The sequence below is a fragment of the Pieris napi genome, chromosome 20, assembly GCF_905475465.1.
Source record: "Pieris napi chromosome 20, ilPieNapi1.2, whole genome shotgun sequence".
Taxonomy (NCBI): Eukaryota; Metazoa; Arthropoda; class Insecta; order Lepidoptera; family Pieridae; genus Pieris; species Pieris napi.
Window position 1 is genome coordinate 6497810 of NC_062253.1, and position 267769 is coordinate 6765578.

Below are 267769 nucleotides of genomic sequence, written 5' to 3' on the forward strand. Positions count from 1 at the left end.
CTCTTAAATTATTGGTATTTTGTTCTGGTAGCCCAACCATAATGATGTTTTTCTTTCTTTTATTTCGTTCGTTTACTTCTTGAATCAATTCTTCGCTAAACATTGGTTGGATAAGCTTTGAAGATGTCTGGGGTTCAGTAAGACTCATTTTATTCACACTGGTTTCTAAAGTATTGATTTTATTTTCTCCTAAAATAAGTTTCTTCTCTAATTGACTCATTTGTTTTTTAATTTCAGTATGTTCTTTGTGAATACTAGATGAAGATCCTTTTATTTCATTTATTTGAGATTTTATTTCCGAAATATTTTCATGAATTATTATTCTTGTTTGCTCATTTGATGATCTAATTTCCGTAATCTGATTTTTTACCTCAGCAATACTGTTCTGCATTTTGTTCATGATTTGCTCATTTGATTCATTATTTTTCTCTAAGAGTGATATTATGTGGGACAATTCGGAACGTACAGACTTAATTTCGTTTAAACACTTGCATTCATGATCAAGTGGTTGTTTTCGTTTGCGATTTGTTATATAGTCCGTTTCCATATTACGCAACTTTGACAAGTCCGGTTGTGAACCGCCACTTGCATGTGTTGGTGAACGCATAACATTCATTATAAAATATGTGCGTGTTGACTCGTTACTAAACTATACTTGCCTATTGGTGTAAGCAGGCTAAAAAATAGTTTCTGTTTCCTTCCCTCGAGGTGGTGAGGGGGGCCGCTGTGCACTACACTCGCGATTTTTTGTCCTTGGTGTATGTAATAAGCAAAACAACACAAAAACAAAATGCTAGTTGTAAACCATTTGAGCCGTAGTAACCAGCTAATAGGTCCGAGTTCCAAACGACAATAAATAAATTAACTAGCAATGACTCCGTGCACACGTCCACTCAGCAAAAGATTCGAACGACTTCTCCTAGTTATTAACGCTTATTGAGATTTACATTTACTAACTCTTGGTACTATATAAATTCATAGTGGCGATATCAGGACAATGATGGTAGGGTTGAAATCAGAACCAATTTCTGAGTTAGGGTTGATAATAAAATTAGGGTACGATTTGCCTACACGAGCGATCTAGGGTGCTCCCCACTACTTCCCCGATATTGCCTCTGATTTTAGGGCCGTGTGTAGACACTTTTAGACAAAATAATTATGCAGTAAAACTCACTCCGATTTCAGGCTCTTGGTTACTTAACCATAGTATATGTAGGTATGTATGTACAAAAAAATCCAATGAGCATAGACAGTAGTAGAATTTATTTATTTTATTAAAAATATTAGATTTTTTTCATATGCCAAAAACTTCGCTATGATTTATTTGATACAACATAAAAAAACCTCAAGCTTTGCACGTAAGTTAACAAGAATTGTGAGATGCGCAGAATTCGTAGAAATTTTGCTGCTGACTTCTTTGAACTCTTCCACCATCAAATTCTAAGTAACGTGCCAATCCTTGCAGTACTATACGTTGGCGCGTATCCAGTTTGTGTAACTAGAGACTCGAGTATTGACGCCTGGAAAGCGTGGGTGAGCGCACGTGTATCCCCAAGACGTTATCCCGACAAGTATATCTTTTTTGTGTAATAACGGTCCTCCTGAGTCACCCTGGCATGTATCTTTGCCACCTTCATCAAGAACACCGGCACATAACATCGTTCCAGTGATATCAGGCCAGTCTTCGAAACCAGGCTGTTTCTTGAGAGCGGCATACCTTTCAGCGCAAATATTTTGATTGATAACTTTTAGATCAACATCCCGCAGCTGCTCCGATGGTCTACCCCCAGACTGAAATATAAGCCAAAGCTTTCTGTTTATAATAATTTAAGATGCAAGTGTAGGTACAGATACTGGCAAACTTCTTGAGCATTAAACAAGGGAGTGGGGTAAAGTTTGCGCAGCGCGGGACACAAACGTCAACTGATTTACCAATCACGCGATCGACACGTCACTCTCCCGCCGCCGCGCACCTCCCCCCCACCTCCCAGTGATACCTAAAAATCTCGCTAGGACATTTGTTCAAGATGTTTGCCAGTATCTGTACCTATAGCACATATTACGTTTATACGCCCTAGCAAATAAAAGGTAATTAAAAATGATCATTATGTAACTGGACATTAAATCTTTTTTAATAGAAAGCAAACCTTCCTCTCTATTTACCTAAGCCTTCGTCTCCTTTGATTGTACCGTGTTATGTAATGTACCTAATAAATATATATATATATATAAATGGTATGTTGGTTTGTGTACGCTTCAAAAACTCAAAAAGTTCTGCACCGATCGAGCTGAAATTTTAGCATGCATCAAGGATTGTTTTTATCTTTTTTTTTCCACGAGTTTTGCAAAATTAAACTTACATGAAATGTAAATTCGTTGTTTTGTTTGTCATTTCTCAACCATTCAATCACAATGTGCCACAGTGAAGCGTACAGATAGTATGTAATAAAACCTAATACAAGGTTTTATAGTATAATACATAAGTTCTTATATTTGATGGATCTGTTTTAGTTTATAAATTATTTAGATTCTTACCGACGTTGTACCCCAACCAACCGCATTGACCGTTGTTCCAGCGGGAAGATTATAACTGGGTCCTGCAATACGAGCTCGGCCTACTCGACTAGACATTATAGCGCTGACTTGTAGTTTCACAATAGCTATGTCATTGAGTTGTAATGCCGCAATATAATTTTCATGCAATTTTAACTGAGACACTTTGAATGTGTATCCACCGCTTGAAGACATTGTTGAACCGAGCACGACTCTCCAAGACGATGGTAGGGCACCGCTGTAAAGACGAAGTATTATGGTTTGGACTTAAATGGCGCTATTTCTCATGAACACAAGTGTCTATAAATATTATGTTTTTTATATAATTTAGTCTTCAAAAAAAATCAGTGGCGCTACAACCTCTTTAGGTCATGGCCTCAGGTTTCTGAATCCGTTTCATGATCATTTTTTAAATCTAATAGGCAAGTAGGTGATCAGCCTCCAGTGCCTGACACACGCCGTCGACTTTTTGGGTCTATGACATGTCGGTTTCCTGACGATGTTTTCCTTCACTGTTCGAGCAAATGTTAAATGCGCACATAGAATGAAAGTCCATTGTTGCACAGCCGGGGATCGAACCTACGACCCAGGTATGAGAGTTGCACGCTGACGTCTCTAGGCCAACACTGCTCTAATTTAGTAATATCTATGATCTATTGACATTTGATTATCAAAATCTTTAGGAGTAGATTAATTATAACAATTATTTTTCTAATTTACGCAAGTCATGTGCTAAACTTATTACTTATGTAAGAAATTATTTGCCTTCCTAAGTAACCATTAAGTCTGAGTACGAACATTTGCTTCTTTTATAATAAGTTTACTCACTTATAGCAATGCGCAGCCGATAACACAACTTTGGATGTGATAAGTGACCCTCCACACGCCTGATACCACCAACCGCCCCAACTCAATGTTTGCATGTTACTCATGAATGGGTATGATTCAATGGTGGTAATGTTACCACCGACAATTCGGTTTGAGGATCGGGATTCAGCTGTAAAATGGCTTTAATTATTTTTAAGCTATTGCATAGATTTTATCGCGGGCTTTGAGCGCGGCGACCGAATCAAGAAATTCCGTAACGAAAAAAAACCTAACACACGATGACGTAATATAGGTGCGGAACGCATACTACGCATTCCCATCTCTCTGACGAGATCGGTGACGTAGCGTGAGCGCGGCCGGTGCAGCCGGTACGCGTTAGAGTGAGACAGACTATAAAGGCGTTTTAGTCTGAGTCTGGTAGAGTGGTAGATTGAAATAATATCAAAGAAAAAAACTTGAATTAATATCAAAGAAAAACAAATACTGCAAAAGTTGATAAAAAATGCTCTGCAATAGCTTTACCGCGGCAGTCCCCGAATAACCACACGTTTTTCACTTCAGCGCTTTGGCCAGTCAACTTAATTACCTAACTTAAACACCCTATGTGAAATTGCAATATAAAAAAGTAAAACAATTTTTTAAACCTGGAAGTAAAGTCTTGGACAATATTGTGCCTGAATGGAAGTCAAAACAGTAATACTGCTTTGGAGACTTTATCCGATTGCATTTTTTTTTAATTCAAATAAATATTGAAAAGGCCAAAATTCGTTAAAAGTTAATTCCGATCGGATAATGAGTCTATGATCTAGTCACAAATATTAGAAATTACTTTACCGACAACAGCCGCCCCCATTAGTAAAAATACCAATACGCGCATGGTTTCTTTTGGACTACTCTAAGTTTTCAGAGACTGCTTATATTCAACCATCTTATCGCCTAAGTGCAGTATTAATAAAATCTGAAGTAGGCATGGCTTAACGTCTTATTAAGTCTTTAGAAATCAATTTGACTAGGTATAAAACGTGTTTTAGAGTGGTTAATATATTAATAAAGCTTCAATTAGTTGTAGGTTTATTTTAGCTGTTTTAATAAAATTATACCCGCTAATGTTCTATCTCTACGCAACGCCAAGGGATCAATCCACACGGAAAGTGACTGGTCGTTGATGATTCGAATCGCTCTTCGTTGAATACGGTCACGCGGAAGGAGCCAATATATGGAGGAGAAGACAATATATTATAGGATACACAGAATAAAACGTTTTATATAATGAAATAGATGATTAAAGAAAGATAATAGAAAAGTAGATGAACATACTTTTGTAATAAGTCATAGCAGTCTTATAGCTATCTTGCAACCTTCATCATTTGTATAGACTATCATTTTTTTTATATAATAGGGAGGCAAACGAGCCTGCGGGACGCCCAAGAAGGGCAGTCATCGCAGCCCATAGACACCCATTTTTAGTGGGTGCGTTACCGGCCTTTGAATGAAGAGTAAACTCGAATTTAGAACAGTTGGTAAAAAGGTTGTAGCACCACAGATTTATTTTTTAATTTTTTAAAGTAAAAGGGATTGCAAAATAATACGATTCTTTGGTATATACTTTATTATACTGGAATGTCCTTAAATAAACGTAGAAAATACTTATCTAAGATAACAGTAAACATATGAAAACCGCTGAAACGTGCTAATTATAAAGATAATTCTCAAAATATGGCGGTAAATTGCTACACTTTGGTAATAAATTATACCTACACACCAACGAAGATTTTGTTCATGAACAGTGCTGACAGGTGGGATTTTTATCAAGTGCAAAAATCGTTGTACTTTTCAATAAAATTATGTGAAAAACGTGGAACACTATCGTAAACCTTAACTAACGTATAAATAATAACGTATAATTACGCGTTGTTCGTGGCTTAAACTAATAAAGCTCTCATTGAATTTAAACTAAACTTGAGATTCATATTTACACAACTGTTATAACGAAAATGAAGATATAATTTGCTATTTCACTTGGTCATATGGAAATATAAAGGACACTAGACAATTTTTACAACAGACGTGATCCGCTTGGCAATTAACAGTCACGTGACCATACATATACCACAGATATTCGTGTAATTCTGAAAAATCTCTTTTAATAAAGTTTTATATGAAAAATTTGAGCAGCGCCACGCGGGCGTGTTTGGAACTAATCAGAAGCATACATCGAATAAAATATATGCTAACTGTATGCGGCCTTTGTTTGAATTGTCACAATTAGGACACGCCTGTAGTCTATGGCCACTTATAATAAAAAAAACGTCAAAAAGATTTTTATTATCTTATAAGCGAACAATATACGTGTAAATTTTCCAAAAAACAAATGTGCGTCATAAACAATATACAGTGCGTCACAAAAAAGTTCAAAGCGACATTACAAATATGTTTAACACACTATAATTCATAACAGTAATTCGTAACATAATATCTTCACATTTTAACCTCCGCTTTTAAACGGTCCGTTAATCCCTTTAAACACGGTTTCTATATTCTATTAGTAGCAGCTTACGTAAACACCTTAAATTGAAGCGATTTGATTTTTGATAAATTTATTGAGTTTTCGTACTTAATTCCAAATCTTAAGCGGATAAATCAGCCAACACGAATATTTGAAAATCATTTTACGAGATGACCTCTATGAACAAAGTAGTTATAGAACCCAGGCGTTGACGCCGTTTAACGAACCGTTAACTTATAGTGAACATCGTATATGAAAACTATAGGCAATAACAAATACCTACTACTAATCTATAATTAACAGTTATAAGGTCGCCAACGTAATAGCTTCCCTAGAAGCTGAAGAAAGGCACAAAATTCATAAGATACAGCGCGATTATACTCGTCGTTCATAAGAAATTATTCTTTGGAAATACCATGTATCACTTTACATATTAACTTATTTTACGCAACAGTCTATAATGCAACAAGACCGCTTTCGAAACCAGAACAGATAATTCCAAATACGATTTTTTTTAAAAGGAATGCCATTCCAATTTCAAAAATGTGATTTTTTTTTTTAATATTATGGCAATAGTTTTAACTTTATGCCAGTAAAACAAATGTGAATGATTAATCTTTTGGCTTTCGAAAGAGGTCTTTTACGAAAATGGAGTAAAAATTGTGTGCAATATTTAAAGGGTTTCAATTTAGCAGCGGTACATGACGCTACAAAAACGAAAGACGATAATACTTCTACCACTTAGTGTTCGAGTTAATATCTCAAGATCTGATATTACATTAAATAATAAAAAGATAATTTTTCTATAATGAATGAATTAGATTATTTCGTTTTCGTAGATCATATTTGGCCCTTTCAAAGGCCCGTATTTCTCATTTCAAAATCTATGTACCATCAATTTCATAGACAAGGGTACAAACTTTCATATCTGTCATATTTTGACAGATGACAGTTTGCATTCCATATTCCTTTATAAAAATTAAATTAATTTTAGAACATTACTTTAAACTTGTAAAAAGCGTGATGCTTTAGTCGAAAATGTTAAAAAAAAATATAAATGCGTAATACGGACCTAAGAAATCGAGAATATCTAGATGAACATTAGCTAGCCTATAACATAGATTAAATAGGATCTACTAATCAATTAAACTATCGTGAAACTTTAGATAAGCATAAGACGCAATAAATACAATTAATTGACTTATTTTATAGGCCCATAACACTTATCAACGGAATCTTACATTCAAGGTACTTCAGTAATTCTATAGAAATCGACTTAATCGAAAATCATGGACGGTAACTTTGTTATAAAATGAGATTTGTATTAAATTGCAATGTACACAAAAGTCTAGCAAAGTTGTAAATAATATCAAATATTAATTGATTTATCGGTTACTCAAAAAACACTTACAAATTTAAAGCCAAAATGTTTATATTGTATAAGGAAAAAGCTTAAATTAAGCAAAATAAATTCTAATAAGAACTTTTAATAAGACTGGCTTGCATTACTTGATTTGTCGTACTTTTCGTTACATCTGGTACGTACGCGCGTACGTACGAGTATACGTATAACATTACTATTTGTCGACTGTCCGTTTGAGCCACTGCGTAAAATGCCTCAACTGCCATACAGCTCGAGCTGATTCCTCTCTTAAGCGCGCGTTATGCCGTCTTAGACGACGTACCTGAAATAAACATCCGAAAATTTAAAACAAAGTTACACTTATTTAGTAAAGCGTTTGATCTAATGAAAGCAGAACTATTTCGGCTTTTATTTTCATAGTTTAAACCATACAACCAAATATGTGTATATCATCAACAAAATTCGAATAATAATATAATTTATGTTACACTTAATGTAAGAGAATAATAATAAATATTTATTTATTTAGTTTTTCAAATGTAAACTAAACTTTATTGACTATAATGACTCCTTTTCCAGTCTTTGATTATTTAATTGTAATTAATTATTTGCATGCAATCAAAAACTATTTTTAATAATGCCAAAGAAGTACAACTTCTTACGCGCGTACTTACACGCACCCTTTTTTTGTACCTTATAAAAGTGGGAGGATACATAATGCACATGTTCTATACATTATCAAATATAATATACTAGCCGTTTCGCGCCCGCTTTGCTGGACGAATTAAAATAAATTTTATGTTTCATTATTTTATTTTTTTTCATATTTTTATTATTCTTCTTTTTAACTTCCCGCTAAGAAAATTGAAATATTTCGAAAATCGAGTTTTTAACAGATGTTGACGTTTAGAGGTTCTAAGAAGCCTCCCCGAATGTTTCCGCGGTGAAGTCCGTATGGATAAATTTTCATAAAAGTAAAACAGCAATAAAAAAATGAAGGAACGTTGGAATTTAATAAATAAATAGCCATAAACCATCTAGGATTTCGCATCGAATGGTGGTAGTTTCATGTCGATACGATCAGTGGTTTAGGCGTGATTGAGCCTCAAACGAAGACCATTTTCATTATATATTATATATACCTCTTCCTCCAGCTGATGCTGATGTCTTTGTGCGCAGACGGCGTCGGCCTCTAGTGCTGCGACGCGCTCTTTGAGTCCGCATGCGCACGCGCTGGAGTCCGTACTCGTAATTGTGCTCGTATTTGGCGCAGCAGGCGTTGTTCTTTCACTCGTCTGTTAATAAAAGACATTTTAACATTTTGTAAATTTACTTTTTACAATATTTTTATAAATAAGTGCTTGTAAACATGTGATTCTAATTGCGAACGAATTTATAAACAAAGTCATTTGAACGATATACTGGGTGGCGCAAAAGACAACAAATTTTCTTTAGTGCTACTGGCACTTTTTATAGGACATTTCCTGTCATTCTGTTGTTGAAAATTGTGTAGTGAACAAATGTAAAATACACTGAAAATAAACATGGACCGTTTTACTCCCCAAGAACGTGGAATAATCGTGTCAATGTTCTTACGGAATAATTCATCAGTGATAAAAACACAACGTGAATTTCGTCGACGATTTCCCCACCGTCCGGCATCGATTGGTCGCACAATCCGACGCTTTGCCACACGCCTTGAAGCAATTGGCTCAACATTAGATAGATCTACATAAAAAAGTCCGCGATACAATGTCTAACAAATTTTTGAAGTGAAACTTCTTTATCGGCGTTGGAAAAAAATTTACCGTCACATTATTTATTATTTTATTCGACACTTAATATTTTAATGACAATTAAATTCATTACATTCCTAACATATCTTCCTTTTTCCGTCCCTCTAAGTATCGGAAATCTAAACTTTTAGATTGTATAACTATGAACAACACTTCAAGATTAGTTTGCCACTGAAGTCTCACTTCTGACATGTGTACTTTGTACACACACACTTTTTTTTTTATTAACCGAACTTAGCTTTATTAGCCTATAGAGTATAGAACATCGCGCTAAGACCTAATTTATGCGGGTGGAATCGCAGGGCACAGCTAGTACACAATTTAATTACATTTATGAAATGCTAATTATTATATATTCAAATTTTCTTGTTACTTTTTTATTGATTACAAAATTATACATACTGGTCTCTCAGGCCAATCTCGTAGTGACTCGCTGGGCAGAGGCTCCAGAGGTGGATCCGAGTTCTCTAAAGAGGGATATTGATGCTCTTCACATATCTGAAAAATATTTTTTATTCCGTAAATACTTACTCCCGTATTCTTGAACGTCAATCAGACTTAAACCTAGTTTGTAGCTGTCAACCCATATTTTCTGAATGAAGATTGACTTATGATACAAATATTTTTTTTAAATCAAGAGCACTTAATTAAATTGGTGTAAAAAGTTAGTATTTTTTCGTTTTAAAACACATTTGATCAAAATCTGAACCTGACTGAAATTATCAGTATTACTGAAATCAAACCTAGAATTATTAAAAATCAAATTTCATTAACTACTTAACAAACATTAAATATGAAAATTGCAGTAAACAATTTCTCACCTGCAACATAGCGCGCGTCGCAGTGTGGACAAGTGCAGCCCAGTCAAGTGCCGAAGCGTCGGGCAACGGTAAAGGTGCTCCTTGAGGAGTGGGCGCATTTGTTCCACTGGAGACAACCCTTTCAGCGCTTGATACAACTCTATCAGCGCTTGATCCAACTCTATCAGCGCTCGATCCAACTCTATCAGCACTCGATCCAACTCTATCAGCGCTTGACCCGACCCTATCAACACTTGATCCAACTCTATCAGCACTTGATCCAACTCTATCAGCACTTGACCCAACTCTGTCAGCACTTGATCCAACTCTATCAGCGCTGGAAGCGATTCTTTCCAATGCTGTATTTTTTGCGTCCCCCAGTTCCGCGTCCATAAGTCGCATTAGCTCCTCCTGAAAGGGAATGGAGACAGTTATTATGAATTTAATTACAAGTCATAAATTATTTAAAATTTTACCATATTTAATATTGATGGACTATATATAGATGAAAATGTCGCAGTGTATAAGGACACAATTTAGTAATTATATATTATTCAGAATTACATACCGTGAGAGACGATGTATTAGCAGAGAGACGCGGTCGCCGTGGATGCCTCGGTGATGCGTCATCATGCGATCGTCTGCGAACTGCCTCTCCACCTGGAGATGCTGCACTACGACCTGAACCACCTGTAATTCAGGAACAGTTGTTATCGACATTCCGCGAAATTGCTTTCATTGAAACGAATTTACTTCCACTCTCATCACTTAAGTAATATTGAGGTAAGTCTAAAATAGTTTCCAGAAATCTTTTCTAAGTCAATGGGGTCTGGAATACACATTTCTGTTCGCTGTATGGGCTTACCAAATAGAAATCATTATTCAGTTCATTCGGGAACCAAACAGCCTGGATTTGATTAGGTTTTTTAACTTTTCCTTCATATTTGTTAAACTAACGAATTTTTTTTTGGTTTTAGAAGATTTTTAGTTTCAGAAATTCTCAGTTTTTTTGTTATATAAAAGGGGGACAAATGGCCAGGAGGGTCACCTAATGTTAAGTGACACCGTCGCACATGGACCCACATTGCCAGAAGGCTCGCAAGTGAGTTGCCGGCCTTTTAAGAATTGGTACACTCTTTTCTAGAACTACCCACATATTTCATTCACTATTTGTTACTATATTTTCAAACGGCCTTAAATAAACCTTTTACGGATATAACAATAACAAAGTAAAGATAGCTATGGAGAAATATCTCTCTGACCACGATTACTTATTAATCTCTAAATAAAAATAAAAAAAATCAGTGGCGCTACAACCTCTTTAGGTCTTGGCCTCAGATTTCTGAATCTGTTTCATGATCATTCTTAAATCTAATAGGCAAGTAGGTGATCAGCCTCCAGTGCCTGACACACGCCGTCGACATTTTGGGTCTAAGACATGTCGGTTTCCTTCACCGTTCGAGCAAATGTTAAATGCACACATAGAAAGAAAGTCCATTGGTGCACAGCCGGGGATCGAACCTTCGACCTCAGGCATGAGAGTCGCACGCTGAAGCCACTAGGCCAACACTGCTACTTTTTCTTAATCTCTGAATAATTAGTTTTAAACTGACCCGTGCCATATCCGGAGCTGTCAGAGCGAGGAGGTGAAGCTGGCCGGTCGTGGGTGAGGCGTCGTCGTCCCGGCTGCTGCGCCCACGCTTCACCCGCGTAAGTCTGACACTCACATCGCCCGCTGGACGCGAACGTTAACGTCACCTGGAGATTTATTTCCAAGTTCAATACAAACAATTGCTGTTCATTTGTTTCGCTAAACTCGAAAGGCTGGATCGATTTGGCTAATTTAGACCTTGAAATATTTGTTAAGGGAAGGTTTACAATACTAAATGTAAACCTTCCCTGAACTGTAATGTACTAATTATATATATACAGTGTAAACTCTTTTGCCCGCCTTCCACTGCGAGCGGAACGGACCCATTACGGACTCCGCTATACTCGTAACGATGATTTTCATACATGTGCTTCCACCAAAGCGAAGAAAGAGCGAGTTGAAAGAGTCACATATGAGGTTAGCGAGTTGGCCGAGCTTTCCACGGAAATGAAAATCATGGTTACGAGTATAGCGGAGTCCGTAATGGGTCCGTTCCCCTCGCAGTGGAAGGCGGGCATTTATAACGAATTTCAAGAGACCGAGCATTTTTATTCGTTACAGAGAAGTTTCGTTACAGGGTATTGGGTTAAAGCAAATAAATTAATCTATTTTTTACGTTATAGAAAGTTTTTTGTTATAACGACTGACGTTATAAATAGTTTACAGTTTACACTGTATATTAAAAAAAAGATAAGCATATTAGTATGTTTTGCTGTCAAATATTAATATATTTAGATATAAAGAAGATTGATTTTTAGGTTTCATAAATTAAATTATCTTAATGTGACCAGCTCAGCTGGTGGAGAGCCAAAAAACATTTAAGGTTTCATTTATTTGTGGAGGCATGAGTGTACTGCTCCGTACGCTAGATTTGAGAACTGCCTTGCGATTCTCTAACTCACTTTTCGAACCAACACAGCGGTTTTCGCATCGGCGGTCGCACTCAAATCAGTCGTGAATCAGTCATTTTACGATTTGGCATTCTGATGATGGAGCGTTCAAGTATTACGTAACGCAATTTTTGGAGATTATTGACCCCCGCCCCATGAACTCGCCGTAACGTTTTTCAGTATCCAATTACAGTACTGTATCCAAGTCTAGTAAAACGTTTCGTGATCACCTAGTGACTCTTTAGTTACTATTATGTGATGTAAGTAGAAAATAATATTAACAATAACGCGTACTTCAAACCCCGCCCCGCATCGTTTTACCCCCGCCCCTCCCAAAATTCGTTACGTAATACTTGAACTTCATAAGTGTACATTGAGTTACCTATATGAATAAATGTTTTTTTTACTTTACTTTACTAACAGTATACAGCCGTTTTAAAGGTTGTTTTTTTTAATACTTACAGTAACAGGATCCGATGTCTTAAGTAGGTCCACCAAGTGATCGTGGGGTAGTGCGACGACCGCAGCACGGCACACTTCCAGTAGTCTAGCACCTCGTCTCACTCCAGCTCTTGCAGCTGGACCACCGCCCTCCACAGCTGTTACTAGGCCGTCTGGTTGCACGTGGAAACCTGGGTTTATATAAATGTGATTATACTCTCGTAGAATATTTAACAAAAATCTGAAATATTACTATTATGTAAGGTCATTTTTTTTAAAGACATTACATTTTTGACTGTTCTCAAATCAAGAGTGGAATAGATAAAAAGAAGACTCTTTCCCTTCAGTTTTCGTGAGCAAATTCTATGAATATAACAGTGGCATCTTTTATGTTTTTTATAAATAACTAGCGACCCGCCCGGCTTCGCACGGGTATAAAATATATAGCCTATGTCACTGAAAAAATGATTAAAATCGATCCAGTAGTTTTGATTTATTCATTACTGCCCGTGGTACTGGCACGCGTTAAATTTGGATATTTTGATAAATCTCCTAGGGTTCAGCCTGCGTTTACTTTGTCAGCGGAAAAAATGTAATTATTTACGACATCACATTAGAAACCTGAAAAATAACATTATTTCTCCACTATTTAATGGATGTTATTATACATATAAACCTTCCTCTTCAATCACTCTATCTATTAAAAAAACCGCATCAAAATCCGTTGCGTAGTTTTATATATTTAAGCATACATAGGGACAAAGAAAGCGACTTTGTTTTATATAGTATAAAGTGATATTTTATTTATTTTATTTTTATTTTTACATTTAAGGAACAGAAACAGAAAACAGATTGGTGAAATACATATAGTTATTACACACTAAGCAACATTTGTAAACCTGAATTTCCAATTATATCTGTACACAGCATTTTAGTGGAATCTTCAGTGCTGGTTTACTAAATATTAACAATTAAATACAGTTTATAATATGTACATATATTTAACTTAATGACAAAAAAAAAATGAAAAATTTAATGACAAAAAAGAAAATAAAGTTACTCTGGTTGCAAGTCTGCACCGCGAATAATCCTTCTAAATTCAAAACTACCATTGTGAAAAATATCAACATGTGAACACACAGAATTATAATACTTGCACATTCTAGCGAGCGGACCATTCTGGGATACATTGTTATTACTTGTGGGTATCATAAATAGTTGTGGCTTACGCACAGAACGCGTCGGCACCTTGATGTAAAGTTCATTCAAAAGATAGCTGTCAAGTGAGCCATTTGCTATTTTATGCAAAGTACACAGGTCGCTCATCCATCTTCTCTTTTCAAGACTCACAATCTGAAAGTGGGCAAGACGCTGGTCATATTGCTTTAATTTGCGCCTAAGACCATACTTCGAGCATAAAGCTCTAACAAACCGCCTTTGAATAGATTCTAATCTATCTGTATGAAATTTGTATATCGGGGCCCATACAGCTAAACAGTACTCAACCATGGTTCTCACGAGAGAGCTGTATAAGACAATCAAGGAGTCGGCTCGCCTGAACGGTTTAGCGGTTCTAAGAATAAAGGACAACATCCGGTTAGCTCTACTACAGATATGATCATAATGAGGTCGAAATGACATAACAGAGTCAAATATTACTCCCAAGTCTCGAACCACCTCAACTCTATTCACAAGAATACCCTTAACATTATAGTTATACTGGATAGGGTTCCTACTTTTTGTAAATGTTATAACCTGGCACTTCTTAATATTCAGAGCCATAGAGTTTTCATCGCACCAAGCAGATATAGTATTAATATCCGATTGAAGGGTCACACAATCTCTTTCATCAGATATACGTCTGAAGACTTTTATGTCATCTGCGTATGCCAAACATTCACTACTAATTTTGCTTAGCAAGTCATTCACAAATAACAAAAACAATAAAGGACCCAACTTTGACCCCTGGGGCACGCCCGATGTTACTAAAAATGGCACAGATTCATATCCACAAAGAGCAACGAGTTGTGTGCGGTTCAACAGGTAAGAAGTTAACCATCTATATAAGTTCCCATGGATTCCCACATGTTGAGCCTTCACAAGCAATACAAAATGGTCCACTCTATCAAAAGCTTTTGAAAAATCGGTATATATAGCGTCCACCTGCTTTTTATTATTGAACGAGGAACATAAATAAGTAGTATAGCATAATAGATTAGAGTTGGTTGACCTTCCAGTAACAAATCCATGTTGTCGTGGGCTTAATATATGTTTGAGATGGTTATACATATATGAAACCCTCGAATATCTTAGCAAATAAGTTTAGAATACAGATAGGTCTATAATTCAAAACATCACCCTTGTCTCCAGATTTATACACTGGTGTAACTTTAGCTATCTTCCATAGGCTAGGAAATACTCCCTCATGCAAAGATTTCTCAAATATAATCAATAACGGTGTGACAAGAGCAGGAGCGCAAAAACGAACAAAGATAGGTGGGATACCGTCAAAGCCAGCACCCTTAGAGAGATCGACATTTTGACAACGACAACTTTTTTAACAGTTCCTCTCTAGTTATTTGTAAATTACCGATAGAGTAGTTTGATGATGGAAAGTTAGGAGAGTAATTATTTGTGGTATTGGAAGAGTAAATTGATGAGAAATGACTAGCAAACAGGTTTACAATATCTTCACCGGTAATACCAATTTTGTCTTGATAACACATCTGACTAGGAATATTATTGGTGATACGTTTAGATTTTGTGTAGCGCCAAAATATATAGTGATATATAGTGATATATTATAGTAATTTTTTCATGTGTTAACTTTTTATACAAATTCTGTAGACTCTTTGTTTTTAGCAAAATTTGTATATAAATTGTCAAAACCTCATTCCAAAAGATAGCTTTGCTAGAATCACAAAGATGAAGTTCAGGTCAAACATTTTAGAAAATAAGGAACAATATAATTACTAAGGCAATAATAAACAATATAAATTATAAGTGAAAATCAATCAAAATTTTTTTAAAGTGTATAACAACATTTTGCCGATTATTGTCAAAGTAACACAGCAATGATAATTACAAAATAGTTAATGGCTTTCCACAAGTTCATAATGAATAGGGTCACCAAATAGTGTTTACTTGAAGAAACCAATTTTTTTTTCACATATAATGTTATAGCAATTCTAAAAACTATGATTATTTAAATGAATAAAATACTAACCGAGTTGCGAAGCAGCACCCCTTTCTAAGGTAATTTCTTTGAGTGAATGCGCGTGTTGGGGCGCGACGCTACTCAGACGCCGCAGCAACACGTCCGTACTGTTACGTACGCGTACGCTCTCACCACGGTGGTAGTATATACGCGTCCATTCGCCACTTATAACCCAACCTGATTGAAAATATGATTTTATATAATGTAATTTATTACTATTACAATGCAATAGTTTAAGAATTAATAATGCTTATGTTTTAATTTTAATAAATGTAAAAACGCGTTAGTCAAGCTACTTAAAAAAAACGAAATATTATTTATTCATATAGGTAACTCAATGAACACTTATAAATTTACATTGATTGCCAGTTCACAAAAAAAGATGTCAATAAAATCTCCGACACTGTATCAAATCTCCAAGGCGTTTTTGTTTTTTTATTGATTTTGGATTTTTATAGATAGTAATATTGGCAAATCAAATAGAACACCACTATCAACGGGTTTAAACTGATTTGACTTTAACGTTTGACATCATCGATAATGACAGCTGACAGTATCGCCATTTTTTTATTTTTTTTGGTACAGTTGGCAAACAGGCAGGTGGTTCACCTGACGTTAAGTGATACCTCCGCCCATGGACACTCACACTGCCAGAAGGCTCGCAAGAGCGCTGCCGGCTTTTTAAAAATTGGTACTCTCTTTTCTTGAAACACTAAGTCAAATTGATCCATTCCTCTGACATATATAATATAGTTACCTAGTAATGTATTCGTCGGTACTGCAAGTACAATTTGACGTGAGAGATCTTCAACAAAGACTAGAGAGTCAGCGGAGATGCCTAGAATACAATCAACTGATGAACCGCCCGCTCCTTCGTCTTGTACTTGGACCTGAAATATAAACAATACAGTATCAGATCACGTGATCGGTCTTCTGTGCCTGACACATGTCGACATGGTTATAAGCCATGCCGGTTTTCTCATGTTTCTTACCACATAAGATTTTCTTATTACCATCACATAAAAATCTACATTCAGCCGGGATTCGAACCCACAACCAAGTTATCAGATTTTAGTAATTAGAAGATAATTCGATTCATTTTACTTCAATTTAAAAAAATAATATTCTTATTCATTTTAAGATGTGTCATTAAATAAAATTATTTTTTTCATAATACAGTCGTTTTTACTTACATGAAAGCACAAAGCTCCTCCCACTAATACGTCATTGGTACAGTCATCAGTTTTCGGTATAACCGTACTATTGCTACTAGAATTGTTGCTTTTCATTAGAAGAGAAGAAAATAAAGCTGAAAAACAAATTGATTTTATTGACACAATTTCCCTGCATTTAAATGTGAACGTGGTAGATAAGACATAAACATAGACATAACATTTATAACTAACAAAAACACACACATAAACAATAATCAAAGAAGAAATAAAATGAGAGATATCAAAAACAAAAAAAATCCCATTTGGTTCGCTTCAAGTGTGTAATGCGTGTGTGCTGTGGTTGAAATTGGCCCTAGCAGAATGTTCCACAGCGCTGGTCATTCAGCCAGAGAATAAGTTGTACAATCGTTAATGGAATTGGACAATGGGATTTACTCTAATAACAATCGAGAAGTGTACTTCTCGGAACTTTATTTCTTATAAGAATTGCATACATAAGGGAGCGTTCAAGTATTACGTAACGCAATTTTTGGAGATTATTGACCCCCCCCCCCATGTAACTCGCCGTAACGTTTTTCAGTATGTCAATAAAAGACAATTCTAAATGAATGTGTCTATTGGGATTTGTATACTTACAAAATTTCTGTCCAGTTTCGACTGTGGTGGCAGTGACATAATTCTTAGCTAAATCTTTAAGGTACTCTTGTCGCGTTCGCGTCGCCATTGTACTAAACTTCGGCGATTGTATGGCTGCATTTTCACCGTTAATTATCTAAAAGTAATATGTTATGAAATGACTCCAGCCTTCGCGCTGTTTGCTAATTTATTATTTAAAGTGAAAAATATGGTTTTCACTTCTTTTGACTAAAATCATTCTGATACATAATAACTGATATTAAAGTATTAATAGAAAATTTACACTGGTCACGTACAATATGTATCACGATGACTTATTAAGACGCATTAACTGCTAACAAAGCTTAATGAATTTTAATACAGACACGGAGAAAGACATTCAACTTTTCTAAAGTCATAGACAATGTTGGAACATCAGTTACTAAAGCAGTGTTGGGCTAGTGGCTTTAGCGTGCGACTATCATCCCTGAGGTCGTAAGTTCGAACCCCGGCTCGATCGTGTTTGAATTTCAACCGCACTCGTTAGTACGGTCAAGGAAAATATGAGGAAACCGTGCCTTAGACCCAAAAAGTCGACGGTATTGTTAGGTACAAAAGCCTGTTCGCCTACTTGCCTATTAGAAAAACAAATGATTACGAAAAAACACACAAGTGACCCAAACCTGTTTTTTTAAATATATTGCGCGTTAAATAGTTATATTAATGCAATTATAGTAAGATTAGGTAAGATTCAGAGCCGAGATTATACGTTTTGACATACGAGTTCAAGTGTTAGTAAACCAAAAAACAAAACCACAAAAATTTAATTTCCATTTCCTTACCTTACTCAGTAATAGATCAGTAAACGCATCACCCTTCGGGTAGACCGCACCATCCTTAATAGGCGGTCCAAATAAAGGCACTTCTTTCGCACGACTTACAGCTATACTATAATGAGTGTTCTCTGTACACGGGTCTATGACTCGAACGACAACAAAAACGTGTTGAAATTGAGATCGTATGTGTCGCGGTGTGAATGGTGCCGCACCGGGTTCTTGGAAGACAATTGTTACTATATCGTTGCCTATATGCCGTTTTCTCAACAGCTGTTGCCTGTTATTCGACGTGTATGGCAGCATGGTTGAGACGTGGAACATTATTTCGCATCCTTGGTACGTAGTGTACACGGAATAGAGTCCCGTCGAATCTGTTCGATTGTCTAAACCGGCTTTGTATTTGTCGAAATCCTTTAAACGGACCGTTTGGCCCAACATTTGTAGGAACTCGACAAACGCCGGCCCAGCTTCTTGGTTGTTGTACATTTCTTCTTCGGTCGATTGACCGCTCTTGCAATACATAACACCGACTTTATAGTGTCTTGTGACCCGTTGTTCGTCTAAACGGAGGAGCTGTTCCTCCGTTGCTGTGTTCGTTAGTCCAAGTCTAAAAGATACATTTAATTAACAATCCATTTAATTGATTAATAATGCTGATAATAAGAATGTTAGTAAAACCCGAGACTGCTGTCTAAAATGTAACGAGCTTCAAACAAAGTAAAAGTTATGTTTATCGTTAATTAATAATTAACTAAATAAAAAACATGTTAAAAGAAATACTTCTTTAGCGATACAGGATAAAAAAAAAAAATTTTTTTTTATCTTTCGCCTTATTCTACGTTTGTAGAAAAAACGACACTAAGGGTCTGTTTCACAATGTATGGATAAAGTACCAAATAGCTATGCAACACATAGATTATTTGGAAGATAAATTGTGCTATTTGACATTCATCGGACTCATAACTTATGATGGACTTTATGTGACGAATAGCGCTATCTAACAGTCGTGAAACGCAACAATAGTGTTTATCCTACCAATAAGTAATAAATAGCTAATTTGGAACTTATGTAGAACTTATCCGTACATTGTGAAACAGACCCTAAAAATAGAACAAAGGTATTATTACAACGCATTATCTACATTTTGTAAAATAAAGAAATTAAAAAAAAACTTAAATAAAGTTTATTTAAATATTACAAAAAAAATACATTTTTTTTAATTTTTTTATTATAAAATGTTGACTATGCTAATTTCAGAGTGTCGGTTTTTTGTGACGGTGTTCGCGCGTATCGTAAAAATTTAGTCTCATCATTTTCCCCTAACGCGCCAAAAGAAGTATAACTTTTAAAAAATTACTTAATTTTCTTTTTGGCTTTGCATGTTTGATATGCCTTAACCGGACATAAACCTAATATATTTAATTAAGTTTAAGACCACCAAACAGAAACCTCAATTTACCTTAAAGAATTAAGTTGAAGTTCCGGAGCAATATATTCCAAAACTTCCTTAGTATTATAAGTGGCACTGTTATTACTGGGTTTGACTGTAGGCAAGGCATCCTCTAGTATGGATCCTCTTAACGTTAGAAGTTCAGAAGTACGTATAATAAGTCGGTATTGCCAAGCGAGCTGGGACGCCGGTGCTGATGCATCACCGCCACCACGGCGTAGTTCTACTCTTTCCTTTTTGATTGATATCGCAATAGGACCAAGATTCTCATCCATACCAAACCAATTCTGATGAGCTACAATTAGAAATATGAAAGTAATAATAATAATTATTTATTTATTGCAAGAATATGGTACAAAATGTTAAGGTGATACAATCGTAAATCGTTCGCATATTCTACCACACACGATGGCGCGCAAATTTGTCTTAAGGAATTTTAAATTATGAGAAGTCAATTCTTATATTATCTAGTCTATTATACTATATACATTACATCATAAATTTTATATCTATTACGGTGTTTCACGCAAATACATAATCATTTATTGAATAGTAAATTTTTTTCTAAAAGTAATACACTAAGTCGGTTTTTAAAGACTCGAGACGGAAGATCTTTTAATTCTTTTGGTAATTTATTGTAAACTTTAATTGCCATACAAAAGGTGTTTTTCCGAAACAGTTCCAGATTGATTTTTGGCACAGCCCATTTCTTCCCATATCTACTTCTTACTTCAACTTCTACATTTGATTTACAGTGTAAGTACTTTGCATTCTTGTTATAGTAATTATAATACTTTAAATGCATCATCAACAGGATTAGTAGTACGAGATCTGACCGCAGGATTAGTGCGCTTATCAAATTAGCTATAAACCAAATTTTTATGTATATTTATAATTAGGAGAATGTATATATATACCCAGGTGCCTATCAAAATTTGGCAGCTAGTATTTTTAATGAAATTATTTTGAACAGGTATGATTCGATAATTAATGGAAAAAATTTAGCTTCAATTTGATAATTAATAAATGTACGTTATGAACGTATAAATGTATCGAAATCATACATGTTTACACCTGGCTACGAAGTGCGGCCAGGTGGGTAACGGCACCCGTGATTTTTTAAATCTTTATGTAAAGAGCCGTGATGTGATGTAGACGATATTTTATTTAAATTACAAGTGAACGAAATGTTTTCCCAAAAATCAACTAAAAATAATTTCATTACAAATACTAGCGGCTACCTTTTGATAGGCACCTTGGTAGGTATATATACATTCTCCTAATTATACATATATGTACATAAAAATTTGGTTTTTAGCTAATAACAGATGAGCGCACTAATCCTGCAGCCGGATCTTAGACCATAACTGACAGTTATAAGTTAATTTTAATTAATATAAAATATTTTGTAATTACTGATATGACAGATATTAATAAAATATTTGTTATTGATATGGTACATATCGATTTGATTGTAAATACTTACGTTGAGTGTAGAAATAATTTCGAAAATACAGTGCTCCAAGATCTTGACTTTCAACAGGAAGTGGTGATACGGATTTAGCGAAAGGGCAACCATGACGCCAATGGGTGTGGCCAGGAGGAAACTCCAATACTGAGAAGCCATATGCAGCTTTAGGACGATGCCATCCTCCAAACTGACCTGGTATACCACCTCTAGCAGTTCGGTGGCACAATGATACACACCTTTCTTCTTCCCCTGCGTGAATTAATGATTATTCTATTGTTATGTAAAAATAAAAAAATACAAATATATTTTTCTCTTTTCTTAAAAATACCAAATCTCAAGTCCCATATTTATATATAAAAAAGAATATAGCTACTAAAAAACATACATAATTTTTTTCTTTATAAAATTGTGAAATAAATAATTTTTGTAAAACTAGTATTTTAGGGAAAAAATCTTGATCCTTTTTTTATAATTAATGTACAGGACAGGAAGGTGTTTATCCTGAATTGCAAGAGAAAAGTTAACCAAAACAAATCTGGACCATGCCTTATATTATAATAGTATTCAAATTCCAATTAAAAATTTACTATTTAATTAGTATCAAGAAACAATGTATCAACTCAACCGTGATTTCCTGTTATTATATTTTCTAAAAGTAGTCTTCATATTATGTTACAGATATGAATGAGTTGATAAGTCTTGATTAACATTCTCTATGCATGACTAGCTTTTCAACAATTATGTATGCAGTGAAAAAAGTGTCATGCAAAATACTATTCATTCACTGATCAGTAATATATTAAAAATGAAAGTTTAATTACACGCCAAGATAACCAGCTACTTCTTGTTTCAACCCATGGAGATAATTTGTAGAATTTATGCCATACTATGACCCGGCAAACTTTTTACCGCCTAACAGTCAATGAATGTTGTGTTACAGATTAAACTTAATTTATGATTTTATGAAAGCAATGTAGTGCAATGAATGCAATACATAAATATTAAGTTCAGTACTATGACCAAATTGTACTACTCAACAAAACAATGTGCCTTAATTTGTTGTATATGTAAGTAGCTTTAGTTTACACAAAATAAATTTCCGAATGCTCGCATAAATATTTGACTACCAATATGTCTGAATATGTCTATAAAAATCGACATTAATTTTCATTTTTAAAATCTAAAATACGCTGTTATCTGAATATATTTGATATTGACCTGTTTGCCTCAAGTGTGGTGTCAGGAAGGAGAGCTCTGACATCTGAGTTTCTTAGTGGAATAAATAGTGTAACTTTTTTTTATAAGTGCATAAGTTATACTAACTCTAATTTCTTTGATAAATATACTTGAATTAAAATGATTTTATTGTTGCCAATCCAGTTAAATATTGAGTACCTAATTATATGTATCAATTTGTTTAATAGTGTAAAAAGAACTTTTATTTATTTAATTTGTATTTTATTTAGCAAGTAAGTTATAAGCTGTAAATCTTTCTCAATAAATAAAAAAATTGCGGATATATCTTATCTGTTCAAAACCTCTATTATTATATAAGTTCTTTAATTTGAGAGGATAGTTTAACATATCTTTGGGATAAATATTAAATATTTGATAGTTACATTGTACCCAAAACATTTTGTATTGGTTTTTTTATATTGCTTTTAATACTTCTGAGTTATAAGTGTTCAAAAAAACCTGACATTGTTTTATATATTTAAAGATGTTTTACTTTGAGTTAAGATAACCAGAAATGTATGGGTAGAGTGAGATTCTTCATCATAATTCTATCATAGATAGATATAAAAGATCATTCATAGTCTTTAACAAGACAAAAATATGAAACCTAATATATAATAAAACCTAATATATATATAACTAAGAAATGTTATTAATAAGTAAGGTGTAAGTAAGGGTGAATAAAAGCTATATATAATGTTACATAGACAACTGAAGTCTGTATGACAGTAATTTAGCTACATTGAAACAAGTTGTAACTGCTAATGATTCACCACTTTAATATGCTTTATGTTCTAATATTCACTTCGTCTTGTTTTGAATAATCCATTCAACATTAGTCTATGACCAAATTAATCTGAGTAAAAACACAAGGTACAGCTAGTAATAGTATAAATTCACAATGTAACTTTGTAATTTTTATATACAGTAGAACCTCTATAAGTCGAACATCAAGGGAGACGCCAAAAAATTCGAGTTATAGAGTTTTCAACTTATGGAGGATTTCGACTTAGGCGGATTTTGATTCGACATAAAGAGTTTGAGGTTTATTCTTATAAATTTTGAGCCAAACTACTTCTGACAGTATTTAACTCGAAAACAAATGACTGGCTTCGAGTTATAGAGTGAAAATATGTACCAAAATGGCTTGGAGGGACTCGGTGATTATTTCGATTAACAGAGGGTCAAGAATTCAAGTAATGGAGGTTTTGGTGTTTTAAGGGAAGGGAACAAAACATTTTTTCGAGATTTGGAGGTTTTTGACTTATCGAGGTTCGACTTAACGAGGTTCTACTGTAGTAAGATTACTTTGTTAATCTGTGCATTTAAAGTAAAACTTACCTCCTAGTTCATTCCTAAAGAAAGGACAACTTTCAATCATCTCATTAAAGCGGCCATCTCCTGTATCTGGAACTGTATCTTCACCAGAAGGAAGGCCACGTGTGGCTAATAGAGATGCAGCTGAAGCTCCAGTTGTTGTATTGCGGCGCCGACTTAATAAAGCACCTCGTATTTCCGCAGCATAACTTAAGTTGGCCATAAGTGACTGGCAGTCATAATGTGCAAATTGTTTTCGTTTTGTGGCTTCAGCAATATTTGACATTGAAGTATCATCATTACACTGGCGGGTTGCTATGGGTGTATTTCCACCCCAAAGCTTATTAAGCTTCAGCCGAGGTTTGGGGCTTACACTGGCTCTTGGAGTTGGGCCATCAGCATGATCAGTGGTTAATATTTCTGAGAACCTGTCTGTGAGTCTAGATACACTAGAAGGTTTATCACCACTTGATACTACGCTGTAATTATGCACCATAGTGGGAATATATCGTTCGTTTGCGCCACCTATCACATCAATAGACCCATGGCTGCCGTACTCACGTCGGAGCCCGTTTCCCGAAGGATGTTCAGCGTATATCAAGTCGAGACTTGAGTTACTTCGATACATAGCATCTTTAACTTCTTTCCTTCTAGGATGGTCTGGAGCATACATCGCATTATTTGAATATAAATAAATGAAACGTATTTCTCTACCTTGTTACTATTATATGTATAAAATATAATTTTTTCAACAATACCACATAGCTGTAGTAAAATGTGTTAGTTTTTATTTATAAACATGAATGAATAGATTCATTCAATTTGCCATTTTACAGTTAGATATTTGTAAAGTAGCACGGAGCTCATCTATAGTGTTTTTGATAAAGTTTCAATAATGTTGATGATATAATAATAGTAAAGTTTAGTTTTCACTCTAAAACAAATCCTATTTCACTTATCACTTCACAATTTGCAGGAAAAAACACAAATTATTGGTTTAATTGCTACTGCGGATTCAATTTTGCAAAGAAAAACTGACGATTGACGGTCACGGATTCACAAGTCGTGAAAAGTGACAATGGACAGTGTCTGACATATGTCTAATACAGACTGCATGCATTACAAACTATAATAAACGATTATTTTTACATACTGTGCGTTTTCCAATTACAGAGCATAATGCGACTCAGTGCCGCACAATGCCGCATAATGCTGAAGCTTAATTGGAGAATTAGTTTTCAAATGCATCAGCAGAGTGCGCTAAGTCAGTGTTAAAAAAAAATGTTCTGAATAGAGTTAGCAACCTCATTAATGTATAAATAATTTAGCATTTAAAAATTTTTTTTAGCAGTTTGAAATAACTTTAATTGTTTTCAAAATCTACGACGAAACAAATTTTTCAACAATAAATAAAATTTACTAACGAAAATTTCGATAAATGCCAACTTAATGAAAACCACTGGTAAATTTTCTGTCACTGTGTTGGTATTTATTGCGAGAAGCACGCGAGAGCATTAGTTTTGAGAGTGCTCAATTGTGCGAAGCGTTGCTGTAGTTGGAACATTCAACCTTGAGCATTATGCCGCATAATGCGCTCTAGTGCTGTAATTGGAAAACGCACACTATCTACTAACTAATTTCTATAAAGTTGTAAGAAATAGGTTTTGAGAAAGTTATTTTTAACTCCTAATTAAAAATGTTCAGTAGCAAATAGGACTTTTTTATACAACAATCGAATAGATATCATTTTTTTACTTTTTACATCTGATTTTATTCGTAATGATTCGAATCAAATTCTTTTAAAAGTAGTGCTAACTTGTAATATTCAGTAATGAAAACATGTTAGTTGGTTGCCGTCTGAAAGTTGGATATCTATCAGGCGCTTTAAAAATCCACAAGGTGGCGCTGTAAAACATTATAAAGGTTATAATTAAGTAATTAGTGGTGTAAAATATAATTTAAAAAACGATCATCATGCCAAATTATTTATTTTAAGAAATAAATAATAATTAAACAATAAACAAAAATTAAAGTAAGTACTAACATTATCACGGAAGTAAATTAAAATCATTTTCTTCATAACTTAATATACGTTTGCTAGCTATTATTTATTCTACCACCGGTATTTACGTTGCCTTTACCCTCGTAGGTGTGTTTAGTAGGAGCTTTCCATTATTTTACTTAGGCTCCTTTGCAGAAGCGATTGATTTCTGTAAAGAAAAATTTAATAGATAATAGGTAAAATAATATTTTTGCATTAATCTAATATACATTATGTTAATACTACTACCCATTTTTTACACCGTTTATCCTAATTTACAGAGATAAACAAATGGCTAAGTACTTCGTTGAAATGGTGCCATTAACGTTGCACCATTGAAATGTTATAAAGGAGGGTAATTATTATATTTAAAGGCATGTAGGTACAACACATTTAAAGGAAATAAGAAACATCGTTTACATAACATACTACTCATATATTCACATAATATTTTACCGTATCAGCGCTCATTGCTTTTGTGACCTCTTCATCTATTTTCTTAGCCTCATCATCGCTTATCAGCTGCGCCTTCAAGCATTCTATAGCTACTTTCACTATATGCTCCAACTCATCGGCTGGAGCTTGTATTCCGCAATCTACAACCACAGATACTAGATAGTAGAGATGAGTAAGGCTGTAATTTGCAATGCACTTTGATTTGATTATGCATTGCAATGTCTATGAGTTCTGGTTTAATCTGCCAGAACTCGCGCCTATAGAAATTACACGGGCAATTGCGGGTATAGCATTTTGCTCACGTTAATAAATGTCATTAAATGGAGATTTAATTCAATAACTCTCAGTTTCGACTCTAAATCTTACCATTAGATATTCCCCATTTAGTTCCACGGAAAGTTTCTTTACATTTTATATTTGATATATCAAATGAATGTATCAATAATTATAATAATTTTTTTTACCTTTGATATCTTCGATGACATTTAACATGTCGATGCTCTCCACAGATTGAGCTGATATGGGGTTTTCTTCATCGACCAAAGAGTTTACCAATGACGTCATTGTTTCTGCAGTCACTATAACAGAAATTGTTCTATTAATTATAACGGAAGTTTTTTTAATTTATTTTTCTAATCTACATTTTAATACAATCTACAAACAAAACAGTTAATACTCAATAGTAAATACTTCATTTAATTTTTTTTATTATTGTAATATCGATTCGATATGCGAAGCAATAAAAAAATACAGATACTTATTTTGAATTAAGAATACTTATAAAACTTTTAATTCTAAATTCAAAATATTTGTAAAATTGTCACTACATATTTTGATCAGGCAATGTTATATTAGCAATCCTTTGTGCTAACCCTACGGGGGCCTTATTAAGGCCAAGTGTGTATAAGGCCGCCTTATACACACTTGAAACGTAAGATTCATAAGTTCTTGATAGTACAATAAATAGTTTTTTACTTTTTTGTTTTTTTTAATACGCAGAAACTAACTAAATTAGTCTAATTGCACTCTTTCATCTGTTTCTGTCAAATTGTTTATACGCTATAAAAAGTTTTTATGAGATAGTAAAGTTAATGTCAATTGCCATTGATGTCCTTCATAGTTTTATTAAACATAATAATGGAAGGGCATCGCCAGCGTACCTTATGTACGTTATGTAACAATAACTTAAAACAAAACACAGCAAGCTTACCAAGTACCTCAATAGCGATCTCCATAATCGACTCTATTAGTGAACACAGGCTAGGCGTAAAGAATCTAATTTCAATGTAGTATAATGTGGTACGAAAACTAAATTTTTAAATCGGAATAGCTATTGAAATTAAATGGCCTTACCATAGTACAAAATTAGAGCAAAAGTAAAACCTTAAATCAGTAGCTACTATGGTGTAAGATTACCTAAATCAGCAAATTCAGTAGTATGCATCAAGGCGGCTATGGCCGGCCCGAGGCGCTCATTTAAATGCTTCCTCAACCCGGAAACATCTTTGAGAGCCTGTTCCAAGGATTCCATGATTTTGTGCGATTGCTCATCTGTTCCTTCCATTGCCTCGACCTTGAGGTGGGATATTTATATAGCTTTTTTTGGCACAAGATAAAAAACTTATGTGTTCGAATTCGCTTATTGTTTGAGAGAAATAGGAGACCATCTTCTTTGTCATCCCTACTCCGTGCTATTTAGTTTATATGTGTTCTGTTTATATTATATGTGTTTGTATAATAACATAATAGATGTTATCGAGTGGGATAAAATATGATAAAACAATTAAAATGACTATTAAAAAGCAGGGGTTGGTGATAGAAAAGAAATTTAAGGGTTTTATGTATTTTTTAGTGCCACATAATAAAAAAAAGTTTTTTCCAAAAAATATTTTAAAAAATTTTTGGGGTGGAGACCCCTTATCACTTAGGGGTTTGAAAGATAGATAGTAGCCGATTCTCAGACTTACTGATTATGTATAAAAAAACATAACGATTATTATTGTTTCGCAGGAGTATGGGAACGAACATTGTGACACAAGAATTTTATATATTATATAATAAATAAGTTCTTACATGTTGCCGTATAAGACGATCAGCCAATGCAGCTAAAGCGTCGAAGGCACGCGTTTGTTTCTTGTACATACTCGGATCACCGCCATATTTCAACAGCCATTTGCGCACTAACGTGTCCACCACTTCAAATCGAGTTTTTGATCTGACAATATATATTTTCTTTGTAATAAATAATAAATAAATAAAAAAGGGTATTCTCAGTTTGACCTGTACATTATAAGACCATATTGTTGGAATTGAATAATGTATGTATGTATGTTTGACCACAAAATTTCTACTAAAGTAAAAGTCATACGAGATGATGGTTTTTTATTAAAATCATGTCCATGGAAGCAGTTTACTTCATCAATATCGATAAGAAGTTTTAAGTCGGAAGTTCAATGTTATTATTTATTTTTAATTATTCATATATGTTCATTGCCGGAAGGAATACAATAACCAGATATACCTAACAATTTAATGTAGTTTTACACAATTGTATATACCCCAGAGTAATTTTTTTGGAGAGACGTGAAATTTCCAAAATATCCAAAAATAAAAACAGAAAATTTTAAAAAATATCGATTTTCATTCCAAAAACATGGTAATATGTTAAAATTCTTCAAACAAAATCTTACAATAAACTTAAGACTCGAGAATTCGCGTGCTCCAAATAAAGAAGTGTTGTGTTTCTGCTTCTTATGTTTAACTTTGTTGAGTTATGTTTTAAATAGGTTTGTTATTTAATAGTAGGCATGGGGCATTCAAGTCTACCATATGCTTAATATTTTCAGAGGGGAATAGGATCCTAAATCTCATACATCATCTAATATTTACCCAGAAATAACATCTGGCAGTTCAGCAGTGAGCTCACGAAGCAATTCATCAGCATCATCACGGGTAACCCTCATCGAATCCAAGCAGTCATATAATAGTTTCATTACATTCACATCATATACCAGCTGAACTGATCCAAGAGGTGTTCTGCAACATACGTACATTGAAATTCGAATTTTAAACTAATGATATAAAAATTTTTTTTTTTCACCAAGGAGTTTGTTATTTCTGACAAACGCTGGTAAATTCATTTTTTACCTATGGTGGTGTTGAGTTTTGGCGCCTTTATAATGTATAATGAATTTAAAATTTGATGCTGGAAAAATGTCAAAAAACCTTTTAAAACATAAATTGGAACTATTCCTTAAATTATTTATAGGAACAAATTATTTTATTGACTACATGACAGGATAAAGAGAATCCTGATATGGTGTTTATTGAGAAATACGGTTTATACCTATTCATTATTGGGCATTATGTTGCGATATTGACGTGACAACGTCTTATAAATCGATGGAGCCGGCTGCACGCACGAAAAAACATGACTCATGCGGCGTTACCTCGCTCTGAGGCGTTCCATTTAAGGCTTGAAGTGCAAGCGAGAGCGCGAAGCGACAGAGAGGCACAATCGGACTCCGCGCTCTTCAGCGTTCGACATCTGTCTCTCTCCTACTTGAGTGAGCGATTCGTGACGTTGTCACGTTCAACTATCATCAGTAAACCGACTTTACAGACAACCGATTTTTTTTTTGTAAACAAATGAAACTTACATTGGGAAATATTTTTTCCGCACCATCCGGGCAGTGTGCGGCACTTGGAAGAGGTAGATTTGTGAGCGGTCGGACTGAGGCGGAGTCACTTGTTTCATCGGTGGTCGGTATGACAAAGGCTTAAGACGAAGACTTTGTATTTCTTCACGTAGGGACTGAAAGTTGGATTACATTAATTATCCTTCACATACATTCAAGACATATTTTCTTTTGCCCGTTGACGTTAAGCGTTTGTAACTTTATTTATTATTATTATTTTTTTGAGATATGTCACGAAGTCTGACTTAATTGTTGCAGTTCTTTACAATTAACACCAAAACTTGGCGCTTAAAAAAGTAGCGGAGAGTTTCTTGCCAGTTCTTTACGCTTTATTCGGGAACTAGCAAACTAATAAGTAAACTTCCTTGTAAACAAAATAGGCGATCCGAAAGAGTGGCGGAGAGTTTCTTGCTAGTTCTTCTCGCCTACTTTACGACCATTATTTGGGAACTGGTACTTAATGTAAATTCAGTACTTTCGCTTTTTAATATTGACGGTCATACATGTACAATAACCAATATGATAAATTTACAAATAACAAAATTAGATTTGAAAGGACTATATTTTCATCTTGCTTAAACAATACAGAGTTTTGTGTGAGGACTACACACTTAAAGAACCGATTTAAACAACTACATTATATCCATAAATTATTGACGTTTCGAATGCTTTACAATCAAAACGTCGACGTAACTCGAGACTTTTTTAATTTTCATAAACGTTTATTACTTTGAACCACCGTAAATAAAACAAATCTATTATTTTGATATGAATATGCGAGTATGTACTTCAATTTTCAAGCGTTCAAGGGATCCAATGTGCAAAAAAAAAACTACTTCTTACATAGTCTTTTTTATATAATAGACAAGTGTTATATTATTCACATAATATTGAGTAAAAGCCAGTGGCGTAACTATACCATCTGGGGCCCTTGGCAAATTCTTTTTATGGGGCCCTATCAGTAAAAATCGTTCCAACTCAGTTTAATTTTAATAAACTTCGAGATTTTCAGCGTACTCAATTACACGTTGTATATGTCCCACTAATGGCCATAGGCCTCTTCTCTTAGGCGAGATGGAATGGTCTGTAGTCCCCTCGTTAGACCAACTTCACATTCATCCATATAACATAATCCCTCTTGGGTTGGGGACCCGTGGCATTTTGCCAGCCCTGCCACCCTATTGTTACGCCACTGGTAAAAGCAGTGTTGGCCAAATGGCGTTAACGTACGACCCTTGAAGTGAATTAGCACTTGCTCCTAAATATGACACACTGACACGTACCAAAAGACGGATCTGACTAAAATAAAAATGAGGCCAAGACCCATTTAGAGTTGTTGTTGTTGAGCACCATTGGATTATTATTTTTACGAAGATGGCAGTGACTGACTATAAATATAATCCTATTCAATATATACGTGTATAATAAGTGCAATTGCTATAGAGAAATAACCTGTATGAATAAGTTGCTTGGCAATATGAAACAAATGACTTCTCGGAATTCTCACCTTAATTTGATGAGTCTGTTGTGAGCGCACGATACGTAGACGTACGACATCACGCTGGTATTGATCTTGCTCGTAGCCACCTACCATTACTGAGGGATCTTTTTTGGGCTGAAAAATATATCACATTACCATTACTTTTCCTTATTACCTTTATAAAGGTCCGCTGAAATATACTAACTCGTGGTACCATAAATAACGGTTCGGTGGCCGTTTATATATAGTTTTGTTACAATAGAAACCACGATATATCATTGAATTGAACTTGAGCGGATATAGGGTCACAAATATCAGCCGTAGGGATCAGAAAATAACTAGTATAGAATCAATGTAACTAATAAACTAGTTAGTCCAGTCAAATTATGGCTAAAAACGGGTTAAATAAACATGAGCGAACACAGTTTGGGGATTTTGAGGATCGATAGGGGGGTGTATTCTGAGCATAAATTCCAATTTGAGGGGTTGTACTGAGGTCAGCTCAAGGTCATTTCGATGGAAACGCGTTTAATTCGATATCTCGAGAATGGTTAGTGTTAGGCGAAAAATTGTAGAGACCTTTTCATTCCCAAACAAAATTTACTAACTTTTTTATTTGAAACTTTTTTTATAACATTAATATTTTTCAACTTATTACTCCTGCAAGGCAAAAATTTTACTTTTCTTTCCATTTTTCGTCGTTTTCTCCCCAACCATTCAATTTTATTAAATTTTACCGATCATCGAAGTGTAGATCTTTTAATTATGAACAATTTTGTTCTCAAACTTTTTTCCGTAATGCCAATACCTTCGTAGTTATATATTACTTTACCGAGCGAAATCCGTGCCACTGTCGCAATATAAAAAGGTCAATCTATTAAACTATTTAAAAATTAGGTATTTAATTTGGGTAAATTTTTGGGTTAATTTGGGTAAGAAGTAAATTAACAATTAAAACTGTTTCACACATTTATTGATAGAAAAATAGGTTTTTTTTTCACCGTAATCACTTCTCCTTCACTTAACGTTTTGCTGCATATAAAACAATTGTCGTCCATTTTTACTTCAGGCAGCTGTAAAACATTTAAAAACAAACAATATACGATTTTTGATCCTCACTGCGTAGAAGCCGCGGTTATGCTCACGGTTATGCTCACTTTCACTTCCCTTTACCCCCTTAGGCTAAAAATAGATTCCATAGGACGAGGGTTACCCCAGGTATAAAAGTCGAGGACAGATGTTCCTTACTCGCAAGCCAACGATCAAGACATCAGGGCCAAGTTGAGATTACTCCTTGGCCCCAAACCACCGGATTTGACACCCCGGACAAGAGTCCATTGGCTGCGCGCAGCGAGTTGAGGCCACGTCTCCTCGCGCGCTGCAGCCCCTACCAAGAACAATGAGGTCCGACCCCGTACCGCCCTGTATTAGCAGGGCGCGAACCACCACACCACAACGCCCAAAATACACCCCTCTAGAGGGAGTGTGTAACAAAAACCACGACGAGTTCCTTACTCGCACTAATACACGCAACAGTGTGTCTGTGGATACACGTTGCGACAATGGCGCGGATTTCGCTCGGTAAAGTAATATATAACTACGAAGGTATTGGCATTACGGAAAAAAGTTTGAGAACAAAATTGTTCATAATTAAAAGATCTACACTTCGATGATCGGTAAAATTTAATAAAATTGAATGGTTGGGGAGAAAACGACGAAAAATGGAAAGAAAAGTAAAATTTTTGCCTTGCAGGAGTAATAAGTTGAAAAATATTAATGTTATAAAAAAAGTTTCAAATAAAAAAGTTAGTAAATTTTGTTTGGGAATGAAAAGGTCTCTACAATTTTTCGCCTAACACTAACCATTCTCGAGGTATCGAATTAAACGCGTTTCCATCGAAATGACCTTGAGCTGACCTCAGTACAACCCCTCAAATTGGAATTTATGCTCAGAATACACCCCCTATCGATCCTCAAAATCCCCAAACTGTGTTCGCTCATGTTTAGTTATTTCGTAATTTGACTGGAGTAAGTATAGAAATTCCTAAATAGGTACTCACTAAATAATAAATTATATAATCAATAGATGACTGAGGGCGTAATTCAATAAGTAAATTTGGAAAATAACTAATACATTTTCAAATAGTTGAGCCGTGGAATTTAAGTACACAGGTGCTCATTAAAAATTTAATTTGTAGCCTGGTAGATACTACCGGTGACAAGTATCCCAATATAGCGAGGAAATGCTGCCAGCAGTAAGGGTACACTGCCACAGAGACCAAACTGTTTAAATTTATTTAATTTTGAATTTTTGCAGTTTCTAAATACCAATAAATTTAATGTACTAAACAGTCAAATCGTGAAGTTTTCCCACGAAGCGTTTGTTTACCTACAAATAACATTATATGTACATTAATTGCATAATTTGAAAATGTATTTATCACAACGATCCAACCAAACTTAAGACTAATAAGTAATTAAAAAACTAATTTACTCCAAAGGATAGTTAAGTGGCCAGCTACGCCTCAGAAGAGAGCTAGCTTTCAGTGTGTTTATTTAAGATACTTACGGGTCGGGTTCATAATCTGGATATAATGGAGAGACTGGGTCTACGGGTACCAAGTAAAAACCTGAGGGGGAAGTCTAAATTTTTTAATGTACCGCGCGCACATTCCAACTTGGTTAGCGAAGCACCACTCACGCGAGCAATACATATAATACATAGAATTTCTGTTGAGGCTTCTCACTTTTTGCTTCCTATATAGTTATAAGATTTAGGTATATATATATATTTTTTTAATGATTTTATGAGTATAATCGGTGTGAGTATAATTAGTGTGTCGTTATATATAATTACGAATAACTGTAAAGATAGAATAATGATGTGGAATAAATCTTAATATATATAAATTACGTGTCACGTTGTTTGTCCGCTATGGACTCCAAAACTACCGAACCGATATCAATCAAATTTGCACACCGTGTGTAGTTTGATCCAACTTAAAATATAGGACTAGGATTACATCTCAATTTATAACCGCAATATTATTTTATTGCAAAATATTTGTTTATTATTTGATAGTCACAATTCTACCAGATGGCGCTGTGTTTCCAAGTAAAGTACCAACGTTTCACATAAGCTACAATTTAATGGCATTACCACCAAAAGAGCATGGTGGTCCTCATGACTGGTGTTCTCCTACCGTTTCCCTTAAATAGTTTACTACTGTGTAAAATAACAAAAACCTTAGCCACAGCAACGCTTGGCCGGTCTGCTAGTAAATAAATAAAACATAAGTGTTCAATGACACTACTTAGTCTCTATTATCTATGACATACAAAAACATAAACAAGGTACCTTCTGCGGCAAAACGTCAGCCTGCAATGCTGCTGCAATACGCAAACGCTCCGAATAACGTTCCAGAGTAGCGAGATATTTCTTCTCCAACTCTCCGTGGCGTTCCTAATAGTTGTGAAATTCATTAACACCGCACTCAAAGAAATAAAGTTCGTGCGTAGAAAGTACACATGTCAGTGAAACTTCTTTGGCAAACTAATTTTTAAGTCTTGTTCATATTTATACAAATCAAAAACTTTACGAGACTTAGAGGGAGGGAAAAGGAAGATATGTTAGGAATTTAATGAATTTAATTGTCATTAAAATATTAAGTGTAGAAAATTAATACAAATATTTTTTTTTCTTCGATATTAAAAACACGTGGAATTTTAATTTACAATTCGTCATTTGAGACTTCAATAAATTATTTTGCATACAATATAAAATAAATATTTCATAAATTCTCTTTACGAAATTTTAATTTTAAAAATAGAATTTCTATAAGGTAATTCGCCCTTCTCACTCTCTTTCAATCGGTCTCAATAGCTCTCTCCCTTTTCTTCTACAAAAACGCTGCACATCTTCGTGACGCTAATATTATTATTATTATTGCGTTTCATCCGTAAAATTTTTAGCCTCATGCGCCTAAAGAAGTTTCACTTCAAAAATTTAATAAAATAACGGAATAAAAAAGATGACGTATAGTTAAAAGAGAAAGTCCACTAGCCCCCACTAGGATTCCCTGTGTCGTGGGCAGTGTCACTTCCATTTGACATATTAATGAATAGCAAGAAATCGAAATAGTTGAGGCAATATTCAACAATCAGAACTTATAAAGTTAAGCAAACAGTGTTATTGTAGCAAAAGATTACTACCTATATATATAGTAATTTTTAAATTCATACGAGAGCACACAATATTACACAATAATACTGAGCCTATATAGTTTCATTAGAAACTTCAGCAGATACGCCCGGGACTCCTAGTCTACTAAGAGTAAATCCGAGCTTTTTTTCAGTCATACTTTTTATCTACTTCTCTCGTGTCTCGGACACTTAATTAATAACAGTAAATAATAGCTTATTTTATTATAGTTCTAATTCTCACCCTCCAACTACGTAGCTGTTTCAATATCTGTTTCAGTGTACCCAAAGTGGTAGAGAATTTATGCCTACGCGCCATTTGTCGTAATAAATCGTCCAGTGTACGGTCGACTTTACGTGGCTTTCCGAGCTTCCGTGTAAGAATGTCACGCATTTTCGCTCTTAATTCCTCAGCCTTTGCCTCCATTTCACGTAAATCAATATTCATTCGGAACAGATGTGTGCGGTTAACCCTGATAATGAACATTATCATTATTAAATGCATACTACTACTGAATATGAAAAAGACAATGGTCGAACGATATTTATGTCTCATAAAGGACAATAAATTAGACACATTTTTAAAGTTATACTTCTTTAGGCGCGTTATGAAAAATTGATGAGAGTGAAATTTTACAATTGCGCGCGCACCGTGACACAAAGTTGTCAGTGTGATTATAGCGTGCGCGAGCGAGATGGGAATAAGATAATCTAAAAGTAAAAAAGAAATAGAATATGCGTGAAGTTAGCAAAGAATTTTGAATGACCATAATGACATTTACCTTTTAAACAAATAAAGGAGTTTTAATTATTTTTTCAAAGAAATTTAGGAATATTCTTTCACAAAGACCTATTGTTACTTAGTTAAAAGGTTATGAAACATACCAAGTTATTAAATTGAATTAATAATATAATAAATAATAATAATTGTTATTAATATTAATTAATAATTGAATAATATACTAAATATTAAATATTATTACATTGTTTACGTTAAATATTAATTAATAATATTAAAAAAAAATAAAGAAAGCCAAAGAAGTATAACTTCTTACGCGCGTACATAAGTACACGCACCCTTTTTTTATTAATCCCACGCAACTTAACACATCAAATTAACACTAGAAAAAAACCAGTGGCGCTACAACCTTTAAGGTCAGATTTATGTATGTTTCGTGATCATTTGTTTTTTCAATGTTTCAAAAATTTAAAATATTTAAATTTAATTTATTAGCAAAAGTATTACAAAATCCATCTTGTTTATAGAGCTTCCTATTAAGTACCTAGTACACTATCATGAAATTCGTTATAATTAAAATGATAAATACCGGAAGATTTGGTCCTTCCATAATAATTTATTATACTTATGTTTATACTTGGGGGCCATCCATAAAGTACGTCACACGAATTTTAGGACTTTTGAACCCCTCCCCCCGTCCTTGTCACAAGTTGTCACATTTTTATAACCCCCCCCCCCCCCTCTTGATGTGACGTCACACATTTTTTAAATTTATGTATGTATTTAAAAATAATCGTTGTAATAACAACTTTAAACAATTCGCGTAAGGTTGATTTTGCAATAATATATGCTTGTAACTTATAGAAAGAGACAGAAATAGTGTTTCGGGACACTTTCGAGCGTTACTTTTATTCGAGACTGTGCATCTTGGGTTTTTTGTATATCAATGGTTTTAGTATTTAAAATTTTAACATGTGACGTCACAAAAGTATTGACCCCCCCATGCCCCTTGTCACACGATGTCACACTTCGGTGATACCCTCCCTCCCCATTAAAGTGTGACGTACTTTATGGATGGCCCCTTGCCTGTCCAAGTAAAATATAAATATTAGTGCATGGGTGCGTACGAATGTACGTGCATGTGTGTGTGACTTTTTTGTAATTCTATTTTGTACATGTAAGAGACTTTTTAATAAAATATCCAACTCACGCTTGTCTCTGTTTTTGCTGTTTGATTTCGTCGTGCAACTCTAGGACGCGTTTGCGCAACTTAGCCAACATCTTTTCAGGAAAGACAACAGTCTGTGATAACCCTTGAGGGCCAGTACATCCACGAATCGCCGAAGCCCTGATTTGATCATACCGTAACACAACGACTTGATCAACATCATTCATACAACTTTGTTTTTCCATCTGAAAATACATTGACTAACTGTTAACACTCGTTTGTGGGCGTCCATAAATTACGTGAGGTGTTTAAGGGAGGGGGGGGGGGGAATTTTTTTCTTTTTTCAATAACAATCCAACGCGTTTACGTAAGAAACCCACATTTTGAAAAAAATCATGTGAGATTGGGGAATGGGGGAGGGGGTTGAATAAAATCTCACGACATCTCACCAGGGGGGGAGGGAGGTACAGAAAATTTAAAAAAACACCTCACGTAATTTATGGACGCCCCCTTTATACATATATATATTGCCTTTGTACTGAAAAATAAAAAGTAAACAAAATCTAGTCCTAGCGTATTCAGCATGGGACTATCATCTCTGAAGTCTTATGTTCGAGCCCCGGCTATGCACCAATAGACTATCTATGTACGCAAAATACACAGAAGACACTGAAGGCAGATATATAAGAAAAGAAAGAAACAAATTATCACGAAACAGATACAGGAATCGAACCTAAAAGTTTGTGTTATGTACTAGATTTTGAAAAGCGACTTTGTTTTGTGTTTATTACACAATGAGAGAATTAAGATTTCATGCAAGATAATTTACCATAAACTCCCGAAGATCATTTTTCCTCTTTTCCAACTGCACGGAAAATTTGCGCTTAATTTTATTATGCGCATCAATATCTTTACGTAAAAGCTCAATAAACCGATCCTGCTCTATGATGTCTTGCTCATGTTTATGCCTAGAAAAATAATATAGAAAGTAATTATTTCATTTAAAGAAAATGTTACAAAAAGTTAAATATTATGTCAAGAGTGTGATTGCGCGTGTTTGAATCCCCGTGTGTGTGTGAGAGAGCGAGAGAGAGAGAGAGAGTGTGTGAGTATGTGCGTGTGTGTGAGACAGAGGGTGTGTGTGAGTGTGAGATAGAGTGTGTGTGAGTGTGAGTGTGTGTGTGAGTGAGTGAGAGAGAGTGTGTGTGTGTGCGAGACAAAGGGTATGTGTGAGTGTGTGCGTGTGTGAGAGAGTGTGTGTGTGTGTGTGAGCGTGCGTGTGTGATGAATGCATAAAGAAAGAAAGAAACAACGGGCAAGGAGTTTCCATATTTCAGCTCACCTTGTATTTCTTAATTCATAAGTTTTGTTATAAACATCAACGTCACACCCTTCAGGACAAATATTAGGATCGAGTCGTATTGGACCAATGTCTCGACTATCCATGCTACCTTCATCTTCTTCCTCACTTGATGATGATGAAGATTCAGACTCTGATGATTCTACAATTGTTATTAGAAATAATAATTAATATGCATATTATGACTCGACCCACACCAGAACCTCTGCTATTCCGAGACTGGGTGTGCAATACCCACTAGAACCACCTCGGGTAGTTAGAGAGGCTCCGGGGTCGTTCTCTTTCTGTCAGGAAATATGTTATACACCTAGTTTATCCTTACTTAAAAAGATCGTAACAGTGTGTTAAAAAAAGACCACCACATCGTCTATAAAGAAAATTTTTCAATAAAATAGACATATATAACGTTAAGAACCACAAATAGTGTAGATAAAGAACATCTTACCATCGTCATCACGGTCACGTGGCGGACGGTATTTCTTCTTAAATATTCTTCGCAAGAAATCAGCAAACTTATTATCTTGTACGAGCCTCTTGAATTGTCTTTGTAGCTCTTGGCAAGCTGCGTCGAGTCGCTCCTTTTCAGCGTGATGTTCGTCGATGCGATGTTCGCAATCTTGAATTTGATCTTGTACTCCGCGAACCTATATATATATATATATATGTTATATTTAGAGATTTTAGAGTATAGATATGATATAGAATTTAGAGTTGGCCCAGTGGCTTCAGCGTGCGACTCTCTTCCTTGAGGTCGTAGGTTCCCTGGCTGTGAACCAATGGACTTTCTGTCTATGTGCGCTTTTAAGTCGTTTGAACGGTGAAGGAAAACATCGTGAGGAAACCGACTTGCCTTAAAGTTAAAGTTCAATAATCATTTAATCATATTGGTAACACTTTGTACACTTATGACTTGTCTGTAAAGAAATACATATAAATGCTTCTAATTTTATATTTAGTGCCAGTTCTCAAATCAAGGGCGTAGAACGGAAGAGAAGAACTGGCAATAAACTCTCCGCCACTCTTTTTAATCGCCATTTTTTTTTTTAGACCCCACAGGATGCTGATCACCCACTTGCCTATTAGATTGACAAATGATCATGAAACAGATTCAGAAATCTGAGGCCCAGACCTAAAAAGGTAGTAGCGAAACAAATTTATTTTTATTTATAGAATAGTAAGCAATTGGTAAATTTTTATGACAAGTGATTTTTTTCTAGAAATTAGCAAACAGGCTCATCTGACGTTAAGTGATACCGCCTCCTATGGACTCTCAATGCCAGAGGGCTCGCAAGTGGGTTGCCGGCCTTTTAAGAATTGTTACGCTCTTTTCTTGAAGGAGCCTTAGTCATTTTAGTTCAGAAATACTTCAGTAGGTAACTGGTTCCAAATAGTGGTGTTGCGCGGCAAGAACTGCATTAAATAACGCTCAGTTGATGTTTTTTACCTGCATTAATTTTGCATACACCCTTTCAGCCAAGCGATCTTCATGAGCCTCAAATCGATTTAAAACATTCATTTCTCTATGAAGCTGATATAGGTGTAACTCTAATAGTTGGTTTTTCTCCTGCATGGTAAAAATATTATTTTAATAAAAAGTATAGAGTAGGCAGCTTACTGAAAACTTTGTAAAACAGTTTTATAAATTTTTTACTCTGTTTTCGTTTATTTAAGGAGGCTCATGATACTAAGTGATACCGCCGCCCATAGACACTTTGCCAGAGGGCTCGCAAGTGCGTTGCCGGCCTTTTATGAATTAGTACGTTTTTTCTTGAAGGACCGAAGTCGAATTTATTGGGATTATAGGTAGGCAGTTGGTTCCACATTGTGGTGGTACGCGGCGAAAACTGTCTTAAAAAATGCTCAGTTGTGGAACGACGGACTGTTGATACGAATGGAATTTCGACTTCCAATGCTGAAACTCAGCTATATCTAGGTATTAATCAGAACAATTCGAAAAATTCAATTTAATGGAATATGTTACTGTAGAGTCGTAAATTAACGAATCAATTAGAAATATTAAGAGGAAAATATCAAACAGTGAACAAAAACAGTTGTACAAAATATTTGAAATTTACCTGAACGCGAATACGTTCCCTTTGCAGTTGTCTTAGCCTAGAGTCAAACTGTTGAACTGATACTTCAGCATCAGCCAAAAGCATATCTTGTTCATACAAATGTCTGAAATCAACATTATTTTTAACTAGTCTCTTACTGACTGAGACTCTCATAGTTTTGGGTGTAACCAAAAGTACTTCAATATCCTTGGTAAATGTTGTTAGTATTAAATGATGTCATGTTTCTTAAAAACAATTGAATGCGAAAAAATATTTATCACTCATACTGAATTTGTTTAATATTTGCAACAATTGTAACAAACCTTTCTATACGTCGCTCACGTATTTCGGCTTCAATAGCAAAAGATTCTTGCTCCTGTTTGAATTTCAAAATTTCCCATGATGCAGCAAGAGGCCTTGAGTCTACAAAATATATTGAAGTCAAATATATAAAAAGTCTTGCAAATGGCAAGACTTATTTTAATAATGAGGTTATTAACAAGATTATAAACACTATTTCAGAATATAGACTATTGACCCTATACAATTATATATTTTTTAATTATGTTAAGTAATGAGTTAAACGTCATCCCGCCAAAACGCTTCTCAAAGCAAGATGGCGTCGCACCAGTCTCTACGACATATCGTGCCAGCCAACGGGTACAAAATAGTCAAGGATTTTACGTGTTTTTATTTTATGATCAAAATCGTAAAACAGACATTATATACTGGCATGGAACGTTATCGTCGATTCGACTAATCCGACAGTTTTGTGTCAGTGACTGAAGAAAAAAACAAATTTATAATTAAGGATTTTTAGATAATTTAATGATTATTTACTAGTTGTTTTTCGCCATAACATTTTATTTTCCATACTGTCATAAAGCTCATTTTAGTGGATGTCGTGGAGTATGTATTAAGAATATAAAAATAAAATTAAAAAATTATAAACTAATTGATTCTCATTTGAAGTGGTCCTTGAGTTACATGTATTGTTGATCAGTTTATTTATATACAAGGTATATGAAGATCATATGAGGCTTATTTTGGAAGTCGTTTAGCAGAAGACGTTTATAGGTTTATTAACTATACGTCAACTTTCCCCCGCCACCATTAGTATTTTACATACCAGAGAGCGGTATGAAGCGCGGTACGCGTGGCGGTCTAACTCTTTGCTGAGGATACAATGTCGACTTGCGCCGCTCCATTGTTTTTCGTGCAGCCATCGCTTGTCTTGCCGAAGGTTGGATCACAACGGGTTTGATCTTAGAAAATAATTGTTAATCATTAGTTATAGAAAATATATGCTTAATATACCTACTGAACGTATAAGCTAGCTACTAACTTACAAATATAATGTATATTTAGTTAAGTTTAAAGGTTTGTTGAACAAGTGTGATTATTGTCATATTTATCAAACTAAACCAATCAAACCTTTTAACAGTTTTATCTAGAATTAATTTTAAAAAAACCTGTGGCGTTTCATATGTTTCGTGGTCATTTGTTTTTTTCTAGGCAATATTTTTCATTTATTTAAAAGGCAAGTAGGTGGTCACCCTTCTGTGTATGATATATTTGAGAAATATAGAGATATGAGTATTAAAGCAGCTATACTTGTAAGGCCCTTTGATCGACATTTGTTTCTTACGTCAGTGTACAATATCTATTAAAACCTGTTAAATCACGTGGTACGCTGTATACATGTTGGACGGGTTACTTACCCCTACCGTCCATATTTATTTCGCGATTTACACTAACCTCTAAGTTTTTTTCTGGAAATTCCAAGTCCTCATCAATTTCCGGTATTGGTGGGGGATGTTTCACCATTTTCGGTGGAATCTCAACCCGTATTTCCGCTAGGCGCTCGCCTATCTCTTTCATTCGTGCTACAAGCTTTACTTTGTGCTCCCTTAGTTGAAGTATTTTTTCGTTAAACGCTCGTTTTGTGTCGTAGATCTGATGAAAATATTAATAATTAAATGCTAATAGACCTTTAAGGATTTATAAGCTTGGTGGGACCGTTTTTACTGGACTCTAATAGACACTTTGAGAGCTTGAGTTTCGTTTCTAGGTTTCTATTATAAACAGATTAACAAATATTGATACAATTTTGAGTATTTTTAATGGAAATAACAACGTTATTAAAAGGTTTATAAATTCTTTTTCAAAAAAACGGGCACCTAAGGAACATTTACGTTCTATGCTTTATTCAATTTATTTATTATATACATGATGCAAAACAGTTTAGTATTTAGGTCAGTTGTTGCACAATGTTTTTTTTTACCTCTTTTCTTGCAAGGCAAACTCGCAGTTGCGTATTATGCCCAGGCGGTGCCACATAATCCGGTTGTGTCTTTAATAAACGATTACCAATCGAAGCCTCAGCGTCTTTAAGAGCTTCTGCAGCACCCGGGGGCATTGCATTTGGGTCTGGTTTACGAGATACATGCTCTTGCCACTGTAATTGATAAATACGTTATAGATAGATAATAGATTTATATCTGTTATGTAGAACATATGGGGCCACCTGCTAAGCGATACAGCCGCTAAAAACAAACTGTAGAATGTATTCGACATAGTTTAATTACATATTTAATTTTAATTTATACAGAACTCGAGTGGGAACTTATATTTTTATTAATAATATATAATAAAGGAATCCTCAATAATAATACGGTTTCTGGCATCAGACGCGTAACAGTAATTATATTTACATTTTATTTTCAAATTTAATAAAGATTACATTACCTCAATAAATTGAAGGTGATGTCTGTTCAATCTCTGATGATAATTGCGAAGTGCCTTTTTCAGTGGATGAGATGGTTTTGGGGGTAGACCAAGAAGAAACGATGCGATTCGTGGCGGTCCCCAGGAAGATTTTCTTGCGGCTGCTCTTCGGGCTGTCGTATCGGTTCGTCTACACATTTTATTATATTTCAGACATTAATAATAATTATAAACACGCCCACACTCAGTTAATCTTTAGTAAACCTTTCCTTGATTTAAGTTCTTGAGTTATTAAAAGTAAAGTATAATAAACAATGACCACTATATTTTATAAGAACAGTAAATATAAAGTTCGATACAAGATAATATTTAAACTGAAAAGGATTGGAATTAATTTTACATAAAGGGCAAAGTTGAACATAATCTATTTTTTTACGCCGGCTTTTTCTCTCGGCCTACACCCTCTGTCTACTTTGCCGATGAGTAGGGATGCCTACAAATTCAAATTTAATGACGTGAAATAAGTCATGTATTTTATGTTCAATAATAAACATATTTTATTTTTATTTTATTTTATTAATTAGTATAAAAACATTTAATAAGCGTTTAACCTCTACTAAGTCGAAGCTAAAATATTTTAAATTAAATATTTGAAACCTTTTGTTTATAAAATAATAATCTAATATATAACATTCCCGTGTAACAATGTTCGTTCCTATACTCCTCTGAAACGGCTCGACCGCTACCTATGAATTTTTTTATGCATATTTAGTAAGTCTGAGAATCGGCTACTATCTATCTTTCAAACCCCTAAGTAATAAGGGGTGTCCACCCCAAAAAATGTTTTTATGATACAGCATACAAAAATACATACAACCCTTAATATTCACCTCCCTACGATCTACCCCTATTTTTTTATAGCAAGCAGATATAAAAAAATAGTTTTAGTTTAGATTTTTATTGAACTAAAAAAATGTTTCTTAGAAATAATATACATGTGAAAACAACGTTTGTCGGGTCAGCTAGTAATTAATAAAAATCACTTGATTTCACGCAAAAACAATTACATTTGTACTCACATTCTAAGCAATGAATCGTTGAGATACACTATTCATTATGTACTCCATCTTTGGCTATATCTTTAGTATAATTGTTTTTTGTTATATAATTTATGTTAGCTGTACGCAATAAATAAATCATTATAGTAGTACTTACTTTAATGCAGCATCAGCTAATTCTAGCAAATTCATGTTCCTTACGCAGCATGGAAGTAGAAGAAGTGAAATAAATTCTATTTATTCAAAATAATGTGAAGAAATTAATTATGTATACCTCCCACGTAAAGCGGCCTCCGCCATTTTCTGATGCACTTCTTCTAATTGGTTATAAAAAGTTTTGGAGAGATTCTTTTGTCGTAAAGGTCTTATCATTACTTCCGGGTCCCTAAAATTCAATATTTATGATTAAATTTTGCAGTTTCGATATAATAATAAAGGAAAACTAATACTCAATTTTCAAAGAAATTCAAAAAACTATTTCAATTACCTTATACATTTCAACGTAAATGGAAACACGTCTAACTGAATAATGTTCCTTGAATACATTTTATCAAACCCAAGATCAGATGCTTCAAGTTGATGGGCGAGCTTTCGCTTTGTCAAAGCTTTAAGTTGATCCAGTTCTCTCTCTTGGACTTGTAGGGGTCGAGGATCGAGAGTTACATCAATCTGTTGTGAATGTGGTAAAGCTCGGTTTCTGCAATAGAAAAAGCTCTATCATAATATCCCATATAAACTAAAAAAATAAATAACTTTTTATACATTACATAAGTTTATTATACTACTACTTTACTATACTATTAGAAAGAACAAAGAAAAATATAGACATAAAATTGTGGCTTATTTTTATTTGGCTTAAAAGAAAATTAATAACCAGTATTTTTTGACGTGATAACGTCTTTAAAATCGTTTTAGTCGGGTGACATGTTTAGAATCTTGTGTCACACCAAAACCTCACGAGCGCGATCGCAGGTATAACGAGAGAGAGACGGACCGATCTCCCGTCTCATCTCGAGCACTGCCAGTCATTCCGTGAATGTATGAAGAAAAATGTATATCATAGTCAAATAAGTAAACTTGTCATTTTACACCCGAAATTTATCATCAAAAGTGTGAATAAAACGATAGATGTAATTTAAAATTTGAAAAAATTGTTATCTTCATTAATTCCTTACTTCCCAAAAACTTATATCACCAATAAGACGTTATCACGTAAACATCTCGATCGTAAACCTACTTTACAAACAACCAATATTTTTTTTAGATATTTTTCATGTCAGGCGGAGAATGTTAAATGAAATACAAAAATGGCGCGTTTAAATTGCTGGCTGATGATTGTGACTGACTAACACGGGCATAAGATAGCATCCATATATTAGCTATAATTAAACGATACTTGTAATTGGCAATACAGTAGTAATTTTAATGATAAATGCCCCTAAATCTGACCGAACTAATGAAATCTGCCAAGAATCTTAATTTGCGATTTAACCTGTTTCATTGATTTCTTTTACGTTCCAAATATATAATTTTTTAAATTTCGTGAAACCTGCACTGTTACTCTGTAACTTCCAAACGACACACCGATCCCGACTTTATACGCCTGTTCGATGTAGTTCCTTCAAGAAAATGCGCTGATGTCGCCTTGGAATCGCGCGGAGAAAAAGCTATTGAGATCGGGATCGCTCTCGGTATAGCTATTGGAAGTTACAGTGTACCCCTGTACCTGAAGGCTATTGCTTACAATAAAATGTATACAAACGCTTTAATAATCTTGCTATATTCAGCGGTGAGCTCAGCTAGTTGGTCTCGAACTCGCTTCTTATGCGCATTAGCTATGGACATCATCTTGTCATACTCCTCTTTCTGTTTCAATTCTTCATGAGACATTAACTCCCCGTCCAATGTACTGGGTTCTCTTGCTTTTTCTACTTTCTGAAATTGCTTGTTAGTAAGGCATGGAGAAAGAAATTCTGTAATAAATTTATCTGAATTCATAAATCTTTATGCAAAGGAAAGCATCGGCTTTAAAGAACAGTTAGACTGAATTATTGAAGTGAAACTTCTTTATCGGGGTTGGAAAAAAATTTAGTGTAACATTTTTCCGTTACGCGCCATGTTGCTTTTTGAAGTCAAACTTCTTTATCGGCGTTAGAATGATTTTTATATCGACATATGGGAGAAATTTTGTAGCAAATCGTCACGTTTTTCGGTTACGCGCCATCTTTTTCTTGTCCCTACCACAGTTGGTCCGAAGAGATTCGAAGCCATTAATAACAAAAATATATAATAACGATAACAATGATAGTAATAATTCTATTACAATTAATGAAATTCTGTAATAATCTTATTAGTAATAAGGTAAAATGAAATAATTGTATTGGTATTCATGTCTATGATAATAAAAGCCTTTTGTTAAACTTTATCTAATTTAACTTTATAACCAATTTCTGTAAAGTTGCATATTTTTTCGAAAAATAAGGTCATAAAGAGGTTTCACTTCTGACGTGTGTACACTAGTACACGCACAATTTTTTTAATATTGTTTCTAGTATTTTCATTCTAGAATTTGCACCTAGCAGTATAATAATGCAGCTATTCCAGTGTCAGATTTTCTACTATTTTTCCCTAATTTCTTTAAAATATAAATTACATATATTAACTTCTTACCGGAAGTTCCTTGAGTTTTACTTTAGTTGGTGGTGGTACAAGCGGTTCCGTGAAGTTCACAAAATAGGAAAAAATATTACCATCTTCCCCGCAAGTATAAAATCGCCTGGAAGGAATTCGAATTTATTAATTTAAATGGGTTTATTATCTCAAGACAACCTCAACTGAAAAGCTGTTCATATCGCAAGCTACTAGATTAACAGCCTTTTTACTAAAGAACGCAAAAAAATGAAGAATGTATTAGTATACACTTAATACATTTATATTTTATTATTATTACTCTATGGCTATTTTTTATGGGACAGGAAGCAAACGAGCAGGTTGGTCACTTTAAATGTAATAACCACCGCCGATAGACACCTGCAAATATGGGGTTAGCGGGTGGGTTGCCGACTCGAAGGCCCCTAAGTCGTATCGATTTGGATATACCTCTACTGGCGACTGGGAACCACAAAGAGTTGGTGCGCGTGGTAGTTGGATTATTGATAATAGTGTTCATGCTAAGGGTTATATTTTTTGAAGTGAAATTTCTTTAGAATCGTTGTGATTTCAAACCGGATGCAACGGAAAAAGCGACAGTAAAAAGAGAGAGACACATAAATTAATAGGATTTGGCGTGGGAGAGAGTGAGAAAGCGACAGTAAAAAGAGACAGACACATAAATTAATAGGATTTGGCGTGGGAGAGAGTGAGAAAGCGACAGTAAAAAGAGACAGACACATAAATTAATAGGATTTGGCGTGGGAGAGAGTGAGAAAGCGACAGTTAAAAGAGACAGACACATAAATTAATAGGATTTGGCGTGGGAGAGAGTGAGATCTGAAATAAAAAAACAGATTTGATGAAAATTAAATAAGTAAGTTTACTTGACTAGTAGTTTAATTATAAAATTAGATTATTTATCAATTTTATTTACAAATCATTAGTTATAGAAACTTTTTGAAGTGAAAACTTCGTACTACACTTAATTAAAAGTTTATACACTGTATAATGCTTCCTATCTCATTTCCTCCCACGTTGGATCTTGTGAATTTATTTGAAACTTTTATTATTTTAGTTTTTACCAAATTAAAGATTGATATAAAAGTTATAAATAAAAATTTAACATTAAAATATATATTTTTTTAAAGACATCCTACATTTATATAGAGAAAAAGTCTAATTTACATATTTTAATTATAAAAACTTTGTTTTTGAAGGTTTCACTTCTACCACGTGTGAATTGGACACATGATGTTTTTTTATATTCATTGCTGTTATTGCTACACGGTACAAGTTTGCTATATTTTCGTCCCTTCACAATTAGAACGAAACAACAGTATACATTTACTCTGCTGTTTTACTCATATACTAATTAGGAAGCTATATAACATACTTTCCATCTCCACTAAATTCTAAGGCGGTGATTGCTCCCGTATAGTGATCATGCATGGGCAAATAATATCGATCATCAAAGTCGATACGAGGTGTTGGTTGGGGCTGCAAAATCACACATACACAAATTACCTCCGAGTATTACAATACGAGTGTTGAAAATCACGAAATATACAAAAATGATTTTCTTTGATACATAAAATATGGTAATCATAAACCTTTCTGATATATGGTAATGACTACATAGTGAATAACTTTTAGCTTCTCTTCGCTTTGCTTGATTATTAACTTAATCTAGTATCTACATATTTATTTATAACTAGCTTACACGGCAAACGAGTTTTGCCATGTATATGATACCTAGATATTCTCCTAGTTTTAGTTCAATAAAAATAACTATGCACTATAATAAAAATAGGGGTTAATTGTAGAGGGTGAAATTTTAGGGTTGTGTGTATTTTTAATGGCATGCAATGGCAATAGTAGCCGATTCTCAGACTGAATATGCATATAAAATTTGAAATCGGTTGAGCCGTTTCGGAGGACTATGGTAACTAACATTGTGACACGAGAATTTTATATATAAGATATACATAGTTTAAGAAGTGCATACTGAAGAAGATAGAGATTATTTTCGATCTGACACAAAAAGTTAAGCATGACATACAGACCCGAGCTGATGTTCATGTTCGGCTGTGTACTTCGAGAGAAAACAACGTCTATGGCGAGAGAACAATGAGGTATTTTACTGCCCGGTCAGTTATTAGATAGCATTACGTTAAGCAACATAAAAAACAGTAGAAGAATTATTTTTATATGCATTTGTCGCGCTCCTAACAAGACTGCTATTGTCACATTAAAACAAACCACAGTTTTTTTTTCAAATGTATTATGATTTAGATTCTGTAAAATAAATACATTAAAAAAATGGATGTTATGAAAATAAAAATATACCTCTTCTTTAGCTAATCGACGGCCTTTTAGTTTCTTCAGCAACTTTTGCTGAGCCATCATCCAGATAACGTGATGCTGTTCAGGGTTGTCTTCATCCTCAGTAGGCATGCGGACCACGCGGATATAGCCAGTGTTAGTTCCCACAATTAAATAGCGATGGTCGCACCTAAAAGAATGACAAAGAAACTTAGGAATCTTCTCCCTATCCGGTACACTCTTGACAGAGCGGTCGTGATCGCTATGAAGTAGTGGTAATAGAAGGAGCAGATGTGATGCGCTTCACGACGTTTCGCCATCGTTGCCTATCATCCTGTTGCACTGATTGAGTGAATCTCCTACGGCAGACTTGATTTGGTCAGTCCAACGCGTAGGTGACCTTCCGCGCGGTCTACTGCCTTCCACCTTCCCCTGGATGACAAGGCGTTCTACGGACTGATCACTACGCCGAGATACGTGTCCGAAGAATACAGGAACTTAGGAGTACCGCATGAAAATCTTGGGCTTTTGGTCAAAGAAAAGGCCTGATAAAGTGTAAGCTGTCAATAGTAAAAATCAGCAGATAAATAAGTCATACATATTTTGCGTAAGTACGTTCTTTTGTTTTAGCATCGTTACATAGTCGAATACCAAACTCCAATTCTATATCTCAAGTAAATTAACACGTACACAAACTTGAGTGAAGTGATATCATCACACCACGCTCCAGGTATTGGGCCATATTTAAATATTTTGTTCTGCCCTGGTTTAATCAAGAAGAGCGCTCCAGTACCTCGCTGAACAACCCAGATACCCTCTTCGCAATATTCAGCCCATGTTATTGTAGTTCCGAGCATACTTTCACTTTCGACTGTAATTATTTATTAAGCTTTAGATATTTATTTGCTTATCAGTATTCCTATAGCTACTTATTATACATTATACAAACAATTACATTATACACAAAATGTTGACGTTAGTTATTTCGACTATGTGTTTGCGTGGTGTTCCCACGAGAATGTAAGTGCGTAGGTACTCCTATATCACCATGCCTCCTGCTGATAGAGGACAAGTCTTTTTTTTTAAAATATGTTATTAATATTAATTACTTAATATGTCATGTGGAACATGGTATAAGGTTGCAGCTCCTTGATTTGAGAACTGGCAGTAAATGTAAAATTAGAAGCATTAATATGTATTTCTTTACTGACAAGTCATAAGTGTACATTATGTTACCTATATGATTAAATGATTTTTTACTTTTACTTTTAAAAGCCAAGCACGGAATACACATTCAAACATAAACATAAAACACAGTTAACAATTTTACCTACTTATACAAAAAAAAGGGTGCGTTTACTTATGTACGCGCGTAAGAAGTTATACTTCTTTGACATTATTAAAAATAGTTTTTGATTGCATGCAAATAATCAATAAAGTTCAGTTTTCATTTGAAAAATTAAATAAATATTTATTATTATTCTCTTACATTAAGTGTAACATAAATTCTATTATTATTCGAATGTTATTTTTAAATTATATCCAATGCCGTAGCATCTTCCGTGGGCAACTTCATACTGATAATTTTGTGTCACGGTGCGCGCGCATCGTAAAATTTCACTCTCATCAATTTTTCATAACGCGCCTAAAGAAGTATAACTTCAAAAAAATGTATATAATAAATTGTAAGATGCATTGATCATTATAATATATTTAATTCGAGAAAAAAAGGGAAGCGTGTAACTGTCAAATTTTAAACAGTTTATTAACCTGTTTAGAGAAGTCAGAGATATATAGTAATTAATATATATACTATATGGTTTATAAACGTTATAAAAATAGCTAAATTTTAATACAAACTCAATTGTATCTCTCCAAGCCACTCTTCCTCTTCATCCTCATCTTTTTCTCTTTCCGCTTCTTCTTTAGCTTTTAGTGCTTCCTCATCTATACTGGCTAAATCTTCTTCAGTTGGAAATGGTCGGTGACGCATACTGTAATTTCAGTATTGATAACAATATAAGGCATTACGTTCTATAGAAAATAAAGAACAAAATTTTGTAATTAATTTTATATAATCTCATTCGGTAATTTTCTAATTATGAAATGAAATACATACTTTTTTTGGCATATTTTATTTACATACTTCTTTAAGAAAATTAAAAAATTAAATTAAAGCATTATTCTCCTAACAAAACAATTCTTTAAAACAATTTTTTTAATTAAAGTACAATGTGTCCCGACCAAGGAGGTTTCAATTCAATTTAAGATCATATTATCTGTGGTGAGCGCGCTGCGAGTGCAACGCGCTGATTCCGAGCCAATAGACCAATAACAGACTTTTAATAAATAATGTGTTTCTTTTATATTGCATTTTATTTAATGTAGCTACCTATAGCCTTGAGATTAAATAAAGTAGTGTATGCAACTGTATATAATTAGGTATTAAAACACTCGTGTAATCTTATTTTGAAAAATTACAAAAAACTACACTCATAAAACATGAGTACAATACCCTCTATTATATGACAGTTGCATAAACTACTATTATAGATTACTAGTGTACCAGCTACGCGTGGCTGGACATTAATTTTATTAAATATTTTGGTTATAAATATAATCTATGTTACTCAAGGATAAGTGGCATTATAATAAAGAAATTGTTTTAAAATCAGTACAGTAGGTGTGAGATTAAATTACATACAAATATTTCCCCTTTACAATACTCGTTTAAAACAGCAAAAGAGAGAGCAAGAGATTTTTAGATTGATTAGAATTACATAAATATACTCACTAATGTTTTTTAACAAGCGTTTCCTTATACGATACAAAATCTAGTTTGAAAGTTGTTATATCTGTATATTCACGAATAGAAACATCTGGTAACACAGCTTCCATTATAAAGCCTACTTGACCGCACAAAAGTAGCACTTGCTCCTGTCAGTGGAAAATGAAAGAAATATAATAGAACAAGCAGACTCGGCTAAGCGTTGCTGTGGCTAAGGTTTTTGTTATATTACATAGTAGTAAACATAGTGGGAAACGGTAGGAGAACACTAGTCATGGGGACCACCATGCTTTTTTGGTGGTAATGTCATTAAATTGTAGCTTATGTGAAACGTTGGTACTTTCAACACAGCGCCATCTGTTAGAATTATAACTATCAAATAATTAACAAATAATATGCAATAAAATAATATTGCGGGTATAAATTGAGATGTAAGATATTAAGATGTATTAAGATATTAAATTGTTAAACCATTTATCTCGGGATTTGTAGGTTTATCTTGTTAATTGTTAAAGTTCGTTGTTCAAAATATGTTTTACAAATACAAACTTCGGAGCAGCACTGCGTTGAATTGGACGTCGCGATTTAATTTTTAAGTTTTTGTTAGGAAAGAGAAAACAATAGGAATAAACACAGTAAATAATCAAGAGTTTGACAAAACGATGGACCGACAACCCTACTATAGTTGCACAATGACTTTAAAAAGTATTACTCTGCTTACGTACGTACAAAAAATGTGACGTTTAATATTTTATTTATTAAAACTTCGTTGCCGAAATATAATACAATTAACTAAATTAAATGAAAAGGAGGGCAACTGGCGGCCTTATCGCTTTCGAGCGATCTCTTCCAGGCAACCACAATTCAATCGCTTATATCTATATTATATATATATATATATATATATATATATATATAGAGCGCTACAACCTTGTAGGTTTGGGCCTCATGTGCATCTGTTTCGTGACGTGTGTGCAAGTATATGATATGCCATTTGTGCCAGATACACCCTTTTTGGATCTAAAGCCCGGTTTCCTCACGATGTTTTCCTTCACCATATGAGCGACTGTTATATGCGCATTGAAAATCCATAGTCGCATATGCCACTAGGCCAACACTGCTCTTTGAAAAGGTATAGATAGCGTGATTATACCATTATATACGAATCTTTTTACTCACCTCTTCAGGTTTCCAAGTCATATACGCAATATTATTTGGTGTTTCAATAAATCCAAGTCTATGAAGTCGAAATGGCGTATCAACAATGAGTCGATACATAAATATAGTGCTGTCCTGCCCACACGTTACTAACAATGTTCGTTTCTCGTTAATTGTTATCTGCGTTAGTGACTTTGAGTGGGGCTTTAGTAACTGAAAATTATATATTTTACATACATTTTATTTTTTAGTGAATGTATCTGTTAACGTAAAATTGTAAAAACCGTTAGATTGTAATCTATCGGTTATCGGTTATCGGTATTCGGTAGATTGTACTACACTAACTTAGTTATCATTCAAACTTCTTTGGTCAATTACAGATTAATTTTACTTCCCAACAATTTCATATAACTACCGAATAATAATACGTTAAATTGCAAGCAGTATGTTGAGTTGACAATCTTTCGACAGTTTACAATCTCGCGAGATAGATTACAATCTAACGGTTTTTACAATTTTACGGTGACATATCCATTTTAATAAGTGCGGTGCTCCACATTTAAGGGGCCATCCATAAAGTACGTCACACGTTAATGGGGAGGCAGGGTATCACCAAAGTGTGACATCGTGTGACAAGGGGCATGGGGGTCAATACTTTTGTGACGTCACATGTTAAAATTTTAAATACTAAAACGCAAAGTTTGGATGTGAATTAAAAATTTACGAACTTGATTTTATTATTTACATTGATATACAAAAAATATAAATATTTTTATCTTTAATTAATATAATTAATCGTTTATTATTTTCTAACTAGTCGTTTGTTTTTTCGGTTTTATGAAATGTTGGACTTTATGTTGATTAAATAAGTAAAAAAAGAAAAAAGCTGTTTTCTCTCGATTATTTTTCAATACATACATAAATTAAAATAATGAGTGACGTCACATCAGGGGGGGGGGGGTTATAAAAATGTGACAACCTGTGACAAGGACGGGGGGAGGGGTTCAAAAGTCCTAAGTCCTAAAATTCGTGTGACGTACTTTATGGATGGCCCCTTAAATGTGGATAAAAAAGGTTTACGAAACCTGCAATTAGTAGGCAGTGATGCCAGCAAAAGAATAAAATATAGTAAGTTAAAGTTAATTCGATATATTGTTCGTGATAATAAAATATTTTTAACTTTTTGTAGGTGAAACATAAAAAATACGTAGCATTTTATTTTTTATTGCCCTCAAATTGGTCAAATTTGTCCCTTTTCGGTGATTGGTGACAGAATTCTATGGAATAAAAAATCAGAGTTTACGTAAGACAATAAAAAATTACTAACACATATTAAGTCAAGAACATCAGCATGCATGGAGTCCTCGCTGTGTATGGTTAGGTTAGAGTGAACCCTCACTTCAACCAACGTGGTCTGGGCCAAAAGGCGATCCGGATGAACATACAAGACCCGCATTATACCATCCCCAAAGCCTACGATTATTATACAAGAGGTTTCATCGACCTGAAATTATTACTATTAATATAATTCTTTTACTAAAACGATCATACAAGTAAGCGTTATTCAGGGCAGTTTTTGCCACGGACCACTACTATTAGACCAGTGCAGATAGCCTTCAAAATAAATAAAAAGTGAAAAAAATTACAGTAGGATGAAACCCATTAGAAAAGCAGGGGAATATGATCAAAATGAAAGGAAAAATAAATTACGGTCGATCTGAGGTCGGGAAGGGGTTGGGGGGGGAGGTTTAAGGGTAAAAAACGGTTTATCTCGATTTCCGGCAAAACTAAAAGTCCTATCGAAGAAAGTTAAATGGCAAAGTTGTAGGTAATAAAAAGATCTAAAACTTTTGTATTCACACATTTTTCACATAACCTCAAAATTGGTGTGAAAAATTCAAAAAACCAAGTTTTTGGTTTTTTATTTTTATCTTTTACAAAAATTTATTTTTTTAAACGAAATTTGGTGAAAACTTACCTTATTATGTCCCAAATATACTGTAATTTATTTGATTAAAAATATTTATTTTTTCACCTTATTTTGAATGAATATCGAAAAAACACCCTAATTTTCAATCGAAAATTCTGACGTCAAAATTTCAGCTTTTTTCAAAAAGTTGGTGTGATTTCAGTTCGTTGAAATCTCTACTTTCCTATGGTAAAAAATATATATATTACCATAGTAAATCTTCTCAGAAAATGCAAAAAATCGTACGCAGTAACGCCCAGACCCGTCATCCCCTTCCCTACTTCTCTACGAATCTTCTTTAAATTATAATTAGATGCCTATTTATTACTATTTTAAGATAACTTATATATACCTGAGTGACCTAAAAAAAATTTTTAGCCTTTAGATGGGCTAAAATTTTCGAATTTCATAGAGAAATAGGGAAGGGTATGACGGGTCTGGGCGTTACTGCATACGATGTTTTGCATTTTCTGAGAAGATTTACTATGGTAATATATATATATGTTTTTACCATAGGAAAGTAGAGATTTCAACGAACTGAAAGCACACCAACTTTTTGAAAAAAGCTGAAATTTTGACGTCAGAATTTTCGATTGAAAATTAGGGTGTTTTTTCGATATTAATTCAAAATAAGGTGAAAAAATAAATATTTTTAATCAAATAAATTACAGTATATTTGGGACATAATAAGGTAAGTTTTCACCAAATTTCGTTTAAAAAAATAAATTTTTGTAAAAGATAAAAATAAAAAACCAAAAACTTGGTTTTTTGAATTTTTCACACCAATTTTGAGGTTATGTGAAAAATGTGTGAATACAAAAGTTTTAGATCTTTTTATTACCTACAACTTTGCCATTTAACTTTCGTCGATAGGACTTTTAGTTTTGCCGGAAATCGAGATAAACCGTTTTTTACCCTTAAACCTCCCCCCCCCAACCCCTTCCCGACCTCAGATCGACCGTAATTTATTTTTCCTTTCATTTTGATCATATTCCCCTGCTTTTCTAATGGGTATCATCCTACTGTAATTTTTTTTGGTTTCAAAAATTATCGGCACTGGTCTATATGTGGGACCAATTCCTAAAAGACCGGCAACGCACTCGCGAGCCCTCATGCGCGAGCAATACTTACCTCATTACTTAGCAACATTCTCTTGGGGATGATTGTTTTTTGTTTTGCAAATCATTTTTAAATTATATTAATAAACATCAAAATTATATAATTTTGTACCATGCTCTAACTCGCACTGCGTGTCCATGGGCAGTGGTATCACTTAGCCACTGCTTCATATCGTTCCCGGATTTACTCAATTCCCAATGTGAACAACAAGAGCACTTTTTTTTATTGATACAAAGCTTGCCAACGCTCGGCACACTGATGCATTTTTACTGTGACAAGCACTAAAAGGCAAACATGACATACATGTAGAGATCATACAAATATCAAGCAAAACAATTATTAAACAACAAAACTAAAATTACAAAAAACTAAACAAAAATCGATTTTATAGTGTGATGGGCGCAACTATGGATATCCAGACCTAGCTCGTTTATCAGAATTCTTAATCTGGACATCGGTGAGCTTTGACCAAAACGCACTTTGTAACTTCCAATAGCAATCCCCATCTCAATAATTATTTTTTGTTCTCAAGGTTGTCATGAGCGCTATGGATATTGAGAGAAGTATAGTCCTTTTCATGAAAGAAGTCCCCCAGACGCGGCGCTGCAATCGCATGACGTAATGTTGCCATTTATTAGTAAAAAATTTACCTATTTTATTTACATTTAGCAGATGTAATTTATCAAAAAATATTATTTTCTGCAGACTTCGATGAAACAGTTTATGTAAAAAGTATATTTTTATTTACTTATATTAGCGGTGTTCTACCTACTTACAGGGAAAAGATGAGAAAATAGGGTTAAGAAAAGCAATAAAAATTTTTATTCAGAGTTTTATTGCATTATTGTTGGGTTACAATTTTTTTCGAAGTACACGCCGCTGTTATACCTTCGTTTGTAATTCTTGATACAGTTTTCTCTGACACACCTGCAATTAAATTACGAACAATTAAAAATAATACTAACTTTAAGTTTATAATGCTTATGTTATATGTAATATATGTTTTAATTTCAGTTACCTAGTTTCATCACGTTATGTATTTATTCAATTTTGTCGTAAAAACGAATTTATATCATAAAAGTCCCATCAATACAGCAAAAAATTATTAAATGACAACTCTAAAAAGTACCTGTTATGGCGGCAATTCTCTTCCGAACATTGTTTAGTGGTATTAAAACACCTTGATTCTTATGTTCCGCTTCACAGAACTCTTTCACCTTTAATATAATTTCTCAAGCCGAACTTTTTACAACTTTTAGCATTGTAATCAATCTTTAAAATGCACTAAGCTAGTTAAAAATTCACAAAAATCTACCACAACAAACGAACTTGATAACATCGACGAATGACAACATTGCCGACCTGTCAAATTTAGTTCCAAAAATCACCGCGGGACTTCTTTCATGAAAAGCACTATACACAAAATATGTATAGTCCTTTTCATGAAAGAAGTCCCCTAGACGCGGCGCTGCAATCGCATGACGTAATGTTGCCATTTATGAGTAAAAAATTTACCTAATTTATTTACATTTAGCAGATGTAATTTATCAAATATTATTTTCTGCATACTTTGATGAAACAATATTTCTGTTATGTAAAAAGTATATTTTTATTTACTTATATTAGCGTATTCTACCTACTTACAGGGAAAAGATGAGAAAATAGGGTAAAGAAAAGCAATACAATTTTTTATTCAGAGTTTTATTGCATAATTGTTGGGTTATAATTTTTTTCGAAGTACATGCCGCTGTTACACCTTCGTTTGTAATTCTTGTTACAGTTTTCTATGACACACCTGCAATTAAATTATGAACAATTAAAAGTAAATTTAAGTTTTTAATGCTTATGTAATATGTAATATATGTTTTAATTTCAGTTACCCAGTTTCATCAAGTTATGTATTTATTCAATTTTGTCGCAAAAACGAATTTATATCATAAAAGTCCCATCAATACAGCAAAAAATTATTAAATGGCAACTCTAAAAAGTACCTGTTATGGCGGCAACTCTCTTCCGAACATCGTTTAGAGGTATTAAAACGCCTTGATTCTTATGTTCCGCTTCACAGAACTCTTTCACCTTTAATATAATTTCTCGAGCCGAACTTTTTACAACTTTTGGCATTGTAATTAATCTTTAAAATGCACTAAGCTAGTTAAAAATTCACAAAAATCTACCACGACAAACGAACTTGATAACATCGACGAATGACAACATTGCCGACCTGTCAAATTTAGTTCCAAAAATCACCGCGGGACTTCTTTCATGAAAAGCACTATACATCAATCTGCATACAGAAACGTCGGGGTACCGTTGTTGTTATTGGAGGTTACAGAGCTAGGCGCAAGTTAGACAAAATCGCGACTACAAGGAGCGGCGGAAAGTGAGAAACTTCATACAATCATTTTTTATCTTTTTTATAAAATTGTAACTAAATTTGATAAGTTATAATTTTCATTATAATAATTATTTCCTTTCGCATTCCGTTTTATCTATTTGTGTACTTCAGTTCTTCCTTATATTAAGCATTATTTCTGTTAAACCTTCTGTACGCTGACTACTTATACAAAAAAAATACATAATACAAAAGCGCGATAGTAGAAATATTGAGCGCTTCTACGGCGATGTTTAAGACATAGACATTAATTAATGAACTATGGCGTAATAAAATATATATTTGTATTTTTCAGCAGAAGCTGTAAATATATAACGGTAACATTTCTGAAATATACTAATTAATGCAAATTAACAATATTCTATATTACGCTGTGAATCTTGTACATTTAAAAAACTTACGTCAATTGGTGGATACAGTAGACATGTTACACCAGCCTGAAACTGGTATCTCGCTAGTAGTGTATGTGTGTCTGTGTTATACGCCTGGAGGGCACCATCTTGCCCGGCAGTTACTAATATGGGGTGTGTCCTGAGAATGGCCATAGCGACGACAGGACCCGCGTGGCAAGTCATAACTTTGCGATGGTTACATTCGATTTTATCTATTTCTAACTCTAAGCTCCACACTCCACCATTGCCATCCTGCAAATAAAGAGTTTTATGGAACAGCCCTGCGATTCTGTAACTCACTTTTCGAACTCACACAGCGGTTTTCGCATCGGCGGTCGCTCTCAAATCAGTCGTGAAGCAGTCATTTTATGATTTGGCATTCTGAAAAGGTGGGAGCTCGTATAGTTTATGGTTTATGATTTGGCATTCTGAAAAGGTGGGAGCTTGTAGTTTATTGTTTATCAGAATGCCAAATCATAGAATGACTGCTTCACGACTGATTTGAGAGCGACCGCCGATGCGAAAACCGCTGTGTGAGTTCGAAAAGTTAGTTACAGAATCGCAGGGCAGGCGGAAATATTTCTGCATATTTTTAATTTTTCCTTATAGTGAGATCAAGACAAAAGATAGAGAGATACATTAAGAAATTTCGTTGTTTAAACCATGCGGTTGAATGGACTTCAAAGTTCAACATAACCGCCGACTTGATTGAAATAGATAAAATACAGTTATAATATACTTAGATAGTACTTTCAAATTATAACTTACTTGTGCGTACCAAAACATGCCCTTCTGATGTTTTAGGCACATTATTTGACAGCCTGGGACCTAAAATATGAAATAATTAAAATTGTATTCGTAACTGTATTTGTATGGCAATTAAAGATTACAATAAATTACCAAAAGATTTTCCGTCTTAGAGTCTTTAAAAAGCGACTTAGTGTATTTTTTTAGAAAAAATATACTATTCAATAAACGATTATTTGCGTGAAACACCGTAATTGATATAAAATTAATGATGTAATGTATATGTGTACTATAATAGACTAGATAATATAAGAATTGACTTTGACTAATAATGTAAAATTCCTTAAGACAAATTTGCGCGCCATCGTGTGTGGCAGAATATGCGAACGATTTACGATTGTATCACCTTAACATTTTATACCATATTCTTGCAATAAATAAATTATTATTATTAACATTTTTTATTATTATCGAAACGTGCGTACACGCATATGTCTGCGTGATATGAATATTCTGTGTTCATATTAAATTTATTTTTATTTTCTGTCATTTCCCTCAGATTTCAGTGTAAATGCTACATTTAACTATATATGGTATTGGATTCAGCGGAAATTAAAAGTTATGTATTAAACCGCTCGACTTTGACGGCTCATTGGTCTAGTGGTTAGTACCCCTGACTGCGAATCCATGGGTCCCGGGTTCGATCCCCGGCTGAGACAAACGTCGATGTGATGAGCATTTGGTGTTGTGCTTAGGTCTTGGGTGTTTAAATATGTATTTATATGTCTATCTATCTATAATATGTATGTATATCCGTTGCCTAGTACCCAAAACACAAGATTCACCAGCTTAGCATGGGACTAGGTCAATTGGTGTGAATTGTCCTATAAAAAAAAATCTTTATATATATAATTCTTCTGTGAGTGTGTATGTCACTGAACTTCTCTCAAACGACTGGACCGATTTTGATGAAATTTTTTGTGTGTGTTCAAGGGGATCTGGGAATGGTTTAGATTCACAAATCAGCCCGCCAGATGGCGCTGCAGTCGGTACTTTCATACTTTGCTTTACTAATCGCTTGAAATATCATGCAGGACAACGTCTGTCGGGTCCACTAGTATATATATAATAACTAAAATATATTATTAGGTATAACTAATAACTAAAATATATTATAAACCATTTTACGAACACAAGTTTCAGCGACGGGATTTAGTTCAACATACGGGTCGTCCTCTGGAGGATCCGCTTGTTCCACGGTATCCCAGTACCAGGCACGAACGCATCCATCACGCGCTATAGTGGTCACTTCATCACCCGCGGGACTTAGCATGAATTGAATCTATAAATCATATTGTATTTCAGGACAATTCATGCTTTAAGTAAGTAGAAACCATCATAAACATTACTTTAAAATAAATAATAGTTTTAAAAAACTAGAACACACGCTTTTGAAGCACATCAAACTAAAAAGTGAAAAATAATTCCTAATTTTTGGTGTCTGAAAAATAATTCCTAATTTAGGCTGAAAATGGTAATGAACAAAAAATACTGGTATTATTGTGAAAATGCGTGGGTTGCTCGATAGATGAAAATGGCACAGAGCCATATAAGCCTAATGGCCTAAATTAGGAATTATTTTTCACTTTTTAGTTTGATGTGCTTTAAAAGCGTGTGTTCTAGTTTTTTTAACCTATTATTTATTTTTATTTTTTAGTTTAATTTTTTTTAAAAAAATTTTTTTCGGATTATTGCATTCTCATCGATCTTTGACAGGTGCGGAAAGTTTGAATTAAATCTGTCCGTTAAAAGTGGGTCAAAATCGAGTCCGAACGAGTCGGTTACATACATACATACATACAGGTGAAGCTAATATAAAGCGTGTAAAAAGTATAACAACTCAGTTCTTCTACCGTTAAATGTTGTGAGAACCATACGAAGTCGGTTAATTTATTCATTCTGTCTTAAGTTATTACTTAATTAGTTGACCTAACAACATCTTATACTGAACATATGAATATTTCAAATATTTTATTTTTTAAATAAATACATTAAATTAACTGCAAGTACTTGGTCAAATTGAATAAAATCGGAAATATACCGTGTTTATAAAATGCCTGCTTGGTGTCTGAAAATTCAGGCTTCCAATTTTATCCACAACGAAGTTACAGGGGGGTCGAAAATGGCCAGAAAAGTTTCCAGAAAAAGATGACACGGCCGTGCCGCTTCGTTTCTCGACTTGACCAATATATTTGTATGAAAAACTTGAGAAACGGTTAGTACTACTAACTCATCGACTACACAAATAAATTAACCATATACATAGTATGAAAATGCGTTTGAGTTCGATCAGCAAGACTGATCAAAGCTAATTGTATGCAGAAAGGAATAAATAATGATTAATAGAAACAAAATATTATGAATGCCACATTAGAGTCTTTACGTCACTTCAAACAGATTGTTATTAATTAAGTATTTTTAACCCCCACCTATTTTCTCACCATAAATTGATTGATTTATTTACACATAACCATAACATTCAATAATGACATTAACAATAAACTTAAAAAAACAACGGGCGACATTACAAAACGTAAAAAAAATATCTTGAAGAAGTATTCAAGAGTGCGAAACTCAATTCCTAATACAAAAAACTCATGATAATACAATTAAATCTTGTTTGATTTATTCACAAATACGTACATTAAGTTATTGTACCCCACCATCACTGAATAATAATAAATACTTCTTTTAGTTTTGGTTAATTAACGTTTAGTAAGTTCTTACTAAACGTTAATTAACCAAAACAGAGAGAAAAAAGAAAAAGCAAATGTAAAAAAATAATCATATTATTAAAAATGATGATTTAGATAATATCAACAATAAAAAAAAAGTGTTACTATAATGATTTATTATTACCACTGGTGCCTTGTGACATGTTTTACGTCCTCGTTGTGTAACTTCCAATTTGACAAGTCCAGCCTCCCAAACTAAAACGTTGCCCCATTCGCAGCCCGACAAAACCTATAAATATTCGATGTAAGAAAAATATACATCGGCGATTACAGAGATTTAATTTCTTAATATTTATATCTAAACTAAGATTCAGCAATAAGTGTTCTGCGTATGATACTAAGACTATCTTATTTAACACTCCGTTGCAAAAATAATAAGGGGGGCAACGGGCTTTTGAGCGTTCCAGGCAACATTTTATCGAAAAATAAAATAAAATAAGTAAAGCGCAAAAATTGCATAACATATAACTAAAAGAAAGAAAACAAATGAAACAGATGCAAAGAACACATAAATCGTGATAATTTACAAATTATGTTAGGGATATGTACAAATAATGCTTGTACAGTAGAAATTTGAAGGAAGATAGAGAAGGAGCTAAGCGGGTAGAGACGGAATGTGAAGTATAGCCTCACTGTGGAGACCCTATAGACAAGAAAGGAAGAGTTATATTATGCGATTTCAAGGATGTCTTTCAGAACAGTGTAGGTCCTCGATAACTAGATTTTAATTTTTTTTTTTATATTGTTAAACATATGTTATCGCAGACTTTTAAGTAGATATTGATGTCTTCTACAAAACAGTAGTACATAACTTTGCTCTATAGACAATATTTCAGCAGCGTACTTTCGCGATGTAGGAATTTTTATTGGTTATTTTTTTCCACACGGATCCCTGATTTTTTGTAAATATTCTTATAATCTATGTTCATTAGGGATAATGTAGGTTTCTAATGGTGAATGGATTTTTCAAATCGGACAAGTAGTTTTGGAGCAAACAAAAAAACAAATCATTCCTCTTTAAAATATTAAATAGTGTAGATAGAGCCTGGGGCAGCTTTAAGAACATCTCTTTCACCACAAATTACGTAGCAATTACTGAAGCAATAAGATGTACCTTTTCATCAGGCATAGGATATACGCCGAGGACATCGCAAATTTCCGTTTTTCCGAAGCGTCCAAGTTCTCCTTTTAACTTAAGGCCTGTGAAGGTACTGGCCATTTTCCAAAACTTAACATGCGCAGCTCCTAAAAATATACAGTATACACAGTAGTAATTTGCATTCATAAAGCAGTTCACAGTACAAGCAAGTATTCAATGCGCACATAGAAAGTCAGTTGGTGAGGAAAGAAGGTCAGGGTTGAGGGTAGCACACTGAAGCCAAACAAATAATTTTCAGTCATACAGAAAAGACTCGAATTATCGATTAGCAATCGCTGAAGGAAAGCATCTCTATGTGACCCTCCTACATACCAACACTCAGTTTTGGACTAAATGAGTTACTGTTTTTTAGTCTGTTACACTGTTTTCAACAGTAAAGCACAGATCTTATATCCGGGTCAAAAACTGTCATAACTGACAGTTAAACATTTGAGTTGTGCAATTCAACATGACATTAAACTTTTTTAATTTCAATGGTACAACATTCATACAAGTTGATAGTGGTAATAATAATAATAATTAAAAAGTTTTGTCCCTGTGGCAGTGTTCCGTTAATGTTAATGTATTTTTGTCAAACAAAACCTGACAAACGCCGTCGATGTTTCAGTCTTAGTTGTCTCTATCTCACGAGAATCAATTACCACAGACGTATGTATTGAGATTAAAAGTAAGTACGGCTACCCTTAGGTAATATTCAGAAACGCGATTTATCGCGAACTATATTTATCAAAGCAGAGCAGGGTTGGGCTAGTGGCTTCAACGTGTGACTCTCATACCTGAGGTCGTAGGTTCTATCCCCGGCTGTGCACCAATTGACTTTTTCTATGTGCGCATTTAACATTTGCTAGAACGGTGAAGGAAGGCATCGTGAGGAAACCGACATGTCTTAGACCCAAAAAGTCGACGGCGTGTGTCAGGCACTGGAGGCTGATCTACTTGCCTATTAGATTTAAAAATGATCATGAAACAGATTCATAAATCTGAGGCCAAGACCTAAAGAGGTTGTAGCGCCACTGATTTATTTATCAAAGTCCAGTACATTTTTAACGTCTCATAGTCTAACTTATTCCGTGTATTTTAGTATTTATTACGAAAAATAAAGGTACCTATCGCATTTGTTGCCATAGTAATGTTATGTTAATAAATGTTAACCATACGGAAACTGTTCTATCTTAGACCACGTTTTTAGACCGTAATTTATAAATTGCGAACTCACAATGGTTATTTCGATCACATTAAAAAACCCTAAGCATCAAAGCTGTGGCAAAAAGCATATAACATGTTTAAATATTAATACCAGCGGTTGTCAGTTGGCCAGGACAATAAGGCGAGAACATAACAGCGTTGACGTCAAATGTAAAAGCACTAGTGCGTAGAAGAATTCTATGCCGTTTCCAATTCCATATAGTCAAGTTATAATCCGGTTCTTTTCCCACCGATGCCAAAAGTTCTCCATCAGGACTGAAATCATTTTGATAGACTTTAAAAAGGTTTAATTCAATTCTTTTTACTTATTAACTTTTTGTCTTTACTGAAGATTGAGGTCTTCTACAACCCGTTTTTAAATAAAAAACAAACAAAGAACAATTGAAATAAGAATATAATAATAAACAAGGCTTTTACAATATTTCTAACGAAAATTAAATAAACTTAATAAAACTTTAGAGGTGTCAAGGGACACCTGGATGGAACGAAATTCCTTTCGATTAATTTATATGTTAATTGGTATCATAACAGTATGATAGATTTTCTCGACACCAATCTTACGACGAAAAAAAAAGCCAACATCACGAGGTGTTCCCAGGCGGTCACCCATCCAAGTACTGACCTCTCCCGACGTTGCTTAACTTCGGTGATCGGACGAGAACCGGTGTATTACAATAGCAAATAGCAAAAAAGTGTCGTGACAACTTTTCGTAAGAATTTTTTCCGTCTAGCCCCCTATTACAACGCGCGATAAGGAACTTCGTTCCAATAAATTGAAATATTTTTGTTTAAAAGTATCTCTAAGGTTGGTAGAGTTTGGTGATTTTGTGACTTATTCACTGATAATCACCAAATCACGTGCGACGAATGAAAGTATCGTCAATATCTTTATGAAAACCACGGCTTTTACTTTGACTAAAATAAATGACGAACAATGAAATAAAAAAAAACTGGATTCCTAGAACCCTTTATAAGTATTAATATTATAGTTTCAAAGGCTACCTTACCTAAAGTCAAGAATAGAATATGCATTGCTTGTTCCATCACGTAGAACGGCATCAATTTCCATTTGTGGCCACGTGTACATCAAAATAAGAGGATCTCTGTGTCCCTCCTTTCCTTCAGCGATTGCTATTCGATAATTCGGGTCTTTCCTGTATGACTGAAAATTTTCCAAAAGCTTATCATCAAGTAAGATCAGTTTAGACTTAGTGGCTTCAGCGTCCCACTGGCTTTCTATGTGCGCTCGTACGGTGAAGGATAACATTGGAAGGAAACCGCCAAGCCTTGGGCTTAAAAAGTCGTCGTATGCACAGGCTGATCACCTACTTGTCTACTAGAAGAGGACTGAACACGAAACAGATAATATAGAAATCGTAGCGTAGACCTAAAATAGTTATAGCGCCTCTGTTCTCTTTATTATCAAGTTTTCACTCATAAACATTTAAAAATCGAATTTGTCGTTTATTATGCTACTCTTACTTAAGACTTTCTTCTTTTGTTTTAGTTCTTTGTGAATTTAATTGGAAGCTTATAAATTCCTTACGCCACTAGATTATACCTACCACAATGTTTCCAACGGATCCGCCAGTGGTGCTCCGACGAAACCATGTCTGTTTGGTGTTAACATCCATGAACGTAATAATACTGCCCGCAGACCAGCATACAACAGAATCATCGCATGCGCATAAGTTAAAGTATTTATGGCAGTTATAACCATAGGAATGTCTGGAGGGTGCTCAAGAAAATATTGCTGAAAAGGATATTTTATGTTCGCGATGCGCGGCATTTGCTGTAGTTTACTTTAAATAACAGTAGCTTAAGACCAGCGCTGGTACTCTGAAACTTCCAATAGCAATAGGGATACAAATCTATACGATTTTTTGAGTAGCTCTGAATTAGCAACGTAGAATTGCGCGGCACAAAAACTCAATAGTAGGATTCGCAACCTATCGCTTTTGCCTGTTATCGGCACTAATTAAAAATTACTTATCCAATATTAGTTACTATGCCAAAACTATCGTATAAAAATGGATTTTCGTAAAATTTATAATATTGATTCAGAGACTTTAGAGATTCAAAATATTGGCTTTGAACACCTTGTCTTAATTTACAATATAATCAAAAAAATCACAGTCACGAGTATTAGTGAAGAGTGCGTATCATGAGCGTGCTTGCGCGGAGTGCGTGCGTAGCCCACTGAGAAATACTAAATTTGAAACACCCTACGTCTTTCAATTGTTCTACCAACAAGGATACTCAAATTCAAATAAGTCGTCAGGTAAAGTAGCATCCAGGCTTGTAACAGCACCGGATATAAAGTCATCAGGGTCATATTCAGTTAAAATTGACTCTTCTTCTACTGCTTCCTCTTCCACTTCCTCTATAAGAGCTTCTTCGTTGGCCTCTTCTTCTTCTTCTACGATTAAAACGATACTATTTTACTATCGGCAATTAAACATCTAATGTAAACGTATTTTTCCATTTTCACTGGGTTGTTTGACAAGATTTAAAAACTAGTACACTGCGTACATGTTTACAAGCATGGATCGCTTTTATAGAGGGCCGTGAGACGAGATGTCCTAGAGAAGCGTTTTGGCGGGTTTTTGAAATTATGAATGTTTAATTTGAATTTTATAGCTTCACAACATAAAGCTAACAATCTTTCTAGATTATAAAGTCAGTTATAATCTTTCTGAAATGATTTTTAAAATCTTGTCAAATAGCCTATAGTAAGTACCTAATCTTCATCTGTAGGACTTTTCTATTATTCTTACCTTCTCCATCTTCACCCTTGTGGCCCTCATCATCAGCCATATTATTATAATATTGTGGGTATACAAATAATCAATTGAAATTACATTACGAATCCATCGCCAATGTTAAGAATCTATTATCATATTAACAAAATTATTCGTTGCTAGGATACCTGCAGAGTATAGACAATAGCAAATAATAATATTTAGATGCGAATCAAAGGTCTATAGGTCGGTTATCGAAAGCTGGCTCGTTCACAGTACTCACACACGTATATGACTTTTTTGCCATGCTATACATTTTAGTCCACTCTGGTTTTAGTAAGGTTGGGTGGGTTGTAAATAAATAAAAATGTGTCAAATACATATAAATATTAGGTGCATACGAGGGTGGATCCAAAAGTTCTAAGTCAGACCAAGAACGTGAAAGAGTAGTTCGTGTAAATAATTTTTCATTTTTCGACATAAGCTCCATCTAGCTCAACACACTTCACTTTTACTTCACTAACTATTCTTTCAATACTCCTCTTAGAAACCCCAGTCGCATCTGATGTCAAATTAAATAATAACATTTTTTCATTAAACTGTTTTTATTAAGATGCTTAAAATAATTAAAAACATTGTGCACCATTTCACGAGATTGCCCTGGTGATGTTTGAAAAAAGATCAACATGTATAAAATAATAATAATATAAAACAGTAAAGATCAACATAAACAGTAGCAAAAGAAAAACAATAACTGTCTCTTTTATACTCATAAGCTTGACCGAGCGCGAGAGAGACGGACAGTCTTTTCGTGATGTATTTGTGATTGTATTTCAGTTTGACATCACGTCTCGCGCTTATTCACAGACACTACACAAGCACAAAGTGTAAATGTGTTGAAGCCGCCAGCTTTAGATAACATACCTATACCTTTTGTTAAAGATTTTTTAAATATGTGTGTGACTGTGCCATGTCTTCTTATATCTTCAATAGTATTTCAATAATCAATGTAACATTAGAGCATTTTACATTAAAATACTGTTAGATAGACCAATGGAAAAATAAGAATTACCAATACCATTAAAATAAATTAGTCTGTTGTACTCACGTATTACCTTTATCTATATAGACTTTTGGTATGATATACTTGACACTCAGATCAGACAAAGATACGTCATTATTATTATGACAGTTGGCACTTAACAGATAACTTTGTCGTCTGCCGTTTGGAATTTGGATGTGATTAATCATTAATCATTATTCAAACCAAAATAATAATATTATGATTGAATCGTACAACTTTGACGTAGAAAAGCTTGATAAATACTGTAATTTCATAATTACAAGTAGTTAAGGAGAATTTTCACATTTTAACTTGTTAGTAACTGGTGAGCTAAGACAGTTGATTTTTTAAATTTTCAAGGATTTGAAAGTTATTTGGACTTTAGACTTATTACCATTATAGGAAACATGGCTCAACCTCACAGGAAGGCTGTATTAAATCTTTACAAAACGGTAAGATTATGTTCATCAATGCTAGATTTTCTTATTAAATTAAACATCAATTTTTACTATTAAAAGTTTTCGTTTGCAGCTGTTGTACATGGGACGTGATTGGCCTCAGGGTTATGACCTCTTTAGAAAACGGTTACATAAAGTGTTCTCAAAAAATAGTGAAGAATCAGATCCAAACAAAGTCGCCACTATGATTAAACATGGAGATTTTGTAGTTAAAGAAATTGAAGCTCTGTATAAATTAAAAAAATATAGAACATTAAAGCGAAGATATTATGATGACAATTGAAAGTTGACTGTTTTGTATTAGGTTTGAATGTTTATAATTATGGTGCTATTTCAGATATAAGTATAATGTTATATAATATGTAGCAATTAAAATGACATTGAACATGTTCATATTCCAACAATAAATGTTACTGCTATCATTGTTCTATACTTATTTCTTTACATACATATTTGAATGTTTTAGGAAATGAAACAAATATTTCTTTTATATTTTAGGGAAAAATTATATTTTATAATAGTTACATAGCAGATAATAATGATAATATTGTCATTTTAAACTACCTAAATTCCCTACAAAGACCAATTATAAATTTTAAAAATATTTGCGTTTTTGTCAATTTGTTATCTTTCTTAGTAAAAACTAAAAGAAATAAAAGTAAATGTATGCCTCCTCATATTTCAAGCAGTCATATTCAAGCATTGCATTCATTGTATGAACGAAAATGACCGCCAATAAAAATTATCTCTTGATTACACAATCAGAGATTCAAAGATTTTATCATATAAAAACAAAAATGTTTTGTCTTATCAGGCTTTACTTTAAAACAAATAAGAGCTTGTGATACAAATTTAGCAACTGCTTATTTAATAAAATGTTTTATTGAGAGGCTTAAAATATAAATATTTTTATAGCAAGATTATTTGTAAAATTGATCTTAATTTGCGATCCTTATAAGAATTATTCTTGGAATCATAAATATTCCATCAATACACAAATATTGGGACAACTATGAAAAATTAGGGGTCTCATCTTTTGGGATTTTCTTATAATACTGAAAGTGCAAAGTATATTTTATTAACATATCTATATTTATTGGTAAATACAGAACTTGAACCCACATCTCTACATTTTTCGTGTTGGTGCTCCTCTACATCCATTAAGCCCGACTTTTGTACCTACTTCCTATTATTATGTGTTCGTAAAATTCAACATGTGATTACATTATATACATGATAACACAAATTTGAGATCAACAACAGTCAAGCACATAATAGCTAATCAGGTATATTTAATAGAATAATTAATATTCCATAAATAATTTTATTGTTCATCTAATCAACACACTATTAAGAAATATAGTAAATGAAATGGGTATTTGAATTACAACATAATTAAAGCTTGCTTTTTACAGGCGATAAATATCTAGAATTTTCTTAAAAATATTTATTAAGGGAATGACAAAAATAATTTAACACTTGCAACATTCAATAAATAGGTAGATTAATTTCTAGATTATTATCAAGTGATAGTATAATATTGAAGTAGTTTTAAACGCTGATACATTTTCAATTTAGCAGCAATTCTTATTTCAAAAATTGTTTTTACAAACTCTACTTCGATAAGTTTAGGTATGCCTAACATATTTGTATAATACATTTTCTTAACTCTACAAATTAGAAAACAAAATGACAAGGTTAATAAATATAATAAGAAAAAGTTTGGTTCCTATTGTGAAATTATAATTGCTAGGCCATTGTTCCTCACAAGAAAGAGTGTTGAATTGTAAATAAATTTATGAAAAGTTTATATGTGAAGCATTTCCTACATAGATATAGTTACAATAATATCCATAAATACTCTCTTCTCAAGAGGAACACGTCGATTACAATTAAAGGTTTATACATAATGACTAATAACACTTACATTTTTAGTAAAATAGAATGTAATAATTTTAACAGGATTCAACTTATTTACATAGTTTTTTGTTTATAATGCAGTAAGAAGTTCGTACAATGGCGCTAATGATATCGCATTTATCAAAATCAAGGAATTCAAAGCACACCCCAATTAATATGAAAATTGAAATACATCTTACTGTAATATTTAGGTACCTATAAAGTAAAACTGATTTACTTGAGAATCCTTCAGTCGACACATAAGGGTTTTTATCTAGATATGAATTTTTGTGATTTATATTTGTCGTGGTTATTCTAATGATTAACATAGTAAATATCATAAATCCTATGTGGATTGAAAATTCACATAATTTCCCAATAAAAAATAATGTTATCGTACGTGAACATTGATAACAAACTGTATAAATAAACTACTCTGCTATTTAAATATGTATCTACTACAACAAATGATATAAGATAAAAATATATGATTGTTCATGACGATTTTCGCGTTGTTTATTTTCTCTCGTAGTTCACCGAATTGCGATTCTGAAAAATACGAATAAATGATTACTAGTTGAGAATGAGTTCCGTAATATAGAAGTACCAATCGAACCACAATTTAATAAAATAGAGAATAACACGATACGACAGACAATGCAATAAATACATATTAGAAGTCAGGCGCTTCAGGCATTTTTTAAATTTTAACTTGGCGACCGCTATTATTGTTCGCCATCGCATAGTAGCTATTGGAATTTTTATGATGCGATGAAGGGTCAAATACCGGATGAGAAGTAATTAGTCCAATGTCTCCAGTTTGTAGATGATGGGGATAATATTATTTATATATTTAGAGCATATTTTGTAGAAAAATTAAATAAAGCAACAACCTTATCGCTAAGAATTGATCCACGTAATTTTGGTAAGTAAACGTTATAACGAGATGAATCTGGGAATGTGCAAGATGTACAAATACTAGGTAGGTATTATTTAAAAATATATGATATACTTTATATTATATTTAGATAGTTACTACCATTTCTAATCTTACACATAGATATATATATTTATACGTGAATATAATTACATGAACGATTTTGGCAATAGCTAATATACCCAAAAATATATTCCGTACCTCTCGACTCCTTAATCTTTCTTCTCTCCATCTTCGGGGTCCTTCAGGGTGTGCCACTGGGCGATAGGACGTCGCGGGCTCGCCAACATGTCGGACCAATGGCGGAGCTCTGTGCCGGACGCGTTGTATCCCAACACGACTTTACCGATAGGTTCCGATGTTCCAATACGGTCGTAGTCCACAACAGTTACTACTAGGTTTACTTTCTGTTGAAATATAGAATCAAACAAACTGTAAGTAAGTATTGATTTTAGTTTTTAAGAAGAAATCAAATTTAACTCGTCATAGAAAAACACTTTTTTAATGGATTTGAGGTTATGTTTTATAAATTTACAATTATTGTACATAATTTTAAATTTAAACAACGTTTAGTCGATACCAACTCCGGGGAAATAAATACAGATAACACAACTTTTGCTACAGCTGTGATACTTTTTGACATTCAACACCTTTCGTCTTCAGTCACCGTGACCACGCACGCTGTAAAGCACGCGAAACGTTGTTTCAATTTAAAATTATGTAAAATAATTGTAAATTTATAATAAAACATAACTTCAAATCCGTTAAAAAAGTGTTTTTCTATGTATAAATGTTATGTCAATAAAAGACAATACTATTAACTCGTCATGATTTTAGTGTGATATTGTAAAAAGATGTATTCTTTAGCATACCTAGTTTTTGTATTCAAAAGTGTTACCTTGCTACAAATATCACCCCCTTGTATAACTAATGTAATGACTAAAAGACTTACGTGTTGTACCTTTGTTTGGAAAAGGATTGTAGGACCGTGTCATCATTGAAATTCACCCATTTAGAGTGAAAATCAATGTATTTGCCTTTGAAGTACCTAACTATTCAGTTGTAATGTTTGATGCGATGTATCGGTATAGTGACTAGAGCCTATATACCAAAATGATAAGCTTGTGTCTCCCATTTAATGGGCCAAGTGACCTGTACCTGTTCTACTTACTTGAATTCTTTGTATACTAAATTTTGTACTTACCGCTGACAATGCTTCAAATAAACTTATAGCAAATCATCGCAAAATAGAAATGAAAATGATTTCATGACATTTAATGCAGTTACGAGGGGAGATTACAAACACCACTTAATTCAACAATATCAATCAAAACAAAGCACTGTAGAGTATTCCGTTGGAATGAAAATCTCTAACTGTGACATTGTCACGGTTAAAGGTCAGCATCTAACATTGAATACTTTATAGGCATTATTTCAAATAAATACTGTAATGGAAAGGAAAAAGCAAAGTTGGAACAAATAGGAGATAAAAATTGACACCGAAGGAAAGAAAATTTGACTGCAGACACTTGCAGATTGGAAAGCAGTAAACGACAGACATCAAGGAACAGTTGCAACAACATCTAACATTCAGGAGACATTTGAAGATCAAGAAAGCGGTAGGATCGTATGCAGGATAGTAAAGGAAGTGGTGTACAATCATCACAACACCAATATTTTCACATATAATCAAGAGCGACTATTGGAGAATTTACACAATCCAAAATAACTTGACAAAACTGAGCATTTGCAAGTAATAAAGGATCATCTCTAAACAGAAGCTCTCGATGTATGCCACAACATCAAATTTTGTGTCAATCTCGGCTCGTACCTGTATTTGCTCGAATGGTACTTCAAAAGTAAATGACTCGTTGTAATAAGGATTCAATGTACACTTCTTGATGCTCGTTTTCTTCTTTTTGAGCCGTTTCCCGTTTTGCATTAGAGCTATCTTTACGTACGGATCTGTTGTCACCAACAGGAGCAGATATGAAAAAGATAAAGAAATTATTTAGTTCATCTATAAAGACTATGCTACGAAAGCTACACAATTAAGCTTACAAATCTACAATATACCTGAGAACGGTATAAAATTATTGATGTACTAACTACTTTGAAATGGTTAAATGGGAAATGCTTTCTTGGACTGTTATAAAGTGTTATTAATTCGCATTACACCAAAAATATAATTGTGACATGAAAAGTAACAGTTTTAGGTTTTGTGGATAAAACTATGTAATATTACGGATGAAATGGAATATAATTATAAACAAATTTATAAACGAAATCTGGCGACATTTTCACGTAGATTCTATTTTTTACGCATGTTTTTTGTATGAGCTACTAACTCGAATAAAAAATAACTTCAAAAATAATTTTACCTATTAAATCCTGAAAAAGACGAATTTTATTTGAGACAGTTTAAAATAATTATCGTTGAAATTTCTCTTACCTGAGAGACCACCGACATCCATTTTCTTGAGGTTTTTAGCTTCCAAGATGACCACGGTAAGTTTTCCAGCAGTTGGTACATATCTCAACGAGAAACATATATCTCCCAACTTGTTATCCTGTAACCCACATGTATTTACCAATATATCATAGGAAAAACAAAAACTAAAAAAAAATTGCTTAATTAGAACGTTTTTATTTGTTGTGTGTTATCGTTGTCAAAATTAGGGGTTTTGGTTCGTGAGCTATGAAAGACTGTTAGGATAATTTTGTGTAAGGAATATAATTTTTGATACACGGATTTAAAAAGCTATTGTAAAATATAATACGGGCCATTAAATCGCGGCTTAGGGCGGATAAGGGTAACAAACATTTCTTTAAACCAAAGAAAACGAAACAAAATTTTAGCACCGTGTGGTCCTAGTGAAGCATTGTTATGGGGTTTAGGATAACCAACAAAGTTCATCAAGTATTGCTATATATATCACAAAATTGCGCACTTGATGAACAATGTCGAGAGTGCATTAGATGCCACAGACCATAGTTTATAAAGGGCTCAAACGGATTTTGCATCTATGAGGATAATAAACATTTATTTCGGCAATATTCCCATTGCGTTACGTATAACGTTTTAGCATAAACTCATCTAAACATTGAATAACACAAGACTATGTCAAAAACGTTCACAACAAACCAATCTAAGTTTAAGCACACATCCTGGCCGAAACTTGATTACGATCTGTTGCCGAAATGATGCCAATTAGCGTGACACCCAGCTCAAATCATAAACTTACCCTTGCTCTTGTATGGTATTTATGAAATTGTACAAATACCTGACGTCCGGATTGCCATTTTAGAAACAGATCGCAATTATCTATTGAATAAAGTGATTATATAGCAATAAATAAAGAATGGCTAAACCACTAAAGAATTCAGCGTCTGCTCACTTCTGGACTACTCCATATTACCGTCTAATAAATTACTTTTAATCGAAGAACAAATACACTAATTTCTTTAGTGTGTGATAAATATATAAACATATTACATAAAACATACTTACACAGATTTCACATATAAATGCAACATAGACCATCGCACTATAAACATATAATATTGCATTATTAAACAAATGCTATCACTACAAGTGCGTAACTATACATTTGATTAAAATGAGCGGCAATAATAAACGATCTCCTTTATGTATCCATAGACAATAAAAAAAATACTCTAAAAAGTTTTTACTTGACCGTTGGCTGAATTGCGCATAGGTTAATAATTTCTCAATAAATAGTATTATTGTTAGTTGTACAGCTTTTAATGCGAATATTATTAATTTTTTATTATAGCATTAATTTCAAAAGCTATTTTAAATCGTTGTATTAAGCTCATTATATCGGTGACTATAAGAACACGAGACATACATACGTGCTGGCGTGTTCACATAAGCTGACGACAGTGATATATTTCCCCGAATTATCATTATATGAGTCAAAATACGTTATAGGTTTTATTTATGGAATATTATATTGACAGGTTTTGGAGGCTTAGCTGGCAGACTTATACTGATTATAATAAGTCGTCTATATATACAATTAATCTTTATATAGATTATAGTAAAACATCAGTCTCGAAAATGATAATTCAGAGCCATAAACATATTAGTAGACAGTGATGACATTCATGCAACATTCCCCAGCCGCAATACTTAAAATAAATAAAGTGTTGGATGGATCAAATAAAATATAAAAAACTGAAAATAAATATGGTTTGATGGGTGATGATAGGTAAGGTGATGAAACTTATATAATATTCCTTTAAATACCTAGCTGATATCTCAATTTACGACTTAAACTTCTTATTATTCACCAAATCATATGAAATTCTGTGTATTTATATAACTTCAATGAAACGTGTTTTTGAATTTTTCCAAAATATACATCTCGATGTGTCTCAAAATAATACTTACGTGAATGATCATTTCGTTTTGAAGCGGCATGCAAGATTGTCAGGACACAATCAAACACAGCCAAGCAGAGCAGAGAAAATATGGAGAAAAAGAGAAAAAAACCAAGTAAATACATTTTTGCTGTCCAAATTAATTTATCAAAAAATAAATGACGTTATCATCCATTTTGAGGATGCTTGATTTTGGATAATACTGTTACGCTGTACTTACGTTTCACATTAAATAATGAGTGGTAATACCAATATAGAACTTTAATGAACCCTGAAATTGATATATATTTGATCATACATACAACTAGGCGGTGGTCGAAGTATATAGTTTATGTCACCATCAAGGATCCTCGTAAAAAGTAAGAGTGCAGTAAATTGAAAATATCATATTCTTTCCCTTTATAAACGTTATATTAGAAAATTTTCTCTTACGTATGACATTTTTACGATTTTAAATAACTATTGGTATTAGATGTTCATATTTTTAAAGGGAAGAATACTAAAAATGCCGTACAAGCAAAACACATCCAATACTTACTTAAAAAAAACCTGGATGTGATCTGCAAGTGTAGCCTAAAGCTAAGAAAAAATATAAAATAGTTTTCTCAGTACTGTCCGCGTACCCATCGCCTTGTTTGAGGTACCATGACTATAAGTGCAATATGAATGTTATGTACGTATGTACCTCCATACATAGTACCTACATGGCAATGTGTGTAAGCCAAAATGAACTGTTGATGTGACCTGGGTGTAACTCAACCGTATAATTGTTTACATTTTTGTAATTTCAACATACCTTTGCACTTATTCTGCCATTTAATGGAATATTTATCTGCATTTTATTCATAATTCCAAAGTATAAAAATTACTAAAAATTGGATGATACCTGCTCTGTTGTATAAAATAGTATTAATACGTTCTGAAGGAAGAGGTTATCTGAGTTTTATTTGAAGTCGGAACCGCACCTGTCCACCCTCGCCTTCCACACTCTGCAACTCACGCCATTCTTCAATAGTCTGGGCAAGATCCACCTGGCATAGAGGTACCTTCACCTCACCGATCTGGTCGTGCTTGGAGAAGCGATCGAAGTCGAAGATCGCGAATACCAGTGTCTTGTTCATAGCATCAGCGTAAGGAACGTTCTGTGTACAAATGGTCATTAAATGTGCTCATATCAACTGCTTAATTTATGTAGTCAGTTCATTTGACAGTAATCTTACCTTAAACACAAAAGTTTCGTTGAAGACAGGACTGAGCGTTTTTCGATGCACTTTAGTTTCGAACTTCTTCTTCTTATCAGGTAGAAGATATACTTTTACATAGGGATCAGACGTTCCACCCATGTCTAAAGCCGGCAATTCTTCAGCTTGAATTACTGTCACCGACAAGCTGTTACTGTTAAAGTCATACTCCAACTGGAAAGCAACGTGATGATGAAATACCAAGTGACACAAAATGTTATCAGTATGGAGTGAGGAACATAATTGAACTTAAAACTGGAAATGCAAAAAAACAATTGAAAACAAATCGGATACAGAAAATGAAACTTGATGATGTCTAATGTAAGCTAAAATGAACCGGTAAATATGATCTGTATGCAGTTTTGAACAACATATTTAGACCATTAAGTTTCATCCTCCAGGTCGGCCCGCCAGTTTCTTCATTACCTACCTTATATTGAACTTTTCCAAGTTTTATTTCTTCTTTCTTTTCTTCGCCTTCATCAGGTTCCTCTGCATTCTCCGTTAGCTCTTCCATGTCCGGCTGCACCTACATGCACGTCCCGCGGCAAATTTCACATGAATATAGGATTTCTTATTAATAAAGGTGAGTGTCAATGTGACGGCAAACTTGATATTGAAAATTTACCAAGGGAATTCCCCAAATCTATCAGTTCAATATACGAACTTTCCACAAAGGTGATACTTGTTGATACTTGAATTGAATGGAGTGGATGCAATTTAAACGAACACAATACCTTTTCCTTATAAGCAGAACCGAGGAGCTGGACGGACTTGAAATCAACTCCCTTCATTCCCTTCTTGCCATCCTTGGAGCGTCTCTTGCGGAAACACCGCCGTATGCAACAGAAGCATACTCCCAAAACCACCACCCCTACCCCTGTGATAGATTCGCAAATTTAAGAGTTAGACACGGCGTTCCTTTATACGTGATGTAGGTACTCAATCTTTGCATTATAAAAAAGCCTGCGGAATCAAATTGCGTCTGCTTTCTATAATTTGTTTAGGTTTTTATAGCTGATGAGCGGTCAGCTGTGCCTGAAGGTTGATGATTTTTAAATCTTAGACAAAACGTCACGATGTTTTGATGGTGATAATCAAACAAGTATTAATTACGAAGAAATCTATTGAGACACGGCCGAGATTTGAACGGACGATTAGAGCGTTGAGAATCGCATGATTAGACTAGAAAGCCATCACTGCTCTTTAAAAACTTATAAATTGTCTAATACACTTGTTCTTGTTTTTTGCTTCATTTTCACATAGAAAGCCTGCAAAAATCTTTGTTTCAAAACTACTAACCAACTAGAATTGCAACCAGCTGCCATGGTTCAATATTCATATTCCGAGCCAAATGTTCTGTTTTCTCCATTAAGCTCTCCTGTGTCGTCGTGATGATGGGAAGCTCTGGTTCTGTAGATCCCGTCAGAACTGTCATTGAGGCATTTGTTGTTCCTAAGAAAATGGAAATGGAAAATCGTCTTTAATATCAAGTTTATCGTTTACATCCTTATTTTTATTAAACGAAAGTATAACGTTTAAACGGGTGGTATTTAGTATGAAATTGTTATATACTTATAAAATATTGACTCCATTTGAACTTGATATTAGTATCTACTCAAGTAGCATAGCATATAAATTTAGAAATATGAATGAAAAGATTCTTCTTACTCTAACGATAATATTGATCCGCTTCCCTTTAATATAAGGAAACGTTATTACGGGATATTAATAGATACGCCCACACGAGCTGAACATAAATATGGTTCTATATTGTAAAATAATTTTAGTAATGATGCCCTATCTTTCAAGCAATAACCTTAAAAAACATTCAAAAATTCAATTATAGTCTAGAATTAATTATATGTAATAAGTTAAGACGACTCATTGGTCTAGTGGTTAGTACCCCTGACTGCGAATCCATGGGTCCCGGGTTCGATCCCCGGCTGAGACGTACATCGATGTGATGAGCATTTGGTGTTGTGCTTAGGTCTTGGGTGTTTAAATATGTATTTATATGTCTATCTATCTATGATATGTATGTATATCCATTGCCTAGTACCCATAACACAAGCTTCACCAGCTTAGCATGTGACTAAGTGAATTGGTGTGAATTGTCTTTAAAAAAAAAAAGTCTACGGACTCTAAGACAAGACTGTTCTTCTCTTATTTCTTGCTAATAAAATTATACAGACCTGGAGCCTGAATGGTGACAGAGGTTGAGCTGGCCTCCACCTTGGGAGGGGCCTCCGCTTCCCGGCGCCATCGCAGATGCGGTGACATGACTGGCAACAAAAGAACTTCAATTTATTTCAATTAAAAGACTATTACTATATAATGCGATGGTCACCGTATTATTAACGTAACATACAGTAAGGACAGCATCAGCAATCTCTTCGTATGCTTCTATTCTCACATATATTTTGAGACACAAATAGTGTACGGCTTAGAAGCTTTGATACGTCTTAACAGTCTCTTCTAAATGAATTACAGTATATGAATGAATTATCTTTCTAAGGTTTAATAGTATATTTAAAATCGCATGATGATTGATCACTGTATGAGAGACAAGCATCAGTGCCTTCGCTGCTTTATCTTTTGTAGTAATTATAAACATAAGGTTTTAATGCTATGTAAATGTTTATGAGGCTTCTTAATAGCTCTTAAATTATTTTGCGTTAATATTAACATTACAAGGTATTATTCCTTCCATACATTAAATAACAATGATCAAATTAAAACTTAACTTAAATTAAAATTACTTAATTTGAAACGAATATGTTAACCATACCTCAGAGAAAATTGAGATATAAGAGGTCATTGAAGTAATTAATTGTATGTCAAAAAAGGTTATATTAAATACATATGAAAAATACCTAATTCTGGTAGTTTCTGGGTCATGGCTAGTTGCAAATCAGTCTTTGAAATCTCGTACATAAATTAATCAATTTCAATGGCTTTATATTTAAACATATATGATTATATATAATAAGCAGAAGAAAAGAATGCAACCACAACTCAAATATAGAATATAATACCTAGGTACGAATCGATTGTTGTCTGCGCCAATATTAAAAATTAATACCCGTAAAAGATTCGAGAAATAACGCAGATTCCACTTCAAAAAATGATTAATTATTTAAAGTACACTCCAAGCTTGGATAAAATCTGGATGGGTACTTAACTCGGTTTCAGGGATTAAATGAAATATGAACTGACCTTTGATATAACGTGATACTTCAGCAAATCCGAATGTTTATTCAGGCTACCACTAAGCACTATTTAGATTCATTTCCATCAAAGATTTTCGAATGGATGTTCCCGTGCTAGAAGCTGGGACGGTGATGCGCGCGCAACGGATCGATGTCGCTGCGCGGCGCAGTGCCTTCAGGCAGCTATCTCACGTTTACGTCACACATTGCGTACTTTGAAGACTTTACACCAAATGCTATTACATACGCTGAATGAAACCTGCCTCTGTTTAGGCTTTGCATTCAAAACGTCGAGCAAGACGAGAATTTCGATATTTATACATTATTTGCTTCGCTACAAAATCTATTTAGCGTTTAAACATTCATTAGAAAGGAAAGAAATGATTCCTTTGAAATAACTTAATTATATATAGGAAATGATTCTAGAACAAAATAATTGTTATGTCGAATGAAATTATAAAATGACAGCCTTGCATGATATAGAACACTGAACTTGTAGAGCTACAAAATCGGGGTCAAAACTCATAACAAACCTTATATAATAGAACCTATTAAAAAGAACTCGGCTAAAGTACTGTTATTATAAGTACGCTTCCTATCCGTCCGGGAATTCAGGCCACGAGGACTAAGGTATTCCCTCGATATAATATAGACCTATTTGTCTTTAAAGAAAATGGGTGTGAGCGGTTATTTAAGCTTTAAAGTGAAGGGAGATAACACATGAAGGACCTCGAGCATTAAGTAGTCGTGGCGTAACATCAAAGATAAAATATTCAATAGATATATTTTTAGAAGGCTGAAACCCTAAATGAGGAAAATGTTCTGCAAAGACGATGAAACTATTAAGAAATTGGTTTGTATAGCTATTTTCATTTTAAAAATGGCGTAACCTTTTCAACGAATCGATTTATAGTCAAAGCCCACGCAAAATATTTAAAAACATTTCCATAACGTGTAGGTGCAACGTTCCGCCCTTATAGTTCAATATGCAACTAATATAACTAAGTAGGTTACATTTTGCGCGACACGTGAATACCTAGTAGGTACTTTACATGAAAATAGTACTGGATTATACTAAACACAAAAAGACATCTTCATCTTCTTACATCCAATGAAAATTAGCAGTCATATATTAATAAAATATACCTCCCAAGTCCCCCAATATACTTTTTGTTAAGACCTTAAGTACCGCAATATGTGCTACTGTAATCCTAAAGTCGCTATTTCTTAAAGAACAACCAAATATTTGGAATAATTTATTAATTTCCTGTAAGTGAGTGTGCACATTTTCTTTTTTTCCTTTATAATAAAGCCATTCCTGAAATATCATAACCTCCATTAGAGTATATTCTTTAGAATTTTCTAGATCTAACTGGCGAGTTTAGAGTTACTACCAGGAAAATTTACGGTATTTTCGATTAAGATAGAAGAGTCTTTTTTTTTCTTGATTTGTTTAAAAAAAATAAACGAATCATTAGGATTAGTTTATGTTTTAACCCGCGACGCAAAAAGGATATTTGTAATTAGTTTGTGTATGTGGCATCGTACTAAACAAATGGATCGATTTTGTTGCGATTTTTTGTGATTGGGAAATGTTTAGCTACAATTTACTAATCGATTCAGATCCGAACAAGATTATACAAACGTAATGAATATTTGCTTTATGTTTGACCTCAGAAAATAACTGAGTGTCTTCCCCTTTATAGAGACTGTAAGTAGTGCTATTGCACATTTTCTTATGTTAAATATCCTCTTCTGTTAATTCGATTTAAATTACTTATTAGTTTTAACGTAGATCGTAACATTACGATAACATAATGATAAACATAAGGTTAGAACTTATTGTATTTGCGTAAAATGGTAATCTTTCTCGATATGTACGATACAATTAATATAAGAATTGACTTTGACTAATAATGTTAAATATCACTTATATAATAATAAAATAATATACATTGAAATAAATAACTAAACTTAACATAAATTAAAATATATCATTAAAAGGAGTCCCTTTAGGCAAGGTTCCGAAGATACTGGCAGCGTTCCCCCTTTGAATTGCTAGACTAATTCTTTGTCCGAGGTAGCTGCCAGATCTTTGGTCTCCTGTGATGTCGACTAACCTTTTTGAAATTTCTTTAAAGAGCCTTAAAGCGCTAGAACCCCACGGACCAAGGGTCTCGACACCGAATGGGACAAAATCATATTCTGAGCCTAGACCCCTGTACTTGCATGCTTTATTTTTTTCAGCCGCTTCACAAGAAAACAACATTTGGAACCATGTATGCTGGTAACATTAACGACTATGGTGCTCCAAGCTTTTTTAAATACATATTTATTTTTCAGAATTATTTCATTTTAATCATAAGATGTACTATTAGAAAACCGATGTGGTTTGTATAAATGTAACCATAGCAGTCTTGTGTAGGAACGCGAAATATGTAAACTGAATTATTTTAAACTCATTCGACCCACACATAACACCATTGATATAAGGTTCTAAAAGAGATTTAGGGGACATCTACAAAGTCATAGACTAAGGCAAAAAATTCGTCTTAAGATGATGTTGGGAGTTGGCCTCATTCCAACTTTTTGAACAATGTCGCTTATAAAATCTTGATGTTAACATGGTTTGCTCGGTGACATTTTTAAATTTAACATGCAGCGGACTTGCTTATGACATTACAACAAGAAAATATTCTTTAAAAAAAGGATTAGGAACTAAATTTAAATATGAATTTTAGTAGCAGACGTAACGTTTCACTATTTACGTATTTTTCATATGTATTTAGCTTTTGAATCTGAGACCGCATTAAAGGACTCTGAGAGATCAATTTTAAAATGTTTATAATATAACAAATCTTCTAATGGTATTTAAATAAATAAATGTCATTCATGATTCATGGATTGACGTAGTGAGTCCTTTTCAATTGTGGTCAGAGACAAGAGACTGATATGTCAAGTTGTGACATAACAATTTAATTGTTGAGTCTACTGATATGACGCCATTAACGCCATCTATTGTCGCGAAATTAGTTTTATAATACTTTTATAAAAATATTAATTCGTGCGCCTAATTTTTCAGTAGGTATAAACTTAAGAATTATATAACTGCTCAGTTGTCTATTACTTTATAAATTAGTGCACAAAGCGACTGCACGTTTGTTAAACTATTATTTTTTTAGATTTATGAGGCGATTGGAATTAATTTTTATGATGATGTTCATAATGGTCAATAAATAAATATTGTTGTCATTATCAGTCTAGTGTGTACCTTTTTGTGTAAAAAAATACTTGCTCATGAACAAATGTTGACTTTTAATAGATGTAAATAAGACTTATACTCAAAAACATTGATAATACATATACTAAGCGAATGTAGATTACAAAAGATTTATCCGTTAAAAGTTAAGCAACACATGTCAAGGCTAGAACCTTGATGGGGTTGTTTGTATTAGCCTCGAAACTATCGATCCTAGAGATCTCGCCTCGGAATAGGGGCTTAGAGAGAGCATCTGACGCTGGCCTTGGTCAGGACTTACCATTTCTATCCTAATTATATTATGTCATAATATTTTTTTTTTAATTTTATACTTATGCTCTGTCCACGCATAATTTAAACAATACTACTAATCTGCTCAAAAGTGTATTATTATTTTTTTTCTAGACGATAGAATAAACTAGTGAATATTGTTCGTACTGTATAGTATGTATTCTCATACAAACTCAGTCGGTGGCAAAAAATAATTCCTTACACTTAAAGTTATCACAAAAACATTTGGCTTTTTGTGATTTAGAAGTATGATTTAAGAACAACACTTAATACAAACTAAAAACGATTTTCCAATGTCAAAATTCACTGCTTTGCCGTCTGGGAGTCAGAATTAACGCGAGCCCGGCGTTGTGGTGGCATTACGTTGCTGACTTATATTATATGCTACACCAAATAACTAAAAAGGTATCCTTATTGACAAAAATTCTAATAAGTTAATTTTATTTACATAATATTAAAAGCAATTGTCTATCGCGATTCTTAGAACCCTCCAGCGTGTCTCAAACCCAAAAATCTACATGTATCCGGTAAAAAGCTGACTGATCAACTTGTGTTTCAAACAAAATGACGAAAGAAACAAATGCAAGCTGAGTCCCAGTCCTAGCTTGGATTGTGGAGTCACTTCATTACTTTTATTATTGTGTAATAAAACCTTACTGACTATAACTATACGTATAGTTAGGCACAAATTACGAGTAGTAATTGTTTAATGTACATGTTCCTGTTTGTACATTTGTTTAATCTTCACAGGTGATGCTTACACAACTTATATTTGATAAGTGTAATCTTTTTCTTCGATATATGACTCTTAATGTGAAATGAAGTTATTCGGTATGTTCACGAAAACTATTAATGAATGTAAATATTAATAATACTATACACTATCTTAATATATATATATATTTCTTGTGTGCGTGTGTATGTGACTGAACTCCTCCTAAACGACTGGACCGATTTTGATGAAATTTTTCGGATCTGGGAATGGTTTAGATTCACAAATAAGCCCGCCAGATGTTAAGGGTAGTCCACCCCTAATTTTTATTTTTTTATTTATAGATAAAAAAAATTTTTTTATTTTTTTTTATGTTACAGAATTAAAAAATACATACAACCCCTAATTTTCAACCCTCTACGATCAACCCCTATTTTTTTATTATAAATGATATACATGGCAAAACGACGTTTGCCGGATCGGCTAGTATAATAATATAATACTCTACTAGAATTATTGATTACGATTTGCTTATCAAATAATTATTATTTCTGGTTGACTAAAACTGTGCTGGACTAAAATCGTAAATATTAAAACGGATAATCCAAGACATATACTAGGAAGTTAGAACCTGAGTTAATAGTTGCTTAAGTAAAGATTAAGTTCTAGTAAAATACTTTGTAATCAAAGTAATTTATACTTTCTTAAATCAGGATCTAACTAGCCATTAAAATTAGTAGTTATGTTACACCGTTCTTGTTTGTATTTTTCATAAATCAATAATAATTTACTTTTATAGTTAATTTATTGATGAACTCTTTTAATATATAAGTGTCTATATACTCGAAAGGATATTATGTGCTGTAGAGATTTATTTGTCATATCGAAACCAAAAACGTGTCTATATTGTACTGTAAGCCTTACTATATTGTACTGTACAGTCAAAAACTTATTTTTCAATACACTAAATTCACATTATGTATTATTAATGTCATACGTACTCTACGTTTATACTGCGCTGGTTGACTGCGCAGAGGAAATACAATATTTCTTTTAAAACGTATTTTTTTATCATATTTGAAGCATTCTATTATATTAATTTGAAATTTTGTAAATACATCCTAATTTCTTCCCAAGAATTAGCAGTTAAAAAGGAAGTATAAAACCTGTAAATTAGCAGCTGAATTGTTTTTATATCGTTATACAGAACAATGAACGGAAATACAGATATCACCAAGTGTTATTTCAGTTATCGTCTCATTGAATTCCTATCATTATTTACACTTCAAATCTAATTAAAATACGCGAATACATTCTACAATATACAAAATTCGGATGCTAATTATGATATAAAAATACTTACTGAGTTATTATCTTTTTCTGTATATTTAGCGATTTAGTTAGATTTCCATTATGTAAGGGGGTTTACACAGAGATTTGTTCAATTGAACAGCCGCGTGGGGACGTTTTGCCCCTGAAACTAAACGCCTCAGCGCCGCTGTCAGTGTCTGATCGTTTAAACGCCTCAAGCGAATGTAGCGCTTTAACACAAAGAAATAAAAATGAAGCCTTATTTACAATAAGTAATGAATTGTGTTTACTGTCGAAAGAAGTTCGAAGATAATAAGATTAATTTTGTAGTACAAGCTATCATGTTTTCGACATTAAAATTTAATCCCCAAACTTCATTCAAATACGTATTAGAGAACAGGAAATTGAGTTATGCGGTGTTTGGAACACATCCTGTTTAATCCTCGAGGGAATAAGGTGGGGTAAACTTGTCCAAAGTTTACAGCGCTTCAAGCGTTGCAGGAGTTAAATTTTTCTTATGTTGCCAAACTTCATTGATTTTTGTGCGTTAAAGTATTTGGAACCGTATAAACGTGCCGATAAAACCATTGTAGGGCAATGCTGCTGGCATATCGCCATCTAACATTTCTAGGCCACAAAGGTTTTTATGTCCCTTCAATATAGGTGAGGATTATTTTTATTAGCCAAATCCTTAAACAAACGAAGACACTGCTAGAAGGTAAAAAATTCAGTTACAATTAAACTACATGGCAAACGATTATTTCTTTATTAAATTTATATTTATTGTTAATTTAAATAGTAATAGTTGAAATACATATTTAAATGACTTTTATTATTATAATGATTTACTGGAAGAAAGATTTTAGTTTAATAAACAATATTTAATGACATCTTTTGTAATGTTTTAGAATTAAAGGAACGTGAATATTTCGACGTCGAAAGCTTGCAACTTGAACTGAAACTAGAACCTTTTTCGCCTCTAAAACCTTGCGAATGCTTATGCTACCTTTTTTTCATAGATGGCGCTGTCCTAGGAAATTATTATTAAGTACTATTAACTAAAAAGTCTTGTTGAACTCTATATTTCAACGTATTCCTTTGCATTCTACTTTTATTAGTATTGGGATCCACTTTACACGACCGGCTATAGAATAAATTACTAAACACGGATAAAACCACGGAGCCAACAGGCTTAGTGTGACTCTCATCCTAGGTCTTAGATTCGGACCCCGGAGATGCACCAATTATTATAATTAAAAATAACTCTTCGTACTACGTGCGCATTGGTGCGCATGAAAAACATCGCGAGGAATTTTAGACCTAATATTCGTCGGCATGGGTCAGGTGCAGAAGACTGATCACCAACTTGTCTATTAGAAAATATATTATCACAAAATAGATACAGCAATCTGAGGTAAAGTCCAAGAGCCACTGGTATTTTCTATTGCGAGGCAAGCAATGAATCACCTTGTCGCCCGTCGTTCCACATCTGAGCGTTTTTCACGCCACTCGGGAGCCCTATGGCATTGAAAGTGTCCATGGGCGGCGGCGGTATCACTTAACATCAGATGAGCCTCCTGCCCGATTGCAGGAAATTTATTTGTTCTATAAAAAAAATTAAAGTCGTAAAAATAAACAGAGCTGTTTATTCTTACAACTGAATCTGAATAATATATAAATAATAATGTCAGCGGGAACACAATATGACAGAGACCAAAAATTACATTAGTCAAAATAGTTATAGAAAAAATTTGTTTTTTTAAATACCATTTTCAAAGTTTTATTGCAATCTAAATAAAATTAAACAAATAGTGTAACTGAAGTTACTATTGTAAGAAATATTAAACACAATGTTTTTTAAAGGATTTAAAAAATAATTTAACTATCTCAATATATTTAGATAACAATAATTAACAAGCCGACGTTAGAATATCCCATTCTCTATGCTGCCTAATTCACTTGAAAGGTAAAATGAATAATAAATAATGCTAGCTAAGTACAAAGTTTAAGTTTACCAGACAACTAGGTAACTTTGAATTGTAATGCTTTGCATTAGCCAAAACTTTGAAGATTATTTTGTATACGTTGTTAAATTATTCATAATTGGAATTCGTCTGTTTCTTTTATTTATTTATTTTTACATTCTTAAACAATGAGTATGCCTTAAAAATACAAGAAAATATGACATCACAAATTTAACACACATACACATAAATTACATTAGAACATAAGCAATCTATCATAGGAAAATTTTAAACAAACAACCACAAAATAAAAATAAAAACACAAAAAATAATAACTAAAAATGGAAAAATAATAATATTTAAAACTAAAAAGATAAATAATAACAATTACAATTACAAAAATAACCAAAACAAAACGTCATTAAGAGCATGATAAACAACTTGGAAGACTGTAGTTATATAATCCCGTGTGTCACCATCATAGGATAATTATATTTTATATAAACAAAAACCATTGCAACATAGTAGTACAAAGATCCTTTATATTTCAATAGCCGAAGTGCTGTTACATGATTTACGAACCACTCTTAGTTCTTACTAAGTAACGTTTCCTTGTAGAGCGTGAGAACAATGTGTCAGCACAACGGTCACGTAGGCCTTTAAGAATAGGATATAAATATAATAGAACACTTGTAATATTTAGTATTAAACGGACCTCAAATCGGACCGGTTGTACTCATTTTAACTTTAAGTTTTTAAAAACCCTTTTTCGCGGACCCACTACTTGACTGGCGCTGAGGACAGGATAGTCGCTCTAGCTGCACGTACTTCTCAATTATCGGTTCGAGCATCAAATTCTGCTTACCTAAAAAGGGGAAACTACGTCGCGATTGCTAAAAACGGCTATTCAAAAGAACAAATAAATTTGTCAAGAACGCAAATCCAAAAGCGTTAAGGGTATTTTGTGCGAGTGTTGAGGCAGCGATGTACTGGTAAGTCACCTTTTCACCTTTCAAATCCAGCCCTCTCCACTTTTCTTTTGTTATTTTGAGATCGACATCTCTCATCTTAACGATAGTTTTAAGACTTTGTTAGAGTTAAATTCATATAAATGTAAATTGTAATAAGTAAATTAAAGAAACATAGAAGTAAGTAGGTTAGTGCATGAAATTCTGCAACCCCTAAAGTAAGTGTACCTAATTATAAGTTAGATTCACATCAAATTCTGTGAGCTATAATTATTGAGTAATTGTGTAATTATTTAATCAAACAATTCCTGAAAGAATACATAAAACCCAAAAAGAAATATTTTATATATTTCGGATATACGGAACATCGCAAACAATTCAGCAACATGGTAATTAGGCTTTTTAAAGGTGGATCAATTCAATTTTATGAGTCTACGGAAAGAATCGTTTTTATTGACTATGAAAATGAACAGAATGCCGTTATTCTGAAATTTCATCGCGGAAAAACCTGTCACAGAGATATTCAAGAAACTTTTACACGCATCAGGCGACACTTCTTTTGGAATAACATGAATGAAACTATATCAGCAGTAATTAATTCTTGTGAAGCCTGTAAACAAATGAAATATGACCGAAAGCCTTTGAAACCATATTTACAGTTAACTCAAACGCAAGATGCCCCATTCCAGGAATTATTTATAGATATATTTAGTATCGAAGGAAAAACATACCTCACCTTAGTTGACGCTTTTAGCAAACTAAGACAGGCAATTGAAATTCCTAGTAACGGCACACCTGACGTTATCCGCGCACTAATAAAATACTTTTCATTTTACGGCATACCTAAGAAAATAAGCTGCGACCCTGGTACTGAATTCAACAACGATCTATTGAAAGAAATGATGTTACTCTATAAAATCCAAATACATATCGGCACGCCTAGGAACCCTAATTCAATGGGAATAGTTGAACGTTTTCATTCCACCTTAATTGAAATTAACAGACTGACAAAATACGAACAACAATGTACCGATGCCGCATCTATTATATCACTCATCATGGCATATAATATTGCGATTCATACTGTAACAACTTTAACACCGTTTGAAGTAGTGTTTGGCCATGTAGATTCTGAAAACGCATTCAATATAGACTTCGAGAAACGATACTTGCAAAAATTAATTAAAGATCACGCCAAAAGAATAAAAGTTTTATACAAATACATATCTGATAAAATGTTAACGTTTAAGGAAAACTCTAGAGAAAAACGCGGTAGCGAATCCGACGTCCCGTTGCCAGAAGGGAAAACAATTTACACAAAATTAATAAACACTCGCAGAAGTAAGGACAAACCTTGTTTTGAAAAGGCCATAGTTACAGGAAAACCTGAAAGAAACACCATCCCTATTACAATTAGAGGTAAACACAAAAAGGTAAAAATTAAAAACATAAAACGACCTTCAAAGGTGGTGCTTAGTGATCATGATGACACTCACGAGCCCCAGCTTGGGCCTTCAACTTCAAAAGGTTGAAAACAATCCAGGGATCCGTAAGACAGGGAACAGCCTTCATCCAACAGGATAACTGGCTTATTTTTAAGGTATTAGATTTAAATGGCCTACTGATGGAATTAGGATATAACAATAGGAAATATAGTAATTTTAGTAAGATAGTAAGTGATGATAAGCCTTAGTTTAAAGAATTTTTAGGAATTAGGGAACAAGTAGAGTATTTGCAAAGAATAACTACTGAAAAGATTAGGCAAATAATCCCTTCACACCGAGTACGAAGAGGAATATTGAACCCTCTAGGTTCTATTATTAAAATGATAACTGGAAACTTAGATCAGGAAGATGCTCAACGATATGAACAGTTAATAAATCAATTAGGTAATCAACAAAATTTCCACAAACAAGCGTTTAACAGTTGTTTTCAAAATGTTAGATGGACTCATTAATTCATCAGAAAATATTACACAATAACTCAAAAAAATTATGGACGAAAAACTAAAACGTGTAAAAAAAAATTTTAATAGACATAAGTACTAAAGAAAATAATGCAATATATGCAATAATAATGCTCTACTATACTATATGTTTTAAGTTTATATAATCTTTTTGTAAGTAATTTTAGAACGCTTTATATAAAAATAAGCGAATTAGAAAGATACGATTAATATTAAATCATACATATTATTAGATAGACAGGAAAATAACTTTTGTATTAGAGGTAGCTTTAATAACCAATTCAACTTATAGTTATAATAAAATACCTACCCTTACCTATCTTTCATGACCCTAAAAACCTAACCTTAATAATCATTCCTAAATATCCCTATATCCTGGTGAAAGGTGTAACATACTTACCGCTTATACAGCCTTGCAAACAAGTCTCTGAGGAAAATTATCTCTGCACACAAGAAAACAGGGGCACCGTATCCTGAAACGACATCCATTGAGGAGTTGATGACCTTCAAGGAAAACCCATCCAACTGTTACCAGAATACAGTAATTATAGAAGAGGTAAAGGTACAAAAAATATCAACTAATAGATGAATATTATACACCCGTAATCAAATCATTATTCAAAAGAATTGCAAAAATGAGATAAGCCGAAACTCTATAAAGGGAACATATATAATTACTATAGATTAACCCTGCGATCTCAACATCAATTACATCAACAGTGTTCATACCGAAAATATGTCATCAGAACGTATCCCATCCATTAAGCTGCTGGAGTTACAGCCACCAGTGAACTCTAAGGAAAATCAGAATCCAGTAAACTTACAAGGAATGGACCTTAGTGACCTGCAACACATGTCTTACATGCTGAAACAACTTAACATAGATAGTGATAGTGAAATGGGCAATTCAGTGAAAGTGAAAAGCATTAGTTTAGGCACTCTTTTATTGTATTTTGCTAATTGTTGTGTTTTTTATAAAAAAATAAGATTATTAATATGTTGCAGTGGCGAAATAATCAGAATTTGCATGTGCAATCCCCTGATAATTTCGCTCTTAAGGAGGGAGGAGTTATATAATCCCGTGTGTCACCATCATAGGATAATTATATTTTATATAAACAAAAACCATTGCAACATAGTAGTACAAAGATCCTTTATATTTCAATAGCCGAAGTGCTGTTACATGATTTACGAACCACTCTTAGTTCTTACTAAGTAACGTTTCCTTGTAGAGCGTGAGAACAATGTGTCAGCACAACGGTCACGTAGGCCTTTAAGAATAGGATATAAATATAATAGAACACTTGTAATATTTAGTATTAAACGGACCTCAAATCGGACCGGTTGTACTCATTTTAACTTTAAGTTTTTAAAAACCCTTTTTCGCGGACCCACTACTTGACTCTGTTGTAAACACATCAATATTTTCATCAATGTTAGTAATCAAGTTGTAAGAGCGAGATAAACTATTCACTGGACCATTCAAGAGATAAGCGAGCATAAAGTATTATAGTTAAAATATACCAGTTTTAATGCGGGATTTTGTTTATAATAGTTACACAACGGTATCACTCTAGCCTATACATCTTTCACATATAGCATTCCTCGATACGGTCTAGCCGTAACAAAAATAATTCTTCAATTTAAAGCAGTTCCTGAGATTAGGGCGTTCAACCAAATACTGGTATAGGTATGTATTTACATATAAAATACCTCTTGAAGATTCGTATAACACTCTGATTTATAACGTTTATCCTAAAGCAATTTTGACGACGACTAAACCGAAGATAACCGCGATATATTTATTCCATATTGATTTTAGCTTTATTTCTTCTCCGATCAGGGGCAGAGATTGTAACATAGAAATGAGATTTAAGAGGGAAAATAAGTAGTGACGGCGATCAATCCTCGACAATTTCCTAAAGAAATCTGTGATTCTTTTCTTACGAGTGCTCATAAAACACCAACAGCCTGAAGAACCTTATTTTATATAGAAAAGTTTCGTTCAGTATTCTAATAAGTCAGTAGTATCTCAGTTTATAAAATTGGAAATAATTTGTATTTCGAAATAGAAGTAGTGTAATAGTGTTTAGATTTGTCTTTTTAACGTTGTACAAATTTTAAATTAATATTCATACTTAGTTTGGGCATCTTAAAACCTCAAAAACACCTTGCGGTAACAAAAATAAACAAAACGCGTGGTTCCTGCTTACTAGCCAACTGAAAACTAGCTTCGCCGGCCACATGAAGCTAGTACACAAGCCAGGATAGTAAAATTTGTAGTGGGGGGGGCGCTACTATCCTAAAAAATAGACCTCCATCCTATTAATAACTATCCTGGCTTGTAAACTAGCTCAGAAACGAAGCTAGTTTTGTCTACACGAAGCCAGAAGTACTAGCTTGCTATCCTTGAAAAGCCTCGTGTTACTCGGGCATAAGTCTTAATATAACGATATGTGTCAAGCTTTCTGTCATCATTGACCATGCTATACCAGTGTAGGTGACATTAACTGTTAGGTCATTTTAAAACCGGCAATAATAGGCACACGACATTTGGGTTTAAAGTTGAAATCACAAGAACTCTGAAAAATTTTAACATATAGTCTTAAGATTGACTTATACAAAAAAGTAATATAAATAATGTTAGAATTTCGGTGTCATTACACGCTCCGACGCGACGCGAAGGAACGACGTGGAAATCGATGCAGTGTTGATGTATGTATTAACGGCGAATGTGAAAGTCGTGTTGGAATTCGAACTTTATGTATAAAAACATTTTGATGGAATTTTCGCTCCACTAGTTAATCAATAATCCAGTGTAGGCCCTGGAGCATCTACCCAATATCGTCCTTAGACTGCGTGGACTAGAGATACGGTTGACCAATCCCAATCAAACGGCACTCGCCGTAGTTTAATATTTTAACCCACTGTTAGTGTGTGTGTGCGTTTCTTTAAAAACAATTTATATTTAAATTGAACGTAAATACTTTAAGATGAAGTGAAGATTAATTATTGTGATCCTGTCGCCTCGCAGGCACCGAGGCCAAAACCAGAGCTTAATTTTCTTAAACTCGCTACGAGTTAAATACAGGATTAAATCAAGTTAAACTTACATTAAGTTTATAAAGTATTTTCTTGGAAGTTATTTACACAAAACATTAGGGTTAATTCTCATTGCATTTTTCTGATAGAAAAGGGTTTTATGTACCTGTACTTATATATTTCTATATGCTTATCTGCTTGTTATTAAAAGAAAATCCAGCAATTGAAAAATGATGCAGGTACAGAGTAGTCGCGGTAGATGCATGGTTTATATTTACCATTATTTTAGACTGTTTTTTTTTGGTTTGGTATTTGTATTCTTTACTGATCATGAAAGTAACCCAATACAGCATGACCCAGCCATGTTCCTGATTAGACAATTTATATATTCTCGAAGAAGAGAACAAGGAACTCCACTTTCATGACATTCACCAAGCTTGCCGGTTATGGGCACTTTTGACTTATTAGAGAATTGACTATTATTTATAACAGTCAAAGCCAAAATCATTTATTCATATAGGTAACACAATGTTGGTACACTTATGAACATGAAGAATATATAGATATGAAATGATTCTAATTTTGAGCAGTGTTGGCCTAGTGGCTTCAGCGTGCGACTCTCATACCTGAAATCGTAGGTTCGAACCCCGGCTGTGCACCAATGGACTTTATTTCTATGTGCGCATTTAACATTTGCTCGAACGGTGAATGAAAACATCGTGAGGAAACCGACATGTCTTACACCCAAAAACGTCGACGGCGTGTGTCAGGCACTGAAGGCTGATCACCTACTTACCTATTCGATTTAAAAATGATCATGAAACAGATTCAGAAATCTGAGGCCAAGACTTAAAGAGGTTGTAGCGCCACTGATTTATTTATTTTATTTCTAATTTTACATTTACTGCCAGTTCTCAAATCAAGGGCGTAGAACGGAAGAGAAGAGTTGGCAATAAACTAATATCTATTCTTTAGCTACATTTACTGTCATAAGCAAAATAAAATTCGTTACAAGTAGATTATAAATAAACGTTATAATACATTTAAATAAACAAGCAAGATTCATTTTCAATTTGTACTAAGTATGTACCTTTATGTAGATTGTAACAAATTGGCATGTGAAATATACGCAATCAGGTTCTCTTCAAACACGGACCGATTGAAAAGCTGCCTTTAACGAGCCGCCCTGCTCCGCTATTTGCTATCTGGCACAAATTTAGATTTGTTGTCAATGATTAAATTTTTTATATTTTTGAAGTGAAACTTCTTTATTGGGGTTGGAAAAAAATTCAGTGTAACATTTTTTCGTTACGCGTCACATTTTTCCGTTACGCGATATCTTTTGAAGTGAAACGTCTTTATTGACGTATGGGAGAAATTTTGTAGCAGGTTACGCGCCATGTTGCTTTTTGAAGTCAAACTTCTTTATCGGCGTTGGAAAAAAATTTACACACATTTGTCACATTTTTCGGTTACGCGCCATCTTTTTCTTGTCCCTACCACGGTTGATCCGAAGAGATTCGAAGCCATTAGTAACAAAAATATATAATAACGATAACAATGATAGTAATACTAATAATTCTATTACAATTAATGAAATTCTGTAATAATCTTAGTACTACATAGTAGTACAGTAATAAGTTAAAATAAAATAATTGTATTTGTATTCATGTCTATGATAATAAAAGCCTTTTGTTAAACTTTATCTAATTTAACTTTATTTAACTAATTTCTGTAAAGTTGCATATAGTAGATCATTTTTCGAAAAATAAGATCACCTAGTACACGCACACATTTTTTTTATACAAGGTTGAATTTTACTCCCTAATAAAAGAATGAAAATACCATCCGTATCACCTCGACGTCCGTCGTTCCACAACTGAGTAGTAGAAGTATTTCCGAACCAATTCAACTTAGGGTCCTTCAAGAATAGAGTGTACCAATTCTTAAAAGGCCGGCAACGCACTTGCGAGCGTTCTGGAAATGTGTGTCCATGGGCGGCGGTATCACTTAACATCAGGTGAGCCTCCTGCCTGTTTGCCTCCTATTACATAAAAAAATGAGTTAATAAATTACTTATTGATTTATTTATTTACGATACGTTGACTGGCATTTTGGATATAGACCCGGGATTGGAGACGAAATTGATGTCAAATTACTTCGATATTTGTCTACCGGAACCCCGTTCAGTGGACGCATTTTATTAGAATTTCGCTGAAAGATTAAAGAGGACATAAGTTGTGTATGTAACTGTTAATAAAATTTTATTTCAAGACATAATCATTCTTAATTCCCGATGAAATTCCTTCGCCTTAAGTCTGACTTGCTTTGGCCCAGTCACCTTCGAAATAATATTTTAAGTTAGTATACCATTATATGACATTTATCATTTATCAATAAAAAAGAGGTAGAATAATAATACCTAATATTAATAAAAAAAACTTCAAGTCTATTGAAATAAAAATGCGTGACATCACAAAAACATCGGACCAATTTTGACTGAGTTTGAAGTGTGAAAAATCAACATGACCTAAGTTTCCGAGAAATTTTGTACATGCGAAACCTAATCAGATCATCATATTGATCTTTAGATGTCTTTAATTGACACTGTGTAAAAAATAAATATTATTATTGCTATAATGGATTATTATTGGATGGTTTTATTTTTATACATTGTTGTAACTTATATAAGAGAATAATGTATATATATAAAATAAAGTCGTTTTAAACACACTATTTATAACCCAAGAACGGCTGAACCGATTTGGCTGAAAATTGGTGGGAGGTAGATTAGAATCCGGAGACGGACATAAACACGCAACGCAACTGACACGGAATAACTACAATGCAACTTACAGCTAAACGTAATGTTATCTATGGTTAAGTATGATTGAAAATTTGATAATTAGAAGTTTTGAAGTTGATCGATTGATGTGTTTGTTACAAGTTTCTGTTAGCTTATCGTGCTGATAGTATCATCAACAATGCCAGGACTAAGGCGATCGAATCTTTCCCAAAAAAGCTGTAATGCAATAAATGAGTGGACCGATTTCGACGAGTGCTTAAATGGATTCGATAATAGTTCAGTTTATTTACAATTAGATGTTTTTTTAAGTTAGAATTTTGGTATTTAAGATGTGTGTCGTCAGTCGGGTGCGCTAACACGTATTGAATAATGTAAGAAATGCATAGAAGTTAAAATAAGTAAAACCTTTTTTATGAATAAAAAAATTCTCCATCTATCTTTCAAGCGAGCTAGTTCATTCCACAGCCTGCTATAAACCTTGCCCGGGGTAGTCTATTCGGGAAAGAAAAAAAAACAGATCATCATACTTAAACATAGAGTATATATGTCTATATAGGTGACTGATATCTGTATCGTTTTTTGGAGTAGTACTATTTTAAAACTTATTATTTGTTATATTAGCTCATAGCTAATTCACTTCAAAGTCTTAAAATAAGTGAAGACAGCAATGTTTGCTTTGTTCTCCACAAAATCCTGATGGATACTCTCATCAACCGTAGGACAAGCTCGCAGTTTCAAAGCAAGAGTTTAGTTCTTTGTTAGGATTTGTGAAAAGAAAGTTTATACTTTTGTATAAGATTTTTGCAGATTCTGGTATTATGTACCATTTATATAGAAACACATGTTAAGATGGCGTAGTCTTGCTCTTTCGCGAATATTGGAAACGTTTTTGACATTGATAAGCATGCCCTAAGACGCATCTAAATTGAATAAACGTATTTTGATTGATTGATTGAAGAATAAAGTAAAAACCTCTAAGAAGTACTTTATTTCTCTCATCTTCTAAATGTTTGTTGTAAAATAAGATCTTAATTTCGTAGAGATGACTATCTAGTGTTCGTTCGAATCGAATTCAATGAATTCGTAATTTGTGGTGCACAACATTTTTATTATTGAAGTTATACTTCTTTTAAAAGGAAAAATGGTTAAAGCAAATTTTTACGATGCGCGCGCACATCGTTACAAAAAACCGACACCCTGAAGTCAGCTATAAACATTTTAGATTTTTCTATTGTTAGTGTCGTTTTTTCTATAAATGTAGAATAAATTTTTTTGGAAAGATTTTTATATAGTTACACCAAAGAAGTATAACTTCTAACGCGTGTACATAAGTACACACACGTTTTTTTAAATTTAGAATTATCCAGGTAGGTATTATCGAGTAGTTCAATCGCATTAGCAACGACCACCAATCAGGTGAAAATAAATAGAAATTGTTTAATATTTATTTTGATAAATGTCTTTAAATATTTTGAGTTTTGAGTTTCACTTGAAAATTAACTCATCCTTCTAGTCCAATCTGCGACTACGCTAATCGGCTGACATCAGTTGTCCCGAAGTGATATCATATTGTTTGTCTTTGTTGCAATGAAATCTTTCTTTATAACTTTTATTGCTATACTGAACACTCAATGATTCACGACCCGGCCTTTTATGTTAGTCGAACTCACTTGGAAATTAACTCATTCTTCTAGTCCGATCTGGAATCGATCGCTTGACATCAGTTGTCCCGTAGTGAAGTTATAATTATGTTATCAATGTCTTTGTTGCAATGATATATTTCTTTAAAACTTTTATTGCTATACTAAACACTCAATGATTCACGACCCGGCCTTTTATGTTAGTCGAACTCACTTGGAAATTAACTCATTCTTCTAGTCCGGTCTGGAATTGATCGGTTGACAGTTGTCCCGTAGTGAAGTTATAATATTGTTATCAATGTCTTTGTTGCAATGAAATCTATCTTTATAACTTTTATTGCTATACTGAACACTCAATGATTCACGACCCGGCCTTTTATGTTAGTCGAACTCACTTGGAAATTAACTCATTCTTCTAGTCCAATCTGGAATTGATCGGTTGACAGTTGTCCCGTAGTGAAGTTATAATATTGTTATCAATGTCTTTGTTGCAATGAAATCTATCTTTATAACTTTTATTGCTATACTGAACACTCAATGATTCTCGACCCGGCCTTTTATGTTAGTCGAACTCACTTGGAGATTAACTCATTCTTCTAGTCCGATCTGGAATCGATCGCTTGACATCAGTCGTCCCGTAGTGAAGTTATAATTATGTTATCAATGTCTTTGTTGCAATGAAATTTATTGCTTTATAACTTTTGCCACACTGAACAGTCAACGATTCTCGACCAGGCCTTTAATAATTGTTGAACTGACTTGGTCAATAACTCATACTATCAGACCTGGGATTACACTCGTGTCAATCAAAATCATTTAATTCAATTGTCCCGTAATGAAACATAGTACGCAAGGCAAGGTGGCGACGTTGATTTTTAAACCACGCGAACTTTGCCCTATTAAAATCATGCCAAGCCAATCCCATAAATTATCAAGTATCAATCAGTAAACAGCCTCATGTAAAGTCACTAACCGGTAAGTAATAATTCCCATATGAATCGCCACATCTCAATCTACATCCGGTATGTTTACATCAGTTGAACTTGATTGTAGCATAACTTTGTACTTGATTGTATAACTAACAAAGTTATAAACTTCCCGGCGAGGCGTTATGAACAAAATGTAAGTGAATTTGTCAAACGTGACTGCATAATGAGCTTCCGGTAATGTACTTAACAGTTTCCGGTGGAAATCTAATTGCTGTGTTTCTAAAGTCACCATTGACGGTGAAAACGTGCTTTTGAGACTTGAGGTTGTTTTGAATCCGAATGAATGGCTGTCTATTCAAAATATGATTTCAACTTTATTCAAATGTTCGTGGTGAGTTTATTTTAACCATTAAATGGTAGTAAGACATATGATGTCCAATTAAAAGTACTTCTAGAAGTCTATTTCAATTGCACTTTTATAACATCAAACAATAACGCGTGAGGCACACGTTTAGACATAAGCTATTTATTAATTCACTAAGTTCACCTCACGTAGATTTTTAGGTTTCACTTCTCTTATTAGTCGTTAACTAATCGTTCATCAATCAAGAGGTAACTTAAATGTTGACTTTGAAGACTAAGTACTGCTAAGCTATTGCCTACATACAAATTTATGAGCCTGAATTAATAATTCTCTTAGTACCCTTGCAAAGATGATATCTCATGTAATACGTATATTAATTTTATAATTATTCATTTGTTCGAAAATACATTCAATTATGTGATAGTACAAACTCGGTTTATTCACAGCCAGTGCCACTAAAAATTGTGTGCCTCTATCATTAATTAATAAAAGAAGGTTTTTTTTGTCTATGGACACAATTCATCCACATTCAAAGCGAGGAACTTAATGTTATGTATAATAAATAGAACCCACTGTCATTAATGACAAAAAGGTTTTATGTAATTTTTTATTGTCTATGGAAACATAATTCATCAACATTCAGAGCGACGAACTTAATAACGTTATGTATATAAATTGAATAAAGAAAGGTAGAAATTTTAGTTGAAAGCTGCTATCGGATTACCAACTGTATTCTGAGAGAGATGTCATCGGGCACCAGTTATGAGATAAAGGCGAATTTTTATTTCACTTGAAACTCAGAGTATTTCAATTTATTTCACAAGTTCGTCAATGCAATTAAATCGGCAAATTACTAATTGACGACCGTATTTGTAAAATTCAAGTATAGTTTATTTTACTTATGAACAATAGTTAGGTACTATTATTATTTTCTAGCAGTGGCCAAGTGGCTTCAGCGGGCGACTATCATCCCTGAGATTCGATACCCGGCTGTGCCCCAATGGAGTTGATGACCAAAAAGTCGACGGCGTATATCAGACACAGAACGCTGATCTCCTATTAGAAAAAATAAATGATCACGAAACAAATACAGAAATCTTAGGCCTAGACCTGAAAAGGTTCTAGCGCTACTGGTAATGCGTCCATGCGTCCATGCGTCATACTCGTGAACGGGTGCTACTTGTGGTGACTGGTCGTACCTACTTGAATTCGTGTATGCGGTGATGTTAGTTATTTCGACTATGTGTTTGCGTGTTATTCCCACGAGAATGTAAGTGCGTGCTCCTATTTCACCATGCCTCCTGCTAGAGGACAAGTATTAGTTTTTAATTTATGTTATTATTATTAATTACTTAAGATGTTATGTGGAACATCGTATAATGGTTGCAGCTCTTTACAAACGTTGTGTAACAAAAAAATGGCGATTAAAAAGAGTGGCGGAGAGTTTATTGCCAGTTCTTCTCTTCCGTTCTACGCCTTTGATTTGAGAACTGGCACTTAATGAAAAGTTAGAAGCATTTCATATACATTTCTCTTTTTTTGACGATCATTAGTGTACAATGTGTTACCTATATGATTAAATGATTTTTGAATTTGAAATAATAAAGTGGAGACACTGAATCAGTTTAAGCGAGTGTAAATGGTGCATGTAACAGACTTCTTTTTCATTGAAGGTTTCTCAAACCTGCATCTTTACCGAATAAATATTTTTTACCGGCAAGAACGTCCGAGTTATGCATCACGTCACCACTAAGCTGCGAAGGGCGTGTTGATGTGGTTTTTATTTCTTCAACGTTGTTTTGAATTATCCAGTCCATTTTTAAATGTTCAAAGAGGGTAATTACACTTTCCGAAAACCTATTCCAGTCAGCCACGGTTTGGGGAATTTGTATTATATTGAGTACTATTCAGGTTTAAAGAACTGAATGAGTTTAATATACATGTTGACACCAATTGAAAGTTGCAAACAAATATGCCTTATATATAAGTAGTTTAATCTCAATATTTGTCACAGACACATATGCAGAGTAATTAAATTTTTAAGTTTCTAGTCGAAGGAATTCTTTATTTCGACGTAAATTCAATAGTCTCACGTACATGCATTTATCTCTTTCTGCCAGTGATTCATGCTGTATCGATTCTTTCGATTAAATTGTTTCAATGAAATTAAATGTTGTTGTTGGCTGGTTCTCAAACGATCGCTATCTTTTGTCATCTGTGAATGAGGCAGACGGGATCGTTTCCAGTGATAATCGACAGGCGTCAGCGATCCGCTGCGGCCTAGATTTATGACGCAATATTTGAGACGAGGTTTCGCCGCCTCAAAGGGCTGGCATATTTATATTAATGGCTACTTTTACCTGTACACATGTTTACGGTTAATAGAATTATAAATTAATTCTTTATACAATTAGAGCAGTGTTGGCTTAGTGGTTTCAGCGTGCGACTCTCATACCTGTCGTAGGTTCGATCCCCGGCTGTGCACCAATGCACTTTCTTTCTATGTGTGCATTTATTTGCTCGAACGGTGAAGGAAAACATCGTCCGACATGTCTTAGACCCAAAAAGTCGATGGCGTGTGTCAAGCACTGGAGGCTGATCACCTACTTGCCTGTTAGATTTAAAAAATGATCATGTAACAGATTCAGAAATCTGAGGGCAAGACCTATTAGAGGTTGTAGCGCAAATGATTTTTGTGACGGTCGAAATTACCGATTATGTAGTGTTTTCATAGTGGTATAATCATTATATATTTTGCGAGTTCGAAACAAAAATCACAAACCGTCCACCGTTTGCAAAAATTCTTTCATCATTGATATGTACAATACCCTTGAGTAACCTAGGCATTGTTTAATATATATTTTAAAAGAATTCAGCTAGAAGAAGCCGCTAGTTTTCTATTATATTCTTTAAAGATCTCGAGTCAACCCTATCTCTTCCGATATAGCAATTTCGTACACCGCAGTAGGTGGCAGTACTCTCGCCATGGCTTCCTCCTGTTTAGTTTAGTATGGTTTATACTATAAGTATTACGGTGTTCGATGCTTTATCTCGGAGGCGTCATCGCTCTACATTATCTCCCTTCGGTTTAACGGTTTAATGAAAACCTATTATTTTAAGGTGCTACGCCAGTGTAATACGGCTTCTTGTAAGCGCCTTTTCAGCTCTTTTACTACCGTATATTGGAGTAATAAGTTCATCGATGACACAATTACCTAGTTTCTTATATTAATTTAAACTTAATACGTTTTAGGCGGCCTCTACGCTGTTTGTACGTCAAAGCAGAATAAGTATCACCTCGACGTTCGTTGTTTCACAACGGAACGTTTTTAAAGGCAGTTTTTGCCGCTCCAACTAGTACATGGTTCAAGACAAGAGCATACCAATTCTTTAAAGGCCTGCAACGTACTTGCGAGGCTTCTGGCAATGAGACCCTCTCATTGCCATGGGCGCCGGTACCACTTAACATCAGATGAGCCTACTGGCCGTTTGTCTCCTGTTATATATAAAACAAAAAAAAAGGTTTTCCTATCCGATGAATGTATGAAGGCTGAACTTAAATAACAAATCTTTAAACATCAACACCAAGTTTGATAACATATAGTTTTTTATATACTTTGCAGTGTAGAAATAATAATGAGCTCAGAAAAAGTTATTTATAAGTTAGAAGCGTATAATTTTAACTAGCGACCCGCCCCGGCTTCGCACGGGTGCAATGCTGATACTAAATACACTACAGAAAAACTGTGCGGCCGGCCGGTACCGCCGCGAACGCTACGTCCCGCAATTTTTAAATCTGTAATATCTTCGAAAATATTCACTTAAATCATACGGTGTAAAGGGCCATATAGATCTATATTAAATGAACAATGTATTCAAGGTATTTAATTGGTTAAGGATTAATGCTGTATCGCTTCGAAAATTAGCCATTATTTGTCGTAAAAAGTAAATGGCAAAAAAAAGTTATTGTGGGTTATCCATAAGTGATAGACATATACCATCACGGACTTTTCTGTAGACCTTTTCAATGTGTACAATACTTAGTACATTATTTTGATAAAACTCGTAGGGTTCAGCCTGCGTTTGCAATGTAAGCGGAAAAAATGTAGTTATTTACGACATCACATTAGAAACCTCAAAAATAACAGTACTTTTCCACTATTTAATGGATGTTATTATACATATAAACCTTCCTCTTGAATCACTCTATCTATTAAAAAAAACCGCATCAAAATCCGTTGTGTAGTTTCAAAGATTTAAGCATACAAAGGGAAATAGGGACAGAGAAAGCGACTTTGTTTTATACTATGTAGTGATGTTATATATCTTCATTAAGCCGACAGTTCACATATTATAACCGTAATAATTTCGATGCTGTGGCTACAATGACTTTTCGTGCAACAAATATGCCTGTCACAATAATTATAAAGTAAAGAGTTCCACGTTTAGGACCTAAAACGTATAGTATTCTTTATAATCTGTTTGGATTTCATAATTGTGCTTGAAATGTAAGATTTCAGTAATTTCTTCAGCGTTTTATATTATTAACGTAATCCTTTGATACGGAAGTCTTATTTATTCGATTGTATGAAATATTTTAACAACCCCAGCCTTGTCGAAAATTAAAAGTTCCCTTTGACCTGTTTCGCACTAAGGTACGTCTAAGAAAAATTGTTCTTGAAAAGCCTTTTCGTTTGCAATGTAAAGGTTTTAATGTAATAGGGCCGTGTTCTTTAAACCCTTATTCACTGCATTAAGTACGTAGAGTGCGCTTTAAAATAGCTATGTCATTTACCAAAAGCCAAATAATTCTAATATACTTTACTGTATATATAATTTCTCGTTCAAAACTTTATTCTTTTTTCAAATTTATTAATAAAATCATGCCCTGATCGGCAAAGTTAAATTTTGCGTAGCGGGACGCGTGACTACGTGAACCCTGAGGACGTGAGTTCAAATCCTGAAACTCAGAGATTTTATTTAATTTTTTTATTCAAAAATCGAATGAGGTGGAGAATGAAGAATGTTTGCACAGATCACTTTCTTGTTAAAAAAGAAAATCTGAAGCCATATTGATTTGAAATGTCTGTGCATTATACTACTACACACTAAACCGACAATTTAATTCTTAAAATGAAAAATGGGAAATACATAATATAATATGTTTTCATGCAGAAAATATCGAAGGTGGCCATGGCCCACAATTTCCACCCTCAACAAGAAAAACGTGATATGCAGTTTTTGCTTCGAACGTACGTAACCGGGTTTCATTAGTCATTGGGGTGAATTAATTAGGTTTTTACCTTTAGTTTTTGAGGTAGAGTAATGTTTTACAAGCACAGATAAAACTGCTGCATACTAAATTGATATAAAAATAAACTCAATAGACTAGATTAAAAAACTTAGTCAGTTTACTGAAAATATATTTTAATATATTTTCAATTCGTTTTTAAAACAGCAATTTAATATTTATGAGAAATAATGTAATTTTTGTGTATTGTCGGAAAATGTAAATGTTGCCCTTTTGATTAGATTAGAACATGGGGCATCACCTGATGTTAAATGATGCAGCCGCCCATGGACACTTGCACTACCAGACTGCTCGCAAGCGCGTTGCCGACCCTTTAAGAATTGGTACGCTCTTTTCTTGAAGGACCCTAAGTCGAATTGGTCGGAAATAATTGATCAGCTAGTTCCACTAGTGGTTATCAAATAAAATATTTAACTAAAGTCTGCCTTATTAGTAATATATTACCTTACATTTAGTACTATAGTACTCTATTTTGATTAAAGTTTTTACCACAGCCAACGGATAGCCACATGTATATACAAGTCTTAACAGTTTTTTCTCCCTTTCGCCAGGAACCTAGGACCTCCGTAAAAGACTAGCCACATCAGTAATTTATCAACTTGTTATACATCAAACGGTAGAAATAACTCAATAAAATATTTACATAGAAAAACTTTAATGTTACTATAATCATGAGAATCACGGTGATTATAGAAACTATTCATGATTTAGTTGGCGCATTCATCGATTGAAACTCGCTCAAATTACTGCCATCGTTATCTACATTCAAGTGCTATATTAAGGAAAATATACGAGCTCCCGTTACACCCCGATGGAGTATGGGGAGTATTGCCAGACGCAATAATATGCCCCATTTTTAGAGTAAAGCAGGTACTCAGTTTTTTGTCTTCCGAAGCGAAACTATTGAAAGACTTAGTTAGATCTGGAACAAAATATTTGTAACGTTTGTCTGAGGTTAATAAAAATGAAAGACAGAAATAAATAAAAAACTTTATTATACATAATAAAAGAGGATGTTTAGTTAAAAATAAACTGCAGTACCCCCACTAGGATTCCCTGTGTCGTATCTTATCTCTTCCATTAATTCAAACTCAATAATCATTTATTCATGTAGGTAATACAATGTACACTTATGAACGTCAAAAAAGAAATATACATTAAATGCTTCTAATTTTACATTTACTGCCAATTCTCAAATCAAGGGAACGGATGAGAGGAACTGGCAATAAACTCTCCGCCAAGTTTTTTGTTTTACACAACGTTTGTAAGGAGCTGCAACCATTACACCATGTTCCACATGACATCTTAAGTAATAAATAATAATAAAATAAAATTTGACATGATATGACATAATAATGTCTACATAACACTGTGAACCTGTTCGTTCATGTCCATTACAACTTGTGAACATGTTCAAATAAGCATTATTAGATGTTATTTTCCATATTCAACAAAAAGGGTCAGAAATGTATTAGTTTTTGATATTTGTTTTGAAGTGGCGTTATTTATTGCATGTTTCCAGGGATATCAAGCAGTATGGACGAGTAGAAGGTGAAGGTTGCGGTAGAAAGACCAGCATATGTCGTACAGATTATAATTTCGTAATATAGATATAGGATTGAAATATTTCTTCAGTCTCCTCTCCCTACAACCTTTATTTGCATTGGAGCGAAAATATTTAATCAGGCGTATAATCTTAGCGTTCCCTACGCTTTTGTGGTATCAATGTGTACGTTTTCGCCGGAGGACCAGTTTTATGTTTTCTACATTATATAAACATGCGGAAAATAATGAAATCTGTATATACAAGTCAATATTGAATGAGTACATAAGTTGTTTGATATGAAAAGTATTTTTAAATTAAGGTTTTAAATTTCGGAATGGTAAGTAAAAAATCAATAACAAACAAACCAGTGGCGCTACAACCTTTTTAGGTTTGGGCCTCAGATTTTCGTATCTGTTTCATAATCATTTGTCAATGTAATAGGAAAGTATCGACAATGAATTTTCAATGAATTTTCTATGGTACTCCCTCGTATGGTGAAGCAAAACATCGTCGACGACCACCTACTTGCCTATAAGAAAATAACAATATTTTTTTATATAGAACAGGGGGCAAACGGGCAAGAGGCTCACCTGATGTTAAGTGATACCTCCGCCCATGGACACTCCCAATACCACAGGTCTCGCAAGTGCATTGCCGGCCTTTTAAGAATTGATACTCTCTTTTCTTGAAGGACCCTAAGTCGAATTGGTTCGGAAATACTTCAGTGGGCAGCTGGTTCCACATAGTGGTGGTGCGCGGCAAAAACTGCCTTGAAAAACGCTCAGTTGTGGAACGACGGACGTCGACATGAAAAAGATATTGAGGTCCAGACTTCAAAAGATTGTAACGCTACTGGTTTTTTGCATATAACCGGTAGCACAACAATTACTTGGGAACTATTACTAATATTTAATTATTTTAATATTTATTCTTAATAAACATATTTCATACTTACAATCACATAATATACAGTATTTACTGTGAACATTATTCAAAAGAAACTCGAAACAAATTGAATTACAATTGTTTTAATTGTATTTGTGTTTTAATATACTTGCTCAATCAAGAATCAAGGCTTATATCAACAAACTTGAGAAAAAAGTTCTAAAAACCAAGGTAATTTATCTTCGGCTTTGTGTCAAATAGAAAATTTTTGTCTATCGATTTCATTCTTTAGTTGAAAGCGGTCGTGATTTTCCGCACCATTTATGACGTGACAAACGGTGGATTGTACTCATAATGTCGTTTTTACAGATTACGAGCTCTGAGTGTCACTCTTTGAATAGCTTTTAACTTTAACAGCGGTCCTTTAATGTGTAATTTCTTAGAAAACAGCGTTACCTTAAATATTATTGCTTGTATTTTTTTGCTTCAATTTAAGTTTATGCTATTTTTGATCTACTTAAAGCAAATTGAAGTCTAAGAAATGAGAAATAGAAAGAGACAAAAAAGCGTTTTGTTTGATTGTGATTGGACAATTGACATGTTATAACATGACACATGACGTATGTCAACGCTTTGAACAAGGGCATGAAATGACATGAAATATCAGAATTCTACGTAACTAAAAATCATAGTAAAAATCAGAGCTATATGCTCATCATAGGAGCATTAAGAATATCCATAGCACAAAACCACCTGCATCATGAGCATACCCCACATACACACCTTCACGTACCTACTTACCCTCACTTTTACACCATCACACAACACAGCCAAATAAGGTACTCTTAGTTAAATGTATTGAATAATTTATATTTGTTTGTTTCTTTTTGTAAATTTTTAAACCTTTTTGCAGTTAAATGTATTATGTATTCCATCTCTGGCTATATTTTCAGTGTAACCGTTTGTTATTATATATAATTTATGTTGTATAGTAGTAGAATAAAATAAAATAGTAATGAAAATTAAATATCGCTACATCACACAGAGTAAAAAAGTGTCGAGGAAACGAGCTCAAACAAGTATTGTGCTTTTACAATTGTTAAGCTATTTAGGAATAACTCCGAAAGCTTGAGCATGAGCTAACTTTTGCGCTTTAAAGTAATAAACTGCTTAAATTTTATGAGCGTCCCGCGTAATACCCCTCGGGGCGGTAAGCACACGAATGCATATCGCTTTGTTTGGTGACGTTCTTTCAAACTTTTAAGTTGACTTTATAAACTGTAAGTTTTCGTTATTTTATTATGAATAATGGGTATTCTCTGAACGCTGTCCAAGTTTTTACCGACGGAATTTTTTTCGTTATAACACGTTTCAAGTGATAATTAAGTGTAGTGTATACTGTATAAAAATTAAACTAATTTTTTTTGTGGTTGCAACAAACAAATTCAAAATCTCCCACTTTCACATGCAAAAACAACACTACAAACTTTTTAGGTCTAGGCCTCAGAGTTTTCTGTATCTGTTTTATGATCACTTGTCAATCAAATAGGTAAGTAGGCGATCAGGCTCCTGTGCCTGACACATGCCGTCGACTTTTATGGGTCTAAGGCACGCCCTTACGATGTTTTCCTTCACCGTTCGAGTGAATGTTAACAGACAGATAGACAGATAATTCATGGGTGCACAGCTGGGGATCGAACCTACGACCTCAAAGATGAAAGTCGCACGCTGACGCCACTAGTCCAACACTGCGGATATGCATCTTTAGTAACAAGTAATAAACTAAACTCTCAAACTAAATGAAATCACATCCAAGGCTTTGATGCATAACTTTTGAATTACATACATAAATTTTTCATGCGTTCCGAAAAAGTTTACATTGAAATATTTTTCCATCGGTGTTTCAATAGGAATATAGGTGAATGATAAAAAACCGCGTACGAATTGAAATTTGTTTTAGAATTTTCACAAAACTTTTCCAATTCAGTATGTTATTTAATCTTGAAGTGTGAATCAAAAGAAAATACAGTTTTATATAACTTTGTTGCGACTTATCTAATATATAAAATTCTCGTGTCTTAATGTTCCTTCCCATACTCCTCCGAAATGGCTTGACCGATTCTTATGAATTTTTTAATACATATTCACTAAGTCTGAGAATCGGCTACTATCTTTCAAACCCCTAAGTGATAGTCCTTTATTTTTTTTATTATGTGGCATTAAACATACATACAACTCTTAATTGTAACATCTCTACGATTGTTTTCATTATAGTAGATAGTTATTTTTATTGAACTAAAAAATGTTTCCTAGAAATAATATAAGTACATGGCAAAACAACGCTCGCCGGGTCAGCTAGTATAATTATTCTAGTCTAACTGATCCCGAGCACAAGCATTCAAATCCTTGCTGGAATCAATGTGAGGTAAAAGGATGGTGTACTGTTCCTACAACCTAAAGGGACTTAGACCTTAGTCTAACAACTAACTGGCTGGCCTGAAGTCCCCAGTGACTGAGGTTGAGAAGTTCTATATATCCTTAGCGGCTGGAATAACTTCGTTAGAGCGTTACACCATCGCAGTGATTTGTAAGCGCAGCTTGTAATTAATACTTGCTCGTTAGTCAAGGAAGAGATAATGAGGTAACTGGTATGTCGTAGAACTATAAATCAATATCCGTCAGGCACCCGGCTAAAGAACTCACATTGCAGGACATACAGTTGTTTTTACGAGAAATTTGCGTTGTGTAAGACAAGTTCAATGACCGTAACACATTTTATCAGCGTTATTTGTGAGAGTTTACGTCATTGGAGAAAACTATCACGTACGAGTAACACGGGCGAGTCTTCCCAACTACGTACAGCCACGCAATAAATAAAAAAGGCGATTTAGGAAATCCCAACATGACTCTGCGGATTTATACAGAGTGTTCAGACGCGAAGTTTCCTACAGGTCATCAAAATTCTCCCCTCGCATCGACGATTGAATGTTATGGCCCGCGAGTTTCCACTTCCAAATTATTTATGAAGGTGTTAACCTTATTTAACTCGTGACCTCCGAACATAATATACACCAATTATTGTAAGCTTATAATATTTATTATTCCTTTTCTCCATAAACCTACTTCAACTATACTGTTTTTACCATACCTTAGCTTTCGTCTTTTGTTTAGATAAAACAGACAAAAGAGAAACGTCGTTTTCTTATTTTTCGTTGTGACATGAGTGAATGACACAAATGAGGATTGTTCCTACTTACTCTTATTACTGACAAATATTACTAGCTCATAATAGTAATAGCATTATGTAACAACCAAATTACAGAATATGAAAGTAATACCTACTTAATAACCTTAAAAATATAATACAATGACTAAAATATATTATTAAAAGGAGTCCCTTTAGGCAAGGTTCCGAAGATACTGGCAGCATTCCCCTTTAAATAGCTAGATTAATTCTTCGTCCGAGGTAGCTGCCAGCTCTTCGGTCTCCTGTGATGTCGACTAACATTTTTGCTATTTCCTGAAAACTAAAAAATAATATCCTTTAATTGAGATACTTTTAAATTTAAAACTTTCTATTTCAATCTTTTTTTAGGTATTCGGTGTTCTATTTTGGCAAAGGCCTCATTCCAAATCCCGCAATTCCTCTCTACACTGCTCTGCTCTGCTCTCACCGCTCATAACTGGACATAAATATAGCGTAAACTATGTTATGTTATTGCATTGTCATGGTGTTCTAAATATAAAATCATGGAATTAGATAAGTACTAAGTTTATCCGTTACAAACCCAAAAAAAAATGGTTCTATTTTATAATCGGTATATAGTCTAGTACACACACACTTTAGGAGACTAGCATCAGATCAATTTTAACTCAACCATATTTTGTTTTGAATTTTAATAAGTATTAGTACTAATATCCCGAATCTAAATAAGATATAATAACTTTTTTTTTACCTTTTCTATGAATTTTTATCTTCCAAATCATTTATCAGAAATAAAACTGAAGAGTCTTCGGAAAATCGCATTGAATAAACTTAGCTACGGCGGCGACTAATGACTTCCTAGAGTACATGCCTGAACTATTATATTACCTATTGTATTTCTATATTCCAGTTTACCAACTTGAAGAAAATGAGTATATCAGTTTGATCCGTATGTATGTATTGATGGATGATATTTAAGTATATATTTATGCATCCAAGGAAAATTCAGGACGTGAGACATTATTACTGAGAAAGAATATTCAAGAGTACCGCTTACCTTAAAAGCCTGCAACACACTTGCAAACCTTTTGGTTTCGCAGGTGTATTGGGCTACGGTAAGCACTTAACTCCAAGTGATCCGACGCTCTTTGGCCTCCTATACCATAAAAAAAATTTGTATATCCACAAATTTCTCCCAAATTTTAAGTCGTATCGAGAATTTTTTTATTAAAATTTGCTATAGTCTACTTATTTCTTAGTTTCATCAAAATCGGTACAGTAGTTTTTTGACATAAGTATAATATTATGTAGAACGGTTTCTGTAGTCAGTTTAATTAGTCATTTAAGTGTGTTTTATATAATAGGGGGAGGGTAAACCAGCCTACGGCTTATTAATTACTTAAGATGTCATGTGGAACATGGTGTAATGGTTGCAGCTCCTTACAAAGGTTGTGTTAAAAAAAATGGCGATCAAAAAGAGTGGCGGAAAGTTTATTGCCAGTTCTTCTCTTCCGTTCTACGCCCTTGATTTGAGAACTGGCACTAAATGTAAAGTTAGAAGCATTAATGTGTATTTCTTTCAAGGCATAAGTGTACAATGTGTTACGTATATGATTAAATGAATTTTGATTTTTTTTTACGAAACAGCTATAAAAGGCAGCTACCAACGGCCGTGGACACCCATGTTAGTGGTCGCGTTGACTGCCTTTAAAGGCACGAGTTTGATGGTAATTAATCCACAGTATAATTGTAAAAGTACAAGGTTACAATATATACACATAAGCTACAAATTGTCTTCAATATTGTGCCTACCCAAGGTATAGTTTTATTCCTTCGTTAATTAAGTCAGTACCGCGAGTATTCTATTACGGTAACTTAGCATCATAATATCGCTGACCCGTTAACGTTTACACAGTGCTTTACGTGGCATATAACTTCATTTAAATAGCGTGTACTGTCACGAAAACAGCACTCGTGTTTAATTTGCTATTACATTTACACTTGCCAGGTTCAGTGTATGAAAATATAATGAAGCCGGGCTTTAAATGTCTAAAAAAATAGTGGAAAATGTTTATTAAAGAATTACGCTTACGGACAAATATATTTTATCTATACTTAGTCCCCCGAATTAAAGTTCTTTTGATCTACGAGTATACTAATATTTTAAAGAAGAAGAGTTTGTGAGGCTGTAGGGGATAAGATCTGGATGATTTTGATTACCAATAGACATCCAAGTTGTGAGTGTCTTTCGAAGTGAAGGTTCTTTAGGTGCGTGAGGGCAAACATTTTACGGATGAAAGAAAAGGGAGAGAGCGATTGAGAGGAAGTGAGAAGTGCGAATTACCTTATAGAAATTCTATTTTTAAAATTTCGTAAAGAGAATTTATGAAATATTAGTATTTTATATTTTATGCAAAATAATTTATTGAAATCTCAAATGACGAATTGTAAATTAAAATGCCACGTGTTTTTATTATCGAAGATATATATTTAAAAAAAAAATATAATTTGTATTAATTTTCGTCACTTAATATTTTAATGACAATTAAATTCCTAACATCATTCTTCCTTTTTCCCTCCCTCTAAGTCTTGGAAATCTAAAGTTTTAGATTAGTATAATTATGAACAAGACTTAAAAAGCAGTTTCCGTTCTGACATGGGTACTTTGTACGCACGCACTTTTTTATAGAACAGGGGGAAAACGGGCAGGAGGCTCATCTGATGATAAGTGATACAGCCGCCCACTTTCAATGACATAGATCTCGCAGGTGCGTTACCGGCTTTTAACATATCATACGGTCATATATATTAATTCGAAAAAAAGACGGGTACGTGCATGGAATTTACCTCTGTTCAACAATAGCTATCCCTGAAGAAGTTTTAGTTATCTAATTTTATAAGGTTTACGCCCGTGCGACCTCGGTTTTACTAGTTATATTATAAAAAATAAAGCTGATTTGAACTAAATTCTTATGTTGGATAGTCAATTTTCTTGAGCCTTTGCCTAATTCCAGAATTTCAAAACCAACCACATCGTGTAGAGAAAGCTTATTGTCCTTTATGATTGTTTTCCATATACAACTGAATTTGAATTGTGAAAGTCCCAAAATAATAAGGCATTATGGCGTCTGATTTATAAATAATTATTTATTTGAAGGGTCAAGTAGCAATCTGTGGCTGGCACACAGACTTTTGGATATAAGATATTTCAATTTCGCAATGGTTCGCTTCACTGAATGAGATTTTGCACACATAGAAACAAATAATCACACACAGCTTTATTTATTACAATGTATTCACTAGTACCTCTAACTTGTTTAGTATAGCTTCTGAGTTGAGGTTATGAAGTTCCAATTAACAGGGAGCACGTAATCGCCCAATGTCGGACGATGTATGAAGGATGCTTACAAATGCGAAGCGTGTCGCATCATTTGGTTTGCTAACCAACAGTGACATCCGCAGGGTTATTACAGAATGGACGGTCGCACAGTTTGCGACTAGTCGCAGTGATTTATTATGAAAAACACGAACTATTATTGGAATAACGTTTTGGGCCTTACATTTCTGTACATGTATCGTCATCATTTGTTTTATAATAATAGACAGTCCATTGCACAACACATCCTCAACTTTTGGGTCTCACGATGTTTTCCCTCACTATACCAGCGAGTGTTATTTGGGATATTTATCATCGATTATTTTTTATAATATAGTATTATCAAAACGGTGTCTAAACCAACTAACGAACTGAACATTGGTAATGTTAATTATTATCAAGAGTATAATCTCCTGTCCACGTTGCAGGACGATGTCATCAATGTCGGATGTAGCTAATATATTATGGTCTAACATTGGTATAATTGCTACATCATCTGATGTCATTTTAATGGGACGAGATATTGCGTGCTGACTAACTCATCAGATTTTTTTTCATTTGAGTACTTGGACACCACGGACGTGTCCATCATCTTCAATTGATGTATTTTCTAAATAAATTCTGATGGTCAAAAATAGTACATATTACTGTTTTAATACTTACTCATTACTATTTGATTCCATATTCCAAGTAACTACTAATCAAGTAACTTGTGGTTACAGCGCACAGAATTTGAAACTACTTTGTAATTCGACTTTGTCGTAATATGTCAATAGTTACTGCCAATATTAATTACCAACTTATAATTTATTGAAATAGTTTATTTATAATTCAAGGAATACACACACATAACACCATGCATATATGAAAGGAAAAACAAGTTATAATTATTTGTCTTAAATAGCTTTACAAATAATAACTTTTTTATAAAGTAAACACAACCTACCCTCTAACTATAGTTAGCTCTAGAAATAACTAAGCGACTATTGAGCGATTTTACTCTAAAATAAATACTAGTCGCAAAATGCACTGTATAACATAATAACCCTACCGTCACTGTAACTCTCATTACACGACTGGCCGCGATAACAGCGATTTATTTACCTATTCCATGAGGACTTGTCATGATATGCAATGGGACCGAATGTTAAGTCCGTTGTATCTGGTTGCTTTTTATTCGCTGAATTCGTAATATATAGTAGTAACACGAATACGATATCACTGACAAAATACATACAAAAGAGCAACCTAACAATATTACAGGATAATACTAATTTATATACATACTAGCTGGTGCCCGCGATTTCGTCTGCGCAAGATTAAATTAATATTTGTCTAAATGATGTCGAGTGAAAGACATATTTTATCTATTTTAAATACCAGAAGCGATAAAAGTATAAAAGTAGTGAGTAAGATGGTAGATTTTTTCCTACTAACTTAATATTTTGGACAATTTCTACTACGACTACGACAATGGCTACAATTTCTTCATAAATTGTAGCCTATGTGTTATTCTGATGTATAAGCTATACTATTGTAAAGTTTGATTAAAATCCATTCAGTAGTTTTTACGTGAAAGAGTAACAAACATCCATCCATACAAACTTTCCCGTTTATAATATTAGTAGGATCTAAATCAAAACGTAAACAGAATTTGACAGATACCTAATTGGATGAGTTCATTTATTATGAATAAATGCATTTGTTAATAGCACGTGTAATGGCTGTGATAATGTATTTAGCCTAATCACAGTTTCTCAATTCTTTAAATCTGTATGAAATTAGCGTCCGTAAGGATATAGGACCGTCGTTGACTTCGAAACTCAGAACCACAAACAATATTATGTATCGGAAATTGAAAGAATTCATTTAAAATTGGTATAGTACTTGAGGTCAAAGGCTACTAAATGAAATAGAATGTCGACTATAGACTATATCCTACCGTGTAATCTACTTGTCAACTCACTAAAACTATACGTACAGTAGCTATAAATTTATAGCCTTAAAATTTACTTATTAAAAAAATCAGTAGCGCTACAACCTTTTTAGGTCTGGGCCTTAGATTTCTCTATCTGTTTCATCATCATTTGTTAATTTAATGGGCAAGTAGGTGATCAGCCTCCTGTGCCTGACGCACGCTGTCGACTTTTTGGGTCTTAGGCAAGCCGGTTCCCTCACGATGTTTTCCTTCACCGTTAAATGCGCACATAGAAAGAAAGTCCATTGGTACACAGCCGGAACTCGAACCTACGAGCTCAGGGATGACAGTCCCACGCTGAAGCCACTTCACTTGATTCTTTTACGTTAATTAAAAATCAGTGAAAAATAATAAATTATTAATTATAAATTAAGTTATTAGAATTCAATCAAATCAGCGGAGGCAAAATGATAATGACAATATGTGAACAATTACCAGGCAGGTCTAAATTAATAGGCGTTTGTGCAATAATTCAAATTTAATTTAACGTCAAGCGGTGCGATCGGCCAATTACAATGTAATCTACTTGCCAATATTCAATTCGTAATCGAATGATTTATATGCTCACATATCTGATTATTTTGAAAACGTTAATAATTGTGACACAAATTACTAACAATTACAAGCGCAATACTTATTTATTATACTAATTTATTTTCCTACAGAGTTATTCTATCTTTACAGTTATTACTAATGGTGTACACACCTGGATAATTCCACAATATTATGTCTAGTTTTTTAGTAGTTAAATAGGCTTTTGTGCCTATCAAAACAAGTATTATGTTTCTCCAAGTTTAGATCATACATTAACCAGTAACCTTAGAGGCTGAGCTAAAAGGGTTTTAATAGAAAATAAACGGATTGTTTTACGACATAATATACTGCAATTGTTCATGACATACTATTGTATTTTTAATACACGGCTCAAGATAAAATATACCATTATTTTGTTTACTGACTAATGTCATGCAATGATATTAATACGTTATCTAGAAATCACAGTATTAATATCCTGAATTCACCAGTTGTGCGGCACGCCAATTCTTAGATATCCATAGTTTTTTTTATGGCTCTGGCACGATTTGTGCATTAGCCAGCGTCAAGTATAGGATTTTTTATAATGCGTGCTTGTCTTTAGAAATTCGACCGTGTCCTCCATGTACGGTTTAGGCACTCGCCCGATACCGCACAACCCTCCCAAAGACCGAGGACAAATTTAAATTAAATTAAAACTTGCCCTCGAACCGGGAATCGAACCCGGTACCCCTCACCTAGCTGCCACTATATATCCGTAGTTTAAAAAAAATATGTACCAACCGTATTAGGTTTTGTTCCTTTTTTATGTTCTGTGTAAAATAAACTGTATGTTGTTCCAAATTCAAATATTTTTTTTTTTTTAATATTATGGCAACAGCTTCAACTTTATGCCAGTTTCAAGTAAAAGGTTGGGAAACTACACGCGAAAAAAAATAAACAAAGAAATAAAAAAGGAAATAAAGGGATAAGCTGGTTAAAAATAAAATATGTACATAAACATATTACATCTTAATATTATTATAGATTATGAAAGAAGATAATACATTATAATACAATAAAGGATAAAGCAAAAGGCAGGAGATTTTAGTCGGAAACGGAACATGAAGTGATTGTAAAGAATTCAGAAAGGAGGTACGGTCATATTGGGAACAAGAAAAGAAAATATGGTCAAGGTCACCAATATCTTCTCCACACTCACAAATATTACTATCAATAATACGAAGCCTTGCTAAATGATGAGGTGTACAAACATGTCCTAAACGCATTCTGGAAATGATAGAAGTGACAGTTTTAGAACTTTTAACCTCAAAGAACCATGGTCTACTGGGGATCCTGGGTTGAATTTCAGCATAATGTTTGCCTTTGAACTTGCTGCTTCTCAACCAAACATCATTCCATGACTCCCAAAGATGGGTTTTCGGAAGAGCAGCTAAATCATGACAATAATTAATGTATGGGACTATGTCTCCATCCTTTATAGCTTCTTTAGCAAGCTCATCGGCTTTCTCGTTTCCTTTAATTCCACTGTGACTTGGAATCCATGCAAAGATAACGGTGTAATTTCTTTGAGAACATATTAAAAGCTTATCACGTATTTCGCAAATAATAGGATAACAAAGTTTCATTTGGAAAGGAAATTTTTCAAGAGATTGTAGTGCACTTTTTGAGTCTGAAAATATGATTGTACTTTTAGATTTTAATAAAATAACTAGTTCTAAAGCTTTTAAAAGAGCAAAACACTCTCCAGTAAAAACCGAGGATTCAGGAGGAAGTTTAATCTTTTGAATTATTTTATGTTGCCAATGAATTAGACCAACTCCAACACAATCATCAACAGAGATTTTAGAGGCATCTGTAAAAATATAATCCCAACCTTCCCAATTTTGTTCCTCAACGCTACTCATGAAACGAATATTTGTTTCCAGAATATCTTGCTTACGGACGCCTATATTATATCTTATATCCGGATCAAGAATTAAAGAATTGAATTGTGTCATAAATATGGGTAATGATGGAGATCGATGAATGCGGCTGTGTAATGTTAAAAATTTACGAAAGCTTATTATTAGACATGGTAATGATTTGTGACGCCAGTAACGGGATGTATAAATAATATTGTTCAATTCATGCAGCCTTCCATGTAGAGGGTGGTTAGAAAACTGCATAGATTTGAACAAGAATCGATCACTTAAAAATTGCCTTCTTAATTTTAAAGGAGGATCGCAGCATTCTACTTGTAAAGCATTGGATGGGCTCGATTTCATTACTCCTGTCACAATTCTCAAAGCTTTTGACTGAATGACATCAAGTTTTTTACTTCCCAAGACACTTCCTCCATCTAAGAGAAATGTGCCATAATCTAAAACAGATCTTATAAGAGCGTTATACACAAGTTTCATAGAAAACGGATGAGCACCCCACCATACACCTGAAAGGCATTTCATGATGTTAAGCAGCTGTGCACATTTCATAACAACATGTTCATAATGGGCAAGTCCAGACAATTTTGAATCCAATATAACTCCTAAAAACTTAATTTTTGTTTGGAGTGGCAAAGATTGACCATTGAAGGTCACATTTATTATAGGAGTTGTGCGTTTTTTGGAAAATACGACTATAGAACTTTTGGAAACTGATAGATCTAGGCCATTTTTAACTAACCAGATATTAAGACAATTAAGTGAACTAGACATGGAATTGCAAGCCTTAACCACAGATTTATCAACGGAATAAAAAAGAAGATCATCTGCATATTGTAGCACATTTATATGGGAATTTATAGATAATTCTAAATCATACGTGTAAATATTATATAAAAGTGGGCTTAGTACCGAACCTTGGGGAAGGCCTTTAAAAACTGTACGCTTTAACTCGGTAATATTACCATCTTTCTGAACGATTAATGATATGTATCTGCATGATAGTAAATTGATGATAAAACGTATTAATAACGTAGGAACCTGTAGCTCTAATAATTTGCGTTGTAGAATAGAAATGTTCACATTATCATAGGCGGCAGAGATGTCCAAAAAGGCAGCAACAATATCTTCATCACGCGAAAAAGCTATGCGAATATCTGTGGTCAATATAGCTAAATTGTCTATTGTAGATTTTGACTTCCGAAAACCGTATTGACTATTGGCTATTAAATTATTGTTTTCTATAAACCATTCCAAACGATTCTTCACAAGATGTTCAGCAATTTTAGTTAAAACGGAGGACAACGCAATAGGCCTATATGAGGCAACATCATTGGTAGGTTTGTTAGGTTTTTTAATCGCTATAACTTCTTGAGACTTCCATGTTTCAGGAATATTACCTGTGACCATGACGGAGTTTATTAAATTTAAAAAATACATTAAGGCAGTATCACCAAGATGAGATAAAAATGAGTACATAATACCATCCTGACCAGGAGATGAATCTTTAACATGTGAAAGCACACCTTTCAATTCATGTAATGAAAAAGGAGAGTTTAAAGAGGAAGTGTCATCTATCAAAGACGATTCCAAAGGAAAGTAGATCGATTCAGCAGCTGATGGAGGAGCTAATCTGTCTAAAAAGGCATTTGTTAAAAAAGGGGGAAGTGAAGACGATGATAAAGATTCTTTGAAAGCAGATCGAAAACGTTTAATACTTGTCCAAACTTCTGAAGGGCACGTAGAAGGAGATAAAGAAGTACAAAATTTTTTCCAGCCTGCCTGCTTTTTATCTCTGAGGAATTTACGTGTGGTACTAATAACTTCATTGAGAATATCTAAATTTTCATTGGACATGTCCTCAGCATAGACTCTCTCAGCTTCCTTTCTTCTGCTTACAGCAACCATACATTCTCTATCCCACCATGGAGGAAAAGGAATCTTATTAGACGGATTTCGTTTGACAGAAAAAATCTGATCGGCAGATTCTATTAAACATGTAGCCAAAGCTTTAGAGGAATTGGTCTCACCACCGCTAACTAATTCAGGCAAATCATTTATTTTAGATTCGACAAGGATTTTAAATGCAAGCCAATCAGCATTATTTAATTTATATTTCACACGAGGTTGTCGTTTTTGATAAGGAGAGCGTCTAATAGGTGAGGATATGATAATCGGGAAATGATCACTGCCAAAAGTAGATGATGAAGTGTACCAAGAACGAGAAGAAGCAAGATCTGGAGTACAAATTGATAAGTCAACCGCGCTAAGCTTTTCATTAGGCTTTGTACGTCTGGTTGGTGAGCCAGTATTAAGTAAACACAAATTATGTAAATCTAATATTTCAACTAAACGTACACCATTGGAGTCAGTAGTGCCACAACCAAACATTTGGTGATGAGAGTTAAAGTCACCCAATAGAAGGAATGGACGACTAAGTGAAGAAAGTAAATTATTAACGCTATTGAGAATAACAAAAGAGGAACGAGCTAGGTAAATGGAAACTATAGAAATATTATCAATTTTTATGCCGACAATATTAATGGCATCATTAGAGATTAATGAAGAAAACGCTATTTCAGAAAAATTAATTGAGTTCCTGACAAGTAACGCTACGCCACCATGGCCATCAAATCTATCATCACGCAAGCAGGTATATCCTGGGATCCTTAATAGGTACCCTGGCTTCAACCACGTTTCAGATAACGCAACAACAACGGGAGAATGTTTATTTATCAAATATATCAAATCATGTTTCTTTGGAACAACACTCCTGCAATTCCATTGAATTATCTTGGAATCCATTATTTTTAATAACATTAACTGATTTAATTTTTTCATTAATAGAGGCAACGTGGGACGGTTTCAATAAGTTTGAGTTTATTAAACTAGTTAATAATGCTAGTATCATTTCTAATACATCAGATTTTTCTTCTTCTTTATTTTTGTGTCCAACCAGAGCACTGCCATTTTTAGGCTCTGGAACTTGGAAATCTTTTAAAACATTATAATGAGCAACACGATCATAACCATGTTGTGGTTTACGAGGAGAGCGAGGTTTTAAGAATATTGTCTTTTTATTTGAGGCATTAGTAGAATTATTACGAGATACAGACTTCGCTGCGGAAGAATATACGGGTTTTGGTACTTCCGGAATTGTTGAACTTAATGCATCTGCGTATGAAGGCTTAATAGAAGAAAAATATTTACTGGCTTCGGCATAAGACATGCAGCTCTGAGCCATTTTAACTTTGATTTCTGTCTGTCTCACAAATTCTGGACATGACTTATCTATCGCTGAATGGGACCCTTCGACTTCACACATTACACAGTACAGAGGATCTTTATCTGACCTGTCACATGATACACCTGCATGTTGACCTCCACAGTTATAACATATTGGAGTCTTAGAACGACATTGAACTTTGGTATGACCATAACGGCAGCATTTATAGCATTGTATGGTAGGATAAATATATATTTCTACTGGAAGAGCATTATAGCACATGAAAATCCTTTTTGGTAAAACTTGCCCATCAAATGTTAATACAACTGATTCAGAGGGTTTCCAAGAAACCGAGTCATTAATTTTTACCTTGCGATTCAAACGTCTTATTTTAAGTATTTTGCCGCAGCCTATAGGTACGGATACATTTTGTTGAACTTCCTCTACACTCCAATCTACAGGGACCCCGCGAACTAGACCCATTCTTGTTACGCTGAAAGTGGGAATGAAGGCTTTTAACTTTTTCGTTTCCAAAAGATTGCAGTTAAGAAAATTATTGGCGTCTTTATAATCGGAAAAGCCAACTACGCACCTGTTTCTTCCTATACGCTTTACACTTCCGGGAACAATATTATTAAATTTGTTCTGCTTTAAAAAATTGCCAAATGTTATTGGATGGAGAATGGTCCCGTCGTCAGGTGAACTTTGAATACGTTGAACATGTATAAAATAAGGGGAAACATCGGTAGAAACATATTCAGTACGGCCAATCGAACGGGGGTCCGTATTGGTTACTGAAGTTGTGGTGTTGTTTAAATTTCCCGCGTTAGAGTCTTGAGAGATATTTGAATTTTCCGTGTAAGATGTTGATGGTCGAGAGGATGTGCTATGTGAATTATTATTATTTTGCAAGTGTGGAGATGACGTGGATTGAGATATAGGTTTTGAAGTAACCTTTTTAATTAAAATTGACTCATCTTCTACATTGCATAAGCTTTCGCACTGACAGTAATCACCGCTAGAACCACTACCTTTCTTTTTCTTAATTTTCGTACATTGCCGACAAAGGCGCAAATAACGTGTTCGTTTACGACTTCCTTCACCTGTTTGAGATGATACCGAACAATCGGTATCCATTTTGTCAAATTCATCTTGTGAACCAACAGATACATTTGATCCCACAGGGAGATTCAAGCCAACAAGGCCATCATCCCCCCGACCTAGATCGGGGGGCTTGTTCATACAATATTTACAGAAATTACAAAAACTTACCGACTACACGATGACACTATACACAAATATGATATAAAGATTACATATAATACAAAAATTAAAACTACCAGCTTATCCTCTGCGTTTTAACTAGTAAAATTAAATTAAATATTCAACACCGTGAAAAATACGTCTACCATGAACGAAGTTTCCCGCGCTTTTCGTCAATTCAAATATTTGAGACTAAATTAGACAAACTTAGTGCAGTGTTGTTAGCCTAGTAGTATGATGCTCGACTCTCAACCTTGAGATAGTGTACCTACTCGATTTATGCAAGAAAAACATTTTACTTTCTATGGGTGTTAATAACAATCGCTAATACTGTCAAATATCGTGGGGAAACTTCTATGCAGGACAGAAAATCGAAGCCGTATGTCAGTTAAAAGATTATCAAGAAACAAATACAGAAATCTGAAGTCAAGACCTTTGGCAAAATGTGGCCAAGTTTTTAGAATTAATCAATTCGAGTTTGATTATAAATATTAAACTTATTACTTCATTTGAGGGAGTATTGTAAGTCTAAATTGCCACATCCGTTCAAAATTGGACGTGAAGTGAACATACAACGTGATATTGAAAAAATAATAAAGGTATTCGGAAATTTTGCGACGGAAGTGCAAGCACGAGGTGTTTTATAGACTTTCAGCTTAACGAAACTTCCCCTATGAATACTGTAACATGAACGTTATGTACTGTATATGGATTAACCGTTATATATAGCATGTATTACGGATGTCCCCTATAGAATATATAACATTTTTCATTTATATCTATACTAAATTAAAGCTGATAAGTTTGACTGCGCTGATCTCCTAAATTACTAGTAGTTGCTTTTGAATTATAAGCATGTACATTGTACATAAATATACTTAGTTGTTATTGTTGATGACTGAGGTGATAGGTTCAAATCCCATATTTTTTTTAAGCTATTGCATAGCTTCTATCGCGGGCCTCGAGCGTGGAGACCGAATCCAGAAATTCCGTAACGAAAAAACCTTGCGCGTTAGAGCGGGACAAAACGCATACTGCGTATTCACATCTCTCTGACGAGATCAGTGCAGCCGGTGCGCGTTAGAGTGAGACAGGCTATATAGGCGAGTTAGTCTGAGTCTGGTAGAGTGGTAGATTGAATTAATTTATCAAAGAAAAATCTTGAATTAATATCAAAGAAAAAAAAAATACTACATAAATAAATAATTACATAAGTTGAAAAAAAAAATTATGCAATAGCTTTACCGCGGCAGTCCCCGACTGCCACACGTTTTTTTTTAATTGTTTCAGTTGCCGAAGTAGCTCAACGTTGCAACTCCATTCTTCTTAAAAGATTCAGATGGAAAATGCTCATAAGTGATTACTATGAAACCTAACAGTGAAATTTTACCGTACCAACACACCTGGTCAACCAATCGGTCAGGTCTTTGCAACCTTCCTAGAACCTGATGAATCAGGCGTAATTTTCCAGCTACGAAATCGCTATGGTCTAAATCCTTCTGTGTTGATTGTCTGCAAGTTGTTGAATAAATAAAATTTCAGTTTTCTATTATTTTGCAATGAATATTTAATAATGTTCTGTGTACTTTATTATCACTTCATAGTTTCCAGTTAAGTTTTTGATGCACTTTCGAATACAAGTACGGAAGTATCGTTAACTTTAGCACAATGAAATTGAAGGCGAGCCGGTTCTGAAACTAATTAACACATTAATTTGTCTTTGGAAATTTCAACTCGACTTCAGTTTTCTATTTTTATTCGAAATTTATTCTCGGAAACATTTCATAATTCGCTTTTCAGTGTTATTGAGAAATAACTTATTTATAAAAATAAATAGAATTGCACCGTTTCATATAAAGTACTTAAATCTCGTGCGAGAAAGAGACGAAAGTGTAATTAATATTGATTCATTAAGAATGATTTAATATTAAACATCTACCGCTGATTTAGTCAAAGTAATACTAAATTTGGGCCCATTAAAGCAAAGCAACAAAACGAAGGACGCAATAAGACTTATCATGTCGCTACACTATTACAGTTGACCAATCACAATGAACGACGCCGTAATTTCGTCTTTCATTCTCCAATCTCGGTCTCTTTTATGTGTTTGTGTATTGTTATGTATATTATAAAACATTAGAATATAATAACATTAAAACCTATTATAATTGGAAGTAAACAGTATAACTGTTTTATTATTGTACTTCGAAAGCAAATAACGACTATGGTGAGAGAATATTAAAGTATTTATTGCCGGGGCTAATAAATTAGTCCATTTATTACTCAGTATTTTGCTTATTGTGTTTTCTTCCTTCATGAATGATAATGTAAACATTAAGTGCCTGTAACTAGTAGTTATAACCTCGCTGTGTGGTGGTGTCTAGAGGGCCACCAGCTGATTAGTGATTAGTACGGCTTTCGTCTTCGCTCAGCTGGTGACCTTTTTATATACCTACACCTAGATGGTCAGAGGCAATTCAGTCCAAGCGGAGGTGCTAGCGGTTAGTTTGGATATAGCGAAAGCCTTCAGTCTATGGGATCCCCGAGAAACTATGCGACTGGATTTCTAGCAGTGACCTTCCACGCTTCACTCCGAGCAGCACAGATTTAACCTTTGATCCGAATATTTTAAGCTTAATTCGACGCGTCAACATCCGTGACTGCGGACCGGAAGTTGTGCTCAGGTTTCTCGGGCCTTGGCAATGCGTAAAGAAATATTTTCTTTTCTACCTTCAGTTTCAGAGACGCTTCCGAGGTATTCTAATTTATGAATGCTTTCTAGATCCTTTACAGGCATCCGCAACGGGGTGCGGTTCTCAACTCCAACACGCATTGCTTTCGTTTTTCGGGTGTCGATTTTGAGCCCCGCAGATCCCGCCTCGCGTACCAGGTCATACAACTTGGATTGCATGACACGGTGTGACTCACCAGACATAGGTCATCGGCATAATCCGTCGTCGTATCTTTGATTGCCAAAATCTGGATCAGCGAAAAGTTTCCGGAGGTCTCTAACTGGGGGCTTCTTAAGTACCCAAAAAAGGTGTTCTAAACGAAAAAGGTAACTTATTCGAAATCAATTTTATTCCTTAAAATGGTTTAAAACATCTTATTCATAATGTTTTATACATTTAAATTTATTGCATGCTAATAAACTCGTTTAAAAATTTTCCCGTAAATTTCACCTTAAGAGGGAAGGTTCTTGTGAAATAGTAAGAATTATTGTTATTCATATCCTGTTGAATATGCAAGAGTATTCATGACTGGCTCGTTAGCAAGGGGCCGCATTTATGTAAAGTATAACATTAACTTGGATTTTTATGGATCGATAGAATATTTAAAATATGTGTTATTTAAATAAAACTTTATCAGTTAAGTAAATGCTTATTTAACTCGACGTTTAGAGTGGTTTTTGACAATCGGCAGCAAGAGATATCCATTCTTCTAAAGACATATATTTTATCCAATCAGTGCTACTGAACTGTTTTAACCAAATAACTCTTATGACTCTTTCAGCAAAATTGTACGCTGTGGTACATAAAAATTTATAAAAATAATATTAGAAAAAAAAAAAAAACTGTTTTGGGTTAGATTTTTATCGAATATTTAGTAATACTTTCTTGAAAGTCACAGAAGAAGTAAGAAGTGAGCCTGTAAAGAATTGTAGATTCGTCATACTAATTTAAAAAAGTTAAAGTCCAAATGTTAAATATTATTGTAAACAAACAAAACATCGCTTTCCGCAAAGAAAATAACATTGAGATAGATATAACTCCATCAATGTTATTTGAAGGGACGAGATGCCCTTATATTTTTAGGCGCGTGAAATGTTATCCGAGGATTTGAAGAATACTTTCATTTATTCCTTTATGGGTGCTTGTGAAAAGGCTTTTACGGGAAATAAATCACACAATAAATAACTTAATATTGAAACTTACATTAATACGTAATTAAAAGTATGTGGCTGTCTTTACGGGATCCTTAATGATATAGAGAGCGTACAGCAAAGCTAAACTAATTATACCTAATTCAATAAAAGTCTGCTCTTGTGACCGTGATAATCCCACACGGTATAAATATGGTGGTCCTGATTTGGAATCTCCGTTGAAATGGTTTCAAGTTAGTAAGAGCAAAAGGCTCTCAAAAAATTATGAATTAAAAAGTCTGACACCTGAAGAGAACATTCGTAATTAATAAAAAAACATTTGTTAATATTATTTACATAACTCGACATTTCTTTCCCTTCCTTAAGCAAGAGACGTTCATAGACCCGGCAAAGCTCGTTTTGCCATGTATATTATTTATAGGATTTTTTAGTTCAATATAAATATCTATCTACAATAATAAAAAATAGGGGTTGTATGTATTGGATGTTGTATCATGAAAAAATAAAAACTTTCTAAAAAATAAAAATGTTTAGGGAGGACATCACTTAGGAGTTTGAAAGATAGTAGCCGATTCTCAGAATTACTACATATGCAAAAAAAAGAATCGGTGGAGCCGTTTCGGAGGAGTCTGAGAACGAACATTGTGACACGAGAATTTTATATATTAGATACTAGCTGCCCCCACGAACTTTGTTTCTCCTTAATGCCTAACATACCTTTTTAGTACATACCGACATGGAACATTTTGCTATACTACCCCAGAGACTACAGTTTTCCGGAATGAAAACTTTTTAGGTTTTTCTGTGATATTTTTCTATATAAACCTCACAGTTCAAGTTATAAGTTAACTAACAAATAAAAAATAGGGGTTGATTGTAGAGGGTAGATCAAAATTAATGGTTGTATGTATTTTTGTATGCTGTATCATAAAAAATACAAAAACAAAAAATTTTGTCTCAAAAATAAAAAAATCATAATCATCAAACCCCTTATCACTTAGGGGTTTGAAAGATAGATAGCCGATTCTCAGACTATTCAGTAAGTCTGAGAATGGGCGCATAAAAAAAATCATAAGAATCGGTCGAGCCGTTTCGGAGGAGTCTGAGAACGAACATTGTGAGACGAGAATTTTATATATTAGATGTATTTACTAGGGTCAAGACACTAAAAACCTAGTTGAGCAAACATATACCTTAATTCCTGAAAGAAATTTATAATAAACATATTCCGAGAGCGTTCTATTCAATTGCTTGAAAAGTAACTCTGCCTATTGGTATCTAATGTTTCTAGTAGCGAGAAGTGGATGAAATAAACACAAAAAGGAACCGCATTCAAATACTTGACTCGGTAAATACGACCATGTGTTAAGGCATATAAGAATGTATACGGTTTCAGGAAATGCTGGTGGATTTATTTGGGCAGAGAGAGGTCAAACACTTAAAGTTTCGAGATACAAGATTGCTCGAGTGCAAACGCGAAATAAGAATGTGGGATTTTTAAGCGTGGTTTATAATTTGCTTGTTTATTTCTCTTGAATTCAAATTAATATGATTCATGCACCTTTTCATCTATGCATTAACATAGATTACCATTTTAGGTCTAGGCCTCAGATTTTTGTAGCTGTTTCGTGATCATTTGTTTCGTTCAATAGGCAATTAGATAATTAGCTTTTAGTGCCTGACATACGCCGTCGACTTTATGAATCTTATTTATTTATTTAATTATAAGTAATCTCACAGCTTATATATATCTTAATATATATAAATTACGTGTCACGTTATTTGTCCGCTATGGACTCCTAAACTACCGAACCGATATCAATCAAATTTGCACACCGTGTGTAGTTTGATCCAACTTAAAAGATAGGATAGCTTACATCTCAATTTATACCCGCAATATTATTTTATTGCAAAATATTTGTTTATTATTTGATACAATTATAATAGATGGCGCTGTGTTAAAAGTACCAACGTTTCAGCTAAGCTATATATCTACCTTTCACATAAGTCTCCTACCGTTTCCCTTGAATAGTTTACTACTAAGTAATATGACAAAAACCTTAGCCACAGCAACGCTTGGCCGAGTCTACTATTAGTATTATAAAACAAACACTTAGACAGTACAGAAAGCCAAAACAGATTACATAGTTAAACAATATTATATACGAAAAATAAAACAAGACAAAACACAACAACAACAAGACAAGTCCCTTCGATTAGATTTTTTTTTGGTCGATCGGGCACAAAGGGTTTGAACCTTTGAAATGTGAGTCGAACGCCGAAACCACTAGGCCAACACTACCCACTTTATCAGTCTCTTTATTATACTACGTTTGGCTTGAAATGATTACTTGTTCATTATAAGTCCGTCCGTTCCCCTCCTAATTACATTCGAACGTTTAGTATTTTATGCAAATAAGTAAATTTATGAATAAAATGGGTATTAACCTTGAACTTTAAATGTAATATTTACGACAGACACCCAATCATTAAACTGTACAATTAATATTAATAGACATACTTTAGTTTAGAAATTATAATTAGAGATAGATTAGAAGTGGCTATGCTGTCAGGTACCGTGATGCGTGGAGTCAATCAGGTTCGATTCCTAGTCGTGTAGTTCTGAACCGATGGTTTATACTACTAATGATTATTCGTTAAAAATGCTTTCCGTGCCCCTTAGTTACCTGTCAAGCATGGAAAATATAATAATCTGCGATTCCTTTTATGATCGTAGGCACGCATTTTCGAGTGTGACACTATGATGTTTATTCGTATGGAAGTCTACAGTGTATAAGGAAAATGTGTAAGACTTATTTCTGGAGCGACAAGGCGTGAACGACACATCACCTACGTGTAAAGGAACGCAAATAACGCACTTTTAAGTGTGCGTTTGAATCGACTCATTCACTGCCCTTCTGTCAACATCTGAACGGATAACGATGGTATTCTGGGATGTTTCAGTATTTTTTTATATATATTTAAGATTTTGTTTGGACATATGTGTTTTATTACGGTAACAATTGTATATATAGAGTGGTTAGTGAATTTCAAGATGGTGCAATAAACATTTGAATGAATCGTTGCTTTTTTGTTTTTGTACAAAATCTTGTTATTGCAAACAAATGGTAGATAAGACACATTTTAATTCTGTTCCACAACTTCACAATAATTTTTAACAAATTTTGCATCATATTTTTCATCGTTACACATTTTTCTTTCTACCGTATGAAAATGTTAACAATTATTTTACTTGCTTCAATATGTGTACCATTATACTGGATACCTATATTAGTTTGTTCACATTTAGCTTGCACACATTTACATAACATTTGGCTAGTAACAATGGCCTGCAATTTTGTCATAGATGAAACAAAAACAAACAAAAATATTAAAAATTGTCTCACACTATCGGGTAGTTGTATTAAATTTTGAATAATTGTTATAACAACACATAAGAACGCCTTATTAATACACCGGATCTTGGATACGAGGATTAGTAGCGAAATCCGCTTTCACGTTGCTTATTAATATGTTTTGTACCTAGGATGCGTAGCTTAGCGTACAGCTTTCTATTCATACACAGAATATTAAACACCTACGAATTGTGTTTAATATTTGTAGAATCGGTAATATAACATTTTATAGTATATAGGATCTTCATGGATTTTGTTTATTGGCGTATCCTGGAGACTTTGGGTTCAATTCTGGCAGAAATATAACTTTGTAAATATGTAAGGCATATAGTGGCATTAGCCGCGTTCCAACCCGTTGATTGACTTAAGATGGTATTGTACCCAATTGTTTCGCAAAGTCAAAAAAGTCATGTTTTATAGGTAAAATAATTTTAAAAGTTCCCCACGGGTTTTCCTCATAGATGCATCTTCAACATGCAATATAATTCGCGTAAAAATTCGATAAATTTTTGCCGACCGAAGTAAGCTTGAAGCCTAAGCTAAATACAGGAATAACACTGCGTCGCCGTCGGATTGCACAATTTCTAATTACCTCAAGTCGCCGGTTGTAACACATCAACTATGTGATATATAGTAGTGAACAGATGCCGCCAGCGAGCTCATTTTATTTCTTTTTCTTTGAGGGAACCCTCGCGATCTTATCAGAAGAAACAGTGCTCAAGGCGAAATAACCAAAGAGCAGTGATATATGTTTTAGTATATTATTTTGTTTCTTATGATCATTGCTATTTTGTTTTACCGTACTTGATTAAGAAGTAACAAAGTTATCAAAACTCTGGTTTGTATTTTTTTATAACTGGGTGCAAGCGGGCAGGTGGCTCACATGATTTAAAATAATACCGCCGCCCATAGACACATTGCCAGAGGGCTCGCAAGTGCGTTGCCGGCCTTATAGGATTGGTATTCTCCGTTTTTGAAGGACCCTAAGTCGAATTGGTTCGGTAATACTTTTGTGGGCAGCTGGATAATGTGATAATTTTTTTACTTTGTATATTATGCAAACTTAATAATTTGTATTAAAATATTTACTGTAAAATAGTTCCTTACTTTATACTTCTTTTATATTTAATAGTTTTTATTTGCTTTATTCTTTCTTATTACCAAGCATTAAAAACATATCTAGATCTAGGTGATACTAGCTGACCCGGCAAACGTTGTTTTGCCATGTATATTATTTCTAGGAAACATTTTTTTAGTTCAATAAAAATAACTTTCAATAATAAAGAATAGGGGTTGCAAATTTTGTTGAAAAAATTAAATAATTTTTTTAGGGTGGACACCCCTTATCACTTAGGGGTTTAAAATATAGCTAGTAGCTGATTCTCAGACTTACTAAATATGCATAAAAAATTTCATAAGAATCGGTAGAGCCGTTTCGGAGGAGTATGGGAACGAACATTGTGACACGAGAATGTTAAATATTAGATATACTTTTACAAAATTTCAACAGCTTTGAAATTACTTGCTATTTTAGTTATGTCAGTTATTTTATACAAATATTCACACACATACTATATTAATATTATGTGCAAACTGTATGCCAATCTCACAATAAATAACCAGATTTCTGCGTTAGTTAAAAACTTTTTCACGTCACCGTTTTGCCAGAAATCGATAAAAATATTTGAAACTATTATAATATAAAAACTTCAGCTTCCACATGCATTTAATTGCAGATATTTACTAGCGATCGAATAAATGGGTATGAAATCAAATGAAAAATGTGTTACTGAAAGGATACTGTCAGGTGGGAACAACCGATGCTTCACAAACGCTTGGACAAATGATACCGTTTTCAATTTACGTTACACGTTTCCGGTTTACTTTCTATTGTAACTATCACAATAGACACGAGCTAATAGATAAAATGATAAAGCGCTGACTATTCTCTAATGGCAGATGAATGTAGGTGTATGTAACCATTTATATATTATACGTTTGACAAACATTTATTTGGTTAATAATTTTAACTAATTTTCTAATATGATAAATATTTTGTCAAAGATCTTTCAATTGCTTGAAATTACAAGATTTTTGAAGTGAAAGTTTAGGCGTATGAGGGTTAAATGTTTACGGATGAAACACAATAATAATATAAGGTTCACGAATATGTGCAGCGTTTTTTGTCGAAGAAAAGGGACAGAGCGATTGAGAAGATAGATAGAGAGTGAGAAGGGCGAATTACATTATAGAAATTCAATTTTTAAAATTAAAATTTCGTAACGAGAATTTATAAAATATTAGTATTTTATATTTTATGCAAAATAGTTTATTGAAATCTCAAATGACGAACTGTAAATTAAAATACCACGTGTTTTTTTATCGAAAAAAAAAATTATAAATTTTATAGATTTTCGACACTTAATATTTTAATAACAATTACAATGCTAATATATTTTTTATTAATTTTCCTTTTCCCTCCCTCTAAGTCTTGGTAATCTAAAGTTTTAGATTTGTATAAATATGAACAAGACTTAAATATTAGGTTGCCAAAGAAGTTTCACTTCTGACATGTGTACTTTGTACGCACGCACTTTTTTTTCTTTTCACTGGCTTATTAAGTCAACTTGACGTGACATGAGAAGCCTTCTATGGATACTGCATACTGCAGGCCTCCATTGGTCTGTACAAGGTGCTGTCCAGGTTTTGATTAAAAAAAAAAATTAACTAAAAAATAATAGTTTAAAAAAACTAAAAAACACGCTTTTAAAGCACATCAAACTAAAAAGTGAAAAATAATTCCTAATTTAGGCTGAAAATGGTAATGAACAAAAAATACTGGTATTATTGTGAAAAAGCGTGGGGCGCTCTGTGCCATATTTTTCGTCTATCGAGCAACCGTTTGATGTGCTTTAAAAGCGTGTTTTTTAGTTTTTTTTAACTATTATTTTTTTTTGATTCAATTGCAAAGGACTAAGAACACTTTTTAATAGATCAGTCTTATTTTAACAAATTTCCATCACTAACATAATATATTAAGTGAAAAGTCACACTATTTTAATATTATTAAAGGTAAAATATAAGTTCAAACAAAATACAATAAGCGGATTCAACAACATTGTGTTTCTCTGTTTTCTTTTGAAATGAACTTTTCTAGTTTCAAAGTACTGTTGAAACACAAACAGTCAATAACAGAAGTATATATAGTATCTTGTTGTTTCTTCCTTGTTTTACTTACTTACATTTTAATTAACTTATTTTATATAATATTAAATCCGTGAAATGTAAATATCTTCGATAACTCAGTTATAATAAGAAAATATACGGAAAAATTCTATTTTTATAGAAAATTTTTATTTGATATCATCAATATCGGACCTTAAATAAAGTAGTTATACAACATATACAACATTATCGTTTTGGTATATTTGAATTTGGTAAAAATAATCGGATACTTGCAGTATGATTGATAGCATAATTGCTGCAATTCAATAAAACAATCACGAAAGCGTATCAAAGTAATTGATGAGGTAGCTGTTATTAAGCATTAATAAATCTTTATAACAACTTTGCTTCAAAGATTGGAATGTTTCGGATTAGTTGTATATATGTTTACTTGCACGGATTTTGCTAGCTTGCAAAAAGCGCTACGCTGCTGCCGAGACAGGGACAACAATGATACCCAAAGGACAGAGTCTGATAACACCGCATTTTCTTTTGTGAAGAAGCGAATAGCACTATTATTATATTACTAGCTGGCCTGGCGAACATCGTACCGCCTAACAGTCGATTCTTTATTTTTTTAAATACTTATTCTGCTATTCGGGATACCGGTCAATCTAGTAAGATAAAAAAAATAAAGTTGATAATACAACAAATACATTATGTCAAAAAAATAAAAATTTACCTTTATGATATGAACTTTATGATATGGTATTAAAGTCCAAATTGCCTTTAAATATTATTACGAATATTTTGTATGGGAATATAGAAAAGTGTTGTTTTTAGACTTTTTCACTCAATTTTTTTTAAATTTTTCTCTCCGTAAGAACCGTCCTCGAACTTCAAGGAATATTATAAAAAAAGGATCAAACAAATCAGTCAAGCCGTTTTCATGTTATGTCGTGACAACGGAAAACGGGTTTGATTTTTATATATAAGATTAACATTGTGTATATATTTTATTCAGTGTTGGCCTAGTGGCTTCAGCGTGCGAATCTCATCCGTGAGGTCGTGTGTTCGATCCCACGCAGTGCACCAATGGACTTTCTTTCTATGTGCGCATTTAACATTCGCTCGAACGGTGAAGGAAAACATCGTGAGGAAACCGACTTGCCTTAGACCCAAAAAGTCGACGGCGTCCGTCAGGCACAGAAGGATGATCACCTACTTGCCTATTCGATTTACAGATTATGATGAAACAGATACAGAAATCTGAGGCCCACACCTAAAAAGGTTGTAGCGCCATTGATTTATTTTATTTTTTAATATATTTTATTTAATGTTTTATTTTACGTATGTTGTTCTCGTGCATTCAGAAAAATACTTATATAATTAAAGGTGAAACACACTTGGGTTTATAGATCGCTGCAATAACAGAACCAAGGCCATCCAATATAATGCCCAAGCACAAAGTCTTATTGCATTCCATAGACAGAGATTACAAATGCAATATCTATGATTATCTAAAATCCTTACTCCCCCTTTTTGTTTACTTTATTTTCTTGGTATCAAAATCAAAAGTAAATTTTTTATACCAACGAAACTAAAATATTAAATAAAATAAATTTATTAGTTACTTTATGCAATGTAATGTCGGATTTTAACTTCTTCACATTATTATATATAAATATAAATGAAAATTTATTTGGTTAATAACCTAAGAAGTTCCTTCCTAACCTTCAAATAATCCGTAATAATAATATATTATTTGAAAGTTGATTAAAACCTGTACAGCGTACAGTGAACGTCTTGAGACCCTCAAGTAAAAAGGCACTCACGTCGCCATGTAAATATTTGTCATTGTGGTCTATGAATTGGTCGTGTGGTAGTAGTTCGATACAGGAATACTTTCTAAGCACCGTTGGTTATGGTTGAGGTGTGAATAGCAGCCTGTTTTGGAGAATGGTCTTATAATAGTAGTGATACTCTTAGCTGATAATACTATATTAATACTAACTAACCCGACAAACATTGTATTGCCATATTATTTATAAGAAACATTATTTTAGTTCAATAAAAATAACTAGCTGCTATAATTAAAAATAGGAATTGATCGTAGAGGAAAATTAAGGGTTGTATGTATTTTTGTATGCTGTATCATAAAAAAATAAAAACACAAAATTTTGTCTAAAAAATAAAAACCTTTTTTTTTGGGGATGGACACCCCTTATCACTTAGGGGTGAAAGATAGATAGTAGCCAATTCTCAGACTTATTGCATTCTGACTATTCGAGTTTCGGAGGAGTATGGGAACGAACATTGTGATACGAGAATTTTATATATATAGAGATATAAACTATGTAATAATAACTCAATATAATACTTCAAAAAAGGTATATCATACGACAAAAGTTATCTAGCAGCGATGGAAGTGATTGTAAATCACCGGCGGGCGAAGTTCACAGAGCCCCGATAAATCCAGAACTAACATTAATCGCCACTTCAATAATTATTTCCCGGGCTAACTTTGTCTGCTCTGTTTCCTATATTGTTTTGCAAGATTATTCCTTTACAGTTAACTATGCTTTGTTTCTAGTTAATTATTTTAACAGTATAAAATGGCGTTTTGCGTTTCGCTCTTTATAACTAGCTGACCGGGCAAACGTCGTTTTGCCATATATATCATGTATAAAAAAATAGGGGTTGATCGTAGAGGTGAAAATTAGGGGTTGTATGTATTTTTTAATTTTGTATCATAAAAAAATAAAAAATGAAAATTTATCTAAAAATTAAAAAAAAAAATAGGGGTGGACTACCCTTAACATTGAGGGGGATGAAAAATAGATGTTGTCCATTTCTCAGACATACAAAATTGCACACAAAATTTCATGAGAATCGGTCAAGCCGTTTCGGAGGAGTTTAACTACAAACACCGCGACACGAGAATTTTATATATTTATTTATTGTATATTTTTAATATTTGAGGGCTCGCTCGCGAATGCGTTGCCGACCTTTTAATAATTGATACGCTCTTTTCATGAAGGACCCTAAGTCAAATTGGTTCGGAAATACTTCAGTTGGCAGCTGGTTTCACATAGTGGTGGTGAGTAACAAAAACTGCCTTAAAAAGTGAGTGCGTGTAACCTTTACGCGAGATTGAAGTAAAACTTCCTTGGCATTGACGGCATATATCACGGAAATTATTAAATATTAACTTAAATAGTAAATATCATATTATAATTTAATTTATTTATATATGACTGGAATACCTTAAAATAGATTCCAACACCAATGTAGTAAGAGTGACGTTAATCTTAAATGAAAGTAATTCGGGGGCAATTTTGTGCGATCGTTTTTACTTACATACAATGATTGATTGATGAACTCCATTGTAAGCGATACTAGATGCTTAGTATGAGTTGACGTCGAATCTTATAAACATTAACTATTAAAGGCATCAAGATAAATCTCGTCAAAATTTGTTTGTTGGTCTAGGCTTTCTTAAAAACACGTCCACATGTTAAAGGTCTGATCAGCTGCTTCATCCTTGCCTTGTTTGGGAAGTCTTTATTCCTTACTACAAACAACTTATACGAATCAGACAGGTCTATGTCTGAACATGAACGATATCTTTGTCAACGTTAACTCATCCTAGGCATACTGAGTATCTCCCCTAATGTTTTCACCCAATAAATGTGGCATTATCTTTATATAGAAATATACAGAATGTTTTATTCTTGTCGGAAGAAAACGGTTTGTCCTAGACCCAAAAAGTTGACGTCGTATGTTTTTTTTTATATCAGAGGGGGCAAACGGGCAGGAGGCTCACTGATGTTAAGTGATACCGCCCGCCCATGGACACTCTCAATGCCAGAGGGCTCGCGAGTACGTTGCCAGTCTTTTAAGAAATCAGTGGGTAGCTGGTTCCACACAGCGGTGGTGCGCGGCAAAAACAGTTTTGGAACGGTGAACGTCGAGGTGATATGGGAAAAAGTTATTGAGGCACAGGAGGCTGATCACCTACTTGCCTATTAAAGTGATAAATGATTATGAAACAGATACAGAAATCTGAGGCTTTATTTATTTTACCTTCCTTACTGACTAAGCGTAGCAATGTTTCCAACCTCAAACAGACGACTAGAACTTTAATTGTCACCGCGGTCGGGACATTCTCATGCATGTACGACACAATAATATAATCAGTTATTTTTTACTTCACCCTTATTTATTAGTCAAATAAAACTACATAAAACAGAAATAAGAGTAATGAACGTTGCATTTGCTAAAAATCTCTTTGTTAGTGCAATTAAAACTTAGTTCGTTTAATTATGTCCTACACAGGAGTTCGCCAACTGTCTAAGTACAATTCTGGCAGCTGGGTCTTTAAAGTATTCAAATTATAACAACTTCATCATTGTTTTTCTTTATAATTGTCTCTTAGTGGATTTATAGTCCGCTACTTTGTACATGCGTACAGCTACAGCTTGACACATAGATGAACAGTAATTAATTTTATATTAACACGATAAGATAAAAACAAATTTCTACCGAACTATTTCGACGGGAACCAAGCCTAATTATTGGATATTGCGTCACTTCGCATATTTTACAAAGTGTAATATGAAGACAGTTCTGAAGAACTGTTTGGGCTGATCCCTGCTGCCTCGTTTCATTGCAGGAAGAACTGGTTTCATGGCTGGTAGTCTTCGATTAGTATTTTCCAGTAGTATTATTATTATATTCTTATGTAGCCAAGTTCGCATTTCAAGAATCGTCATGCTCGCTTAAATGTCATTGCTTGTGGTGGCGTCCATGCGTCGGGTTGTTTCTCTCCCTAAAATATGGGGGCCGATGGCTGGCCATGCGTCATACTCGTGAACGGGTGCTACTTGTGGGGACTGGTCGTACTTGAATTCGTATATGCGGTGATGTTAGTTATTTCGACTATGTGTTTGCGTGTTGTTCCCACGAGAATGTAAGTGCGTGCTCCTATTTCACCATGCCTCCTGCTGATAGAGGACAAGTCTTTGTTTTTAATTTATGTTATTATTATTAATTACTTAAGATGTCCTGATTGATTGATTTGAGAACTGGCACTAATAGCTTCTAGCATTTCATATATAGTCCATTGAAATGTTACATTTTTTAGGCCTAACCTTGCGTTTTTTAGAGGACGCAATTTTATTTTTTTGATGTGTAGGGGGGGTCAGTGTAAAGCTAAAACCAAGTTTGTGGGGTCGCCACCCTTGTCCCACGGCCGCCATCTTGGAAAAAGGGGTCCAAAAACCACGTTTTTGGCTATATCTCCTAAACTATCCATCCTACATTTAACTTGTAAAGACACATTTTGTAGCAAATCGCTGTGCCTACAATTATGTTTATGTAACTTTTTATCATAAATCCAAAATTTAAAAAGTTATAAGTAAAAAAAGTGAAAATATTTTCTATTTCTAAAGTTGACTAGGTGCGTCAATGCTCATGACAAGCCGATCAAAACAGCAGTTTTACCTTGCTTTTAAGATCTCTCGTTTATTTTAAACAAATTTTCCAAATATATTTTTTTTTATTTTTTTTTTATTCCTACAATTTTACTTATTGGTATTCCTAGTAGGCCTATTCCACAGACAACTTGCTGATATGGTAATCTTCGACATAATTATATTATCAATCAGTTATTAGAATGGTAGCTAGCTATCACTTTTTTATTTATAACTTTTTGAATTTTGGATTTATGATAAAAAGTTACATGGACATAATCGTAGACACAGCGATTTGCTACAAAATGTGTCTTTGCAAGTTTTATGTACGATGGATAGTTCAGGAGATATAGCCAAAAACATGGTTTTTGGACCCCTTTATCCAAGATGGCGGCCGGGGGACAAGCACGCCAACCCCACAAACTTGGAGTTAAGCTTGTATTGACCCCCCCTACATGTTCCATAAATAAAATTGCGTCCTCTAAAAAACGCAACCCCAAATGTAACTTTTCAATGGACTAATACATTTCTTTTTTTGACGTTCATAAGTGTACATTGTGTTACCTATATGAATAAATGATTTTGACTTTGACTTTTTTGTGTTTCGACAATTTACGGCTTATTCCAAGCGTCTAAGTCCTATATGATGAGTAGTCCAACCTATACATATGTTACCTATATGATTAATTGAGTTTTGACTTTTGACGTTTTTCCACAGACTTTTCTTGGCATTTCCTTTTGCGAATTGGCAAGATGGAGAATCGACTTCCAGTGGAGATCTTTCCAGTTAGATACGACCTCCAAACTTAAAAAAAGGGCATATTAAGTGTGCATGGGCTGCCTTTTATGTGTATTCTGTAGGTTAGTTCACTTTTTAACTTCAAACAAATATGTCATAAATATTCCAAACCAGAAAATAACAATTAAATCACTAAAATGGCTGTTGGTTATTGGGATTTATCAATTTTTCGCATACGATTATAAAGTTAACGGCGAACGGATTGAGCGGTATGATTGAAATGCCACTCAAAAATTGACTGGTATGAATATTACACTCGCTGTGTGTTAATTAAAATTTGTTTTTGTGCCTCACAGCTTTGCTCACCTAATTAAGAGAAACAATAAAAACCAATTAGCACAAAATTTCATGTGTTGTACATTATACGACTGTGCTTATTAATAAACTATATGCTTCAATTCGTCCTTTTGAAAGGCAATGAAAAGTTGTCCTTTTATTTATATTTCTTCGCGACTTAGCGGTTAACGTACTATTTCCCAGCGAAATACGAATTATTAAGAGTTATGTCTCAGTCCATTCAAGCCATATTGGAAAATAAATATAAAGATAGATAGATAGAATAATATAGACTTACGTTTACGCTTATGAATGAGACGTCTCAAATACATTTAACGATACAAATGTAGGATAAACTCTTATTATTTTATTGAATAAAGATCTATTTAATTAAAATGTAAATTTAATTTGATTACAAAATAAATAAATAAGTCACTAATGAGCTGCCTGTAAAATGTAATCAGTGAACTGCGCCTCGCAAATTAGATAAAAACAAACGCTAGCGAATATGAAACGATAATGAATGCAAAATATCGTAGTGGTCAAAGCGGAAGCAAATTCAATGAATACCGCAATAGCAATCTACCTGTTCGTAATTTCAGGATAAAATATATTATATCGGCAGTGTGCGATTATGTTTATCGTCCCTAAAATGGCGTCGGTCATTAAGGCGGAGTGCCCTCATTTAGGTCCGTGGCGCGTAAACAGTAACGGAAGGAAAGCTAAAAGCCCCTGGATGTGGGTACTGGTGCAGCTTGCAAATTAGCTACGCTCGCTGAAACACGTGAGGACGGACTAAGAGATTACTTTCGGAATGACAATGTCCTATTTGAATACTGAGATAAAAGGAAAAGTTCGTAACTAGTGGTCGAGTTCTACGTGGTCTTTGTAGACGTTTTTGCGTAGCCTTGATTTGTATAACTGCTACGTCGTAGCGCTACGCCATTACCGGCTTCTGTCTTGCAAGATCCAATTACTATAAGACCTAACTCGTACATTAGAAATTTAAATTAGCTTGTTATAAATGTAAGTAGTTGAATTGGAATTACGCGAACGATATTTTAGTTGTGTAAGTATTTAAACCCATAACAGGTCGTAGCGCCTAGTAGTGTGTTTTTTACTTTCCTCACTTTGCTGAAAATCGAACCGAGTTTATTTGATATTCATCATATGCGTTAACTACTAACACACAGAGGTAAAATAATACGGTGTTTTTTAGTAAATCAGAATTTTTTGAAAGTTGAGCACGTTATAAATTTTAATACTATTTATTGCTTTCAATATCTATGATTAATATTATAAAAATGAATGAATTTTCTATGTTTGTTTAAACCTCAAAAAAAAAACTGTTAGACCGATTCAAAATTCTTACAGAATTACATTATCGCTAAATAAATTTGTCATAATATAAAAATCAATGTGTAGCCGTACAGACCCTAGTTATTTATAAACTTAACGTAACACATAAAAAATTAAACAGTATATATAATTTACCTAGAACAAGGTAACGGAAGATTCGCTGAGTAAATAATGAATCTCAGAGATTATAATTCGTGGAAGTACACCAACGGGACCTTACAATTAAGTAGGTTTATGGAAGCTAAAAAACTGAGCGTAATCGAATTTCTCACACTTTATGAAACACAATGATCATATTTTATATACTATAGCTATCGTGGGCGTAATTAAAGTTAACAAAACCTTATCGGCATAATAGGAATGGCCATTATCTTCGGTGAGTTAAATATAGAACATGGAATTCTCATAAACTCACACATATATAGAACAATTTATAATAGAATATGTCATTGTCGTGTGACTGTAATTGTCAACATTGAGAATATGGCGGACGAAAGTAGACGACGCTTGTGTAATAAGGTGTTCTCGCTTAAATCTTCTTTCATTTTTATCTATAGATTTAGAATGTTTTTTGAGGTTCATGGCAATTTTTTGAAGTTATACTTCTTTTGGCGCGTTAGGGAAAAATGATGAGAGTAAATTTTTACGATGCGTGCGCACACCGTCACAAAAAACTGACACCCTGAAGTTAGCTATAGTCAACATCCTAGTTTTTTTGAAGTTATACTTCATTTGGCGCGTTAGGGAAAAATGATGAGAATTATTTTTTTTCTACGTAACGTAGAATAAGGCAAAAGATTTTTATCTTGTTACGCTGAAGAAGTATAAATTCTAACGCGTGTAAATAAGTACACACACGTTTTTTATTTCACTTAGCTACCTAAATAAATAAAAAAACATAAATATTCATCTGTAAACCGTTGCATTTAGATAAGTAGTCTCCTGACACATAATTGGGTTTAAAACATGCTGGTTACCTCATAAGGCCATTAATAGTGCATATATAAAGAATAATCTAGATGCACATCCAGGATTCAAGCTCTGTACGGCTGTGGGTGAAAGTCACACGCCACGCGTTTGGATCAACAGTATTCCATTTAAAATTATTACTTACAGACCACTCTTGGGCTACCACAGAGCTGCCCAGATGAATCAGGCTGGTCATCTAGTGAAGACCAGATGACCCTCTGAAGGAGATAAATCCTTAACTAAGTACGTACAGATAATGTGCCGCATGATATTTTGTAGTAATCGTTTAACGTTTCAAAGACGACAGAAGCACAAAGAGACCAGAATCCAATTGTCAAAAGTTTCAAATCAATGTGTTTTAAATTTGAAACACTTACACTGTTGTGTAAGTGTTTAAGTGTGTGTGTATTAATTTGTAACAAACTAAGGTAAAGTATAAATCTATGATAGTTATTAATTAAAATAATTAATACTCATAAACATACAATAAACGTGATTAACGGTCGTCGGCCTTACAAAATCAATATATAAAAATACACTTATTAAAACTCAAAACCTACGTGAAAATGTTCCAAGAATACCAGTCAAAGATAAGGATGTGGGTGTGTAAATCTTGCTTTTGTATGAGGAATTTCTTTGATTGCGAAAAATATCATATATGTGAAAAATATTGTTCTAATTGATCATGTCTTAACCAAAAACACAACAGTTGCAGAGCTTATAAATTAATGAGTGGCGAAGCGATTTAAATAACATTTCGTATTTTACTTACACAATACACAAATATGAAATACGCTTTTTAATGCAAGAGCTTAACCAGAGCAGGTCATTAAAACGAATGTATTGGTGTGAGTTATTGAAGCAAAGAAAAGCAGTCTAGCGAAATATACCGATAAAACATGGATTTCCCAACAGACAACTGCTGCAAAACAAAATTGGATCATATTGTACGATGCTGCTATTGAGCTAAAGCCATGCTATCTCATACAGTAACAGAAGATGAGATTCGTATACTTTTAAAACAATTTGATTTATAATTATCACTGTTTCCGGTTGACTTGAATTTGAACCTTTTGGATACAAATTAAATTTTCTAAATTTAAACGTAAATATTTAATTTTTATAAACAATGTCCAATAATTTATTAATCACGTAATAAAATGATCCGGTATATAATTTTGCCTGTAGAATTTATGCTTTGTGTATTTATTTAAGCTAGTATACTAGACTTTACCTCACCAAGTCCTTACAAATCCAGGGAGATAGTAAACTACAGTAAGCCTTATAACACAGTACTCTTATTACGCATTTTCATAATACATATATCGCGGTGATTTCACACGTTATATTGCTGTACTGTGACATTTATAATGATTTGTACGCACTTATTTCGTTCATAACACGTTTTTTCTTAATATTCGATTTAAATGCCCCTTTAACGAAAAAATGTTAACATTTGTACATATCGCGTTATATGGGGTAAAATGCGCGTTATGCGAGAATACTCCTACAACACGGATCCAATCTACCGTATTATTTCATATTACCGGACATTGCTGTTTTTGTCTAAATAACCGAAATCTGTACGCGCATAACCATTGAACAATTGCACTAAGTTGGATATTTTTTGTGTGTTGATATGAGATAGTTTGTATAAAAAAAAGGGTGCGTGTACTTATGCACGCGCGTAAGAAGTTATACTTCTTTGGCATTATTAAAAATAGTTTTTGATTGCATGCAAATAATTAATTACAATTAAATAATGAAAGACTGGAAAAGGAGTCAATAAAGTTCAGTTTACATTTGAAAAATTAAATAAATAAATATTTATTATTATTCTCTTACATTAAGTGTAACATAAATTCTATTATTATTCGAATGTTGTTTTCCAATTATGTCCAATGCCGTAGCACCTTCCGTGGGCAACTTCATTCTGTTAATTTTGTGTCACGGTGCGCGCGCTTCGTAAAATTTCACTCTCATCAACTTTTCATTACGCGCCTAAAGAAGTATAACCTCAAAAAATAGATCACTTTTATAAAGTTAGTTAGTGAGTGGTAGATTACTGTTAGAGATCTACAATAGAGGGCAGTACATTTATTGAGATACGCTGTATAAACAAAACTAAAGTTTATCGTAGATAATGGACACGGTGCAGTGTCTGGAAATTTTAAAGAAAAAACTTATTTTAACGCACGAGAGTTCAAAAGTTTTTCTTTATAAGTAAGACCTGGTGCATGTTTACGGATTCGCTTAGAATTATTCTTCAGAAGAATCTTTTGATACACAATTTTAATTTATTAATTCCTCATACGCGAGGATAAATAATAAATATATAAATAAAGCGTTTATTTCTCCTTGATTTTTAGGATTTTCTTAATTTAATTCAGTTAAATTTTATACTTGTAACTGTGATTTGTGTTTTATTTAGTTTTTGTTCAATTTAGTGACTTAATATTATAATGATACTAGCTGATCCGGCAAACGTCGTTTTGATATGTATAAAATTTATAATAAAAAATAGGGGTCGATCGTAGAGGGGTGAAAATTAAGGCTTTGTATGTATTTTTAATGCTGTATCATAAAAAAATAAAAACAGAAAAAAATATCTAAAAATAAAAATAAAATATTTAGGCTGTGGACTACCCTTAACATTTAGGGGGATGAAAAATAGATGTTGATCCGATCCTCAGACATACCCAATAAACACACAAAATTTCATGAGAATCAGTCGAGCCGTTTCGGAGGAGTTTAACCACAAACACCGCGACACGAGAATTTTATATATTAGAAGAGATAACAATTTTCAGTCAGTAAAATCAGTGTAGTAGTACGTGCAATTCAACCCGTCCTTCGAACCCGTTCATGTGTATAATAAAGAAAAAAATACGCGAGAAAAATCCCATATCTCAGACCGGAAAATCGTTGACGTGTGGATAGACTCGGGTAATGACATGCATGCACTAAGTTAAGATTCCTAAGATTGTTCTACATTATTAATTACGTTTTAAAACTAATTTTCTCAGGAAAATCGATCTTAAGCACGACGCTTAAAATAACGTTTGTTGTTTTGGCCGTCATCCAACTGCTTGTTAAGGAAAGGGAGGACTTACGTTGAGTTGGCGGCTATTGTTTCTTGCTGTGTACATTAGGTGCTGGTGATATGTTGCTGGAATAGGTAATTAGCATCGACATACAACGAAGCACACCATGTATAATTTTTTTAATAAGATATATGTAAATTTAGTACTTATTTCCAAAACATAAATATATAGTATTTCCATTAATCTTAACTTACATAGTATAGCAATAATAATGAAAATTAATAAATATAAAATTAAAATAAATTTAAAAAAAGTTTGGTCCCTGTGGCACCTTTAACGCTAGCAGAATTTCCTCGCTGTATTACGATACTTATTCGTTGAGCGAGGAAAGCACTAGCTCTGGGGTCACCGGTATCAATTAATAATCAAGGTAACCTTTTAAATACCTCGATGTAAAAATCTTAGATACATAAGATCATATGTGCCAGCACCACTCAAATGATGCCCCTGAAAACAGGTTCTTATCGCTTGTAGGAAATACATCAGGGTATTTAAAGGGTATTTTTTATAATTCACTTTATTTTTAATTTAAATAATTACAGTCGGAAACTTATTACGTGACAATATTACGAATGCTTAACTTTAGATACTAGGCGGGCGTATGGTTTGTGGTTTCCTGGCTAACTTAGCCAGCCTAACTCCTTCCAGAACCACAGAAGTCTCCTGGGCACTTCGCAGGCTTCACGGAGCGACCTCACTGTTCCAATGATTCCAATGTTCTGCACGTTGTTTAGCCACAGCCTTGCATTCCACGACTACGTGGGTGACCGATTCCTCTGCGCTGAAACATCCTCTGCACATGGGGCTGTCTGTCGCGCCTAGGACATAAAGATGTTTGTCAAGGAGACAATGGCCCGTAATTGTCCCTATCATTATTTTGAGATTGGTTCTGTTTAAGTTTAGAAGTTGCTTTGACAGTTGCGGTTTAACTGCTGGTAGAGCCATTTTGTACACTAGGCGGGCGTAATAAATTTAATTGTTTTAATATGTTTAGGTCAGGCAGTCCCTAAACCTAGTCTTTCAAATTACGAATTGCAACGAGTGGAGATAATAATGTTTATTTAATTTATTTTTTCTTCAATGTGTGACTTTATATATTTTAAGGACACAATGGGCAAAAGTTTACGTAAGAAAGAAAGAAAAATTTTATTAAAAATAATAAAAGGATGTTTAGTTAAAAGAAAAAGTGCACTAAGATTCTTTGTGTCGTGGGCAGCTAGTCTCTTCCATTAGACATAGTAATCATTTTAGGTACTTGACGTATATCTACATAGCACTTACAGTTTTATAATTGCACTACTGTTGCACAAGAAGAATACTTTCCGTCTGTAAAGGACAGGTTGAGAAGATGTTCTTTAAGATTGTTAGTGAATGTATAAAGTTTTAAATCGTTAGTGAAAATGTAGTTTTTAATTGGTTAAATATTAAAGAGCCTCTGAAAAGGAAAATAACTCTTCGTGAGACAGTCGATGGAAGATTAGTATTAGTACGTATACAGTATCTATTATTTAAAAATTATCAATACGATATTTGAATGTGGAACACAAATATTTCATCACTTAAGAGTTTACGAATTTATTGCAGTCACATTTGGATTCTGAAAATAGAGTAGATAAAATGAATTTTTAATCTGAATATACCGGTAAAAAAGTTCTTTCCATTTCCTATCGATAATTGGCAGATTGTCTTTTTGTATTACTTCCGGAACAGATGAATCAAAGTCCCAATTAAAATAACTAAAAAGGATCGGACACGAACGACGGGGTTTACAGTTGAATGTTATTTTTTGTCTTTTTATTCATACTATTAATAAATTGATATAGCACGTTACGAAATAATATGATAGATATATTGCCTATATCGTATTTGCATAAATTTTATGATTTAGTTAGGCCGATAAGAGTCGTAAAACATATGCTATTAAAACACGTTATGTGATTATGCACAGTTATGCACGAAATTTGTAAAATTATTATTATTTTTTAAATTCCACTAATATTATAAAAACTATTTTTTTGCGTCTGAGACGCAACTGTCGTGGTCTCTGGCAGAATGACCAGCGCTGTGGAACACGTCTGCTCCACAGCATAATGCTGAGCCAGGGCCAGTTACAACCACAGCAAACACACTTTACACACTTAAAATGTTCCTTATTCCTTAAAAAAAAATTGTTATTTTTCTTTTGTTTTTCATTATCATTATTTTGTTTGTTTCGTTAGTAATTAATGTTATGTCTATGTCAAAAACTAAATTCGAAAATTGGGATAGTATTTAAAGCTTTCTTCTTCTACGGTTTTCATATTCCTTATTATTCCATTATTAGATCATTGAGATCAGATCAACGACCAAAGTAGAAGACATTATAAAGAAAATAAGGCAGTTGAAATGGCGCTGGACTGGGCACATGACGAGAGATAGCAGGTTGAAATGGACAAAAATAATTACAGAATGGCAACCACGAGATGGAAAAAGGAAAAGAGGAAGACCGACCAAGAGATGGGCAGACGATATTAAGATAATAGGAGGCACAACTTGGACAAGAAGAGCTAATAACAGAAAAGAATGGAAACAGCTGGAAGAGGCCTACGTGTCACAGGACACGCTGATTACCAAAAACGGGTCATATGATGCATTAGACTAAGTTTTATTTATGTGTTAGAATTAAGTGTTTTTTTATGTAACTTAAATAATTGTTATTACATTGTATGGGTGTCAGCAATAAAGGCTATTTATTATTATTATTTATTATTATTCCATTTACGCCGCGTCAGCTCTTCGTGACACATCAGAAGCAATACTCTGTAACTTCACATAGCGATCCCGACATTTTTATTCAATTTCTCTGAAATCCACTTATACAGCCTATCAACAACACAATACAACGCTACTGTCGCTATTTCTAAGGCGCTCTAAGTCGCAGCCCTCTTTCGCCTGGTCGCGTTCACGAACATCAATGCACAGCGCCAGTCCTTACATTCTAAAAGTATTGTTTGTAGGTTAAGAAGATATATCTTTTAAAGAAGATTTAACAGTGTGTTTTTTTATTGTGTGCCTAACCTATCCAAAAGAGATTCTGCTACTTCTAATAGCGACAGTGATATTGATTCCAACGTAATTGTATGCAAGTTGGATTTAGTTCTCTCAATATCATAGCACTGTTGTCGCAACCTTGCAATCGATAAAAACTCAACAATGATGTCTTGATTTAAATCGCTATCGCTTTTGGGAGTTGCAGAGTACGAAGAAATGGCGCGTTCCATGTGATTATCAACACCATCTTTATAAGCCTTAACACGCGACACGCGTCTTAAGGCCCTATCCCGGCACGAATTGCTGTGTCAGTGTCTCGGGGTGGACTGCGGTGCGCAGTGGAGAGGCGCGTCGAGTCGGCCCGTAATAACAATTAGTTATGTAAAACATTAAATTAATGTATTTTTAACATTTTTTTTTCTGAAATGGACTTGGCTTGCGATTAAATATATCGTGTAAATTTCAAATTATGTTCCATATACATTTTCGTCATAAAATGAATTCAAAGTGTTAAAAATTGGCTATGTTTGGATTTTTTTTCTATCGAGCGACGTTATTTAAATCGTGTATCGATCTTTCAAAATGGATACATAAACTACTCAACCATACATTTTTTCCATTCGCCCTAATTCAAGAAACGATGACGAAAAATGGAAAGAAACAATGTACTTTTTTGGAGTTTAGCGATAGTTAACACCTTAATATTACGATTGGGGCACTCACAACGAACATTATGTTTACATTCCCCACCCATTTATAAATCGTTGTATTTTTGCGACTAATCTCTACACGACACGATATCCTGTTACGTATTCATGTTTGAATTAAATTCAAATCCGAGATTGATGCTCAGATGGTACTAGCCTAAATAAGTAATCCCTGAACACAATCTGAATAGATGATTTCAGCTCACTGTTTGCATTTACATTTTTCTCGTATACATTTCAATGATGCGGATTGAAATAAAAATCGCACCGAAATTCCAGTGTGACACGCTTCTCGCTTGTAAAAAGAAATCCAATCAAATTCAATTCGATTGTGAACTGACACACTTAGCTAAAGCGATTCAATGATTTTTTCACTAAGTAATGATAGTCTTGAGTGTTTAAATATATTTACAGATCAAATATACAAGTCCTAGGAAATTTGCGTGCTGCCCTGCGATTCTGTAACTCACTTTTCGAACTCACACAGCGGTTTTCGCATCGGCGGTCGCTCTCAAATCAGTCGTGAAGCAGTCATTTTATGATTTGGCATTGTGAGAAACAATAAACTACAAGCTCCCACCTTTTCAAAGTGAGTTACAGAATCGCAGGGCTGCAGTTATTAATCGTCGCTGTAGAATGATAACCTCGTATGTCCAGAGAACCAAACATTACAGGAAACGGAAAAAATGTTTTATTTCGCCAATGTTCGTTAATATATTATTATGTGTTTTTGTCCATAGTTTTAGATGGTGACTTATTTATTAATAACATAAATAAGTCCTTACTTCATGATTACCAGTTAAACGACATAAGAGTCTAATAATAAAAAATATTTTTTTTTTGACATACGTGGTTATCATTATACAGTAACGTAATGAATGTTATTTTGTTCTATTCGAGTGCTTGGACGCTACAGAAAGATCTGCTATTGAGTTGTTAAATTAAATACCAACTTCTGATCGTCAAGAAAAGTAATTATTGTCAACAAGGAAGAATAATACGCCTCAGAAATACGTTGTTACTAAAACTATTGAATCGATTTGACTCTGATCCATATTCTAATTGATATCTCAAGACACAGTTTTGGCTTGAGCGCTGTCAAATATGTCAAACTTCATACAGAAAAAAATAGTTTAAAAGCACTTGAAAGTAGCTGTAAGTTTGATTGACGTTTTATATAATTGCCTTTAACTTCCTAGTTGGGTATACGGTTTAATTTCGACTCATAACATGTTACCGAGATATTTACGGACAAAATATATACACTTAAATATTATTCAACACTTAAAATATTGTGTGTGTCTCCTCTTTAGAAAATCTTTATAACTAAAATACCCTGTAATAGAGCTGAAATATTTAAGAGATTATTTCCTTACGATATTTTCCTTCACTATTCGAGCGAATTTTAAATGCGGGCATAGAACGAAAGTCCAGTGGTGCACAGCCGGGGTCGAACCTACGATCTCAGGGATGAGAGTCACACGCTGTAGCCACAAGGCCAACAGGCAACACTGCTCTTCTACTTTAACTTCTTAAACTACATAAAACAATTGATGCAGGAAATTTTTTTCAGTATATAAACCATATAAGTAATAATACCCTTTGATATTTTCTAAAACACATTATTTTTAAATATAAATAATTTAATTTCCTAAAATTTTGTAAATTTGCTGGTAGTAGGATATATTTCACGCTGTCCCGCCCACGACTTCTCTTGGTTTTGTCATAGCAAGCCAGTTTATCTTCCGGCTTTTATATTTTCTACGAAATTTCTATAAGAGTAAATTTACTTTAAAAGATGTCTCAAGATTTTACAGAAAATATACTTGTTCAACTTTGGCATTAAATAAATTATTCGTTTGAAACCTTTTTAAACAACGTAGAACTTTTTAAAAAGCCTTACATCTAGTAATAAATAATTAATAATAAGAGCAAAGATCTTAAGTAAAAAAATAATATTACTATTATAGTTTATATTATTTTTTTACATGACACATACATGGCTCATTAATGTACATAAAATAATATGTTGAAACATTATTTTTACAAATATTAACTAACTTTATTATATATAACTTCATCATATTGTATATTCACTAGCGCAACCGAAATATGTAGTCCAGTAGACACGTCTTAAATGCAAAAAAATAAATTTAAAAAATAATAATTCATTGTAAATCAAAACTATTTTTGAATTCACTTAAACATACAAAGTATTTCATCAAATCCAGCCGTTTAGGAGGAGATTAATAACACACCTACCTAAAGATATTAAATTTTTTACTTGAAATATTTTGTGGTTTAAAGATAAAAACATGATTATTCTAAAAGTTTCACGAAAAAGTAAACTACAGTGTGGATTTACAGACATAAATTAATAAAATCCATCTATTGTCTTTTATTGACATAACCTTTACACATTAAAAAAAAAAAACACGTTTTAACCGGATGGAAGTTATGTTTTTAATTTACAAATTATTTTACATAATTTTAAATTTAACCGACGCTTCGCGTGCTTTACAGCGTCACCGTGACCACAAATTTAAATACACATTTCACAGTACACTGCTTTTCATCTACTACTTCTGAAAAGTAAGTCTTAATTTCCCATAGAAAACAAAACGTTATAACATATAAAATAACACTATAAACTAATTAATTCAAGAAATAAAATAAATGTCAAGGAATACATTAAAGTGGCGAAAGATGTTCATTCTCCCTCAAATAATATTTTCCCGCTAATGCGTTGTGCAAGTTCGTGGGTACGTCCTCGATTCTGTCGTAGCGAGGCCGAGTAGCGATAATTTTCTGAAAATGGCTGCCTTGTCGACAGCAGACTGCCACGGCTGAAATAATAACTACATTATGATTTTAGACGCCCAACGCTTAGTGTTTGAAGGTGCTAGAAAGCATGGCTTTGTGTGAAATGTGTGCTTCTGTCACCTTAGTCCATTAATTTGTCCTTTTTGGTAGGACCACATTTAAGGTCTCATTTTCATAGTGCGATTTATCAGCAACTTTATAGGAAGTAGCTAATATGCATTGGGCGTTTTAAAACATAGGGTTGTCTTAAGTGAAATGATTAGGGTACGATTTTTAAGCAATAAATCAAATATTACTAGTGGCGCTACAACCTTTTAGGTCTGGGCCTCAGATTTCTCTAACTGTTTTATGATCTTTGTCCATCTCTGTAATCAGTCTTCTGTGCCTGACACACGCCACATACAATATATAACATATACATCTTTTTATGAATCACAAAAGTTACAAATTCTACAATTTGTAGGTACTACATTCTTTAATTAAAATTATTACTTATCATGTGTCATCAATCAAATATGTTGTATGGGAGTGTGTGCGTTTTTATAATTTTATAAAAACCTATGAATACATACGAAAAAAGCAAGCGCCAAAGAAAGCTTTTGTTGCCGAATTTTTAATAGTATCAAGTTAATTTGATCCTCACGTAATTGCCATTGTTAGGCAATAAATATTTATATACTTCGAATACAAAGCATTGCAACTATTATACAAACTTTCATTAGCATCAAAAAGGAATAATATTTAACATTTTTTTCAACAACCATTTTTATGTTTAGTTTCGTTTCAGACATTGATTAAAAATAGCACTGAGTTTTTTGTTGCACTTAATTAAAAATGGTTCATGTTATTAAGTTTCAAAGTCGTTTAACGCATAAATTAGATTTCGTATATGCAAATCAAAGGGTCGTTATTGGCATATATTTTACGGCTTTACGAACCTCCCATCGACGTTGCCAGAGTAACAAAGAAATTAATTTGCCCCGTCTCGGCTTTCAGAAGTAATTATTTGAAAACAGATTGCGCCTGTCACAAAGCGCTACGCTGTCTACGCCAAAGATTTGTTGCACTTTCAACAGATTTAAAAGTATACTTTTACTGGATTTAGAAACGTAATAAACGCCTGTTGGATAAGTTCATGTACTAAGACCAAATACAATACGACCAATTATTGTATATTCATTATATAAAACTAATAATAAAATAATATACATTGAAATAAATAACTAAACTTAACATAAACTAAAATATATCATTAAAAGGAGTCCCTTTAGGCAAGGTTCCGAAGATACTGGCAGCGTTCCCCCTTTGAATTGCTAGACTAATTCTCTGTCCGAGGTAGCTGCCAGATCTTCGGTCTCCTGTGATGTCGACTAACCTTTTTGAAATTTCTTTAAAAAGCCTCAAAGCGCTAGGACCCCACGGACCAAGGGTCTCGACACCGAATGGGACAAAATCATATTCTGAGCCCAGACCCCTGTATTTGCAAAAACAGTATATATATATTTTTGTATATTATTGTATTATATATGTCACCGGAATATAACAAACTCCGCAAGTAGTATCTATTTCCTAGGAAATTTCTTAGTTATCGCTTATTTATTATTTACGCGTGAGTTCCATAAGTTTATCAATTTGAGAAAGTGTACGCGTAAAATAATACAAATTATCTCTCGTTTAGAATCCTACGAAAGTTTATAAATTCCCTAGGAATTTAATTAAATTGCGGATATTGTTATCTTCCGGTGACATATATACACAATCAATTGTAATCGCAAAATTTAAATAAAAATTAAATACATTACATTTTTTTTTAAATTAGATTAAACACTTCAACTTATGTTCCTTTTGTTTTAAATTTGAACCATGTTCTACTACAGGGGCTCTCTAGTATAGGGACTAGCATCCAATTTTGTCACATATTTCGTAATAAATAAATGTTATTATTATAATTATGAATAGGTCAGTTGTTGTTTTCATTTCGGTTAGAAACGTCGCGTATTAAATATTGTGATCGAAAACGTGCAACGCGCTGACGCAGCGCCGCGATCGCGTTACGATGAATCGTTGACCTAATACATGTTATTGTGTAATGAATTAAGGCGAGGTTATGTCTTTATAATTTTAATTATTATATAAAATTTATGATGTCATCTCCAAGTGTTATTGAAATTAAAACCCAAACCGAGCAATTACTAGTGGGTGAACTGAAAAAGGAAAGAGCCCGATGCTCAGACCTGGAAAGTATTGTCCATCAACTCAAGGAACGAATAGCTCAGCTAGAACAAAAAATAGATCAGCCCTTAACACAAAGGGATGAGGCAGCCGCTGAATCAATTCAGTATGAGACGGACGAAGAAGAACTGGCTAAAGAAACGGAATGGGTGCGACAAAAAAGCAGAAAGAAAAGGAAACTAAACACCTCCCCTTCCCCCATGAAAGAAGTTACTTGTAATAAAGTAACCAAAGAAAAACCCAAAAAGGAACCCCTTCCACCTCCGATTATTGTCGAAAATGTGATTGAATACCAATCATTTTACGATTCCTTACTTAAAAAAGAATTAAATAAAGACTCTTTCACCGTGAAAATGCTTAGGAATGGATCGGTGAAGATTAACAGCAATAGTGAAGCTACCTACAGAGGTATCACAAAACACCTTAAAGAAGAAGATGCTTCGTGGTTCTCATACGAGAACAAGCAGAGCAGGCCAATAAGAGTAATGGCAAAAAATCTGCATGCCTCTTGCAAGCCTGAAAGGATAGTTGAAGACCTCATTCTCCAAGGATTTAAAATCTTAGACGCAGCCGTCAAATATAGCTGGAAAAACAAGGAACCGCTAAACATGTTCATTCTCTCTTTCCACCATCAGGAAAACATAAAAAATATTTATGAAATAAAATCGATACTTGGCTGCAAAATTGATGTACAGCCATTGAAATCACCAAAATTGATCCCCCAATGCAAGAGGTGTCAGGCTTATGGGCACACACAGAAATACTGCTCCAAGGAGCCGAGGTGTGTAAAATGTACTGCAAAGCATCTCACAGTAGACTGTAACAAGCCACGAGACGCGAAACCGAAGTGCGTTCACTGTGGTGAGTCACACCCAGCTAATTACAGAGGCTGTGTTGTAGCTAAAGAATTGCAAAAAATGAGAAACGTTTTAAAATCCAAATCAAAAACTGAAACGGACAAACCTGTAAAACCAGCAAAATTAGTTTCCAAGACTGTTTCCTTCGCTGAGGTTACTAAAGGTCCCAAGATTCTATCCTCAACACAAAATGAGACTAAATCTAACACAGGCTTAGATGAAAAGATTAACACCATACTTTCATTATTGACATCTTTTGATGAAAGACTTAAAAAACTAGAAAGCAGCACCAAAATAGCAGCTTCTAAACGTCCAAAGCAATGATGTCTTTAAAAATAATGGCATGGAATGCTAATGGGCTTTTAAAACACCAAAGAGAACTTCATATAATTCTTAAACATGAAAACATTGACATCTGCTTGGTATCGGAAACACATTTTACCAGGGAGTCGTACATTCAACTTAAAGGATATAACGCCTACCATGCCCTTCACCCAAGTAATAAATCCAGCGGGGGAAGTACAGTTATAATAAAGGACAGTTTGAAACACCATGAGGTCTTTAAATATGAAAAAGAACATATTCAGGCTGTGGCTGTATGCCTATCAATGAAGCGGTGTCCATTAACAATATCTTCTATCTACTGCCCACCAAGACATGCACTTAAGTACGACCAGTACACAACCCTGCTAAAAAGTCTTGGAAATAGATTTGTTTTGGGAGGCGACTTCAATGCAAAACATACCTACTGGGGATCAAGATTAATAACGACTAAAGGAAAAGAACTATTTAATGCTATGAAAGATTTGAGATGTGATGCAATTTCGACAGGGAAGCCTACATACTTGCCAACAGACAAGAATAAAATACCAGATCTTATAGATTTCTTCATATTTAGAGAAGTATCACCAAATGTTCTCCAAATAGAGGAAGCTTATGATATGAACTCAGATCACTCACCAATCTTACTCACAATTGGCGAAGACCCTGTGAAGCGGAAACTGAATCCATGTCTCGTGAACCCGCATACGGACTGGGACAGCTTCAAAATTTATCTTGAGAATATTATAGACCTAAGAGTACCTTTAAAGACTGAGGAACAATTAGATTTAGAAGTAAATAAATTTACAAAGAACATCCAACAAGCTGCTTGGAGCAATACTCCAAAATTTAAGAAAAAGATACAAAACAACTACTTTCCAGAAGAGATTATAAATCTGATAAAGACAAAACGAGCTCAAAGAAAAAGGTGGCATTACACAAGATGTCCTGAAGACAAAAAACATCTGAATAACCTCACTAAACAACTGAGGAGAGAGATTAAAATACATAAAGATACTTCAATAAAGAGATACCTAAACCAATTAACTTCTGATGGTTCCACCAACTACTCCATCTGGAAAGCGATAAGAAATATCAAAAAACCTACAACACATATTCCTCCCTTGAGAGAGTCTGATGGGAATTGGGCTGTAAGTAATATACAAAAAGTTAGAAGGTTTGCTGATCATCTAGAAAATATATTTCAAATCGATGAAGAAGATTCACTTGACTTCGAAGAAATATCGTCAGAACAACTAAACATCCGTCTAGTCACACCAAAAGAAGTTTTAAGTGAAATTAAATGTTTAACTAAAAAAAAGGCGCCAGGCTTTGATTTAATTACTGGTGAGGTACTACAGCATCTCCCCCGTAAAGCTGTAGTAAAAATGACAACCTTAATTAATGCTTCATTTCGACTTCAATATGTTCCCAATATGTGGAAAGTTGCGGAAGTGATAATGATTCCTAAGCCAGGAAAACCACCACACGAAGTAACGTCCTACAGGCCAATCTCATTGTTACCTGTTATAGCAAAACTATTTGAGAAACTCTTTCTCAAACGTCTTAACCCTATTATTGCAAAAAAGCAGCTCATACCGGATTACCAATTTGGTTTCAGAGAAAAACATTCTACCATTGAGCAGGTTCATAGAATTACAAATAATATAGAAAAAGCACTAGAAGAACAAAAAGTCTGCTCCACGGTCTTTCTGGATGTAGCTCAAGCATTTGACAAAGTGTGGCACCGAGGACTTGTTTATAAATTAAAGAAACTACTGCCTCGTCAATTTTCAAATATACTAGAGTCATACTTAACACAAAGAATGTTTAGAGTACGACAAGAAGATGATTATTCAGAACTGAAAGAAATAAAAGCTGGGGTGCCGCAAGGGAGTGTATTAGGTCCGGTCCTGTACCTCTTATACACATGCGATATTCCTGAACTAGAAGATAACGTAATCGCTACCTTTGCCGATGATACTGCTATCATGTCTACGGCAGATACTGAAAAGGAAGCGGTAGTAAAACTACAAAAAGCCATAAATACTGTTGGCTTGTGGACCAAAAAATGGCGGATACGATTAAATCAGTCTAAATCAGTTCACATAAACTTTACCAACAAAACATCAAATTACCAGCCAGTATATATTGATAACGTCAAAGTGCCGTTCCAAAATTCAGCTAAGTACCTAGGTATGACGCTGGATACCAAACTCCGATGGAAGGTCCATGTTAAAAAGAAGCGTGAAGAGCTGGATCTCCGTTACACTAAATTGTACTGGTTGCTCGGAAGGCATTCCGCGTTATCAGTTCAAAATAAATTATTGATTTACAAACAAGTCCTGACACCTGTATGGACTTATGGTTGCCAGCTGTGGGGCTGCACCAGTAATAGTAACATCCAAGTAATCCAAAGATTCCAAAACAAAGTGCTCAGGGGAATAGTCAATGCTCCCTGGTATATTCGCAATAACGACCTCCATCGGGACCTTAATATAGAGGACGTCGCCACAGTAATAAAAAAGACTGCTGGAGCCCACGAACAAAGGCTCCACCATCACGTGAATGTCGAGGCTATTCAACTCCTTGACACCACTGGCCTAGTGAGAAGACTTAAAAGGACAAAACCATTTGAACTAGTGAATTAGTGTTAGTGCACGTCAGTACTAAATACACAGTGAGTGAAAGAAAAAAAAAAATAGAACACAAGAACAGAGTGTCTTCCCTTTAATAGAGACTGTAAGTAGTGTTATTGGACACTTTCTTATGAAAAAATCCTTATTAGTAAATTAGGTTAGACTTAAATTACTTATTAGTCTTAAGTTAGGCTAGATTGTAATGTGCCATGATGTCTTAGTAAAGACACATGTATATAAAAAAAAAAAAAAAAAATAATTATGAATTTGTCGCGAAATCGTGGGCAATGTAAATGAAAGTTATATGTGTATATAGTACTAGATCTCGGAGATGATTTTCCGACTTTCCACTAAGACGCAAGAGCCCAGATTATCCGCACGCTGGAAGAAAATTAAAAGTGCCTGGAAATTGGACTCTTACGTTATATCAAGGATTATTTTCAACGAGCGAATATACTAAGTCTAAACATATGAAGTCGGGAAATTCGTACTTACATAATTTCATCTCCGTTATATTAATTTTGTAAGCTAATAAAGTTGCTTCGAGACAGTCTCATCATCGCGAATTGCCTTTGGACAATGATCGTTGACACATACATATAGGTTTCTGTATATAAAAATTGGTAATAATAACAATCTGTATTAATTTTTCTCACAAAAACCTAGTACATAAACAAGTGACAGTTATATGCTATTATAAATAAATCTTTCTTTTATATAGACAAAATGCTAGTTTGTGTGAGACTGATGCTTGCTAAAGGTAAGAATACCTGTGTTACAGGTCATCAGGCCTCCACCACTTCGGAAGGTCTTAAAAAGAAGAGAAAAATTTAGTGAGAATAAACAATCATTATTATGTAGGCTGCAACGTTAACAAAAAAATATTTATAAGGATACACATATAAGGAAACCACTTGGGGTATGTGTGTGTGCGTAAGTGTATGTATGTGTGTGTATTATTACTTAATTGTTAATCTAATAAACCTAAAACTATTACACTATAAATTATTACCTAACATTTAAAATAAAATTTAGTATCAACTTTATACTCAACTATTTAATTATGGTTAGCATTTTTACTGTATCCTCATTGGTAAAGCAGTATCTTAGAAAAATCTTCGACTCTACTCTTTTGAACTAGTTTGGATTTTTGGTCACTTAGAGTTGGAACTTAGGCGTGACTTCTCTCTATCAACAGACATATAAAAGCCTTGCAACCTTTTAGGTCTGGGTCTCAGATTTCTGTTTTTGTTTCGTGTTCATTTGTTTTTTATAATAGGCAAGTAGGTGAGCTTTTCTTTGTCTGACATGCAGTAGACTTTTTGGATCTCAGGTGCGCCGGTCTTTACAATGTTTGCTTTATCGTACGAGCGAGTGTTAAATAGAAGAGCCATTAATGCTCAGTTGAGATTCAATCTACGACCTCAGGGATGAGAGTCGTATGCTGAAGTTTGTTTGTTAAGACATTATAGAAAAATATTCCTATAGATGTAGATATATATATGTATTTATAAAAATAAACCAGTGGCGCTACAATTTCTTTAGGTCTGGGCCTCAGATGTCTGAATCTGTTTCATGATAATTTTATAATCTAATAGGCAACTAGGTGATCAGCCTCCTGTGCCTGACACACACCGTTGACTTTTTAGGACTAAAGCAAGCCGGTTTCCTCACGATGTTTTCCTTCACCGTTCGAGCAAATGTTAAATGCGCACAAAGAAATAAATACCATTTGTGCACAGCCGGGGATGGAACCTACGACAGTGATGAGAGTCGCAAGCTGAAGCCACTGGGCCAACACTGCTCTCTATATGTATTTATACTACATTTATTACACAACATGCAATTATTATTTTTTAAATATTCCTCTATTTTGTTCATCAAAAGCAGGAAAAGTAGGAAACTTCCGACTGGAAACGGGAACGAAAGAATGTTGCGTCATATCACGCGTTGCTAAGCAATAAAGGTGACGTCACAAACAGTCATTTTCTCCACGATTGAAATTAAATATCGGCTTACTACATTGAAACATTTCATGAACAGAATATTGGAATTTTTTTGCTATTATCTGGGACTACGTAAAATAGAATAAAATCTTCTTATTTATAAAAGAAAACTATAGAAACTTAAATTTAAAATGCTTGAATATAAGGGCAAAATTGTTTAAATAATATATTATTGAATACGCTTTTATAAATGGTTTGTTAAATATGCATGCAGAACATAGGTGCGAATTCTATAATTCAGCAACTAAATTAATAAGAATAAAAATAGAAATATTTTAATAAAAGATTGTTCTTTACATGAACCTATGACTTAATTATTATTATTATTATCAGGAGGCACAACTGATGATAAATGTTACCGCCTATAGTCACTCTCTATGTCAGAGGGCTCACCACTCTCTAGCCCTCTAATTAGCCTTTCTATGTCACTATTAAAAAACAAAGTTTACAATAAAGTAAAACACTTTATAAATTACCTTTAAACTGTTTACTTTGTTCATAACTCACATAAATTCACATTATATTGATGCAAAAATAAGCTTATACGAAATAGAAAAATAAATTTCTATTTTTATAAAGTTGTTCGTGCCAGGCGGTTTTTAAAGGACGATTTGTCTCGTACAATAGCTTACTTGAAGCAGCTGTCTTCACTCCACACTTCTTGCGATAAGACGAAATTTTGTTTGCTACCAAAAGTGCAGAAATTTATAAATGTTGCGATGCTTTTATAATAATTTTAAATGTATTTTAATTATTTATAATTATTATTACGAGTATGTACATCTATATATCATTGGAAATATCAATCACTCAATCCGCTGGAGCAGCGACCTAAAGGGATCCTTGGACTCCAAAACTAGAGAAAACCACCTTTTTTGATAGTGCGTTATCGCTTTCCAAACTTGGAGCTTGCGTATTTCCTTCTACAGATACTTTTCAGCGATATCTGGGAATATTTTAATATTGTTTTTTTTTTAAGAAGTCTATTAAGTATGAGGGTGTGCAATTATTAATTACCGTCTAAAATTAATATTAGCGCGTTTAACCAATTCAAAAGGTCATTAAAGATACATATCAGAATGAGAGTAGACTTAAATTGGGACGGCTGATGGCGACGTGTATCTCGTTCGTATATACATATTAAGTTTCTCATGTAAATAAAAAAACATTTTTTTGTAATGAGAAATAAAGTTCTATAAACATTTAAAAAATGTATATTCACCAAACAACGAAAATACCACCTGATGAATTAATATTTTTTTAAATTTCTTTATTGTACAAAATAATAAAATACAATCATAATAAGTTACATTAGAAAACCGCTGTAGTTTGTATTGATGTAACCATAGTAGTCTTGTTTAGGAGCGCGACAAATGCATATAAAAGTATTTTTTTTAATTTACTGTTTATGTTGGTTGGCGTTAGGCAATCTAATATCTGATTGGGTAGACCACAAATATAAAGCTATCAAACTTAAAATTAACTTCATATATTTAAATATCGTATTAACTTGTCAATTGTCAATTTAATGAGATTGTTATTATTAGTATGACCATTCGTATACGTTACTTTCGTACAAAAACGACCATTGGGGCTGGGTATGCATGGCCGAGAGTTCCGAATCGCTTGCCTAGCTATATTCTATATTGTCAATCATTAATACTGTAATCATAGTATTATAGAACACTCCAAGATAATTGATACGTGCACGTCATGAAATCCATGTATTGTACGTGTATTTGGTTTGCCATTACTAACATAACAGTACATTGTCTTAGCATCGCGTTAATACAATAGTACATACACATGTTAGTGTGTTTTGTGAACCCATTTCTCTTGACCCTTTGGGTACATTAAATGGCAACAAATCAAGATATAAGAAATATATACCCGGCTCGTGAACTGTATTTCAGCAGACTGTTACATGTATCATTTTATGTGTTCCCAGTTATTATAACTTATCACTGGAAACTAGAGCAGTGTTGGCCTAGTGGATTTAGCGTGCGACTCTCATACCTGAGGTTGTAGGTTCGATCCCCGGCCGTGCACCAATAGACTTTCTTTCTATGTGCACATTTAACATTTTCTCGAACGGTGAAGGAAAACATCGTGAGGAAACCGACATGTCTTAGACCCAAAATCGACGGCGTGTGTCAGGCACTGGAGGCTGATCACCTACTTGCCTATTAGATTTTAAAAATTATCATGAAACAGATTCAGAAATCTGAGGCCAAGACCTAAAGAGGTTGTAGCGCCACTGATTTATTTTTATTACTGAAAACTAAAATTAATTTTAGCTTAAATCAATGACAGAAAAAGTTTCAATCGGTACATACCGCTTCATTCATAGAAATCAATTTTTAATCATGAGACTTTGGTACACTTTTAAACTAATTGCCAAGTTTTTGTTTTACAAGATGCTTGTAATCCGCAACCATTGCCGTGCTTCACATGTTATGAAATTAATTGTTCTTCAATTAAAAAAAATACACTGTTTTGAGTTCTCTCGTCTCTTTCTGTCAAATAGTGTTTGCACTGTGATGGAGAGAGATAAAACCTGTTACTACTGCTAACATTTCTACGAGTCGAGGGGCATTTATCAATAGAACGAGAATCTATGACTCGTAAGGTGATTTTATATAAAGACACATAGAGAGTTGTTGACCTTTAGTAATTTCATTAAAAATGTAATAATCATAAACGACATATATTTTACGGTCATGAACTCTTTATTAACTCGTCTACATCCCTATTCATGAATAGAAAAGAAAAAAAATATTGCAAATGATAAAAAAGGATGTATAGTTACTACACCAGGATTCCCTGTGTCATGGGCAGATAGTCTCTGGCATTTGACATATTAATGATTTTAGGTAATTGACTTGATACATTCTACATAATATTTAGAATTTTACAATCAAACTACTATTGCCCAAGAAGAATACTCTCCGTTTCAGCATAGGACAGGTTGAGAAGATTTTGCTTAAGATTGTTAGAGAATGTATAAAGTTTTGAATCAATAGTGAAAATTAATCAGTCTTATTGCTCTGTTTTAACAAAAGTACTCAAACTCAAACTCAAATCTTTATTGCATTCCTTATGTACATAGTTTATTACAATAATGAATAATGACCTTGGCTAGGCACAGCAATGTTTTGAGAGGGCATGCTTTATTATAGTTCATTATATTCTTATACATTCCTATTCTTATAAGATACATTATTTATTTGGTATATGAACTTTGGTTTGACGTTGCGAAAAGGTACTTAATATTATTTATAAACTTAACTTTTATAAAGAAATTAAAATCTATCAGTCAGATACTCTGTAACAGTGTAATAACATTTCTTATATAATAATTCCTTTAGAAATTTATATAATAACTCTTTTGACTCTTTCCCTTAAATAGTTTTTTTACTGTGATTAAAAGAGACAGATCATTCCATTCGTGAATGCCGTGTTCTGATTTAGTTATGAAACTTTAATAATATAATCAAGTAAGTATAACGTACCTCGCACAATCGAAAACAAATGAAGATCGTATAATTCTTAATTCAAACTGCAGCCTACTTAGCTTTAAGATGCTAACTAGGGTGGAAGGCGTTATAAATTTATGTGCCTACCTGAGTAAGCGCGTATCTTACACGGTGTAATTCATGCGAAATTTACGAAGTTACCACATTACGTCATACAATATTTACGACAACACTATGCTCCACGTCTTATCGAGATGATGCATATCCGACGTTTGTCGTCTAATATACCTGCAATATGTATATGAACTTCTGTGAACCTAGTTAAACCATCTGTTCGAATTTATGCAAAAGAATTGGTTTTCGACCGCGTTTAGATTAATGCTAATTAATTATATGGTATAAAATGCTGATGAGCCTGCGGCTATACTCTTGGGGCTAACTCCGACGATTTAGACGAAATATATGCCAAGGAAAAGTTGTAGTCATACCATTAAGTAACATTTTATTACGTAATAATTAAAATCCAGTGGCGCTAAAACCATATATGGCCTAAGAATGCAATCGTATCTTTGATAATTATTTTTATATTGTAATCATGATGCCTGAAATGTCGTCGATTTTTAAGTTTAACACGCGCCAGTTTCTTCACGCCTTCGCGGTAGTATTATAATAATAGCCTTTTAATTCAAATAATTTAAATTAATCGCGGCAGTAGCAAGTGTTAGCATAGAAAGAACAATCCATTTGTATAGGCGTCATTCAACGAAACACTTCTTGCTCAATTGTTTAATTTGAGACAGAGTCAAATTTTGTATTGCGACAGTGTGTAGCGTACAATCGGTAGCGCCGGTCGTTCTTCCCTATTATTGAATATTAGCTACTGATTATATTTAATTTTCTACACACACTTAACAAATGAGGCTTAGCCGCAAGTATCTTTCGCCTTCGCAATCTCTCTTGTACCTCTTGCGTCGAACTTCGAACACCTATGGTTTTTTGTCAACTCCATTCCACCAACGCAGCCTTGGTCTACCCGGTTTTCTCTGAAGAAGAGAAGAGAGGAAGCTATCTTCTTTCTCTATCTCTTCTGTCCTCCACCTTTCGGTGCATGTGTCCCAACCACTTGAGCATGTTGGATTTTTTTAAGTTTGCAATATTTAGTTTTAAGTGATTAAATGTGAATTGCTGTATGGTTCTCCAGGCACCAAGATAAAACCCTTTAGTGTTTTTTTAGTATTAATAGTTAAACTGTATATATATTGCTAAATTTATGAATGTAAAATATATATATTTCGTATAATTATTAAAACTCTAGTATCCTTTATAGATAGAATGGCTTTGTTATTCCTCCTTTATAATAAATATGTTGTAATGAACTATGAATCTTAGAATTTAGAATTTACATACATACAATATACATACATATATTCTTTGTATTTTTTGTATTTGTATAGGTGTAACTGTGTTTTGTGTATGTTTAAATGTGTATTCCATTTTTGGCTCTTGTGTATAGTGTAATTTTTTGAATATTGTAATATAGTACTTGTAAGTAGCTGTAGGAATACCATTAAGCAAATAAATATATAAATAAAAACCTTTTAAGTGCCATGAACTTAACAAAGTTCATTATAATAAAATCTTAGTTTACCGTTACCCCTCCCCTGTAAAAATAACAACAATTTTATAAAGTATTTGTCAAAAATAGTCGCCACGCAAAAAATACAGCTCGCTTGATTTACAGTCATCCTTAGTAACCGGAACAAGCGATCCTCAAATTAAGATTTACCCAGTACATTAATTTTGCCTTTTTACATGAAAAGTGTAATATTTTGCACCCTCTTGAGTCGAGTCACTCATTTAACTTAGACGTTATAAGAATTTTAATGTCAGAGCCCATTTTGTAAATCGATTTGTTTATAGGACAATTAAACGTTTCCTTTTCTCTCAAAACGATTCAAAATTTTTACAGTTAATGAAAATTACAGCCAAACGGAGTAATATATTACATATATTTTAATGAAATATATATTCATTACAAGTCATGTATGCTTTACAGATTATAATAATATTTTAAGCGTTAACGCGAAGTATTTCGTAGAATGAAAACAAAAAAAGTTCTAATTTTAAATTTAGATTGAAAGCTTATTTTTGGTCTGCAATATTGCAGATAAAAAGTATAAGTATTGTTAGATAAAAAGTTTCATAATTTTAGGGAAATAAAAGTAATTAAACCAATTTCAAATACCTGTCAGGTACACACCTCTTCAGGTCTAGAAATTCGTGGATATTTCAAAAACCACTAAACTGATTATGATAAAAACAGAACGGTTGTCTAAGTTGGAATATACCTGTTTCCAATTTCAACCATTACTTCCAAAAAAATTATAAAGAAATAAGGAAACCAAGCCCTGAAAAAGACCATAATACTCAAATATTACAACAGGTCAAACTAATCTATACTAATATTATAAAGAGGAAAGATGTATATGTATGTTTGAAACGTATTGGCTCAAAAAGTACTAGACCGATTTAAAAAAGTCTTTTACCATTTGAATGATTAATATAGGCTTTAATTGCAAGGAAAAAATAAGGATCCCTACTAAAATTATAATAATGTTACCCAAGGTGTAAAAAATGCCTATAAAATATATATCATCGCATGCGCTGCGAAAACTATTGATGATAGAACAAAAAACAGTTCCACAATATTAAATATAAAAAAAATGTCCACTCGAGCGAAGCCGGGACCTATTTTATAAAGATTTAACCGAATTAATTCAAATTGAAACTAACTAATAAATCATATTAACAATACAAGTATAACGTTAAGCACATTCTAACCTTTTCAATATGAGTAATAGGCGCACGTCAGGACCGACTTGGAAGTAGAAAAAAATACGTAGCAGCTGTTCCAGTGAAAAATAACACGTCATTAATCATAGGGATGAAAGAAACGGCTTTCAGGACAAATACCTACATCAGAATGCTGGGCCATGCATTTACACGGCCGTTGGCATGCGAACCGAAATTGCTCGATAACTGCCATAGTTATTGTACGTTCGTGGTACATCAAGTTTTACTACATTATTCAGTACTAGACTGAGGAAATAATCATTTATTCGTGTACTCTCTACGCCTTTTAACGTCAAAAATCTAAAAAAAATGGTGCGTGTACTTATGTACGCGCGTAAGAAGTTATACTTCTTTGGCTTTCTTTTTTTTTTTTTTAAATATTAAATAATTAATAATAAATATTTAACGTTAATAATTTAATAATATTTAATATATTATTCAATTATTAATTAATATTAATAATTATTATTATTTTATTATATTAGTAGTATGGATTCCCGGGCACTGCCTCACCCACTGCTTCGGTAAAAAAAGCTGTTTCGGAGGCAGCGCCCGCCTAAAAAAAAAAAAAAAAGTTTGTACTCTAACCCCACTAAACAGGACGTGCGGAGTCGAATGCACTCACTCCTGAACTGATAGCTCTAACCGTTCCAGAGATAGCTTTCCCAAAACCTTGCTAATTACTTATATTATTCATTCAATTTAATGACTAGGTATGTTTCATAACCTTTTAACTAAGTAACAATAGGTCTTTGTGAAAAAGCATTGCTAAATTACACTCTCATAAATTTTTCATAACGCGCCTAAAGAAGTATAACGTCAAAAATTTTGTGACATGACATGGCACTGTTAATGTCAGAAGGCTAGCCAGTGCGTTGCCGGCCTTTTAAGAATTAGTACGTTCTTTTCTTGAAGGAACACCTCGTTTTTACAATTACTGCCAGTTCTCTTAGAAACTCTCCGTGAAGATTTTTCGTGTTTTTTTTCATGAAATGCTGTAGATTTTAAGAAACAAAGATGTACACAGCGAGTAAGATATGTTTTTAAATATTATCTTATACGTATGTATATTTAAAAAACATCCTCACAAACACGAAGAAATTGTGGTTAGACACAAATCAAGGTGTATGTAATATTCGCGTTTATATCCCTTTAAAGAACGAAGAACTTTAGTTTGTATGGGATTGCTTTTTAAAAAAAATTAGAGATTTATCCAAAAATCATTAATTACCTATGATGATCTGTCATAGATAATAACATGTGTGATTCTATCAAAACCTCTAGTTTGTTCGGTTTTTAAATCACCAATCATATGATAAACAACTTTACATGAAACACATTTTAAGGGTAATTTAAAAGGGTCGTTTAACCTTTCTTCATTTTTATTCCTTACCCTATATTATCATTTAAATGAAAATGAAGTTCAACTGAATGGGACTGATTAAATTATATCAAAACGTAAGTATTAAGTACCCTTGTCGTATAAATGAGAAAAGGGTCTCTATTTACATGACGTATTATTAATTAGCATTAACGCTTGCCCATCTTGATAATAAAAGTAATTTATTTCTTTACATATTATAAATTATCCTTGGCCGCGCTATATGAACATTTGTTGGTAATTTTGCGGGCTTACTTTTATGTTTAAGTGCGCATTTAACACTCGCTCGTACGGCGAAGGAAAACAATGTGAGGAAACACACCAGCCCTTAATCAAAAAAGTCGACAGTGTGGTCAGTAACAGAAGTCTGACCTATTTGCCAATTAGAAAAACAAATGATAGGTTGTAGCGCCACTCGTTTTTTTATTTGTTTGGCCCGTAAGGAAGGTTACGGGCTATATTTTTTTGCTTTTGTGTAAATTAGAAGGATATAACGATCGTTGGAAGTGTCAGAAATGTCAAGGTATCTGGTACCCCTGTGCAAAGCCAGAGCGGATTTGTAAAAATATAAAAATCTTCGACAACAGCCCTGCGATTCTGTAACTCACTTTTCAAAGTCACACAGCGGTTTTCGCATCGGCGGTCGCTCTCAAATCAATCGCGAATGATTTCAGAGCGACCGCCGATGCGAAAACCGCTGTGTGAGTTCGAAAAGTGAGTTACAGAATAGCAGGGCAGTCTTCATATCGAAACCGCAGCGATCTAAAAAATAGTATCTATTTATTACATTTATTGATATTAAAAAAATAATAAAGTCAGCCTAGTCGAAGACAAAAATTGTGCTTTGGAATCCTAGTTGTTCAACATTCTGTTATATAAAATATCTTTGTTTGCAGCTTCTGGAAAACATCTTTATGAAACCAACACACGATAGGAAAGACTACAAGTCGAGACGAACTGTGTTTAGACCTCAAAATTAATGATGCAGAGATATAACGTATATCTATTAGGAGATAGTGGTGCTATTGCTTATTATATATAATATATATAAAGTAACATGAAGTTGTGCATTATTATGAAGAGACAGGAAGTCCGGTTTGCGAGAGCACAACGGAACATGTAAAACTAAAGTTTCGCAAGTACATTGGCATTACGAATTCTCGACTGTAATTTTGTGAAATCAGCAGAGAAAACGCGATGCTTCCTGCTTAGAAATCTCGTCTAGCATTGAATTTACTGCTGTTTACCCAAATTGATAAAGTTAGAAGCTAACTGCAGCGCTTGGTATAAGCGAATTAGAATTCTGCATACCTGTTAAAAATACATATAAGTCTTCCAGTTAGCTCTGAATGTTCACGTGTTTTCGGACATATGCATATGAGGTGCCAGAAAAGTAATATGTAGAGGCAAATAACTCTTGTCTGAAACGCTGAATTATCAGGGCTAGAATTTGTCCTTTCATAATTAACAAGCAAGCATTATTAAATATATACATATTAATTACATCTTAGTAACTACTCTAACATATAAATATAATGTTAAAACTCATAAAATGGGTACATAGAATCCTCGCAAAGTTACGGTCGTAGGTTTGTAATTAGTAAACTTTTTGTTTGTCAGAAACAATGATTTACAAAAAAGGATTCATCGGGTTTTCAGATGAATCTGTCGGACACAGTTCATTATTTTCATAGCTGAGTGGATGCGATCCAAATTCATATCGCATATTGCGATCAATGTACATCCTAAAAATAGTACATAAATCTAGATTTTATTTGTCTACTGAGTTATTATTCAAACAATGTACCACAAATATTGTGATAAACGTTCTTTTGAGTTATTTTTGTAAAAAAATACTCTTCATATCACAACCGGACTACTACATAAATATTGTTATTATATTTAGTAGATTGGACTTTGGGAAATAATATTTATTTATAGACTCTTTGTGCGTATTAGAGTTACATGCTAAACAGTGAGAATGATATAATTATTAGATCTGCGGTTCTGCGGATATGAGGTTCACGCACACAAATACTGCCTTTCTCAATAATTGGCATTTCCACTCTTTTCATTGAAGATCTCTGACCATCTCTCAACCACCCAATTATCATAAAGGCTTCAAAAATGTATTTCAATTATACAAAAGTTTTCCCGACAATAACGACAACAAAAAAGGAAGTATCAACTTTGGCGCATCACCGTCCGGGCACGTTATGCCCGACGCGACATTTTTACGTAAATAGATTAAGAGTGTCCTAATAGGTACTGTATTATTGAACACTATTCTTATAGTTTTATTGTAGCAAATTAAATTACATATATAAATCATTAGCTAAATTAATTTAAATTTCGCGTCTCAGCTATAAAATTAAGTGAATTAAAAGTCATAAGTGACTAAAAATATATCTAGGAAGCTTCTACGAACATATGAGATACGAAGTATACATAGGTATACAAAACAAGGCGAAACATCTCACTCAGGCCGATGTTTAACATATAAATTGCTATCAATTTTTTAGATTTATATTCGCGGGGCTGCTCGGCAGAGATAAGCTTCGGGGCGACGCCACCGTGGTTTTATTGCATAAGTACAAGGTTCATATCCGTTCGAATGGTATCGGGCGCGATTACAGAAATAACCATTTTTATAACGAAAAAATTGATTAAACTCTACAGATTCAATTTCGTTTCGCGGTATTAAATCGAATTTTGCTGTTTGGAATATCAATTACGTAAAAAATTTATTAAGGTGTACATGGATATACTTCTTCCTCAAATTTCAAAGATTCGACAAAATTGAAAAATGAGTTAACAATATCTGATGATTTCAATTAAACATCGAATTAAAAAAATGATTATAATTTGAATTGAAATAGAATTAATTCCATATATGTCTAACTCTATACTCTATGGATTAAACTCTAAGCTTTGAATGTGTACGAGGATATCTGTGCATTGGACATGTCGAAGTGTTTAACACAATTTCGATAACTATGTCGGAGCGACTGACTCGGGAGTTAACAGAACGTCATTAGTTCATCAGTATGGTACACTAGTTTGCTAACTGCGTTTATTACTACTAAGCCATATTCGAATATTGCCTTGCTCTTGTGGATATAATAATTTTGATATGAATTACATTAATGTGATGGTGATGATACATGTGTTAATAATACATATGGGTCTTGGCCTCAGTAGAGTTATTTTTTAATAGACAAGGAGATTGTCTTTCTATGTCTGAGACTGAGATTTTTGAATCTAGGATTTTTTTTTCTTTGAGTAATTGCGTGCATTGACGGCGTACGCGCACTATATGTAAATAGTTCTTTGTATTTCAAACGGTTAACGTGAGAAAATGAAGCAGCTATTTATTATGAATAAAGGAAATCTTAGGATACTTTTGTAAGTTGTAGGTCATTTGTGTGTAATCGTCACCTCGAAATGGAGCTTGAGGTGTTCATTGTCGTACATTTTTTAGACACCGTTTCGCTACGTTTACGTATACGTACGTATACATAGCATGCTAAAGATTTTTTTGCGTACCTATACAAAGTCGAATTCCTATTATAACAAAATTACCATTTTTTCATAGCTTCAATTAAAATAATAATATTATATGAAGTGTTTATTTAGACTACGAACAATTCGGCTTAAAACAAAGTTATAAGGTTTATTTAGTTTTTATAAATCAATTGCCACTAATATACAACAACGCTATTGAGCCTAATACGCATTATTTGGTCACTATCATATTTTTTTTTTATTACATGTGACTTTAGTAAGACATCATGGAAAATTACTATCTAGCCTAACTTAAAACTTATAAGTAATTTAAGTCAAATCTAAATGAACTAATAAGGATATTTAACATAAGTCAGTGTCTAATTACACTAATTACAGTCTCTAATAAGTGGAAGACACTCTCAGTTCTATTTTTTACACTTAACACTGTTTAGCACTTAAGAATAATGTGCACTAACACCAGTTTAATGGTTTTGTCATATACAGTCTTCTCAATAGTGTCAAGGAGTTCAATAGCCTCGACAATCACGTGATGGTGGAGCCTAGGTTCGTGGGCGTGGTTCTTTTTTATTATTGTGGCGACGTCATTTTCGTAAATATAGACAAAAAATCTTTAATAAATTAAAAGGATTTCCCAATAGAGTGACGGGCGAAATATGAAAATGAATTTCAGTAGCGCAAATTCTCAATATCGGAGTTTTATTTAATTATATCGTAAAGGTAGCGTGTGCTTACAAGTGGTAAGAATGAGATTGATGACGCGCTTATCGTGATGAATACATCGTTGCAATGGGTCATTCATCTTATTTATTACTTTCATTCGAGTTCTATAAGAGGCAATTAGTTTTAACAAGATAAGTTCCATTCAGGGAACGTAATAAATTGTATATTAATAATTGTTTGTTTGAATGAGTTTGTTTATAATAACTGGTTATATGAAAATTAAAATAAAGGTAGGCTTTATAACTAAACGTTTTCAGTTGATATATTTTATATACATATGTGAAGGTTGGTTACAAATAATAAAGAAACAGATAATAACGTATTTGATAGTATATTTTTATTTTCTCTGTAATAAATGGAAAATTTTGTATTTAGGTACATAACTTTAAGAAGCTTCATATATTCTTGAGGTTTTTTATTTATGTTTTGGTTTTTTAAATTTTCAATTACTTAAATTATAATCCTCTCATTTACATGGATGAGTGGACTACACGTAATATTATAATTATTTTGAATATGTTATAAAACGCCCATGGAAACTAACAACAAAGTATTCCAAGAAATGCTCGTCTTAAAAATATTCTGAATTCAAAAAAATATAATTTGAAGCATTTTATCAAGCACCCTGCTAGCGGACGAGAAAATGCATTTCCCGATAGAAATTTACATATTTCCAGGTTCAAAAATGTCAACATCAACGCGGGACCATCAATCATAATCGTTCAAAAGAAAGACGTGGAACGCCGACTAACTGTTTTTGGCGTTTCTTCGCATTTTCAATGAATTTATTTGATATGTAGCATGTCACATTCTGTCGGATTTTATTTGTATTTAAAAAGCTATCGGTGACTCATGTTATTGGAACGAAGTTCCTTATCGCGCGTTGTGAAAGGGAGCTAGACGGAAAAAATTCTTACGAAAAGTTGTCACGACACTTTTTTGCTATTTGCTATTGTAACACCGGTTCTCGTCCGATCACCGAAGTTAAGCAACGTCGGGCGAGGTCAGTACTTGGATGGGTCACCGCCTGGGAACACCTCGTGATGTTGGATTTTTTTTTCGTCGTAAGATTGCTGTCGAGAAAATCTATCATACTGTTATGATACCAATTAACATATAAATTTATCGAAAGGAATTTCGTTCCATCCGGGTGTCCCTTGACACCTCTAAAGTTTTATTTTTATAATTATCTTAATAAAGCTATTACGTTTAGGAATGTTGTTTGTCTAAAATCGCATTAATAAGCGTTTCTAAGGTGGGCACAGAAGATTTATAATAGAACGACTGAAAATGAACAAAGCGTAGTACTTTTATCGTAAACGCCCAAAGCTATGGATATTGATAATTATTATGGGTTATGACCAGCTACGCCTCAGAAGAGAGCTAGCTTTGTCTGTGTACTTATTTAAGATACTTACGGGTCGGGTTCATAATCTGGATATAATGGAGAGACTCGTAGACTCACTACGGGTACCAAGTAGAAACCTGAGGCGGAAGTCGCAACTTTTGGATGTACCGCGCGCACATTCCAACTTGGTTAGGGAAGCACCACTCACGCGAGCAATACATATAATAAATAGAATTTCTGTTAAGGTAGACCTATTTGTTTGTACACTGGCTGAGTTCACAAGAGTTGCTTCCTTTATTATTACTTATAAGATTTCGGTATATAAATATATTTTTTTAATGTTTTTTATCTAGGTTAATCGGTGTGGGTATAATTATGGTGTCGTTCTATCGAATTTGTAATAACTGTAAAGATAGAATAATGATATGGAATAAATAAATAAAAAAAATTAAAAAAAATTTGCATTGTTAACCAAGTGGCCTCTGATGCGACTCTCATCCCAAAGATTCGATCCCCGCCTGTGCACTTTCTACGTGCGCATTTAACACTCGCATGTACGGTGAAATTCTTAGAACCAAAAAGTCGACGGCGTGTGTCAGGTACATAAAGCTATCTACTTGCCTATAAAGAAAACAATTTATAAACAAACAAAAATTGCATCATAAATAAATTTCTACGATGAAGTCCCGCATCCCGTAACATATTGTTCCGATACTCATTTGTTATACCAATTGGCCGTTTAGCTAAGCCTTCTTCGTCTGAAACAATAATTGAACAAAAACAATTGTTTCACCATAAACATCTTGTTTATATTATACATAAGTACCTATATAGGCACAATATAAATAATATAATTACAAATAATTCCATGTCAGGAACAAAGTGTTATTGGTCCTTAGATATATACAAATATTATAAAGAGGAAAGATTTGTATGTAAGTATGTTTGTAACGACTGGACCGATTTTAAAAATTCTTTCAACATTTAAATGCTACATTTTCAGTGATTAATATAGGCTTTTTTTTAATTGCAAGACAAAAATAAGGATATATATTCTAAACCTCAGTGATTTTTTTTTAAATTACCCGTTGAAGTAATTTATTCTATTATAGTATGTTTATGCCTAAATGTTTAAAAAATAAATGTCCGTGCTAAGCCGGGACGGGCTGCTGATCTAGTAATAAAATACTTGACGATTAAAGAGTAGCGGAGAGTTTTTAGGTGTGAGCTACATAAATAAATTTTGTTTGATTTGATTGATTAACCACGAAGGCAGTATGGTCGCAACATTGTAAAAAATAATCCCTGAGTGCATTGAACGATGTTTTATTTTTATGCCCTCGTTTTTGTGATACAGGTCATAAAAGGTCCTTGCGGAATAAAGTTTAGTAACTCAGAGTGGCGGAAAAGTAACACAATTTACAATGTTACGAAGATAAATCCGTTCGAGTAATATTATTCAGGGCGCGTCCTCTAGCGGTCAGTGTACGAACGAAATATATAAAAGACACTTGAAACATGTTTGAATAACTCCGTTTTAGGTTTTCTATGATTATTTTTGTTTAAATTGCATTGACACTTTTTGGCATAATGAACATTAAAATTTGAAAATATTTCTTTTATTTTTCATATATTGGTCATACAATAAGCTATTATCTCCGGGATTTGGCATTCTGATAAACAATAAACTACAAGCTCCCGCCTTATCAGAATGCTAAATCGTAAAATGACTGCTTCACGACTGATTAAAGCGCGACCGCCGCTGCGAAAACCGCTGTGTGAGTTCGAAAAGTGAGTTACAGAATCGCAAGGCTGTCGCTCTCAAATCAGTCGTGAAGCAGTCATTTTATGATTTGGCATTCTGATAAACAATAAACTACAAGCTCCCACCTTTTCATAAGCTTTTCACTCTTAGCTACACACTTAAATACATGCGCACACACACCCATTCACACATACTTAGTTTGATTAGTTGCAACACTAAAGCTACTTTTTCTCAAACACTGTTTTAAACATGTACGTACCACAGCACAGGGACTCCCTAGTTTGGGGACTAGCGATATATGGATTTTGTCATAACCATATGTCATGAATAAAGTGTTTATCATTATCACAGGGCTAAGCTGAATCTTACCCATAGAGAGAGATATATGAACAATACTGTATCACTGGGTACGTTCATGAATACGTGCGTATAGCGTCAAAACAACAGTGTATCGCGTTCGTGTTTATAATATCGTTGAAGATAATGTTATTGCTTAGAATATTAAACGTCATACACAATCGACATTCGTAAGATTATCACGTACGGTGCATTAATATTGCTAACCAGTTTTGGGTAAACTTTGAGATATTCCGCTACTTGATATAACAAATAGCAAATATTCACATTAATAAAACACGTCAATCGACGATACGAATGCGAAAGCGTAATGTTTTATTTAATAACTTGTTAAAGAAATACTGTTTTGATATTTTTTATTTCAGCTTATATAAATGGACGACTCATTGGTCTAGTGGTTAGTACCCCTGACTGCGAATCCATGGGTCCCGGGTTAGATCCCCGGCTGAGACGAACATCGATGTGATGAGCATTTGGTGTTGTGCTTAGGTCTTGGGTGTTTAAATATGTATTTATATGTCTATCTATCTATAATATGTATGTATATCCGTTGCCTAGTACCCATAACACAAGCTTCACCAGCTTAGCATGGGACTAGGTCAATTGGTGTGAATTGTCTTAAAAAAAAAAAAATGTTACACGTATAAACGTATTAACTAATGTGTACCGGATATGGAAACTGTACTTTTAAGTCACACCTCAAACCAGTGGCGCTACAAACTTTTAGGTTTGGGCCTCACTTGTTTTTTCTCAAAGGCAAATAGATGATCAGCCTTCTGTGCCTGACACTCGCCGTCAATTGTTTGGATCTATCTGTCACATATATATAACATATGGTATGTGGCTCATAATTCAACAAATAAATATAATTTTTTTTACTTAAATGTAGTACTATTACTAGCGTACATATATATCTATATATATATAAGAAAAATGGTCTTCGTTTGAGGCTCCTTCTCGCCTAAACCACTAATCGTATCGACATGAAACTACTGCCATTCGATGCGAAATTTTTCCTAGACGGTTTATGGCTATTTATTTTTTTATTGTTGTTTTAAAATTGCTGTTTATGAAAATTTATACATACGGACTTCACCGCGGAAATATTCGGGGAGGCTTCCTAGAATCTCAAAACGTCAACATTGTTAAAAACTCGATTTCCGAAAATTTTCAATTTTCTTAGCGGGTAGTTAAAAAGAAGAATAATAAAAAATAAACAAAATAATAATAATGAAACATAAAATTTTATTTATATCGCCCAGCAAAGCGGGCGGGAAACGGCTAGCATATATATATATATAAACATTATTTCTATCACGACATACGCCATAACTATGTAAATGTAGATGTTCCCATTACATTAAAGTATGGATTATGTAAATTGCTTTTAACATATGGCATGAAGAGTACATACAATAAGAAAGCTTCAATCACATCTATTTACCCTACGACGGTATTTATTTGCGAAACTCTCGAGGGGTCGTCTTGTAATGTCCGCCTAGTTTCCGAACGAAAGCTGAACAAGCATTCAGTCCAGAGCAATTAATGAGGACGATATACGTTTATATTATTTCCTATGGCCCATAGTTATAGATTATTTCGGAGATTTTGAAATGGGAATAGAGGCTGTCATTTTTAAGATCCTAATCCTTGGGATTAATTTGCTCCAGTTCAAACAATTTGTATGAATCAAAACTTAGTTAATTAATTAACTAAATTAAATTAATTTAACTTATTTATATTTTGAGTAAGCTTTACTACTAAATGTATGAAAATCGTTTTAGTTGTTAGTGATTAAGAAGCTCACTTTTGCTTTTGAATGCTAAAGGGAGCATAACACATAATTAAATATTTATTATATAAAATTCTCGTGTCACATTGTTCGTTCCCATACTCCTCGGAAACGGCTCGACCGATTCTTATGAATTTTTTTGCATATTCAGTAAGTCCAAGAATCGGCTACTATCTATCTTTCAAACCCCTAAATGTTAAGGGTCCACCCCTAAGTTTTAATTTTTATTATTTAGACAATTTTTTTGTTTTTATGGTTTTATGATACAGCATTCAAAAACACATACAATCCTTAATTTTCACTCCTCTACGATCAACCCCTATTTTTAATTTTTTAATTAAAATCATATGACTTGAACTCTGAGGTTTATACAGAGAAAAATTCACAGAAAAACCTAACAAGTTTTCATTCCAGAAAACTGAACAGCCTCTGGGGTAGATAGCAAAATGTTTCATGTTGATATGTAATAAAATGGGTAGGCTAATTAAAATCACATTAAGGAGAAACGAAGTACCTACGCGGGGGCAGCTAGTTTATTATAATATAAAGTAAAAAGAACCAAAGTTTACCGAAATACCCCAGTAGTTTAAATGACAATTGCTAGGCACACCATGGACCTGCGTACAAGATGGACGACCCGTACTCTGTACTCTCTAACTTTAGTAGTGACAATAATCCTTACGTTTACTGTAGGCAAGTTCGTTATTCTCTCAATATACGTGGCAAAAACGTATTGTAGGTATCAGGATCGCTGTAACATACCGATCATAATAATATTAACATATTAACATACAGATCTTGAAAGGCCGGCAACGCACTTGCGAGCCCTCTGGTATCGTGAGTGTCCATGGGCGGTGGTATCATTTAACATCAGGTGCGCCTCCTGCCCGCTTGCCTCCTATTACATAAAAAAAAATACTAATTGGAAATTATGTTTGTTTATTAGTGGACGTCAACCAAATGACAAGAAAATATACTGCTCGTATTTATTTATTGCTATTTTTCATTAATTTGATAAGTCCCTTCATTAACCCCTTTCCGAGCAGCTTGATCCCTTGGCGTTGCGTAGAGATGTGGGGTCACTCTTCATCTTCTACCGCATTTAGCATGATGAGTGTCGCGTCGAGGCAGAATGTGAAATTCCACCCGTATCACCTCGATCTCTTTAGTATTTCCGAACTAATTCTACTTATTACTAGGGTCCTTCAAGAAAAGTGCGTACCAATTCTTAATAGGCCGGCAACGCACTCGCGAGCCTTCTGGCATTGAGAGGCTCCATGGGCGGCGCTATCATTCAACATCAGGTGAGCCTCCTGTACGTTTGCCCTCTGTTCTATATAAAAAAAAAGTTTAACTTGTGGATTAACATGTATTTCTTTATTATTACTGATAGGTAATAACGTCAATTAAAAGAGGCATATAATTATATATTAAAATATAAACTACGTTAACAAACGGACAGGAAATTTAAACTCGGCAAAGATCTACGAACTGTACGTATTGATAAAAAATTCCCAGTTCTTATATTTTTTATTGAAAGCGTTGAACAGTTGTCGGAAACTTACAGAACAGCACAATAGGAACGTTGCAACGATAATACTAGTACATTTACCGACGATTCAGAAATATTTACTTTCATGGAAATAATATTATCGTGTATCTGATGCTATAACTTTATTATATTATTGTAGGACTTCTGAACTCACGCTACTAATTGTTTTATAGAAACGCACCTAATGAAGTATAACTTCAAAAAGCCGGGGCGCTACTATGATTTAGTTCTGTGCTTCATGTTTTGTTTTTGTTTCGTGATTATTTGTTTTTTCTAATAAGTTATCAGCCTGCCTTAGGCATGCCGATCTCCTCCATCGTACGAGCGATGAATTACACATGTGCACATAAACAAAATGTAATTTGGTGCTCAGCAACATATTGAACCTACGACCTCGGAGATGAACGTCGAAACCACTAGACCACTGCTCACTTATACATGTTAGAAAACCCAAAACGCTAAAACTATTAAAACGTGTTTTATGAATGCAAAACCTTAGAAGGCGCTAATCATGCGTTTCAGTATGTTTTAGACAAGAAATAATTTACTTAAATTAATATGCAATATAGAATAATGTAGTCTTGATAACTTTAAAACTTTGTGTTACAACTTTATCAGGCTTACGCAGTAAGTTCAAGTTCTGTTACGTTTATAATAACTTTAAGTCAAACATATAATCTATTCAGTCCCAAGTGAAATTAGAGAATCATTATTATTATAGCCTCTTTATTTCCATAATGAATAATATATTAAACAAGTATATTATATGATTAATTATTACATAATATCTGCATGCATTTAAAAAAATAAAATAGTACTATTAATAATCCTTTAATTTAAATTCCAATCATAATCTTTATATACATTTAAATTATTAAAACTTCAATGTTTATGAAGAAATTAGAGAATTATCACTGAATAAATTCAAAAACTGAGTAAATTAATCAATAAAGCTTTTTTTTATAATTTTGACGAGAATTTAAATGATCCTAATCCTTGGGATTGATTTGCTCCAGTTCAAACAATTTATGACTCAAAACCTAGCGACCAAAAAGAGTGGCGGAGAGTTTCTTGCCCGCTCTACGCGCGTGACTTGCGAACTGGTAGTAAATGTAAATTTAGAATCAATTTAACATATTTTCTGTTGACGTTCATAAGTGTACTTGTTTACCTATATAAATAAAGTTATTTTGAGTTTAAATATTATACAATTATATCCATGCACGAAATACTACACATACGTAATGTGTAGTATTTCGTTTAGCCTCAGTGCGAAGAGAATAGCGTGTATAGAGCCGGCATAAACAGTACAATGAGTTGTCGCGTCTCCAAGGTTTTGTCTAAGCTATATACTTTATTCCCCATGAAAACCACCTTAAAACAACAGTCTGGCTTGTAACAAATGCGTTGAGACGGCACTCATTCAATGATACTCGAAAACATTTCAACCTGCCGGTAGCTGAGGGGCGCTCTCAAACACGCATAAGTCTAACACTGAAATGTAAAAAATGAATGCAAAACCACTCGTTAGACAAGGCAGGTATGTGACAAGTAAAAATTTGAAGTGAAAACGCGTGGAGGTCGTTTAAATAAATCCTTTATCAAGTTTCCCGTAAATGCGGCTGTTTTTGGGTGCGTGAAATGTTTACGCATTTTTTGAATATCGCATATGCTTTGAGTCACGACTTTTTAATAGCAAGTAAAAATCAAAGTTTGCTTGAAAAACTGTGTATTAAAACTAAAGTTACTAAACCGTTTTTAACTATATATTAATAATGTGATGAAAATGAGATAGACATATTTAAATTTAGATTAGATTTCTTAAGATTAAATTATATTATATCTTTGAAATATTTAAAGAGTAAACGATTTACATACTGTAAAGCATTTGTATCGTAAGAAGAAAAGTATGTAGAGCGAAGGCAAATTGCCTTTTTAAAACCGTTCTCATGTTCCTGTGTAGGTCATAAATATAGTTAACTTCTAGTAGTAGTAAGTAGTATTAGTAACATATTGCGAAAATACCTAGTTTCGATTCCCGATAAACCATTATTGTTGAAAGCTTAAAACTTAGCTTCAAATATCCTTAGTTTTTTCAAATGACTGCTGAATCTATATTATATTATATTTGAACATATTCATCAAACTTATTTTTCAGTGTTGATATTTATTTTTTAATCTAGAAACTGTTGTATAATTGGTTATAAATGCATAGTGCTTTATGTGTGTTTCTGTTTGTCTGAACAGCTTGTTAGTATACACTTTTACATATACTTAAATTTTTAATCTGAAAACATCACCAACATCACATATAAACATTTCAGTCAAGAACATTCTATCGTGTAGTCGTTCTCCTACAATTGTTCATAACGCGCCTAAAGAAGTATAACTTCAAAAAGCCGTTCTCCTACAATTGCGATTTTCCTTGATACACCTAGTAAAATTCTCAGTCTAAGTACCTTGTGAGAGGCAATCGAGTCGTCTATAGAATCGCTTTAGTCATACGTCTGCGATATAAATGATCGCGTCTGAAAGGATATATTTGAGATATGTCTTTGGAAAGTTTGGCAAATGTTGGAGAATCGTATTCAAGCTTTAGAATCTTATGACAAATGACAATCGTAGATTATTTTATGTAATCATTAAGCTTAAGCTGCGTTTTTATTAGATCGGTCATGTCTAATAAAAAAGCAGTTTGATAATTATGATTATGTTATAAGATTATCTTTATTGCATTTAAATAGTATTATTTTAATTTGATTTTATTTTACTTTTTCAAATTAAGAAAATAAACAATTTTTTTAAATATTAAATAATGTAGTATGTATATACAAACATTATATGACACTTTTTCCGGATTAATAACATTATTTATATTATGCTTTGTAATAACATATTTCAAAAGTCAAATCAGGATACAAACAGGACAAATCAGGAAGTAAATTTGAATGGAAAAATAATTTTCCAAATGAATTATTATGGAGTGAGATTGATTACCTTTAGAAATTCATGCGACATTTTATCTTTTCATCTTTATTTCGGGAAAAATGTATGGCGATACGTATTTGACGAAGCTTTTAAAGTTTAGTACCGTAAAAATGAATATCTAATTAAATTACTCTCTGAAATACTTTGTTTACATTTGCGAAGCATCACATATCCTTACATATTATAAAAAAAAGTCTCAGAAACTACCGAACAGAAGTTTATATAATAGATAGTGGAATTACTGAGAGGTACACAAAATATTGTGAAATCCACGAAGGTTAAGTCAAGTGGAAGCTACTCGTAGTTTTAAGGTATAACCGAAACAGCAAAAAATTATGGTTTTAACATCTCACAATATCTTAAAACTATAGCTCACACACCATACATTCCCGTGCTAATAAAGTAAGTCTCATATGAATTTTATCATAGTTTTTACTAATGAGACTGAATTAATAAAAAATGTCTGGTTACTATTATATTGCAATATAATTCAGACTTATTTTTCGTTTAGATTAGCGGCTAACCTGTGCTGTCGTGTTTCGCTAATCGAAACCCGAAAAACTATTGTCAGGTTCTAGGTAAGTTGGTTACGTGAAACATTGAGTAAGACAAATAGATTTAAAAACTAGAACAGGAATCATAAAAATATTATTAAAAATCCTAAAGAACTATAGAGCTTTAATAAGACTGATTTGAATTCAGTCCAATAAGGAAAGCCTGTTGAAGGGTTTTGTTAATTGGCTCGCTTCAATCATCCCAGTCGGCACTTCCCCTTTCATTTGACGGATGAGAGACATCCCCTAGACTCTGAAAAATCACTATTGGTCCTGTTATAATTAAATAACTGCTAAATCGAAAAAAACCAAAAACAATTTTTAAGTTTCCATAATTAAAAGCATTTGTGTGGACACAAACAAACAATTGTGAGACCTTAATAGTAAATTAATTAATTCCATTAAGGGTATAAAAATCGCTTTATCAATCTTAATTTTATACTTGGAAAATTGGAATGATAATGGGAAATAATAAAAGTAGACTTAGTCTCCAACTAATATTTTTATTAAACTCTGTGTCTTAGAGACTACGACATACATAATACTTAACATTATTTAGATTATATATTAAATAATAGTCTATACACTACACGGTCAGCTGCTGCGAACTATAGGCGCCGCCATATTGGCCATATTGGCCGAGCGCCATTCACTTTATCCCTACTCCGCGACCGACCGTCACGCGACATCCAACACACAGACGAAAAAGTTTGAGACGATGTAATAAAAGTTTCACTTTAAAATAGGCAATTTTTATATTCTCGTATGAACCTGTATATAACTGTATATTAAGTATTAATATTCGAACAACAGCAGTAACAAACACATATGGTAAAATGAAAATGTTGAAGAATGCAAATTAAAAGTACCTACAACATACACTGTGCTAACTAAAATGTTTTATTTTAATTATTATTATGTAAATACAGTAATTTTTCTCTAAAGTAATTTAGTGAAAGGTTTTACAATTCTGAATCAGTGGTCAATCAGTACCAATTCTGTGGTATGCAATTTTATAATTATCACTTTATTTTAGTTGATAAGAACAAAACATAATAGCTGTTATATTTCGATAAAAATATATTTATTACACACTTTATATTAGCTTCACCTGTATGTATGTATGTATGTAACCGACTCCTTCGGACTCGATTTTGACCCACTTTAAACGGACAGATTTTATTCAAATTTTGCGCACCTGTCAAAGATCGATGACAATGCAATAATCCGAAAAAAAAAATTAACTAAAATATAAAAAATAAATAATAGTTTAAAAAAAACTAAAAAACACGCTTTTAAAGCACATCAAACTAAAAAGTGAAAAATAATTCCTAATTTAGGCTGAAAATAGTAATGAACAATAAATACTGGTATTATTGTGAAAAATCGTGGGGCGCTCTGTGCCATATTTTTCATCTGCAAACAAAAGCAACCCACGCTTTTTCACAATAATACCAGTATTTTTTTGTTTAAACTATTATTTATTTTAATGTATAAAAAAAGAAGTTACGGGCGCCAACAAAATCTAATTGGCGAATGAACCTCTTGAAACGTACTACGAAATTCGTTAATATCATCAACCTGCTGACTACCATGACATTTGATAAAAATGGCTTGTCCTACTTTTCCGCAGATTACATCAAACGTTTGAGAGCCCAACAGTAAATTGAATTACCATTAAAACGTTCCTGAACTCTGAAACATTTTATCAAATAATTTAGCTTTGATTTCAATATTCTTTGAATCCATATTGAACTTTTGCAAGCTCCGAAATTTCATATTTACTTATTGTAAAATGTTTACGTGATTAAAATTTAACTGCGTGAACCACTCAACTTAGTTTACGTGAAAACCAAAAGCTCAATACCATGTACTCTATTCTTTATTTCGTTTAATAAAAGGAGTTTAAAATTTATATTATTATTGATTACGATTTTATGAGTTAATACGAGGCAAATGTATAGAATGTAATATTTATGTTAAAAAACCTAGTATTTGGTATCTACAAGTTACTTATAATTATACCATAGTAAATCTAAGTTAATAATACAAAATAATTGTATATTTATTATTATTTCTTTAAAAAAAAATCTAATTGCTAGCTCGTTCTAACAGGAATAATGGTATAGAAGCCAATAAACCTATGTAGTTATTAATCTTCAATAGTTAATATGTATAGTCTGAGGGCGTGAGAGAGCCGGCACTCACAGCCCTTCGCGCGTGATAAAGCATAGCCCTCACTTCCACTAATGTGATTACGAACCCCACCGTTTTTGCCATTGAAATTGATTCCACTTCTCACCAGACAAAATACACTTATGTTGTGTTGCTTGATCTATCTACTTTACAAAGGAATCCCTTTTTCATAAACCTCGAAATTCTTCCGTTTGACACGATCCTTGTCTGTTACTATGGTTACCATTTTTATATATAAATAACATCATGATTTAAGTTAAACTAAATCCTGCAACGTAAACGACGTGATAGGACCACGCAAAACTATTTTTTCAGTTACTACTGAGATGTGAACATTCAACCAAACAAACAACCATTATAATTTATATATTAATATACTGCCAAACGTGGACTTAAAACACAAAAATAAAAACTAAACTAGTAGCATGCCAGAAAACAAGAGGAATACAAAAAGTAAAAAACGAAAAGATTTGACGCAAAACAAAAGTTATAGGTATCCTTATGTCCTAAAATAGAAGTGGCAATGGGCTGGGCATATAGCAAGATGCAAGGATAGAAGATGGAGGTTTATGATAACTATATGGAAAGTACCAAGGGAAAGAAAGAGAAGAGAGCACCTAAAAAAATGTGGATAACAGATATAGAAGCGATAGCAGGAAGCGAATGTAGAAAGAAAGTCATGGAAAGAGAACTGATATTGAAGGAATTTAGGATAACAAGTAACAAGAATAAAATGTATATAACAAACTAGCTGACCGGGCAAACGTCGTTTTGCCATACATGGAATGATATACATATCATTTATAATAAAAAATAGGGGTTGATCGTAGAGGGGTGAAAGTTAGGGGTTGTATGTATTTTTTAATGTTGTAATAAAAAAATAAAAACAGAAAAAAATATCTAAAAAAAAAATGTTTAGGGGTGGACTGGACTACCTTTAACACGAGAATTTTATGTATTAGATTTAAACTGCATATTGATAACATTTGTAAATTTTGGAATTTATAATTATTTATTATTGTTATAATAGTATAGATTAAAATAAAGAATTGAATTACTAAACTATGAATATGTATTATCAACACGACTCGACGTTAACTTCTTTCAGCACAGAGCCTGAAATATTTCCAGCGGAAAAAAGGAGTTTTATCAATCGTTCGGCAACGCTTGTCTCGCTAATGAACACACACACAATTAGGTTTTATTACTGCAGCGGGGCTCCGTTCAATTTGCCGCGAAAATGAGACCGCATTAGAGTTTGGCGCCATCTATTTATTTTTAATGTACGCTTGTTTTGTTATATGTTAAAAGCAGACCGGCTAGGCGACTTTCAGCCCTGAGTCAAACAGACAGTGCTAGATACTAATACGGTGTAGGAACACAGCGTATGGAAAACCAGCTCGTCTAAGACCCAAACATCAGACTTAAATAGAAAAATAAAAATCCGTATTGATTTTAAGTACATATGCATTACTATGTGTATGATTTAGGAATCCTTTTCAGTAAGAAATACCTGTGTCAGGGTTCCCAGCTCTTCCATAACAAACTTAAGTATAAATTCCTTAAAATATATTTATATATAATTTAATTACATCTTTTATTTTATTTTACTTACTCTTCAACTGTTATCAACACGCCTGAGTGTGTGGGTCCAAATGTGTAAAGGCCGATTTACATTATCTTAGTGTTTAGGAGAGTGCTTTAGTACAACTTGAAAGGCAAGTTCTTTAGCGTAGCGTTTACTAAAGCAAGTAGCGTTTACATGTTTCAACTAAAGTACTATCCTAAAGCACTCTCCAAAACACTAAGATAATGTAAATCGGTCTTAAGATAATGTAAATCGGCCTTAAGTGAGTGAGTGAGTCAGTGAGTGAATGAAAAAAAAAGCGTGTGTCAAGTACAGTACGCTGATCACTAGCCTATAAATCAAAACGATCAAGGAACAAATACAGTCATTTAAGGACCATAAATGTAATTTTGACTTCCTATTTACCACAATTATTCTATAGAGATAGCTTTTTATTTGTACAATACAGAGTAAAATAAATAATATATTTATTATTAGTATGTTACGTTATGCAAACCTTGCGTGTCCTTTTCCCATTAATCGAAGGACCGAAATAGAGCGGTCAAGAACCCTCATTTTTCAAGGAAGCCCTCGTAATTTTATCAATAAATACACAACACAATGAATTGTACGATTATTATTAACCTTAAATTATATAGTAGTAATACAATCAAGTATTTTACTTCTTTTATTTAGATATAATAGCACAGTTTATCTATACAACATTGAAAGTCATACTTAACTAAGTATGGACTCTGAATGCGCTGTGGCATGGTGTGGGTGACAGTTTCAGTAACGTTTCGTTTCACACTTGAAAGTTGCCGCGAAATACAAAATATGACTTAGTAGGTATGTTAGCTGTGCCACATTCGTCATATATTAAATCATTTATAACAGTAACTTAAATTAATAAAGGAGCTGTTCATCATCGGACGTAAGGCAGCTGAGCGTTTCTTAAGGCAATTTCTGCCGCGCACCACCACTATGTGGAACCAGCTGCCCACTGAAGTATTTCCAAACCAATTCGACGTAGGGCCCTTCATGAAAAGAGCGTACCAATTCTTAAACGGCTGTGCTCTGGCAGTGCGAGTGTCCATGGGCGGCGGTATGACTTAACATCAGATGAGCCTAAGAAAGAAAAAATAAGCATGTCGTCCGCACCATGTTAAAGCGCACATTGTGTAGGTATGTTACTAATATCTATGTTAATATTATTATTAATATAAAGGAAGTATAACTTTAACTATTATTGCAATGGTAATTTGTATTTATTCCTTATGTTACGAACGTAATTTAAAATTGAATTCTAAATATCATTTCGATAAGTATCACAATTTCACAGACAACTAAAATATTACCATAACCTTGTCAATTGTCTAAATATAAAAACTAATACAATAAGCTAAAAGGTTCACAATAATTTATGTAATTTAACAATTAAAATTACTACAACTTCAACTGTAACCACAGATGTCTTAAGCTACGGCCCTGTCTTCACAAAGAATAATCTAATAAAAAATGTTCTTTGAATTTCTAAAATTCATCATCTGAAGGTGACAGGTGCAAAGTAACAATGTAATTACGGGAACAAAGGCAAACATACCTAGAAGCTTTTGTAAATAAACGAAAACAGCCCCTCACTACGAAAATAAAAACAATGCGATATAAAATGAAGGAAGAGCAGGGATTAGAAGGAATAACATTCGAACCAGGCTTTGTACCGGCACATTTCTAAAGAATAAGTCAATACAAATTATAACATTTTTGTATGTCCAGTTTTATGTGTATCTAATATATAAAATTCTCGTGTTACAGTTTTCGTTGCCATACTCCTCCGAAACGGCTTGACCGATTTTGATGAAATTTTTTGTGCTTATCCGGTATCTATGAGAATCGGCCAACATCTATTTTTGATCCCCCTAAATGTTAGGGGTAGTCCACCCCAAAATTTTTATTTTTTAGACAAAATTTTTAATTTCTATTTTTTATGATACAACATACAAAAATACATACAATCCTCAATTTTCACCCTTCTACGATCAACCCCTATTTTTATTATAAATGAAATATATGGCAAAACGACGTTTGCCGGATCAGCTAGTTGATATATATTATTATTTTGAATTTAATAAATACAAAACTGATTCTTTTACGATTTTAGAAATTTTCTAGGGAGATTATTTGTAAGTTAAAAAACTTCAATTTTTTTTTAGATTTATCGTAAGAGGAAACGATAGCACCATAAATTACACTATCAATTTACTAAAAAAACAATCTGTGTCACAAAAAACGAAAGAAACGAATGAAAGCCTAACTGAAACCAGTGTAATACGCCATTTAACATTACACGTGTTTCCTTAATTAAATCTATTTAAAGACCGGCAACGCACTTTCCAGCCTTCTGGCAATGTGAGTGTTTAAAAATATCTTTGCGTTTCATTCTCTGAGTATCGTGTCTGTTTTTAATCCCAAAGGAGCACAACATTTCTATTAATTATAATCACTATCGTGTATTGCCAAAACAAGCAGAGATTTCTCTAGAAACTTTTGTAATAAAAAATACACACATAAAAACATCCATCAATTACCTGACACAAAAATGAAATTATCTGATAACTTGATTATAAAATCCGAATTGTGATCGAAATCGCTTTTGAAAAACAGAATAAGTCTGCTCAATTGTGGTTCATGCGTAATAAATTTAATTAATTATATGTATCGGAATTTTATATACAATGTAAAAATTAACGATGTAACAAATTGGGTCGGCAGGAATCACTTTAAACGAGTACTCAGTTGTACCGTAACGTCAATGAGGACCTTTTTAGACCGCGCTTTTTACTGTAAGTGTTTTTTAAAGCTCATAGGCTTGTAGGTTTGAAATGTAGTGAAATTATACCCGAAACCAGTTTTTATTTTACTAATATGAATGGTGTATACAGCTTTCCTTAGCCACATTGATATCTTCAAGTGCTGAGTTATAAAGCAGATTTAAACTTTAATAAGAAAACTGCAGACTTATGTATCGTAAATTTTGTAATTTAGTCAACGCTAGTGAAGGTCGTATTACGTAATAGTGGATTACGATTTAACGTCATAGTTTAAAAAAAGTATGTTTAAAGACCAAGAAATCTTAATATCTAATAATAAATAAATATCAGTCTGTACAGCTTGGCAGCCTGTTACTGTGAGATGTGTATTTAAATTTATATGTAAGAAATGTCGGAAGTACCTGTATAGTATATGTAGTGTTTGAATTAGCAAGCTGAACTAGATAACTGAATATATAAGAGGGTTGTTGTAATAGGAGGCAAACGGACAGGAGGCTCACCTGATGTTAAGTGACACCGCCACCTATGGACACTCTCACTGCCAGAGGGCTCGCAGGTGCATTGCCGGCCTTTCAAGAATTGGTACGCTCTTTTCTTGAAGGACCCTAAGTCGAATTAGTTCGGAAATACTTCAGTGGGCAACTGGTTCCACATAGTGGTGGTGCGCGGCAAAAACTGCCTTAGAAAACGCTCAGTTGTGGAACGACGGACGTCGAGGTGATACGGATTTTTTTTTGTGAGAACTAAGAAGCTACTAAAGTCAATTCAATAAAATACAGTTTTATACATTGTATTGTATTTAAAGGTGTCGCTTTAAAAATTAATGAACATCATCAGCTCTAAGAAGACATAATACTTGATTTTTATAACATTAAATTAGACCGTCACGAGGCACTTAAGAAATATGAAAAGCATTTGAATTTATTGTCCGGTGTCAGAAAACTTGAGTGTTGACACAATCTTACGAAAGCTATCCAACTTTTCTCATTAGGGCAATTTGTTTCACCACGATCGAAGCTTTCACAATATTTTGGACGAGCTTTGAAAGCCAGGGTAAAGTTACATTTTGTTTTGTTTCGGTTTTAGTAAACACTTTCCAAATCGATTATATTTTCAGTTTTTAATCCTATATGTCGGGTACAGAAGGAACTTAAAATATCAACGAAACAGAAGTTATCTGAGTCACAGAGAAAGTACGGTAATCCTTTATTATTATTAGCAAAATTATTTACAATTTTTCCACGTAAATAGAACTGAATATTTATTATAATCTAATATTTTATTACTAATAGCAAGCGTGGCTTTATTGAATACATACTATTAGAGTTACGTGCATAAGATTTTTGTTTAGTCTTTTATAATTAGATTTTTTCTTTGATTAGTAATTGTTTTGTTATTTTTTTTGTAATGTTTAGTTCTAGTTGATAAACCACCTCATAGTAAACACGCATTTCAATTGCCGCCTTTCTGACTCACCACACAACTCAATATATATACATATATATATTAACCGGCAAACAGGTGACATTTAAGATTAGTTGTATAAAATATTGTTTTCAAAATTCCGTTCTAATGAATTTGTTTCCTATTATTGTACATCAAGTGTAGCAGCAAAGACCCAACAAAATAAATTGTATAAATATTTGTGTTGTGTGTAAACATTTTATTTTTATGAGGTTGGAAATAAATAAATAATAAGCGAGTTCCGAACAAAGAAATAGCTAATACTATAGGAACACAACAGAATAAGTTTTCAAACAACCAGTGTCGCTGCTTTGAAATATGTACTAACCATTTGATATTTATGCAAAATCTTTTAAGTACTATTGTTTAATCACACTGCATGCATCATAGTTGCCACACGCATACCACCATAAACCTTGTGTAAAACAAGATAAGGTCTTAACTGAAAAAGTAAATATGTAGTGTTATTCCCATATAACACGCTTTAGTGTAAATCGTCTGACATATGAAAGGGTTTTGACGTTCGTTTCAGGTTCAATAAAATCACATCACAGAGAAGTATCGTAAGGGCGTATGGAATTTTAATGCGTCAAACCTTCTGTCAAACCTTCTGTCAATGAATATTTCCTTATACAGTTTTGAGTGCATTTTAGTTAATTATGGCTCTCTAAATTTATTTCTTAATACAGTATTTTGAAGTTAAAGAAGATATACATCTAATTTTTGACAGAAATATTTGTTATCTATCACCACATACAAATCGATAGTTTTATCATGTAACACGTTAACATGATAATGTCAGTTTCTGTCAACTCCAATGCGTAGATAATCCATATTATTAAAGATTATGTTAGATCTGTGTTCCAAATGGCTCTCGGACCTAAAACGGTTCTAATTTTCCATACTGGAAATATTTATTTATATACATTTCGTTGTAAGAAATACAGTACAATTAAAATAAATAATCAGGAGGCCAACGGGTGGCTTTTCGACCAATCTCTTCCTGGAAATAAGGTGTATGTATGGCGGCTTCGTTCGGGATTGAAGTTAAATTATTTGTGGATACTTGATTTTTTTCTTTACTTATTAAATTACAATAAATGTTAATTTTCAAAGTGGTCATGGAAGTAGCGTTTAGCATTCATTTCAACGAACACAACCTTATCAAAACTGTTACAAAAAAAACGTCTTTTAGAATTTGTATAATGTTATACCCCACATACTTGATTCTTGATAGCTTGTATCTTTTGTTTTCAGAAGAAAACATAACAATTAATATTTCATTAAAACCGGTTTATTAATCTATGCCCATACGAAACTTAACATACGAAATTCTTGAAATGAGTATTATTACAATACCGCATTTGAAAATGGTTAATTACTGCAGGAGTAATTTAAATAATATTATCTCTACTGCGTGTCCCTGGCATATACCCAACAGCCCGTACTAAACGCCTCCACTTCTTGCAACTGCGTTAGTGTCGGATGAAATAACCCCTGACTAACGACTCGTATTTTTATTGGTCTTGGAAAAATGTTCCGTTTTTGTTAATTATGTAAAACGTTTTGCCTGAATTGTATAAATACTATGCTAATAAGCATTTTTATTTACTCTCTTTGTATATGAACACAATGTTCGTTCCTATACTTCTCCGAAACAGCTCGACCGATTCTTATGAATTTTTTTATGGATATTCAGTAAGTTTGAAAATCGGTTAGTATCTATCTTTCAAACCCCTAAGTGATAAGGGGTGTCCACACCAAAACAATTTTTAAATTTTTGATTATTTTTTGTATGATACAGCGTTTAAAAATACATACAACCCTTAATTTTCACCCCTCTAGGAGAAACTCCTATTTTTTATTATTGTAGATACTTATTTTATTCATCTAAAAAATGTTTCCTAGAAATGATATACGTGGCAAAACAACATTTTCCGAGTCAGCTAGTAATGTGTGTGTGTGTGTGTGGAACTCTAAAGTAAAACATACCTGTTTCCCAGCTCAGTAGTTTTTTTTTTCGATAACAATATTGTTTTCTTCTACTCACAACTTTTTATAGTTACATTCCAGGTGGATAAAAATAAATTATCGGGAATCTACTTTAAAGGTTTTGTTATAATTCTAAGCAAATCCACGAGGCAGTGCTTGTGTACTAAAAGTGCTGAGTCACAGGTGGGGTTCTACGAATTAGCTGCGCGGCGGAAATCACTCTTGAGATAAAGACATATTAGCGACCTCAGTAACAGTATAAAAAATTTAAGCCGCTAAATTCTTAGGAGAAAACCTTTCAAAGACAAATTCTCGCATTCTAGAACATTAGTCAAACTAAAATCTAGTTCCAAATATTTTTTTCTGTCTGATGTTTGGCACCACTTAAGACAAGATACACTTGAGATACGAATTAGAAATATCCCTATATAAAAAGGTACTATTACTAAATCAGTAATTACTTAAATATCTAATTCAGTAAACAAAACTTTTCTAATCCCATTTAAAATGTGGACTAAAGATACCATGTTCGTTGCCATAGTTACCTTTTTCCCTATGGTCAACCATTTTAAACAATACCGATCAAAATTTCATCCTTTATACATTAATGTAACCAGAAACCTGTTAAGATCCCATAAAAAAGATAGCGGGAAAAGGTTAAAAGAGTAGCCAAAATCAGAGGCAAGTAAGTGGTATTTGGAGGAACACCTCACTCCCTAAGGTCGTGTACTAGTATTTAATATAATCATAATTTAAACTTATAACTATAGTACTCAAGTATAAGCCATATTATTTTACATTCATATTAAACGTACTGTTCATATTTGGGGAGCAAGATAAATGACAAAAACCCGTGTCCTCTTGGTACTCCACCTTTATAACAAGTCCCCGTAAGGGTATGGATCATCTCTGTGAATTGTATACATTTTATTTCGAAAAGCAACTCAATTGCGAACGAGACGTACACGTAAAAGCTGTACTCTATTAAGTTACTGTGATACGGACCAGTAGTACTTGGAACAGATACTCCATATCTGAGCTCAGAATGGCTGTAGTTTATACACAGACATAACATTTATTACTAACAAAAACACACAAAATAATAATAATAATCAACGAAAAAAATATACGTATATAATCTATATATATAAAAATGAAACCCGTTTTTCGTTGTCACGACATAACATGAAAACGGCTTGACCGATTTGTCTGATTCTTTTTTTATAATATTCCTTGAAGTACGAGGATGGTTCTTACGGAGAGAAAAATTAAAAAAATTGAGTGAAAAAGTCTAAAAACAACACTTTTCTATATTCCCATACAAAATATTCGTAATAATATTTAAAGGCAATTTGAACAATAGCATAAAGTTCAAGTGTTAGTGGAGGGGTTCCGGGAAGGTAAATTTTAATTTTTTGACATAATGTGTTTGTTGTCTTATCAACTTTCTTTTTTTATCTTACTAGCTAGACCGGTGTCCCGAATAGCAGAATAAGTATTTAAAAAAAATAAAGAATCGACTGTAAGGCGGTACGATGTTCGCCAGGTCAGCTAGTGACATATAAAAAAAGTTAAAAAAAAATTGTTTTCCCTTTCGTTCGTTCGTTTCAAGTGTGTAATGCGTGTGTTGTGGCTGTAATTGGCCCTAGCTCGGCATTATGCTGAGGAGCAGAATATTCCGCGGCGCTGGTTTCTATTTAGGATGTCATAAGCTACTCAGATAAATAACGCTCCTGGCATGTTTTGGGTATTTGAATTGGGGATTGGGGGGAATTGGGGATATGAATTTAAAAAAAAATCATAATACTCTTTAAATTATAAGTATAAATATTACGCAAATAAAGATATAATGAATTTGATATGTGTTACTAAACATATTCATAATCTCCCCCTGACAGTCAACGGATGTATTAAATATGTTAATTGATATTATATAACATGCGTTACTGGGTTAATTGTGAGTTGTTTGCTTTAGTAAATTTATTCATGGTATCAAAATAACAATTCTCCTTTGTAAACGTATGTTGCTTGAAGTAATTTGATTTGCCGGAATAATGTTATAATACTGGCGAACGTGCTTTGTACTGGTTAAAGGGTTTTATATATATTTGTAGCTTCAAGATTATGTAAAGTTTTGTAATTTATGAATTTTTGAAATGTAAATTACTTGGTTTTTAGTGGTAAAATAAAAAAGTTACAAGATTAATTGACAATATTAAGAAATTTGTCAATCAAAATTGAATGTGACATAAAAAAATATGTTGATAATTGTCAACTGTCAATTGTCAATATACAAATTCTACGTCAATCTCAAAAAATTGGTTCTGCACATAACACATACCATTTTTAAATCAAGGAATATCAAACGAAACCTTTGCCATTATCTGTGCCTATATTTAAAGCCCTTTTCTCGATCGTATTTGAGAGTAATCGTAGAACATACTCACGTAGCTCATTTCCTTAGTAATGGAGTTATATTCCGCGGCGCAATTTTCAATTTCCTAAACTCTTTCTGCATTATATCCGGTTTTCGCACCGGCTGCGTTCGTTTTTGAGATTTTCTCTCGTTAAACCCGCTAAAGGGCATAAATTTTACTGTTTAACAATTTTTAGCTTTTTTGACATTTTTAACTGTAGGTATGTTCTTCCATGTCTTTTTTATACTTATATTATATACTTACACTCGCATATTAGATTTTATTTGCAATACGTATAATTGGTGTTGAGTTATTAAAATCAATAATTTAATACAATAAATTTTAATTGAACTATAGTGAGTTTTATAAAGTAACGAAGTATACGGTCTTGGATGTTTTTGCTTACGCCTTATTAATCTGTATATTCCCTTCTGGCTTAACAAACAACAAAAAAAATATTTAGTAGTATTTTCACCTACTAATACCGAACTTAATAATATTTATTAATTTAGCCGAGAATGAAACATGACATGTGCTTCACCATAGAGGCTGTAACTGTTACATTCTTATATATATGTAGTAAATAAGTATTAGTATGTTACCAAGACGGATTTTGCGAAGTGGGGAAAGAATTAAAAAACGAGATAGACTTGATAAAATGTAACATTGGTACATCTGATATGTTTTTCTATGACACGTCTATGTGTTACAAAGGTGACTTACCCTTGTCTGAATAATTTGTAAAAATATTTGGCTTACCTTACTTTTTGTATTTATTTAATCTTTGAACAATAGCCTTAGGAGATGACTGAATTTCCCTTGTTGCTCGTTTAGGTACATTGTGTAAATATTGTGTTTGTTTCTTTCAAAGTAATCGGTTTGTTCACCGCTGTAGCGGTCTTTGTGGCAGGTCAGTTACGAGTTTGAAATAAAAAAAATTTTTTTTAAGCTAACAGATTGTAAATTGTAAAAAGAATTTGACATACAATCGCGTGTCAAACCCCTCCCTTGGGGTTTTTTATATGTTTAAATAACTGTTTGTACTACATATTATACATTTTTCTATGGAAGTAATGTTGTCAATTAAGTATATTTCATCATAAAGTAGTTACGACTAGTAATTTAGATAAATAGTAGTTGTAATTGACAATGTTTAATGTGAGTACAGAATTAAGTAAGTATCAGTTCTTTAAAGATAAATTTCAGGAATATCGTACCTCCAAGGAGATTCCATATTTTATTACTTGGTGGCATGTATTCTTAGTACTTAGAAAAAGTCTATTGTATACTTTTATCATGATAATGATAAATAAATAAAAACTACCTTAATTAATACGATATTTTGTTTAATTTAAATAAAGTCAATATCTTAAAACGTATAAATGGCGCCAAAGCATAGCCACAGATTAGTAATACGAATCTGTCATTGATAATTGAAATGGCGCGAAATAAAAATTACTTGTGTCATTTTTTGGAAGTGACATTTGATTTGTATCGTAATATCTATGGTGTAGTGATCTTAAAACTCTTTATATCTAATATATAAAATTCGCAGTGTCGCGGTGTTCGTAGTTAAACTCCTCCGAAAGGGCTTGACCGATTCTCATGAAATTTTGTGTGCATATTGGGTATGTCTGAGAATCGGACAACAAAAAGGGTAGTCCAGTCCACCCCTAAATATATATTTTTTAATTTTAGATATTTTTTTCTGTTGTTATTTTTTTATGATACAACATTAAAAAATACATACATCGCCTAACTTTCACCCCTCTACGATCAATCTCTATTTTTTAATTATAAATGATAGACATGGCAAAACGAAGTTTGCCCGGTCAGCATGTTTTCTATATAAAACATTTTAAGTACATATTTTCATTACATTACACAATTTCTTTTAATATTATAATTTGAATATTGTGACTTGATTAGATAGTATTATTAGGAAACTACATTAAAAACTGATCCTGCGGTGATGTTTACACCACTCATGCCGTTTGCCTGACAAATGTAACTGCAATATGGCTTTTCGTTCAAATGGACGTGTTTTACGAGTGCGTCATTGTGACATATAGACTTGTTTTGTGCGAAGATATGAGCGTTAAAAGGAATTCGCTTTGGAACAACATTGTTTTGGGCTGTTACAATTATTTGGTGCTGCGAAACGGTTGTAAATAAATTTTGGTAGATTTTGTTTAATGTAGCCCTAATGTATCTTTATCTGTTAAAAGTTTATAATGCTATCTCTTCTGTGCCTCCAATACAATGATTGCTTGACCAGATGCAAACCGAGGACGTTGTTTAGCAGCTAAGACACGGGTGCGGTTCTTAGATGGATAGTATTATATTTATTTCTAGTCACAAATAATTTGTTTGTAATGTTTATAGGTGCATTTTAATGTCTGACTATGATCCTTTTTTTTGCAATTCCTAAAATCTATGTGCACAATAAAAAAAGAAATTATGCGCAATAGTATATAGTACAGTGATTTGGTTTGGAAAATAGTGTTCGCTAACAACACGCGCTGTGGAAAAAATCGGAAAGAGCACATCAAAATCTATAAAATTACCAATTTTCAAAACCCGGAATAATTTCCAGGTACAACAAATGACACTTATATAATTGTATTTATAATTTGCATTTAAAACACTGACACGCGACAAAATATACGTAAAAGTGTAATAACAGTAAGTATTACTTTGTGCCCATTCTTAAAAGGCCAGCAACGCACTTGCAAGCCTTCTGGAAATGTGATTGTCCATAGACGGTGGTGTAACTTAACATCAGGTGGCAGGACGCCGTTAGCCTCTTTATATGAAAAATAATATTAACGCATTTCAACTAAATTCACTTACGTATTAAATCGCGTAACTTAAACACGAACTATGGACTATTGCGATTGTTTCAGGTCAAAAATCGACTACTGTTTTTGTCAAGATAGATCATTGAATTATAGGCTAAAGAGTATTAAAAGGATATCTTCATATTATGTTTTAAGGTTTGATATGCCGTAGTGTAATTGTTACGGGTTGACTGTATACGTAATATAAGACTCCATACCTACTAGAAGCTTGCGAAACACAATTTTAAATATGTATAACATTTGCATATAATTATTGTTTTTTTTTAATCTTAACTTCTTAATTTCAATTTTTTTGGAGGGTAGGCGCTAACAAAATCGTTGCGTTTGTCTTTTTATTTTTTTTAAATATTTAAATATAATAAAATGGCAATGGGCTGGTCATGTAACACGATACCTAAAAAATAGATGAACATATAAGACAACACAATGGAAGGAACCTTCCGGGTGAAAAAGAGTGGGCAGGCCAAGGCAAGGTGACTGAAGACTTGATAGAAATAGCAGGAAAAGAGTCAAAAGTCTCTCTCTACTCTATTGTTGCCAATGCAAAGATAATATAATAGACCCAAGAGGGGCCCACAAATGACTAACATGTTACTACTAATATTTAGCGATAAGTAGTACAACATTTGAAATGGAACTTGGAAGATATGGAAATAAAAAAGGTTTGTATTAACTTCGGTTTACAAAAATGTAGTTTTACATTAATACACAAGCATAGCATTACGCAACTAATAAATGTCAATCACAAACAGTCAATGTTTTGATTTTATGTGCTATTTCAATATAAGTACTACTTACAAATAGCCATTCTATCAAACCTAATTGGTATGTCCATAGAAAAGCAAAGTCTGAAACATGTTATTTTTAATAATGCCCGCGTTTGGAAAAAGCTTTAACCAAATTATATAGACAAAAATGAACGTTAAAAATGGATATGTTATTTTTTATGGAACAGGAGACAAATGAGTCACCTGCAATTGGAGATAGAGATAGATAGATAGTGCGTTGCCTTTTAATTCCAATAAGAAGAGTATTGTGTAACCTCAGCTTAGATTTAACTGGATAAGTAGTAAATTAAATGTCTGTTTTAGAGCAAAAGCACTAAAGTTAATAGTTCAACGAGCATTCGTATGAATTTTTAAAGGCCGTTCCATTTCCTTTTAAATGTAAAAAAATCTTATTGAATGATTGTTTGATAAGTATCTAGCGACACACTATATACTCTTCCGGTATTATTTATTTATTCCGTTACTGCAACTACAGCTAAAAGAATTTTGATAAAAGTTCATATTGAAACATAATTTCCACGGTGCTGCCGTTGCGAAATGGGATTTCATACAAAATCACGTAAACTATATTCCCGACACAATGTATTTTCATATGTATAGAAAACTTGGATACAAATTCGAAATGCAGTAGGGATGTATCGGTATTTCAAATTGGTAATGAAATCCCATCGATAGCAATTTCCAGGGCCATTACGTATATTAACCACTAAATTATTTAAAAAAAAATCAGTGCCGCTGCAACCTCTTTGCGGTCTTGGCCTCAGATCTGTTTCATGTTCATTTTTAAACCTAATAGGCAAGTAGGCGATCAGCCTCCAGTGCCTGACACACGCCGTCGACTTTTTGGGTCTAAGACATTACGGTTTCCTCACGATGTTTTCCTTCACCGTTCGAGCAAATGTTAAATGCGCTCATAGAAAGTCCATTGGTGCACAGCTGGGGATCGAACCTACGACCTCAGGTATGAGAGTCGCACGCTGAAGCCACTAGGCCAACACTAAATTATTATCATAGATAATTTTATACTATATCAAGATTAAATGTTATTTTATTTTCAGCTCAAAAAGCTGTTTAAATATTTAATTAACACCGTTGTGTTAACTCACAAAATATTTAACATTGGTTTTTTAAATTCATAGTGAATCATTTATCCCAATTGGCAGCGTCGGACGCCATTAAACTTAATATTGGTGGAGCTTCGCGTCCTCTAAAACAAATATTTATTCGTTAGCGCTTTTCATGCCTCTATGTTTTTTTATTTAAACCCAACATTTACTTCAATTGTATTCAAAACACGAGCATCGCTTTAATTGGACATGTTTTAGGTCGTATTTTCTTTTAAATAGTAATCTGGGAAGGTTCCCTGTAAGATACTACTGAGTATTTATGATCTGGTAAAACATGAATTTCGACGGCAATCCTGAGTTTTTTAAATCATATTCAACGATTATGGTTTATATCGGACTGACTGGTCTGGATATATTTAATCAAAAGGATAAAGTCCAGTTTAAGATTAAATATTTTTATGTTTTTTATTTCTTTTGTCACATTACATCTATGCTGTCTCATTGGATGTATGTTGTTAGGGAATTCTCGAATGGGACCAAATTGCTGGAGATACCAATTGATTTCTCATATTGCAACAATAATTTGGAAGGTAAGTAAACATTTGTAGAGGAAGTGAAGTGTCGCAGAAAAATCTTGTTTTATTACTTTTTGTATTAGTTTTTAGTTTTATCAGACATTTAAAGTTCGCTATAAGGTAAGACAAATAGCTGTTATATAAAGAGACGGAGTTGATTTTAAAAATAAACTGCATTAATTAACAGCTCTTTGTGCCATGTATCTCAAAGGTATCGTAGCAACTTCTGTGTGTAATTGTGTTTGCACAATTTTTAGGTCAGATTAATTGTAGTAGTTACGTCGTACAAAATTCTAAAAAAATACTGTTATTTCTGTAACAAATATAATACAATAATAATAACGTAGCCCACTTTATGATAAAATACTGCATTATATTCACGATTATTATTTGACAAGTATTCGAAATCAAAGTAAAATCTAGTTTAAGGAACGGTCAAACCATTTTTATGACGATTTTAACAGTGCTCAAAAAGAGACTGGTACTAATTGGAATTCGGAGTGGAATTGTTTAGTGGAACAATTTTTATAATATCTATGCACCTACATTGTGTTACATCTATGGTATAAAAAAATTCAGTCAGTGCTATTATTTTATATATAGTTATATTGCTATGAATTGTGGTCCTTCGATCCGGAATATAGTGAATCAAGTTATTAATTACTTAATACAGTTCGTCCTTTGTAATTCCACCTGTGTATGAGATTTGTATATTTCTGTTTCAGCGCTCTTGATATTCATTCAACTATTTATAAAAAAGGATAAAATAAAAGAGTTTGTATTCAAAATGGAAAAAGAATGGCGGCGCGATGAAGATTTGTCATCAAAACTAACTAGTGTAAAGCGGAAATTGGTTAAACAAACCGATCTTTACATTAAAAGTATTTATAAAGTTGATTTTTTCAATTATCTCGAAAAATTTAAAACGAAATAAAATAACGGTGATGTTACGCAGTTTGATTGTGATTAGACAGCTGGCCAGTCAGTGGTTAGAAAGGTCGAGAATCCTCATCTTATGGCCGATTTACATTATCTTAGTGTTTAGGAGAGTGCTTTAGGATAGTACTTTAGTTGAAACATGTAAACGCTACTTGCTTTATTAAACGCTACGCTAAAGAACTTGCCTTTCAAGTTGTACTAAAGCACTCTCCTAAACACTAAGATAATGTAAATCGGCCTTTAGGTTGGATACTCTTCCCCAACAATGTAGACACAATGTCTGATGTTTTCGCGTACAACAATACGCGAAAACATCATTCCATCGGTCCAATTACAATCAAACGTCTTTCGTGCATAACACAACTAATGTAGATGTCCATTTTCTTAACTAGATTCACAGTAAATGAGCACAAAAGCCTAACCATTAATCATGAGTCAGTTTCACATCTTATTGCATAATTTTTGTTCAATAAATGTCGGCGTATCAATATAATTGGGCGAAATTAAACTAGAAGTTAATCTTCTCTCTTCTTTTTTGATACCTCTCCATGGAGGTTGGCCGTCAGAAATTCAATTATAGGCATGTAAGTTATCTGCTTTCCGTGTCAATCTAAAACAATTGTATTTTATCCAAAAATCAATTTTTTTGTTCAAAGCCATTTTGTCCTTTATTGTTCATTATAAAACAGTTGTTTATTTACTGGATTTTAAATTTAGAATAGCCAACTACTATTCATAAGTAAAAATGCAGGTCATAAAAATCAATCATCTTACGCATTATCATTTGATTGTTCCAGTTTCCTGTTTATCAATATCCATTGTTTGCAGTATATATTTACTAAACCCGCTGTTTATGGTCTTAGTAAACAAGTTCATTCTTCATAGGAACGTGTCTTATACCGTTGCATTAGGATTAGCCACCCCATTTAACTACGAAGATAACTTTCTCAGTTATATTTTGCTGGTTATTGTTGAGTATCGATTGGGTATGTTTGTTTACGTAAAGTTTACCACGAACTTTAAGATAGTTTCATCAAGTATCCGAATACGTCAATACTGTTAGATTTTGATACAAGAAAATTTATAAAATTTGCATAGATAATCCAATTCGATTTGAGTGTTGCATTTTCGTGCTTCAAAGTTAGATATGAACTGAACGCTACTTAGTTTTTCCATACGTTACTATTAAGTATGATAACTATTCAATTTTATAGCACATTAACTATTGTTTAAAATTTACTTGAATTGCATCTAAGTACTACTTGATAATCTTCTTGTGTGCTTAGGAGGGTTTAAATAAATCAAAGAAAATGCCTGTGTATTACATACCCATGCCTGTTTGTCTATTTAAATAGGTCCTATGCTAGAGCCGAAAGTATTCTTCTTGTGCAATAGTATTTTTTTTTATGGCTCTGGCACGATTTGTGCATTAGCCAGCGTCAAGTATAGGATTTTTTATAATACGTGCTTGTCTTTAGAAATTCGACCGTGTCCTCCATGTACGGTTTAGGCACTCGTCCGGTACCGCACAACCCTCCCAAAGGCCGAGAACAAATTTAAATTAAATTAAAACTTGCCCTCGAACCGGGAATCGAACCCGGTGCCACTCACCTAGCTGCCACTTAATAAGACCGCTAGGCTATGAGGCCCCCAATAGTAATTTAAATCTAAATTTGTAAGTGTTATGTAAAATTCATTACGTCAAGTAAAAAAATCACTGATATGTCAAATGGAAGAGACTAGCTGCCCACAGTTTTTTCTTTCTTTTTTTTTTGAATCTTATTTATGGAACTTACATGTACAATTTCAACAGCCATGATAGTAGCCTACGAGTTGCAGTGTAGTCAATACTTCATAACAATATCTATGGACCATTTAAGAGTCTTGTTCATTCTAATACAAGACGAATTTAAGGAAGTCATTTGTTTGCCGAACGATGCAAATAAAGAGAAAAGGTTCAAAGAAACAATACAACGACATTCCAGGTTATTGGAGTAAGTAGTCTTAAGCTGAAACATACAAAATTCCAAATAAATAAATATGAGTTATATTAACGACTTTCCTACTATCACTAGTTGCTTTGAAAGATTTCAATTATAATCTGACAATAACATAACGATGTAACTAATAAAATCGTATTATTTGGTAGTATATAAAAATGTTTCCAGAAATTAAGGCGGAACATTCTGAAGTACAATTAGAGGACACAAAAATAGTTGAACAACGTTTTTTTTATAAAACAAAAAAAATTCAATTAAAGTGTTTAGGGGCTGTTTATAAGAATTTGATGAACAGATCACTTATATGACTATAGTTTAGAATATTTACGTTTAATTTTCTCTTTGCAGATTGCTTTGGGATCTGAACGGAACATTTGGTTGTCTATTCGCAATCAATTATATTTTCCTATCATGTACAATTTGTTTTTGTGTTATATCAGCATGCGTAAGTACAACAAATTAGGCATAGGCTAGTAAATCACTCAAACTTAAACCATTCATAAGTAATCGAAAATAATTGGACATAATCATCATCCGAATCTATTATCGAATGCCTTTATGCCTTTTTTTCATAAAAATCCGTCATAGTAATTAATAATACTTTCTCGTAAGAGCATTACAGTTATCTAGGTTTTCTTTAAAAAAAAGGTTTCGAAATTCGACCTGATCATTGTATAATCTTTCCGGACGACTCATTTATTTTATTGGAAGCGACTAGATTGTCCAAAAATTATTATCAAATATATTAGACCGCTACGCAATAGCTTGTGCTACGCCGTAGCACCTTTGTCATCTGAGAACATTGAAGTTTCAATATCGAAATCAGACAATATAGAATAGATGACAATAAAGCTTTGATACTTTAGCTTTATATTATAAACTTTCAATAAAGTTAGGAAACATTGTTGCAAGTAGGTGTGTTGTGTCTGTGCCCTCGACTTATTGTGTCTAAGGTATGCCGATATCCTTCACCGTACTAGCGAGTGTTATTAAAACATTCATACAGAGTCCATTGCTGCAGCCGGGGTTTAAGCACACATTGCGAATATATAATCGGAATTGAACGAAAAACGCACATAGCGTTTAACGTCGAGATTTAGATTCGATTAAATGTCTATCTTATCTTAGAGCAGTGTTGGTCTAGTGGCTTCAGCGTGCGACTCTCATACCTGAGGTCGTAGGTTCGATCCGGCTGTGCACCAATGGACTTACTTTCTATGTGCGCATTTAACATTTGCTCGAACGGTGAAGGAAAACATCGCGAGGGTCGGTTTCCTGTGTGTCTTAGACCCAAAAAAGTCGACGGCGTGTGGCAGGCACTGGAGGCTGATCACCAACTATTAGATTAATAAATGATCTCTGAAATCTGAGGTCAAGACCTAAAGAGTTTATAGCGCCACTTATTTGTTTTTAAATATCTATCTTAAGTGCCATTACGTGTAGTACACGTATAGTATAAAAATTTATGTTTGCAGAAAATAAATCAATAACTAATAAACATCTCAATCGTACAATATACCTTAGAATTTATTATTTTGTTTTATCCGTTTAAAACCTAGTTTTAATATCCTTTTTAGTAAATTACGTTAGACTTAAATTACTTATTAGGTCCATGATGTCTTAGTAAAGATACATGTATAAAAAAAGCCTAGTTTAAATCCTAGCATACCCGTTTATTAGCTCATTCTTCATTAAAAAATGTAAATGTTTCCTAATTAAATAGATGAAGTACTGTAAGTAGTAGTATTATCATTTAAAAGAATAAGATAGCTAATTACAATTTCATATCACGTTGCAGACGGATGGCAGCTTGGAGGATTTAAAAACACTCTGTATTTCTATTCTTGTCATCGTCAACGTGTTTTACTGTTGCAGAGGTGGTGAATATTTAGTTAATTCGGTAAGCAATGTTATGTCAAAGATATATTACGATCTATATAATATTTTGTTGTATACAAAGACGCACGTGAGCCCAAAGGTAGCTTAAATATACACCCCGAATGGAAGTATGTAGATTATAAAGAAGACAATAAAAGACAAGTTGTGTCTACTTTTTTACTAATATAGAAAAGTATGTTGTTTTAACAATATATTTATTTCGTGTATGCACTGAGTTTGTGGCTTATATGATCCACCAAAATCGCTTAATTTTGCCTGTATATAAAATAGTTTTAGGTTTTTTCTTAGTTTTAAACTCACCTTTAGATAGCCATTTTACCGGCTTCGGTAGATCACTCCAAAGTATTGCTGCCGTAATGGTTGCTCATACACGTTTGTATGCTAAATTTATTTTATTTCCAACGCTTTTTGATTTTATTAGAGATTGTAAAGGTAAACAGATTACTAGTAAGTTTAATCATTAATAATTATTGGCCACAAATTATAAGAGATAAGGACCTAAGTGTAAGCTATCATACATCGTACAACAGATCTTAGTATAATACCTATAAAGTTTAATTTTGTTACATATTTTCAGGCGTCAGAAGTTTCTACCGCCATATATGATGCACCGTGGTATGAATTACCGAACCAGTACAGGAAAGATCTAATATTTATAATGTCAAGGTGATTTGATATCCTATTATATTAGTTTAGGAGTGATATTTATTTTGTTTACTTTAACTATAACAAGTATATAACTATTTACTAAGTTACATTAATAGAAGAACAAATACATAACAATTATAAAGGATGCAACGGGCGACCTTATCACTAACAAGCGAACTCTTCCAGGCAACCCTAAAAAATATAGAATCACCAACCTTAATCTAAAGTAATACAATTTTTTTTAATAAAATAAACTAAATACTAAAAAGCTATTGTCACGGAGTCATGAATTGCGATGCAATACAAAAGAATAAGAAATACAAGAATTACAAAAGTCACGATTGAGCAGGGTAGGATATGGTTACGAAATGTTTATGTAGAAGAGTATTTAAAGATGTTAGGGAGGTAGCCAATCGTATGGAGTCAGGCAGTCTATTTCACAACTTAATGTCGGAGATCCTAAACGAATTGCCTAAGAAGGATGAGCTGTATCAAGCTGTGAGGTGGAATTTTCAAATAGCATATATGAGAGGAGTTTTATCAAGTGATAGATTCGGATTCAAGACCTAAATGTTAAATTAAGTAAAATTGGACAGCGTCTTGTCGCTCTATGAAGAAGAGATAACTTATATAATATGTTGTATAAGTTAGTATATATCTCTAATACATACCTCGAAATCCATTTAGTAGGTTTTAGTACTGAAATTCATTTGTAAATGATCAGTTACACGATAATCAATACAGCAAAATTCAGAGAAATCAACGTTATAATCGCATATCCAAAATTTCATTCAAAGTCCTGCTGTTAAACCGATAAACATTATGCAAGTATAAAGCGTACGTACGCACAGAAACACATAGTTAGGTTGTGTGTAGATTTGTGTGTTATTTGTTAAATTACTTCTATTTATTATTTGTTGTGTCTTTGTATTATTTTATCTTGTTTTAGTTATTTTATCTTATTAATAAGCGACGTAAAGAGATTAATTATTAGTATATAAATTTTTCTGTGTAAAAAAATGTAAAAATTGTAACAGATATACCCCTGACACAGGTATTTTTGAAGTTATACTTTTGCCGCGTTAGGGTAATGTTATGACACCGTCGCGCGCACCGCCACAAAAAACCGACAACCTGAATCTGTGCAAACGTCGGTAAAACAGTCTGGGCCGCTAGTTGGTGATTGCTCTGTTTTATCGACACGTTTCATTGTCTGTCATGGTGTAGTGTTTTTCAGAGTCGTGTTTATTTAAACCAAAATAATGATTTCTATACGAGTTCCAATATGATAAAAAACATAGTGTTTATTGTAAAATATCATGATGAGTACATATTATATCGTTTCGATTGGAAGTGACCATAAAAATGGACAGGAAATTTGCAATTCCAAGAGGGAAACGTCCCTCTAAAGTGCTCCAAGAAAAATTATTACACCAAATAAGACATAACACGTTTTTTTTTACTTGAAAAGGTTCCCAAATCTTACATTATAATGAATATAACCATTAACCATAGATTAGGGATTCCTTCAATTTTATTGTGTGTTACACATTTAGAATCGTATTTTATACTTCCAAAATAAATAAATAAAAATTAACTTATACCACAGAGAATCTGTTTTGTTTACCTCGTAAGCCATATTAAATTTGGTATGGCATGCCGAGCGGGTCGCGGGTCGCACTGCTTTGCATAGTTAAACGGCAGTTTATCCACTTTTCGCCATTACTGAACTGAATTTACACAATTTATATTGATCTGTAGCTTTTGCCATGAATTTCAGTTAGCTTGAAATTAAGTAGGCCTTTTCTATAAATGCCATATTATATATGCATACTTTTTTTTAATGGCTCTGGCACGATTTGTGCATTAGCCAGCGTCAAGTATAGCATTTTTTTTATAATTCGTGCTAGTCTTAAGAAATTCGACTGTGTCCTACATGTGCGGTTTTAGGCACTCGCCCGGTACCGCACAACCCTCCCAAAGGCAGGAACAAATTTAAATTAAATTAAAACTTGCCTCGAACCGGGAATCGAACCCGGTACCCCTCACCTAGCTGCCACTTAATAAGACCGATAGGCTATGAGGCCCCTAAATGCATACTTTATAGATAGTAATAGTTACTAACAATGTTAAAAGACTAAAGACTTAATTACTATGCTATGACCATGAAGGTCAGACACGTCGGGATAGTTTTAAATTTACAATAAACATAAAATTTAGTTTTTTATGAGACTTAGAATTAAGTGTTGCCGTGGACACCAGCGATGTTGGGCGGCTTGCGTGTGTGCCGGGGCGACCTTTGAGAGCACTTATTTCAAAAAGATTAACAAGAAATGATTAAGTACTATTTTATGTAAATAAGAATCATCCGATGACGATGCATCGTGAAGTTTAAAAACTGTGTCCAAATTAATGAGCAATCAAAGTGAATATAGGGAAATGTTATGCAGCACGTATTTTATTACATTTCTAAAAAGAAAACTGTACTTAATAATTATAATCTATATCAATCAGTTGTTCGAGATTAAAGAGCCTAAATCAAAAAAATTGTGCGTGTACTAGGTGTACACACGTAAGATGTGAAACTTCTTTATGATCTTAACTTTTCGAAAAATGATCTACTATATGCAACTTTACAGAAATTCGTTAAATTAGATAAAGTTTAACAAAAGGCTTTTATTATCATAGACTGAGATGAATACAAATATTTCATTTTACCTTATTACTACGAAGATTATTATAGAATTTCATTAATTGTAATAGAATTATTACTATCATTATAAAAAAGTGACGATTTGCTACAAAATTTCTCCCAAACGTCGATAAAGAAGTTTAACTTCAAAAAGCAACATGGCGCGTAACCGAAAAATGTGACGCGTAACGAAAAAATGTTACACTAAATTTTTTTCCAACCCCGATAAAAAGTTTCACTTCAAAAAGTTCAATAACTAATGTTTTCATAAAATTTCAACTTTTTCACAACTTACTAAATAATTATACCATAGAATTAATAGTAAAAGTACTACGTAACCGTAACGTGTTGTATGGTAATTTTAAATTTTAAATAAATTGTTGCCGATTAAACAAAATGTATATCCTTTCGTGGCATGTACCATTAACTTAAACAATGAAAAGATTTGAAGTAAAAATATCTGTAATCAAATAATTTTATGAAAATAATTTCGTACAGTTATCTAAACATGATTATCTTAATCAGGGTAGAGCAGGTATCCATGGGCCGTCGTCATTATTTAACATTAGTACCTAATGCCTTTACCCTTTGTTCTTTTGAAAAAGTAATCCTATATCATGATTATAACTGTGAAAGGTTTTTCGAAATAATTTAATTATTGTCTTACGTAAAAATTTTATCGCAAATTATTTCCCTCTTAGGATATCTTTTTTCTTAATGAATTACGTATCCGTATTACTTGTTTAATGTTGTATAATTGGATATAATATAGACCTCATACATATAAATAATTTTGTTTAACACCAAAGCATTTAAAAGAGCAATTTAAATAAAAAAATCGCAAGGTTTCTTACGGCGATCTATTAGCAATATCTTAAAGATTTTATAGATAACATTTAATAAATGAATACATTGCTTATTGTTAATCTGAAGACGTGACATAGTTTTCAATTCATGATCATAGAATTTAAGTATAATTTATACAAAACATCTCAACAACTCATGAATAATAAAGGCAGACGAAAAAGCAAATCAGCAGTTTAAAACATTGTAAGGAAAATACGAAAGATGCTAATATTTTGTTACCGTTTCTCAGATCCCAACGTGTAGCATACGTGACCTCCACGAGTTATATAAAGATATCGTTGAAGACATTTATACGGGTAATAATTTATGAGCCTACAGTTACGATGTTTACTTTGTAAAGCGTTATACATATATAAGTTTTCGACCACAGTATGTTTCATACCCCCATAATGAGGCAATTACGTTTAGCGTCATTTTTATTTGTTTTGTTGTCTACGCTTTCATAGTACGCGCATAATAGTAAAATTAGTGCACAGTAGTCTCACCCACAACACAGATTTTTAATAGTAAAATTTCTACTCCTGACATTACGTACAATATATTTACTTTGTTGTGTGATGTCAAACACGATTGTTAATGTGTTGTTTTTTTATTTTTAAATCAAACCCATGTTATTTTCAACTAACCCATTAAGTATTAATTATTGTGCCTCGATTCACTTTGATACTACGTGTTTGCGTGTTGTACCCACAATAGTGTTTACATGATCTTATTACACTGGGCTTTGCTGATAGAGGTGAAACATTTGGTTTTTTTATTCATTATTTTTTCATTTATTTACAATAAGTAACTGCTTTAACATGTAAGGAGCATGTATTACGTCATGCTCCTCAAAGAAGCATAACATAGCAAAACATCAAAGTTGCAGGTATTGCAAACATTTTGTAAAAAAACCTTAGCGATTTAAAAGATTATTTCTTCAATGCTTCTCGTCGGTTCTACGCCTTTGATTTGAGAACTACTTTTGATTTTTTTTCTGAATTTCATAAGTGTACTTTTAACATATTACTTTATATTTATACAGATAAATGATATTTTGATTTGATTTTGAAACAGTTCCACTTAGCAACGGCTGGAATTTTACAATTCTATGTAATTCAGTTTCAGAAAATTCATTTTGAAATTAGTTTAAAACTGAAATGTTTGTTTTTGGCCAAAAAGTACGAAATGTTTGGAATAGTTTTTAAAAGTTTAACTTGTATAATGGAGGATATTAAATATTCAATATGTTAATTTTAGACTGTATTTTTTTAGATAAAATGTGGTATAAAATATAGGCAAATGGCTAGAACTGTATATAATTATTACCATTTAAATTTTCTGAAGTTACTTAAAAGAGTTAATTTGGTTTATTTCATTATTATTAATTGCTTCATAATAGGACGTTTTCAGTTTGTCCTGTTGAATATTATGTTGTTCACTTAGGCTTCCGTGCACTTGCCAATTTCTTAAATAAGTGTATGTTTGTTAAGAAATTTCTCGATTATCAATATCGAGATGAATTTAATTTAATTCCTAAATTTAAATCGTTCTGGGACCTCTCCAAGTTACTAAATTTCATCTGAATCGGTTCTGTAGTTTTTTGGCGTATTTCTGAAGAATGTGTAATATAGGTAAATTAATTTTATAGTTTTTTCCTTTCAATTGATATTCAATTTTTTTTTCAGATTATGAACATGACCTGGTCATTCATCTCCCTCATAACTACAGTTTACGACACAAAGTAAAAAGAAAATTTGAAGTTTTAATAACTCTTGCACTTTTTGCACTTTTTGCACTCCCTCCATTTGCCTGGATTTCGCTTTTAGGAAGGACGTTCTTTGCTATCGTCACCTAACACTGCAACGGCTACGAAATAAAATAAATTAACAGAACCTATTGTTTTTATTAAGGTTAATAATAATCCAGTAGCGCTACAACGCTATATGGGGCTTGGCCTCAGATTGATCAGATTTACATTTGATTTCATAGACATAGAGCTTTCTGTATGACACAAGTCGACGATTTGAGACTTGGTGGTTTCCTCACGATGTTTCCCTTCATCGAACGAGCGTGCCACGGCCAGAACCTACAACCTCAGAAATGAGAATCGCACACTGCCGGCCAACACTTTTAAATAAGGATACAAAACAAAAATACATATATTAATTTAATGCTCGTCGTAGTTTAAAGCTTTATTATTGAGCTCCAATTCACCACAAATTGTTAGATTACTAATTATAAAGCCACGTTTAATTAATCACTTTGTGTATATTTTATTACTGATATTACAAACAGTCATATTGATTTATGAATAAATTTAGTTTATCGAGTAGTGCTAGTTCTTGTGGTTAGAACCCCAGCGTGTTTTTAACCACATTCGATATAGTAATTTAATATGATGTGGATGAACGCTACTTTGGGATTACGTGGTGCTAAAGAGTAAGATTCATAAACAAAACTTAGACAAAGACTGACTCCCAACTGTCAAAAATGTATTACATAACATACGAGAATCAAAGTCTATGCTAAGGCTGGACTCTGAATCTAACTCTTAGTACTGTTGGGCACACTTCGGTATCGCTGTTGGGAGCGGTACAGATACACTATAACTTCTAACACAGGATTTTTATTAGAAGGCATAGAGTATTATCTCTAATATATAAAATTCTCTTGTCACAATGCTCGTTCCCATCCTCCTCCGAAACGGCTCTGTCGATTCTTATGAAATTTTTTATGCATTTTCAATAAGTCTGAGAATCGGCTACTATATATTTTTCAAACCCATAAAATTTATTTTTAATTTTTTGGATCAGATTTATTATTTTTATTTTTTTATGACGCAACACATAAATACATACAACCCTTATGCTAGTCGACTGCATTATGCGGTCGTGTTGAAGTCGTGTACCACTTCAACCGCTGTACAGCAGTCGGTCTTGACTGCAATATGCGGTTTGCTCAGGAACTGCTTGAGCGGTCCGTGTATTGCGGATATTAATTTAGTATGGAAACTGCAGATCGCCGTGCGGCGACCGCTTAGAGCAGTCGGTATCGGCTGCAACATGCGGTCCGTATAAGGCCAGCGTATGGCCCGCAACACTCACCAATGCAATGTTTTCTTTTACCGTACGCGAGTGTTTGCGAACTAAAACAGAATAATCCATTGGTGCACAGCCGGGATTCGAACTTACGACCTGAGGGATGCATGCTCGCTCAGACCACTAAAATACTGCTCATGCACACCTTGCATCGAACTCAGGTTTATAATGTATCACTATATAAAAGTTGGTTAGGTCAATCACCTATTCTAAAATAATAATAATATCAGCAATAGTGCTACGTCTACACACTTAAAATTTTAGTTATGAAAATTTCAAAGCAAAATATAATTGCGAAACGGAACTTCGTTTGTTTACTTTTAAGTAATTTATTTGCTTGATGAAATTTCCTAGAAACTCGAACGATATAAAACATTCTAAAGAGGTAAGCGAATAGAAAAAATCAAGTGCCATTAAAAGTTCCGAGTAGGTACTCTAAAGTTGGAGCAGTAATAAAATTATACTGGACTCAATATTGAACTTTCCAGGCTTCTAACTAGCTACAGTTTATATAATCAATGTCACTTTAAAACGACGGTGCTGAATCCAATTCGATGAGTTTCGAGTTTTTTATGTAACATAGCTAAAACACGTTAATACCGAAGAAGGTTTCCAATCGTATATATTTATGAGAGACCCTTAAAAACTCTTAAAAGGTTTATAAAGAATACGATACATTATTTTTAAATTTAAATGTAATGTAAAGATATCATTTTTGAGATTAAATAAACCTCTTCTATATATTAGAGGGAAATTGTGTGCTTGCTACCCTTATGTCTTTTGGCGGATTTGATGGTTGACGTGATTTGGGTGGTTGGGTACTAACTACTGGATGCGACGGATGTACTCTTCTGATTGTTAAAATAATTAATTAATTGTATAAATAATATAAAATAAATGTTTATTTATGTCAAAAATAATTTGTGATTCTAGTTTATATTTCTTCGTGTTTGTTATATTTGCGCTTGTCACACAAAATAAAATACAATATTGATTTTATTTTTCTTATAGCAATGTATCAGTGTGCCGAGCGTTGGAAAGCTTTCATAAATAAATAAATAAAGATGGAGGTTGACAACAAACGCTAAGTAGGTTACCTAATTCGTATAATGGATTACACATTAAAATATGACGAAATATGAAGAAAAGTCTGAACCAATGGGTCTTTGAATTTGTTTTTAAAAGTTTGTATTTTTGTCATTGATTATGATTATGTATTCTGTTTTTGTGGCGTAATTTCTCAAGAAATAATGAATTATAATATAATTATTACGATTTTATGGTTAATTTACTGAGATTGTGCTTACCGGCTTTACAAAGATCTACCATTCATACTTGAAAATTTCTAAAACTGAGTTAGTCAGATTACATTATAGTGCGAACCATAGTACTTTTTTTCAATGATAAATTATATAGAACAACCACTTCGCTGTTAAAGAAACCTGGAAGTCTTACGTTCGATTTCGAGCAAAACAGTGGTCGATAGATTTAATTTTTACCGAGATATAGTAAAAATGAAAATTCTTAATTTTCAAGAAAACAGAATAATTGATTTGTTATATTAATCGTCAATTTAAATAAAAGGACTGTATCATTATTAATTATGGCACAGATGGGTTTGCTATCCAACACAAACTACTTGATAAATGAAGACTCGTAGATATTCAGTTTCATACAAACCAGCTGAGCACTCCCTTACTTCCTGAACCCTGTTATAAATAACTTAATGTACCGTATCCCCATTAAATTATTTATAATAGAGAAAGTTAATAGCTAAAGAATCGTGCAACTAAAAAAAATTTAGAAATAGTGTTCGAATGAAACTTCTACAATATTGGCTATATTTTTTTGTAATTCTTCTGTTTCCTTTTCTTTTTTATTGCATTACTATTCGCTGTTCATGAATCTGTAAAATTAGCTTTTAAGTTTTAAGGTTGATATTAATATTTTTTTTTGTATTACTTCAGATTAAGGTTCTATATATATTTTTTTATATAACATTTGTTTCTGCACTTCTCGCACGCATCATGTTTCTTTTTTTTTTTAGTTTTTCTCTTTAACTAGGGTTGCCTGGAAGAGATCGCTTATTAGCGATAAGGCCGCCAAATGCATCTCTTATAATTTTTATGTATTGTGTTTCTTTTATTTGCAACGAAGTTTAAATAAATGAATAAATAAAAACATTCCTTTTTTACTTTTAATTTCAATACTAATTTATTTTAATACGTATAAAAAATTATTATCTAATATGGATCTTTATAAATAAAAATCGCAAAATATTTTGAAAAGCGCAAACCTCGAAGACGGTTGAACTAATTCGAGTAGATTTAATGTATTCCTTGAACTCTTGCATAAAAAATTGTTTAATTTATTACTCAAGAAAAGTGAACACTCTTTGTATATATCTATCTTGGCTTCCACTAGGGTATGGTATGGTCCTATAGCTACAGCTATACGCTCAGTAAAACCTTGCAACGATGGTCGCGGGGCTAGTTAGTTTATAATATAACGACATGTAGTAGTTTGTACAACAATCTATATAGATAAAAAGGTCTCGTTGCCGCAGGATTCTTGCGGAATAATGACTGCAACATTTAATTTGTGTTCGTTATTATCAGGACAAGGTTTTTGTAACAATACATATTTTTATAGGATTCGCGAATGCCTGAATATAACAGAACATGTGAGAGATCTTCAATCTTGTTAACATACTAAGAAATTTATTTAAGACTATTTTAAAGATTTTTCTCGTGTTATACTTAATGCTATGGATCCATAAAAACTACGCCAGACACCCGTAACTAAAGCATCTGTCCCTCATCACCACAGCGTACGCACAATTAAACAGAAAGAGACGTGAGATTACAAGTTATAATTCAGTAAAATCAAATCAAAATTTATATATTCATAAAGGTGATTGTTTAAATTTACTAACAGCCCTGCGATTCTGTAACTCTATTTTCGAACTCACACAGCGGTTTTCGCATCGGCGGTCGCTCTCAAATCAGTCGTGAAGTAGTCATTTTATGATTTGGCATTCTGAAAAACAATAAACTACAAGCTCCCACCTTTTCAGTGAGTTCGAAAAGTGAGTTACAGAATCGCAGGACTGTTTCCAAATCAAGAACTTAGAGCGAGAACTGTCATGAAAGTTTTGGGCTCTCACATATATTTTAAATTAAAAATTTATATTGCTACTTGTGATTTACAAAACCCATATTAGGCAATGGCACAACAATACAAATATGTATATCCATACGGCGATTGGCCTGGCGTCGTGCCAGCGTCTCAGTCCTTCGAGTCACAATGGTTGATATTTATTATTATTTATACATGAAATTCCGTATAGCAAATGATAGAATGGGGTCAGACCGTGCTTAGACCATATATTTTACAAATGATGAAGTCAATGTAGTTAGTATGTACTTGTAGTAGATAGTCATACTAATAAATTGTTTATACAACGCCAAATATAAGTAAAATCACAGTTGGAAAGTTATCGCTACAGAAAATGTGTACGGATTCCCCAAATAAAGTCATTCGAAACACTTTCAAAGGATTCAGTTAAAGTGACCGTTCTCAGCCTTCTGATGTTTAGTACTTTTATTTTACGTATATTTGAGGTTTTTGTAAAGATCTTGTACTTCGAGCGGTTCTGGTGTTCAACACAGTCCAAGTTTTTTTTTTATAAGGATCTATCTGTGTTAATAATGTGAAACACTAAGAGATCTTGCTATTCTGTAACTCACTTTTCGAACTCTCACAAAACAATAAACTACAAGCTCCCTCCTTATCAGAATGCCAAATCCTAAAATGACTGCTTCACGACTGATTTGAGCGCGACCGCCGCTGCGAAATCCGCTGTGAGAGTTCGAAAAGTGAGTTACAGAATCGCAAGGCTGTTTAGGTTATTTTTATAGGGAATCGGTTAGTATTCTATCTCTAAAGAACCTCTATTTAAAATTGGTGACGTGAAACCAGGTCCAGGTGGTAAGTCTTTAGCCAAGGATGACAATTAGCTCTACCAGGTTATGCCGCTGCTTAGTCCAGGTGACACACTGAGCTACAGTGGTGGCACAACGCAAGCACCTCTCTTCTAGTCACCTTATCCACATACCGCTCGAAGCATCCATACCAAGACAGTATTTGCGAAAGCCGACATCATAGTACTGTTTTTTTTAATGAGGTTAAAATGCGGCTACCCTTCTGAATAGCATAGCCCTCTGCTATTCAGAGGGGTAACGAGACCCGTCCCACTAAAAATACCACATACAATACAGCCCTTCACAGATGGAAAGATAGTATTAGTAGCAGTCCTAGGTCGAGGGTAGAAAGTAAAAAGGACGTATTGATACATACATTTCAAACCTTACAGTTTCGATGCCCTCAGCATACCTTATAAGTTCGACCGTGCCCGCCATGTACGGTTTAAGCACTCGCCTGGTACCGAACGCACTACCCTCCCAACACACAAATTTCAATTTATATTACTAAATAAACAAACATTACCTGTCCTCACCGTATCCCTAACTTTAATAATACCCACTAACTGACGTGAGACTGATCTTAAATTAAATTATAATGATTCATGTGCACTTTTTATTATTAGGTATTAATTTTTTTTTTCATGTGTACTTTATTAGTTTTTTTTTGTTCCTGTTTAGTTTCTTTTTCTCAACAACTAAATGTAATACATGTATTTTTACACTTCTTGTCCACCTTATGTAATTTAATTTTTTTTTTCTCACAGTGGTTGCCTGGAAGAGATCGCTCGAAAGCGATAAGGCCGCCAGTTGCTCTCCTTTTTATTTAATTATGGCAATTGTACTATATTTATGTACATGCAACGAAGTGTTAATAAAAAAACTTTAGAGGTGTCAAGGGACACCCGGATGGTAGTCTAGTCGACAAGTTGAAAATGGAACAAAATAGAGATACTACTCTTAAAATTATGTGCGATAGCTCATTGGATCCGGAATGACGTCTAGAAAAATGTGCTAAAAGCGTGTATTAGCACATAAAAAATTGCAAAAGTTATAGACCATTAAAGATGAAAAAATAATGGCATTTAGTTTTTTGCCAATATTTAATAAACTATTAATATTTAAGAAATTTCAAATAAAGATTCTGAAAGAGGAGGAAATTTCTAATAAAAAACTCCTGACTCCCAGAACTCTATCTCCATTATTTATAATGTTAATTTAACGCTGAAAATAGGTCTGCGGTTGACATTTTTAGGATTCGCGCGTGGCGTCAAAAGCGACTACGGCACATTAATTAATTTATTTAAGGTATTGAATATTTTTTTTTAAATTTGAAAAAATTATGGTGTGTTCTGAACACTATAATTAATTTATTCCCGTTGAAAATTTTACTTAAAGTTAATTTTTCAACAAGTTAAATAATTGTTAACTAACGAAATTTTCTCGAACGACCGTCTTAATTGTAAGTGAAAAAAAATGTTTAAATAATGGTCGTAAAAATATTTCGCTTCGTAGATCCTTTCTTACATACATACTTAACAAGATCGTGCCATAAAAGTTAAAAAAATATTTATACTTTGTTTATAACAATTTTTTTACTTAAACAAAAACTTAAAAATCCATGTAATGATGTTAAAAAAAAATTTTTTTTTCTAAATCATCATATAATCGTTTTTTTATTAATACAAGATATTTATTGATTTGCAAAAAAAAAATTCCCGCTATTTGTTGATAAAATTTTTTTAAACAAATTGATTAAATCAATATTTAAAAAAAAAATTTTAACACAACTTTATTACATTAAAAATTTTATGATTTTAAAAAAAAAAAATTTCCTTAATAACAATTTTTAATTGTTTATAATCGTTTTTTTTTAATTTTCTATTGTTTAAATAATTAGTTAAGAAATTTTTTTTTCCTAAAAATCATAATTGACAGTCTTCTATAAAGTAACAGAAAAAAAAATTTTTTTAATCAACAATTCTATTGTTTATTAACTTACCAATTTGTTATAAACAAATATTCAATTTTTGTTTATTTTTTTTCTAAAACTTCTAAAATTAACAAAAACAACCATATATAACAAAGTATAGAAAAAAATTTTTTGTAAATTTTTTGATTATCATGAATATTACTTTTATTTAAAATTAAAAATTTTTTTTTCTATACTTTGTTATATATGGTTGTTTTTGTTAATTTTAGAAGTTTTAGAAAAAAAATAAACAAAAGTTGAATATTTGTTTATAACAAATTGGTAAGTTAATAAACAATAGAATTGTTGATTAAAAAAATTTTTTTTTCTGTTACTTTATAGAAGACTGTCAATTATGATTTTTAGGAAAAAAAATTTCTTAACTAATTATTTAAACAATAGAAAATTAAAAAAAACGATTATAAACAATTAAAAATTGTTATTAAGGAAAAATTTTTTTTTTAAAAATCATAAAATTTTTAATGTAATAAAGTTGTGTTAAATTTTTTTTTTTAAATATTGATTTAATCGATTTGTTTAAAAAATTTTTATCAACAAATGGCGGGAATTTTTTTTTTTGCAAATCAATAAATATCTTGTATTAATAAAAAAACGATTATATGATGATTTAGAAAAAAAATTTTTTTTTTAACATCATTACATGGATTTTTAAGTTTTTGTTTAAGTAAAAAAATTGTTATAAACAAAGTATAAATATTTTTTTAACTTTTATGGCACGATCTTGTTAAGTATGTATGTAAGAAAGGCTCTACGAAGCGAAATATTTTTACGACCATTATTTAAACATTTTTTTTCACTTACAATTAAGACGGTCGTTCGAGAAAATTTCGTTAGTTAACAATTATTTAACTTGTTGAAAAATTAACTTTAAGTAAAATTTTCAACGGGAATAAATTAATTATAGTGTTCAGAACACACCATAATTTTTTCAAATTTAAAAAAAAATATTCAATACCTTAAATAAATTAATTAATGTGCCGTAGTCGCTTTTGACGCCACGCGCGAATCCTAAAAATGTCAACCGCAGACCTATTTTCAGCGTTAAATTAACATTATAAATAATGGAGATAGAGTTCTGGGAGTCAGAAGTTTTTTATTAGAAATTTCCTCCTCTTTCAGAATCTTTATTTGAAATTTCTTAAATATTAATAGTTTATTAAATATTGGCAAAAAACTAAATGCCATTATTTTTTCATCTTTAATGTTCTATAACTTTTGCAATTTTTTATGTGCTAATACACGCTTTTAGCACATTTTTCTAGACGTCATTCCGGATCCAATGAGCTATCGCACATAATTTTAAGAGTAGTATCTCTATTTTGTTCCATTTTCAACTTGTCGACTAGACTATGGAACGAAATTCCTTTCGATTAATTTATATGTTAATTGGTATCATAACAGTATGATAGATTTTCTCGACACCAATCTTACAACGAAATACAAAGCCAACATCACGAGGTGTTCCCAGGCGGTCACCCATCCAAGTACTGACCTCGCCCGACGTTGCTTAACTTCGGTGATCGGACGAGAACCGGTGTATTACAATAGCAAATAGAAAAAAAGTGTCGTGACAACTTTTCGTAAGAATTTTTTCCGTCTAGCCCCCTTTCACAACGCGCGATAAGGAACTTCGTTCCAATAAATAAATACACTTACATAGCCCTCGCCTAACATACACTTAATATGACTGCTAGGCCCTTATCATAGTACTGCTACGTTCTTCCTGTGTCAACTAAGCTATATTTATATCCAGAATGTTTTTTAAAATATAAATATAATTGCATCAAATTAAGCAATTGTGCACTAGCCGATAAATAATGTACAATTAAGTATGTGCAGCGTTATTTTAGTTGCGCAGTCGGTATTGTCGACTACAACGCAATTAACAACGAAACTGCGCTGCACAAAGCTAATTCGAAACATTTTTTCTTTGTGGTTCTGGAATGTGCTAAATGTGTAATCAAATAACATGTGGAAATAACTAGGTGGTGTAACGAATGTTTGTATATAAAATATTATTTATAATCAGTATGTTATAGTAATATAAATTGTATTATTTATTTAACTGGGTAGACATTGAAATACATTTCGATCTCTTGGTATTGTCTAACCACAGGAAGTTAATTAAACATATTTTGTTTGTATTTACAGAATTTGAGTCTTAATAGTCTAATAATAGAAATGTCATCGTAGTGTGCAAAACATAGGTTTACTTTTTAATGGCAATATTTTGAAAAATACGTAAGAAAATAACAGAAAATCGACAAAAATGTTAATTTTCTGTGGTTAAGAACCTCTAAGAACCTCTAAGACTCCCCCATCTCGTGCTTGAAGTTCAGTAGTTTGTTTGTGTGGTTGGTTGAACGCGCTAATCTTAGTAACCACTGGTTCGAATTCAAAAGAATAGTGTTGGATAATCCATTAACCGAGCAAAGCTATGGGCTATATAGCATCGCTATTGCTAATAGGAGCGGAGCATGAATGAAACATGTTGCAAAAACGGTAAAATATATTTCTATTTGAGAGCTTCCATTGCGTAAACTACGAAAAATACCCAAAAATCATGTATGTTAGAATTGACCTCTTAACATTTTCTAAAAAGTTCATATATAGCTGTTTTTGATCGTCATTTGTTTGTGAAAGATGGAATGTCTGAGCACTTCGTATGTAATACGTAATGCCTCCGCTTGACCAATTAAAATCGAACGCAGCGTTTTGTTTTGTGTCGTTCTTTTTACATTCTCACCAAATGCCTCGCTAAGTTGAGCGATTCTATTAATGGTACAGTTCAAGTTGTAATGTGGAACAGCTAAAGTTGACGCGCTAGATGGTATTGAATAATAAAGCAATATAACTTTTAATATAATTTTTTGGGTTTAATAGATATGACCAAAAAATACGTTCTTTTTTTAAACTTAAGATTGACTGAGTGTTCAAGATTAATGTGAAGTTAACGCAAACGTTTTCAGATGCAAAGTTCCGCTGCGTCTGCGCCACTTTAACATATACCGCATTTACCATGGAGAGTCTTCAGAGGAGTTGTTTGTATTAATACCTGCATCGTCCGATGATGAAATTCAGCTTCATTCATTCAGTCGAGGCAGAATACGAAATTCCACCCGTATCACCTCCACGTCCGCCGTTCCACAACTGAGCAATTTTCAAGGCAGTTTTTGCCTCGCACCACCACTTTGTGGAACCAGCTGCCCACTCACTGCTTTAATTTTTACTTATAGTTCTTATTTAAGGATAGTTCTGACTGTTATTTATAAGAGATATGCACAAATACACAGGCAATTTCATCACTATATAGATTCCCACTCTCGTAGCATTGGGGAGATTCCCGAGTAATTCCTATGCAGATTTACTATCCAAGATACCTCGCAGTTCAGTGTTTAGAAAGCTAAAACCACTTCTGACACAAACGGAACATTTATAGGTTCTCTTTTACTTCTAGTTATATTATTCTTTTTGAATTATATATTTACTAGCAGCCCCCGCGAACTTCATTTCCCCTTAATCACATTTAATTTTTTATTATAATAAAAACCTTCATTAGCATTAAATAGCATATAAAAGAAGATTAAAACTTACGTAACTTATATTGCTTTTGAGGGTTACGGGCATAAATAGATTTAGAAAGAAATAATGTATACAATTCACACTCACACGGACAAATTGCAATTCAAAGGAATTGAAAGCATCCCAATATGCAGCGGTCTTTGTATCAAATCATGCGAGGATATGAGCAACTACTTGCAATACCAAACTCCCGAATTCTATTCATTATTAATAGTAAATTCGTTTTATCTGTCTCATCTTAATTAATATTACTTATGTTTTATTAATTAGCTATTGAGAGCTGGTTTTAACTTGCATTATAATTACTAATTTATACTTCACATATTTAATGAGATACATAATATTATGTATATGCATGTGTTCATTCGCCTTAATTTGATTGAACTTTAGCCTTTAAATTAGAAGCTTTTAATGTTTATTTCTTTTTTGTGTACATTGTGTACTACATGAATAATAGACCAGTGCAGATAGCCTTTAAAATAAATAAAAAGTGAATAAAATTACAGTAGGATGAAACCCATTAGAAAAGCAGGGGAATATGATCAAAATGAAAGGAAAAATAAATTACGGTCGATCTGAGGTCGGGAAGGGGTAGGGGGGGGAGTTTTAAGGGTAAAAAACGGTTTATCTCGATTTCCGGCAAAACTACAAGTCCTATCGAAGAAAGTTAAATGGCAAAGTTGGAGGTAATAAAAAGATCTAAAACTTTTGTATTCACACATTTTTCACATAACCTCAAAATTTATGTGAAAAATTCTAAAAACCAAATTTTTGGTTTTTTATTTTTATCTTTAGCAAAAATATTTTTTTTTTAACGAAATTTGGTGAAAACTTACCTTTCTATGTCCCAAATACACTGTAATTTATTTGATTAAAAATATTTATTTGTTCACCTTATTTTGAATTAATATCGAAAAAACACCCTAATTTTCAATCGAAAATTCTGACGTCAAAATTTCAGCTTTTTTCAAAAATTTGGTGTGCTTTCAGTTCGTTGAAATCTCTACTTTCCTATGGTAAAAAAATATATATATATTACCATAGTAAATCTTCTCAGAAAATGCAAAAAATCGTATGCAGTAACGCCCAGACCTGTCATCCCCTTCCCTACTTCTCTATGAATCTTCTTTAAATTATAATCGGATGCCTATTTATTACTATTTTAAGATAAGTTATATATACCTGAGTGACCTTAAAAAAAATTTAGCCTTTAGATGGGCTAAAATTTTCGTATTTCATAGAGAAGTAAGGAAGGGGATGACAGGTCTGGGCGTTACTGCATACAATTTTTTGCGTTTTCTGAGAAGATTTACTATGGTAATATATATATATATTTTTACCATAGGAAAGTAGAGATTTCAACGAACTGAAAGCACACCAACTTTTTGAAAAAAGCTGAAATTTTGACGTCAGAATTTTCGATTGAAAATTAGGGTGTTTTTTCGATATTAATTCAAAATAAGGTGAACAAATAAATATTTTTAATCAAATAAATTATTGTGTATTTGGGACATAGAAAGGTAAGTTTTCACCAAATTTCGATAAAAAAAATATATTTTTGTTAAAGATAAAAATAAAAAACCAAAAACTTGGTTTTTTGAATTTTTCACATAAATTTTGAGGTTATGTGAAAAATTTGTGAATACAAAAGTTTTAGATCTTTTTATTACCTCCAACTTTGGCATTTAACTTTCTTCGATAGGACTTGTAGTTTTGCCGGAAATCGAGATAAACCGTTTTTTACCCTTAAAACTCCCCCCCTGCCCCTTCCCGACCTCAGATCGACCGTAATTTATTTTTCCTTTCATTTTGATCATATTCCCCTGCTTTTCTAATGGGTTTCATCCTACTGTAATTTTTTTAGGTTTCAAAAATTATCGGCACTGGTCTATAAATGCTTTTTGACTTTTAAAATGTTTTATCAAATACAACAAAAATTTTGAATTCCTTTGTAATGTTTCTAATTTGTATATTTAAATTTAATGATATATATTTTTATTATCTAAATTAACTTGGTTCTGGATTTCTGTATCTGTTACGTAAATATTTCATTTTTAAATAGGAGTCGAATAAAATAACTTAACAGAGAAATCGTTTCTGTTAACCAAATCTTAACGATACAAACCATCGAATCTAAAGTATGAAAAAAAAATTATTTTGTGAAGTTCTGAGCTATAGGAGTAAAAAAAAACAGTAAGAAGCTTTTATACTTTAAATAAACTGTATTAATACGTTTTAACAGCTAATCTGTCATTTTTAATTGATATCCTAAACTGTAAACTGTGTATATAAAATTTTCGTGCCACGGTGTTTGTAACTAAGTTCCTCCAAATGGGCTTGGCCGATTTTTACGATTTTTTTCTGTGTATATTGGTCTGAGAATAGGTTGGAAACTACTTTATACCCCTAGGTGATATCCCTATGTCAATAAATAAAAAATAAAAAATCAGTGGCGCTACTCTTTAGGTCTTGGCCTTAGATTTCTACATCTGTTTCATGATCATTATTAAATCAAATAGGCAAGTAGGTGATCAGCCTCCAGTGCCTGACACACGCCGTCGACTTTTTGGGTCTAAAGGTGGGAACTGACCAACGTTACGAGGTGTAATGTAACATGTAATGTAATGTTACATAGCGAACATTCGTGCAGTCAGTACGTCGTGTTACGGGGAAACACGACGTAACACGACGTACTGACTGCACGAATGCTCGCTGTGTAACATTACATTACATGTTACATTACACCTCGTAACGTTGGTCAGTTCCCACCTTTTGTGTTCGCGCGAAAAACCGACAGCCGATGGATCAACCCCGAGCGCCGCGCGAGCGTTACATGTAATGCTCGTAGTGCCGTCCACACGTAGAATTCGTGTTACATTACACGGTGGATTACATTACACGTTACACTCGTCTGGACCCGGCTTTACGGGGAAACCAGCGAGCAACGAGCCGCTCGTTGCGCGCTTTGAGTGCTCCACCCGGCTGTCGGTTTTTTGGCGAATCCTTTGACTGTTACGCGGTTCAGTAATTACGCGTCGCACGTGAGTCATCATGATTATGATTTTCTATAAATTGTGTCTTTTTAAGTACTTTTGGTCCAATTAAATTCAACAGTTCTTCAAAATCGAGACCTGCGTACAAAGTTTTTATACTGTCCAATAATCATTTGGTTTTTAATATTGCAATCAATAACAAACCACCTCATACGCCTGTGTTTTTAAATAAGTTTTATGTCCAGTAACATTTTTTCTTCTTCTTAATTTGGATGAAACAATAATTAAATAGAATGAAAGATATCAACATTATCACTATCACATCTCGTGAACACTGGCGGCGAAAGTGGAGCACAGAGTTTTGACGAGCATGTTACGCTGATTTTAGAACACAGCGTAACACGCTCGATGCGAATGCTACATTACACCTCGTAACTTTGGTCAGTTCCCACCTTAAAGACATGCAAGTTCGAGCAAATGTTAAACGAGCACATAGAAAGAGAGTTCCATTGGTGCACAGCCGGGGATCGAACCTATGACCCTCAGGTATGAGAGTCGCATGCTAAAGCCACTAGGCCAACACTGCTCCATCCCTATGCCAATGTTTTTTCTTATTATCTTATTACTTATCTTTACGGGCTAACGCTGTATATTTTGCTCACTCAGACTTTCTTAGTGTTATAACCGTGGCGATTACCTATATCGTAGTAGCTACGCCCTGAGAGTATAGCCAGACGCAGGCACTCTCTTGGCATTACGAGTATAAGCATAGCATATTATTTCAATATAAAATATAAATTACTATTTAATAATTTAGCATAAACTCAATCTATTGTTATACGTGTGTGGTAAATATGGAGTCAAAATCCTCTATTATTTAAAGCATCCTGTTGATCCAGAAAACCCTTGCTTTACTATTACATTGGTAAATGTACCAATTCCCAGTTTGCCAATATCTCGTATAAGGCAGAGTCAGGTACCATATCTCATTTGCAGAGTCAGCTAGTTTAATATAAAACGAGTACTTAGGAGTACACATTGTAAGTGATTGTGAATTGTGATGTCTTGAGATTCTTTAAAAACGGCGAATCTAAGAATTAGGTTAAGCCGTCTGAGTAAACTTCTCGACATCGATAGAACAAAAGCTTCTTATACTTTGTGTGATATTTATATTTTAACGTGTTGTATAATGGGTGAAGCTATCAATGTGTGTGGCTTTACAAAATCAGTGTTGCTTATGACAGCAATATAACACTGAATCATAATAATAATTTTCACGATTGAAGAACACTTCAACAAGCAAAATGATGAAGTACACGCTCACAGTTCTAAAGAAGCTGCTCAAGTGATCGGAAAGGCACAACGGAGTTATCAGCGTCAGTAATGGTTTGGTGGGGCGTCACATCAAGGAGTCACAAAACTACATTTTTGTGAAAAAGGAGAGAAAACTTCAGCCAATGTGTATCAAGATACAGTCTTGGATCATGTTCTAAAACCTCTCAATATACGTTTTAAAAATATACCGTGGACTTTCCAGCAAGATTCTGCACCACCTAACCACGAACTACCCAAGCCTGGTTTGAAACCAACGTTCCGGACTTTTTAAGAGTCGAATACTGGCCCTCATCATCAGACCGCAATCCTTTAGACTTCAAATTATGGTGAGTTTTATATATTATGTATTAATAATAATATTATATATGGCCTGCTCTAAACGACAGGGCGACATTGAGTCTCTTGAGTGGCGAAATTTGTCCTGGCAGTGTCAGTGCGTAAATCCATAGATTCGTGGCCCAACAGTTATTAGAATTACAATAGAATATTTTTTATTTTTGATATTAATTCGTTTCACCTTAATAACGCTTTTTTATTTAGCGAAAATTTTTAATAGCTACAACCAACATATGGAATATTTTTTTTTAGAAAGAAAGTGGTACATTTAGATCGATTAATTATACAATCCCGCACAATCTGCCATATAAAAAATAAGCATGCAAATGGCATATTAATTTTCATTATATCATATAATAAGAACATTTACATACTGTCATAATAATAAGTTGAGTTATTTATAATTGTTATCAAACTTATGGTCTAAATACTCGCCCATGCTATAATTGAATCTTACTTATGGTCAAAAAAATTGTCTGTATACATAGAGGCAATTTGATTTATAATATATTTTCTCTCCATACGTACCTTCCTCTGAGTCCAATGAAAATTAATAAAAAAAATACTTGAATACTTATTTTACGATTCACTTGCATTTCTATGGATAAATATTATATATATTTGATACTCATTTACAAGTTAAATATGTTGTTCATATAGTTCTACCTTTGTATGGGTATTAAGATGTATTAGTGTAGCCGAGTGAGCTACATTATTAGTTCATTGGCAACCTATCGGCTTATCATGCACAAATTATTTAATACCACATAATACCATCAGTTAAGCTTGTTATCACCTCGTCTAATATCAGCTTAATACCGCGTATCGAATTTATTCAGGGCATACATTATAATGTAGAAATAAATGGCCAGGAATTTGTATTAAAAATTTAAGCATTACAGAAGGTTGCGTTTATATGGGACAGTTTTATTGTGTGTGCTATTTATTCGTCTGTAGTTACAATCAGTATTTTCACTAAGCATTGGAACTAAATCAATCTTATAACAATGTTATAAGTATAGATTTTTCCAGACGTTGTGAGTAATGTACTGTTTGTATAAGCGACTGATATATTACACTACTACAAATGCAGAAACGTCTCCAAGCTGATTTGAATGTAGTCATCCTTTCCTGTCCTTTAGTGTTTAAGATGTAATGAAAAGAGACAATTAGAGGAATGTGATAGGTTTGTTTCAGTTTTTACTTATTCTGAAACTGCAGCAGTGTTGGCTTAGAGGTAGGCGTTCGAGGTAACCCTGAGGTCGTATATACGATCCCTGGCTGTCATACCAATGCACTTTCTATCATGCGAATTTAGCACTCGTTCGTATGGTGAAGGAAAACATCGTGAGGAAACCGGCTTGGCTTAGACAATTAGACATAGAAAACGTCGACTGATTATCTACGTGCCTATTACAAAAACAAAACCATAATCTGTGGCACTGACATAAAAGGTGTTGCACCACTTGCATTTTTAGATATAATATATTTTTGCTCTTGTATGCTTGTTGTATTATTGCACATATAAACATAAAAGTTATATATAAATAAAAGTAATTTTCTTTAAATTAATACAATAATAATGCTAGTTACTCATAAAACACGTTCAAGAACCAGTGAATTAAAGAGAGTATTAAAAGAGGACGGCACTGCAGTTAGGTATATAAAGCTATAAAAAATATGTCCATTAATATTTTCTAACATTTATTTTATAAAAGAAATTAGCACTTATTAAAGCCAATATGAAACGAATGTCCGTAAAGTAAATAGGACGGACGGTCCGTACGTCATGGTTTAATTAAAACTCGCATTTGAATATGTAAAGTTAGTTCCTAACTTTTCACTTTAATCTGCTAGCCGTGTAATTTAAAAGATACTCAGCCTTTTTGCGACTGGCGTGTCTGCTTCTAATTTTGAAATGAATTAGGTTCTATAATGACGGAAACAGAAGCATAATTTGAAAATGGAATAAGGATTTTTTTTTTGACGTGATAACGTCTTTAAAATCGTTTTAGTCGGGTGACATGTTCAGAAACTTGTGTCACACCAAAACCTCACGAGCGCGATCGCAGGTATAACGAGAGAGAGACGGACCGATCTCCCGTCTCATCTCGAGCGCTGCCAGTCATTCCGTGAATGTATGAAGAAAAATGTATATCATAGTCGAATAAGTAAACTTGTCATTTTACACCCGAAATTTATCATCAAAAGTGTGAATAAAACGATAGATGTAATTTAAAATTTGAAAAAATTGTTATCTTCATTAATTCCTTACTTCCCAAAAACTTATATCACCAATAAGACGTTATCACGTAAACATCTCGATCGTAAACCTACTTTACAAACAACCAATATTTTTTTAATAAATAATTTGTATATCTATGAAGCAGTCATGACTGTCAAGAAGCATCCACAGTTACTTAAAACTTACAAAGAAACCTGCTTATATATACCGAGGGATCCAACACGGCTGCGGGTGCCTGCATGTTGCACCGCGCTATACTCGAAAAATTGTTACGCCATGGCTGTGAGAATATTAAATCACCTTCCTATAAATTATAGATCGCTGCCATATAATGTTTTCAAGGGGAAGGTAGGTTTTTGAAGTCAAGGTGCTTCTATAGCGTAACTGAATATTTAGAACATAAGTTTAGAACATAAATTTAATAACGTATGATATGATATGTACAATAATATAATGATACAAATAATATAAAAACTGACCAATTCATATGACTAATAATGTAAAATGTAAAATTCCTTTAAATACAAATTTGCGCGCCATTGTGTGTGTGTGGCAGAATATGCGAACTTATGATTGTACCACCGTCATTTTTGTACCATATTCTTGCAATAAATTATTATTAGTATTATTATTAAGGAAACACTTAAACTGACATCTCGTGTATTGGATTAAATTTGAGCCAACGCCTCGCGGTAAAAGCTAACTTTTCGCATTATTTCGTGTGAAAACTGAAGGAGTGGAGGCTCGGATGCTTAAATCGTTACGATACATGAAATTGTACTTGGAGCTACAGTTGCAGCATCTGTGACTTGCCCCGCTCATCCCAAGTATGTCGTAAATAAGTGAGACACTTACTGAATTCCTGTAGTCTTTGTTTAAGCTTGTTTTGGATATTTTTGTATGAACTTGATGCATTATCTATACTAATATTATTAAGAGATAAAGTTGTAGTTTCTACTAAACGGTATTTGAAAAACCTTTGATCAAATTATATAAAATAATAACTAAAATAAAAAGCCTTTATTGTTGTTAACAAGTTATACACAGAGTAGTTTCCTGTGCCTAAAATTAATTTACTTATGACTACTATCTAAAAAACACATTTTGACTATTAACTAGAGTTTAACTAATATACTAACAATATTAATATCTATTGATTATTGGCAAACGGTAGTTCGGTTACAACTTGTCTTCCAACAAAGGCCTCCTCTAAATCATCATCCCATATCTTTGCTTATCTGTCTTCCTCTATGTCTCTTTCCGTCTAAAGGGTACCATTCTGTGATAAGTTTTGTCCATTTTTCTTGCTTTTCTCTCATCATATGCCCTGTCCACCTCCACTTCAGCTGTTTGTATGTTGTGTATGCATTCTTAAACTTGGTTTTACTTTTGATGTCTATTAATTTTTCTCGGTCTTTTCTTTTGGCACCTATTGTACTTCTTTCTATGCTGTTTTGACATGTTACATAGTAATCCGAAAATTTAAAAGACTTCTTTGTGGTAGTAGTAGATTTGCAAAGTAAGTCGAAGAAACAACGTTCAAAGGAAAACGTTTCTTACGAACGCTGCTTTAACGATGAGAGCCAAAGAGTCCTATAAAAAGTCGTAGAACTTGAATTGTTGAATCAATGGCGCTACAACCTTTGTAGGTCGGGGCCTCAAATTTCTGTTCATGATATGTCAATCTAGGCAAGTAGGACAGCCTCCAGTGCCTGATACACGCCGTCGACTTTGGGTCTAAGCCTTCACCGTTCGAGCGAATCTTAAATACGCATAATAAAGTCCATTGGTGTACAGCCGGGGATCGAACCTACGACCTTGATAATGCCCACAAAAAGCCTTCTCGTCTCTCTGTCTGTAACGTTAAATAAAAAATATACTGCTCAGAATTTATTGCGATATCAGTTACCCGTGCAAAAACTTGGCGATTAAAAAGCGTGGCGGAGAGTTTATTGTCTGTTCTTCTCTTCTGTTCTACGTCCTTGATTAGAGAACTGGCAGTTAATGTAAAATTAGAAGCATTTAATATGTATTTCTTTTTTGACGTTCATAAGTGTATATCGTGTTACCTTAATGAATAAATGATTTTGATTTTTATTGATTTTAAAAGATTGTTTTGTATAATATTCCATAAGCTTAATTCTTGAAATGAATCCTACTAATCATCATTTAATCAAAACCGTAGCTACTATTGAATGTTTGTTTAAGTAATCGTTAACTCTTAATGAACGTCTGAGTTCTGTGTCAGTGTTAATTTTCTTACCTAACTCGGTCTAAGTTACAAACGTAGGTAATATGTCTTAGGTAATTAATGTATTATTCTATCAATTTTAACTATTTCAAAGTGGGTCGGATTTTTAATAAAATGTTCCACACAAATGTGTTTAGGTAGAACAAAATGACAACTATTTTATATTTGAAACAAGTTTAAGAATAAATTGATACGGATATTAATAAAAAATTCAATGAAAACGTTAAGAACGAAAAGTTTTCGCAATACTAACCTATTTTTACCATCGGGAAAATTGTATAGTACATTTTTCAGCAAAAAAGGTTATTTCAAAGCACTTTTGATGGACGGAGCGAGCAAAAAACTGCGGCAAGCAAATTTTAATTAGGGAGCTGTTACACTTATTACGGCTCGCATTTCCTGATTGGTTTTGCTATCATTCATATCAGCTGGCGCGATAAAGCATGTTGCTAACGTTTTTCCAGAGCCTAGCGTGCACTGAATAGTTATACATAACTGCACGATAGCTTTAAAATCCTGTCGATAAGTACGAAGTAATTAAAAAGTGAAATATGAAACGATGGATCGTGTCGCTTTATTGTGATTGGTAGATTCAGCTGACATAATCTTAGGGCCGATTTACATTATTTTAGTGTTTAGGAGAGTGCTTTAGTACAACTTGAAAGGCAAGTTCTTTAGCGTAGCGTTTACTAAAGCAAGTAGCGTTTACATGTTTCAACTAAAGTACTATCCTAAAGCACTCTCCTAAACTCTAATGATAATGTAAATCGGCCTTTACGCAAAGTACTGTTGTAGTACGTTTTTAAATGCACTTACAATCAGTGGCGTAACTATACGTTGTACGTTTTTAAATTCTTTTGGTGGGGCCCTATCAGTAAAAATCGACACGTTGTACCCAGTTTAGTTTTAATATATTTCGAGATTTTCAGCGTACTCAATTACACGTTGTATATGTCCCACTAATGGCCATAGGCCTCCTCTCTTAGGCGAGAGAGAATGGTCTGTAGTCCACACGCTAGCCCAATACGTATTGGACACTTCACATTCCCCCTATTGTTAGGCCAATGCTTACAATGCTATTTGGAACTAAACGGGTAACGAATATACATTTAATATTATAGGCGATGTTGGAATGGCCCAGTGGGAAGAAAAGAGAGGACATCAGAAACCTGGGAAGATGGAATAAAAGGGATAGCGGAAAAGGATTGAAAAATGGTGGCGAGGATGAGAGACAAGTGGAAGAATTTGGAGGACCTCACTCCGTGGAGGTCGTGTACTAATGGTATACATGACATGGACTTAATGTAATCCTATTTATGTAGTATCAAATAGCGGCTATTTTAATATGAATTTTTTTATTACCAAGAATTGTTTGGTTAAATCAAATTTTAGGACCGGTAACAACGAATATTTAAAAAAACTTGATAAAATGCACAAAACACCTTAGAAAAACGTTGCTTGTGCTTAATACTATACTTAAATATGGTATATTAATTATGTATGAATGATCAATTGCAGTATTTCATTGTATAAGTAGCCTTCTTAGGAGTGCCCAAATGTACTCCCCTTAAGTGTAATTTTGGAGCCAACAGCCATTGTTAGGGACGATGGCAAGCGGCCGGATGGGATGTCTTTGATCCCTTGGAGGATGGGAAGGGCTTTGGTATGATACTTGTGTGGACACGTTACCCCTGGGTCAAGCACAAAAACTAGCGCGGCCGCTGAGCAGGTAAAAATATAAGAGCCTTTCCTCCAACTTATATTTTGTTTCCTTTGTAGTAGAGACTCTTTGGCCGTGAAGTTCAAGATCGGTCTGGTAGACACCAATGTATAAATATAAATTTAGTTTTCTATTTATACATTTTAAATTATTATTACTATGTAGGTTAAGAATATTGTAAATATTCACTCAAGCATGAAACTTTTCTATAGAATATGTAAAATCATTTATGAATGTAATTAACTCCCCTTAATTATAAACTTACTCAAGTTGCTATTATATTATTTTTATATGTCCAATATTAATTTTAATTTGTGACACAATTCCAATGTAGGACTGTATACTGCAATTCCTGAGACGTGACTTCTATGACGTTAATTTTTTGCCCCAAAACACGCCAGTTTGATATATTTTTCTTCTCTTCGCAAACCATTCGTTTTGGCTCTATAAACGAGAAAGATACAGTAAATCGGGTTATTATACTGGATATTGATTTATTGAGCGTTAGATTAACGCTAGGCTAACACTCAATATAAATTTCCAAGCACTTTACTAACCAATATTAAATTAAACCAATCGAAAACATTGACGCAAAACATTTATATTGTTAAGTAAATAGTCAGATAAACTACGGTGAATGCACAAACTCCTTTAGTTGTTGACAGAGCTTGAAATTTAAGCAAAGTTAGTTTGTTGCGGGTTCTGAACACGGCTGGCCACTCGATCGGTAAACCGCCGCGCCGGCTCACTCTAGATTACTAGTCAGCTATAATCTGAGAACCATGTAAACAGAAAGTGTATAACTGACTTAACGAACTTTACATAGTTCCAACACAGGTCATAAGTTTAAGAACGGAAGGAAATTAATATTAGTCAATCGCATACCAAGTGTTATAAATGTACCATACAAAACAACTGTTATAATTTATAAGGAATTAAAGCTAAATTGCCACATTTTATTATTGCCTTTTATTCCGAGGGGGAGAGAATTAGGGGGGATTTGAAGTTTTCGTACTGAGACTTTAAAAAAATATTAGAGAATCTGGCAAGTCCAGGGTTTGAAGATTCTAAAATTTCAAGGGCCTGCCTAAGCGGTGTCCTACCGACTTCTAATTTTCAGCACTTAGAAGCAAGAACTAGTCATAATTTATAGGAAAAATTGATGAGAGTGAAATTTTACAATGCGCGCGCACCGTGCCACAAAATTACCAGAATGAAGTTGCCCACGGAAGATGCTACGGCATTGGACATAATTTAAAAACAACATTCGAATAATAATAGAATTAATGTTACACTTAATTTCAGAGAATAATAATAAACATTTATTTACTTAATTTTTCAAATGTAAACTGAACTTTATTGACTATAATGACTCCTTTTAGGTAAGTCACAGTTGGCTAAAATATATACCCAATTGATCTTTTCTTAAACAGTATCATGTTACGAAGCGAAAAAAATATACTATAAATATATATACTTGTGATAAATAACAGTATACCTGAAATTTCATCGGAAATAGCGTGAATTTACATTATTTAGACAACGATTTAATTTAACAAATTAGTAAATGGTACTTTAACACGAATACAATCCTTATACGTAATTACGTCATTAATTTTTAATGAAACTTCATTTAAACGTCGGTAAACTGTGTGTTAAATGGAAAACAACAACGATATGTCAACAGAATTCCCAATTTCACACCCGACATTTATTTATTCATAGTATTTCTTTATTAACTAGCAAATTGCTGTATATTTCGTGCGAATAATAAAAATTATCATCAGATATATGAGAATCGGCATATTAAACAAGATTTTTAATTATTATTTTTAAATTAAGAACTACTAATTAGTAATATTTTAGATAATCACGTTGTGTCCTCTCGGTTAGGAGCTAACTCTAATTAGGAAATGTATCAAATAGAACTCTTTATATTTTTATTGTATGCTGTCAAAAAATATCGTAACATATGCTATATACGTACTATCATCGAATATTAATTACAATTAGGAGTCGCAATATATTAAAATGCGTATTAAACAAGAAAGAAAATTTTTCATTTTTAAATAAGGAACTACAATTTAGTTGGTATTTTAGCTAATCCAATAAAAGTTGTGTCTGTGGAACTAACCCTGATTGGGAACGTATCATATAGAATTCTTCAAAATTGTATTGTATGCTGTCCAAAAATAGCATAATATAATATCCTATAAACGTACCATCGTAATTATATTAATAACAATTAGGAGTAGAAATAAAAAATTCAGTTTACCCAGTTAGAGACTGCATAAAACTACAGCTTCAAGTAAAAAAGTATCATTTAAATATGATTTCATTATTTAAAAATGGAACGCGTTCAATTCGTCTTAAACCATAGAAAGGTTCAAAAACATATTGATGCCTTTAGAAACTAAAAGTGAAAATCCCTTACATTCCTGGAAGATAACCCATTTACGCTTAGTAACAATTAAGATCGACTCACAGCATTCAATTATCCTACTTTCTGCCTCGCCTAAGCTTTGGAAGGATTAAAAGAGCTTTGTAAAAATCTCACTTCATTTGATTGTAAGGCAGTTGTTTCGAGTGTATAAACGAGAAATGCGGGTTTTGTTTTAGCGCTTATAAAGCTCCCGTTTTATGGTTTATGGCTCAATAATATAGGACGTAAAAACCTTTGGACCTTCGAACTTGCTTTTGAGGCACAATTGAGGCTTTGTAAATACGATTATTTGACTTCTATCAGGCAGAATTACCCTATAACTGAGGAATGCGCCTATTCGAAATACAACCTCCTTGGCCAAAATAATGTTTTTAAAAAATGGGCGCTAACCTCATTATCTGTGGCCATATTTTTTATAAGTGTTCTGTGCTGGACTCACTGTCTTTACGGGTTTTCTTACGATGTTTTCCATCCATAGGCCAACCCGATTAGAAGGTACGATTGCAGGAGTAAGTATAACCTATCCACTAGGCGTTTAACATGACAAATATATATGTTTTATATATTCAGCTCTAGGTTTCACTACATTACAGATTACCCTGCCAACAATGAATATTTAAACTATAAACCGCAAACACAATAGTGACTAAAAACATTATATTGTTATACAGGGTATTATTACATTACTAATTAAATGGCAATTGAGAAGTTTATTAATTTATACAGCTTAATGATATCAGGTTTAAATATGTAATACCATTATTCTGAATTTTTTACTGTATAGGATGTCACAAGATACATAAAATCAGTGTTCCCGCCTCCATTTTATTGAACAATTATCTAACTTACCTTACAAAGCATTCATTGGTTTTGCAAGCAGTTTCGTCGCGGTTTTTTAATAGTAGAACTTCAGATAAACTATAAACACAAATTACACTTACTGCTCGGATAATACGTATGTGAATTGGAATTAATCTTTGATCACATGACACGAAATAAGCCTGCATTTCCGAATAAATAATATATTTTGATCATATAGTTCGTAACCTGGTACGGAGACTAAAATAGCTTTTTAATCCCCACGGATTAAAAGGGATTTAAATTGGGAATGTGAATATTGTTAGTAAATGTTTTAATCACCATCGATCACGAATGTATGAAACCGCCTGATATTATTAAATAATTTCTTCTAAATTAAAAACAAAACGCATTATTTCTTAACGATTTAAACGAAACCGATTTTATTTACTGTATTATTAAATACCACACACCTTATTTAATTATTTATTTAAAAAAGCTTGCCAACGCTCGACACAATCATACATTGTATAAATGTATGATAAGAAAAATTAAATACAAGATTTAATGTTACAAGCAACTTATAGGCAAACATAACAAACACGAAGGAAAATGAGTACAATGATTCTTAAATTATAAATACTAAAGAAATATTGATTTCAAAGTGTGAGGGAAGCATCTATGAATAGACCTAGCTACTATATCAGAATTCTCAATCTGGATATGGGTGGGGTTTGGCCAAAACGCGATCTTCTGAAAGGATTAACATACAGGATGATGAGATGGGACTCCAGGATGCCTGGGGTATCTAGAATGTACTTAAAAAGTAATTAAAAATGTAATTAAAAAGTTTAAAATAAAAGTATATCACAGTTTTTTTCTCAAAGAGGCGAAAGTGGCTACCACCCCAAAAGCGATATAAACTCGAATGACGTACTTTGAGTCCCTTGTTAAAGCCAAAAAACACTCCTGCCTCAAAAACAGTAGTTTGCTTTGCCCTTAGCAAAAATCAATTTCTTCAACGTCCACCCATCAATATGCGATAAACTTGTGCGAAACATTATCCTAATAACAAGTATATTCCGTATATTCCTAGAAATGTTGCATTATTGCCGCTATCACACATCCAAATTAACATTAAACTCATGAGCGGCAAGTCACAAAGGGCTGTCGCAAATTACAAACTAATCATAGCCCACCAATTGGATTTCACGGAAGAGGTTAATTTTCCCAATCCCAACGCGGCGTTAACGTTCGCCCGTAACTGCCACCCCGCCAATTAGCTTTTACTGCCCTTGTGGTCCGATAACGGCTTCACGAGACTTATCTATCGGACCTGTTATGACCCAGTAAACACTCGATGACATCTTTTACGTGTCCTCTTAAGCCTTACTGACCCAAGATTAGGGGTTGTATTTTTTTGCTAATCAACGCGGTAGCGAATTCCTAATCAAGCGATTGCAAGAGTTATTTTAGTAATACAACTTTGCTTTTTTGACGTGACAACGTCTTATAATTCGATGGAGCCGGCTGCACGCACGAAAAAACATGACTCATGCAGCGTTACCTCGCGGCGCGTCGTTACCTCTGATGCGTTCCATTTAATGGTGGCTGTACACACTCGGCGAGAGCTTCTCGCCGGGAGTCTCGACCGAGAGGACCGAGAGAAGAGCGCAGCCTGTACACACTCGTTACGTTAATTGTATTTAAAACACCGTTGATAATGGACGTGGCAACCGCTGCTGCTGTTTGTCTTTGTGCAATGAGTTATTATAATTTTCTTCACGTTAACCATTAAAAAAAATACGAAGCCATGGCGAAGAAGAAGATAATCACTATACACCGCAACAGAAATTGGTAATTAGGATCATAAAGTTTTAATATTATCCAAAATTTAATGATTGAAAGAGTGTGTACAGGTCGCTCTCGTTTTACTCGCGAGACCCTTTGACTCGTGCGCAAAAAACCGACAGGCGACCGAGAGAGGCGAGACCAACTGCGAGGAAGCGAGGCGAGACGAGAGCTCTACTGTACACTCTCGCACTCGGCCTGTCTCGGGGTGTCTCGACGAGTGTGTACAGCCACCATGAAGCTTGAAGTGCAAGGGAGAGCGCGGTACGAGCGACAAAGAGGCACAATCGGCCTACGCGTTCGACATCTGTCTCTCTCCTACTTGAGTGAGTGATGCGCCCGCGTGGACAGCTGCTATACAATTATACATTTACATGTTTTCGTCTAGTATGAAGTGCAGTGAAAAGTGAATGTGGTGTCACTTGTTTATACTTTAACCATAGCAGTCTTGTGTTGTGTTTATGTTGGTTGGTGTTAGGCAATCTTATATGTGATTAGGTAGACCATTTTATAGCCGCGGTAGCAAATACCTCAACGTTCTCTCGCCGCTACTTAAACTGCTGCCGCAAGATTACAAGTGTTATTTCATAGACAAAATAGAGTTATGTAGGATAGCATAGACTAAAACAAAGAAATGCTAGAAACAAAAGAAGAAATAAATTTAAAATAAACGTAATAGCATAAGAATATTGCAAAGAAATATGAGTCAGTGTTTATTCGGTACTGGCTATCCCCACGAACTTTGTTTTGCCTAAATATATTCTTTTTGCTTCGCCTACTTTTAAAGTATAGAACATTTTGCTATGCTACCCCATAGAGACTGTTTGCTTTTCCTGAATAAAAACTCTATTAAAACTTTTCTTACATTCAAGGAATAAATTTAAAAAATTACTCGAATTTGTCCAGTTTGTCTTCGAGCTAGCAACATATTTTCCCTCTCACCTCTCTTATTGGTATATATAATGATTGTTGAGCTGAACATTGATCAGTAAACTAATTGGTACCTATTTAGTTCTCAATTGTTTTGTCAATGATGACAACAACTTATTCTTTATATTTAACATGAATCTAGGATTAGACGTAGTAACATTTATGAATATATATGGTATCTAAAGCGTTGTATAGGTTGGACTATGCTGATTGTGACGCTTGACGAATCTACTAACTTTTGCCTTTTGAAGTTTCTTCGTTTGTTAAATATTATATACTATATCTAGAGTAATATTATATAGAAAAAATATCGGTATTTTGTATGTTTGGAACTATTTTTAATTACACCGTTAGAATACTACATGACCTGACTAAGATAGGCCACACTTTTTTCCAAATTATAAAACGTACGTGAAGTTATAGAAAGATTTTAGATATAAAGAAAAAATCTGTCACGCTACAACCTTTTAGTTCTCGGTCTCAAACTTGTATATCTGCTTCGTGACCATTTGTTTTTTTTGTAATGGGCAAGTAAGTGATCGGCATTGTGTACCTGACATACGCCGTCAGCTTTTGGGGTCTAAGGCATGTTGGTTTCCTCACGACTTCCTTCCGTACTATCATGTCTGAGGTCGTAGATTTGAACCTCGGCCTCACCAATAGAAGTTCTGGTTATAGAGTTTCAGCACTTGCTTATACGGTGAAGGAAAACATCGTGAGGAAACCGGCATGCTTTAGACCCAAAAAAGTCGACAGTGTGTGACACAGAATGTTGATTACCTACTTGCCTATTAGAAATGATCACGGAATAGATACAAAAATCTGAAGTCCAGACTTAAAAGCGCCATTGGAGTATGAACATCGAAAGCATTTATCCATCTGTCTTAGTAAAGCAATTCTAGATATCACTCCGAAATTTTTGAAATACAATCAAAATTTGAAAGGCTTGTTATGAATGAAAAGTCAATTTACTTATTGACAAAATATACGTCGGAATATTAGCATTCATCGGTCATTATCAGCGTGGACAGCGGAAATTGAAAAGCGAAACGAATATTGACTGAATCTTACGTAAACAAAGGGCCCTAATTGAAAATTTATTCAAATAAACAACGTTTATTAATTTCATATTTGGTTAATTATAGTGTTGACAATATACTAAACAGAGTTGATGGGCTTATTTATTTACTGGTACTGGCGGAATGATATTAAAAAAGCTAGAATTTTTGTAAAAAATTACAAAAATTACATTCAAAAGTATCATTTACATATAAACCATTTTTGTTTTTTTAGTAAAAGTGGGTGCAATACATATTATAGTGAATTTGTAGAAATGATGAATAAGAAGCGGCTGACGAGTAGGATATATAAGAGAGGATGATAAGGTCGGGTCTGATAAGGAAGAAAACCCTGGACCAAATCCAGTACTAGAAAAGGGACAGCTCAAAAGTACCCATAACGGACGATTATGCATGGTGAATGCTATGCTATGGAAGTGGATGAACCGGGAGACGACCGCAGTAATTGCACCCCTTCGGGAATTAATAAATAAATAAAACAGTGTCTGCCTTACATATGTTAATATCCGTAAATCATTTTATTTTACAAACCTATCTGAATCTTTGGGCAATACAATAAAAGCTAAGAAAGGAAATCTAGAACCTATTAATGTCTGCATACGTTATTTAAAACACGGAACATATTGGCAACTCGCCCGAATTCAGAATAGAGTATGTATTCTACGCTTAATTTGCTCCTAAAACGGTTTTCGCCTCTTTTACAAGTAGAAAAAAGTGTAAAAAAACACTGTCTCTCTCAGTGGGCCGTGGAGTACATATAATATATAAAATTCTTGTGTCGCGGTGTTTGTGGTTTAACTCCTCCGAAACGGCTCGACCGATTCTCATTAAATTTTGTGTGCTTATTGGGTATGTCTGAGAATCGGACAACATCTATTGTTCATCCCCCTAAATGTAAGGAGTAGTCCACCCCTAAATATTTTTATGATACAGCATTAAAAAATACACAAAACCCCTTTCACCCATCTATGATCAACCCCTATTTTTTTTATTATAAATGATATACATGGCAAAACGACGTTTGCCCGGTCAGTTAGTATTTTTATATTTTCCTGGTAATCAGCAAGTCTATTCATTCTAATCATTATTAAAACTTACGCAGTATACATTACGAACAGCCACAGGTGCAATCCCAGTTCCATAGTGCTCATAACCCAATAAGATGAATGGCGACTGCTTAATTTGCTTATCCCAGGAACGGAAATGGTTTAACAATCAATAACAATCTAGGGGTGGTACAAACAGAATATTTCTACATCCATTTCATATAGATAAGTGACACCTTTGCCAAACACGCTGTCGATTTTGTGTGACTTTTCACAATCATAAATTTATACGATTTCAGATGCAGAAGTCATACGTTTGGTAATACCAATTCGATTTAGGTTCCTTCAAGAAAAGAGCTTACCCATTCTTAAAAGTCCGGCCATGCATCTGGCAATGTAAGTGTCCATGGTATCACTTAGCATCAGATGAGCCTCCTATCCGTTTGCCCCATGTTAAATTAAAATAATTCATGCGTGCAATTCACACGTGGCTGAAGTGAAGACTTCAAAAATTTGGTTTCAAGATTATGTGATTTATTAATTAAATTTTTATCTTTCTATTTTTAAGTTTAATATCCATATTTAATTTTGATAAAAACTACAATGATTAAAAAAGTTTTTATAATGATATATAAATTAGACTTAGAATTATCTAAATGTAGTATTAGACTTTTCTTAAAAAAAATATTATTATTAAGTTTATTATCAATCTTTAATTTTGATAAAAACTGAAATAGTTAAAGTTTGAATATAATAAAACAGTACAGTAGTATTAAAAAAGAGTGTGTGTACTTATGTACACGCGTTAGAAGCTATACTTCTTTGGCGTATGGAAAAAAAATTACTAAAATGCAGTAGTGATTAACGATAAATATTAAAATTAATCAAAAAAACCGTCGACTATCACCGTCGTATATGAAATTGATTTAATAAAAACACCAAAATAATATTTATTTATTCATACTGTTTAATTGTACTGTTACGAAACACGTGTTCTAAATATAAAAATACTAGAATATACAACTTGAACATAGTTACTATAGATTTTCATGCCACCTAGAACCAACTTCATTCTGTGTTCTGTCACGGTGCGTGCATCGTAAAATTTCACTCTCATCAATTTTTCATAACGCGCCTAAAGAACAACTTCAATAATTAAAAGTTTATACATAGTGTATAAACTTTTAATTTTTTCTCTATCGTATTAATAGAAATAAAAATCCATTGGTGTGTGCAGTTCAAAAAGCTTTAAGGTAGAGAATTGGTTAACACTACCCTGAATAGCTCTAGTAAATGCGATGCGAGGCGATGAACCTAATTACGTGGATTCAAAACTTGAACATCTATATCACTCGTTAATTACATTTTATTCAACTTTCTTTTTGGTTTGGTTTAAGTGTGTAGGTTCAGAGACAAGTTACAAAAAACACATTTTCCACTAACAAATATACAGTATTATTAAAATACATAGTAATAAAAAAATCAATAATTGAAAAATTCAACCATAAATAACCTTTAGTGCTGGCAGGATTTTGTCCCTGTATTGCAATACTTATTCGTTGAGCGAGGAAAGCACCAGCTCTGGGGTCACCAGTACTATCTACAAATATATATAAATATTTGATTAGCGCCTGTGCACTTGAACCCCACGACCCAAGAGTCTCTACTCCAAAGGGAACGAAATCAAAGTTGGAGGAAAGACTTGTATTTGAGCAATTTATTATTTTCCGCCTGCTCTGCGGACTTGAAATTTTTTTTTATAATATAACGACTGATTGTTAACATTTTTCTATATACCCTTTAGATAGCTGTTGTACGTCTCCGGTTGCTTTTTTTTTGAGTTTCTACGTCCTTAAACACATAGATATAAAGCTTAAGTTCCATAAGTTTTTAAATCTTCATACATAACCAATAACAATATATTGCGCTCAGAGTTACATAATAATCAAACACTAAGTACTGAAAGTAATCTAGGCGTAGAACAGTAGATGTAATGTAAAAGTTTTATAAACTTCAATATAGTTGAAGCGTCAAGAAATGTATTGAAAGTAGCTCGAATTTCCCCGCGGAATCACATCAAGTTGGGGATTGTTTAAGTTTTTCTTTTCTCACATAAACTTGTCGCAAATCCGACATGTTTTCAGAAATATCTTGAGAGTAAGAAGGGAGTAGTAGATCTTATTCTTGGGGATTCGGCCATTACAATGACATGGATTTACATTTGAAGCGGCCCCGCTTTTTTATTGAGCCCCTGTGCTTTTCGTAATAGGATGGTTGTTCGTAATGTCGGGGTTTGTAACATAAAATTTATAACAAATGTTATAAAATATACTAGCTGCTCTGGCAAACGTCATTTTGCCATGTATATCATTTATTATAAAAAATAGGGGTTGATTGTAGATGGGTTGTATATATTTTTTTAATGCTGTATCATAAAAAAAAATATCTAAAAATTTAAAAAATAATTTAGGGGTGGACTACCCTTAACATTTAGGGGAGGAAAAATAGATGTCCGATTCTCAGACATACCCAATATGCACACAAAATTTCATGAGAATCGGTCAAGCCGTTTCGGAGGAGTTTAACTACAAACACCTCGACACGAGAATTTTATATATTAGTTGGTACTACTACTATGCTACATCAATTCTAACTCAACTCGACTAACTAGCTTTTTAAAATTAAGAAAATACATAAATTGTATTTTTACACTGTTTATAAAACAACAGCCAGAGGGTCAATTAATGTTAAATATTAATGCCGTTATACTATGGAGCGCTCGATTCTTCATTTGAAACTAAAAGACAAAGTAAAAACGAGGTGATACGAAGTCGTAGAAAAATAAAAGACGTAAGATATACAAAAAAGCTAAAAGTGAAATGGGCCGGTCATATTGGCCGCATTTGACAGATGGGTCAAAAATACCCTTACTTGGAAGGGCCCAGTGGGAAGAAGAAAGAGAGGATGCCCACAAAAAAAAAATCAAACACACCACTACACGAAATACTCGTCGAGCGAGTTTGCTTATCATGCCAAAGCCGCGTACAAATTATTTGAAGAAGTCTATTAAGACTAATTCAAAAGGGCATGAAAGATGACCAATTTTAGTCTACTCTCATTCAAACTACGACTAAAATTGGGACGGCTGATGGCGACGTGTATCTGTATTTTATGTAATGAGTTATAAAAACGGGACGTTAGTTGTTATGACAACCGACAGGTCGGTTCGGCGTTCGATTAGAAGCATTTAATGTATACTTGTTTTTTTTGACGTTCATAAGTGTACATTGTGTTACCTATATGAATAAATGATTTTTGACTTTGACTGATTCTCGCGAAACAATAATTGTTTCGAGTTCAGTCCTGGCGGATGACGCTTTAAAAAGAAATGCACTTTAAAATAAACTCTTTATTTTTAACTAGAACAAAGATAGACTCGGCCCAATACTCTAAACTTCAATTTGTGATGTATTAATTAATGTTACAATATTATTACTGTTTTCAGTGTAGGTGACGCCGGGTTCCCCATTGCGGTTCGCCCTTGTTATCTACACAAGTAATTTGTACGTTAATTAATTAAGTATTCACAATTTACTAATTAAAAGTAGCTTTTAAAGCTTGTGCGTCTCACATCCCTGAGGTCGTTGGTTCGAACTCCAAGTGTGCACTGTACAGTCGTGTAAAGAAAAATCAACATGCCATAGATAGAACTAAAAAAATCGACGGCGTGTGCTTGGCACAGAAAGCATTGAGAAGAGTCTAGGTTTGTTTTTTAACATATTACAAGATTTTTTTTTATAGAACGCGGGGCAAACGGACAGGAGAGGCGCACCTGATGTTAAGTGACACCGCCCCCCATGGACACTCTCAATGCCAGAGGGCTCGCGAGTGAGTTGCCGGCCTTTTATGAATTGGTACGCTCTTTTCTTGAAGGACCCTAAGTCGAATTGGTTCGGAAATACTTCAGTGGGCAGCTGGTACCACATAGTGGTGGTGCGCGGCAAAAACTGCCTTGATAAACGCTCAGTTGTGGAACGGCGGACGTCGAGGTGATACGGGTGGAATTTCGTATTCTGCCTCGACGTCCGATAATGAAACTCAGCTGCAGGTATTAATCGGAAAAAAAAATTATTTTATTTTATTAAACAAATTACGCATTTTTCAATAAAATATTGTTATTTTTACATTTGCAGTTATTTACAAACTTTAATTAAAATAAAATAATATATCACTTAAGCCTTCGTTCAAAACATCTACGTAAATAAATCTCTAAGAACATACAAACATAATACATTGAAATTCTCACGAGAAAACTAATTAACCTACACGACTTCTTAATTAATTCCGGTTCAAATACTTACTATGCATTTTAACTAATTGAATAATTATACAAAATATTAATAGAGGGATATTTTAATATTCTGCTTGTTAGCTCAGAAAGCATAAATTAACACTATTTGTTATGCCACGCCACGCTCGCTTAATAAAGCTATATCACTCTTCAAAGAGCTTTTAGTAAACGAATGTGTCAGAACACTCAATAACTTTTATCTTCCATTTTATCTGTACAACCTTCTATTATCTATCACATTTTAGGAATAGAATAGAATTCCGGATTTCCGGTAGAATTTTTAATATCCAGTAGACATTCAGTTTTGACAGGGCTCGCCTATTATAGAAGAAATTATTATTGATTTTACACTGACCAACGGGGGATGTTTTAAATAATAGTGGATTTTATACTCTATATTTGCCATAATAAATATTAAAAAATTCAATGCTATGCTTATAATGCCAAGAGAGTGTCTCTGTCTGTCTATCTCGGGGCGTAACTACTAGGTAATCGCCACGGTTATAACACTAAGAAAGCCTGAGTGGTCAAAAACAACAGCCTTGACTCGTATCATTTCCGCCTGTCCTCGGTCTTAGCGCCTAAGACCAAAAGGGGCTTAACTTAGTCGGTCCAGCGAGTAGGGGATCGGCCTCGGGATCTAGTGCCTTCCACTCTACCGGTCACAAGCTTCTCCAAGTTACCGGGACCTCTGTGTGATATATGAACAAAGTAACTCAGGTTTCATTGGTACTACAGAAAGACGGCTTGTCACTTGCTCTCTAAATTGACAAATTGGTATTTTTCACTGTCCAGGAAATCTTGAACCAGCTGCCCACTGAAGTATTAAGAAAAGAGTGTACCAATTCTTAATCCAGCAACGCACATGCTCATAGAAGGAGAGCATTGAACTCCAGGTCTCCTAACTTCCTAGCATAGTTTGCTAATATATCCCTAAGTAACATAGGCTATATTTATTTAATTTTTTTAGCCAAGCATATACTCGTAGTCATTAGAATAAGTGGGAATGAAAACAAAATATATTAGGTTCACATGAAGAACACTACTTATTAAATTTGTTATACATATATTAAATAGAGGAACTAAGAAAAATATCACCACAGACAAAGAAGGTGCCTAGGTGCCTTCTGAGGTTGTCTCAACTTCTTAAACTATTATTAAAACTGTCAAATTCCACACAAAAGGCAAACTTTGACCGCGCTGTCATTCAAAAGCTTAGCTATTACAAATTTGTGATTTGAAAGTAAGTTTTTACGAAAGCCAATCTCCCTTATGGTGAGAATGGAATTGGCTAAAGTTTATAAACTAGTTTCCTGTAAGCGAGCAGCTGTCGCTTCACGTGGAACGAAACGTCATGACAATCGCTCGATGAAAACTATATTTGTTGTAACCCTTTGTCACTGAAGAATAATTTTGAATTTCGAATGTAAATGACAGTAATTTTAAATATAGAATGCTAGTCCGGTTACAGTTTTTATATATTTTTTTAAATACCTCACTAGAAATGATTTCAAATTTCGAATGTAAAAAGAACTTATAATTTTAAATTATGAATTTAAATCCACGTTTCAAATAACTAAGCGTAGTCGAACTACGAAATACTAAATGTTTCAATATACAAGCGAGCGAGCGAACACTACACAATTCATAATAATAGAAATTTGTGGTTACAACCCTGCATTCTACAAGCTTCACTGTTCACATTATTGGTAAATTGGTGATCTTCTGATCATTACATTGTCTATATTTCTAAAACGTGCTAAATTCGACGTGACGTCTTCATTGACAGTACGAGAAAGTGTTTTACGTTAAGTGTTAGTAAAAACATCTATTGGTATTTCGGATTTAGAACGCACTTCAGGTAAAGAGTCGCTCGCTAACTACTAGGTGGCACTAGGCGGTCACTGATCTTTATACAAAATGAATCTAGTAATGTAACGAACAGATCAAATTAATTACATAACATTTCAAATATCGAACTGGTTCAAGAAGTTGTATTCTGAATTTAAAATAAGAATATTCGGAATTTTAAATTCAGAATATTTCCACTACCACTAACTGAAACCGATGGTATATCAAATGCATTTACTCATACAGAAAATTTGAATATAGAACGCGAGTCATAATTTTAAATTTAGAATATTCTCAAATACAATGATCCTATAGTACTAAGTAACACAAAAATTAATATTAGATTCTCCATAAAACATAAATTAACGATGTACAATAATTTAGGACGTGACTTAAATGTAACAACATAATTAGGAGCGATAGCGGGAATGGCCAGGAATTGCAATAAATTAATGTTAAATATACATACAAAATGTTTTATCTCGCTAAAACTAAAATTACGCTAAATATATGGCACTCAAAATTTAAATTGTAAAGTAGCTATGTTAGAGTAAAATTTTAAAGCATAGGTGTGTTTTATTCGTAGTACTTGACGGTACACTGAATTAATACTTTTACATATAAAATCATACCGGATTAACACGACTTTTATTACGAATTTTAATTCAATTTAATTTTAATTGTTGATTAAACTAAAAATTACTTATTGTTATGCACGCTTTAGTGACAGATTTATAAAAAATCTAGGATTAATGTCAGAGCAATGGCGTTTGTGTCAGCTAACATTGTCAATATAATTGAATAACATCAAAGTCAAATTAGTTCAAAACCGTTAATATTTGTGGTTTATTTTATTTGTCAATGTTGTCAGATCTATAAAAAAACGACATTCAATGGTCGATTATAATAGTGACTATATTGATAATGGCAACTGACACTTACGCCATTGCTCTGACATTAATAATAATGACTATGATATTACTATAACTACAGACTATCAAATGGTCTGTAATTTGTGGATCTAGCAACGTTAACAATAAACCACAAGTATTTACAATTTTAAAATAACTGTGCTGCTGTTATTGAATTTTTAATGACAAAAGCAGCTGACACTAACGCTATTGCTCCGACATTAAAAAAAAGACTATGTAGTTACTATCACTACAGACAATCAAATAGTCTGTAATTTGTAGATTTAGTAATAATAGCAAATCTAATGCACCATAAGTATTAACGCTCATAAACTGATAAGACTGACGTTGTTAATTTACGAGCTCAGCTTTGCGATTCTGTAACTCACTTTTCGAACTCACACAGCGGTTCGTGTCAGCCGTGAAGCAGTCATTTTATGATTTGGCATTCTGATAAGGAGGGAGCTTGTAGTTTATTGTTTACGACTGATTTGAGCGCGACCGCCGTTGTGAAAACCGCTGTGTGAGTTCGACAAGTGAGTTACAGAATCGCGAGGCTGGAACATATAATGACAATGGCAGCCGATACCAGCGCCATTGCTCCGACATAGAAGATACAAAGAAGAATAAATAAATATATCTTAAAACTCACCAACTAGTATCGTAATTTATAATAACATCCTATTAAAAATTAAATAATTTTATCATGATTATACTAAAGAAAATGTCTTCCATGTAGAAAAACTTTTGCTGAAGAAACTTCCAGAAGTTCGAATGCGAATGAAACTTGCAGTCTGCAGGCACGTACCTTCACTATGAGACAACTTCTTATTACTTCCTATACTTAAACAAACGTGTTTGTATTTTAATAAAATTTCAATGTATGTGAAATGCTTAGGCAACAACAAAAATTGATTTTGAACATGTTTTTCAAAATAGAGCAGTGTTAGCCTAGTGGCTCCAACGTGCGTCTCTAATCCCTGAGAGGTCGTAAGTTTGATCCCCGGCTGTGCACCAATGGACCTTTCTATGTGCGCATTTAACATTCGTTCGAACGGTGAATGAAAACGTGATGAAACCGGCTTGCCTTAGACCCACAAAATCAACGGCGTGTGTCAGGCACAGGAGGCTGATCACCTTGCCTATTAGATTGACAAATGATCATAAACAGAAATCTTGAGGCCCAGAGCTAAAAAGATTGTTGCGCTGATTATTGACTGATTTATTTTTATTTATATTTTCTAAATAGTTAGTTCCCTGTTTAGCAGTTAGACATTATTACCAATCAACCTTGTTTTGACAGTTACAATTGCTGATACAGGTGTTATTAATACAAATGACCATCTAAAGAGGCCAATATCTAAGTTACCAAAAATAAGACTGTGCATACTTACCACGATATATACAGAACACAGGTGATTGATCGCGCAATTTCCTTCCCGAACCTAAATTAAAATTTCACTTCTCATTATAATGATAAGGAATACACGAGTTCAACATAAGAATCTTTAACATACAATTCAGAGCTACATACAAAAATGTAGACAAAACAAATCCCCTATTTAGTTGCATGAAGAATGCGACATAGTAGCAACATAGTATTATTATTACTATTTAAGAGCCTCGGCCGGGGACGTTTTAACCTACTTTCGCGTTATATTTCCTAGGCTTAAAGTACTTATTATAATGCTAATGAATGTTTTCATTAGTTAATGCAACAACAGTAAATACACAATTGAATGTGGAATAACTAAATGAATTGAATCATAATTGATCAATTATTCAATTAAATATTAGCTGTTTTAGCCACGGAATTGTTATGGTACATTTTTGACATTATTTCTAAGGACGCATTAAAATAATAAATAAAATATGTTTATTATGGAATATGAGATACAGGTATCACTTATTCTACGTCATTAAATTTGTATCGGTAGACATCCCTACTCATCGGCAAAGAAGACAGAGGGTGTAGGCCGAAAGAAAGAGCCAGAAAAATAATTCCTAATTTAGGCTGAAAATGGTAATTAACAAAAAATACTGGTATTATTGTGAAAAAGCGTGGGGCGCTCTGTGCCATATTTTTTGTCTATAGAGCAACCCACGCTTTTTCACAATAATACCAGTATTTTTTGTAAATTAGGAATTATTTTTCACTTTTTAGTTTGTCATTGATCTTTGACAGGTGCGCAAAATTTGAATAAAATCTGTCCGTTTAAAGTGGGTCAAAATCGAGTCCGAAGGAGTCGGTTACATACATACATACATACATACATACATACATACATACATAAATACATACATACATACATACATACATACATACATACATACATAAATACATACATACATACATACATACATACATACATACATACATACAGGTGAAGCTATTATAAAGCGTGTAAAAAACTCTCGATACTCTTTTAAAATATCAAATCATCATACAAAATGACAAGCAAACATAGATAGAAGAAACCAGGAGGATACGGTCCGCTCTTTATTTGTATATTCATTGTGGATAGAAAACTTCTTGTTCTCTACTGTTATACAGCAGGAAGAGGAAATAGTAAGTCGAGTAAGTAAACACACATATGCCTACTATGAGTAATTAAGAAGAATTATATCGACATTAAAAAAATCAGTGGCGCTACAACCTTTAAAGTTTTAGGTCTGGGCCTCAGATTTCTGTATCTGTTTCATAATAATTTGTCAACCTCAAAATGTCGACGGCGTGTCGAGTCTAAGGCAAGCCGGTTTCCTCACGATGTTTTGTCATCTATTGTCTCTTCTCAGACATTGACTTTATACACACATAATCTACATACTCATACAAAACTACTTTAACGAATTTCGACTGTTACTTCTACGTATATATTGGGAGAGGATTATCGTATGCCTTTTACGAGAGATTTCTGGACAAACATATACGAAATTAGCACACGTGCGTAGGAGCCTAATTATATCATTACTCAAATATGTGGTAAAGTATCTCCTTAAAGTATATCTTTTTTTAATCCAGTTTAAAATATTTTTAACTTGAGGATCTCATCTGCGTAAAATTGAGAAAAATATCCTTCTAAAATTCGCTCCAAAGTTTCACCCTTAACATATAATCAAGCTTGAATACGTCATTATTTAAAAGTAGAATGCTAGTCTATGTGTACCATCGCTACTAAATTAGATATAAACAAAAGTTTTCTTGTACTAGTTGAATTCTTGATATGATAGGATAGGTTATATTAGATGCATAAATTTCATTATTTAAATCTGTTCGACATCCTGGTGGACAGAAAAACTGTATCCAGCTTGTTTCCATCACACCAACTTCTTTTCAATTTATAAATCAAATATATAAAATTCTCGTGTCGCGGTGTTTGTAGTTAAACTCCTCCGAAACGGCTTGACCGATTCTCATAAAATTTTGTGTGCATATTGGGTATGTCTGAGAATCGGACAACATCTATTTTTCATTCCCCTAAATGTTAAGGGTAGTCCCCTAAATTATTTTTTTTTTAATTTTTAGATACATTTTATTTTTTTATGATACAACAATAAAAAATACATACGACCCCTAATTTTCACCCCTCTACGATCGACCCCCATTTTTATTATAAATGATATATATGGCAAAACGACGTTTGCCAGGTCAGCTAGTATTTCTATAATAAATATAAAAAAAGTGTATAGAAGTGTCCATAGAAATTTTTAGGTAAGCCAAAAAGGCAGTCGAGTGACCACTTTCCGATACAAGATCCTTTGTAAGATACATAATCAGTCATGACAACTTTTGTTCGATAAAAAATCTTAATAGAACATAATATTAAGTAATTCAAACGCGTTCAGGCGCAACGTCAGAGTGAGCCATTGTTTTACAGCTGTATGAGCCCTATTTCTGTGAAAGGTGTTAACGTGAATCCTTGATTATGGAGATGTAGGTGCTCCACTACCGGAAATGGGAGTAACACAATACATTTAGTTACGTGTGCGACTCTGTGACATTTATGATTAATTTGAATGATTTTTAATTTGCACGCCTGTGGTGTGTCTAGTTAGAACTGTGTGACGACTCATTGGTCGTCCATTAGTACCCTTGACTGCGAATCCATGGGTCCCGGGTTCGATCCCCGGCTGAGACGAACATCGATGTGATGAGCATTTGGTGTTGTGCTTAGGTCTTGGGTGTTTAAATATGTATTTATATATCTATAAACAAATATCAAATAAAATATTATCAAAAATAACAAACTTAATGAGCTTAAATAGATACATAAAACTAATAATAAAATAATATACATTGAAATAAATAACTAAACTTAACATAAACTAAAATATATCATTAAAAGGAGTCCCTTTAGGCAAGGTTCCGAAGATACTGGCAGCGTTCCCCCTTTGAATTGCTAGACTAAGACCTACAACGCACTAGCGGCTGGCCGCAATGCGGTGTGCCGCTGCGGCGGGCCGCACATCGATTATTATATGAAACCGCACGATAACAACGCACTGACTTGCGGTCAACCGTCAACCGCTCCGGTTGATCTGGAGCTCCGGCGAGCCGCACCGGTTGAATGATGCGGCGCGCCGCGTCCCCTCCACGCACTCGGCGCGGTTAGCCGTCCTACCTACGTCATCACATATAATTATTTAACAAATGTAAACAAAATATTGTAAACCTATTTTAAAAGAGTAAAAAATAAAAAAATAAAATATGTTTATTATGGAACATAAGATACATGTATCACTTATTCCACGTCATTAAATTTGAATTTGTAATATTTCAAGAAGCACTGACGAGTGACGATTGCGGCAGACCGCAATAGGACCGCAATAGGGACGGTTAGCCGGAATACGGCAGGCCGCTACGGCGGACCGTATATACCGCGGCCCGCCGCAGCGGCACACCGCATTGCGGCCAGCCGCTAGTGCGTTGTAGGCCTATTTCTTTGTCAGAGGTAGCTGCCAGATCTTCGGACTCCTGTGAAGTCGACTAACATTTTTGAAATTTCTTTAAAAAGCCTTAAAGCGCTAGGACCCCACGGACCAAGGGTCTCGACACCGAATGGGACAAAATCATATTCTGAGCCAAATAAATATTAATTAGTAATGTAAAATAAATTTGACCACATACTCAATCGGTAATAATATAATAATATTAATTTACATATCTATAATATGTATGTATATTGTATATCCGTTGCCTAGTACCCATAACACAAGCTTCACCAGCTTAGCATGGGACTAGGTCAATTGGTGTGAATTGTCTAAAAAAAAAAAACTGTGTGTAATAGATTATTGTTTGTATTAATATTTAGATATTTGGAGAAGGAAACAGTTTTGTAGTACAAGCCTAATCCTACTTGTGTATGTGTGTGTATAAAGAATCAATACAAATTCAAATTCAGAGCCATGACTGTGTGCACAGGATTAAAATTATATAATGCAATTACTATATTACAATACGGAGTATGAGTTGTGCTGAATTATACCTGCTGCAATATATAAAATTCCACCCGCATCTCAATTAACTTAAAATATAAAGAATAGTACTTTACCTCTTTTTCCTATCAAAGGACAAAATATCTATTCATATATCAGATGATTCCATGAATCCATTTTTAACTACAATGGACAGGGTTAGTAGCTAATGAGAAGTTATTGTTCTACGACGGCATCGTTCCCTGCATTATATTAATTTTTAAATAAATATTAATTAGTAATGTAAAATAAATTTGACCACATACTCAATCGGTATCATTGAACGAAACCAACGCAAATTATTGGAAAGCAATTGTGAAACAAAATTTCCAATCAAGATTACGTATAGCACTAAAATGGTCTAGTTTTTGTATCGATAACACGAGGGTTATGGCTACGATACGTTTTGATGGATTGTTTAAAATACAACGTTAATTTAATATCGAAATATGTATGAAGCACTTAGAATTAATTCTGGAACTGCCAGATTCTAAAGCATGTTAACTAAACCCAAACGGTGATGCGTTCCGTCGTACCAATTTCTAAACGTCATCTCTGTACCTACGCGTTCCACAATGAAAGGAAACCGTTTTTTGTTTTTATTCTCACCACCTCGGATGGAATTTGAAGTTCATGCTAAACGTGCGAATATGAAGTCCAGCTCCAGTACTCGATTTTTATTATATTTTTAAGACCCATAATAGCCTATCAACCACGTGATCAGGCAGATTTGTGGCCGAGAAATTAAGCTTCTGCTTAGTCTTCTAGTCCAGCTGGAGAGTGTGAAATTTATATACCTAAAATGGGACTTTATTCTAATCTATGTCTGGTTAGCTTAGCGTACCCGACCGCTTCTTCTTCGGAAATATCTTCATGATATATGGGCGAGTCGGAGAGTTGGCCACCTCTTGAGCTGTTCAACTTACTGACATGTTCGTAATTCTGTGACAGAGTTTTTCCAGCTGTAATCTGTGCTTGAGAAACATGTACACGGCTACATAATAGCGATCCCGAAGTTTTGACACTATTTCTACGGCTCTCGTGCAGATGCAGGCAGGACTTAAGCTATTATTATGTTTTCGCAATCTTTGTCTATGCATGCATCTCCGTTTCTATGCATGCATAATCCATGGATGGTATACGCTTGTCTAGAAGAGAACCATCTTAATAAAAGACTTCATAAAACTATTAATTTATGGTAATTTCATTTCAGCTTTTATAGCCACATGACCGCTGACGCTTTTTATTACGAATTTTCTGCGCATAATAAGCTTCGTATAATAATCTTAATAGTATGTTTACGTTATAAAACCTTACGTATCTGTGAATACTATCATTTCAACAGTTCCAAAGCAAAAACCGTAGGCTTTGTTCATTAGTGATGCTACGATTTCGAGTATTAATGAGATTGTGTCTATGTTGCATTTCCAATATCATTTCAGTACGGCCTTGATACACGGATTCGGTGAAGACAAAGAGTTCACTATGAAAGAGCCTTTCAAAGGGTTTTAAAGTGTGTACGTTTTGATATAGAGGTTGCTTAAACGAATTGAAAATAAACTCAGAGACTAGTGTTGGCCTCGTTACTTCTACGATCGAGACTAAGCGCTAATTATTTTTTGACATATGGAAGTCTTACTTAGTGCTAAGTTTCGTCTCTGAATAACACAATTAGATCTAAGTTTTTGCTCTATTTGTAAAGTTACCGTTTAAGCGTACGTTTCTTAACGCCGTTTCACGCCTTCAACCCCTGTTGTGTACCTACAAATGTATTTTCATATAAAATAAATCATATAAAAAGCTAAAACCTAATCAAGGTTGTGACAGCGTGTTTCAATAAATGGCCATACATCTAGGTCCATGAATTTTAGTCATGGAGTCGTTAATTTAAAAATACTTTTGTAGTTGAGTAATTTATCTCTATATATATAAAATCTCGTGTCAAAATGTTCGTTCCCATACTCCTCCGAAACGGCTTGACCGATTCTTATGATTTTTTTTTTATGCACATTCAGTAAGTCTGAGAATCGGCTACTATCTATCTTTCCAACCCCTAAATTATAAGGGGTGTCCACACCAAAATTAATTTTATATTTTTTAGAAAACTTTTTGTTTTTATTTTTTTATGATACAGCATACAAAAATACATACAACCCGAAATTTTTACCCCTCTACGCTCAACCGCTATTTTTTAATATTGTAGGTAGTTATTTTTATTGAACTAAAAATGTTTTTCCAAGAAATAATATACATGGCAAAACAAATGTTTGCCGGGTATAAATATAAAAATATGTTGAGGAAGTTGCGTTTTTATTTTATTGCAATTATGAAGACTATATTAAAAAATAATTTATACTCCACTATACGACAGTATTCTGCGAGATCATGCAAACGCTATATAAAAGAAATAAACTTACTATTGTCTGAAAATATTACTTTTCATTTAAGTCTACGGCAAAAGAAGAAAAATGTCAACAATCCATTTTCTCTTTAAATATTTTATCGAGGAAAGTTTAATAAAGACCACAGGAATTATGTCAGGAACAATTCTTTAGTTCTTAAGTATTAAAATTCCGAATGATATAGAATGTTACAGAAGGAAATTAAAAGAAAAACTATTAGGAGAAAATTGTATTGAATGTAAGACGGAATATTAACAGCATATTCTAAGACACAAATACAAACGTCAAGAACTAAATACTAATCAACTTATTAAAACTAAAAACGTGTGGTACTCGGGGACTGCCGCGGTAAAGCTATTGCATAGCATTTTTTATCAACTTATGCAGTTTTTAATTAATTCTTTATTTTTTATCTTACGCTACGTCACCGATCTCGTCAGAGAGATGGGAATGCGCAGTATGCGTTCTGTCCCACTCTAACGCGTATTTGCCGCACCTATATTACGTCATCGTGTGTTAGGTTTTTTTCGTTACGGAAATCTATGCAATAGCTTAATAAGGAAACGGACGTAGAAAAGGTTCTGCTAATGCCCCTTAAATCCCGTTCTTTATCGGACTTCATACATAGATAAACTATGTACTTGATATTATTGATTTGAACCAAACTTCTATAAGGGATATAAGCGCATTCACTTGCGTAATTGTATGGAGCACTTCTCTATTGACAGTAAGTATTTTTCTTTTAATTACGTTAGTGTTCGACGTTAAATCCCATGTTCAATGTTTTAACTAGCTGTAATTATTACGCTTGCGTAAATAATTAGCAATGTCTTGAGCTGTAATTTAGATGGCTTTCGAATACAATTATTTGAATTTAGAATTGCGTGTCAATCCATAGATAATTAATATGTAAATGCTGGCCATAGAATCTCCAATTACATAAGTAAATACCTAATATTACTTCCGCAGTCCGCACCTTCACATGTATTTCGTGTATTTTGGCAATAAAATGAGACCTCGTTAACAACATTACATTTCAGTCAAATAATATAAAACCATAATGATTGATACACCTTTCTTAGAAATTCCACTATCGAATCCTGAAATCTGTTCGTAACTTGATATTATTGCGAACAGACAAATAGTTGCCGAGTTGTTCCGATTAATATATGCAGCTAAGTTTCATCATCGAAAGTCGAGGTTGAATACGAAATTTCACCCGTATCACCTCGACGTCCGTCGTTCTAAAACTGAGCGTTTATGTAGGCAGTTTTTGCTGCGCACCACCACTATGTGGAACCGGCTGCCCACTGAAGTATTTCCGAACCAATTCGAGTTAGGGTCCTTCAAGAAAAAGCGTACCAATTCATAAAAGGCCGGCAACGCACTCGCGCGCCGTCTGGCATTGAGAGAGTCCACGGCGGCTTAACATCGAGTGCACCTCCTGCCCGTTTTCCCACTGTTCTATAAAAAAAAATACACCGCCATATTCATTTTTTTATTTCAATATACAGAAGTCAACATTCTATAAAAACCGGTGAGGATTAGAATTAAGGAATATTGTACAAAATAAAGTTGCGTTTTGCAATTTTTATTTTTTTATTATATTGCGCACTTAAACGGTAAACCTATTTGATGTAATCAACATAAAACTCTTTTTACTTTAATCATACGTTATTTTCTGAATGTACTTAACTAAAAAGCAAGCTCTAACACCTAATTCATTTAAAAGGTTCTCTTGTAAATCTTAACTTTATTCTAAAGAGTAAACCCAAGAGCCTTCCATCTTGATTATAAATTGCAAAACGCAACTTTATTTTATACAATATTCCTTGATTCTAATCCTCAACGGCTTTTTATAGAATGTTGACTTCTGTATATAGAAATAAAAAAATGAAGTATGGTCGTGTATTTGTTTTTTATAGCACAGGAGGCAAACGGGCAGGGATATCTCTATTTAATGTTAGGCGATACCATGGACACTCTCAATGCCAGAGGGCTCGCGAGTGAGTTGCCGGCCTTTTAAGAATTTTTATACTCTTCTGAAGGACCCTAAGTCGAGGTTGTTGAAGTGCCTGTTTGTCTTTTTATATATAGAAACTAGCTGATCCGGCAAACGTCGTTTTGCCATGTATATCATTTGTACTAAAAAATAGATGTTGATCGTAAAGGGGTGAAAATTAGGGGTTGTATGTATTTTTTAATGCTGTATCATTAAAAAAATTATCTAAAAATAAAAAAAAAATAATTTAGGGGTCCGACTACCCTTAACATTTAGGGGGATGAAAAATAGATGTTGTCCGATTCTCAGACATACCTAATATACACACAAAATTTCATGAGAATCGGTCAAGCCGTTTCGGAGGAGTTTAACTACAAACACCGCGACACGAGAATTTTATATATTAGATAGCGAACTTGTCCTGTACAAAGGACGAACAAAAAATCATCTTATTGTAAATCAGCCATTTTCGAATCTACTTGAACACACAAATTTTCATCTAGATCTTTCCCATCGTATAGGAGGAGTTCGCAAACACATGCAGAAGATTCATATACATAAAGATTCTCAATAATGATCCTAACATTTGTTTGACGTAAATGTTAATTACTTTGTCAAACTCTGAGTAGTATTATATTCAAGGCCCTTAAATTCCAAGTTCAAAAGCTTTGAATTCCAATTTCAAAAATCTTCACCAACTTCATCGGATCCAGCGGCGATGACACAGACTATCATTGTAAATATAGATTATCACGGTATTATCTGAGTTATAAAGTATGCTATTATTATAATTGGACCTCCTTGCTCATCGTATGGAAACTGAGATTTAAAGACCTACAGATAAACAATGTTGATACATCAAACTCTATATAGATTTGCCATGTATATCATTTATATGAAAAAATAGGGGTTGATCGTAGAGGGGTGAAAATTAGGGGTTGTATGTATTTTTTAAATATTTTTATGTAAAAATTAAAAAGAATAATTTAGGGGTGGACTTCCCTTAACATTTAGGGGGATGAAAAATAGCTGTTGTCCGATCCTCAGACATACTCAATATGCACACAAAATTTCATGAGAATCGGTCAAGCCGTTTCGGAGGAGTTTAACTACAAACACCGCGACACGAGAATTTTATATACATAGATAATTATGAACTCGTTTCGTATTAAAATACTGACCTTGAAATATTCAACCCTGTATCGAAGTTGCCAGCATTAATTGAAATATGAACACGACCTCATTAGTAACTTTCCAGACATATCTATACCCTTCATACATGAAAATTACATTTACAAAGGATCTTAAATTACCTAAATATGTACAGCCTGTCTCGCCCTCGCACGTATTATATTTTTGAAACCTATCTTAAACAAAGATTTTTTTTTGAACAGAGGTTGCGTAAATAATTTAAGGTTGGAGGCTCAATTGGTGTTAAGTAATAACGCCGCCCATAGGCTCCCTGAATGCATGAAGGCTCGCGAATGCGTTTCCGTTAGATGTTTTTTTTGCTTTGATTTTAAGTGTCGTTTGTGTTTTGGATGAGCTTATAAGCTAATGTTACTCAAAAGGATTAAGACAAGGAAGAAGTGGCTAGCTGTTATATGAATTGATACGCTCTTTTCTTGAAGGACCCTAAGTTTAATTGGTTCAGAAATACTTGTTATAATAGTAAGTGATTAATAGGCTAATAGGGACAGTATTTTTGATATCTGTCCAATTTTTTTATTATTTATTATCTGTTTCAATTTTTTTATAGGTAGAATATCACTAGTGTAATAATTGGAAAACGCTTGATTAAACACTACAACAAGCAAATATATGCGAGGATATTGTTTCTAATGTGCCTATGTAAAATTAAGTGACGTAATAGTAACAATTACTTTTGTATGAAAGCTTGAGTCCATAGATTTACGTTTACTACGTAAAAGCTCACACATACCCTTACATACTATAATGAACATCTGTCTGTAGAACGCGATAAGCTCAAACTATTGAACAGTTTTTTATAAAGCTTTCACAAATATGTTGAATTCCTGGGGAAGCTTCAAGTGTATATAAATCATTATAACGTTATACAAATTAATTGAAATATAACCATTGCAGAAGAGGTCAAAAATCTTGTATATACGGGAAAATTTAAGACGAATATCATATATTAAACTATTAATTAATGAATCTATGCGTTCATGCTGTGAGAAATTGATATTGTTGTATCGATGTCTTTGACATAACTATAGAAAAGTTTGCCGATTCTGCGATGAAACTTTGTTTAGCATTTTGCCTCAGAGTTGACATTTAGCGTTAATAGTGAATCTCGTTATGTCGAAAACGTTTATTTAAAATAGTTTAGTATAATCTTTTATTAATTAATGTTAGAATGGGAACTCCCATTCGATGTGAATGCCTCCAAGAAATGGTTTGACTCAAGGGAGCAATACGAAGGGCTGACTTTTGACTATGAATCTTACCCTCAAAGCCACGATCGAGCCGCGAACTTTTAAGTTCCTTTGATTTATTTATCTGTTTCTTTCTTTTCAGAGAAGCAGGTGGTCCTTGCCGTCTGTGACACACGCCGGCGTGTTTAAAAAATAAATCAATGGCCTTACAACCTTTTTAGGTCAGGGCCTCAGATTTCTGTTTCATGCTCATTTGTTTATCTAATAGGCAAGTTGATGATCAACCTTCTGTGCCTGACGCACGGCTTTTTTGGGTCTAAGGCAAGTTGGTTTCCCCACGATGTTTTCCTTCACCGTTCGAGAGAATGTTAAAGAACTAAACTTTATATTTATAAATCGTCGGTGTGTGTGTTTATAATTGAATTATTATAATTGAACCATTCTCAAGGTTTAGACAATAAGTTGGTTTTAAGGTTTGAAATATTCTGTATGTAAGAAAAATTCAAGCGATTGCATCTGTTTCACGACTAGAGTCATTTAGCAAGATGACGGGACCTTTTTATCTCGGTCGGCTATTTGTTCTCCTCTCTATTTTCCCGGACCGCAAACTGAGGAGCTATTTTGAATATCCTGGATTTAAATAAAGCCCGTTACACTTATACAAAGCCTTTTAGTACTTCTTTCAATTTGATAGAATTGTGATGGTTAGATATTCAATAGAATGTTACACCACAGATCACCAAATACTTATGACAATAATTGAAACATAACCTATAAAAACTCTATAATTTATGTCATAAATTAAACGTTATAAAACAAATCAAACTTCAAAATAAGCATTATTCAAATTAATGTGATTCTAAGAACAAATTAACTTTTTTATGAATACTGATTTCCAGATTCCGTAGCTATTCGTTTCAATCCTAGAAAATATATATTATACTGACTCCATTATTATTATTATTATTATTAAAGCTTTATTAATCCATACAGCAATTGGTTAGTTTACATTCCTTAGAAATTAGTATTAGTTAAGTTAGTATGAGTTTTAAACAAAATTTAAGTTAGATTTATTTTTTATTTTTAGTGGTCTAGTTTTTGTATGGCCCCTTTTAGGGTAAAAGCCTCCTCCATATTTTTCCATTTCTCTTTGTTTTGAGCAACATTCATCCACTCCATAATACCCCATAATTTTAATTATTCCAGTTCTCAATATTTTAAATATAAAAACATTAAGAGTATTTTCCTCAACTTCAATTTTACTTTGGAGTGGAGATTCTTGGGCCGTGGGGTTCAAGTACACAGGCGCTAATTAAAGATTTAGGTTGGCGCCTGGTAGATAGTACCGGTGACCCCAGAGCTGGTGTTTTCCTCGCTCAACGAATAAGTATTGCAATACAGCGAGGAAATGCTCCCAGCGTTAAAGGTACACTGCCACAGGGACCAAACTTTATAATTTGGTTTAACTTTCTTTTTATTAAATTTTCAATTTTTAATTATTTTTAGACTATAAAGGTAAGGAATATTGTAAGTACTACACAATTAATTTATGTAAAGAAATTAAGAGTAATTTCTTTTTTGTGACGTGTTGGAAAACAAACTATTCATGACTAGATCAATAATAGGATTGATTTTTAAAACTAAACCACTGGCATTATATTTTAGGTCTGTGTCTTAGATTTTTGTGTCTGTATAGTGTTTATTTTTCTTAATAGACAAGACATGCCTCACGATGTTTTCCTTCACCGGAATTACAAAAGCTGGAATCACATTTAGCTGGAATCACAAACGGGACCGATGTGTAACATGTTTGTCTTCTCAGTCTTTTCTTAAATTAGACGACTCATTGGTCTAGTGGTTAGTACCCCTGACTGCGAATCCATGGGTCCCGGGTTCGACCCCCGGCTGAGACGAACATTGATGTGATGAGCATTTGGTGTTGTGCTTAGGTCTTGGGTGTTTAAATATGTATTTATATGTCTGTCTATCTATAATATGTATGTATATCCGTTGCCTAGTACCCATAACACAAGCTTGACCAGCTTAGCATGGGACTAGGTCAATTGGTGTGAATTATCTTTAAAAAAAAAACTCAACTTTTATAATAAATTCTATTAACTTTTGCCTACAATTTCGTACATAAAACATGAGCTTAACTTGTCTTAATTCCATCTACGTGTAATAAATTAAATTGAGTTCATAAAGATTTGTATCTGGAACATGTTGATTTCTTATAATATATTCAGTGGGCCTAGATAAGCTGTTATTAAACGTCCATACGTCAGGCATCTCATGGGGGCATGGGGAGAAACACTTCGTTTGTCGCGATATAACTCATAAGAGGTTGCTATCTCGCTACGCCTGCCCTATTCACCCGAAATACTACCTCAAGGAGTTCGGTAATGAGTTCGCTTGTGCACTCTGCCTCATATTTTTGCTTATGAAGCCATTTTGAAAATTGCACTCTGCATACTCATTGAGACTTTTAAACAAAGTGCGTCGTGCTCACAAAGACGCATACAAAAATGTTGTATGTAAATATTTATGAATAACTTGGTTTTAATGTTATGTACGCATAAAGTGCTAAAAAAACCTTAATGTGTAAAGGTTACTACACAGTCAATGACTACCTGGAAGATAAAAACGCTTGGCAATAGTTCTAATTATATTCTTATAATTTGATTTGTTATCTTTGAAGTGTTATGAATATGTGTGTAATGGTGAATGTGGTAAATCACAGAACAGATTTTTTATTTTTTTTACTTATGTAACTTTAATGACGTTGTGGTTTATGACGTTTTCCTTTTAATAATTGTAATGTAAAGGGAGGGCAAAACTTGCTGAGTTTCTTGCCCGTTCTTCTCAGAACAAGGCCTCCTGGTAGTTTTGCGAACGGATGGCGTAGTCTTGCTCTTTCGTGAATTTTGTAAACGTTGTTGACATTCATAAGCATGCTCTAAGAAGCATCTAAATTGAATAAACGAATTTTGATTGATTGATTGATTGTTTCAATTCCTTTATCCGATTTCTTTAGCTTAATCAAAAAGATTTAATTTTTCTGCTATATTTAATTATTGATTTTGTAAAGGCTTAAACTAGTGGGCAGAGTTCTTTGGTTTGAAGCAACTGTGTACCAGTGGTTTTTTTTCTTTGTGTGTTCACTACTTACTCGTACGTATTAAAAATTTTATGACAGTGGGATGTATTGCCGAAGCATGTAAATTCCTATAATGTTTGAATAAAGACCCGTAATTTAAAGTTAAAACCGTGAACGCCCGAGTTAAGCCGCAATGAAAAATTAAAAATACAGGTCAGTAAATATCCAATATATATAATTAATTAAAAATAAAATAATTTTAAAGATACAGCAATACGCAGCTAAAAGGATTCGGGTCATTTGGTTTATTAACGCAATTTCGATCCATTATGTTCAACATTATTGAAGTTGACTGAGAAAATGAAAAGCAAATTATGAAGTTATACAAGGCTCGGAGGAACACTAATCTTAACTCTAAACTTTTATTTTATCCTCGCTCAAGTACATTGTGACGGATAAGTTTTTGGTGTTCAGCAATTTCTTTCGCAACTCGAAAGATCAGATTTCTTTTAGAAATATGAGACATGAATTGAAAAAGTTAACGATAAAGAATCTCATGACAAAGAGATGAGTGGTGATTGGAGTGATGGTAACATTGTGTAAATTATTGATCGAATTTAAAAGGTATGTACTTAAAATCTGCTTTAATAATATTTATTACTATTTTAAGACTTTGTGTAGTTATATATTATATTATATTATATTATATTATATTATATTATATTATATTATATTATATTATATTATATTATATTATATTATATTATATTATATTATATTATATTATATTATATTATATTATATTATATTATATTATATTATATTATATTATATTATATTATATTATATTATATTATATTATATTATATTATATTATATTATATTATATTATATTATATTATATTATATTATATTATATTATAGTATTTACAATTTTCTTAACCTATAAAGTAATAAATAAAATAATTAAAAATAAATAAAATCAAAATCAAAACTAATTTAAAAAGTTTGGTCCCTGTGGCAGTGTACCTTTAACGCTTGCAGCATTTCCTCGCTGTATTGCGATACTTAATCGTTGAGCCAGGAAAGTGCCAGCTCTGGGGTCACCGGTACTATCTACCAGGCGCCAACTTAAATCTTTAATAAGCGCCTGTGCACTTGAAACCCATGGCCCAAGAGTCTCTACTCCAAAGGGAACAAAATTGAAGTTGGAGGAAAGACTCTTATATTTGTGCCGTTTATTATTTAGAAAGTGTCGGTCACTTCCATGCACTGGTGCTAATAGACTTTCATCCATTCATTTTGGTAAACCACTAAGGTAAACCTTGTACACGGCACGAAATTGTCACGTACGAAGGTGGTAAACGTCTCGAGGATGGCCTGCTCTTACGATTGTCTTAGGCAGACTCCCATGCTCGATGAGGCCAAGCGGTGCGTGCGATATTTCGGTAACCCACATCGCTAGAAAGTGAGAGTAGGGTTGTGAATAAATCTAATGGTCTATCCACAAAGCGTTGCTATGACTGAATAAATGTAATAAATTATTTCCACAACCTACGTACTCATAATTCAATTGAATATTAGAACTCTTAATTTTTAATACTTAAGATGACATGTGGAACACGGTGTAATGGTTTCAGCTCCTTATAAACGTTGTGTAAAACAAAAAACTTGGCGATCAGAAAGAGTAGCGGCGAGTTTATTGCCAGTTCTTCTCTTCCGTTCTACGCCCTTGATTTAAAAACTGGCAGTAAATGTAAAATTAGAAGAATTTAATGTTCATTTCTTTTTTGACGTTCATTAGTGTACATTGTGTTACCTATATGAACAAATGATTTTTAACTTTGACTTCTTTCTTAAGATTAAATTTTTCTTCCTTCAATTTTAACTGAGTTTTTAAAACAATATCTATTTTATCACTAGGTAGAAATCTTTTTTATTCACTTATATTACTTATAGGATGAACAATTGTATATTTCTGACACGTTTCAAGTAGAATTTATCGTATGAGAATTTGAAATGAATTCGTGTATCGCTGGCAGAGATCGCCAGCAACAAATTGCGGTTGGGCTAGATAAAAAAGGTCCGTCATTTTGCTAAACGAGTGACGGAGGGCTGGCCAAAGGATCCCCGCGGTGCGAATACGGGATGTCTTGAAAAACTGATACTGCTGTCAATTTCATTCGTGAAGGTTTTACTCGAAACCTTTTTCGATAAAGAAAGGTTTTACAACGCGTTATATGTCCTTGAGCTTTCTTTGGAAAGTTTTTCCCTATCAGTTGTAAACGCTTTCATATATGTACCGCCGAAATGTTTTAACAGAAACGCTTTGAACTCTGACTAAAATTATAAAAGGGTGTTTAGAAATATCATACTAAGCCTTGAGAGACTCTCTGATCTGAACTAGTGCGCTCGAACCTCCGCGGTAAATCAATGAAGGAAATGGCCAACATGTCTTAGGGTAAGATTCATAAACGAAATTTAAAGTCGAAACATGATGTTGATATTCGTCATAGTTCAACCTGAGTCAGTTTTCTAAACACGTAAGTCTAAGCGTCAGACCCTAAGATCCAAAAACAAAAACCTATCGAGTTGATCATATTCTTGTATACAGGAATGTTAATAAAGTTCCCATGACTGACAAGGATGAAGCGAGAGAGGTATGTCAGGACCGTTGCAAGTGGAGTGGTGGTCTCTGCTATATATAATAACAATTATATATTAAGCTAGCGGACCCGACAGACGTTGTCCTGCATGATATTTCAAGCGATAAGGATATTAAACAAAGTATGACAGTACCGACTGCGGCGCCATCTGCCGGATTTGTGAAACTACAACCAGGGCTCCACCCAAACACATACAACAAAAACATTCAAATCGGTGCAGCCGTTTAAGAGGAGTTCAGTGACATACACACGTACAGTAGAATTGTATATATGTAAGCTTTCCTATCTTTTAAGTTAGATCAAACTGCACACGGTGTGCAATTTTGATTAAAATCGGTTAAGTAGTTTCAGAGTCCATAGCGGACAAACAACGTGACTTAATATATATTAAGATTATAATAATTTATCAGATAAATAAATAGATGACTCTGATTACGATGGCAATACTTATAATAAAGGCGGGCCGTTTGTGACTAATAACCTACCACT

The 267769-nt window shown here is 33.4% G+C and overlaps 6 protein-coding genes and 1 long non-coding RNA gene across 12 annotated transcripts; 2 read left to right on the top strand and 5 right to left on the bottom strand.

Annotated features, from left to right (window-relative positions):
- Window positions 1–1247: 1247 nt before the first annotated feature.
- LOC125059606 (trypsin, alkaline B-like) lies at window positions 1248–4259 on the bottom strand. Its single transcript, XM_047664087.1, has 4 exons — window positions 4216–4259; window positions 3382–3550; window positions 2536–2791; window positions 1248–1791 (listed from the first exon to the last, which is right to left on the bottom strand). The coding sequence occupies exons 1-4, from the start codon at window positions 4256–4258 to the stop codon at window positions 1468–1470; spliced, it is 792 nt and encodes a 263-aa protein (XP_047520043.1). The 5' UTR covers window position 4259; the 3' UTR covers window positions 1248–1467.
- A 1432-nt stretch (window positions 4260–5691) lies between these two features.
- Window positions 5692–25184, bottom strand: LOC125059605 (signal-induced proliferation-associated 1-like protein 2). The gene is made up of 15 exons (XM_047664086.1): window positions 24170–25184; window positions 21608–21841; window positions 20131–20416; window positions 18678–19278; window positions 17857–17992; window positions 17239–17354; window positions 16803–16935; window positions 16055–16222; window positions 12850–13019; window positions 11460–11604; window positions 10415–10536; window positions 9868–10257; window positions 9449–9544; window positions 8393–8545; window positions 5692–7572 (listed from the first exon to the last, which is right to left on the bottom strand). Exons 1-15 carry the CDS (start codon window positions 24816–24818, stop codon window positions 7465–7467), a joined length of 3507 nt encoding a protein of 1168 aa, XP_047520042.1. The 5' UTR covers window positions 24819–25184; the 3' UTR covers window positions 5692–7464.
- Window positions 25185–26164: 980 nt separating this feature from the next.
- LOC125059759 (cilia- and flagella-associated protein 44) lies at window positions 26165–68645 on the bottom strand. Its single transcript, XM_047664308.1, has 42 exons — window positions 68606–68645; window positions 68088–68247; window positions 67394–67556; window positions 66836–66990; window positions 65920–66083; window positions 64578–64708; window positions 63588–63692; window positions 61861–62010; window positions 60690–60749; window positions 59931–60173; window positions 55374–55550; window positions 54068–54259; window positions 52895–53037; window positions 51961–52094; window positions 50791–50971; window positions 50125–50290; window positions 49172–49275; window positions 47797–47902; window positions 46889–47061; window positions 45614–45823; window positions 45401–45511; window positions 44090–44258; window positions 43626–43799; window positions 43100–43297; window positions 42471–42606; window positions 41665–41764; window positions 41363–41465; window positions 40732–40851; window positions 39733–39931; window positions 39270–39429; window positions 38757–38895; window positions 37970–38172; window positions 36265–36493; window positions 35179–35283; window positions 31848–31955; window positions 30302–30456; window positions 29532–29678; window positions 28716–28857; window positions 28059–28215; window positions 27107–27220; window positions 26643–26782; window positions 26165–26355 (listed from the first exon to the last, which is right to left on the bottom strand). The coding sequence occupies exons 1-42, from the start codon at window positions 68643–68645 to the stop codon at window positions 26323–26325; spliced, it is 6099 nt and encodes a 2032-aa protein (XP_047520264.1). The 3' UTR covers window positions 26165–26322.
- A 1114-nt stretch (window positions 68646–69759) lies between these two features.
- LOC125059598 (LYR motif-containing protein 5B) lies at window positions 69760–70512 on the top strand. 2 transcript variants are annotated; one of them, XM_047664079.1, is made up of 3 exons: window positions 69760–69957; window positions 70035–70084; window positions 70164–70512. In XM_047664079.1, exons 2-3 carry the CDS (start codon window positions 70040–70042, stop codon window positions 70371–70373), a joined length of 255 nt encoding a protein of 84 aa, XP_047520035.1. In that variant the 5' UTR covers window positions 69760–69957; window positions 70035–70039; the 3' UTR covers window positions 70374–70512. The 2 variants fall into 2 exon arrangements, with proteins under 2 accessions (XP_047520035.1, XP_047520034.1); XM_047664078.1 differs by having other exon boundaries at window positions 69763–70084.
- A 647-nt stretch (window positions 70513–71159) lies between these two features.
- On the bottom strand, window positions 71160–87543 carry LOC125059597 (synaptotagmin 1). 5 transcript variants are annotated; one of them, XM_047664074.1, is made up of 11 exons: window positions 87412–87543; window positions 80770–80859; window positions 79877–80029; window positions 79312–79454; window positions 79005–79103; window positions 78554–78748; window positions 78299–78475; window positions 75379–75496; window positions 74758–74891; window positions 73128–73333; window positions 71160–72538 (listed from the first exon to the last, which is right to left on the bottom strand). In XM_047664074.1, the coding sequence occupies exons 2-10, from the start codon at window positions 80855–80857 to the stop codon at window positions 73139–73141; spliced, it is 1302 nt and encodes a 433-aa protein (XP_047520030.1). In that variant the 5' UTR covers window positions 80858–80859; window positions 87412–87543; the 3' UTR covers window positions 71160–72538; window positions 73128–73138. The 5 variants fall into 5 exon arrangements, with proteins under 5 accessions (XP_047520030.1, XP_047520033.1, XP_047520031.1 ...); XM_047664077.1 differs by lacking the exon at window positions 87412–87543 and adding an exon at window positions 81794–81929 and having other exon boundaries at window positions 75379–75487; window positions 79005–79097; XM_047664075.1 differs by lacking the exon at window positions 87412–87543 and adding an exon at window positions 81794–81929 and having other exon boundaries at window positions 79005–79097.
- A 5450-nt stretch (window positions 87544–92993) lies between these two features.
- LOC125059760 (odorant receptor 2a-like) lies at window positions 92994–212256 on the top strand. The gene is made up of 5 exons (XM_047664309.1): window positions 92994–93173; window positions 206154–206255; window positions 206832–206920; window positions 210691–210757; window positions 212129–212256. The coding sequence occupies exons 1-5, from the start codon at window positions 92994–92996 to the stop codon at window positions 212186–212188; spliced, it is 498 nt and encodes a 165-aa protein (XP_047520265.1). The 3' UTR covers window positions 212189–212256.
- A 6648-nt stretch (window positions 212257–218904) lies between these two features.
- On the bottom strand, window positions 218905–230307 carry LOC125059855. Its single transcript, XR_007118736.1, has 3 exons — window positions 230195–230307; window positions 228134–228136; window positions 218905–218915 (listed from the first exon to the last, which is right to left on the bottom strand). It is a non-coding gene; the product is annotated as an uncharacterized LOC125059855 (long non-coding RNA).
- Window positions 230308–267769: the final 37462 nt, after the last annotated feature.

What these genes read in the sequence shown, in the direction of transcription:
- LOC125059606 (XM_047664087.1), bottom strand. Translation starts at nt 4,258, where the DNA reads ATGCGCGTATTGGTATTTTTACTAATGGGGGCGGCTGTTGTCG. An exon ending in AATGGGGGCGGCTGTTGTCG is followed by an intron (nt 3,551 to 4,215) that starts GTAAAGTAATTT and finishes GCCATTTTACAG; the next exon opens with CTGAATCCCGATCCTCAAAC. An exon ending in TCGGCTGCGCATTGCTATAA is followed by an intron (nt 2,792 to 3,381) that starts GTGAGTAAACTT and finishes TCGTCTTTACAG; the next exon opens with CGGTGCCCTACCATCGTCTT.
- LOC125059605 (XM_047664086.1), bottom strand. Translation starts at nt 24,818, where the DNA reads ATGTATGCTCCAGACCATCCTAGAAGGAAAGAAGTTAAAGATGCTATG. An exon ending in CTTTAGGAATGAACTAGGAG is followed by an intron (nt 21,842 to 24,169) that starts GTAAGTTTTACT and finishes TAATTCACGCAG; the next exon opens with GGGAAGAAGAAAGGTGTGTA. An exon ending in CTGATCTATTACTGAGTAAG is followed by an intron (nt 17,993 to 18,677) that starts GTAAGGAAATGG and finishes TATTACTTTTAG; the next exon opens with ATAATTAACGGTGAAAATGC.
- LOC125059759 (XM_047664308.1), bottom strand. Translation starts at nt 68,645, where the DNA reads ATGGCTGATGATGAGGGCCACAAGGGTGAAGATGGAGAAG. An exon ending in ATCCCGTCGCTGAAACTTGT is followed by an intron (nt 60,750 to 61,860) that starts GTTCGTAAAATG and finishes TTCATATTTTAG; the next exon opens with GTCCCAGGCTGTCAAATAAT. An exon ending in AACAGACTCATCAAATTAAG is followed by an intron (nt 30,457 to 31,847) that starts GTGAGAATTCCG and finishes TCCAACTTTCAG; the next exon opens with TCCCTACGTGAAGAAATACA.
- LOC125059598 (XM_047664079.1), top strand. Translation starts at nt 70,040, where the DNA reads ATGGCTCAACCTCACAGGAAGGCTGTATTAAATCTTTACAAAACG. An exon ending in TATTAAATCTTTACAAAACG is followed by an intron (nt 70,085 to 70,163) that starts GTAAGATTATGT and finishes TTTCGTTTGCAG; the next exon opens with CTGTTGTACATGGGACGTGA.
- LOC125059597 (XM_047664074.1), bottom strand. Translation starts at nt 80,857, where the DNA reads ATGTCACCGCATCTGCGATGGCGCCGGGAAGCGGAGGCCCCTCCCAAG. An exon ending in GCTGGTTGCAATTCTAGTTG is followed by an intron (nt 79,455 to 79,876) that starts GTTAGTAGTTTT and finishes AATCTATCACAG; the next exon opens with GGGTAGGGGTGGTGGTTTTG. An exon ending in TACCATTCGAGCAAATACAG is followed by an intron (nt 73,334 to 74,757) that starts GTACGAGCCGAG and finishes ATATTTCAACAG; the next exon opens with AAAGTAAACCTAGTAGTAAC.
- LOC125059760 (XM_047664309.1), top strand. Translation starts at nt 92,994, where the DNA reads ATGTCATCAGAACGTATCCCATCCATTAAGCTGCTGGAGTTACAGCCA. An exon ending in GTGAATATTTAGTTAATTCG is followed by an intron (nt 206,256 to 206,831) that starts GTAAGCAATGTT and finishes ACATATTTTCAG; the next exon opens with GCGTCAGAAGTTTCTACCGC. An exon ending in CTAATATTTATAATGTCAAG is followed by an intron (nt 206,921 to 210,690) that starts GTGATTTGATAT and finishes ACCGTTTCTCAG; the next exon opens with ATCCCAACGTGTAGCATACG.